At 34.2% G+C, this 288358-nt stretch overlaps 28 protein-coding genes, 2 long non-coding RNA genes, 1 other non-coding gene and 2 pseudogenes across 46 annotated transcripts; 13 read left to right on the forward strand and 20 right to left on the reverse strand.

The window, feature by feature from the left end:
* The first annotated feature begins 3368 nt into the window (after positions 1-3368).
* LOC110717898 (GDSL esterase/lipase At4g16230-like) lies at positions 3369-6574 on the forward strand. The gene is made up of 4 exons (XM_021896686.1): positions 3369-3778; positions 4780-4910; positions 5058-5300; positions 5935-6574. Exons 1-4 carry the CDS (start codon positions 3526-3528, stop codon positions 6235-6237), a joined length of 930 nt encoding a protein of 309 aa, XP_021752378.1. The 5' UTR covers positions 3369-3525; the 3' UTR covers positions 6238-6574.
* Positions 6575-11429: 4855 nt separating this feature from the next.
* On the reverse strand, positions 11430-13886 carry LOC110718088 (LRR receptor-like serine/threonine-protein kinase GSO1). The gene has a single exon (XM_021896889.1). The coding sequence runs from the start codon at positions 13857-13859 to the stop codon at positions 11763-11765; it is 2097 nt and encodes a 698-aa protein (XP_021752581.1). The 5' UTR covers positions 13860-13886; the 3' UTR covers positions 11430-11762.
* An 8965-nt stretch (positions 13887-22851) lies between these two features.
* On the forward strand, positions 22852-23426 carry LOC110717971 (probable prolyl 4-hydroxylase 3). Its single transcript, XM_021896773.1, has 2 exons — positions 22852-23039; positions 23156-23426. The coding sequence occupies exons 1-2, from the start codon at positions 22852-22854 to the stop codon at positions 23364-23366; spliced, it is 399 nt and encodes a 132-aa protein (XP_021752465.1). The 3' UTR covers positions 23367-23426.
* An 8069-nt stretch (positions 23427-31495) lies between these two features.
* Positions 31496-56336, forward strand: LOC110718232 (eIF-2-alpha kinase GCN2-like). The gene is given in 32 exon segments (XM_021897053.1): positions 31496-31708; positions 31868-32073; positions 33671-33739; positions 33848-33907; positions 34040-34145; positions 34794-34898; positions 35007-35417; positions 37733-37858; positions 37952-38023; positions 38025-38039; positions 38131-38217; positions 38313-38424; positions 39115-39232; positions 39870-39924; positions 41294-41463; positions 42410-42594; positions 43186-43343; positions 43457-43706; positions 45039-45309; positions 45395-45488; positions 45826-45906; positions 46022-46078; positions 47186-47317; positions 47406-47489; positions 51580-51688; positions 51767-51903; positions 53013-53117; positions 54849-54934; positions 55054-55156; positions 55240-55362; positions 55591-55774; positions 56059-56336. Coding segments are annotated over 30 exon segments (3708 nt in total). The 5' UTR covers positions 31496-31708; positions 31868-31957; the 3' UTR covers positions 55702-55774; positions 56059-56336.
* Positions 56337-58290: 1954 nt separating this feature from the next.
* On the forward strand, positions 58291-62651 carry LOC110717815 (FRIGIDA-like protein 5). The gene is made up of 4 exons (XM_021896594.1): positions 58291-59269; positions 59808-60395; positions 60966-61553; positions 61816-62651. The coding sequence occupies exons 1-4, from the start codon at positions 58393-58395 to the stop codon at positions 62409-62411; spliced, it is 2649 nt and encodes an 882-aa protein (XP_021752286.1). The 5' UTR covers positions 58291-58392; the 3' UTR covers positions 62412-62651.
* A 686-nt stretch (positions 62652-63337) lies between these two features.
* TRNAT-UGU lies at positions 63338-63409 on the forward strand. Its single transcript has one exon. It is a non-coding gene; the product is annotated as a tRNA-Thr (tRNA).
* Positions 63410-63787: 378 nt separating this feature from the next.
* On the forward strand, positions 63788-65578 carry LOC110718137 (hemK methyltransferase family member 2-like). Its single transcript, XM_021896934.1, is given in 3 exon segments — positions 63788-64105; positions 64319-64769; positions 64772-65578. Coding segments are annotated over 2 exon segments (762 nt in total). The 5' UTR covers positions 63788-64105; positions 64319-64337; the 3' UTR covers positions 65102-65578.
* A 483-nt stretch (positions 65579-66061) lies between these two features.
* Positions 66062-70114, reverse strand: LOC110717755 (serine/threonine-protein kinase-like protein ACR4). Its single transcript, XM_021896519.1, has one exon. The coding sequence runs from the start codon at positions 69216-69218 to the stop codon at positions 66456-66458; it is 2763 nt and encodes a 920-aa protein (XP_021752211.1). The 5' UTR covers positions 69219-70114; the 3' UTR covers positions 66062-66455.
* Positions 70115-77144: 7030 nt separating this feature from the next.
* Positions 77145-92304, reverse strand: LOC110718242. Of its 11 annotated transcripts, none has more exons than XM_021897076.1 (12): positions 91987-92304; positions 91754-91845; positions 91339-91556; positions 89725-89847; positions 85265-85382; positions 84830-84942; positions 82405-83518; positions 82111-82322; positions 80163-80200; positions 79869-80079; positions 77878-77940; positions 77145-77416 (listed from the first exon to the last, which is right to left on the reverse strand). In XM_021897076.1, the coding sequence occupies exons 4-11, from the start codon at positions 89752-89754 to the stop codon at positions 77938-77940; spliced, it is 1839 nt and encodes a 612-aa protein (XP_021752768.1). In that variant the 5' UTR covers positions 89755-89847; positions 91339-91556; positions 91754-91845; positions 91987-92304; the 3' UTR covers positions 77145-77416; positions 77878-77937. The 11 variants fall into 11 exon arrangements, with proteins under 11 accessions (XP_021752768.1, XP_021752767.1, XP_021752766.1 ...); XM_021897075.1 differs by having other exon boundaries at positions 89725-89890; positions 91339-91527; positions 91754-91821; positions 91987-92303; XM_021897074.1 differs by having other exon boundaries at positions 89725-89890; positions 91339-91551; positions 91754-91821; positions 91987-92303.
* An 18705-nt stretch (positions 92305-111009) lies between these two features.
* LOC110717857 lies at positions 111010-115184 on the forward strand. The gene is made up of 3 exons (XR_002510813.1): positions 111010-111533; positions 112709-112851; positions 113934-115184. It is a non-coding gene; the product is annotated as an uncharacterized LOC110717857 (long non-coding RNA).
* Positions 115185-121435: 6251 nt separating this feature from the next.
* On the reverse strand, positions 121436-122548 carry LOC110718250. Its single transcript, XR_002510878.1, has 3 exons — positions 122088-122548; positions 121877-121995; positions 121436-121719 (listed from the first exon to the last, which is right to left on the reverse strand). It is a non-coding gene; the product is annotated as an uncharacterized LOC110718250 (long non-coding RNA).
* Positions 122549-124849: 2301 nt separating this feature from the next.
* On the reverse strand, positions 124850-125449 carry LOC110717972 (peptidyl-prolyl cis-trans isomerase FKBP42-like). Its single transcript, XM_021896774.1, has one exon. The coding sequence runs from the start codon at positions 125447-125449 to the stop codon at positions 124850-124852; it is 600 nt and encodes a 199-aa protein (XP_021752466.1).
* Positions 125450-129725: 4276 nt separating this feature from the next.
* LOC110717973 lies at positions 129726-130362 on the reverse strand. The gene is made up of 2 exons (XM_021896775.1): positions 129842-130362; positions 129726-129738 (listed from the first exon to the last, which is right to left on the reverse strand). Exons 1-2 carry the CDS (start codon positions 130360-130362, stop codon positions 129726-129728), a joined length of 534 nt encoding a protein of 177 aa, XP_021752467.1.
* A 5750-nt stretch (positions 130363-136112) lies between these two features.
* LOC110717702 (MLP-like protein 31) lies at positions 136113-137739 on the reverse strand. Its single transcript, XM_021896466.1, has 2 exons — positions 137405-137739; positions 136113-136742 (listed from the first exon to the last, which is right to left on the reverse strand). The coding sequence occupies exons 1-2, from the start codon at positions 137589-137591 to the stop codon at positions 136468-136470; spliced, it is 462 nt and encodes a 153-aa protein (XP_021752158.1). The 5' UTR covers positions 137592-137739; the 3' UTR covers positions 136113-136467.
* Positions 137740-146278: 8539 nt separating this feature from the next.
* On the reverse strand, positions 146279-147768 carry LOC110717403 (MLP-like protein 31). Its single transcript, XM_021896087.1, has 2 exons — positions 147493-147768; positions 146279-146829 (listed from the first exon to the last, which is right to left on the reverse strand). Exons 1-2 carry the CDS (start codon positions 147677-147679, stop codon positions 146555-146557), a joined length of 462 nt encoding a protein of 153 aa, XP_021751779.1. The 5' UTR covers positions 147680-147768; the 3' UTR covers positions 146279-146554.
* Positions 147769-149186: 1418 nt separating this feature from the next.
* On the reverse strand, positions 149187-150775 carry LOC110717404 (MLP-like protein 31). The gene is made up of 2 exons (XM_021896088.1): positions 150481-150775; positions 149187-149733 (listed from the first exon to the last, which is right to left on the reverse strand). Exons 1-2 carry the CDS (start codon positions 150665-150667, stop codon positions 149465-149467), a joined length of 456 nt encoding a protein of 151 aa, XP_021751780.1. The 5' UTR covers positions 150668-150775; the 3' UTR covers positions 149187-149464.
* An 8401-nt stretch (positions 150776-159176) lies between these two features.
* Positions 159177-161042, reverse strand: LOC110717974. Its single transcript, XM_021896776.1, has one exon. The coding sequence runs from the start codon at positions 161040-161042 to the stop codon at positions 159177-159179; it is 1866 nt and encodes a 621-aa protein (XP_021752468.1).
* A 4708-nt stretch (positions 161043-165750) lies between these two features.
* Positions 165751-167071, reverse strand: LOC110717975 (cytosolic sulfotransferase 5-like). Its single transcript, XM_021896777.1, has one exon. It carries the CDS (start codon positions 167069-167071, stop codon positions 166025-166027), a length of 1047 nt encoding a protein of 348 aa, XP_021752469.1. The 3' UTR covers positions 165751-166024.
* A 221-nt stretch (positions 167072-167292) lies between these two features.
* On the reverse strand, positions 167293-172989 carry LOC110717358 (annotated as a pseudogene).
* Positions 172990-174136: 1147 nt separating this feature from the next.
* LOC110717881 (calmodulin-like protein 3) lies at positions 174137-175462 on the reverse strand. Its single transcript, XM_021896665.1, has one exon. The coding sequence runs from the start codon at positions 175208-175210 to the stop codon at positions 174554-174556; it is 657 nt and encodes a 218-aa protein (XP_021752357.1). The 5' UTR covers positions 175211-175462; the 3' UTR covers positions 174137-174553.
* An 8333-nt stretch (positions 175463-183795) lies between these two features.
* Positions 183796-187941, forward strand: LOC110718105 (putative disease resistance RPP13-like protein 1). Its single transcript, XM_021896904.1, has 2 exons — positions 183796-186548; positions 187411-187941. The coding sequence occupies exons 1-2, from the start codon at positions 183986-183988 to the stop codon at positions 187422-187424; spliced, it is 2577 nt and encodes an 858-aa protein (XP_021752596.1). The 5' UTR covers positions 183796-183985; the 3' UTR covers positions 187425-187941.
* A 3499-nt stretch (positions 187942-191440) lies between these two features.
* LOC110717747 (putative disease resistance RPP13-like protein 1) lies at positions 191441-194600 on the forward strand. The gene has a single exon (XM_021896510.1). The coding sequence runs from the start codon at positions 191657-191659 to the stop codon at positions 194417-194419; it is 2763 nt and encodes a 920-aa protein (XP_021752202.1). The 5' UTR covers positions 191441-191656; the 3' UTR covers positions 194420-194600.
* A 2973-nt stretch (positions 194601-197573) lies between these two features.
* On the forward strand, positions 197574-206903 carry LOC110717809. 2 transcript variants are annotated; one of them, XM_021896588.1, is made up of 12 exons: positions 197574-197758; positions 197924-198019; positions 199005-199133; positions 199764-200615; positions 200956-201088; positions 201180-201250; positions 201669-202836; positions 202946-203247; positions 204446-204552; positions 205502-205646; positions 206200-206352; positions 206454-206903. In XM_021896588.1, the coding sequence occupies exons 1-12, from the start codon at positions 197720-197722 to the stop codon at positions 206586-206588; spliced, it is 3330 nt and encodes a 1109-aa protein (XP_021752280.1). In that variant the 5' UTR covers positions 197574-197719; the 3' UTR covers positions 206589-206903. The 2 variants fall into 2 exon arrangements, with proteins under 2 accessions (XP_021752280.1, XP_021752281.1); XM_021896589.1 differs by having other exon boundaries at positions 199767-200615.
* A 461-nt stretch (positions 206904-207364) lies between these two features.
* LOC110717929 (protein FAR1-RELATED SEQUENCE 5-like) lies at positions 207365-211872 on the reverse strand. Its single transcript, XM_021896729.1, has 4 exons — positions 211508-211872; positions 210557-210981; positions 209624-209847; positions 207365-208454 (listed from the first exon to the last, which is right to left on the reverse strand). Coding segments are annotated over exons 1-3 (618 nt in total). The 5' UTR covers positions 211509-211872; the 3' UTR covers positions 207365-208454; positions 209624-209655.
* Positions 211873-212729: 857 nt separating this feature from the next.
* On the reverse strand, positions 212730-218657 carry LOC110717697 (protein FAR1-RELATED SEQUENCE 5-like). The gene is made up of 3 exons (XM_021896461.1): positions 218094-218657; positions 216324-216859; positions 212730-213287 (listed from the first exon to the last, which is right to left on the reverse strand). Coding segments are annotated over exons 1-3 (732 nt in total). The 5' UTR covers positions 218095-218657; the 3' UTR covers positions 212730-213092.
* A 3516-nt stretch (positions 218658-222173) lies between these two features.
* Positions 222174-224724, reverse strand: LOC110717819 (F-box protein At3g07870-like). Of its 5 annotated transcripts, none has more exons than XR_002510804.1 (3): positions 224368-224724; positions 222749-224111; positions 222174-222618 (listed from the first exon to the last, which is right to left on the reverse strand). XR_002510804.1 is itself a non-coding variant. In XM_021896598.1 (2 exons), exon 2 carries the CDS (start codon positions 223940-223942, stop codon positions 222860-222862), a length of 1083 nt encoding a protein of 360 aa, XP_021752290.1. In that variant the 5' UTR covers positions 223943-224111; positions 224368-224724; the 3' UTR covers positions 222174-222859. The 5 variants fall into 5 exon arrangements, 3 of the variants coding, with proteins under 3 accessions (XP_021752290.1, XP_021752291.1, XP_021752292.1); XR_002510805.1 differs by having other exon boundaries at positions 222174-222629; XM_021896598.1 differs by having other exon boundaries at positions 222174-224111.
* A 1375-nt stretch (positions 224725-226099) lies between these two features.
* On the reverse strand, positions 226100-227185 carry LOC110717976 (F-box protein At3g07870-like). Its single transcript, XM_021896778.1, has one exon. It carries the CDS (start codon positions 227183-227185, stop codon positions 226100-226102), a length of 1086 nt encoding a protein of 361 aa, XP_021752470.1.
* Positions 227186-230116: 2931 nt separating this feature from the next.
* On the forward strand, positions 230117-233923 carry LOC110717693 (annotated as a pseudogene).
* A 17250-nt stretch (positions 233924-251173) lies between these two features.
* On the forward strand, positions 251174-255488 carry LOC110718125 (probable fructokinase-1). The gene is made up of 4 exons (XM_021896924.1): positions 251174-251733; positions 252158-252490; positions 253005-253121; positions 255117-255488. The coding sequence occupies exons 1-4, from the start codon at positions 251314-251316 to the stop codon at positions 255270-255272; spliced, it is 1026 nt and encodes a 341-aa protein (XP_021752616.1). The 5' UTR covers positions 251174-251313; the 3' UTR covers positions 255273-255488.
* Positions 255489-256984: 1496 nt separating this feature from the next.
* LOC110717401 (probable fructokinase-4) lies at positions 256985-261084 on the forward strand. The gene is made up of 4 exons (XM_021896084.1): positions 256985-257517; positions 259318-259650; positions 260494-260610; positions 260726-261084. The coding sequence occupies exons 1-4, from the start codon at positions 257086-257088 to the stop codon at positions 260858-260860; spliced, it is 1017 nt and encodes a 338-aa protein (XP_021751776.1). The 5' UTR covers positions 256985-257085; the 3' UTR covers positions 260861-261084.
* Positions 261085-261630: 546 nt separating this feature from the next.
* On the reverse strand, positions 261631-268358 carry LOC110717921. The gene is made up of 7 exons (XM_021896717.1): positions 267849-268358; positions 267393-267502; positions 265936-266085; positions 265619-265848; positions 264758-264868; positions 263681-263725; positions 261631-262796 (listed from the first exon to the last, which is right to left on the reverse strand). Exons 1-7 carry the CDS (start codon positions 267949-267951, stop codon positions 262637-262639), a joined length of 909 nt encoding a protein of 302 aa, XP_021752409.1. The 5' UTR covers positions 267952-268358; the 3' UTR covers positions 261631-262636.
* Positions 268359-272093: 3735 nt separating this feature from the next.
* On the reverse strand, positions 272094-273221 carry LOC110717977 (leucine-rich repeat receptor-like serine/threonine-protein kinase BAM2). The gene has a single exon (XM_021896780.1). It carries the CDS (start codon positions 273219-273221, stop codon positions 272094-272096), a length of 1128 nt encoding a protein of 375 aa, XP_021752472.1.
* Positions 273222-275326: 2105 nt separating this feature from the next.
* Positions 275327-277985, reverse strand: LOC110717368 (B-box zinc finger protein 25-like). The gene is made up of 3 exons (XM_021896040.1): positions 277462-277985; positions 276066-276377; positions 275327-275857 (listed from the first exon to the last, which is right to left on the reverse strand). The coding sequence occupies exons 1-3, from the start codon at positions 277642-277644 to the stop codon at positions 275621-275623; spliced, it is 732 nt and encodes a 243-aa protein (XP_021751732.1). The 5' UTR covers positions 277645-277985; the 3' UTR covers positions 275327-275620.
* Positions 277986-288358: the final 10373 nt, after the last annotated feature.

The raw sequence follows: 288358 nt of genomic DNA on the forward strand, positions 1-288358 counted from the left end.
AACCTCCTAATTTTTTGTTGCCATTTAGTTGGTTAATTTGCTATCCAAGTTTATCCAATCAAAGTTGTTACACTAATGATTTCAATTATACCGAGTTGACATCTCGGACATCTCACAGGTACTACCTAGTTTCCGTACAAAATGCTATGGAAGCCTGGTATCTTAGAAAATTCTACCAATCCCACAAATTAAAGTCTGATCTTATATTTGCTCACTAAGTTGACTTCAAGTCTTTCCCTTAAGAACAAAAAAGTTGATCTAAAAAAAACAACAAAAAAGTTGACTTCATCAAGTCTTCTTACCGTGTTTGATAATGCCATAATGGGGTCCCTTAGACTTTTTCAAGTTGGAAAATTCAGATTTTATTGTCCTTCACTTTCACGGTGTCAAAAATTTACCGACCCGAAAAATTTATATGAAATAAACTGTTTTCAAACTTGTTAGATCTTATCCGAATTTGATCTAGAGTTAACCCGAAGTTAACTTGAAACCGACTTCAACCGGTAATGTATGATCCAAACCCAACTTGAAATCGACTCATAGTTAATCCGAAACCAATAAGACCGGAAATTCAAGATCCGAAATCGATTTGGCCCGAACCGAAAACTACCTGAAACCATCTAGACTTGAAAAATATCTCTTTTTACCAGACCTTTATTTACCCGACCTTTATTTATCCGACTTGAAACTTCACATGTATCGATTAAAATCGACCCGAAACTACTCATGGTCTAATTAAACCCAACCTATTAATTATAACCTAAGCCAAATTAAATTTTCCATGACCATAACCGATGAGTTGCTAATGAATAATTGAAGATGATTAATAGCCGGAAAGATGATAAATGCAAAATGGTAAGAAAAAAAGTGTTTTACAATGACATGATAAACACCAAATAAGGCGATAAGTAATCATTTTCTTTAATGACTTGAGTTGTCAATCTTATACCAATTCTGAAAAAGCCAACACAAAACTTAAATGTAACCTAAAAAAATTATACAGAGTAAATATGAATTGAAATCTCTAATAACAAAGATCACATTACCTATATGCTAATATACCTGAAACTAAAATGACTCAAGCTGAGATTAATCCGAATTCATATTCCACAACCCAATAATCGAAACTAAAATAATTCTAATCGAAAATGAGCTAATAATTGAAGTAAGCCTACCCAAATTTTAACCGAAATTGAATTGAATTGAACCTAGATCTTATCGAATCCAAAATGATCTGATCCAATGTCTAATAAATCCATTTTGATCCAACTAAAGTTGAAAAAATTCGGATCCAATTTCATATGAACTCGATTTGACTTGGCTCGAATTTGACTTGATCCGAATTCGATTTGTACCCGACTGTACTCAGACCCAACTTAAAAGATATGGAAGATAACGTATATTCCTAATAGCAGTAGGAATAGGACCAGCAAGTTGATTGTTAGAAATTGAAAGATCAAGATGAGTTATGAGAGAGATCGACGTGCATAAGCTAAGATTAGCGTTGATCCCACTCAAATTGAACAAGTCTGAGAAAATTTACAATATATATTTTGCTTATAAATTTGAAGGAAATCTCCGTCGATTAAGTGTAATTACTAATTATAATTAGGACAAATATGGATATTAATTATAATCGGTTATTTTAGGTAATCATAACGTTTTGCTAGAAACCAACTATGATCTGTGAACTAATACGATTAGTTTACTGCTAATAATAATCCGGTCCTATGAGGTCACACATATGAGTATATGATTGAAATAATATGCATGAATAGGCATTAATGCCCAAGAGATGTGATTATGTGAAGAGATGCAATTATGTGAAGAGTTGTGATGGTCTATTATAAATATGACTAAGTGACTTTAATGAATCATTACATCTTTCATTAATCACAAAACTTCTCTCACATAACCTCCAGTAAAAGCAATAAGGAATTGTTCCTTATTCCGTAGTAGCATACGTGGAGATTCATTCATTGCTCGTGGACCAACATTAGAGGAACGACAATTGATGTTCTAAAGATCTCTAATTGAAGAAAGAAGTGCCCTTTTGCTTTGTGGAAATTACGCATCAAGGGTATAGTATTTTAATCTTATGATTCATATTATTATATGCATGTGATCCTGTTTTAGATGCTAAGAAATTGTTTCTTGAAATTCCGCTAAGTGCATCTAATATTTTCATACAGTGGTATCAGTTAGCCTCTTGCGTATAATAATATGATCATAATTAATTCGATTAATTTGATGCATACACTGTTAATTTTAATTTCATTAGGGGAGGAAGTTTTGTATTATTGAAACTATAATTAAAAACCTCAAATTAATTAGAATGGAGATTTTGATTAATTTGTTACATGAGGAGTGAGAAAAGAAATGGTGGAAAACTATCTATTAGTTATTTTGTTGCGTCTCTAAAGGAGTTTTGATTAGAATGTTAAAAATCTACGTATAACATTGTCAAAATCTGATATTAGACTATTGAAATATGATGTAACTGAAGTCAAAAATTGATAAAATAAATGTCGAAAAAATGATATTAACTGTCAAAATCGGATGTAAATGAGTTAAAATCTGATATATGTAGGTAAAATCTATTTCTAAAATGTGAAAAATAAATGTAAAAAAATAATATTAAAATCTGATACAAAAACATCAAAATTTCATATAAATAAATATGTAAAAATTTGATTCTAGAACGTCAAAATATGATATTATAATGTCAAATATCCAATTTAAAAGAGTCAAAATCTACTCTTTCCGTTTCTAATAAATTGACACAGTCAAATTTAGCATACATGTCAATGTACTAATTTGATCTTAAAATATATACTGTACATGATATAATTAAATGTTAGTAAATATTTTTATTTTTTTTGAGGGAAATATTTTGAAAGATAATATCATGAAACTTATATTAATATCTGTTTAACAATATATTTTATGATAAAATATGTTTTTTATACTTAACTAAAAAACGATGGTCAAACTAATTATATAAATAATAAAAAAAAAAGGTCAAATGTGTTAATTATTTAGGAAAGAATGAAGTGAGTATAAAAATGTCAAAATTTAATTGTGTAATTAGTTTAGAGTTGTTTTATATTTAGAATTTAGATCTCTTAAGGGATGATTGTAATTGCACAATGACTATCAATATTTAATGAAATCACCCCTCCCTATCCAAAAAAAATAAAGTCACTTTGAGTCTGGTCTCACATAATATATTTTTATCATATTAATACTCTGTACAATTTTTACTTCATCCCTCACCAAAAAAAAAAAAAAAAAATAATCTGTTACAGGATCATTACAGGATAATTATCCTAATCAGAATAATCTGTTAATGCCTAATGGCAGCTTAGCTGGGTTGGATATTTTTATCCCTTTCTAAAATTTTCCTTTGTATAATTGTCTGAAAATTTTCTTAACTTTATTCAAAATTTAAAACTTGAGTATTTCTTCTTGCAATTTTTTGTTTATTTTTTCAATTATGTTCAATTTAGTTTGATTTGCTAGAAAATGGGTAGTTTTCAAAACAAACAAAGAACACTCATTATCTTGATGCTCATTTCCTTAAGTATGCTTAGCAATCATAGAAGTTATGGAGCAGAAGAACAAATAGCAAATTTTGTGTTCGGAGATTCTGACGTAGATGTAGGAAACAACAACTACATTGTGTCCCTTCTTAAGGCGAATTCCATGCCTAATGGTATCGATTACGAAGGACCGACGGGAAGATTTACCAATGGACGCACCGTTATTGACATTATAGGCAAGCTTTATATACATGAGTATTGTACAATTTCCTCTGTTGTGTTCTTATATGTGTTCCTCCGTTTTAAAGATTGCGTCTTTTTTTTTCTTCCAAGAACCCCTTGTTTCTCGAATATTTTTATATAAACATGAACACGTAAAATTATACGAAGTATGTAGGTATTCAAAAATTAATTTAATATTATTAATTTGTATGTGATTTTGTCATGCATTTCTAAATTAATACCAAACTAGTATTTTATCTCGTGTAATGCCCCACGTCAAATAAATGTGGTCGATTATTAGTATACATTTAAATTAAGGATTCAATTTTTTGTAATTAATTTGTTTTTTCATATTTTAATCCACTAAATATTAATATTTTGTAATTGATAAAGAACATAACATATGGCGTAGCTTGATGGTAAGACACTTAGTTTTAGAGGTAGAGGTTCTAAATCTTTTTTTATTTTATAATGATGACATCATGCAATAAGAAACAAAAAGAGGAGAGTGACATGTAACACATTTAATAAGAAAGAAATGGAGGAGAGTATCACGTGGCACATATACATCATTTGGAACGTCTTTTAATATACGGTGTAAATATAAATTAAGAAAGACATCAAATATTTATTCATAATCTTAAATAGGGGTGATCAAAAATTCAGAGTACCCTGAATCGGAACCAGAACCTTTTAAGAATTGCAGGTTTCGGAATCGAAACCTGTACAAGAGGTTCCGGTTCCAGTTCCGGGTAATAAAATAGAGAACATGTTGCAATAGATTACGGTTCAGGTTCTCGATTTTTTGGAACCGAACCTGTAGGATGCCCTGTCACCTAATAAAAATGTTACTTAAGCCCAAATCATATATCAATTTAAGCCCAATTTTTACTTAATATTTCGTAATTAATAAAGAACATAACATGTAGCATAGCTTTGTGGTAAGACAATACATATAAATAGGGATTTTATTTATTTTTATTTATTTATATTTTTTTTTACTTAATGGATTTAGCCCAAACACTTGGTAAATTTGGAAATAGCCCGCCATACTTGGCTCCAACAACAAAAGGGAGTGTGATTTTGAAAGGGGTCAATTATGCTTCTGGTGGTGCTGGAATTCTCAACGAGACTGGCTCCATTTTTGTAAGGCCACCCCTTTTTTCTTCCTCTGAGAATTATTTTAGAAAATGTGACAACTTCTTTTCATATATTATAACACAATGAAATATTTCAATTGTGTTATTTTAGATTAAGATATGTACTAATCTATAAACATGCCACACATGCTAGATTGGGAGGATAAATTTTGACGCGCAACTAGATAATTTTGCAAATACAAAGCAAGATATCATCGCTCAAATAGGAGAAGCAGCAACAAACGAGCTTATGAATAAAGCCTTTTTTTCCGTAGTAATTGGTGCCAATGATTTCATTGCTAATTACTTACTTCCAGTTATTATCAGAGGTCATATATTGATGCAGCCTGACGCTTTCATAGATACCATGATATCTAAATTTAGACTACAACTTACGGTGAGACATATACAATAAACTTACCTGTTATTATTGAGGACATACTAATTAAAAGTTCTAGGCAGTGAACGAATAATACCTCGTTAATGAAGATTCTACAATAATTTTCTTTAAAAGAATTAAAGTTAGAATGTCATTAATTAGCAAACTGGGAGCACTATGCCGTTTTGGCAAAAATTAGGTTTATTGTTACTTTGTTATAATACTTATATATTTTTTGATAAGTGCATAACTCTGATTTTTGCATACTTATACACTGATTTTGACTAAGAATTATTAATAATATACAAATATAATGTAAAATGTAATTGAATTAGTTATAATGAATATTTTCATTATATCAAATCTTTTTATTTTACTAATAGTTATTAGACTATTAATTCTTATAGTACTTAAATTAGAGATAAATCCAAGATGTTAATTCTACTACCACGTAACTCACGTGATTTTTTAAGTACAACATAATAGTTAATATACTAGTCTTTCTATAACTAATTAACTCTCATATATACTAGTTTAAACGATGGTGTTTATATTGCTTCATTCCTAGTACAAATGGACAATGTTAGATTTATGGACCATCTCTAAAATAATGTTTGTATGAGCTAATGTTGGTTCATGTGATATTGAACAGAGGCTTTATAATATGGGTGCTAGGAAAATATTAGTGACAAATGTTCCACAAATTGGTTGCACCCCGTTTGAGAGAAGAATAAATCTATGTTCGGGAAATCAATGTGCTGCGTACCCTAATCAACTAGCTCAATTATATAATGTCCAATTAAAGAGCCTTCTTACAGAGCTAAACAGCAACCTTAAGGGATCTAAGTTCCTTTATGGAGATGCTTACGGCATTTTTACCGATTTCGTCTATAATTACCGATCATATGGTATGTTTTTCGATTCATATATATGTCATTTAGTTTTTATTTTGTAAATTTAAAACTAAAGTTCGACAATGTTTTTGCACACTTAAGTTTGCTACAATTGGGATGTGTATAGTGCATGTATATCAATGTCCTCAGCATATATAGGCAAGATTAAAATTAAGAACCCGTCAAAAAAAAGAAAAAAAAAAATTGAACTTAAGAAGTGAATAGTCTTTTGAATAAGGATGACAACTTAAACAAGCGGAGTGGGTGTGGCTTGGAAACCCCCTCCCTTATACCGGACCAAAAAAATTAACATGGTTGGTATAATCCAATATCCATATCCCTCCAAGTAAGTATAGATCTAAATTCACACCTTCTCCACCACCTAAGTAGATATCCACTTCTCACATATAAGTGTTGATTAAATACATATGAACCACCTAGTATCTTTCTAGTTCCTATACCAACCTAGAAGAATTATGGAGTATATATTTATATCTATAAAATTATAAAATAATTGTGATGTAAGGTGGGGATCAGTTCAATTATTGGAGAAATAGATGGGTATGAAGTGGGTATATATGATTCCAAATCCACCATCTAGCCACTATTTATAGTATTTGATATCCATACTTGTCCACTATAAATGTGTAACCACCATAACGACTCCAATTAGGACAAATATATTGTGAAATCCGCAATAAAATACCCACATATCATCCTTAATTTTGAATTGTATCATACAAATATGATAACTAAATTTTGTTACATGATAAAATATGACAGGTGTGGAGATAATAGGTTCACCATGTTGCCATAACGCTGGTGTTGGGAGTTTATTGGGGGATTTAATTCCCTGTAACCCAACATCTAGTGTTTGCAGTGATAGATCAAAGTACGCATTTTGGGACCCTGTTCATCCAACTGAAGCCACTATTACAGTGATTGCTAAACGTCTAATTGATGGGAATATTACTGATATTTCACCTATTAATGTTCGCCAATTACTTAGCTCTTGACATTGATTGTACTTATTTGTACGATAAATACCATTCTTATACTTTTTATTTTGAAAGAACATTGTGAAACGAAGAAAGTTGTAAACATAATGTAAACAATATATATGTGTTTTCAATTAAAGCCCTTGAGTTGTAGTTTTGCGACTAGAAAGGGCAATTCAAATGTTAATTAATATTTGTATATAATTTATGTTATTGTGTGATCCAATTCTAACATGGAAAATATCATGTGACTTACAATTATAATGACAAATAAATTCTCTTATATGTTAGTAGTCGACTTAGAGTCTAATGATCTTTATTGAGAGGACAAACTGAAGATCTCTTACTACACGAAACAATCACCGATCTGTTCCTTATACTTGCATTTCATTAGAAAATTAATTAAATTATTTTGTTTGATTGAAAAACTAAATGAAATAAGTTGAGTTGTGAAACCTGGGGATGATGATCTAAAAATGCAGTGAATTTTTATTCATAGTTGGATATATGAATGAATTATTTGAAATTCAAGAGTGTTCATATTCTATCTAATTTAATTATACAAGTAAATATTCTATGGAGTATTGATTTCTATCACGTGTTGTTTTATTGGAGAGTCTACTAAAGAAAATCCCCATACATGTATGTATATCTTACTCATGTTCGTTGTTACCTAATACGGAGTAACATAAAAAAAATATAGTATGTATATCTTACTCATGTTCGTTGTTACCTAATACGGAGTAACATAAAAAAAATATATTCTCATGTTAACAAATAGTTGTATTTCTATCCTGATTTACAAGCTATCAGCAAACATTCTTTGCATTTCTTTGAAAGAACTAATTAATATAGTGCATTGACAAACTTAAATGTAAAATTTTAAAGTTTATGGTATTTGATCCAACTTCAAAATAAATAAAATAACAAATAAAATATATATTTTTTAAAAATGGTAAAAAAAAAATGTTAAGCTCAGATGCACATTAGCTTCTTCAAGTAGATCAGAAGATGGTGGCGGACCCTACTAATTACAAGCTATCCTGATTTACAAGCTATCAGCAAACATTCTTTGCATTTCTTTGAAAGAACTAATTAATATAGTGCATTGACAAACTTAAATGTAAAATTTTAAAGTTTATGGTATTTGATCCAACTTCAAAATAAATAAAATAACAAATAAAATATATATTTTTTAAAAATGGTAAAAAAAAATGTTAAGCTCAGATGCACATTAGCTTCTTCAAGTAGATCAGAAGATGGTGGCGGACCCCCTACTGTGCCACATCATGCGCAGAATTCTTCACAGCTTTGCACCAGCCTGGAATCAAACCCGGGCCTGTGCCGTGGTAAGGTAATTACTCTACCACTAGACCACTGGTGTTTCTACATGACAATATCCAATGTCTTCAAACCATTATACTATATTGTTTCCTTTATACGGTTATTTCACCATATATCCTTGACTTGTTATAAAAATTCACTATATACCCCTCATGACAATAATATAAGTGGAATTTTGTCAATTATGCATCGAAACCACCCTAAGTCTCTCGCTCCATCCCCGAAATCACTCCTCTCCTTTCTTCAAACCCCCAAACCATTCCAAATCTCCATAACCATGTCAGTATGATTGATTTTGATGATGAGAAAAAGAAATTTGGGGTGGTTTTGGGGGTGGGAAAAAGGAATCAGGGTGGTTTTAGAGGTAGTGGGATGTATTTAGGGTGATTTCGGGTCATAATTAACCCTAATGACTAACGAAGTTAACAATCATTATTCATCAAGGGTATGTATATGGTGTATTTTTGTGAAAACTCGGGGATATATGATGAATTCAAAAAAGTTTAGGGGTATATGGTGAATAAACAAAAAACTACGGGGTATATGGTGAAAATTTCGTTCATTATACATGCAGTATTTTGATTTGTGCATGCATTTATATTGACTATTTTCCGTGATTTATGGTTATGGAGGAATACGATTAATTATTATTATTATTAATATTATGCTGATAGTTCTACTCAATTTTTTAATTTCTATTGCAAAATATGGTAACAACTAACAACCACATGTATTATATTACATTATAGATACATCACATCCTTCAACCAAAGTGTTTTTGTCATGTGTTCCATAAAGCTGAATACACTAAGAAATATGCCGATTTCCGATGGAAACACCTGAAATCCGTTAAAAAACACGTTTTTGAAAGAATTTTCGTCGGAATTGATTGTCGGAAACGTTTTTGTAGGAAAAACGATCTTTTCCGACGGAAATTCCTTCGAAAACACTTTTTTGATGGAAATCAGTCATTGGAAGTGATTTTCCAGCACCGGATGAGTCCGTCGGAAACTTGATCTAGATGGTTAGCTAGGTTTTAATCTAAATTGATGCATGGTTTAGAGCTTTAATGCTGATAACGTATTATAAAATAAAGGGAATATGAGAGAGATTGAGAGAGAAGTAATATGTAACTTTATTCCATATGATTGGATATATACATACAATACAATTAGGGTTTACATGGAAACAATAAACCCTTGATCTAGAGTATTCTGAATGATACAAGAAGGATAATAGACATGCATCCACCCAATATTTCATAACAACCTCATATTTTTTTGCTACCATTTGATTGGTTAGTTTGTTATCCAAGTTTATCCAATCAAAATTGTTACACTAATGATTTCAATTATACGTAGTAGTATTTTGCTTCTTGTGATTTTTAGTTTTCATTTTTTATCACCTTCCTATTTTTAATAATACCGATCACTTTTAACATAAATATACCGAGTTAACATTCCGAACATCGCACAGATACTACCTAGTTTCCATACAAAATGCTATGGAAGCCTGGTATCTTAGAAAATTCTACCAATCCCACAAATTATATTAAAATCTGATCTTATATTTGCTCACTAAGTTGACTTAAAGTCTTTCCCTTAACAACAAAAAAGTTGATCGAAAAAAGAGAAACAACAAAAAAGTTGACTTCAAGTCTTCTTACCGTGTTTGATAATGCCATAATGGGGTCCTTAGACTTTTTTCATGTTGGAAAATTCAGATTATATTGTCCTTCACTTTCACGCTGATAACTAGGGTGTCAAAAATTATCGACCCAAAAGATTTACCTGAAATTGAACTGTTTTCAAACTTGTTAGATCTTATTCGAATTTGATCTGGAGTCAATTCGAAGGTAACTTGAAATCGACGTCGACTGGTAATGTATGATTCAAACCCAACTTGAAATCGACTTATAGTTAATCTGAAACCAGTAAGACCGGATAATTCAAGATTCGAAATCGATTGGCCCGAACCGAAAACTAACTACCTGAAACCATTTAGACTTGAAAAATATCTCTTTTTACCCGACCTTTATTTATCCAACTTGAAACTTCCTATGTATTGATTAAAATCGACTCGAAACTACTCATGGTCTAATTAAACCCAACCTATTAATAATAACCTAAGCCAAATTGAATTTTCCATGACCATAACCGATGAGTTGCTAATGAATAATTGAAGATGATTAACAGCCGGAAAGATGATAAATGCAAAATGGTAAGAGAAAAGACGTTTTACAATGACATGATAAACACCAAATAAGGCGATAAGTAATCAATTTTTGTAATGACTTGAGTTGTCAAACTTATACCAATTCTGAAAAGCCAACACAAAATTTAAATGAAACCCAAAAAAATTATGCAGAGTAAATATGAATTGAAATCTCCAGTAACAAAAATGATATTACCTATATGCTAATATACCTGAAACTAAAATGACTCATACTGAGATTGTCCTGAATTCATATTACACGACCCAACAATCAAAATTAAAATAATTCTAATCGAAAATGAGCTAATAATTGAAGTAAGCCTACCCAAATTTTAATCGAAATTGAATTGATTGGAACCTAGATCTTATCGAATCTAAAATGACCTGATCTAAAGTCTAATAAATCCATTTTGATCCAACTAAACTTGATAAAAATTCGGATCCGATTCATATGAACTGGATTTAACTTGACCCGAATTCGATTTGTACCAGACTATACTCAGACCCAACTTGAAAGATATGAAAGATAACGTATATTCCTAATAGCAGTAGGAATAGGACCAGCAAGTTGATTGTTAGAAAGATCAAGATGAGTTATGAGAGTGATCGACGTGCACAAGCTAAGATGAGCGTTGATCCCACTCAAGTTGAACAAGTCTGAGAATATTTACAATATTTTGCTGATAAATTTACTCAGAATTTAATTTTAATTGCAAAATATTGTAAGAATCACATCGATTATATTACATTACAGATACATTACATTCTTTAGCAAGCTAAGGTGAGTTGAACCTTTTTTTTTTTGGTAACAGAAAAACAGGATAGATTTTATTAAGATGAATTCAGCAAGGATTACATGACTAACATCCGGAGGGCTTTCCTCCATCCAGACCCTCAGTTCATTCTAAGCGGCAGATGACTTAGCAATGAAATGTGAAAGTACGGATCTCAAACTTATTAGATATATCATAAATACAGTCAATAACATTCTGTCAAGATCAACAAAAAAATTGATTAACAACTCACTGGATTTAGAGCCTCCTTTTAAGTTTAGCAATGCTCAATGAAACCATGACATAGAGCCTATCTTTCATGTCATCAAAGAACTGAAAAAAGGCATGTCTCCAAGATCTTTTGAGCACCAATGTTCCACAAACTCCCCAGAATCCTATGATAAATCCGAGCACCACACTTACGTACAACCCCACAAAAAACATCTTGTCATCATCAGTGTCATCGTGGGGAGTAGTATTATCACCCCTCGTCGAGTTGTGGTGTGGCTGATCCCAAGAGCAGTACGGGAGAGGAGCTCCGCAAAGTTGAGGATTTCCTGCATATACTGAAGCATCGAAACCTTGAAGTTGAGTGCCCTTCGGAATTTCTCCAGAGAAGTGGTTGTTTGACAAATCCAAGTTGCTGAGATAGTTCAAAGCAGTGATGCTTTCAGGGATTTCACCAGAGAGGTGGTTGTTTGACAAATCAAGAACTTCTAAAGCTGTCAATTGTCCGATTTCCGGTGTGATGCTTCCAATCAAGCTGTTTCTTGATAAGCTCAACGAGACAAGACCTTGCAGGGCTGAAATTTCTATGGGAATTTTGCCTTCCAACTTATTGTTTGAAAGATCAATGAGCTTGACTAGTCCTAAATACTCCCCAAAGGACCTTTCTAATTGCTTCCACATAATTGTTGCAGCATCAGTGTTTAGTATAGAAAAAACAATTAAATCCCTAGAGTGAATGGTACTCTCAATTATTCCAAAAGTATGATTATTTTGCAATGGTGGAATCATATCTGATGTACTTTGCATTGCTGTAAGATTACGAATGCAATTTGGAATGGTTCCAGAAATTTGGTTGACAGCGAGATCCAAGATTTGAAGAGAGGGCAATTGACAAAGGCTCAAAGGTATTTCTCCAACAAAATTATTGCTTCCAAGGCTTAGAAAACCGAGGTTTTTGTGATTAGTCCCAATACCTGGCAATATACGTCCAGTAAATGAATTATGAGCAAGATCAAGATAAACTAGGGATGTGCAATCCTCTAATGATCTTGGAAGTTCTCCCGAAAAACTATTGTTGCGCAAGTGCAACGACTCCAATTGCTTCAAATAACTAATGGAAGGTGGTATACCACCAGAAAAGTTATTATTCTCTAAATGGAGAATGGATAATTGTTCGAAATTCATCCAACAATCTGGAAGTTTCCCGAACAACAAATTATTTGAGAGATCAAGATAGGATAGACGTACTTCACCTCTAGGACACAAAAAGAGGACGGGGTCGGAAAACCTGTTGTTATTCAAGTGTAATGAGGTAAGGTTTACTGGAAATGGTGGTATTGCACCTTCAATATTGTTAAAACTCATATCTATAGAATCTGTGGTTGTTGGTACTTCAAAATATGGAAGTGTTCCATAAATCATATTATGAGACATATTAAGATAAGAGAGCTCTGAAGGCAATGTAAAAACATCCGGAATGCTGTCTGAAATTCCAGCAGCAGAAATATCAAGAAACGAATAGTTATTTTGGCTCACAAGCCAGTTTGGAAAGTTTGGTCCCAACATGCAGGAAATTAATGATATAGTATCCAGCTGGAATGGAGGAACCCAATCATCTTCAATATCGAGCACCAGTGCTGGATTATTTGAAAGGTCTAACACCGATAATCTTGACAGGTTTGAGAAATGGCTGCTACAGAGAGTACCATGTAGAGAGTTGGAAGAAAGATCCAAGGTCTCGAGCATTGATAGTTGCCCCAAACGAGGACTGATGGTTCCATTCAAACGGTTATCATCAAGATATAATTGTTGTAATGATGAGAATGTGCCAACCGTGTCTGGAATTGGACCCCAGATTTGATTATCACTTAGAAATAAATGCAGTAAGGACTTGTTTGCGCATCCGGTTAGTGTTTGGATTATGTTGGGAAGCTCATCGATGATGTTGGCTTCTTCCAAGTGGAGTATTTGTAAGCTACACAGATTGCCTATTTTAGGAAATTGTGAGAGCTGAAAATTATTAAATGAGAGGTCCAGATATTGGAGTGATTGTAAGTTTGAAATCGTGTCTGGAATCGGACCTTGCAATTCATTGAAGGAAAGGTCTAGATGTGAAAGATTATGCATCTTCCCAAATGCGCTTGGAAAGGGACCATCAAGTTGATTGTATTTGAGATCAACATGTGCAAGGTGAGTGTCGATTCCACTCAAATTAAAAAGCCATTGGAATATTTATGAATCATTCAAATCATTTACAGCAAGATTAAGATATGAAAGAGTGGTAGTGGAGTTTTTGTATGAAAGTGGCAATGGAACTCTAGAGGGAAGGTTACAGTACTCCAAGTGAAGAACTCTTAAGAATGGGAGGTCGTTCACGATTCTTAGCCAGTCTATGGCTCTTTCAAGATTGATACCACTCATGTCGATGTATCTTAACAATTTTAGATGTGAGAGCCAAGACAAGTTTTTGACAAAAAGGTGATTCTTAAGATCAAGAGAAATCAAGGAGGATAGATTTCCGAGCTGGTGTGGAATTTCTCCACTGAATCCAGCACTGGATAGATTAAGGTATTTCAAACTCACAAGGGAACCAACAAAACTAGGGATGGGTTGGTCGAAATTGTTAAGGCTGAGATCTAAGTAACTCAAATGCTTCAAATCAACAAGGGAAGAACTCACTTTACCTTGCAAACAATGATCCTTTAAAAATAAAGTTTCAACGACCCCATGAAGGTCGAGCTTGATTACGTGGCCAGTTTGGTTGCTACAACGGATGCCACGCCATTGACAACAATTTCTTTTGTTGTCATCATCAATTCCCCAAGAAGACAGCAGCCCGCAACGATCGACTTGAATGCCCACTTTGAATTTCAACAAAGCTTCTCTCTCTTTCTCAATACACATGACGTTTTTGTGGTGGGTGCTAATGGTATCAATCCCATGAGCAACACAAATGAAGTAGGAAAATAGCAAAAAACAAGAAAGGATGAGTTTATGAGAATTCATTGTCACCCAGCTTTGGCTAGATCAATGAATGAATATCTATTAATCTATGTGCTAAGTATATATAGAATATTGTAGCATTAATTTGTAACTCCTAGATGATGATAACGATAGCATTAGAATTGTATTCCGTGAAAGGTATCATAACAAGTTACAGCAAATGACAACGAAGGGATATACTTGGATAGTTTTTGTTACTTTGGACAAGTCAGCATAATAGAGAGCTAAGCAGACAGTATTTGGCGGTCTCATTTCACCTATATTTTATTCTTTAAAATTACTGATTTTTACTGAAATGAAATTAATTTTACTAAACTGAAATTATTTTTACTAAACTGAAAATATTTTTGAATATTATTTTTTTAAGGTGAAGTAAACAAGGCCTTCATCAGGATCAAACGATCCAATATTTAATTGACATCATTTTTGTTTTCAGTTTTTAGTTTTTTTAAAACAAAAAACCTTTTCAAAATTACAGAAAATAAAAGCAATGATTTCAAAAAAAACCTTTTCAAACAATGGGTTCTATTGCAGCTTTTAAAATTATAATGATTTTAATAAGTTTAACTAATTTTAAATTCGTTATATGTATGACACATGTCATATATTTTAAAAAACAAATAAAAGCAAAACACAGAAAATCACAACGATATCAAATAAATTCGTAGTTATTAAATAACCTTTTCAATTTTCTTAGAAATGACTATCCAACTACTTAAATAACTTTTAGCATTTTTAATATTTGAAAGATGTATCTATTTATGTAGCAACAGTTTGCTTTGTTTACTCATTTTACCAATTTTGTAGGATCATACATTTTTATAATCCAATTTTACCGATTCGATCTTATTTCTCTCAACAATTCAACATGGGATCCCGGTATAACCTTTACTTGTCATTGGCTTTTTATTTATATATATATCCACTTTAATTAACTAAATTCCAATGTCTTTTTTTTCATTTTATTATTTATCTTCCTATATAATACTTCATTCGTTCTACATAATGTAGTGCTAATATTCATTCACAAAATTGGGTGTGGTCAGTTCGCACCCAATATAGGAAAATAAATAATAATATATCAACCAACAAAAGGTACTTATTAGCCAACAAAAGGAATATATCAGTCAACAAAAGGTACTTATTAGCCAACAAAAGGAATATATCAGCCAATAAAAGGTACTTATTAGCCAACAGAAGGAACATATTAGCCAACAAATGAAGCATATCAACCAACAAAAGGATGAAATTAGCAAACAAAAAAACAGGTAAGCAAAAAAAATAAAATATATAAGCCAACAATTAAAATATACATATCAGCCAACAAAATAAAGATATTAGCCAACTAAGGAAACATATCAACCTACTGATGTCTTATAGCAGCCAACAAAAGGAACATATCAAAAATAAAAAAATAAAAAATAAAAGTAAAAAAACATATCAGCCAAGAAAAGGAATATATTAGCCAACACAAAAACCATATTAGCCAACACATGAAACATATCAGCCAACAACTGAAATATATCAGCCAAGCCTGCTGCACGCAAATTTTCGTGCGGCAATCCGCACCCAATACCTTCTCATTTTTATTTTAGTGATTAAAGGTTAAAATCTTTGACCAAAATTTTTATTAATTACACAAAAAAAAAAATATATATATATATATATATACAAAAAAAAAATGTAATGTGAGCTATCACTAATTTTTTTTTTCTTACAATGTTCATTAATAAGTAATTAAATATATTAATAATCAAATATACAAATATTTATTTTCCTTAAAAAAAATACTTCGTGTACAAAATGCTATGGAAGTCTACAGCCCTACACATCGGTTTCTTAGAAAATTCTACCAAACCCACAAATTAATGTCTGATCTTATTTGCTCACTAAGTTGACTTCAAGTCTTTCCCTTTAGATATAGTTATGGAATACTATTCCAAGGAAATAAAAACCAAGAATTTTCTTATACTTCTAATTACAACAAAACTAAATGGCGTGGAATTTCCCATCTAATTATTTTCTTAGGAAGAAAAAATATTATAAAAATAGAAAAAACTATAAATAGAAAATATTTAGATTTGAAAATTCTCCATTTTTGTCTTTAGTTGACTTCAAGTCTTCTGCCCTCAAAAAAAAAAAAAAAAAAAAAAGTCTTCTTAGCGTGTTTGATAATGGGGTCCTTTAGACTTTTTCAAATTGGAAAATTCAGATTTTATTGTCCTTCACTATCACGGTAATAACTATTTGTAATAATGTGCTTTATCTCATATGGAGCACTTCAAATCTTCTACGTATTCAAATAAATCCATTTTGAAATTTTGGATATGCGAGTTTGGGTTTTTTTGGGGGGATATATTGCCATTGCGGCATGGTCTAGTTCATAGGGTAGGTCAGAGCTTGTAGTTTATTTGTTGTTTCCTCATTCGATTTTTTCAGTCGTTGGAGTTTTAGAAGGTTATCTGTTGATATCCTTTGTTGTAATTAAGTTTTTAACTTAGTAATGAACTTTCATTCTATTACTTTAAAATACCTATTTTAAGAGGCGTGCCCAGTTTCTCACATTTAGTTTTTTACGAAGGCATTTTTGTAAATATATTGCATTAAAAATTGTATTGCTGAATTTAAAATAATATTTCTACTGTTTGTGCAAATGTGTTGCCACATGCAGTTAACGGCATTAGAAGACCAAGCTATTCATCTTCTTCCTCCTATCCGCCCTTCATCTTCTTCAACATCTTTCGTCCTTCTATTCACCTATGTTCCCCAACTTCGACTTTACTACCGACCACTAACCTCAACATTTTCATAATCGACAATCCAACACTTATTACCATCGACACCGGCACCACATAGCTGCTGAATTAAACAAATATATAACCTAATAAAAAAATGGAGAAATAAATGGCATGATTAACCCTTAAGGGTAAGCGAGTTTTTCCTCCTCTAGTGATTTCTCCATTAAAGCTAATTTTTCCTTTGCCTGTGAGATTTCTCCATTAATGGTGAAGCATGTAAATCAATTAAAGTTTTTTAATGACGACAAAGATGGAGTATTATATAATTTTCTCCATTAATGGTGAAGCAAGCAAGAAAAACCAAGGAAAATATGTAGTACTAGATTTAAGCCCATGCGATGCACGGGTTTCTATTCATAAACACGGTATATTTTGTAAATTGTTTATTTAAATAAACATATACAAACCAATTCTTGAAGGAAAATAGAAAAAAAATAAAATATGTGAAACTATATGTATTTGTTTAACCAACATTTTTTCATATTATGAACACGGTGAAAATATAATCATTAAACCCGTCCCCTTGCAAAATTAACATCCTTGCAAAATTAACACTTATGACTGGTTGACTATGATCATCGTTCATCAAGGGGGACATTAGATGAGTTCATATAGGATTTTAAAAGTAGTGGTGATAAAGTTTATTATTAGATATGATAAATTTTGTTAACATAGACCTTAATCTTTTAAACGAATAAATAATGATAATGGTGAACATTCCGGACAACCGGAGGGCATTCCTCCATCCAGACCCTCAGTTCATTGTAAGCGAGAGAGACTTAACAATGAAATGTGCCGCTCTATTACATACTGTAGGACAGAACAAGAAATTACAGAACTCAAACATCCTAGCAATGCTAAGAGCATCTAAAACAAGAATCTGAACAAAGGACTTTTCATTTTGTGCTCTTTGGAGAAGCTCGTATTAGGTAGGCCGTGAGCAAAATCAGTCGATTCCTCTTGCCCCGAATCTCAGTCTGCTGCATATGTGTGATTATGTTACATTCAATGCAATCATATTAGATTCATATTAGATACAGTTAACAATTTGGAATATTGATGAATCATTCAAATCATTTACAGCAAGATTAAGATATGAAAGAGTGGTCGTGGAGTTTTTGTATGAAAGTGGGCATGGAACTCTAGAGGGAAGGTTACACATCTCCAACCGGAGAACCCTTAAGAATGGGAGAGTGAAAGATAATAAATAAAGTAATTTTAGTAAGTAGCCTAACAATGTTGAGTTGAAAACATACCTTCATAAGAAATCAAAAGGCAGATCACCAAGACGACCCAAGGAGGCAAGAATTCTGGACGAGCAGCTCATTATCGCCAAGCTTGATTATACTGTTGAGATAGTAAGGGTGTCAACAGGGGAAAGCTGGAGACGTATTACCTATTAACCCAATAATCCCAAATTAGAACATACACCCGAAACTATTCCATCCGTCCCACCCGAGTAACTTTTTACTGTGTTCAAGACGTGTTTTAAAACGGTTTATCTCTAATTTTATACTTCGTAGGATTAAAAATTATAAAAACCTAAATACTTTGTATTAATAAAATATACAATGCGATGAATTTAATAAGATCTCAAATGGCGATTATCTTATCTATTTAAGAGTATGTTCTGGTAAAAAATAATAAAGTTCGACCCATATCTTTGCAAGCAAAAAAATTAGGGAATAGTGAATAGTGCTACATCTGTCATCGGTTCTTAGTGTCTTACCAAATGTTTTCCCGTATGTCCACCTTATTTTTACTTATTTCATATCATATTAGGAAAAATAAGTTCAGATTATATTAGGAAAATAAGATCTATCATAGGAAACTTCGTATATTAGGTTATTCGAATTCTTCCTTGTGCGAGTTTTTATCGTTAAATATCATTAATTTCGTAATGAAAAAAATTATAAAAATTACATATTAATAAAATACAGAATATAGTATTGATTCAAATCAATAATTCGGAAAAGAATACAAAATAAATTCAAATTAGATTAAATAAACAAAATTAAGGTCATCTAAACGCGACCATTTCACTAACTCTCAAGATATTTGAGTTAATCTAAACATAGTAATTGAGACAATCAATAGGTTATTAGCTTTAATTGGTGTAATTGAAAGATAATAAATCTCAACCTCTGAACATAAGTCGATAGTGAATCATAGAAGTATATAAACTAGTTTCAACATAAGGTTTTATAATTCTAAAAAAAAAATCACTTTATGTGAGAGCTTTATGAGTCGCGGTTATAGATAAACTGATAAAAAAAAAAATTTTAAAAAATGGAACGCTAAACGTCCCTCTCAAATCTCTAGGTAACCCCCACAAAATAACCTAAAAAGACGTTCATATCCTTGTTTTAATACTCACTAAATTTACCTCAACCTACCAGTTACCACTTTCACTCTCCACAATTATTTAGGTTGCACTGTTTAGTGGTCCGACCACCAACAACCACCGCTCAACCACCAAGAACCATACCAAAACGTTCATAATCAACCAAACAATTTCACTTTTGCAAGATCTAATGGGCAACGACGAGGTACCGAGGATGCCACACTATGCTCGCCGGTGGCTCACCGGAGCGTACGAACTCGGTGCGTTATTAATTTTTTTTACGAATTTCCAAGCAAATGCCTAAAATTTCAACCACCCTAGGCTGAACTGCCTAGAATTTTCAAAACAACCTAGGTTGCTTGAAAAAACTAGGCGGTTCTGACAACCTAGGTTATTTTGAAAATTCTAGGCAGTTCAGCCTAAGATGGTTGAAATTTTTAGGCAGTTTGTTTTTTTTTTTTTTAATTAACGTGCATTATTATTATTATTATTATTATTATTATTATTATTATTATTATAATATCTCAAAAACTAAGAAAGTAATGCAACCTATAAAGTCGAGATACAATCTGACCCCATTCCTCTAACTATATCAAATCCTATATATATATATATATATATATATATATATATATATATATATATATATAAATGGGATCATGTGAGAACCCCTCCTCTATGTAAGAACCCATTATATGTAAGAACTAATCTGGACCGTACGATTGGATTTGATCTGACCACTCAAAATAAATTGATTAGTAATGGCATTTTTGTAATTTTTGATGCACACTTTCCCCTTTCTTTCTCCTCATTCACGATCGCAGGTTTCTTTCCCCTTTCTTTTTCTCTCTCTAGACTTACATCAAACAGCTCTCTCCTCTCATAATTTTGGGTGCAAATTCCTTTCAGAAATTAGGGTTTACCTCAAGAAATAAAGGTTTGTTATTCAATTTTTATGATTCAATTCTTTCTATTCATTATATTCTATTTTATATATTCTCATGATTATGTTGCATTTTTTATGCGTTTTTTCTCAATATTTTCCCTGATTTTTGTGATTTATATGCTTTTTTTATGTTTGATTTATGCTTCATTTTTTATTTATGTTCGATTTTAATTGATTTTATGCGATTTCAGAGCGATTTTTTTAATCAAATTTATGTGATTTCTGAGCAATTTCATGAGCGCATTTCAGAGCGATTTTTTTGAGCGATTTTTTGATCGAATTTATGCGATTTCTGGGCGATTTTTTTGGTCTATTTTTGTTCCATTTTTTATTGTTTTGTTACTTTCGATTTTAATTTCATCTTATTTCTGTTCAATTTTTTTTGTACCATTATTCAGTTCGTTTTTTTGTTTGATTATTCATGTATTCTGATCGAAAATGTATTTGTGGCTAGGAATGTAACAGCATGGTTAGGAACTTTTTTACTAACTACAATTATTGTAGGTATCATAGCAGATTCATACTTAGGAAGATATTGGACTATTGTTGTATTCTACACGATTTACTTCATTGTAATTTATGAATTTTCCTTTCAGTATGCTCCTTACTTTCTATGTTGATCTTTAATTTTGAATACTTTGGCATCTATTATTTCTAAACCATAACTAATTTGAATATGTTATCTATTTCTCTTTTGGTTTGCTAATCATCTTAGATATATTAACCTTTTGCAATTCTTGCTACCTCTTCAGATCAACTATACAGTTAATATGGTGGTCTTTGATTTCGGTTTAATTGGCAGCATTTGGTTACATTGACAATACTTGTAATTTTACCAAACTGAGTTCTTGGCATTTAACATGCCAAAACCGAGCACTAAAGATAATTGACTTGTTAAATTTGGGTAATTCACAGTCTTTGGTTGGTGGACTAGTGCTACAAATACTCTGTTTCACTTTTTTTCTGGGTAATTATAGCAGTTTGCTGTGATTGTGGTCATTTTATTTGATGTTCATTCATTAGATATGGTACATAATTTGTTGTTTTGTACTTCCCTTCAGTTTTTCAATGTTTAATTGACAATTGATACTACTCTGTAATGAAAGACTAAAGATGTTCTTAACATGCTGTTGAAATGGAGTTGGGTCGACTAATTGTTTGATTGTTCTAGATTATTACTAGTTATCTTGAGTCCAAGTTATTATCTGATCTCTTGGACTGCTCGGTTGTTGATCTGTTGCAGTTTTCCATTAATGATGTTGTTTCAACAATGTTCTGTCATGTGAATTTCAAAGCTATTTCTAATACATAGTGCATTTGATTTGACATTTGTCTGCATATAATATACTATTCTTCAATATTTTGTAACTCCATTGGCGTTTTTTTTTAGTGATTACTCAGGTATCTTTGGCTATATCTTTGCTCTTGTTTTATCATTTAGGCAGCAGTTTGTCTGGTTTTGGTTTTACATTGAATTTATGAATTTGATGTAAAAAGTGATGCTTTGACAAGTCTAACATTTAACAAAAAGAACTGCAATTATGCTAGTATAAGCTTAACTATTCTTGGTTTTTAGGGAGACTAAAAGGTAGTAGTGTTACCTCCAACATATCACTAAAATTTTTAATAGGCAATCCACAACAAACATTGAATTTGAAACTATTGAGGCTTTATATATGCTCAACCGTTTGTAGTCAGAATTCAGTAAGTAGCCAAATATATGCTTCCTGACTTATTATGTATTGCTATAAAGAATATTGGGATTGTCTTGAGGTAGCCGTTGAACCTCTACACATCGGAAGCAACACCTAAAAGTTTTTACTAAGAATTCCAACTTCTGAACTTCTTGACTAAAAAAAAATAGTAGATTTTGATTCTTTGGGTTTGTGGTTTTTACCTTTAGTTGTCTTGATGAGAGTGATTACTAATGTAATTTTGTATATGTTTTCGTGGAAAACCCTTAAATCATCTCCCTTTAGATTAATTATTTACTTCGTTTTACTTATTATTATTGTTATTTAATTTATAATGGGATTCATAACCTGTCGGTTTCTTTCCATTTTTTGCTTCTCTGTATTTACAGAGCATGCTGAGGAATTGCAGATTCTTCACTATGAAGAAGGTCAGAATTACGAACCACACTATGATTACTTTCTTGATGAATTCAACAAGAAAATTGGTGGCCTAAGGATTATTGCTACTGTTCTAATGTACTTGTAAGATCTCTAAACCAACACATTGGGACCATAGCTCACTAGAATTGAACTCATGCTTCACCCATTGAGTGTGTTCTCTTTTCCACTTCTAACTTTTGCTGGTATTCTCAATGCAGATCATATGTTGAAGAGGGTGGTGAAACTGTTTTTCTAGCTTCTCAGGAGAATTTTAGTTCCCTGCCTGGGTGGAATGAGCGGTCTGAATGTGCTAAAAGGGGCTTATCTGTAAAACCAAAGATGGGTGATGCCTTACTTTTCTGGAGCATGAGGCCTGACGCGACATTAAATGTATGTTTAGTTTGGAGTTGCAGTCATTTGTTAAATTAGCACTAAGTATTTGCTCATTTGACAAATGAGCAACTAACTATTTGCTCATTTGCTAAATGAGCAAAAAAGTGATTACTCATTTCCCAAATGATCAAAGAAATGTTTGCTTATTTTCCAAATGAGTAACTAATTATTTGCTCATTTGACAAATGAGCAAACTAATGCTTGCTCATTTTACAAATGAGCAAAGAAATGCTTGCTGATTTAATGAATGATTAAAGAAATGTTTGCTCATTTGACAAATGAGCAACAAACTATTTGCTCATTTTACAAATGGGCAAAAATGTGCAAATAATTTTTTGCTCATTTATCAAATGAGCAAAAATAAGCAAACAATTATTTGCTCATTTGACAAATGAACAAATAAAGTAGACAAGTACCCAAGTATTTTTTTTTACTGATGAGTGTATCTTCATGTTTGGAAATGTATCTATTTGTTTCTAGGACTTTCTCTGGTGTGTTGTAATTAGAATCTGCAAATGTTTTAGTCTAATTCTAGGACTTTTTCTTGCGTGTTACCATTAAAATTTGGACATGTATCCATCTGCTTTAAAAGTTGATATAAGTTGCTTTTGTCCTCTTGCATCCTGACTCCTTGTTGAGTCACTGTAAAGAGATGAAAATCATGCTCTTAGCTGGTATAATAGTAAAAGCAAACACAACATACTACTGTATCACAACATATCATATACTACTCACAAAGTTACAAGCAAATATCATTTGTTCAACTGCCTAAGATCGAGTCTCATTTGCATCAACACAAACTAAACAATTTTGATTAGAGCCTATCTAGCTTCATCAGAGCATTAATTTGTCAAATGAGCAAAAAAAATTCAATGCTCCTTTGTCAAATGAGCAAACTATTTAATGCTCATTTGTCAAATGAGCAAATGATTCTTGCTCATTTTGTCAAATTAATGCTCATTTGTGAGTGTATTTGAATGTTTTAAATATGTTAGCCTACTAGCTCAAGGGTAGAGCATTGTGCAAATGCACAAAAGATGTGGGTTTGAATCCCACGTAGGTTCATTTATGTAATGTGGAAACACAAGTTTGTATGAGAGTTTAATTGTAACAAAGTTTATATAATTATAAATCATTTTAAACCATTTATTTGCTCATATAATTTAGTACGAATCTGATTTTTTTTTTTAATTAATTTTGTTTATAGAGATAACCTATGTAGGAATTGAAGCTACATCCCTTATGCATTTGCATAATGCTCTACAAATTGAGCTAATAAGTTTATCATATGTTTTAAATTATTTTCTATGTTATAAATTTTTAATCAGCTCATTTGATAAATCAACAAAGAATTGTTTGCTCATTTGATAAAATGAACAAAGAATTGTATCAAATGAGCAAAAAAATACTTGTTGATTTAATGAATAATTAAAGAAATGTTTGCTCATTTGAGAAATGAGCAACTAACTATTTAACTAAGCTTTTGCTCATTTGTTAAATTAGCAACTAAGTATTTGCTCATTTGACAAATGAGCAACTAATTAATTGCTCATTTGACAAATGAGCAACTAACTATTTGCTTATTTGCTGAATGAGTAAAAAATTGATTGCTCATTTCCCAAATAATCAAAGACATGTTTGCTTATTTTACAAATGAGTAAATAAATTTGCTCATTTGCTAAATGAGCATAAAATCGATTGCTCATTTTCCAAATGATCAAATAAATGTTTGCTTATTTTACAAATGAGTAACTAATTATTTGCTTATTTGACAAATGAGCAAACTAATGGTTGCTCATTTTACCATCCACTTGATGCTAGCCTCAGCTATCCTGCAATACACCACATGCCCAACTACCTAACGCACTCAACAACAGCTAGCGACACAGCATCACACCCATCCTCCCTGGCCACAGATAGCCCACACCATTCACACAACGCCAAGGCCACAACAAATAAGTCTTGCTACTTCTACCAATAAACAACTCAACATACCAAAACATGCATTACTTATCCAATTACACAGGGTTCAATTATGTTTAATTACATTAATAATTCATTAATCTAGCATAATCCATACAACACAACAATCCCAAATTACAACAACTACAAACCAGGATTATCAATTGTTTACAGCAAAATTCAGGTTCTGATTTATATTAACAACGCAAAATCAAAGCTACTTTACTTACAGAAAAAGGATGAATCCACCAACAACCTACTACTCTGACGAACAAAATAGTCACACTAGCTCAACCAGACTTCTTGAAAATATGAACACAAACGCCATTTCAGTTTGCAGTCACTTGAGAAAGACATACTTCTTACTATGAGTAAAACCATGAAATGCCCTTGAAATCATTGTATGTTCTAGATAGATTTGCAGTCTTCAGTTTTCATTATTAGCTGACATCCCCACATTTCCAGTTTCCCACTATGCATGTACACATTCAAACAATAAAAATCATTCGTATAGATAATCATATCTAATTAAAAAGCATGTTTCATTTGAGTTTTCCTAGATTACAACTGTTGTAATGAAGAAGAAAGAATCTCAAACAAGAACATCTCAATAATGGCAGACCACTAAATCAGAAATTGTTCACAAAATTTGTAATCAACACTATTTGGAAGAATCAATCTAACCAGAGAAGTTATTGAATTTTATCAGAACAACAATGGTAGGAAACACAATCAAAACACCAATAATACTTGCAATTGTAAGTATGAAATTATGAATCTCTGTTTAACATGAAGTATGAAGCATTATCAGTACATATATGTAGACTAAATATATCATCAACAACCAGATTATAATATTCTCGCTTACCAATGTCCGCAAGCATATACTGTGTATATGTACACTTACATCTTCCAAGAACAAAGCAATAAGGTGTCTAATTCTCGAAAATTTGCTAACTTGCAAACTCGATACCAGGTATTGTCAGTGACTTGCTGCAGAATGTACAAAGAATACTTTTTAGCACAAAGAATACCATGAATTGAAATTTAATCCAGGAGTCCAGCATATTGCACTACTAACATCAGCCAAAATCTATGCTGATAGAACTTATAACAATCATTTTTTGGTCTGTATAGTATGCTCAATATGATTATAGTATGTACAATTCTTGCTGACCACTACTAACATTCAAATTCAAAAATTTTTGGAATACTAAAATCGAAATTAAAAAATGTGAAACCCAAATTTTTGTAATCAAAATCGCACAATCTTGATTTAAAATTCGAATTAAATCATAGACAACAACGAAAATCAAAATCAAATTAACTTACAACAGCAAAGGATGATGAAAATTTTGTGATGTTTCGAATTTTCCCAATCAAAAATCGCATAACCAGATTTTGGCAAAAAACCTAATTTTCGAAATCAAAATCGCAAAAACATGTTTCAAATCGATCAAATTCAAAATTAAACTGAAATTTACATACCTTAACAGATTATCGCGAGAAATTGATGAGCAAAAGCAAAGAAATTGAAGAGCGTGAATATCAGAGAACCTGGAGGAAAAGAGAGAAAATCTAAAAAGGAGAGAGAAAATCTCAGCTGTTGGATTTGATGTAATCTAGCGGCTGAGATTTGTCCTCACATAAGGTGTGAGTTCTCACATAAAGGGTGGTTCTCACCGGATCCCGACCCTATATATATATATACTACCTCCGTTAACGATTATTTGCAACATATACTAAAAATGGGTGCTAACTATTATTTGCAACAAGCCTATTTCTTTTCTATTTTAGTAACTTTTTTCTGTCAAATGACAAAAATACCCTCATTTAAAAATTATTAACACATATCACTACACATAATTACGAATCATTATAACTCTAATCTAAATTAATTATGTATGTCTTCCCACCCTAATAATCAGATTAATCTCAATTTTTCTTCCCAATCATCTTTCTCTCTCCTCCTTCATCTCTCATTTCCTTTTCTTCATCTCTCATCAAATTCCAAACCTTTGTTAAAGGAGGTTCCAGATCTGGTTGTTTGTCGATGGTTTGCTTGTATTTGTGGTTGGATTTGGTGGTTTGTGGGTGGGTTAGCAGGTTTGTGGAGGTGCATCGTGGGTGAGTTTGCTAGGTTCGTGGGGGTTGGTTTTGGTGGTAATCGAAAGGTTTCGGTGGTTTGTGGTTGGATTTGGTGGTTTGTGGGTGGGTTTGAAAGGTTCGTCGGTGGTTCGTGGTTGGATTTGGTGGTTTGTGGGTGGGTTTGAAGGGTTGATTTTGGTGGTACTCGAAGGATTTGGTGGTTTGTGGGTGGGTTTGAAGGGTTCGTCGGTGGTTTTGCTGGGTTCGTCGTTGGATTCCGATAGTTTTGGTGGTGGTTTTGGGTTGTGGGTTTCGGTGGCTTTGGTGGTTCCTGGGTATTGGTGGTGGTTAGTTGTGGGTGTCGGTGGTTTTGGTGATTTTGGGTTTTAGGTTTTCTGGGTTCGTGGGTGGTTTGTTGGGTTTGTGGTTGGGTTTTGGTGGTTTTGGTGGTGTTTTGGGTTTTGAGTGTTGATGGGTTTGGTTGGTTCTAGTGGTTGTCGGTGGTTTTGGTGGTGGTTTTGGTTTTGGGTTTCGGTGGTGATATGCTTTTGTTTAATTGTTTTTTTTTTTAGGTAGGATTAATACTTAACCAAGGGCCCTTACTTTTCATTAATCATGCCTTTAAATTTTTGCCTAGGCCTCCGCGAAAAGTACATTTGTTACAAATAATCGTTAAGGAGGAAGTATATAGGATGCAGTTTTCGAGGAGGGTGAAGGTATGAACTACAACGGATATTTTATGACAAACACGGTATGTTTGAGTTTTCGAGGATGGTGGTGGTGGTTTAAAAAGAGAAGAGGGTGGGTTAGAAATTAATTTTGTGCACTAGTAGAAAAAAGCAATTTTCAAACGGTTCAAAACCCCTAATGGGAAGCTGTTTTGAACAGCTGGGGCTAAGGGGGTCGCCCATTACCCCTTGTAATGGGCAGCGTTTCAAACCGCTTTCCATTTAGAGGGAATGAGCAACGGTTCACACTCCAAACCGCTACCCATTTGCATTCCACAAGTGTAATGTGAGGCATAATGGGCAGCGGTTCATTAGTCCAAATCGCTGCCCTGTAATACTAAAAAATTTTTTTTTTTTTTTTGGCTTTTTTCACCTAAATTGACTGCCAAACACTTATACATAAACATAATGAACATAAACTCATATTTTTATTAATAAATGTAATTTTACACTTGCCAAAAAATGAAAAAACGTATACAATTTCACATAGCAGCTCCAAGGGAAACAGCAGCAGCTGAGGCAGCAGCTCCCAATACTTCAGCAGTCAGGTACTCGAGTATGGCTACAGTGTAAAAAGCAGCAGTTGCACCAACCCTCCCATTTGCAGTTACCCTAGTCTTGAGCAGACGGTGAACATGACCCACGGGAAACTGCACATTAATCAGAAAGATATCTTAGCAAAATAAATAGCTCACCAATACTAGAACATCATAAATCATCTTATACATAACTGTGCAGCAATAGTTGATGCAAAGAGCTTTCAGAATCAGCAATCAAAGAGTGCTTCAGCCTTCAGGTACGAATGTCATAAGCTTTAACTTAGCAAAGAGCAACAATACGAGACAAATACCCCAAAAAATGAAGCATTTGAAGTGCTAATTTGTAGTATTTATGAAATTACTAAAGCATAAAATAAAGTTCTCTTGAAGGACTTCCTTTTATTTGAAATAAAAAATGTAAGTGATATTGCAACATCAGTTGGAAATCATGATGACAGATTTCTTATATTCTAAACTTTTTGCAACAAAATTTGTCTCATCATAATCTATTTTGGCATTGTGTCCATAAATATTTTCAAAACAAGGGCATGTCAACGAATCACCACTTAAAGACAGATCAAGTAAGGCAAGTAAATTTACTATTTACTCCACAAAGAGCTACCAGTACTATATTGCAGCTTCACCAAAATTCACTTGAACTAAATTCCTTCTGATTCGGGCTTTATTTTTGCCAGCACCAATTATAAAGATACAACAAACAAGCTGAACTTACTTAGTTACTTGCAACCGGCACTACCAAGTATACTTTTTCTACATAGAATGATACATTTCACAACTAGAATAAATAAGATGCACACAACTTTTAGTGACTAAGATGCACACAAACTTACCCTATCTACTATCCAGCCATATCATGTCTTTGGATTAATAGTAGGAGAAAGAACAGAAACCACGGATAAAATAGCAAAAACAAGTTTGTCTTCTTTTACAAATGCAGATGAACTATGCAAAACAACACTATGGACTGAAAGGAAGCAGATGGAGAGGGCAATTCTCCAAATACTTGATCAATTATGAATATGACTAACCAATAACACTCAATACAAACAAGACCTCATGAGATTCATTTTATTAAAGATTAAAACAATGACCTTGAACCTGATATTTGTGAGTTTAATGAATCAAGATTGACCGAAATAGATGCTTTAACAAAAACACCAAAAACAAAATTCATAAAGACTAATACAACAACTGCTATCCTAAATTAGTCAACCAATCCTAACCAAATTCACTTTATTAATGATTATATTAATCTTATACTTCATTCTAACAAATTGCACCACAAATAGCTAAAACCCAAGTGAAATCTCATCAAAAAAACTTCATTGCAACCTACAAGCTAAGCATCCATTTCAACAACAAATCCAGAGACGGTCTTGATTAACCAGAAAAAGCCGAGTAACTTCACATCACTGAATGTTCAAAGGTTAATTCTACCACAATACTTGCCCCATAAACCAACACATCCAACAAGCATTACAATAGTTCATAACCAAATATCACATGAATTCAAACAGAACAACTAATGACAACTAACACAACCCCCATCTCAAAAGTATCCCACATATAGAATTTCTGTTTATATATGAGGGTAGATTTGTAAATAAATTTTATTTTACGGGCGTTACCTGGAGATTCAAGTGTGGTGTTTAACAACATAAGAGATAAAGCATATAGGTAACTCTTAATTATAAATTTCTTACTCACTCGTATTATAGAATTAGAGAAATATTTGTCTTCTATTTAGTTGTGGATATAACGTTTTGATCTTAATGATTTGTTAATAACCTAGGTTCTTGTTTAGTTGCATTGGAATTTTTATTTCACATTTCATAGGAAGTAACTGCTTTTATATAATTCTTTGGAATTTGCTAAATTTCTTTGGTTAACATAAATATGCGTGAAAACAAGTCTTAAGAAAAGTTGCAATTCTACCGATTAGGGTTGGTGAGTGCATAGCGGAAGCAAATTAAAGATGTAGAGATTAATAAAAATAATTAGGAAAAAAGATATAGGCAAAACAAGTAGTAAAGAAATGGACGCACAAGATTTAAGGTGGAAAAAATTATCAAAAAAATCCACAAACGACGAGCATCTAAGATAGTACGAGCGAACATTTGTATGTAAATTCTCTATAAGCATAAATAATGTATGGATGGACGACACTCGTAGAGTGTATGAGGGATCGAAGCATTAAAGGACAATGTAGGTGGATACATGATCCCAAATGATGTCCAACACCTTATATTTATAGGTGTTGTATGGAGGTGGAAGAAGTGTGTGGAAAATTTTACCACATGCTCTTTAAATTGTCACATAAATCTAGAATTTTCATGATCATTCACTAATTCTAAATTCTTCTACAATTTTCCATTAATTTTTCAATATAGTAGAGTTTTCTAGAAAACTTGAGATGTAATGAGTTGGCTATAGAATTTGGGCCACACTAACCCAACACTTCCATTTTGCATTTTTTTGTATTTATGTTAACCAAAATTATACAGAACTAAGTGGTCGAATCACATAGAAGCAAGTGGGTTCAAGTGTTCAACTACTTGGAATAAAATTATATTTTTGTACACTTCAATAACTCAGTAAAGGAACTCACTTAACAACATATTGACTTGACCTCAAGAATATCTATTGTAGCTACTCCATAGCAATAATGGTAACCAATCAAGTTATCAAACTGGTGCTAGAGGTGTTAATCAATATGCGATCCGACCTAACATAAGATTAAACCAAACAAAAAACGACTCGATCCATATTTCGACCTTCATGGGCACAAACTCAAGGCTAAAGTCTACCCAATCTAACCAAACCAAATCTAAGGGTATGCAAAAAACAAATAACCAAAACAACTCAAAATAGGGAACTTTACACAAAATAGGGAAGGGAATAACGGAGTATATTAATACTATATCGGCGCCCACCATAACAGTCAGCCCTGTCACTTTTCTCTGCGATACTCCATCTTTTCCCTTCTCTTTTGGATTCTTCTTCTAATTAACGTCGATATCCTCGCTATCCAAACACTCAGGTTCGATTCTACTTGCATAATTTCAATTAATTTCTAGTCACAATCATCCAATCAAATTGTGGCAGAAATTTTTATTTAATTTTTTAATTTATAATTTATTACCCATTTCAAAATAGTCCAACATTTCTTGAGCATTTATCGCGTTTTTCTTGTTTGCAGATTTTCAAATGCTGGGTTAGAATTTTAGAATCAAGGGATTGATGTAATTTTTGATTTGGGTTTGAATTTGTGGCACATTATATTGAAATAATGGGACAAAGTTCGAAGAAGAAAAAGCGTCGGAATAAAGGAAGAGCTGCAACTAAGGATCATGCATTGCTTTCTGCTGATTACAGCGAGCTTATTTCTGAGGAGCTTACTGCTTTGTAAGAACAGAACCCACTTTTTATATTTCTATTGAATTTCTTATGTTTTCAGCTTGATTATTGAATATTGATGTATATAAATAAATGCCCACAAAGCTGTAACTTTGTTGCTGTCAAATAAGAACCCACAGAAATTGATTGATGGATTGATATGTGCAATTGTGCATCGCGTTAATTACTACAGCGGGACCATGTTGCGTATCGTGGTTCTAAATGAATTTATAATTATAAGGATTATGAACACATAGCTCTTATTGTTTAAAATTTATGAACCCGGAGTCATAGAGTTTATAAATTATGAACATATAATTTGAGGATCATGGTTTGTCCCTCCATCTCCCCCAGGAGTGACCTGGTTCAATCCTCACCCCACTCCTCCTGGTAGAAGGGGCACCTCCCGTATCTTACGGTAAAAAAAAAAAAAAAAAAAAAGAACATTTAATTCTTGGTGATATGAACATACGTGGGAATATGGCTTGAATTAGTTTGTCAATTGTCACTTCAAGAGTTCAAGTGAGCCGCCACAAGGGTCTTGCCTTTGATGGACATACACATTATATTAAGCCACGGTTTTCTGTTCAGGTTTTATTTTACAAGCCTGTTCTGCTTCTGTTTTGGAAGTACTTTAATAACTCTGTTGAGTTGATTTTGTGTGTTGAAGCTTGATAGTTGCTTGCTGGTGGGTGTATGAAGGAATTTTCAATTTCAAGGAGAGTTACTGTAGCAAAAGATGGTTTGTTGGTGGTAGAATTAGTGCCTGTGGGGGTGGGGGTTATTAAGGATTTGATTGTATAAATAGGAAGGACAGAACCAAGCAGCAATTTTTGAATAGATTGGCTTCAATTCTTTTGGAGAAGAATAGTTGAAGTAATTAAATTAATGTTGGCAAAATTACTGGTATAAGTAAGGCTGATCGTAGAATTTAGTACCATTGTCCTCAAGGTCCAATCATTGCTTCCGAGAATTCATAAACATACTATTTGTTTCTCAGCCTTTGTGTACCTCTCAGGTTGTTAGTAGCTTGTTTTGTATGCTTCTGGACAACCATTTTTGTGTAGAACTATCTACTGATTTTTACTTGTTCAAGTATAGTTCTTGGCTACTCTATGTAATGTATCTGAGTTAAGCTAATTTGTGCGACAACTTTTCTTGGCTGTTATAACCTTTTGCACTTCTGAATTTGTAATTTTGAGCTCATATGTGCAAATGAGGGCCAATGTGGCAACTATTGTTTTCAGAGTGTCTGATTATCGTGTCCTGTGAATCATGTTAACTCAACAATCTCTTAGAAAAGTTGCGTACTTAACCTATAAATATTTAACATCTTACACACCAAGTTTTCCATCTTATGTGTTCAAAAGTCCATGGTCTCATTCTGAACGGGTTCTGACTGCTGTCTATACCATAATAGGCAATATGGGAACTATTTTTGACTTTGTTTTTACTGGATTCATTGTGTTGCCCCTGGAACCATCAAACTAAATTAATAGGCAACCTTGTTATTATACCTGAGACGTTGAATTGGACTTGTTTAAATACTTGATGATATTATTTTACCAGATATAGGGTCATTGAAATCTTAGTTTTTTCCCCTCAGGTCTGCAATATTTCAAGAAGACTGTCAAATAGTTTCAGATTCTCATCCGCAAGTTAGTATTAATATCAGGTCTTTTTTCTACTCTTGCTGTAACTTATACGGGTATAAATGTATAAGTTAACTTTTCATCAATTGATTCTTATAATAATTTTACTTTTATTTATGTATAAATGACAGGCCTTACTCAAAGGACTCAGGATATGAGAATATGGATATTTCCGTCCATTTACTTGTGCGGTTAGTGTTTCTTAATGCTCTTTTGCTTACTTGTGTGCATTTGATACCTCTTTCTCAGATTGGCTTTAGGGACTCTCATCAATTCAATTTCCTGACTCCCTTGCTCCTCCCTTTATTTTTGCTTTGTTCTAGTTGCTTACCAGGATATCCTTACAAGTGCCCCAAAGTGCAATTAACTTCAGAAAAAGGCCTGTCTGAAAGTGATGCTGATAGGCTTCTGATGCTCCTTCATGAGCAGGTATTGGTTTTCACTTTTAATCAGTATTATCAAGAAATACTTCAAGTTTGGAAATTTTCTGTCAGTTTCGTAGTTGCTGGCAATCCATTGACATGCATTACATGTAGCATATTTCTAGTGCATGAGGGAAGTTTCACGTGGCACTTTAGATTAGGAATGCTTTAAAATACAATAGAATAGATTGGATATGAGCATTTGACTTTGTTGCACAAGATTTTTGAGGTATTGTGGGTAAAATGGTTATGTCCGTACCACATTTCAGTACAATTGTAGGATTTGGTTGTTGGCTTTAGAAATCTAAATGGAATGTCAAGCTCTCTGGAATTATGGTTGTATGATTATCTTATGAGTATTATGGTTGGAGCAAAGAGAGGATCTTAAGAAGCATGATTTTTCATTGGGTTTGTTGTTGGATAAGGTAAACTTGTTGGCCTCCCGTTTGTCTTATGATCCAGTAGGAATTTTTTATTGTCTAAATTAGTTATTCAGCATCATTGGCACATTTTTCTTTCCCTAATATATTAGGGTTACTTCATCAATTTCATGTAAGATTGATACATTATTCTACGAAAATTTTGTTTGTCAAAATATGTATTCCGTGTTATATGTTATGCAGATTTTGAACTTTCTATTTAACAACTGCTCTAGGCAAATTCTAATGCTCGAGAAGGACGTGTGATGATCTTCAATTTGGTGGAAGCTGCTCAGGAATTTCTCTCAGCAGTTATTCCTACAGCCCCTTTGCAAAGCCGGGTAAATTTAATTTCTTGTTGATTTCATGTTAACTACTTTGTTCTTCACAATGTGGTGCCTCTTTTACCTATTCGTAGAAATTCATTCTGTATTTTCTTGATTGAGAAGGTTGTATCTATTGATGGAGACAGCGTTGGCCAATTATCTTCTACAACAGATGTGGCAAAATCCTCTGAATCAGTCACTTCTTTCAAGGATTCATTTGTTTATGGGTTTATGGATCTTTTCAGTGGTTATGAAGAGTCATGGAAAGGTGGTGAGATAAGCTCTTCAGTGGTTTCCCGTGCTTTATCCAGATCTAAACAAGTTTTTGAAGGTGTAGAAAAGAACTTTAAACCAAAAGAAAAGAGCAAGGGGGAGGATAACCGACATGCTGAAGTACTTTCAACTCCTACAAAATTGGAGTATGTTAAAGAAGTGAGTGAAGATGATGCTAAGGTTCCATCGACAACTTTGTCAAATAGATCCCAGTCAGATGACTTGGCTGGATCCAGTTCTGATGAAGAGATAGCCAATAAGGTATTGTTGCATTTTGTCTGGTATTCTAGTTGAAACTTATATAGGCTGTAAGTTAGTTTCAAAATTCAATCAATGCTACCTGCTATATGATCATTGTCTAATTGCTTTTTTTTTGTAGGCTATTAGCTGGGCTATTTTTTGAACTTTTTGATACTCAAGTAGTTGCTAATTCACATCTTGGTAGGAAACATGAAACATCCTTTTATCTGTGGGGTGAAATTAAACTTGGACAGTAGTAAGCTGTACACTGTGAGTAACTTGGTGGTAGAGAGCTAGGGGCCAGTTCTTAGTTGAAGCTAATACCGAAAAGGTTGTCTACTTGTGGTTATGGAGGAAAAAAAGAAAATGGAAAGGACTTGTAAAGTGATGTGAATCTTTGCTGGTAATTCTAAGAGGGGCAAGAAATGGGTAAACTTGAATAGACATGAAACGAAAGAGATAAGAATAGCCTGGTGATTGTTGGAGCGTTAGTATTTATCGTAATGAGAGGCACCCATGAAAGGAAATTATTCTAGATATTGTACTTAGAACTCTAACCAACTCTACTTCAAACCCAAGATTTTGTTTTAAGTTTTTATATAAAATGTATGAGATATTAAGCTGAAGTAAGAATCAAAGAAGATTAACAATCATTCGCTTGAGATTTGAGATGTATACCCAACGAAGAAGCCCAACCGATAGTTTAAGCAAATTAATATCCCTCATCTTCATCCTCTGAGCAGAGGAGTTGATGGCCCATGGCATCTTTAAATTCTGGTCCTTTAGGCTGTACATATTCCTTTGCTTTCCTTTCCTGTCAATGTACTTTCTTGTCTTGAGGATCAAACATAAATCAGGAAGGACTGTGGTGGCTGTTATCCTGTGAGTTTTTCCTTTCCTTTCCTTTCCTGTCAATGTACTTTCTTGTCTCGAGGATCAAACATAAATCAGGAAGGACAGTGGTGGCTGTGATCCTGTGAGACTTACAAATTTCCTTGTTCACGAGATTTTGGTGATATTTGTAGAAGCACCAAATTGGATAGAGGCTTTAATACTCTGTATGGAGAAAATTAATTATCTTGATTGTTGAAAGATATGTCGTAGCTGACATGAATTTGACATGGGTCAGTGGGTTTGTCCTATAATCCTATGTGGACATAAACAATGCAAAAAATGTGCAAAAAGGAAAAGACTTGATGCCAACATACCACAAACAATCAGATGGAAATAGTTGTTGATGAAGATCAACTTACAACAGGGTTATGATTCCTCCTCCAATGCTCAATTTAGTGTCAGATAATTTTGAGAGAAAAATAATAGAGGTGATCAACAATGGCCCGACCCATAAGCCCGGCACGATCTGCCCAAAAAATGGGCGGGTTTGGGCAAGCAAAAAAAGTTTTAAAAGCCCGATCCGGTCCGAAAAGCCCGTTTAGGCCCAACAAGCCCGACACTTTTTTAACGGGTTTGGGCATGAGTTTTCTTAGTAAAGCCCGGCCCGGCTTGAATTTTGATCACCTCTCCAAGTGTTGGTAATGGAGAGACCGAGAGAGCATAGTGAATATTGAGGAAATGATTAAACCTGATATTTGTCTAGAAGACGTCGGCATATGTGTTTGTGTCATAGTTAATGCGTATTTATTGGCAATTGTCGGAATGAGGGTTCCCAAAATCTTAGCCCACTGAGTGTTTGCCACTTAGTAGATTAGCGAGTGATTGGCTGATTGCCTCAGAGCTGACATCCTATCCCTGCCTACCAATTCTGGTATGATGGGAGTTGTGCCGTAATTAATGTGTATTTGTAGGAAATTGTAGCATTGAGGGTTCCCAGAATCTTAGGTAAATGATTGGTGGGCACTGAGTATTCCCCACTTAGCAGATTAGAGAGTGATTGGCTGATTGACATCTGTGCTGACATCTTGTATCCAGCCAAGGGCTTCTTAGTGTTCGCTTGGGGCATTCAATCATGTTTCCCATCTTGCTTGGCCATGTAGGTGAAAAATGGTTGTGAGAGTCCTATCATTCAATGTGGGCGTGATTGGTTTTTTCAAATGAGAGTACCACTGTGGTCGTACCCTTTTATGGTGGGAGTCAGTGCTTTATTAGATACATCTGTTTTTGTAGGATGTGACTGTTTACACATCTCTCATTAGGATACCCCTCTGAAATAATGTTGTCATGGGTACTGATGAGTGTGATGACACACAAAATTTTTTGAGACAGAATAAAACAAGTGACTGAAAACTTAAAAAACCTTAGAAAACAAGACTTGTTAAATCCAGTTCTTTCTATCTGTGTTCTGTTTCTTCTGTGTGTTTTAGCTGATGCATTTTCAGGATACTGGGGACAACTCCGAAGGATCCTTATACACTGATGATCAAGAAACTGGGTCTTCAAAGTCTTCCTCTGTGCCTCTGAGGAATGATCAGACATCTCAAAGTATCAAAAGTGATCTGATCATGGTACTGTTCATATTTTCTGTTATTATTGGCTTATGTCTCTTCATTTTGGACTATGATTGTATGTTATTTATAATTATTCCTCATCTTGAACAGGCTCATCTTCTTCGTCTGGCTTGTGGCTCTAAAGGCCCGCTTGCAAAGGCCTTGCCAAAATTAGCATCTGAAATTGTATAGTTTGGGGGTATGCATTTTTTTTGTACAGAATATGGCTGTTTTAATAATTTATGTATGTATTCACAGTACTTTGGCACTTTTCATGCCATTTATTTCAGATTATATCCGAGTGGACAAGGGACGTAACCACTAACTCACCTACTCTGTACAGCAAGACTTTTGATCATGTTTTTCATCAGCACATGGTTTTATGTTTTCCTCTCTCCATTATATTTTCTTTGGTCATTCTCCAATGTACTTGTAGCAGTTGTTTCTATCTTTATGCTTAATTTTGTTGCAGGCATCTTCAGAAATATCTGAGTTTTGGGAGCCAGTGTCAGATATTGGGGGGCAGGATTCATCTCTCCCAAATTCTCGATATCTTAATGACTTTGAAGAGCTACAGTCACTCGGTGAGCAAAACTGTTGATTAGATTAGCCTCTTTCCTGTAGATTGCTTACAAAGCTAAGACTATAACTTAAGTACTAACAATTAACAAATTCAAAACCATTTTCTCCATTCACGCTATCAGAGTAGCATTAAGTATTGCTCTCTTTTTTAGAGTCTGAGAATCTTATAACCCTGTCAAGTGCATTATAGTGAACTTCTATATCAAATTTCCTTGGCTTGACATGGTTTTAAGAGTTATTGCTTGTTATTTTTGTCTAATTTCCTTTGAATGTAAAAATATTTATGTGTCTGTGTATGCGTGTGCACGCCTGCCATAAGAAAATAAGCCAAAACATCAACTACTCATATTTGACTTGCTGCGCAGTTTGTTAATAAACATGTTACTCATGGCTTTAGAGTAAAACACTTGGTACCAACTTTTCAAAATAATTAGACACTCTCTATTACTTTTATACCTTTCCCATCCTACCAAATATTTTCTAGTCTATAAATTCTATGATGGAGCACATATAATGCCATTTTCTTTAATTGATCTTCTTTAGGATACTCCTTGTTTAAGACTTGTTAACTATCTTTGATGAAAATTTCTATTGGCTACAAAATGTGAGACTAGGTTTTCAACAGGGCATAGAAAATCTTTATATGTATCAAGTTTGGTCAATGTCTTACATAATTTTACTTTTTGAGATAGGTCATGGCGGTTTTGGTTATGTTGTGTTATGCAAAAATAAGCTTGACGGGAGACAATATGCTCTTAAAATGATACGTCTCAAGGACAAAAGTCCACCTGTTAATGATCGTATATTGAGGTAATGTATCTTCTACCAAGATTCTTCCTCCATTATCTTCACTTGTAACTTGGCTTCACTCTCGCCAATGCATAATTTAATTATCAATATGCTTAAATTATAAAAAGTTGATATTTTGAAAAAATACATTGACAAATCTATAAGATCCAATGTGACTAGTTTTTTTCTTAAGTTAATAATTAATGATAGTTAAAGTAGAGCATTTGATTTAGTGTAAAAGTTAAAACTTTACAAAGTAAAAATAAAAAGGGGAAGTATATATTTCCTTAAAGAAAGCTTGCCAAGTAAAAGGCTTTTTTTTAATTAAGTTTTGGATTTGTTGGTATCTATTTTATATAATGCCACATTACGTTACCCGTTTTGACCAAATTTTTTTACCAATATATAAATTTGTTATCATAAAGTTGTTGGATTAGTCTTTATGTTTTCAAAATATCAACTATTTATAATTTTTTGCTATTTTCAAATTAAAGGTATAGACTATAGCGGATCAAAGTTGTGTATTGGCAAACATGTCCAAAAGGAATGGGAAGGTATATTGGGACAAAGGGAGTATTTTATGACATGTATGATCTCCTTCTAATTTTAGGTTATTAGGTATATGATTATATGCTAATGTACGTGATGTGTTATCTAGGGAGGTGGCAACACTTGCTCGTTTACAACACCAACATGTTGTTCGTTACTATCAGGTTGGCATTTTCATATTGTATAGGTGTCTTCTCTTTCAACATCGTGTGCTATTTCATGTTTTCTTAGAAGTTTGATGGTAGAAGTTTGATGTTGGAGGTGAAAGCCTTCTTTGTCATTGCCCAAAGCTCTGAGTGGAGTGGGGTGGGGTGGGGTGGGGGGGAGGGAATGGCAAAGTATAGGTAGAGCCTTTTTCATTTTACAAATCTATTTCTAAATTTAGTTAAGGCTTCACAGTTTGCTTATTAAGTTTTGAAGTCTCTACTGACTAGAAGTGCTTTTGTGTCTCGTCATTATTGTTGTTGCATGCATTATATGTTTTTCGTTTGTTAATTTTATGTTGGTGAGAAATAAAAAACTCAGCACTAAGGCACAAGGAGTTCTGAATAAAACCTATGTATAAATCTTACTGTTATCTAATGTGATATGTTCATACTGTATATCTGATATCTGAAGCCTTAACTGTAGAATATCATTTGTAGAAGGAAACAAGGGATCAAGTTATAATCAATGGATGCAAACAATGTCCCTTTTTTTTTTTTTAAATTAACTTTATGGGGCAAAAAATGAATACTATGAAAAGAATTTATATTGTCTTGCTACATAGGTTCTGTAAGAATAGGGTAATATAATACCTGGTGCTAAAGACAATTTTTTTTTTTTTGGTCCGTTTTGAATTTAAGAGATCTTTCCGCCACAACGCCCACAAGTGGTTCATCAAGTTTGGCTGCAGATCAGCTTATAATGGAGAAACATTTGCAGTAGATACACAGTAATTGTAGTGGAATCTTTTGAAGTAAATTCTTTTTGTTACTGTATTCATTCCAAAGTGTGTTGTAGTGGAGACTTTCTGATAAGTAAATTTTCTTCGGAGCTATTGTTACTTCAGAAGCCATGCCTGATCATTTAAAATTATATTTCCTTGATATGAAATAGTATGGATCCTATTATTCAGTTCCTTTGTGCTCTTTGTTGGTAATATCCTCTATATTATCAGTGATTTAGGTTGGCTGGCTTTTAGTCACTCTATTTGGTGCTCCTGTTTTTGCAAATTGTACTGTCTTTTTTTGGTGAAACATTTCATTTTTCATGCTTACCAATGCACACCTTCAACAGTCAATATCTTTGACAATCAATATGTAAAAATTTGATATTTGAGATGAATTTAACAAGATCCCACATCAGTAGTTTTTCCTTCTGAAAAAATCACCAAAAATAAACTATGTGTAGTGTGTGAATAGTGCAGATTTCAAAGTGTATCTTCTTAGTTATTATTGGTGGTTCTTTTTTTAATTGTTTAGTAGTATGAAATGGTTTACTTTTTAGATTTTGATCTCATTGCACACTCTATTTTTCCCTACAAATTTCCAGGCATGGATTGAATCAAGAGTTGCAGGAAATCTAGAAGACAGCATGTGGGGTTCAAAGACTGGAAGAAGCTCCAGCTTCAGTTGCATGGGTGGCAGTTTGTCTGATACCATTGGACAGGAAGATATGATAGAGTCACCTTATCTTTACATCCAAATGGAATATTGCCCTAGGTTATCTCTTAAATCCGGACAAATCCACTGCATGAATTTGATTTGCCATTTTTTTCTTCCAATCTAAGCCAGCTCTCTAACAGCATAAGAAGCACTGTTTTTCAAAACCTATGTGTTTGTGTTTTAATCTTAACCAGCATACCTTGCTAAGGAATTTTTATTTTTTGGCTCCTTCCTGTTTTGTGGCCAATGACTATCAGCTGCTTTACATTAACCTGTTTTCCATCCAGTTAGAAGAAAGCATGTCAGATATGTCAGTCTATTCAAGTCTTAAAGGAAAAGTCTTCTAGACAAAGAGCTATAGAGTATCATTGCAAAAAATGTCAATTTATTGAAAAAGATATGTATCTGTGCTGTATTCTTGGATGTTGGAGTTTTTTTATTATTTTTTTGGAGACCTTGTGAACTGTTCTCCACATATTAGGTAAACCATTATGTTCTGTGGAATTCTTGTGGAACATATGTTTGGGAGTCTGGTGGGATTAACTTTGACGGTATTTATTGTATTTGTTTTGTGGTTTGAAACTATCAAACATATTATTGCATTTTTTGCCTTTTGTGATCCTTGATCTTTATCTTTGAAGATATTTGAGATCTAAGGTTCTCTACTATATCTTTTCTCTTTATAGTGGTCAAATTTCTGTTCATTCATTCTTCTAAATTTAGATATAGAAATCGTTTTTAGAATAACGTGGAAGGCTTTCTAGCTTATGGAAAAGGTTGGCTAGTGTATGAAGAATGCAATGTCTTGTAGGGTTCTATTTGTGGCGATTCCCTTAGAATTCCTTGAATTTAATATCTATATGGTACTTTTATATCTTGCAGTTATTATGTTATGGTGTTTAACAAGTCTATCTTTGCTATATCCTGTTCACATTTGAATATGATTATTAGCTCTCATCTGTATCTTGTTAATTTTTTTTTTTTAACTAAAATATGTCTACAGGACTCTCCGTCAATTGTTTGATTCATATCGTCATTTTGACAAGGAATTAGCTTGGCATTTGTTTCGCCAAATTGTCGAAGGTTTGGGACACATACATGCACAAGGAATCATTCATCGTGACTTGACACCAAATAACATATTCTTTGATGCTCGCAATGATATTAAGATTGGTGATTTTGGCCTTGGTATGTTTTTTTCAACTAAGATATATTTTGGTTCAGAAATTGTTATTGGAAGATTGTATTGGTGATCTTCTTTCACTTTTGGAAGCTATCCCAAGCTTCATTATGGAAGTCATGGGGATATTGGGATTATACATCTTTTACATGTCCTAATATAGCTCTGAGGTTCATTAGAATTTATTGTTTCATTTTGGTTGTTGATGATGAAATTGTAAAAATATAGGACCTACCAAATTGTTTAGGGTTCATTCATGTAAAACAATATACGAGAAGAAGTATGTATTGAAAAAACAAAAAGATGGAGATAGGTACTTGAGGTAAACTAAATATGTATAGGTACTTGAGGTAAACTAAATATGTATAGGCTGTCAAGAAAACTAAAATTCTGCAGTAGTTCATTATGGTGTTTAATGTTACAAATCCGAAGCCTCTAAGATATAATAGCTACTACTATTTGGCATGCTTTCACAATGCCAGAGTGATAATGTAGATCAAAACCCATGTAGTAATTTTCTTTACCTACTTTATTGCTAATCATGGATAGGTAGATGGTGTAAACTCTTCGTTCATGGACCATAAATTTATTTATTGCAGCCAAGTTCTTAAAGCTTGAACAACTGGATCAGGAAACAACGTTTCCTTCAGATGCACGACATGCACCAGGTGTTTCAATTGATGGTACCGGTCAAATAGGTACATATTTCTATACTGCACCAGAAATTGAGCAAGGATGGCCGAAGATTGATGAGAAGGTGGTGAACTCTGTGTGATCTTTATTTAGGTTCCTGTTGTGGCTCATTTATAACTTTATTCTTGCAGTACCTTTTGCATGTGGATGTGAATTATTTGTATGGCATGGTTGCAGGCGGATATGTACAGTTTAGGAGTTGTATTTTTTGAGTTATGGCATCCTTTTGGAACAGCAATGGAGAGGCACATTGTTCTTTCAGATCTAAAGCAGAAGGGAGAGCTTCCTGCAGCCTGGGTTGCTGTGTTCCCTGAGCAAGCCTCCTTGCTACGACTACTGATGTCTCCTATCCCTGCTGACCGTCCATCTGCTGTCGAACTACTTCAAGATGCATTTCCACCGCGCATGGAGTATGAACTATTAGATAGTAAGTATGCTTGAGTTTATTCTATCTCTTGCTGTCATGTGACTGGCACTGAATGCCATTGCTAATATATATGCATGATCATAGCTACTTTTCTCTATTGCATGTTTGCAGCAGATTGTGGACTGCAGCTCTGTCTTTGCATGAATAGCAGCTGCAGTCTGCAGGCAACACACTTCAAGTTTTGTTTCTTATGCATCTAAATTCACAGAAAACAAGAGTGCTATTACAATTAGTTGACATGTTAATCTTATACAGGATGAGACATTGGGTTTTCAAATTATCTCTTAAGCGCATAAGAGATCCATGTATACACACCATACGCACTAACTGTCTAGCACTAAGCATTATTTGGAGCATCTTCTGATGTAGCCATAAGATGTGTAGGCAGATTAACTACTAAGCTCACTGAAGTAGTGTTTGTCGTATCTTTGTATCCAAAACAGTATACTAGGTTAAAATAATTCCCCTAGTAATTTTAATTTTACAATTATGATACAAATAATGTGCTGTTTTAAAAAAGTGAGAGGACTGATAAGGTTGGGATGAGGAAGGAAAAATTGAAAACAACAACAAAGCCTTATTCCCAAAATGATTTGGGGTCGGCTAACATAAAACGTCTTAAGGAATCGTACAATATAAAGAAAATGACATAACAAAATAATCATTAAAAGAGTTTGAAAAAAGGTGAGTAAAGTGAGAAAACGAAAGAGCATTTAAGAAAAATTAAGAGAGTTTTAAAAGAGAACCAAGAATTCAAGAAAGTTGTAAAAGAGTGGTTAAAATGTTGAAGTAAAAACATAAAGGTTTGAGAAGACTTTAACCAAGGTAAACAATACAGTTCATAAGACATTGGTAGGCTAAAAATAAAATTATATACGAAAATAAAGTATATATAATCACGACACATCATTGACGTGAATTTTCTCCCTCCACACTGCTCTATTTAACACCATATTTTCCTCAATTCCCAAAGCACTCATGTTACTCTCAATCACCCTCTTCCAAAAACTGAAAAACAAAAGAAAATAAGTTGCTTTAAGTTTTAAAAAGGGTTGATTGTGTAGCTACAAGAGTAGTTTTGTGTACAAGTCCAATACAGTAAGAATAGTATTTACTTAAACATAGCGGCGTTGTAGTGGAGTGATGAGCTGTAAATATTTGGGCATCGGAAAACATATCTTCGTCCTCTGCCCAACCTTCAATAGATACTCACCAGTCACCACTTCATGGTTGTTGACTTGTTGTCTGATTGTCTCCTCCTGATATATGGGCTTTTGATTTCTCAATTCTGGGCTTTCTTAATTTTGAAGTGAAATTTCAATATGTCTGCAGACTTTCTACGTACAATGCAAACTTCTGAGGATACAAGTGTTTATGACAAAGTTGTGGGTGCTCTCTTTAACGAAGAATTGTTAGCTTCCAGAAGCAGTCACCTTCATCACTCAATTGGAGACGTGACTTCTGTTGCCCAATATTCAGAAGTAGAAACTGAACTTCATGATTATGTAATAGATGCAAGTAAGGAAGTGTTTAAACGACATTGTGCAAAACATTTGAAACTCAAAACGTTACGTTTGATGGATGATTTTCCGGTTTCAGGAAGGTCTGTTTCTAAAGCCATTTTAGTCTCTTGTCTAATTTGAGTGCCTTTCCAGTTACTTACAAAACTAAATTTTTGTTTTGGAAAGGGGAAGCATAAAGCTTTTATCTCAAGGTGGAGACATGGTTGAGCTTTCTCATGAGTTACGCTTGCCCTTTGTTAAACGGGCAACTGCAAACCAGGTAATTGATATGGAAATTTTTTAAAGTTTTTCTTAGAATCATATGTGACATTACCTCAAAGACTGGATTTATGGGGTAATTTTTTCTAAAGGCTAGATGGAAACAATCTGTTAAGCCAAAACTACCATGCTTTACTTTTCTTGATTTCTATAATTTATCTGTCTGGGAGGTTTATTGTATTTGTCCACTTTGCATAGCAGTACTTGTCATAATATTAGCTCAAGCTTTAGATTATCCTATATTACTATAGCACAGATCTGTTATTACTATTATTTTAATTGTTTCCCTTTTCTACTTTATCTGCTGTTATAAGCATAAGATTACTTGTTGCATGTAGAAATCATCATTCAAACGATACGAGATATCGTCTGTATATAGGAGAGCAATTGGTCATGCACCTCCAAATGTCTACCTTCAGGTAATCTTTTCATATGTTGCTTGATATGATTAATAATTCCATTTTATGTGACATCGTTTGTTATGACTAATAAATTAAGTTAGGGTTCTAAAATATTTGTATCGTTATTCTACAGGGTGATTTTGATATTATAGGAGGCGCTTCACCCCTGACAGAAGCTGAAATTATTAAGGTACATATTTTTGTTCTAATAATCAGATTTGGTATGAGATGTATAGACACATGGAAATACCACTAATGTGAATTTTCCGTAGGCAACTTTTAAATTGTTGCAGCATTGTTTTCAATAATGTTTTGTTGATAATTTTTTATTTTTTTTAAAAGCCATGAGAAATTAACTACGTTGTCATGTCATGAGTACCACTAGATTTTTGACATGAGATCATGAGATGTCTACATGAGGCATGTATTGGCTTAGGTAATTTGAAGCATGCAGTAAAATTCCCACATTTGTCTCCTCATTTTCTGGTTCCTTGAGAGTGATTGCAACTTATATTGAAAAGAGTCTAAAGATAGTAAATGTGTATTACAAGGAAAACTCTATAAAAAGTTTTAAAAATAAATTCCTGAGAAAAAAGACAAGAAAAGAGTTGTTGTATATGTGAAACATAATTTGTTAGTACATTGATTGTTAAAACCTTTTTGTGTAACCTATTTCCCGGATGAAGAATGCCGAAGTGATACACTAAGGATTTGTTGCTGCTGGCTTGGCTAAATGGAGATCCATCCTAATTGGACTTACATATTTTGCATTTTACCTAACGAGTGATGCAATTGTGTCACCTAGCTTGTCATCAAATATTATTGGCACCACAATAGTAGTGGGGTATTTATCCCGTCTTATAAAGCCCCACGAAGGAGAAAATGTTTGAAAATTTTGAACTTGTAGTTTTGTTGTGGCTGGCTTTGCCAGACAAGATATTAAAAAGTATTAACATTTTCTGTTTTCTGTAGCAGATTCTTGTCTAAATCAATAACAACTGAACAAGCATATATCTTCCTTTTGTGTTCATTTTAAAACATTCTCTGTTTTCTGTAGCAGATTCTTGTCTAAAAAATTAACAACTGAATAAGCATATATCTTCTGCTTTTTTGTGTTTAGTTTAATTTGTGTGTTAATGTGTTATGCTTAAGCAGGAACTCCGTTGGGTAATGATGTTGTTGTCATCACAGTTGCTTTTGTTGTTCACATGCATTGTGTTTGTAAATATTACTCTTATTTTAATTATTTCTTCTCTCGCTGAACCTTTGTTTGAAATTCTTTGGTTTTGTTGGATAGGCAACGATTGATATCTTAATGCAGTTTTTCAACCCAGACTCATTGTATATTCATCTGAGTCATGGAAATCTATTGAATGCTATGTGGTCTTGGGCAGGAATCAAGGCTGGGCACCGGCAGAAAGTAGCTGAGGTATATCCTCATGGATTCGTAAAATAATATTTATAGCTTTACTGATTTTTTAATTTTGACAAAAAGCTTCATGCATGTTCTGTTTCAGATTTTATCTATGCTAGGCTGTCTGCCTCCCCAATCCTCTGAACGGAAATCCAAATGGGTATTAATCAGGCGTCAGCTTCTTCAGGTATGATCATTTATAGTTGTAGCTGCAAAATTTTGGGTTGCAAATTATCTGTTGGGAATACTATATTGTTTGCAGTATATTTGTAGTCTTTTGGATTTTCTGCTGGCTGACACTCTCCTGTACCTTCATGAAGCCTCACCCCTTTGCCTTCACTCATATCATTATTCTCTGGAGTAATGGGAAATATGTAATATGTGGACTACAATTATAAGTAGGTAAGTGGGGAGAAGATTCTTACTTCAAATTGGTCTCTATTTATGAGACATTTGGTGTTTGTGACAGATATTAAAACTGTGCTATTTATTGAAGAATTTAGGGATGCTGCTATCAAGAAAAAGGATATCATTTGAGTTTTTATGAAATCTATTGGATATGGAGTGTGGGTGAGTGGTTTGGGGCTTTTGAGCATAGATTAGCAAGTTGATTAGTGAACTTGTGGCTTTTAGATATAGTATCAAAGTAACCACCATAAATCTAGGTGGATTGCAGAGTGGGGTACAGGGACCAAGTTTGTTTTACAATGTTGTAAATGGGCAAAAGAGAGAAGTTACGCTAAGGAGCTGGAATACTGGCTACCGAGTTCTGGATGGTTTAGTCATGTTACTGTAGTGAAACTTTTCTTCTTTTTTATGAAAAGTATCACGGCAGAACCCAACATTCATCTTATGTTTGAGGGTTTTAAGTGAAGGGTAATTTTAATGGATTTTCTTGGCGTGAAGCTTTCTGTGATCGTTGAGATGAGGCTGGTAATTTTAGTTTGCAGTTTAGTAATGTGTTAGGTCTTAGTGGTTTCACTCAAACTTATTTTAATTTTCTTGGGAAAGTAAAGGATGATCTTCTATGGGTATCCTATAATGGACTCAAACTTGCTGCACTCCCTCACACACAATTAACACAGAAAACAGAGAGAAAAGATTGAATCTTTGATTGAATATATTAAAAATGGGGGTTTGTAACAAGTAGCAACTTTAGGTTGCCAATCTCTATTAGTGACTTTAGGTCGCAACTCTCCTAATAGTGACTTGAGGTCACAACTCATCTGAGAATCCACTCACAAATCTGTTTGCCTCTTCCTTTCCCCTCTCTCTATTTGTTATAGAACTAAAGACTATTAACCTAATAATAATAGACTACCAATAATGCCCATCTTCTATGTCGGCACATCACATATACATGGAGCGTTTTGACGGTGGGGTTGTGGTTACAAGCATGAGCTCTACAATATTCTTTTTAGTTCTAGGCAAGGATTGGTCAGTTAAGGTAAAGGGTTTCCAGTTTATGAGTTTGACCACTACAGGTTTAGGCTAATGTGATTTTGAATTGTCTGAGTGTCGTGCTTTTGGGTACTGTCTCTGCAATGAGGGATCGGTTGTAGCATTTGTTTCTGATGAAGTTGTTGAGGACTTTGAAAGAGGGGTAACATGGGGTCAATTTTAAGCTGCAATTTGATAAAACATTAAGTAGAGTGTTAAAATTCTTAGATAATATTATGGTAGGAAAAGGATGCAGGATTGCAGGTTCAAGCTATCTAGTTGAATATATATGCTCTGATATGTGGAATGGGCTGTAAAAGGATGCAGGTTCAGTGCTACCTGGTTAAGAATATTCTCTGATATGTGGAATGAGTTGTAAAAGACTTTAGAGTCAATGCTACCTGAGTTGTGCATTTCTGCAACATAAAACTCTAATATACATAAGTACAATGGAGAAATTTGGTATTTGTTGGGGAGGGAGAGGTTGTGGAAATAAGGTAATTCTGTATGAGGTTTTTCTTATTCTTGCTTCTGGTGCTGGTTTTCTGCAGTTAATGGCTTTAGGCAAGGAGGCCTTTATCTCCATTTAGTTTACATTATAGGTGGATTTGAGCTGGTTAATGTAAAGACAGTTAAACATGGTAAGATTTTTAAATCCCATATAGCTGGTTTTGTGCTGGATCAGGCTAGGCCATGTTGATTATGGCTTAGTACAAGTTCCCCTCATGGCCTGGGGCTGTCTGGGATGCATTGTAGTAACTGGCACGACACATCGAATAGCCTGCGGAAAGCACAAACCTTTGACCTATCATGTGGGCTGCACTCTTCAAATGGACAGACTGATCTCATGCGTGCTTTAGTTTCTTTGTAGGTAGAGAAGAGGCTGCAGTCTCAATTTACAGTTTGCATATAATACTGCTTTGTCCCTCAAATGTTGACTTAATGAATTGTAAGAATGCTGTACTGCTTTGTCCCTCAAATGTTGACTTAATGAATTGTAAGAATGCTCATGTTTGAGTTAGTCTCTGGGGCTAGAGATTAACTTGTATTTGTCCGATGTAGAGATTAATGTGGGATCTCTGTTCTTGTTTCCTTCTTCTTCTGTGGCTTATTGTTGAGAGTTTGTTTTTCTGTTCTTGTTTTGTTGATTATTGAGTTTTATTCTATTCAGGTTTGGTAGGTAATCCTACAAATAATATATAATACACTAGCTGAACTTGGAGAGAACGTCTATGATAACCTATTCTTGTTGGGGAATATCATTCTTATTTCTAAGTGTTGCTGATGATAGTTCAATGAACTGGGAGTCTGGGGCCATGTTGGTAATACCAAAAATGAGAAAGTCTGAGTTTAAATTGTTTGGTTATAAGACTAATAACTAGCTTCTGAAATGCTGCCAATATGAGTCCCTTGGGCATATATGCTTAGAAGCAAGTATGGTCTCGAGTGGTATGGAACTAAGCTATAGGGATTATTGCTTCTGAAAGTTCATTTCTTATATTTCTTGTCCATCAATGAGTGATATGCTGATATACATGCAATATATTTCTGTTTGAGAAGAACCTTGGTTGGGGGAGCAGCCATTATATATTGTTCATGCTTTTTTTTTTTTTTTTGTCATCAATTAGTAACACTCCCATCACTTTTTCTGTGGTAGCAAGTTCTGAAATCTATTTCTTAAATCCCCTAGTTTTGAAAGGCACAATAAATTGTTAGACAGGGCACATGCGATAATATTAAATGAATTTCCTCGAGCCATCTTCCATAACAGATATATTGTAGACCAGACCGGTTGTGTCTGAAATCTTAGTAGGCAGATTCAAGTAAAATGTTGTTTCTACACTTTGTAATGCTTACTCATAAGTATTTAGGAAACATTACACTTAACCTTCTTCCTTTCCTTGTTCCAATCTAATTTGGAAGGTTGAAATCCTGAAGTGAGTTACAGCTACACTGGAGTTAACAGTAACACTGATAAATTGTAGGCATTTCTAATTTAAAAAAGCAACCTGTTAGGAGGGTAGGGGTTCTTTGGTTGTTCTGTGCATCAAATCTAGAATGTATGTAAATATTTCTTACATAATTTTGGAGAAGTAAGGACTAATATGTTTGTGGCAGTCAACGTTGATGTGAGCTGTAGTTGTATTGTGCATCAAGTTTAGAGTATATGTACATTTGTTTTACATGGTTTCTGAAAGGGAAGAGACTACTAACATGTTGTGTGCCAATCAACTTTGATGTGGGGTTTGTGGTATTTAAAGCAATATGATTTTTTTTTTATTTTTTTTCAAAATAGGGTACCCTGCAATATTATTTGTGGGAGAGGGTCGATTACTGTCCTTTGAATAGATGATTGAGTTCTCCATAGGTATTTTTCTGTCTGATTTATTTTAGTCTCCTTAGCTTCTGTGAGTTAATCTCACTTTTCAAATTGTAATGAGCTTGTTTCTTAAAAATGCAATTTACTTTATTTAGAACGCAAAATTATGTACCTTAATTCCTTTTTTGAATGTTTCTCTTTAATTTACTCACTTATATTTTACTGTTTTCAGAAATGAGACCTACCACTCTTACTCTCACAGATAATACTTTTACACGAATTATGTCACTTTCACATGTTACTTTTTTCTCTCTCCTAAAATTAAACCAGTTTCTTGGGTTCTGTGAAAAGCTAAGTGTGTGAATTTAAGGGGCAGGGGTTAGGGAATAAATACATCTATGTGTGCACTTTCTATAGTAACTAATTTGTTCAGTTATTTTTATAACTTATCTTTTCAATAGATGAATTCAAATATTTTCTGGATACATTTAAAAATGTGAAGTTGTTATGTAATCAGGAAGTTCGTCTGCCTGAAGCAGTTGTTAATAGATTGCAAGCTGTAGGCCAACGATTTTGCGGAGATGCACAACAGACTCTACCAAGATTAAGAGGGGCACTTCCAGCAGGTAGATGATATAGTTTAACTATATGAACAGACAATTTATTGAATTTTTCCTGTGTCACTAACTATGTTGCTTGTGTAGATACTTCTACACGCAAGGCACTTGATGAGATATCTGATCTTTTAAGCTATCTCAGAGTATGGAAAATTGAAAAGCATATTTACATTGATTCGCTTATGCCACCAAATGAATACTACCACAGAGATTTGTATTTTCAGGTATGACTGAAAATTGTTTGGTTATGCAACTAGGATAATTTATCATCTCTTTAAATTGTGAGAACTTTTATAAAAGAAATTTTGTACTCCTTAGGTAAAACTAATCTACAGCAAATTTCTAATATATTTCTTTTAGGAAAAATTGAGTCTAATAATCCCACCTTTGGCCGATTCGCTGCTGATAATCCCACCTTTAGATTATTATTTAATAATCCCACCTTTATAGGGGATCTTCTTCTATTGGTCCCTTATGACCGGTAACCAGTACATTAGGTAATTTTTTTTTTTTAATTTGAGTGACACGTGTCACTAAATAATTGGTCAAAAAGAAATACCTTAAAAAAAATTCTGGTAAAAATTTTTTTTTAAAAAAAACCCAGCCAACCCCCAACGACCACCCTAACCCCCAACCTTCGGCAGCCCCTCCTCCCCATCCCCACCGCCGAAACGCCGGAACCCCTATTCCCACCCCTACGCAGCAAAAACCGGCCCTTAATTTCAATGAATTAAGAAAAAAAAAAAGAAAAACCTTCAAGAGTAGAAGGGATGGCTTGAGCTTGAATTTGAGTCGGAGTTCGGGAGGTTTTCGGCGGTTAGAGGGGCTTTTTGGCGGTTTTTGGTGGTGAGAGGAGGTTTTCGGCGTTTTTCAAGGTGGTGGTTATGGTGGTTTCGGGGTTGGGATTTGGGTTAGGGGTGATTTCGGGGTTGGCTTTCGGTCGGCGGGGTGGTTTTTGGTATTGGGGGGGTTCCGACCGGCCGTTTTCGGGGGTTTAGGGTGGCGGCCAGCCGGTTTTTGGTGGGGCTAGGGTGAGGGTTAGGGTTTCACAGTGGGTGGGGGTGGCTGGTGGGTTTTTTTCTTTTCTTTTTTTTAGTTTTTAATTTTTTAATTTTTTTTTTTATTTTTCAACCAATTACAAAATGACACGTGGCATATTAACTTATCAAAACTGGTTACCAACAAGTTAGGGACCAATAGAAGAAGATCCCCTATAAAGGTGGGATTATTAACAGCGAACCGGCTAAAGGTGGGATTATTAGAATCAATTTTTCCTTTCCTTTAAGCTTTCTTATTCAAACTTTGTTTGAATAACATACTCTATTGATGGTAGATATACTTGAGAAAGGAATCATCTGGGTCACCGATTGAGGGTACGTTACTAGCTTTAGGTGGTCGGTATGACTATTTGCTGCATCAGATTTGGGAGCGTGAACATGTAAGTTTGTTATACACACTATCATATTTACTCTTCATATTTTAAACATATAAGTTTGTTATAATTACATTTTTAACTTTTTTTGCTCTTTTTTGTTGGTTACACTTTTGTTTATACGATCATAGTTAATGAGTGATACGTAAAAAAAAGTAATGAGTGATTTGGAAAAGAGGGGAATAAAAAAACATCTTTATCCTCTAGCAATAAAGCAGCAATATTTTTTATTGTAGCCAATTTTTATTTTTTTTAAATGCAGAATATAGCTAATATTGTTTAAAATATATATAGGAGTATGTTGCATTGCTGAATTGTTAAGAGGGTTTCTAATTTAAAAAATGGACATGAAAATGAGAAAAGGGTTGGAAAAAAGGTTGTGTCTGAAAGACATTAAAATGGGTATAATATTAAGCTTTGCTTAAAACAAAACTTAGTCTACTTGGTGCAAAATCTGTTGTATAGTCTTTTTGTCTCTGAACAACTATTACAGTAGTGTTGATATACTTCGTATATGCTAAGTCTTTTAACCTTTTTCTATAAGGGGTCAACTTGGAAAATGATTGGGTTATGAAGTTGGGCCATGGGGGTCAGGCCTCCCTTGTCCACTTGATGGGAAAGGAAATTTTATCCGCAAAGTAAAATTATTATTAATTGTTACATTCTTGCTGCAGCCATTCTATGAGGTATATATGTTCAACTATGTGTGACCAACGTTGAATTAACTAAAACGATCATCCTATGACAAACCAAAGTGGAAACTGAGACAATTACAACTAGAGAGGGTTGTTCTAGTCAAACTGCAGATACCCATAATTACCTGTACCAGAGTTTTATAATTGAAGCTCTGGTATTGGGGCTTATTCTTATATTTTAAATAGACATTAAGATATATTGTCAAGATGCAATTTAAACTTTCATTTTCTGAAACAGGTTTATTGATAGAGCAGTGTACAAGAATAGTTGTACATGGAACTTATATTATGATAAGGAGTTTGTGACATAGCAAATGCTTCAATGGAGAAAATACATTCACCTAATAACATAGAAGGGGTATATTCGTTGAATAGGAAACCTTGCACTTAATCACCAACGATCCCTACTAAATTTGTGGACTATCTTCATGCAATCAGGCGATTTTTGGAGTTTAAGGATATTTGTAACTGTGGTCAGTAGTTACATAAAAAATGTTTTGATATGAGTGGATGGTGATCGGTTGACGTTTATGATGATGAAAGTTTAAATGGCAGATATGGATGGTGGACAATGTTAATGATGTAAAATCATTCATATCTAGTAGCTTTTGAATTCTAGAAGCTGTTCAAGTAATAGGAAAATCTATAGAAAGCATAATGTCATTGATGGGGATAGGGGAAAATGTGGGATTTATAAAGGGGGTCCTTTTTTAAAATTAAAAAAATAAATAAAAATAAAAAAAATCATGTCAAATCCTCTACAGCGAGTTTTTGGGAGAATGTAACAATTTTTTATTGACGTAGGAAGTAGCTGTGGTTTTTATGTGTATGTGATCTGAAAATATTGTCTAGAATCTAGATTGTCAGGCATCTCTTTGGTTGACTGGATTGTTAATCCTATCTCTGTTTAACTATAAGTTGCCCAAATTGCTTTTAATGCAGACCAACTGTTCAAACCTTTTTGTTTCTTTGGTCTTCTTGGATGTTATTTTACTATTTTATTTGTAATTGTTGTATCATGCACTGACACGAGTGTTTTCAGAGATCATCTCCACCTGGTGCTGTTGGGATCAGTCTTGCACTTGAAACAATTATTCAACTTTCTTGTGTGCATATCAAACCTATCAGGTTTACTCTCTCTATTTTATCTATGTATTTAGTGTGTGCACGCCATTTTCTCATGCCATCAAATTGGTTATTGCTTGCTTGGCTGATATAGGTGCTATGATGAATTTACATTTTTGCAGAAGCGAGGCTTGTGCTGGTGTTCTGGTATGCTCAAAGGGCGGAGGTGGTTTATTAGAAGAGCGCATGGAGATTGTGGTAGAACTATGGGAAGCCAATATCAAGGTAAGAAAGCTGAATTATTGAAGAACTCTACCATATTACTAAGTTGTGCTCTGAATTTTATTATATTTCTTTGTGGTTTTTAGGCTGAATATGTGCCGTCATCTGATCCGAGCCTTACAGAGCAGTATGAATATGCAAATGAGCATGATATCAAGTGGCTTGTCGTTATAACTGATTCTGGAGTTTCTCAAAAGGATACTGTAAAGGTTAGGCTGATATCAAGTATTAAACTCGTAATTCCTCGAGGATGTATTTGAATTTTTTCCCTTCTTCCGTAGTGTGAATGCTATTCTAGTCTGCACTTAACCACTTGGGAAATCTAATTTTTGACTATCATAGGCAACTTGGGGTTTCCCACGTCTACAACAATAATCAGCTCTTAGCAAGATCAACTATAGTCTGATAGCGATTAAGATTTACGTGTATGTTGTCAGGTCCGTCATCTCGAACTCAAGGGGGAAAAAGAAGTTGAAAGAGAAAATCTTGTCAGGTTTCTTTTGGAGGCAATGTCATCTCAATTTAGGAGTCTTTCTCGTTGGAGTTAAGCATGCTGATAACTGTCCATTCCTGCTAATTATCAACATGAGAGCTTCAGAATCTGTTCAGAATGAGCTAAAGGTAACAGAAATTATTCCGTTGCCATGATATAATATTGATTTTCGAGATGTAAATAATTGAATACAGAGGTGACTAAATTAGAATGTAAAAATTGGTTTTTTGTTTTCCCAATAGAAACTAAAACGATTTCAACCAAGTAGTAGCAATTCGTGATGTAAAGTTCCTTTGTATGATTGGTAGTTGTTTTCTCCCGTAATCTTATTCAAGGACGTATGGATTTATTTCCAAGGGCTAAACAGTAGATTACATCGTTGGTGTAACTCAAATGATCATCTATTTTGCAGGTTATGCTCGCCTCTCCATGATGTTAAAAGACGTACTCCATTGAACAATTTTGTCTTAGTTACAGTGGCAAAGTTTAGCTAGCTTCACACTATGTTGCGTTGCTGCTACAAATTTTGACAATGAGCTCAATTCGTTAATAACGGTTACATTACATTTTTTTTCTAGTCATATCTACTTGTAAATATGCGTTCGTCAGGCAATGTAAATATTCACCGTACACCTTACAGATTCTTAAGGATCTTAGTGAATATAATGTTCAAAAATAGGGTTTTGATCATCTGAAGTAAGTTTGATTGATTGTTAGCTCAAACCCAACCAAATCAATCATCATGGCTATTAGGCCAAGAACCAAATGGTTGCATGCTTTTTGTTGCAGTTTAATTTAGTCCAGGTAAATTTATCCAATCCAAAAGAACAAGGATTTTGACCCACAACATTAGGCTTGTTTAATAAATTGTTAATAGTACTTGTTACAATTGCTACGCTTGCGGAGGTGTCAATTCGGGTGTTAAGGTCAGGTTCGATGAGGTCGGGTGGGGTTGAGTCAATTTTTAAAGTTGAATTGTGCTAAATTATTGTGTCCACACAAGTCGAAATCTGAATCGAATATTTTACGGGTCGATTTTAAATCGGTTCGGGTCAGGTGTGGTTTTGAACTTTTGACATCTCTACGCTTGCCTATAACTAATTAACAACACTTGTATTCATGAAATTTATAATTGTCATACCACTCATACTTATGTTAAATCAATGTAAAATCATCAACTATATCCGTTGGTTTGTGGCAAAAAAGCAAGATATAATTCTTAAATATGATAGTGGTCCATTAATCCCGTGGTTCAAGCTAAGCTAAGGCCTTAAGTATATTACCAACCATATTAAATGACATTTTCCAAACTTAATTCTCTAAGTTCATCACCAAATAATGCCTCCGACGATTGCCAACACCTTAAATGGACATTAAAGGTACATTACCTACATCAAATTTTATTAGTGAGCCATCAAATTAGATTTAAGGTGATAGATGACTTTCTAAATGGACATTGTAAAAATTGGTTGTATCAAAAAAATCAAAAGGCTGATTTATTATTAGAACTGGCGTCACCATCATACAATTAATAGTTTAATACTTCCTCCGTTTATTTTTAGTTGACACGTTTCTGTAGTCACGTTTGTTAATGCACAAATTCAATCATTAATATCTTTAATTACCGATAAGCAGAAATTATAAAAAGTTGATATTTTGATAATATACATTGTGACGAATCAAATAAGATCTCACTTGACTATATTTTTCTTCACATATATATCACAAAACATGGTCAAACGGAGGTGTAAAAATAGTGCTAAAGTCAAAATGTATCAACTAATAAAAAAACGGAGGTATTACTTTTATTACTATTTATTATAACTCGTGCGTAACTCGGGCATTGCACCGAGTTGTTACTATAATTATTCCTTGTGATTTTATGTATTTGATATTTGTAATGTTTTTTTTTTTTTAATTAGATTTTGTGATTTGTAATTATATATATTTATTTTCATGTTTATAACATGGTTGATAATTGGCTTATATAGATTAATGTTGGGCATAATGAGAGGTTGAGTAGGTAACGTGGCATAATGGAAAATGGTCTACAGTACTTGGTACATAAGCGTTCTTGGGAACGCCTTTTAATACATTAGTATTAGTAGGTTAATGTCAAAGTTTCAGACAAAACTAGTACTCTCTTTGTCCCTATTTTTTTGCCCCATTGACTTTTCATAGTCTTTAAGACGCCTCTTAAAACGTATACTTCCTCCGTTTCTTTTTACTTGCAACACACTTTTTAGGCACACAATTTTAGGAGATGATTAGTGAAGGTAAATGAGCGATTTTATCAATATAATTTTAACAAGAGGATTAGAGTTGGATTAGGTATCATGTGTAAAAATTATTTTGAATAATTTGTCTGCTTACAACTTTACATTATTAACTCAACCTCAAAACGCGTGCCACAAGGCTGTATTGCTAGTAAATAAAAACGGAGATAGTATATCTTTATTTCTATACACGTAAAAATAAAAACGTGACATTTATAAAATTTTACAATATAACGAATCTAATAAGATTTTACATAACTGTATATCTCTTATAGGCTAACGGTACTTTATAATTTTGTGGTCAAAGTTCTTAAAATTTGATCTAAAAATTGACAATAGGGCAAAAATAAAGGGAAAAAGGGTGTAGAATGGAGGGAATATTATTATATTAGAATGAGGAAAATGGAGGGAAAAATTAGGGCTCAAAGTTCTTGGATTTAGTTCCTTTTTTATCAATCAAATAATTTACCATGGATTCCTCTGAACAAGTGTATTCCGAAATCAAACTTGCGGAATCCCAAATTCATCAAATTAACAGTAGTTTTCTTGCTCTTCAATTTCAATTTTCACAACAATGGAGAACCCTGCAAAATTCCTTGGGAAAAATCCAATCTTCACTCCGAAATCGTTACAAAGAACTCGAATCAAAAGAAGAAAACCTAAATTCAATCCAGAAATCCATTGAAAATCGTCAAAAAGAAGTTGAATTGAAAGAAAAGCAATTCAATTTTACTGGAAACTTCGTCTGCGATCGATGCAAAACCCTAGGAGTGAAGGTAAGCGAAACGGGTAATGTAGTTGTTAAAATTGAACCTTCAATTGAATTTAGGGGTGAATTTAGTACTGAAGATGCTAGTATTAAGCTTTTTGTTACAATGGATGGAAAAACCCTACAATTGTTTTTGAATGATAGGGTTGATGAACATGAATTTATGGGTGAAGAGGTTAAGAGTGCAATTAAATTATCTAGTGATCCTGCAAAACTTGTGTTAGATGCAATGAAAGGGTTTTTCCCACCCCATTTGAAGAAGGGTAAAGTGGAGTATGATGGGATTGTTGTTAGGAGTAGTTGTGTACTTTTGTTGGAGCAGTTGATGGAATTGAAGCCTGAAATAAAAAAGGCGGTTAGAGAGGAGGCGAGGGCGCTGGCACGAGTGTGGAGGAAGAAAATGAGGGCAGAGAGCGGGAGTTATAAGGTGTTTTTGGGGTTTTTGCTTTTGGTTGATGTGTATTGGTTATGGTGGGATTTCGACAAGGATGATCTCGGGAGTCTGTGTGAGGTTGTTCGGCAGCATAGGGTAGTGGATGAACTAGATTCGAGACTTGGTATCCTTCAAAAGTTTCATGGTGAGCTCTTGATCATTGAAAGCTATTGTTTTTGTAACTCTTTGTTGATTTATTGCATAAAAGTTTATGCACTGCAAATTGGTGAAATGCATGATTTTCTTGGTGTGTTTTGTTCTAATCATATTTTTGTATGGTTGGAAGTTTGCTGACATTATAGAATATAGATTAAGAATGTAGTTACATTGAAGTTGGGAATCAGGGATTCAGGGTTTTGCAAGTATATAAGATTTTTTAGAGAAGGGACAAGTTATTATCTTTTCGTATGTCATACCTGTTTATTTAGTTTAAAGTAAACCGAGCTTATCATCTACTTGGATGCTTTACTCCCATGTTTTAGCTTAGACTGAGAAAATACGAAACATATATTGGATAATTGATATAGCAAAAAAATACTGACATTGCCTTTAAGTAAACTAGACCCTGCATTATTTCCTTCTCATCGTTTGGCTGGTGATACAGATGCTAGTTTTTTAAATTGATAGTACAAAATCAATTTAGAGCATCAGTGCCTTTCTAATTCTTATGTTTCCCTTGCTAGTGAGCAACAGGGCATCACAAGCTCAGAAAAAAGAGACATGTACTCCACCTGTAAAGAATGCATTTGTTTCACCTTCCATGGACTCTTCTGTTGATCTTTCCGCTTTGTGCAAGGAGATGGATGGCAAAATTCTACAAATGTTCTTGAACGATAGGATTGATGAGCAGAATTGTATGGGTGCAGAGGTTCAGAGTGCGCTTCAGTTATCAAGTGATCCTGCAAAACTGGTACTAGATGCCATGGAAGGGTTTTTCCGGCCACATTTGAAGAAGGATGGTATGGAGTATGAAGAGATTGTTGTTAGGAGTAGTTGTGTACTCTTGTTGGAACAGTTAATGGAACTGATGCCTGAAATCAAGAAGGCGGTGAGAGAGGAGGCAAGGTTGTTGGCCTGTGTATGGAGGGAGAAAATGAGAGCCGAGAGTGGGAATTACATGGTGGTAATGGGATTCTTGCTTTTGGTAGCTGTATATTGGCTGTGGTGGGACTTCGACAAGGAGGATCTCAGGAATCTTTGTGAGGTTGTTGGCCAGCACAGAGTGGTAGGTGAACTGCATTCTAGACTTGGTTTTCAGCAAAAGTATGGAGGTAAATTCCCAACCATTGACTTCTTTACCTCTTCGAACTCCTACTTGTATATGTTTATTACATTATAGTTTTTGTACTACTTGTATAATTTAGGTGCATTGCATGAATTTCTTGGTGTGTTTTACTCATTATCTTATATTGACATGGTTGGAACTTGGAAGTTTGTTGGATTTATAGATTATTTACATTGAATTTGAAAATTAGGGTTTTTTTGTGGAGTATTTGAGAATTGCAGCTTCCTTTCCAGTCTTTATTCTCTCAACTCAAGTATGGAAGAATTTAATTTTTCTTTTCATTTTAACTATACCCAAAAATTGCAGCTTAAATTAGACAAGGTTTATCATCTCTTTGGGTGTTGTGCTCCTATTTATCAGCTTAGACTAATATACTTATTGGATATCCAATTTTTAAAACTGAAAGTGATATTAACTTAACTCATCTCTTCATTGTTTGGTTTCTATCTCATACTCTCATCAATTGGCTAGAGATATAATTGCTAGATTTTCTTACATATTATTACTTTTTTTTAGAGCATCATTGTATATCTAATACATATGTTTCACTTGCCAGTGAGCAATGTAGCATCACCTCAGAAAAATGAGCCATATACTCCCCATATGAAGAATGCGTTTGTTTCACCATCCACAGACCCTTCCATTGAGCTTTGCACTTTGTGCAAGGGGATGGATGCAAATGGGTTGAAGTCATATTTAGTCAAGCATGTAAAGGATCTAAAGTTATTCCCCGAGAAGGTTTTGGATTGTCTTCAATGGGCTTCAGATCCTGCAAAGCTTGTTTTAAATGTAGTGCAAGATTTCTATCTAGAAATAGATGAATTTCAGGGCGACACCAACGTTTCATGTTGCAATGTTTTGTTAGAGCAGCTGATGCAACTCTCACCACATATTAATTTTGTGCTGAAAGAAGATATTATTAACTTTGCAGCTTGTTGGAAGGCTAGATTAGCAAAGGAGAGTACCAAGTGCTTCTTTGTTTTTGGCTTTTTGAAGTTCTTAGCTGCCTACAAATTGTCGAGTTCCTTTCAAGCAGATGAAATCCTTGCACTATTTACTACATTCTTTGATAAAGATGATATTTATGAATTTGAACAAATTCCTAGTTTATGTCGTGCTTTGAGTTTGGAAGCAAAGATTCCAGGTAATTTGACCCTCACTCTTTATTGATCTTAAACTAAACTAACTACTTTATACTTTGATGTTTACAATTGCCATGGCTATAATTTTTTCTTCTTTTTGATTGCCAACCAGTGCTGGGACTTGCATGTTTATAATGAGAATTGATTTGTCCTGTACATGCACCTAGCTAGCATTCCATATAACTGTCAAAATATTATCTGCATGATGATATTTTTCAGCAACCTGTTTAATCGATTTTGTGGGTTTTATTTGTTGTTGTGCAGATCTTATCAGATCTCTTATTAAGGAGAATAAGTGGCTTGAGGCTGTTCGCTTTATATGTGCATTTAATCTGGCTGATAAATTCCCTCCGGACCCTCTACTGAAAGCATACTTGGATTACACATATGAAGCTGCATTGAAGACCTGCCAGAACTCCAATAATTCGGTTAAGACACAGAACAAGTGTGCAAAAAAACAAATACGTGCTCTACAAAGTGTAATCAGATGCATTTTTGATTTCAAGTTGGATTCTGAGTACTCACCCATCGACCTTCAACAACGCATTCGGCAACTAGAGCTACAGAAGGAAGAAAGAAATTCCTTAAACCTGGAAAAAGAAAAGGTTGAGAACAAGAAAAAGTTTTCTGCAACAGCTTCTTCTCATGTAGATTCCAAAGGCATGAAGAAACGGGCAGCTTGCTCCACAACTGCCCAAACTCAGTTGCTACAAGGATGTAACCTAGAAAAGCGTCTTCGTTCAGACACTGTTCAAAATTCCATCTTTCCGAATGTATCTATTCCTATGGCTTCCAGCATGAACACCTTGCATCCACCTTCACCAGAATTCTCACAATTTGGCTTGCATGACACTACTTAGGGGATGGCCCAAAATATGGGCTCTGCTGAGCTTGATGCTTCTAAAATGCCCTACAGCAGTATTAGGCCTACTGTAAATCGTACTGGTTTAGACAATAATTTCTCCGGTTATGTCTCTGATTAGTCACATTTTGGTACTCCATCTTCTGCCGAGTACAGTAAAAAGTATTTTCACCCTCCATTGTAAAACCATTCCCTGATTCTGTTTATTGTAGGATAGTTGAAGTTTTTTTGCTTAAAATATCTCAATTCCTCCAATTTGTGAATGGTGTCCTTTTGGGTATTTAGGATATTTAGCTGAATTTCGTATCTTTTTAAAGTAATTAGATAGTTTTTGCTCAAGCCGTACATTTGTAAATGGGTAACACCCCCCTGGTGCTCATTTTGGTACAGGCCTGTTTGTAATCCCAGATAAACATATATATTGCATCAAGTTCTTGGCAAACTGCTTTTGATTTTGAAAGAGATAATGTCTGACTTGCCTTAAGCCAACTATATGCATGGTTTCAGCATTTTTGCCCGTCTGATTCCATCTCCTTACTATCAGCAACAGTAAGCATAGTTATTTGTATCAAGAATTTGCTCCATCTCTTATCCTATAACTTTAAAGCTTTTTCGACGTGATTAGGTGAATAGGGTAAAAATAGTTCCTTCAATGGTCTATTTGTAATATAGTTCCATTTTACTAACTCTTATTATGTCGCGCTAATGTATACTCTTCAGATATTCACATTGGTTGCATAAACTAGGGGCATTTTTGAAAATATTCTTATGATTATTATCATAGTTTCTTGAACAATAATGCGCAGTTAAGAAGACCTAATACTGCTGTATGGAAACATAGAAAGAGAAAAAAACCAAAGAATTGAAACAGATTTTGAATTTGTTTAGAATAAATAAGACAAAAACCTCAAGTTTAACATCAACGCCCTTATAGCTCAGTGGTAGAGCGTCAGTCTTGTAAACTGAAGGTCCGTAGTTCGATCCTGCGTGAGGGCATTTTTCCATTTATTTGGCTTTTTTTTTTTGAAAAAAAAAATTACATTTTTGATGATGAATTAGTACTCCCTCTATAGAAATCATTGAATTTTAACTTGGAAATAATTGTTGAGTAAAGATTATTTTCGGTTGGTCAAAGTTCGGGAATAAGATCACGCGCGAGTAATGTAAAAGCATGATTAAGATCAGGTGCGAGTAATATAAAGAGCATGTATCTGATTAAATCGCATTGTCGTGTATGATATATTCATAATATAATTGTTGAGTAAGGATTATTTTCGGTCGACCAAAGTTCGAGAATAAGATCACGTACTAATAATAAAAATAACATATAGTTGATTAAACCGTGTTGTCGTATATCATATTCTCAAAAATAAGATCTACTCACAAAGTTCGACTAAAAAGTTCGATCCGTGGCAGTATTATATATTGCTGATTTCATAACCTAACACCTAACTTAAGTGGTTAAAAGACTTTAAGACCTAGCCAGTAACCATCACACCCTCTTTTTGCAATCAGTCTATCCTGGTTCGACAATACAGCATATGTAACTGGAAAAAAAAAATTAGGGTTTAATAACTTTCAATTTCCTGTAATTTTTCTCAACTTGCAACCCTAATTTAATTTGGGGCTTTTGATTTTCGCTGAATTCAGCAACCATCTGCAACATTCTCATCACCCAATTCACTTCTGACGGTAATTAATTGCTCTTGAATTGCATTTTAATTTTTGATTTATATGCTGATTTTGGTAGTTATTAAACAGTTAAATCTACACTAATTAAGATCGTAGAACATTGCCTATTTTTTTGTTAAATCGTTTTGTTGTTCGTTTAATCCAAAATGCAGCTATAAACTTCTGTAATTTTTTATTATAATTTGCCAATTTCTGGATTTTGTTCATTAGCAGGTGAAATTAATTTGTGATCATGACCTCGAAAATCGCCGATATTCGTCTTGTTGCTTCTCACCCTGAAGTTTATGAACCCTGTGATGATTCATTTGCTCTAGTAGATGCTCTTTTAGCTGATCGAATGAATTTGCTACAACTTGAACCAACAATGTGTTTAGAAATAGGATGTGGTAGTGGTTATGTGATCACATCTTTAGCCTTAATGTTGGGGCAAGATACTAATAGTAGTGTACATTGTTTTGCAACTGATATTAATCCGGATGCGGTTGAGGTAACCTTGGCGACATTAAAGGCTCATGGGGTTCACGCCGAGGTTATGAACATGGATATTGCCTCAGCGTTGGAGGACCGCCTTGCGGGGTTGGTGGATGTGGTGGTTGTGAACCCCCCGTATGTTCCGACCCCTGAGGATGAAGTGGGGGCTGGTGGGATTGTTGCTGCGTGGGCGGGGGGGGGGAGGATGGGAGGAGTGTGATTGATAGGATATTACCTGTTGCTGATAAGCTTTTGTCTGAGAAGGGTTGGTTGTATATGCTTACTCTTGCTGCTAATAAGCCGTCAGAGTTGTGTGGGTTGATGAGAAAGAAAGGGTATGCGTCGAAGATTATAGTTCAAAGGTCGACTGAGGAAGAGAGTCTTCATGTTATTAAGTTCTGGCGTGATCCTGATAGTGAAGTTCAGATTAAGAAGGCAATGGCTAACAGAGGAAGTCCGACATCAATTTTCTCCAGATTGTCACGCTTGTCGTTCTCAGGGCATGGGAATGCTAATTCTAAGTAATCAATGGCTAGGTAGCAGAACCTACAACTACCATATGGATGAAATCATGAATGTTTGCCTCTATTGATAATGTCATTGGCAAAGTTTTCTTTTATCTGAGAAAAGATCAAGGAAGACTGAAACTTTCGACTGAGTTCAATGACAGATATTTTGGGTTGGTTCAGTGATAAGCAATAATCACTGCAAAGACCATGTGTGAGTTGAATTGCAGAAAATTACAGCATCGACCAGCAATCCAGCATCACTCTGGATTTGCAACATCACAGCTGCTAATTAACATGCTTATAATGTACACTCTGAACTACTTTGCGAGTTTGTATACCTCAGAAAGAGAGTTGCTTGTATGAGAGATTGGGAATGTTGGGGAACCCAGGATCCTTAATTGCTTGCTTTCTTTGCAACTTGTTGCAGCATAAAGGCTGTCGATGAAACATAGGCCAGTAGAATTTTCATGCTATATTTACTTTCATCGTCTTCCATCTCCCCTCTAAATCGAATACTCATATATCTTTCCTCTAAATCAAACATATTACCATTTTCCACTTGCAAGTTAAATACTTCCTCCGTTCTTTTTTTATTGCATCATAGGGATTTTAAAGGCAAAATTTGGTAGTGGGAAAAAGTAAGAGAGAGAAACGTAAAAATACAAAATTGTCCATGTAATGTAAAGATTAAATTAAAAGTGTGAAAAAGTAAGGGTATGTTGGGTACTTGCAGTGTGAACATAGATATTTTTTGTCCTAAAATGGAAGTCATGTAATATTTGTGAAACTTCCCTAAAAGGCAAGTGATGCGAAAGAACGGAGGAAGTATTAAGTATGAATTGTTATCTGGCAGATAATAGAGAAGTGATTGCATTAAAAATTATGAATACATTAAGTTGCTATTTGAACGTTAAGAATTTTTACTACTCATATTGTTTTTTCTGTACACAAACCTGAATCAGATTAATTTGCAACAGATGCATAAATTGCAGCTTATATCTGTGTTTTGAGCTGCTTAACTTAAACATCAGAGTGCCCTACATCAAAGCCATAAATTAATGTCAGAAGATCTGTCCTGTAATAAAGGGAAAAAATGAAGGTGATATAGGAGTAATTTAAACTATGTTTCCTATCAGTTTGGGAAGTGAATAGCTGGTGGGCTCAAATGCTCAATACTACAGTTGAATCTGCTAGTAGGGCATGCATTTATGAAATCTAAAGGTAACATTTTTTCTCTAAAAAATTACATTAGGCTTCCCCATTCTTCTTTACATTTTTAAAAAAAATTGGATTAAATCATGATAGTTATGCGAAAACAATCAACCAAACTCTCCCCTAAATCTGGTGTTTTGCATATATAGTCATCAATCCTAGAAATTATGCTTCAGGAACAAACTTTCCTGTGGAGAAGCAGGACCAATTTCTTCTTCCAAACTATTTAATCCCTCTGCACCATTTCTTCCACTGCCCACGTTTTTGGCCTCGGGATTCTTTGCATTTTCAACATCAGCTTCAGAAACAGAAGACTTTCTTCTCTGAGAGGAAGTGACACTAGGAAATGTAATCCATGAAGGAGCTCTAAACTCAAACCTCTGATCCTCAGCTGAACCTATATCGGTTTCTGAGGGGTTTGAAGATCTTTGAGATGATTTCTTATGCATTCTGCTGCTTCCTAAAACTACCTCTGTTGGTAGAATAGGCTGCTCACTACAAGGGGTACCCATAAGAAGAGCAAGGGCTCGTTCTAAAGCTGTCGTGACTTTGTCCATTGACGGTCTATCTTTCCCTCTCATTCTCACACATTTACAAGCCACATTCGCTATTCTTCTGAGTGCTTCAATTTCCGAGGGAGGTTTCAAAATGGGATCTAAAAGAGCTGATATATCTCCTGCTTTAATCAAAGGAACTGCCCATTCAACTATATTACCTTCTTCAAACTGCATATCTATGGCCTTTCTACCACTAAGTATTTCCAAGAGCAGAACACCAAAGCTATACACATCAGATTTAGTTGTTAGGTAGTGAAGTCTGTAGTATTCAGGGTCAAGGTACCCCAGAGTTCCAGCTGGTAGCTCAGCTAAGGGGGAACTGCTGTCTACAGGGCCGAGGAGAGAGAGTCCAAAATCAGCCACTCGTGCATTGTGCTCTTCATCAATGAGAATGTTTGAAGATTTTATGTCTCGGTGTATCACAGGAGGACAAGCATAACCATGCAAGTATTCGATTCCTCGTGATGCTTGAACAGCTATGGTGACTCTGCGAACCCAATCTAATTGCTCCTTCAGTGACTTGTCTTTCCCATGGAGGTGTTGGTGTAATGACCCATGAGCCATGTACTCATAAACCAAGAGCCTTTCTCCTCCTTCTTCGCAGTATCCTAGCAGGTTGAGGAGATGGGCATGGTTTAACCTTGACAACAAATCAAGTTCTGTGTGAAACTCTTTTGAGTTCTTCTTTTGGTCAGAAGTCATTATAGCCCTCTTAACAGCTACTACTGTTCCATCCTTCAAGACTCCTTTGAAAACACATGAGAAACTTCCTCTACCCACTATTGACTCCTCTTTGAATCCACTGGTGGCCTTTTCAAGCTCTTCATAGGAAAAAACTTTAGCTCTTCTGATCTTCAGCTCCTCCATGTCAGGCCTTATCTTCGGATTATCTCTAGAAGATCCATTGTTTCCTCCATTTTTCTTCGAATTCCAAACCCTGCTTGCTGAGCATTGACAGTTTCGAAGCTTGTATCGAACATATAGAATTGCCAATAAAGACACTACTATAGCCAAGAAGAGAGCAAAAACCACCTCTGCAACTATGATTGGAATCTGAATTGCCCAAAACTTCACATTTTTCTTCCCACCAAAATTACCTGAACTAGCAATGGCGGAACAATTTGAAATGCAGTCAGACGACACACAACTTGAACAGTTATATGCACATGACTTAATGTCAAATTGTTGAGAACATCCACCTTTGAGATACATATCCTTGGGACAATTATTCAAACAAGGCAGACATATATGAGTATTTGGGTTTCTGCAGGTTGCTTGGCCTTGTTTAAATTCATAATGACCATCAGTGCATGGCTCAGACTGGCATCTTCCAGGAGTGGCCGCGAATGGAACAGTGGCAGGAAACCCGAATCCCCAACACATAGGCGATAAAGACTTTTCAATTAGTATTCCGCAAGCAAAATAGTCTCCAGCAGCAATGGTGTAAACCTTGGCCTTCTTGGGAGGTTTAGTAGCTTGTCGCATGATAAAACCCCAACAAACCACCCCACGATCTAAACCCCTAATTCCACAGGCTTGGAATTTTCCCCCAATAATGGAAAGCATTGAATCTTTTGGAGGAATATTCACATTGCCATTTCCTGAATAACCAGCTGCGATCTCTTCTTCAATGTTACCGCTACTTCCCCAACAAGAAGCCCTAGAATCAACTCCTTCCAGGATGCCACAAACATGATATCCACCAGCTGCAATCATCTGAAACCGCGAATTCTTAGGTAGCAGGCTAATCACATGACTGCTAGTCTCATCACCCCAACAGAATACAGTTCTATTTTCAGCAAATAACCCACAATTGAATTCAGAACCAGAAGAAATAGACTTAATTTGCCCACCAAAAACATAATTCTTAGTCATGTTATAACCCCAACAATCAACCAAAGAAGTGTTCCTAAGATCTCCTGTCAAGGGTGTCCTTAAACCACACAAATGGTTATCACCTGCACTAATTTCAACATATCGAGCACCCGGTTTCATGGGTTGAGGAACACCAATTCGAACAAACCCACTATCCCCCCAACAATAAGGCTGATATGAGTCCATTAGAAGTCCACAAACAAACCCATCACCCCCAGTTAAACCCAGGAAACTGAGATGTATTGGAGTTCCATAAATTATAGCATTATTTGCACCATAACAGGTTGCAGAATTGGACCCATCTGATTTCAACCCACAAAAAACAGGACCATTCTCACCATATGAAACAGCAATAGAAGACATTGAACCTAAACCAGAAACCAACCACCAGAAATCTGAATAAACTATAGCAAACACCAAAAACTTTGCTACAAATTTCAACACCCATGAATTCAAACATATTATTAAACACCTGGTGGGTTCCATCATACAACAAAACTAGGTCACAAAATTATGCTTTCGGAAGAGAAAAACCCCATTATCAATCTTGTCTCCTAAGCAACATGAACAGCAAACCCATTTCCTAAATTTAACAGCAGAAAAGTATTTTTACCTCAGGTGCAGAAAAAACCCCAGTACAAATTCTTCCTTTCTTCCACATTTCTGAAGCTCAAATGGTAAAAAGTTGGCAAAACCCCAGATTCAAAACCTCATTTTTAACCCTTTCTAACACTCAAATGGGTAAAATATGACAGTGCAACTCTGAAAGATTGGATTTTGCAAAGTGGGTTGAAGAAAGTTTCACCTTTTTGGATAAAAAAGTGTAAAAACCAGAACTTTAATGGAGTCTTGATAAGTTGAGCAATTCATGATGATCAATGCACCATAAATTTACCAAGAAAGGGGTAAATTTTGCACCTAACTTGTGTACTACTAAGAGGGGTTGCTGGGAAGAATTCACAAGAATGAAAGAGAGGAATGAATTTGCTGCCACAGAAGAAGTGAGAGAGAGAAGAAGGAAGAGAGAGAAAGTAGAGAGAGAAAGTTGAGTAATAAATGAGAAGAGAGCAATGCAGGTTCTCAAAACGGGCAGGAGGTGTAGGTGAAGACATTAAATGAGGAAGTTAATACAAAAGGAAATTTTATTTTTTATAATTAATTTAATTTTTTGGGGGAATTTTTTGATTGATTTTTGCCTAGATTCCTGCACACATGGGCTCTTTGAATTTTTTTATTTGAAAAAATTTAAAATTTAAGGGAGAAAGAAAAACCTTCTCAATCTTTCATAAATTCTGTGTTTTTCTGCTGTAATATGCAATGAGTGAGCTCTAAGGTATCCACTCTACTAATACAGTAGTACTGTATAAAATTAGAATTTGCAATTTGAGATTTTTTTTTTTTTTTTTTTTTGGGGGGGGGGGGGGGGTTGAGGATTATGCAATGTTTATTAAAGGATGGTGTTCGTATACTCTTTTCATCCCTCAATGTTTACCCTATTCAATATTAATGATTTTTAAGAAATAAGTTTGACTGGTAATATCTTTAATTATATGTTTGTAAAAAAAAATTTAAAAAAAATTTTTGTTACTGAACGCCCCGAGGCGTTGGATAAACATTTAAAATATTTCTTAAGATAGTATTAATTTAGGAATGCATGTCAAAATCATGTTTCGATTGGTGTAATTAATGTTCATTTTAATTCATTATCTTTTATTTTAGTTATCTTATCCAACGCCCCCAGGACGTTCATTAGCTTTTGCCTAATTGTTAATGTATGGTTAAATATCGTAAACTTAACTTTGAATTTTGAAATAGCAAATGTAACATACATACACCAAAGGATGGAGGGAGTACTGATGTGAATCAGAAAATGTAGGTATGATATAACTGTCAAAAACTTAATTGCTAAGTTAGCTAGCAAATTTCCATTAAAAAAGTTAGCTAGCAATTCTTTCTATAAGGAGAGATGGGATGCTAACTATTCTCATATTTCGTCCTCTATTAAATACTATGTGTATTTGCAATGAAAAAGTCTTAAATAAGACCAAGTTATAGTTCATACTAATTATGATGGAATGACAAATGTCAAAACGGACGTACTACGTTTTCTCCAACTCAATTACGGAGGAGAATGAAGTTTATTGTGTAAATCCTTAATTGAATTGTAAGCCTTTGATTTATTTGTTTTCATATTGTTTGTGTCCCCGTAATAGAGTGTGATATGCCATTAATTATCTAATCCCATTCAATATGATGATGATGAAAAGCAAGTAACATACTATAGTGGATTGAAAAAATTAATTGGATTTGATTAGAATATATTGTTAATAAACGGATAGAGAAACTAACCCAAAAATTTGAACTCTTAATCCTTGTGCAAAATATTACGAGAAGATAGAGAATTGAAACATAAGAGGTAAAATGAGTAAAGTACGGAGTATTATAATGCGGTGAAAGAAAAATTTATTATTCATGAAGTATCAAGTATATAAAATCATAAAATATATACATTTATGAATAGAAGGAGTAATATAACCAATTGTTACTATGTAGTTAAATTAGTCTCAAATTTTTATTAAAAATAAATTTACGTAGTTATATAGAATAAAAAGTGAATTTAATAGAATAATTTGAATAATATAAATTTATTATTGAATTTTGTATCACAAAAAATTAAAATTCTAAGCGAGAAGATCAATATAAAGTGGAAGAATTACATTTTTTAAATTAATATGCACATTATTGACCTAACTAAAATGGTATGGAGTAAATGGTATGGAGTAAATGGTATTGCGTTGCATTAAAAAAAAAAATACTCCGTACGAAACAAAGTATATACAAGTAATATTCCCTCTGTCACTATTTTTTTGCCTTGTTTGACTGTGCACGGTTTCCAAAACACGTATTAAAACGTCTATATTTTATTTTCATACAAGTAAAAATTATAAAAAAGGTGTTTTTTTTTTTGAAACAATTAAAAAAAAAAAAGAGGTGATTTTAATAAAATATATAATGAGACAAATCTAACAAGACTACTCATTAGTCATGACTAAATTATCTTTGATTAACGGTAATTTATGGTTAAAGTTTTCAAATTTTAACCCCAAGAATGACAATAGGGCAAAAATAAAAGATGGAGGGAGTACAACCTTTAGTGTTGCACGTAAATGTTTAAATGCATTTTCTAAATTAATAAATACATTGATTGGTATTGTTTGATTACACTTAATATTTTCACTTTATATTAACTTTACGAAACCAAAAGAGATGTATAATGCGTATATCATTTATTTTATGCATAAATGCAATACTAATAAATACTTTGAAAATAACGTTATTAGGGCATCCACGATAATGGGCAAAGCAGATTACATTTTTTGGTAGCTAGATTTAGTGTACCCTTGTTTGTATGGCCACATCAAATATTATGAGTTAGATACAACAACAATAGGGACTCCGCGAGATCTATGAGTATTTACGACATTTATTTAATTTATGAGGAGCAATAAATTATCATAAAATTCGAATAATGTAAAAAAAAAGGAGGGAAAACAATTTCCCAAACAATACATAAGACTATGAGTGTACCACAAATTTGTCGCTACCAATTAGTCTTTAGTTATTACTAGTATTACTACAGAGTAATACTCAATACTCTGTTTGTTCTTAAATAATTAAATATAGTAGAAAATAAATTACAATAGGGTGTTGTGGATAAATAGTGAGAATAGTTTATTGTTTATCTAGTTGGGATGTAAGAAAAAAATAAATTATGGAGCTAGATGAGTCTTGTTGATTAAAAATGAAACAAAAAGTTGGTGGATTTGATATACAATGCAAATAAGAAATAAGACTTTTATTTATGATCTGGAAAATAAATTTGGAGGGAAATGAGGCTTTTATTTAAAGACGGATTGAATACTATGGAGTAATAAGGTGTACTATTGTTTCAAACCTTTCAAAATATATATATTACGGTATTACCAAAGCTTAACAAATTACCGAATCACTAGGTGTTTAACCAATTACCTCATCAATTGCAAATAAGGAGGATAATAGGGAGACAAAACAGTCGTCGAAGTGGAGTTTGAATTTTCTCGCCTTTCTTTCTCTCTAACTAGTCACTTCTAACTTGTTTTCCTTTCTTTATCTCATCCTATTTTTTTCCAATATTATTATATATAGTTTTTTCTTTTTCTTTTTCCTTTTCTTTTCAATTTTAATATATAATGTATTAGTAGGTAATATAATAATCTTCAATCACTTGTCCTCAAAAAACAAAAAAAAACAAAAACCTTCAATCACTATTCACTAGTCACTAGAGTTCATATATAGGCTAAGCACGCCCAATAAAAATTAGTATAGGATACACTTCAATGTAACGACATAAGAGTATAAGACTATCCCCTTATATGCAACTAATTACCCTTTTTAGTTAATAATGTAAATCAAACTAAGTCCTTCAAAAAAAAAAAATGTAAATCAAACTAAGGATCAACTAAAAGTCTAAAACAATTTTGCATGAAATATAAAGGTTTGCTATGTACATTTGGCCCCAACTTATATCGGGAGAATCGTGAAAACTATGGGAATAATGATGATGGGTGTACGTTGAAAATTGATAAACTATCAACATGCAACGCACAAATATGATGATGCTGTATTATACTCTGTACTATCAATAATAAAGTAAGAGAAATTGAATAATTAGACGAGTTTGTGTTTTAAAAAATTCAATAATTTAAATTACTAAGAAAGTAAATGTGAAAAATGCAAAATATTTTAGCTAACATAATATCATAAAAGAGATATGGTCTATTTTAAAGTGAGTTGAAGAAAATAATCCGAATAATTAAAGTGAGTAGAACGGACATAAAATACGATCTACGTAGTATTAATATACTGATATACCTGCATCCAATGCTAGCAAATGGCATGATTTAGGTGATGAGTGCAACTCAACTAATTAATTACTTCCGCAAAATCCATAAAGATATGTAATTTTGTAAAGTGCATGTATGTGCATGTTAATCAATCAAGCCAGGTCAAAATCACCGCAATAGTGCTTAACAATAATTACGATCAAGGTAGGTTAATGATTTATATCATTGGAGTTGAACTAATGACTTTAAAAGGCCAATTACATTTATTTCCATGTTAAATGTTCATCAACTTAATTATCTTTTTCAATAAAGAATTTAAAGAGGTGGTTTTTGAGATGACAACATATTAAGAAGATATTTTTTGTGGTTATATATGGATGGAGCTAAACGCTACATTTCGAATAATTTTGAGCCATGTTCTATATTAACTAATAATTTATTTTTATTTTTTTGAAAGGGTATTAACTAATGCTTTCTCTTTTCTACACGATTCACTAATTTAATATCAAGTTTTTTTGTTAATCATATCACTATCAAGTGACTGTAAACCGTATGGTCCGTCAAAGTGGCCCATTTTTACCCTTCCATTCTTCAACTATCTTTCTTCTTATATTTGGATGGTCTAGCCTAAAAATTTATTTTGTTATGCCATTTTAACTTTTTCAATGTAATTCTATACTTCTCGCTCTCCACCACAAATTAGCACAACAATTTGTCTAAGTGACAAATTTAAATCAAACATATTAGGGCTTTGGGTGTTGTAAAATTTGGAGTGCAATAATACTGCGTATGTGCTTCTTTATAGAGCCATATACTAGTATATATGTTTTACAATTACAAAGTGAAATACTATACATTTGGACTCGGGTCCTCATCCTCGCTTTTGAATATCCATTATTCCATCCTATTTGATTTGTGTGGTCTACATCATGACTCTTTTGTATGAACAAAAAATTATAGCAATAAAGCATATCATTCTTTTAGTTTAGCACTTCTAATGTAAGAAATGGAGGGAAAGATAAGATTGAGACTTGAAAAATATGATTAATAATTTAATATGAGTGATAATAAAAGTTCATAGCACACGCATCTAGGCAAAAAAATGGTCTTGATTATATCTTGTAAGATACAAATGCTTGTTTGGAGTAGATCATCATTGCAATTACATCAAGAAAAATTATTTAATTTATTGTCATGACGTATTGACAAATTAGTGTCAAAATCTCAATCTTCTCATCAATCTAACTTCAAATGTATATATAAAAGATACCCTAGAGCTTATGTCAACCGACTCAAAGAATATAATCTACACATGTAACTTCTCTTAAACTAGGACTCTAAAGATTAATATATCAACACCTCCTCCCCCCCTCTCAGGATGAAGCATGAAGATCTTGAATGCCTAAACTAGGGAAGAATAAACTCAAATTGAGCCTTTCCCAATGCTTTGGTAAAAATAGCTGCCATTTGCTTCTTTGACAATGTGTACAAAGGAGAGCTTATTTGTTTCATCTTTAATTGCGTCCCTCACAAAATGACAAATTGCTTCAATGTATGTCGTTCTCTCATGAAATACTGAATTTTGAGGAATATAACGCTGACCCACCCTTAACCCCTATTAGATGCTTTGACCACTTTTAATTCGAAAGTCACAGCTTATGTTACCATTGAATGGTACTCTGCTTCAATTGATGATCTAGATATTGCGAGTATTTCTTGGTTTTCATGACACATGTGAAAAACCAAGCAAATACAAAGTACAACCAAACCAATCAACAATCTTCTAATATCTACTAAGAGAACAACTAGCCCGATCAAAGGCACACCATTCTTCAAGCTTTATATCACTATCAGATCATAAAAGGACATTCATGTTGCTGTTTCTTGTTTAAAAAGTGCATGCAAAGTTGGTTATTTATGAAAAGTTGATAAAAAAATTTCAATCATTTAGCTCTTGTTTCCTAGAGTCATTTTTTTTTATTATTTTATTCGTTATTCATTAAACAATAAAAAAATGAGACAATCCTTTCCAAAAATAAATAAATAAATAAAAGGTAAAATTGTGTTGGAACATTTTAGGAATCAGCCAGTGAGGTAGGTATGAGAGTGTAGTGGATATGCCCCAACTAGACATTGAAGCCCAAACATCGGAGCCCATTCCGCGGGCAAATACACGTATATTTAAGCCAAACTTCCAAATTTCAAAGATTACAAATTTCCGTTATACTACTAGCATCAACTTCTATTCTACAACCAAATGAGTTATAGAAGAGATGATTTTATAACTAAACAGTATAACAATAAATAAATAAATACATGATACAACCAATACTATAAATATCTTCTTATTTAATTATACTCCGTATTATATTATACCTGTAGATGATAGTATGGTGTCTTTTTTACTATTTTATTGTGAAAAAACGTGTTATAAGTAAAATGGAAAAAGGTGGGTTCTTAATTATTATCACCAATTTGGCAATTTACCATGTATTGTCTTGCATATATATTCAATTCGTGAAATATATTCAATTCATGAAATGAGCTAATTTTACTTGAGTCTTTCGAGCTTAAAGTATTGAGGTTTTCTGATGCTTTGATAATCATAATACGTAGTACTTGGTTAACTCTTATGGTTGATAGCCTAGATAGCCCTTATAAAGAAGAGAATATCTCTATGGATCTCTAACAAGTAGGTACAATTTTGAGTGCTTAAACAATCATTCTTTAAGAAATAAACCATTGTAAAAAATGATATTATCTTATAGCCTTTTGATTTATTCAAAAGGAAACAAAATTGATATTCAAATGCAAACATGTTAGAACAAAGGAGTGCATAATTGACTGAATATAGAGCTCAGCTAAACAAAGAGCCTAAACATCCTAGTTTCTAGAATTTGCAACAAAGCACAAATTTTAAGAAACTTATTAAAGTTATGTCACTTTTTTTATATATATAATAAGATCTCCTCGATTATGTAGAAGTTGATAATCATTTTTTTTTCTTTTTCATATTTTTTGGGTTTATAATAATCTAATTGTTTGAGACTAGTTAATTGTAAAGACCAAAAAGCTAGGTTCTTTGTTTATAGACCTTGGTCGGCTACTTGGGTCAGTTGAATTACGACGCTATCTTTCTTCAACGCGTTGACGAACAATCTTAGAAGCTCTGTTTCTGAGGTTGCACAAAAAAAGATGATCCATCAGCCTACCAAAATGGTGAATAACACCATTGCACAAGTATATGTATTATGCTACCCCCATTTCCGAGGTCGTCCTCGAACACGGTTTCTGTTACACCCATCTTCGAGACAGAGGTCTGTTTACTGTTTTTGAATCATGAACTAAGAATATCTTCTGTATGACCGTATCCATCAGTCTTTATCCCCTCTAATCGAGTGAAGTGATCACGAGTTGAGCTTGGATCGACTCAACTCGAGCTCAACTCTGGCTTGAAAAGTTCAACTCAAATTCACTTGAATTGGAGCTACATTTAGATGGATCTGTTATAAAATAAAAGATCGAACAAAGATAACTAAATAAACAAATATAACAAGTATAACATAGATGTATCCTGAGTAATAATATAGCCTAATATACAAGCCTCAAAACAGAGACCAAAATTATAAATGTATTTATAAAAGAAAAAAGAAAAAAAAGTATAAGAACAATGGCCTCATGTCATGTGGACACCAAAGGCAAGATTAATTATAACAAATTACATAGAAATAATTAAAAATTGTATATTGTATAGCACCATTATTCTTTCTTTGTATCTGTATGTTCTCCAACATATAAGCAAACCTGCATAATACCACAATAAATATAATCAATAACAAACATCTCTAATGTTCAAAACTCAGCAAAAGTGTCAGATTTGAACGAGTATCTAGCACAATATCATCATTTTGTTTAATGTTTTATAACATTAAAGAAAGACCTACAATTTTATAACCAGGAGGCCAGGACCATAGTGCATTTAATCATTGGTCAGGAGTGTATGAAAAATGACAAGCAAAAGCAGCAATAGGCATAGTTGATTCTAGAGGGATAGCTGAACAGGTACAAGTGTAATACAAAGAAGAAAAAATAAAATATTAAAATTTAACTCCTGTCACCTCTGACATCTCAGAACCAGAAGCTTATAGACTATAGTATCAAAGCCAATGAAATTGATGAAATGAACAAAATTCACATGAAAATTCACAAATCTTGGAGAGTTCCAGAAAGTAAATATGTTAACGAATTTCAGAATAGGTACTAACCATAAATTGCATCTCAGCTTTCAACAAGTACCATGACAACTTCAATTGTGTATCAACAACTCACTGTCACAGCAGGGAAAAACAAAAAAAAGTCATTTGAAGAACACAAATACAACTGAACATATCAGCACAAGAGCGTAAGCCTATACACCGAGCATCAATGTGAATGTTCATTGAGCTATAATCTGGCACTTATCTCATAAAGACTCCAAGGCATCATCCACAATTATATTACATAATCTGGTAAACAAGTTTAGAGTCGAGCAATCTGAACTCAAAAACATTTGACAATCTATCAAAACCATACTTGTTTGATTGTTTGGCAAAATGGCAAATAAAACTGAACACAGCTCCAGCTACCTAATTCCAGAAACTGAAATATATAGATTTAGTTACTCAAAAACACAGGTAACTCCCAAAATTGATTCCTATTCTCCCCAGTACCTATATAGGCTATATTAAACATAGACCATTTACATGACTCGTCATTTTCTCCCCTGCATATCATTGCAATAATCTCAATCACGAAATTCCTAATTTGATATTACACTTTAATCTTAAAATTACAGAACATAATTATTTAAACAAAAAAAAAGAATAACAAATTCATAGAAGATCCATGGGAGAGGGGGGAGGTGGGGGGGGGGGGGTTATAAATATATAAAAATCTACTTTACATGTCAAAACACAACTAATTCATACTTGAGTATTATAGGTTCGATCTAATAACTACACATTAATCAAGATTAAAACTCTTCTTTCACAGCAAAGTTATACATTTTATAGATTGAACCATGCCTCACATAAAAAAAAAAAAAAAAAAAAAAAAGGAAAACTAGCTTAAAATAATACCAACTATTAACGGTGTGTGCAAAATAACACGAACTCAACTATTTGCTATTAGCGGTACCACTTTTTGTACTATATGTGCAAAATATACGCCGGTCACCAAAAAAGTAATTCGAGGAATATTCCGTCTATATTTAATATTATTATTTTATTAATTATATGTTTTCTTTTCAAAATACATATTTTGTTAACAATTTTCTTTATAATCCAAATTACTAATGCCCCACCCCTTTGTTGGGCTTTTTCCCCACATTCACCAACCAAAATAATGTGGGGAAATTTTTGGATTTTTTAAACAATTTGAAACTAATTACATTAAAATAATAATACATTTAAATACCCTATTTACTATTGTGTGGTAGTAAAAATTACTACAAGTATTTTGAAGAAAAAATATATTTAAATACATATTGACAATTCAGAAAATTTGCCTAACAAAGGGGTGGGGTATTATTTAAAACAGAAAATTAATAACAAAAAAAATAATAATAAATATAGACGATACTTTTCCGGTGACTAGCGTACTATTTTGAACATATATTACAAAAGGTAGTACCGCTCATAGCAAATAGTAAAGTTTGTATTATTTTGCACACACCGTTGATAGTTAGTATTATTTTAAGCCAATTTTCCTAAAAAAAAAGACAATCTAGAGTTGCTAAGGCTAATACAAGTGTACAACAGCAACGTTCAGAGTGGATCCAGCCATATGCATAAAGTGGAATTGACAAGGATTATTTATGTATAGAACAATCTAATTACAGTATTACCTAGATGCTTAGACAGCATATGCTTTCTACATCACCAAATTAAAATCAATATTGTGAGTTCAGAAGTAAATGGCTTTCAAAGCATACAGAAAAATCATGGATGCAAAGCTCAGACGGAACTGAATTAACCAAACTACACAATCAATTATCAGAAAGAGGATCCACTCACATAACAGTAAGCATAGCAACTCCTGCTAAACAAGCAAAATGGCATTCAACTGATTTGTACTTATAGTAAATATAATACTGCATGACCAATCAACTTTTTGGTGAGAGTACAGGGTGTGTGCAAGGGTGGATGGGTAAGTGAAAGAAAGAGAGAACCTAAATGGAGTGGATGTAGGAAAAGAATGACATGGAATGAAAGTAAACCTTAGTAAAAAGCCTTGAAGATCTTCTACGCTTTGAATGAACATTTCCATCAAGCTGCTTTGAAGACCTCAAATTCTTTGCCTCAGCGTTCGCAAGTTTACTCGGATGCTCAACGCTGTTTAAATTTCTTTTCTTCTTGTGCTCCCCAGTAGTTTCTGAATCCGAAGACTTTTTCCGGGGCTTCTCCGTTAGGTTGTTAGAATTCAAGCATCTGAATAATAAGCAAATTAAGTTACTAGGTAAAACAAGGTAAACCCTGAATAAAAATCATCTTTTTTGAGGGAGTGAGCTTACTTTGATCCCTCCCTTCCATTTCCAGTGTCGCTCTTACCCTGCAATGTAAGTATTACTTAGAACCTAATACAGTAATTTTGTGAATGATCGAAGCCAGGAGGAAAAAGAAAATGTACTATTGACCAATGTGAGTATCATGATGGTCTTTATTCGAAAAAAGTTATTCATATATCTTACTGGAAAAAAGTTATTCATATGAGTATCATGATGGTCCTTAGGAACCCCTATCTTTTCTACAAGAATCAAGATTCAAGCTGACAGAATCAGCCCAAAGGACTTTGTGCACTATTCTTATTAAAGTTGAGGGCATGGAAAAGAGAGAAATAAGGAAAGACAAAAATTTAACTAAAATTCAAATATGCTACTGTGGGACTAGAGGATTCTTAGCAGCCAGCTAACAAAAAATATTATTCAAGAATTGTTCCTTGGACATTCAATTAGCTAACATCCAGAACGATAAGGGAGTATTGTAAGAAAGACGCAGGTTTTTATATATATTTTTCAGTCAATCAGTCAGTCAGTCAATCAGTCAGTCAGTCAATCAATCAATCAAAGTCTTAATCCCATAAGTGGGGTCGGCTACATGAACCAAAATTGATTATTCCGTGCAGTCATCCACAAAAATCTTCCTCCTCCATCCCTTACGATCCAATGCTTCATCCTCATGCAAATCCATATACTTCATATCCTTCCTAACTCCTTCCTCCCATGACATGAGCCAAACTGATATATATTTTTCAGTATTATTAGAAAATTCAATCCTTCCAGGTCGAATCAATCAATCAATCAAAGCCTTAATCCCATAAGTGGGGTCAACTAACATGAACCAAATTTGATTATTCTGTGTAGTCATCGACATAAATCTTCCTCCTCCATCCCTTACGATCCAATGCTTCATCCTCATGCAAATCCATACACTTCATATCCTTCCTAACTCCTTCAAACCAAGTCAATTTCGGTCTCTCTCTCCCTCGTTTAACCCCTCCATGGTCCCACTCTTCCTCTCTTCGCACCGGTGCACCTTCGGGTCTCCGTCTAACATGCCCAAACCAACGTAGGCTATTTTTCCTTAGTTTATCTGCAATGTCTGCCACACCTACATTCTTGCGAATAACCTCATTTCTGATTCTATCTCTTAGAGTGTTCCCACACATCCACCTTAACATGCGCATTTTCGTAACCTCCATCTTTTTAATGTGCTCCTTCCAGCTCGAATATATATATTTAAGTGCAACAGAGAATCAACCTCTTAGAGTGTAGAGAAGACGAGAGAAAGAAAAAGGTTGTTACAAGACAAAGCAGAAACTGGGTTTGTGATATAGGATGATAAAGGAAATCACGATGGCTAATGCAAAGTCAGCAATCCAGATTCCAGATATTTGTAATAACAGAAGCTTTAGATAGTTGAGAAATGACTATGTTTGTTAGATAGTAATGCAGGGGGGTTGTTATATTTCCTGAGTTTTATGAAGTTCTTCCTACTTTTACTTTATCCCTATTTTGGTTAAATTTGGTATCTGTCATCTTCCCTTGGCCAGTTGCCCCAATTTGTTGGACCCTTCTTATCTTTTAAGAGTCTAAACTTTGTTCTTTTCCTATCACAATAGGGGGGAGGGGGGGGGGGTGAACCCCACTTTTCTACTTCCCTTGGGTTTCTGATGCTACAGTAACAAGGAAGATATTTAAAGAGCATAGGGAGTATCTCAAAAGGATTTGGCTAATTCCCTCGCAGATTAGCAGCAGCATTGAGGACCGTCTTGAGAATTCATCTTGTTTTGAGTATGTTTAATAATTTCCGTTATTTCAGGGAGGCAAACAAGAGGCTGATTTTAATCTTTTTTGGGTCTACTTTGGGCATGACTTATTTATACTACAACTAATCATCAACTTGCCTTAATTATCTGTAAGAATCAGGTGGCGACCTAAGGTTTAAAGCAAATTTAAATACCAGATTTCCCACATTGGCTGTTGATGGGCTTCTGCAATTGTCCTCTTGAAGCTCATTAGATTTAGTTAATATGCGAAGATCTAACTCCTTTTTATTTGGAACAGCCACCTCAAAGGACCCATCATTATAGCAAGGATAAAGTACTGCATCTTTTTTCTGAAGTTCATTAGCTTCATTACTAGCCTCCGTTGTCCTTAGAAATCCAGCATTTCCTGTTTCAATACCATTAGAGAGATTAATAACATATTCGAGCTCATTGATAAGGAGAAAAATATCTGCTTACTGAGTGACTACCTGCTAAATGTGATTGAGCTTCTCTTATTTGCCTATCAATTTTCTCAAATAAGATTCTGTTGCTTTCTTCCACTTTACTCCTATTATCAGCATAGTTAAATGGAAAGATCTTCAACATAGGAGACACACTTGTTCTTTGACCAACTTCTTGAGCAGGATACATCTGCAGCTCATCCCTGCTGGGAGTCTGAATAGTTTTAACTAATTCAGACTGTTCAGTATCCTTTATCTGGTCAACTACGTTTACATATCTACCAATTTTGGAAGGAGTATATTCAATATCTTGACACATGGTAGTACGAGTAGATGTTTGCATCTCCATGCTAACAGTTGTTGACGATTCACAACATTTCTGAACAGGGTCCAGAGAACAATTATTCATTTGCTGCAAGGATATCTTTTTATGAACACCATTACCAGTATCTGCACCCTGGTGTGGCATCTCTGAAAACTTAGGATCAGATGGCACAGAATTTCCAGTAAAATTAAAGCGCGTTCTAGTTCGGACTGCTGCATTAATATCTGACTTATTAGTCAATATTTCCTCTCTTCTGCAATATTTTGCACCAGGAAGTTGCCACTCAGTACCAGGTTCAAGTCTGGATGATAAATATGCTTGTTCTTCTTGTAAATTCCCCAAGTTATGAACAGCATTGCTTAAGCATTTCAATCCAGGTGAAGACATAGACCCTTCTCCATCATCAGGTTCAACAGTTTGCGTCAGATTATCAGTCAATATCGTGGTTGGATAAGACCCATCTTGTTGTAGTTGGCTATTATCAGTCTCCTTAGATGGATCTATAGCATCAGAACCACTTTTTTGCTTAGGACAATGTAAAATTCCTATATCTTCATGAAAACTTTGCGACTTGGGCTTGTACACATCAGGATTTATATGAACTCCAGCTGTTAGACTCTCAATCCAGTCTGATGGGCTTGAATTCAGATCAACATAAAGTTGAATCCCATCCTCACGGAGGACTTCAAATGTAAATTCAGGGGAAGGAGCTACTGCAGAAGAACTAACAACAGAGGAGAAGGTATTCTCTGCAACACCTGCCCCATTGTTACTTCCTCTATGGAGTTGCGTTAAATTACCCACATCAACAGATGCCTGCAAAGCACAAGAGGCAAAATGAGCTGTGCATCTTAAAAGACAAGCAGAGTCCAGAATCTCCAAATTGCTTCAAAATTTTAGAATTCGGCTCATAATATTCAGCCAATTTCACAAACAACTACTTTGAAGATTTTCATAAGATACCCCTGTTAGAATACTGTCGAATGTAAGACTGTACTTACCAGGTCACTTTTTCTTTAAAAGTACTCCCTCAATATTTTTAAGAGAACGTTTTACCTTTTTGCACTATTCACCTAATTCACTCTTACCAATGTTAGTGATTTATACATAATTGGTCAAAGTTTTGCATGAAGTATATGGATTTGCATGAGGATGAGGCATTGGATCGTAAGGGACGGAGGAGGAAGATTTTTGTCGATGACTACACGGAATAATCATATTTGGTTCATGTAGCCGACCCCACTTATGGGATTAAGGCTTTGATTGATTGATTTATTGGTTGGTCAAAGTTTTGCATTGGCATACATGTTCAGGAGAGAACGGAGGGAGTACATCATTAACTTCATATTTAGCCTCATTCAAATACAAACCCAATAATTTAAATACGTGCATAGTCTCACATACTTCCTCTGTTTTGATAGGTTTCTTTCACAATTCCCCCACCCCTCCTCCTCCCACTCCCACCCCTTTTCCAAACCTATTCTCTGAACCCTAGCTTCCGGAGGCCCACTGCTTCCCTCATTCTACTGTCTCCTCCCCACCCCTTCCCCTCTCCTATAGTCCTACCCAACTCACTTCTTCCTTGCAACCAGGGATACTTAGCCCACCAGCAAGCCAAATTCCTTCTTCCCCCCACCCACTGCCAAACTCCAGTACCTTAACCGTTCAAGCCTCACACTTACAGCCTCTGGCTTGACCTACCAACCCCATAAACCCCAACAGAGACAGGAAGAAGAACATTTTAAGGGGAGGAAGAAGTAAGAGGTCAAGTCATTGAACAGTTGAATGGTTAATGTGGTCAATGGCGAAAAAGGTAAAGGAAGCGTGGGAATTTGGAAATTCTGCAGTCAAACCCCTCCACCCATGTTAGGAGTGAGATTAGGTCCACTTAGATAGAATTTGTTATTATATACTCCCTCTATCCTTGTCTTCTTGATATTTTAATGAGACAAAATAATATCACAATAATCTGTCTATAAGATCAATGACAAAACTACATGGACTCAACTTGATAATGACAGGTTAAAAGTCTAGCCATGACGATTACTTTACAAAATTGTGTGAACAGACAAACCATCTCAAGTTCTTGCCAAAGAGGCAAAGATAACCTAACAATGAGAACTGCACCTTATCAGAAGTAGCAGACTCTTTGGAATTCTGCAAATTATCTGGATCTGCATCTCGCTGATTAAGGCACTGGTTGCTGTGAAAGCTATTATGGGATGCGATGCGTCCACGGTCTGGAGATCAGAGATTATAAAAGAACAAAATTTAGGAAATTACAAAACTAAATAATACCAGATTTGATAAGAAATTAAACAGGGGAACGAGGACTCAAGAATAAGGATTTGGATATACATTCAATGTCAATGATCTAGCCTATTTTCTTGTAATTCATATCATCTTTATAAAGCACCATACTCAAATAACAAAAGATACACAGTACGGAGGTATCCTGTTCCTAATAAATTTCATGGTTACCAAAAACAAACTGTAAGAAAAAGAGTTAAATCATTTTTTTTTTTTGGAAGAGGGGGGGGGTATGAAGAAATAATTAGATACCTTTTCTCTGGTTATCTGTTGAATTCATCCTTACAACAGTTTGCAACTCTGTTGTTCCTGAAGCAAAGAGATCACTTCTAGTACCCTCCCATATGGCTCTCGTGCTTAGGTTCTTCTTCTGCATTTAAAGCGATAATTGTCAATTGTTGAGAATATAAGGAAACATATCACAATAAATCTAAATAGAACCTTTAGAGGCATGTGAATCAAGGAAGATATCAAGATGTTCTAATACAACCGTTGTAAATTCTACTCCCTCATTTTTTTTTTTAAGCGACACTAGCTTCCGCATGGAGTTTAGTAGAAAGATATATAGATTGTATAGGTAAGGTGGTTTGTAGAAAATCAAATACTTCCTCTATTTCTTTTTAGTTGCATCACTTTCCTGAAAAAAAAAAGTTTCAAATCAGTTACATCACTTTCTTTTTAGTTAATAAACTCTCTCTATCTCTCCCCTATCACATGGGTCCTTTTTTTTTTTTTTTTTTTTTAAACTCTCTATCTCTCTCATTTCTAAAAACTGCCTAAGAGTCCGCAATTTGAAAAGTGATGCAACTAAAAAAAACGGAGGAAGTATAAGGATGTGAGATGAGAAAAATAATACAAAATGTAGGAGTGGGTACCATGAAGAGCGAGAAATAATTTAAAATGTAGTATTGGGGACCAAAAGAAAGATAAATATGATTAAAAATAGTGGAATATATCCAATATAGGAAATTATGTCGCTTAAAAAAATGGATGGTCAAGAAAAGTGTGTCACTTGAAAAAAATAGGATGTTTAAGGAAAATGTCACTTTAAAAGAAAAAAATAAATAAAAAAAAGAAAAAACAGAGGGAGTATGAGGTACAACCAAACCCTTCTCCACTTGGTCAAAACATTGTTAAGTAATTATTTCTCACTTAAGAATCCAAGATACCCCGTCCCTTATTTGCTCGGAAGTTGTATTGGGAAATTTATAGATATTGTGTACGTTTGAATTCTTTGAAATAAAACTCTTTCCACATAATCGTCAAATAACTTGTTTTAAATGTTGGGGAAATTGGTTTATATAACTGTAACAGCTTTAATGCTAGGCTGCAACAACTAAATTGGCTGTACAGGAACACACCAACTATAATGGTATGAACGCCTAATGTCACGTTAAAATCGATTAACCCAGATCCATCCCTTCAAGCCCCCTTCAGAATCCTTCACTCCCTTTCTTCATCCCCAACCCTCCCACCCAATTACACTAATGTAGAAATTTTCACTGGAATACGGAAGAACCTAGGACAGTATGTGGTGTATCACTGAATCATTGAGTTCTCCCAACATTACAATTGGTCTACCGTATATAGACACTTTACTTGGTGCTACTCCTTGAGACAAATCTACAGACAAATCAATTGACAACAGCCAGCATAGACCTCAACATCAGCAGGCCTTAATGTGTTACCCTTTTCACAGTCTGCAAGCTACTATGGGACAACAATGGAAAACAATCAAAACATGCAAGTAGAATGGAAAATCAGAGAATCAATTTCTAGACATACAAGTTCATAGGAAGAGAGGGGGGGGGGGGGTGCAATTATATCACCCTGTCCACCCTACTACAATCAATGAATTTAGGGAGTGGAGAAAACATAACAAAAAATTTTGCATTGTTCCCATCTTATATTTTGAACATTACAGTACAATCCAAGCCAATAAACATAAATAAATTAATAAATTTTACTATGTTTTAAGAAAGTAAAATATACTTCCTCCGTTCTAGTAATATTGCAATAACAAGACTTTTACACTATTCATCACACTTGTTTGACCACATATTATGATTTATACGGGTAATTCTCTATTTCTCATTGTGAAAAACAAGTTTTGTTTCTCATGGGGTATGTGTCAAGATCTGGGGCTCCCATCCATGACACATACGCGGTCCCCACCAGTGAAAAATATCACATTATTTTCCAAAATGTCATTCTGAGAAACAAAAGTGTTTCTCATAATGAGAAACTGGGGCTCCCTCGATTTATACGTAAAGTAAAATATAGTCATATAGGGTCTTGATAGATTCGTCTCATAAAATACTTTCACAATATCAACTTTTTATAATTTTTACTCTTATATAATTATAGATATTTAGCATATAAAATGTGCTTTGGGATGCGTAATTTCATCCTTGTAGTAAGAGATTTTTGTCACATTTTAGGACACAGTAAAAAGTAATTGTAGCAAAATGTTATATTACATTATTATAGTCATACGAAAGCCACATGCAAGCACACAAACATCATATTAGCATGGTCTCAAACAATAAGAAAGCACAAAATCTAGCTAGGCTGGCCACGATAGCGTCCACTATAACAACCCTAGAGCACCACATTTTCCTTATTGAATTCCAGAACTAAAGCCCTGTACGGCCACCCCTCCCCCCACCTCTCATTAGTCTTAGGCTTTGCCCCTCTCTCTTGAAATCCCTTAGTATCATGTTATTGGTTTTCCAACATTAAGTATATGTTGGAAAACCTAACTTTAACAAATCTTCATCTTTAAGAGACAAAGTATCCTTCCTAGTAGCCTAGAACCTTATGCCCAAAAAAACCTTCCTTATCTCAATTAGATATATCTTATCAACTTGGATTTACATTATAGATTACAATTCGTACCATTAAACAACAAAATGTGATATTATTTTCCTTCGAATTAATGCAAAATTCACTAGCCATACTACTTTAGTTATAGATGAGAGAAAGGTGGTAGAAAAAAGAAATGTTTCACACTTCATAAAACAAAAGTTCATATGCAACAGTTCTACAAAATGAAGGTTAGCAGCAAAAAAATTTGTATCTGAATGAAGCACCCCTCGAATGTAAGGCTAAGGCTCTAACATGAATAAAGGATTACATTTTTGGAAAGACTTTAAAAAAGAGTTCCGCAAGAAATCCCGGCAAACCTATTTCCATCACTCACTAGCCATCATTTCATCAATTAAAGCTTTCCGTTTCATTATTTTTTCCATTCATGCATCTCCACACAACAGTAGGAGTTGTTACTTTTTCTCTGTAAACCTAGTGTCCTTTCCTAAAGAAACAAGAAAGCTCAATTTCAACTCAAAACATGTAACTGTGAGGAATATGTTCCATAGAATAAATAGGTTCAAACATTTTCATGCACCTGGATCACTAACCTAATCCCTATGTTCTTGGCCATATACTACATTAGGTATAATCTCAATAACTGTGGCACTCCTTGACTGAGAAACATGAATTTATTATTATTTTCTTAGAATCTTAGTACGTCACAAATGTAAGATTGCTCACACAGTAGGATCAGAAATACAAAATAGATTTAAAAAGGAAAAAAAATAGGAAAATTAAAGAATCCATCCTCCAAAAAAAAAATCGGCTGACAAAATCCTTATAATGCTTTAGTTCATATAATCCGGAGTTTGGGAATGGTCTTTGAATATTGCCTGAACCATGATGGCGTGATGGTATCACATCTCCAAATGGAAATTCTAAAACATTAATCTTCCATTTTGAAAACTAGATAAGTTAACTGAAGACCCCTTTCTAACAGGACCTGCTTCTTAACTTTCCATGGTTGTCTCAGTTGCAACCAAAATATTATTTAACATTTGTAAATAATTCATTCATATTGTACAAGGATAAAATTTCTGACAAACATTAAAACTCAGGATCATTATTGGAAAGCTGGTCAAAGAATGGACAACTTCAGGCTATTTTCCCTTACAATATTATTAAGAAAGTTGATCCAGTCAATGTCATAGTACTAGAGAGTTTTCTATAGCCCAATTCAGATTATTTTTCTCTCCAAAACCCACTTGGATCTCAAAAAATACATTGCTGTCTGAGGATTTAAATACAGTGAAGTATGTTCTGTAACATCTCCTTTATTTACCCTGATTTCTACTATGTCCATGACTACTGACTCCTCAATAATCAATGTAACACAAGTAGGGTTTTGAAAATAAGTTTCCTGACAAAAGTACAATACAACTAGCTCCATGAGTTCTCTTAAAGTTAACACATCAGCCTCAAATTATCACACCAGGAAAATGCACATTTAGAGGAAGTCACGAGAATTTATTATGACTTGCTTCGCTCTTACTAATAAAAGTGCACATTTAACACCAAAAAAAAACACTCAATTCTCTCATGCAATTACTATTAATACGATAAAACCATTGCAATCATATGAGCACCAAAGACAAGAAAGTCATAAAAACTAGCGCTGCAATCTAACAGAAGTCCAATCAACTGAAAAATATAATGGCAGATAATTCACAGAGCCAATTGGAATTGAGCAGGCACCGTAAAGGCAAATAAATTAAAAAGATGAAAATTGAAAAAATGTAAAGTGTAGAACAAATATAAAGTTGACTGTAAGACAGCTCGTTATAAAATGTATACTGGTTTTTTCCTCATACATCTGACAGATAGCGACATCAGCAAAATACCTCCAAGTAAAGAATCAAGGATGTTGCCATTTCAGAGTTTGACTTATTTGCAGGTAGACCATATTTCTTGCACAAGCCTTGGAGATCCTTTCTTGAGAAGTTACGATATAAATCCTCCTCTTTCTGGTCTCCCATATGTTTCAAACGAAGGCATCAAATTGTAAGCCTGAGGCCAAAATTAGCAGTAATGTTCAAGTAAAACAATGATGGCCACTTACCAAATGGTAATTAACTTTAATCATAGAAAGGAATCTCAAACAACTAAACTTCTAGCTGTGTTAAAGGAAGGCCAGCCAATATAAAAATCTAACTTTTCGTTCGATTCAAGGGCATTTGATTTATGAGTTATGACGCAAAGAAATAAAAAGAGCATAATCATAAAACATAAAAGTCTATGCTACTCTCATTCATACACATCAGAAAATGATGTGGCAAATATAAGAAGTAATGGCCCGGTTGGTCAGCACTAGATGATGATTAATGGCACCATGGCAGTAATAATAGTAACCTTGAATGCAATTTTGCAAGAAAAGTCCCATGTCAACATCCAAAATTATGCAACTCCATTCCCAATTATGTGGAGTCTTCATAAATTTCCATCAGCACTCACAATCATGCTGGAGGTGGTATTGAATGGCAACGGAAATTTAAGAAGATCAACACATTATTGGAGGTGAAGAAGAATTACCATGGAGTCAAGAGTCATAAGACCTTCCTAACGAAGTTAAATATGAACTTATTATCATCACATAACTTTATTACTGCCAACCAAACATGTAGTAAATTATCAAAGGGACAATTGAGTTAATTTACATCTTCCCAGTCACAGACATCATATTGCATTTATCATTTACGTATCCTGCAAAGACTGCACAATTTAACTTTTTATTTAACAGCATGAAAACACGAAAACAGCATTATTGCTAAAAGTACACAATTAGATTTAGCAAAATTTGGAGAGCTCTTTTCACAATCATAATAATCATTCAGCATCAGTGAGAGAATAGCTTAGTCAGGACAAACATTTGAATTAGCAAAGCCAAATAATTGGCTGATCGCCTAGAAAATCATATTACAATCTTCAATATAAACCAAATATAGGTAAGAAATAGTTTGACCAAGAGGATTCTAGCTGATATTTACATAATACATCTCACTGATAATGGTAACATGAAGTGCAATATCTAGCGGGACATAAGTGACCATGGAAACTAGCGGCCTCCAATGAAGCAAACAAGAGGTGTAGAGTTTGCACACATACACAAACACAATTATGTGAAGAATCAAAGCAGAAATGTAGACGTCTATTAGAACCCAAATATTCAACACCTGGTATTGCATCTCCTCATAAGGTCCTACCCCCGTTTGATGAAGTACATTTAGGGTACTTACCATTCTCATTTCTTTGACATAATCCAAATTCACAACATAAAAATCATTTTATTCCTTAACCAATACCAAAGGTGGAGACGAATGTTATACCTATTGTCGGGGTGAAAATTAAAATCATTTGCATTTTCTATCTTTCAACCCAGCATATAACGAATATTGTGATCTATTAAAGCAAGCAATCTTTAGATAATATCAAAAGATGTCCTTCACAAACAAACTAACCTCGCCATTCTTCTTATAGCTTACTCGTGAAGCATTGTCATTAAGTGATTCCTAATATGCCTCTTTACATCTTTGAGAGGTGCGCGCAATTGAATGTAAACTGAATCTTTTGTATATCTCCCTTTATCATTTGTTCGAGATGAAGAAAACTAAGAACCGAAACATCGAACTCGAAACGACGCAACACATCTATAAGCATTATCATAATCCCCACTGAGCTACAAATACAACACAAAAACAGAAAATAACAACAAAAAAACAATTCTTCAAGAATAAATACCAAAAATTAAACATAATCACATCAAGCTTTAACTCGCTAACAGACAAACAAACATACAAATAACAAACCCTAATAAATAAATATGATTAAATTATATAAAAAATTAGGGATTTTTAATTTAAAGCCAACAAAAACCTGAATTCCCCTGTCAAATTCGTTGATTGTTGCTATAATTCCCCTCTTTTAGCAACTTTAGCTTGAAACTGAACAACAAAATAAATAATAACCTGCCAAAATCAATCACTTCTTTAATTGAAACTAACATTAAATTCAAAACAACAAATATCAAATTTCTGGAAAAATTCATCACAACATAAATTCAACAAAAAGAAAAAAAAATTGAAAAAAGATAAAGAAATTAAAGGTACCTGACTGAATAAAATTGCGAGAAATTGGTCGAAAATTTGGAATAAAAGTACAAGAACTGAGAGGAAAGAGAAAGTGAGTGTCAAAAGGAATTCAAAGGAGAGCTTGACTAGCTCAGGTGATGGGTATGAGCTCAAGTTTGAGGAGTTTTTTTTTTTTTTTTTTTTTCGAAGAGAGAGAGTAAAAAAACTTAACCGTGTAAAACGACTTTTATTTCAATTTATAGAATGTGTAAGAACAAATTATAATGTTGATTTTTTTTTTTTTATTTGAAGAGAGAGTAATTTTTTTAAAACCGTATAAAACGACTGTTATGTCTATTTATAGAATGTGTAAGAACAAATTATAATGTTAATTTTTTTTTTTTAATTTTTTTTTTTTGATAGGGATTATAATGTTAATTTGTTAAAGGGAAATGATAACCGTGCAGTGGGAATAAGATTTTATACTTTTTAATTTCAGTTTTATATTTTAGATTTGTAAGCAACAATAGCAAAATAATTTTCAAATTATTTTGCCGTGTCGTATACGAAGTACTTTGTAAGTTATTAAAATTAATTGTCATTTTAGCTACTTTGAGCTCATTATTAGCTTAATATTTAATTAAACCCCACCTCTTTAATTAACATTTTTAATACTTGTATTTCATTTTAATTTTATTATTATTTTTTTGGCAAGTTTTTTTTCCAAGCATATTTGATAGTCTAAGCTAATTGCATTTTCTAGCTCCAATGGTCAAGGTAGTAGCAAAGGATTATTTAATATTGCAAGCAAGTCCCAATCTACAATTATTAAAGTTGCTCTAAACTTCTTTAATTAGTAATAAATCAGGCATTCATTAATAGACTTTATAGTTGTAGATAAGCAAAATAAATTAAACAAAGTAGGGGAATGTTGTAGGGATAGGCTACACATACGACCCTTGTATGTGAGGCCTACATACAATTTGACGTGGTTTTTTTGTTTTTTTTTTATTAGTTGTTAAATTAGGCTCCAAATTCCACTCACTTTGAAATTTCATTTGAATTTAAAATGAAAATTTTGTTACCATAATAATATTTGAAATTCAAACTATCTGTCATTTTCAATGCTCACACTTAATTTTTGATAAGTGTTTTATTTGTCCACTTATCATGGTATTTTTAACACGATTTTGTAGTCATTTTCTCCTCTTTAACCCCTCTCCGACTCCTTTTTGTGCATGATTACAGCTTTTGGCTTCCCCGTTCCTTTTTATGTGTGTGTTCGTGTTTGTAGATGCAATCAAAAATTGGTTAAGTAGCATGACCTTGAAGACTCTTTTGAAGAAGCATACACCAGGAAGGACCGGGCGTGCACCAAGAAAGGAGCGGCCGCTCCTAATCGAGGCATCACAATCTGCTTCTCCCTATTCCCAGCAGGGAGCGGGCGTGCACCATGGGAGGAGCGGGCGCTCCTCACCGAGCTTCTACAATCTGCCCCTTTTGCTGCAACCAGGAGAGGGCGCACAAGAGAGCTAGGAGCGGGCGCTCCTACTATTCTAAAGCCCGATTTTGACGGATTTTACAATGTAATTTCGGGGTGTATAAATTAAATACAACCCTTGGCTTCAGTTTGTTTTTTTTGGGTGAGGGGGGAGGGGGATCCTCTTCCCTTAGTTTTCTTAAACCCTTATCTCTTAGATAGTTCCTAAAATTCTCATTAATTAGCTTAGTTTCTCTCGAACTCAATCATTGAAGTAGATTAATTGAAGTTTGTATTCTCAAATTTCAACATTTTCTCAACTTTGAAGCTTCATTAGTAATCTTTTTCCTCTATCTCTTACTCTTTATTTTCTGTTTTTAATTGCTTTGAATTGTTAATGTCTTCTCTAATCTTGATTATTTGTTGTTGCATGTTCAATCTATTTTGTTCTTATTATTTTTCTCAATTTGTTAGATTAATGTTAAATTTAGATATTGTTGTTAGGATGTTGAACACCATGTTTAGTGAGTAGTTAATTAGCTAGGGGTGGGGTGAAGACCCAACCAAGCCATGGGTTGATTGATTTTATGCTTGCATGTTAATTTTGGGTTGATGTTTGATTGTTAAAGAATTGGTTAATTGCATGTGTAATTGGATGGCCACTTATTGCTCATGTATTCATTTCTATGCTTGCATTGAAAGATGAAGTTTGGTTGTGAACCTTTTCTTGTATGTTTAAGCCGAATTTCTATCTTGATTACGGTTCCTTGTTTGGATGATGTAGTACTCTTAGTTGCGGTAATTAGGTGAGAAATCTCAATTACTTGTGCCTTAATGCTATCTTGGACCGATCGAAAGACAAACCCGAGTTAGTAGTCTACTTCTCATCGTTAAGACTTAGTTGACCTATCTTATTAGTTGAGTTTGGTTCAAGAATGCTTAATGTTGTGGCTTTGAAAGAAGGCAATGTTGAGTGCCCTTTCTATCACCCAATTTGTGTTCAAGCTTGCCTATTGTTTTGATCCATTGGTTTGGTTGGTGTCAATTCCCATTTCCCCCTAGTGTTTGTCCTCATAGTAGTTAATTATTCAAAAATCCCAATTTGTGACCGAACTAGATTTCAACTGTTTCATAATCTCAGTGTACTCATACCCATTCTCTGTGGATACGATCCTCTACTTATCCTAAACTTGTCTTAGGTTGGTTTAGGTAAAAATATTGTTTGGTTTAGGGTGATTGTCCAACGACCGATTTATCCCTCAACCAATTTCTGAGTTTATTTTTTTTTTTTAAAATTACTTAGAAATATTATTTGGCTTAGGGTGATTTTCCAACGACTGATTTATCCCTCAACCAATTTCTAAGTTTATTTTTTTAAAAAAAAAAAAATTTACTGTTCTTTTGTCTTCCATGAAACAACAAATTTCCCTCTCGTTGGATTTGTTTTCCATGGTGAACTTTTTTTTTTTTTTATATTCTTAAATTATACATTATATTCTTAAATTATACATCTCGTCAAATACATACTCTGGATGTAGTTGACCTCTATTTTTCTTAAAATGTACTCCTTCCCTCCTTTAATAGACCACTCTCCTTCCCTATCATAGCATTGCTCAATATTATACAACTTTTTTTTTTTTAATACAACCCATATCATTATAATTGAGCTTTGTCCAACAAAGACACAAAACACAGGGGGCATTCATCCATCCAAATATGGCACTCTAGTGTACATTTTTATTATTATGCTTATAAAAATATATTCACTCCGTTTTAAATAATTGCTCCACTTTTCATTTTCGGCCGTTTTTTAATACTTGCTCCATTTCCTTGTTTGGAAAGCTTTTACAATATTTAATTCATTTCTCCCACCTAGTGGACTCAACATAAATATATTTTTATTAATTTCATATTCTCTCTCTTTTAATTCTCTCAGCTACTTTTGCTTTTTACAATTTTTTATTCTCCAAACTACCCCACTACCTCCATATTTTATTACTTTCTCCAACTTATCCTAAAACTCCGCGCATGAAAAAATGGAGCAAGTATTTAAAAGCGGTGGGAATACATTAGACTACCGTCATTTACTGTTAGATATTTAGATTCATAGTATATGACTATATGAGTGGTAAATTGATCTAAGATTCATATTATTAAATTTCAAACATTACACGCACCTGGCACAATCTTTGCCTCTATGGTTTGCATATGTCATAAAGCTTGATAAATTAATCTTTATAAATACAATGATATTTCAATGTTTGAATACTAATTTAAATCCCTCCTGTATTTTAGTTCTCCATTAAAATTCAAGTTGAATTTGGATTTTTTTTCAAAGGGTTAAAAGATAAAAATATTAATCATTAAATGTACACAAATTTTCATATGGGGCTGGCCACACCGTGTGGTCAGCCACAATTTTTTTTTTTTTAAATTCTCTCTCTCTCCTATCCTCTCCTATCAAATCTTTCCTCTCATTTTCTATTTCTAACTCTCTCTCTAACCGTCGCCGGAAAATTTTGCTCGTACTCCGTATGTCTCTCTCCTTGTACTCCGTCGGTAGAAAATTGTGCTGTCGTGGTTTTTTAAAACAAGTTAAAGGTTTTTAAGGCCAAACTCAGCCATAAAAACTCTAGATCTAGAGTTTTCATGGTCGAATTTGGCCTTTTTAGTCATATTTGAAGTGAAATTCGAAGCCATAGCTGATTTTTAAGGTATTTGTTTGATTTAATTTTTTTTTTTTTAAGGTTTTTAATTTTTTTTTCGTTTGTTTTGTGTTTTTTTGTTTGTTTTGGTTGTTGTTGTGGTGGGAAAAAGGTTGGGTGGGGATCTGGTTGTTGTTGCTATTTTGATTGGTTCTGGGTTTGGTTGTGGGTTCGATGAATCGTGGTGGTGGAGTGGCGTATCTATAACACCCTAGAAATTTCTTTCCTTTAAAATACCTATTTTGCTCTTTTTAAAATACGAAATAGGAAAATCTAAGACATTACCACCACCGTGAAAACGGCTAAGGTAATTATCAAAGACACACAGCGGAAGACTATCTTTAAAACCATTCCAAACAAGTCAACATAAAAGTCAAACCAAATGAAAGTAAGGTCAAACCAAAGTCAAACGGAGTCAACCTACGACTTGGAACCATTGTAGGCCCTTATTAAAACCGACATAAAACTTAAAACCTTTGTGTTAGTCCACAAGCAAAATATATAATACTCAAAACAATAAACCACATCATATTCTTATGGAAACTAAGCATGATTCGCTCTTCACTCATGCCCATCATGAATATGCTTCATCACCTGAAAAGCTTCTCTTTACTTTGACCCCACTACTCACCATTAGAAATGGGTCGTCGTAGGGCCAAGATAAAGATAAGGCCAAACAAACATACAAACACATAATCAGCAATGCTGAGTACATAAGCGTAAATAGTACACACTAACATGCTTTCATCCTATCAACACACAATTTACCTTGTTGCACCTGTTTACAAGCATACAACACAACTAACCAATAAATAGCATAATAAATTGTTTATTAAATTTGATTACGCATCCAACGGGTTTCCCACCAAATCCCTGCCCCAAACACTACAAGAAAACAGCTTTATTCCGACGGAAAAAAAATTCGTCGAAAACAGTTGAAATTCTGTCGGAAAAGATCTTCCGACGGAATTCCGTCGGAAAATGTCTGTCGCAAAACCCTTTGTAGGAAATTCGACGTGTTTCAAGGAAATTCCATCAGAAGACCTTTTTTCGACGGATTTAATTCTCTCGGAGCTTGTTTTGACTTTCATCGAGATTCCGTCGCAATCTTTCGACGGAAAATTCCGTCGGAAAACCATGTAAAAAAGAAAAAAAAAATCTGGATCCACCCCACCACTAAACCACCACCACCGTTTTACCACACCCACCAACCACCACCACCGAATAACCACATGCACCAACCACCACCACCGTTTTACCACATCCACCAACCACCCTAACCCAGACCCACCTAACCCAGACCCAGACCCACCAAACCCTAGTGAACTGCTAAACATCACCCGCAAATCTCCACATAAAGTCCACAAATTAGAAGTGAAATGACACTTTTGCCCTCAAACTAAAAAACACACCTTTATCTTCTCTCTACTCTCTATTCTAGTAAAAAACACACTTTCATCTTCTCTCAACTTTGTAGTCTCACTTTCTCTCTCTAAAATATTTTTTAAAAATGTCGAGGCGACAAGGCAAGGAAGTGGCGGCGCCGGTGGCCGGAGCAAGGGAGTTTCGAGGTGGAAAGGTATGTTTTTTTTTTATTTAAAAAAATAAAAAAAAACCGGAATCAGTGGCTGCGCGGCGGCGGCGCCTAGCCCAGACGCCACCACCATGGCGGCGGCGTCTGCCACAGACGCTAGTGCCACGGTGGCGGCGCCTGGGCAGGACGCCACCTTCACCTTTTTTTTTTTTTTGTTTTTCCAGTTTTTTTTTGAATTTTTTTTTTTGGGTATTTTTCATTTTTTTTTGTATTTTTTATTTATTAGGTTATTAATTTTTTTATTTATTAGGTTGTTAATTTTTGTAATGTTTATAATTTTTTTTCCATCATTTGTATAATGTTTTATTTTTTTATTTTTAGTTACTTTTTTTATGTTTATATTGCATGTTTTGTTATTTTTTTTTTGTTTTTTTGTATTTTCAATTATTTTAATTTTTTTTTCGATATTGTGTACTTGTCTTTTTAATGTCAATTTGTTAGTTTTTTTTTTGGGTATTTTCCATTTTTTTTGTCAATTTTTTGTTTTTTTATTTATTAGGTTATTAATTTTTTTATTTATTAGGTTGTTAATTTTTTGTAATGTTTATAATTTTTTTTCCATCATTTGTATATTGTTTTATTTTTTTTATTTTTAATTACTTTTTTTATGTTCATATTGCATGTTTTGTTATTTTTTTTTGTTTTTGTGTGTATTTTCAATTTTTTTAATTTTTTTTTCGATATGGTGTACTTTTCTTTTTAATGTCAATTTGTTAGTATTTTTTTTGTTTATTTGATATTTTTGTTGTTGATACTTTTGAAAATAGATTATTAATATAAATAATAATAATAACAATTGCTATTATTTCTCGTTATTTAAATGGAGTTAGGCATCGTATTTTTGTTCTGGGGCTGGGAAGAGTATGGACATTATGAGAAGTACGATGAATTCAATGGAGAGCTCGGGACCCAGACACGTTAGATCCCATGGTATTTTGGCCTCGGCTCGTAGAGAACGGGTGCACTATTCTGAGGATGATGATGATGGTGATGAGGAGGAGGAGGAGGAGAAGGAGGATGCGGTTGGGGATGTGGACGATCAGAGTGGACCATATGATGATTACGGTCCATTCAGTCAGAGGCTTGATGATACGTATGAGACGCATAGGGTAGATGTGCGTAAGGGTAGAGTTGGTAGATTTATTAGTAGATCTGGCACATCATCTGCGTCCATTGTGTCTGCGGTTAGCAGAAAACGGTTGAGGGCCATTAATGATTCTTGGGTGGTGAGGGGTGAGGTGGCTGGGGGACCTATAGACGGGAGTGTGATTCCTAGCTTTCTAGGACACATCGCTACCCGTATCTGGGAGGACCAGGAGAGGGCTTTGGATAGCGGCATTTTGAAATGCCAAACCCGGGAGAGGACTTGTAACTTTTTGTGTAGTTGGGCTGATGCTTGGCCGGAGGAGAGCGAGATGGTCGGCCGATTGAGGGGCACTAGAGTGAGTCACCTTCCTGCCACCATGCATGAGAGGATTGACTCGACGCTAATCACGGCTTTCGTTGAGCAATGGCAACCGGACACGAACTCTTTCCACCTTCCGTTCGGTGAGATGACGATCATGTTGCATGACGTCGAGGCCATCCTTGGGATTCCCGTAGAGGGAAACCGAGCATCTGTTGTCACAGATGCGGATCAGGCAGATTTATTAGCGGAGCTGTTGGCGGTGGATAGGGTTGTGCTGTACACAGCGGCACTTGGTGTGTGGGATCACGGCGGTGTTAAGAGCGCAGCCGTTTTGCAGGCGATGTTTGCACCCTACTTCACGTAGGACGCAGGACACACAGCTGGCTGCATATGTTTTTCTTCTTCTCGGGTGTACCTTGTTTCCGGATAAGAACGGAAACAAGCTCAGGCCACGCGACATAGTTGACGCGTGTGAGCCCGACAGAGTAAGCCAGTTTTCTTGGGTGTCGGCTACGCTGGCGTACATGTATCGCCAGTTAGGATTCTCGAGTCGGGCTGATGCAGCAGGTATCACTGGATGTCTGACGTTGTTACAGACTTGGATATACGAGTATTTTCCGGCGTTTCATCCACACCGCGACCCAGTTCCTATTGGGGATGGCCAGCCACGTGCCTGTGCGTGGAGTCCGCGTGTCGAGAAGAAGTCCATTGACCGCTTGCGATCGATATGGTTATCGCTTGACAGGATGTCCCCATGAGGTAAAGTGTTTAAATTATTTCTTCTTTTATAGTTTGATGCGTTTATTGTATGAATCTTACTAATTTTAAAAATGTGCAGGTGAACTGGATGCCTTTCGGCCAGAACCCTAGTAATAGGGTACCCAGGACCCTCTACACGGGACTGATTCAGTATCGTGAGATCGTAGAGGCGTACATGTCGCAGCATTGTCTTCGCTAGCTTGGATATGTCCAAGTTGTTCCTCCTCCACCAGTATGGCCCAGTAAGGCGGTCCGATCTGCGTCGTCGAAGGAGTACGTCATCCAATGGCCGGCAAGCATGATTGCCACGTGGGAGCAGTTTCCGATGGTTGCTCGGCTATGGACGGCGGAGCTGCAGCGGTCGCCAACTGGGGTGACTACCATGTGTGACCAGCACTACATCGAGTGGTACAACCGGCACTCGCACCCGAGGTTGATCAGAGACCTCCACTACGGCGACGACGCCGATGATGATGATGTCCCACCAGCCACCACCCACTTCCGTGGATGCGGTATTTCTCAAAAACATTTGTTGTGTTTTTTTTTTATATATAATACGTCGTTATTCAATTTCATGTGTTTTGTTGTGTGTAGTGGATGGGAAAGATGACGCAGGTGGCACACAGAATTTTTGAGAAGAGAGACAGCATGATGGATGCATCAGGCAGAGCCGCGATTGATGATCTGGAACGGGCCCTAAAGCAGTGGCAGTGGGCGTCACAGAGGGATTACTGATCTGTGGGCAGTTTAATTATTTGTAGAACATTTTGTACATTATCTTAGTTATTTGTAAGATTTGACATTATCTTTTTAGTTTATAAGTTTTTAGAATTTTTATTATAAGTTTTTAGAATTTGACATTATGTTTTTAGTTTTTATAATTATTATTTGAAGTTCTAATTATTGTGCATGCAAAATATAAATAAAATTACGCAAAAATGATAAATGTTTAGAGCAATAACAATACAAGATCACATAGAAAAACTAAATGGCAACTAATTTGTTCCACTGCTGCACGCGGGCATGATACAGCGTATCCCAACCCTCTACGCTTGCTGTACGAATGGTGTACCACTTTGGTATGATCGGTGGGACTGGAAAATCGGGTGATAGGTCCAATCGGATGAAATGTCTGTATGACGACCCCATAAATCCAATAGCAACCTCTCTTACCTGTCTGGTGACGGTCTCACGCGAACACCAAGGCAGAACCGCGGTACATGGATAGTAAGATCGACCATGCAAACCAAGGCCGAAATGCATGACTGCACACTTGTAGATGTTTGCAACGGCGAAGAGATCAAGTGGCGCGTCGAACCAATGATTTTGCCCGCAAGGTCCTCCTCCCCACCGGATACGCTGCAGACAAACATGGCGATAAACAGCTCGGTTTGAGGCGATTTCACTGTACATCAACTGACGCACTAAACCGTAGTTGTCTTCACCCATCTGAAACACATCAGCCACAACCCGAAATCCGCAGTTACCATCTGCAACCACATAATTCCACCCGTCCAAGAATGGCATCATGATGTTAGGGATCCTGTCCTTGTATGGAAAATGTTCAATGTTCATTCTTCCTGTTGCACATATCAGTAAACACAATTAACAAGTCAGCTGTAAACTAAACAACACTTCTAAAAAGTAAATTAAAGTAAAGTACTGTACCGGTGCCGGGCATATTCATCGACGAATAAGATTGGCTACCACTTGATGACGATGTACGACCACGGCCACGACCACGACCACGACCACGAATGTACTCAAATGCACTCCTGTTCCGTCGTGGTTGTCGACCCCTTGGTCGCTCGACCCCTTCAGGTTCCTCATGATCCAAGCACGACGAGTTGAACATGTCATGAAGTACGTGGGTAGCACTACGAATGATTGAAGGTTGGCTGGAGGACACTTGGTCAAACATCGAACGAAACTGCTCCAACTCCTCCTGTTCACGGTGGACCGTCTGTGGAACCGCATGCTCTCCGATAACGAGCGTCCGCCAGAATGGATGAACTTGATCAACATGTAACGACGCCCTATCTTGCGTAATTACGCGGTGAATGGTGCATGCACAAGGTAGTCCATGAGTCACCGATATAGCACATCCGCACCGAATAGCCACTTCATCACCCAACTCCCACATCCTATTGTGCTCGCTCAGAATCAACCCCAAGCAGTAGTGTGACACACGACCATGGAGAATCTTAAATATGAAATGGTTATACATCATGCCATGTCACCGTCTGGAGTCCTCGAGAGAGTTCTTGATGCCGTTCTTCTGAGTATCAATGGCCTTGTTTATTCTCTCGAACAGTGTATCCAGAGTAGAGGTGGAAGAATCAATCCAGTCCTTCAGAGCTCTATGAGCACTCTCAACCCTACATGTGGTAGTGTTTCCAAAATGAAGAACTTGGTTTGTCCAATATTTGACAAATTTTTCCCTCTGAGGCACCCACTGCTGCATCACGTAGTCTATGATTGCCGGGCACCATTGGTACGCATCCTTGAAGTTATCCAAGGCTCGGTCGTACTCTGCCTCCGTGGTAGCTTGCAGGATCTTCCGCCACTTACCATTTACCAATATCTCTATTGAATCTAAGTTCTTGTTGAAAAGGTTGTACGCTTTGACTTTCACGCAGTTGTTGATGTGCCATGTGCACAGTAAATGGCTCGACTCCGGAAACAGCTCCGCTATAGGGGCAAAGAGACCTCCCTCACAATCGCTTGACGATGGCCGATGGCTGAACATTTGGGCCGATGTAATTTCTCAACTTCTCCAACACCCAACGGTAACTCTCAGCCGTCTCATCCTTCATGACTGCATAACCAATCAAAAAGTTCTGGTTCGTTGGAGTCATCCCAACCATCTCAACTAGTGGGAACTTGTACTTGTTTGTCTTGTACGTTGAATCGATCAGAATCACAGATGGCCAAGACGAGATCATATCAGCACAATCAGGATGCACAAGGAGCAAATGAGTCACCTCCGATGTGTCTTCATCAGATTGAAACCAGCACAGGTAACCACGTGCTCTTGCTTGGTGTAGAAGCTGCTGTATAGGGTTCCTTCCCTCTGACCGTTCAAACCTCAATTTCTGTCTGACGTTGTAGATATGTCTTTGGTTTGGCTGGTCTTTAGGAAATTTCTCCAACACAGATGCTAATATTTTAGCAGGCTTCACTTGAGCATCACTCATTTCTTTTACAACTAGTTTCGCAGCAGGACTTAGGCCGCTTAATTGTCGATGACCCACTTCATATACTATCATCTCATGGTTGTGATACCCCCAATTACCGTAACCCTTCACTTCCCAACCGTCACACCTTTGCTGTTGTCGAACCTTTACTCTGAACTGACACCCACAACCTTTCTGCTTTGTATCAAACCGGATCGCTTGACTGAAATCTCGTTCCTCCCTTTTGCGATAACGGTCGCATCTCAAAACGCGATCCATTCTACCATCCCGTTGAGATTTATGACTTGCTACTACTAAACAAAAGCCCGATCTGATTGCAACCTATTTCGCCCAATCAATCGCTTGTTGAGCATCTTCGAACAGACCATCGTGTACAAAAATCCCACTATAATCATTTCCGTCTCCACCATAATCCTGCAACAATAACATATAAATATAATCACATAAGATTAGATTAAATTAATACATTTGACACAAAATTAGCACAAAAGTAATTTCTAAACTTTAAATTCATAAATAAATATCATTTCCACTCTTAACGCATAATACATTTAACGTCTAAATTTACACATAATTAACACAAAACTAACACGTAATTATATATAAAAGTATTCACACACATACAAATTAAAACATACATTTGTTTATTAAAACGTGCAATATGAACTTCAAAAAAGCAAATACAAAATAAATAAATAAAAGAATATACTAATAACGAAAAAAAAAAATATAAACATAAAAAAAATTAACCAATTTGAAAAAAAATATACACATAAACAAAACAATATATGAAGTGCAAAAAATATAACCAAAAACAATAAAATATAAACAACAAACAAAAAAATGAAAAACATAAACAAAAAGTATTCACACACATACAAATTAAAACATAAATTTATTTATTTTTAGAAATAATTAACACATATTAAAACAAAATGTCAACCTAAACCATATTTTTTTTTCTTTTTTAAATTATTCACAAATTTTTCAAACATAATATCAAACTAAATATTGTTTTTTTTTTAAAATAAATAATTAACCACATTTAATTCCAAATTTATCAAAATTAAAAAACACAAAAAAAAAGCAAAAAAAAAATAAAACAAAAAAAAACACAAAAATCAAAAACATAAACAAAACTTTAAATTAAATTAAAAAAAAACAAAAAAAAAAATAAAATAAAAAAAAAATAAAAAATAAAACCGTGGCAGTGGCGCCTGGCTAGGCGCCACTGCCACGGTGGCGGCGTCCTGGTCAGGCGCCACAACCATGGCACTGGCTTCCCTGCCAGGCGCCACCGCCACGGTGGCGGCGTCCTGGCCAGGCGCCCCATCCACGGCAGTGGCTTTCCGGCAGGACGCCAGCCGCCACTTCGTGATTTTAAACGGCTTCGTACCTCATTTTCCGGCGTCGACGGCGGCTCTCCGGTGCATCTCGCCGACGATGACGGCTCTTCGGTGTCCCTCGGCGATCCAGTGCTGCTCCACATTTTTGGTGAGTGAAAATTTCGTTTCGGTAAAAATTAAAACAAGGGCAAGACTGTCAAAATTTTAGAAATTGTGGGCTTTATGTATAAAAATGTGGGCGATGAATAACAAGTCTCAAACCCTAACCCCTAACCCGAACCCACCCACTAGACCAAACAAACCCTAACCCCTAACCCGAACCCACCCACCAGACCCACCTTAAACCACCTACAACTGCCACAACCACAACCACCACCACCACCACCACCACCAACGAAATGTGTAAAAATTAAAAACAAAAAAAGAAAACATACCTTAAAAAGCGAATTTTGCTTCGAATGTCACTCGAATTTGGTTTAATATGGCCAAATTCGACCATGAAACCTCTAAATCTAGAGGTTTCATGGTCGAATTTGACCAGAATAACCATTGCTCTCGGGAGAAGTACGAAACCTCCATCATGAGGCGCCGGCGGGAAATCAAGAAGCTCAACTGGCGTCGTGACGCCGGCGACAAAGTAAAGCGAGGACAGAATGGGAAGGAAAAGAGGAAAGAGAAGAAAGAAAGAGAAGGAGAAGAGAGAAAGGAGGAGGAGAAGAGCTGCGAAAGAAGGAGGAGAACAGAGAACGAAGAAGAAGAAGGGAAGGAGAAGAGGAAAGAGAAGAAAGAAAGAGAAGGAGAAGAGAGAAAGGAGGAGGAGAAGAGCTGCGAAAGAAGGAGGAGAACAGAGAACGAAGAAGAAGAAGGGAAGGAGAAGAGGAAAGAGAAGAAAGAAAGAGAAGGAGAAGAGAGAAAGAAGGAGGAGAAGAGCTGCGAAAGGAGGAGAACAGAGAACGAAGAAGAGGAGAGAGAAAGAGGGGAGAAGAGGAGAGAGAAAGAGAAGGAGAAGAGGAAAGAAGAAAGAGGGGCGCTTGGGTTGGAGAAAGGGAGTAACCGGGTTTTATTTGGGTAGGGTTTGGAAAATGATTTTTTTTTAATTGTATTCCGATGGATTAAAAATCCGCTGGAAAATGTAAATTCCGACGGAATTTTCCGTCGGAAAGCACATATCTTTCGACGGACTTTCGACGGATTTTTTGAATTCGTCGGAAATATCCGACGGAAAATAATTCTGTCGGAAATTATGCCTTTTTTGACGGAATTTCGTCTCCGTTGGAACAAGTCCGTCGGAATCAAGTTGTTTTCTTGTAGTGAAATAAATTGAGGTAAACTACACCGGGAGCTAACCGGGTTGGCAAATGTCACATGAAGTGACGGACGTCTTGCACATTAAATAATAAAAGGAAAATACAGCGTCCTGTACTCCCAGTAGAAGTTATGGTTAAATAAAACCCCATAACTCCCCCCATATGTTTATACTCGAGGTATATACGTTCTATAAGTTTTGGTGCGTAATCTCTTTCACTTTACGTTGCTTTATATATTATTAGACTTGGTGATGACTCTCAAAACATAGCACAATCAATCATTATAACTCATTCAAGCAATCAAACATACCAATTTAATTCTTGAATAATTAGTGACCACATAATTTTAAAGTTGAATCCTTTTTAATCTACCTCGGCGTTAAATGACGTCTTAAGTGCATAAAGCACCGCAAATCCCATCCCACGGTGGTGGCGTCTTCTGTGGACGCCGCCACCGTGGCCACGACGTCTTGCCCAGGCGCCGCCACCGTGGCGGTGGCATCCTGGCCAGGCGCCAGTAGCCTTGGTTGTGGCGCTGCCACCGCGAAACCACGGCTCCTTCGCGATCCGGCGACTTTGTTTACTTCCACCGCGAAACCGCCTCCCGCCTCCGGTGCCGCCACTTCCCGTTTATTAGCCATAACAGTGTGTTTTAAGATAAAAGTGTGTTTTTGATGTTGAGGGAAAAAATGTCATTTCATTTCAAATTTGTGGGCTTTATGTGGAGATTTGCGGGCGATGTTTAGCAATTCACGTACTAAAACACTTGGTAGCTCAATTCCTATGCTTAAAGCATCAATAAAAATTATATGAACCATAATAAAATTCCCTTTTTATATTCCAAACCAAATTAAACATTTAGTTTAATTAACCTGCTCTTAATCATGCCAATAATAAAAGTATGGTTCATAAACAACATGCCAGGCCAACATGATTAATTCCAATCATCAATTCACTTCAAATAATTCATACTTCACTAATCAATCACCAACATCAATCCAAACAACAATTCCAATCAATTCCTATCATGACACTACCTTGGAATTAATTAATCAAAGCCTAGCATGCTTCTACACACTTAAATAATTATCGAGTACGCGAACGTACCTTGAATATGATCTCAAAATCACCACAACTACACAAAATCACTCACTGGGAATTCTCCTACAATCCAAAGTTACAAAGAGATAGTAATACCTATTTAATATAAATTTCCAGCAATATATACACTCTTTAAATCACTTATAAACCCTCTAAAACAAGCTGAAATTTAATTTAAAACCCTGACTTTAATTCCCAATTAATGGGTAATTAAAAATCCTTTCAAGAAACACAATTCTAACCTTTATATAAAAATTCCACCTTTATAAAAACATGTAAAATTGCTGTAATTATGTTTAAAAACACCTATTTCAATAATATTAATCATCTACAATCAGATTCCATCAATATACATTAATTTAGAAACCTAGGGTTTTCAATTTGGGGCTTGTTAACTCAAAAACTAAATCTGAAAATTATATACATAATAATCACAATGAAACATCATAAAAATCATCACACAACCCAAAAATAATAATTGAATCAAGGCTAGATTAATTTAAAACAAGAAAGAGTTTTTTTATTTTTTTATTTTTATTATTTTTATTTTTTTTTATTTTTTAAAGTCGCACAACCGCACGACGTGAGGGGGCTGTTGCCGCCCTCTACGCCAGTGGCTGCTGCTGCCGGTTGCTGCTGGCGGCGGCGGCCGGTCGGTGCGAAGTGGTGGTGGCGGCCGGCCACCTTGTGTGTGCGTGTGGTATGGGTAAATTAAAAGGGTAGGGGGAAGATTAAGGGAGAGAGAAAATAAGAGGAGGGAGAAAGAGTTTACCTTTGGGTATTCTTCACCTTGGGCAAGATCTAACTTGCTCATAAGATGGGTAAATATACCCCCTTGCTAAAACTCTCCTAAGCTTAAATTCCCTTTCTACCCTTAGTGATCTCTTCTCCTATTCAAACTAGTCATTTGACTTCTTTAAAATTTCATTGACTTTAAAACTTCCTTTTATGAAATCATATGCTCCAAAGTTTCCAAATCATGAAATAAAATATTTTCAAAACTATTAAATAAATAAAAATGGACCTTTAATTAAAATAAACCTTTTTAAATTAATAAAATACCATAAATAATTCATTTCGAATTATTTAAATACTTTATGAAATACTGATTTTTAAATTAAAATACGTATAAAAATACGGAGTATTACAGTATCGAGGCTGGGGCTGGGGCTTGTGGCATGGCGTATCGGGGCTGGGGCTGGTGGCATGGGGCAGTGGGTACGAGAGTTGGTGGTGGCATGGTTGCTGGCTATGTTGGCGTGGGGCATTGGGTATGGGAGTGAATGTGCAGCAGCAGGGGTCTGGGTTGTGTAATGAGTGAGGTGCAGCAGTTGGTGGTGTGGTGGAGTTTAAGGCTTTGAGGTGGTGTAGGATTAGGGGTTACTAGGTCGGGGTTACTGGTCGGTTAGGGGTTACCAGGTAGGAGGGGTTACTTGGTCAGTTAGGGGTTCTTGGGGTTACTAGGTTGGAGGGGTTACTTGGTCAGCGGTTACTAGGCTGGTCAGGGGTTACTAGGTCAGTCATGGGTTACTTTGTCAGGGTTACTTGTGTGTTAGTTGGCCACACCGTGTGGCTAGCCACACACAAAACCTGCTGTTAAATATAGGAGATTAGTTGCTTGCAATATTATATTAACTACTAGATAAAGGAAATTCATGGGACATAAGAATGTAAATAAGGGAAGAAATAATATCATAACGTCGAAAATGAAGAAAATCACCCCAAAATGACGAACGCAATAATTTTGTAAATTAGTTGGTAATAAAAATCGTAAATGTATGATCAATTACTAATGCAGTGAAGAGTACTATATTTTGTTTGCAAATGTTTACATGATGAATATCTTGCAATGTTGGTTACTAACACACATCTCATAAATTGTTACACATTCAATTTGGTAACGGGTTCGAATCTCATCCTCAATCACAACGTTTTTATAGTATAATATCCTTAATCACATAATTATGTGTATGACACTTTTTTTAGTAACAACTTTTTTTTAAAAACGAAAAGTAACAATTTATTAATACAGAAATAAGTTGTAAACAGACGGGATATATACACGTAACAATAATTATATTGTGTGTAACGAATCGTGATTCGATTTAAACTCTTAATTATTTTATTTAAATCTTCAAATCTATAAATTAAATCATACTACAAATCTACGTAAGGTTAAAATTGTCCAACAAAAATATATCGATATGAATGTCTGTAGAAAGATCATTAAAAAAATAATTTCATTGGTTTTTAATTTCCCTCTCGTTTTTTAGCTAATGATGAGTTGTGAATTAAAAAAAAAATTAGAGGAATTAAATTGGTGTTGTATATTTGATCCGCATACAATAATTTTATATTTGTATGCGTATCACCTCCCAATGTTGTAAATTTGTAATATTTAATTTGTAAATTAAATTGATATTGGAATTTGTGAATTATATTGATTTTTGTACATCCTTGTTGTATTCTTTAATCAATTAATATTATATCAAATTATGCCTGATAGTTTATCACTGGAGATTATCACCGGAAATCTGGGATATCCAAGGCAGAATCAGGTCCTGCAAGTGGGAAATTCCTCTATTTCAATGGAGTTGCTTTTGCCATTCTGTTTGTGTCTTCTCTAGACTTGACTCCAGTAACATCATCTAGCTACATAAGCAAATTAATAAAGCACTGACAAGTTCATCAAAGCAAAAGTGATAATCACATAGTTGAAGCAAAGCTACCCACAAAAATATTAATCTAGACTTCATATGTAATGCATAAACCTTATATCTTAGAAAATAGCCTAATACAGTAATACAACCAACTATAATTCCCAGTTTATATTTACCTTTACCATAACTATAACAAAATTTACCTTTACCATAACTACAACAAATAATGAAACACAAAACTACTTGGATACTAGCTTCAGAGTTCTACAGACTATTAGAATGGAAATCACATGTATTCAACCAAAAGACTTTGAATTCTTCGTCCGAAAATAAAGGATTAAATCACAGAATCATAATTCTTCTTGGACTGCCCTGAAGACGTACGTGGCTTATGTACTAAATAATCCATGCTTTTCCATCACCGGAGAATTTACCACTAGAACCATCATCCTCTCCTGTCAGAATCACAATGGATTTCTTCCTCTATCATTTTCTCTTCTATGATTAGGGGTGGTTATTGGGTAGGGCTACCCAATGGCAAAAGGGTCGGGTCTAATATTAAAGGGTTTTGACCCTTTAATTTTTGAATGGACAGGGCTTTTATAGGGTCTTATTTTGTAGGGCATTTATGGGGTTTCAATTAGAGCCCAATAATTTAAGACCTAAAATAAAAAGCCCAATAATAATTGTTATGGGTCAGCCTTACTTCCATTTTCTCTCTCTTTTCCTTTGTTCTTCCGCCCACCTTTCTCTCTCCTCCATTGAAACTTAGAGTTCTCCATTGAAGCGCACTCAGAGTTCTCCATTGAAGCCGCTTCTCAGAGTTCTCCGTTGAAGCGCACTCAGAGTTCTCCATTGAAGCCGCTTCTCAGTTTCTCAGATATCATCATTTTCTCTCTCTTAATCTGTTCTTCAATTTTGATTCATGTTTTCGTTTTGTTTATGTTCTTCAATTTTGATTCATCTTTTTCGTTTTGTTCTTCAATTTTTGATTCATGTTTTCTTGATCATTTTGGTGATTTTGATGTTTAAATTTGTTAATATATCTTATTTTATATGAACATTGTCAGTGAATTCAGAGCATATGATCAATTTGAAAGAATTTTGTTAACCTATGTAAATTTCTATGATATGAGACTTGGTTTGTAATCATCAATTGTTCGTAATTTAGAGTGTGTGAGGAGAGCCCTCTCCGAGGAGTGCCGCGCCCGTGGTGTCTGGGGAGAGCCCTCTCCAAGAGCGCGGCCAGACATCTCCAGAAACTTGAGGGTGAAACTGGTCAATTCACCCTGTCTGCGCCCGCAACATGGGTCGCCGCGCCCGCGGCCCTGGAACACTACTAGAAATAGGCCGGATTCCGACGAAAACGTTCCACGGACTTAAATTCCGTCGAAAATTTCGAAATTTCCGACGGAAATTTGGTCTGTCAGAAAATTCCGTCGAAAAAGGTAAATTACGACGGAAAATCCCTCGGAAATTGTTTTCCGACGGAATATTCCGTCGGAAGCTATAAATTCCGAGGGAAAAAATCCGTCGGAACAAATAATAAAAAAAAAATTAAAAACACTTAACCCTAAAAAAACCGGAACACCCCACACCCCCTCCCCTTCATTTTTCTTTTCTCTCTCCTCTCCTCTCTCTCCGCCTCTCTTCTCTTTCTCTCTCCTCTCTGCTTCTCTTTCTCTCTTCTCTCCTCTTTCCTTCCATTCTCCTTTTGTCGTTCTTTCCCCTTCTCCTCTTCCTAGTTATATCATCAAGCAAATGAAGATGCGCTTGATTCCGTGAACAAATCCATCTTAATGTTGGATTTCGCACAGGGGAGAAGAAGAATTTTCGGAATGGGGGATCCTCGCTGGCAACACTCCTCTGTTTGAGGTGCCCTATCATTGCGTTTCCTTTCTTCGATCTCCTCCTTCTCTCCTCTTCCTTCCCCTCTTTGATTTCATACGACACAACAACGACACCACCGCAACGACAACAACAACAACGACACCAGCAGCAACGAAACAACAACAACAACAACAACATTGTAGATCTAGTTTTTTTTTTTTTTTTAAACAATTCTATTATATTTAATTTTTGATTTAATTATAATGTTATTTTATTAATTTCAGAAGATAATTGTATATTTATTTATTTTGTTTGATTTCAATTATTTTTTTTATTTATTTTTTTCGGATCTCTGAATTTATTTTGTGTGGGTGTTTTTTTATTTTGGGGGTTCGGATGGTGAGGTTGGTGGTGGTGGTGGTTGGTAGATCTGGGCGGTGAGGTGGGTGTTTTTTTTATTTTGGGGGTTTGGATGGTGAGGTGGGTGGGTGGTGGTGGGTTGAGGATATGGGTTAGGGTTAGGGTGGTGGGGAAGGATACGGGTTAGGGTGGTGGGTGGGTTTTTCTGGGAAGGTGGGGTGGGGTGGGTTCGGTTAAGGTGGGTTGGTGGTGGGTGGGTACGATTTTAGGTGGGGTGGTTGGGTACGGTTGGTGGGAGGGGCTATTTTTTAGGTACTGGGTGGGTACGGTTGGTGGGTGGGGCGATTTTAGGTGGGGTGGTGGTGGGTGGGTACAGTTGGTCTAGTGGGTTAGGGTTTGGGTGGGTTGGTCTGGTGGTGGGTTCAGGTAAGGTGGGTGGGTGGGTTCAGGCTAAGGCTGGTGGTGGGGGTGGTGGATGGGGCTTTTTTTTATAATTTTTTTTTAATAACATTTTCGACGGAAAATTTCCGTCGGAGGAAGTAGATTCCGACGGAATATTCCGTCGGAGGAAGTAGATTCCGACGGAATATTCCGTCGGAAGTGGTAGATTCCGACGGAATATTCCGTCGGAAGTGGTAGATTCCGACGGAATATTCCGTCGGAAACGCTATGTTCCGACGGAATCTTTTCCGTCGGGAAATTGCGACGAACTCTCGATTAAAGTCAAAAACAGCGCCGATAGAAATAAATCCGTCGGAAACTAGCCTTCCGAGGAAAAGGTCGAATTTCCTACAAAAGGGTTTTGCGACAGACTGATTCCGTCGGAAGGCTAGTTTCCGACGGAATTTCCAATGTTTACGACGGATTTTTTCCGCCGGAAAATAGCCTATTTCTAGTAGTGGAAGCCACGCCGGCGTCCCTAGCAGTTTATTTATTTATGAACTTGGCTTTAAGCTTTATCATCAACATTTGGAAGATCTGCTTGGTAATCTTTCTAAGCTTGCAATTGTGCAGCGTGTTCCTTAATATGGATGATGATACTACTACTACTTCTACGGCACGTGATGATGGATATAATGAATACATTACTCCGCAACGAAAGAGAAAGAAGAGGTCTAAAGTTTGGAGAGAGCTTATTGAAGGGAAGAATGTTTAAGGTGAGAAAATTGCTACATGTGTACATTGTAATTCTATTTTATCTGCACATCGTGATAGTGATACATCTCATTTGAAGCGTCATTTAGAGAGGTGTGCAAATAGGCCTCTAGGACTTACATTTGAGGAAGATAGTGATGAAGAAAATTTTGTTTTTTACAAGAATGAACTTCGAAAAGAGATTCTTAATTTCATTGTTGAGGGAGGTCATTCATTCACTATGGTTGAAGAACAAGGATTTAGGAGAATGATGAAAAGAGTTACCCCTAAGTTTAAACCATTTGGCCGTACAACCACAAAGAGAAATTTATTGAAGGCTTATGTATTGGAGAGGGATAAATTGAAAGATTTGTTGTTTAATGTTTTGGGTAGAATTTGTTTAACAACCGATAATTGGAAATCAAATCATTCTAGACAACATTTCATTTGTGTCACTTCTCACTTTGTTGATGATTCTTGAAAACTCCGTAAAAAAATTCTTAGGTTTAGGGCCTTGGCTCCTCCATATGATGGGGTAAGTATTGCTAATGAGATTTGTATGTTTCTTTGTCAATGGAAATTAGATGATAGGATACTCTCTATTACCGTTGATAATGCAACTTATAATGATGCAATGGTATCTTGTTTGAAGAGGCGTCTTGTTCCTAGAAGAGGGTTAAGTTGTGGTGAGACATTGTTTCATGTGCGGTGTTGTGCCCATATTATTAATCTTATTGTGCAAAAAGGACTGACTTGTATCAGTGGAATTTTGGATAAAATTCGTTCATTTATATCAAATTTTCTCATAGAAGTGAAGAATTCTATGATTGTGCGGAGAAGATATTTCACCTTGATGTAAAAAGGAAATTGAACCTTGATATGCATGTTCGTTGGAATTCCACGTATAAAATGCTTGGCACTTTTCTTTACTTCAAAGATGTTTTTCTTCACTTGAGATCTAGTCATGCTTCATTTCAATCATATATTCCTTTAGAGTATCAGTGGGAAAAAGTAAGCATGATTCACAATTTTTTGGAGTTGTTTTATGAGGTTACTTGTATGTTTTTGGCGGTAAATTATCCTACTTCTAATGTGTATTTTAAAGGTGCATGGATGGTGCATCGCCATTTTCTTGAGGCGGAGAAAGGTCCTTATGATTATTTAAAGGAAATGGTGAAACCAATGCTTGAAAAATTTGACAAGTATTGGTCGGATTACAATTTGTACTTGTCATTTCCGCCATTCTTGATCCGAGGTACAAAGTGAAATTTGTGGAATATATATGGAAGTGTAGAGGCCTCAAGACGAATTAACTTGGTGTTGGGAACTATGAAGTCAATGTTTAAAGACTATAAGTTGCAATATGCTAGTAGTTCACCTATTGTAGTTGCTCCTTCTCCTCCTAGTACTTCCGGAGCTAGAAACTACTTTGATGATTATGACCATTTTGTCGGTACTAGTGCAAGATCTCAAGTAGGAAAGTCACAACTTGTGATGTACCTAGATGATGATGCTTTAGATCTCAATTCACAACTAGATATTTTGGAGTTTTGGCATCAAAGTTCTGTGAGGTATCCTGTGGTGTCTAAGATGGCACGGGATTTGTTGACTATTCCTATAAGTACTGTAGCTTCGGAGTCTGCTTTTAGTATTGGAGGAAAGACTGTTTCGGCATCGCGAAGTTCATTAAAGTCAAAAACAATTCAAGCTTTAGTATGTAAGCAAGATTGACATTGTGAAAGCAATCAAGTAGAGGTTGATAGTGAACTTGAAGATGAAATCATTGAAGAAGAAGAGGATGATGATGTAGACCCTTTCTACTAGGTTGATATGTTGTTCCTTATTTGTCTCGAATTATTGATTATTATTCTTGTTGTAGTTATATAATTCTACTGTAATGAGAGCCATCAAAATAAAAAAAAGTAGTAAAGATTTGCTTGGCAGTGTGTAGATTTCCACTAACAACATTTGATAGCTTTTATATGTTTGTCTATCAAAAGCAATAATGGAAATTAAAGGTAATGTAACCATTTGGAATTTATGCTTTCCATCAGGATCATCATCATGAGGCTTAGCATTTTCACTGGCAACTGGTATGCACAGGAACTGATAGCAGAAAGTAGAAGTTAATGCCCGTTTCACTTTTACCTCGATCTGACCCGCATTGACCCTGACCCGCTAAATATTCATCTTGACCCGCAACCGACCCACCCCGCTAATGACCCGCTCTAACCCGCCCAATAACCACCCCTATCTATGATCTATACTTCCCTCATTTCTCCACCCATAATATATCTCAACTCCAGATCAATTTGAGACTCGTTATCATCCTCGGTCAAATAACTACGCCATGAAGGAGACTAATCTGAATCTGCATATCAAAAACATTATCATAAAGTTGTTCAGTTGAGGTATACAAAAGAGAATTGGCAGAGGCAATAATTTTCTCAAACTTACTTGCCTTCCACTGTTTAAAATAGAAAAAAAAAAATGAGAGTGACATCACAGCAATAAATTAAACACAAAATAAGTAGTGAAACTAAGAATATTAGCAATCAGATACACACATCACCAAAGTCATAACTCGATAAAGAAGGACGGATGAAAACAGGGAAAAGGAGAATAATATACACACATCACCAAAGTCATAACTCGATAAAGAAGGACGGATGAAAACAGGGAAAAGGAGAACATATAGTCAATTTATTTCATCCCCTCTATTTCACTAAAAAAATTGGTTAAACAGAAGTAATTAAACCACCATAGAAAAAATAATTTTCTCAAACTGACCTGCCTTCCACAATAAAATTTCCAATTAACAATAATCAAAATCTAAAACAATTTTAAGAAACCCCAACACTATCACTGCGAATTAAGTTAATGACACAAAAAATTAACAGAAAGTACATGAGAGGAGAATACGGTCAATGGCAGTCAGACCATTAATACTTCCCATCCAAATTTGATAGCAAGGCAAAAATCATTCGATAAAAGAGACTATTAGACATATCAAGGTTTAGATAGGTGAAATATAACCGAGGCATAGGTTTCTTGATTTAAAGTTTTGATGATTTATTTCAAGTTATGTTTATGTTGTATGAGATGGCAATTCAAGATGGCTTTGATACTTAGTCTGGCAGCACCCCGCACCCCGCACCCCCCACTCACACAATATCAATGTTTAAATCAAACCAGCATCATAAATTTCCAAACTACTGATGAGGTAGTTAAGACTTGGTTGCAACTACAATATGTGCTTAAAATAAATAAATAAATATCAAATCAAAGTGCAACTTCCTACTATTAAACATCGTCACGCTCTTTCTTCTTGTTCTTCTGATTTTGAATCTTTTTATGAATTAAAAAGTCTTAGGAAGAACAAAATGAAACATATTGTTCACCAACCATTCTCTCTTGTACGTACTACTATCTAAGAATGTGAATACCATACAAATAACTAATTTTATTAACCCTAAAATTCAAAAATTAATGTTTTAATCCATTTATTTAATACTATCTAATAAAGTTTGTCATTAATTTATATCACAGCACCACCAAGAGAACCTATTATTTTAATTTATACTACTTCAGAGTCTATTTTCATGAAATTTTGTTATATATAATTATATACCCAACTAAGGAAATCAGACATAGTATTCATCCCTATAAATTTATGCTGAAAACCAGGTTCGAGTCAGGTTAATTTCATAGTTCTATCCCAAAATACAAGGCAAATTAAATTCAAGTATCAAATTAAGTTTGAAAAATCACATAATTTTTTATTTATTAGCAATTTAATCGTTGGCTATGATTTTTCATAACCTTAGTAATTATAAGCAATAGATTAATAATCCACTGTAGAAGAACACTAAATTGACAGACAATTCTGCTATAAACCCTAGATTGTAATTTTAATATTCGATAATTACAAAAAGAAACATCTCACCTCAAAAGCTGCTTTAATGGAGGATAGAAATATCAGACGTCGCAGTGGAAAACGTGGAGTGCGCTTCAATGGGGACTGAGAATGAGAGTGAGAGTGAGAAAGAAGAGGACAGGTCGATGTTGGCCAAAGAACAAGTGGGGTAAATCGGTGAAACTTACTACCAAAATTAGGCTAATGCATAATAGTGATATTTTTTACATTATTTTATTATTCATTTACAATAATGTACATCATGATATCGTGTATCGTAATTTTAATTCAATGTTGAATAAAAAATAAATAAAGATATAAAAGGGTTTATGGTCTTTACATACTTTACCTTTTAGATTAGAATGACTCGTGCGAGTCATGCCTATTCATATATCTCATATATTACCTAAGGTTGGTTATGGGTTTAGGAGCCGACCTAAGCCTAACCCATATCTTAGGGTCTGGGTTATAAATGGATATGGGTCTCAGTGCAATGGGTCCACGTCTGAAAAGTTCAAACCTAGACCCAACCCAGATTCGACCCACAGATCCGTAGATATTTTTTTTATAAAAAAAATGACATAAATCATAAGCTATCTAATCTAAAGAATTAGATGAAAGTAAAACCTACAGAACCTAACTCCAAACTATAGCCGACACTCCTTGAAATATTTTATACACACTCGGGTGTACCGTGCACCCAACTAACCCAAAGTTAGTTTTTTCTCTTCATTTTATGATTAAATGAAAAACAATCATCAAAATGAGAACAAAATGCTCATGGGTGTACCATACTGTAACAACCCCAAATCTCCCTTTACGAAAATACTAGTATAATACGTATAATTATTATACCGTAGAGATAGACTTAGGCGTATTACCGCCACGTGATTCCGCAAGGCTACTCAAAAATACTTAATTAACTCAATAACAAACTTGCAGCGAAAACTCAAATTTCTTTTGTTAATGCTTATAAAAATAGTAACATTGTTATGACTACTCAAAATAAAGACAAAAAAAATAAAAAAAAAAAACAATTGGCACCGGTTCGGTTCAATTGATATAGAAACACTAACATATATATAAAGTTACATATTTTCATTAAAAAAGACTGTAATATTATGATTTTCATCTAAAAATAAAAATAAAAATAAAATACAAGGTCACACTCAAATAAAATAAAATTGAAAAACAAAAAACAAATTTACAGAAGATCTTGTTTATAGCCTGGATTTTTTTTTCTGCCAAGGACTTCAATTGTATCTAAAAGAAAAAGCTGTAACTCAGCCTATAATCAATTGTTTACCATAGAGTTGTCATAATGAAAAATAATAAAACCTTTGTTGCAGCTTCAAGGCTTAGAAGATCTTCATGAAAATCCAACAGTGCAGCCTGTGCAGGTAACATCTCTGCTACAAACTGAAAAATAGAAACTATTATGAACTAGAAACTAGAAATTAAAAGGAGAAGAAGAAGAAATGATAGATCAGAGAATTTAACACATTCTCTCTAGCATTCAAGGGTTCTAAACTCTCCCAAACCTTAAAAATCCTTCAACATTATCGCTTTAATAGTCATCAAATACAACTACATGGGTTTATAGTAATCATTCAACAGGCAGTGCAAATCCCATGCATATTCACTTTATGTACACATGCAATTTTTCTATATAGACTTCAAGCTATAATTGTGCAAAATATCAAATTCTCTTAAGACATTAAAAACAGAGGCAAAGGTTTCATATTTAGCCACTAACACACAGGATGTCTAAGAATAGATTGCAATGTCCCCGAGAGTTCTATCTTTAAGTTTAAAAGATAGCAAAGCAAAAACGAAACAACAAAATAAGCCCAGCTCATAGCTCGATTATGCATGAATCCATCCAAGTAACAGATTCAAAGCAACAGTGATGAACTTCATTCAATGGTGTATTCCAAATAAACAATCCAACAGGCACAGTCAAACACTGCATCTAAAACTTTATTAGATGTTTTACCATATTAGGTTTCTGGATGTTTGTAGTTCAATCCATCAAAACACCTTGTCAAATCTAGATCTAGTAAAATAGATTAATAGTCCCTAGTATCAAAGAGGTCCTAAATCTATACGCATCATACACTTCTTTTGGGCATGTTTTGTAGCTTCTTTATCCAAGTACTCCAAAGGCGAACAAGAGGAGATACAAAATATATGCAAAGGTGTCTAATTGTAACGAAAGACTGGATACGGGACTATAAAATAACAAGTTTTCACATAGAACCTGAATTAGAAAACACGAGATTTAACCCCTTGCAACGCACAGTTTTTTTTAATACATATAAAAATTAGTATATTTCATGTGATTGATTGACCTCTATTAATCTTTTTATAGAATTCCTGGAAGAGATAATTTTTTACTTAAGACTGTTATCTGATTAATTTTAATATCTCATTCGTTAGTTTCGGATAAATGCTTATATATAGCTCCCATCATTTGACGCTTGATAGTATAAGATGAGATCCTTTCACCCACCCCCAATAATTGAACACACACCATGATAAAATGGACACAACATTACAATCAGAGAAAAAAAAGAAGCTGAATTGGTAATCTAAACTAAAGTTCGTAGTACTAAACAATCAACGCCGACATGTAGTGCACGTGGCTCCTGTTTGGGGACTGGAGAATCAAATATACACAGCCTTTCCAACCAATTGAAGTAGGCCTGGCTACTTCACAATGAACAAGTAGAAGACAAATTGTTCCAAGTAAAACCTTGGAAAGAAGTAAGGACATACCTTGCAAAGATAATGCATAAGTGTCATCCTGTTGTTAGTTGCACGAGTATCTGTTAATTTCAAAAGACTATCCAATTTGAAGCCAACCGCAGATCCTATAAGATGTGAAGACTTGAATAACCATTCAAAATATCAAAAGAAGTTTCATCACTTGACAAATAAAAATCAAACAGTTTGCTAGGGTTATTTTCCTTATTTTAGGTTAAGTCGCTTGGGCTTAGTCAGCCTAATATTATTGAGATAAATTGTGTTAGACTTTCTTGAAACAATAATAAGATATATTATAGGACTATATGTTTGACATCTTTAATTCTTTTTGCTATAATAAGAAATTTTATATGAGGAAAAGCGATATCTTACATTGTTACAAAAGAAGAATTTTTATCCAAATATTTACAACATTTTGGACTGTCTCATAAAAGTTTTTTTTCCTCTGCTACATTGTACAAATTAAAGTATTTAACCAATGCAAAATATCTTATTATAAGATATTGTATAATAGTTTTTGCATTTTGCTATATTATAATTTGTAAGATAGTGCTTATCCGAAAACTGATATTACTGAGAAAAATCTACACTACAAAAATTGATATTGTTGCCTTTTGGCAGTTTTTTTTAAAAGAGTTGTTCTGTTCTTGAAAACATTGCTTGATGGATTACTTCATGAACTATTAATCAATCTCCATCTTGATACATTGTATTTATTGCATAAATTGTTTCTTTGGTTTCAGTTTGTTGAAATACTGTTTGAAAGGTGAAAACTCTATGGAGCTTAGTTATGATTGGGCAAGTGATCATGCGAATAAGAGACACAATAATAGGCAGACTAGCTTAATGCGCTTTCTGAGATAAGATAAAGCATATAGGACAATAAATACGTTTAAAGGAGTTCTTGATGGTAAAGGGATTAGCAAACGGACACTTAAGAATTGGATGGTAAGTGATCCAATCCATCTCTATTTTGTTACAGTTTTCAACTAATTGATATGACTAATTGGTTTAGTAGCATATTTTGTCAAATCATGGCTAATCTCGAAATAATGAGCTATATGCCTACATTGCTTGTTCCTTTTCTGAAGATTTCTTTTGATGTCAAAATGTCTAAAAAGAATGGAAGATTGTGCCTCTTCAGAATATTTGATGGTAAGACATTCTATACTTGACTTGTAGCTCGCTTATTTGCATTCTATTTTTGAAGAATTTGAACCATATTAATGTGCATGTTTAGATGCATCTTGCAAATTTCCCTCTCGACCCTCATTCACTCTAAAATCCTTTGGGGTTAGTTATCTTGCTTTTGCTGTAACTGAATTTTATTGTTGCGTTCTCTATATACTTCGCATGTTAATAATTAGCTTTTATTACCTTAATATGTCTTTGACATTGAAGCTGTATCATTTGTGGCTTGTTAGTAATCTTAGTATAGAGCATGTCTTTATTTAACTTACACTAGTGGAAAAACGCTATTAACAACTAGCAAAAAGTGGTTTTTAACAACTCGCGCGCGGGGGGTTGCTATTGCGAATATCAATAGCAACAGGCATTTGCCAGTTGCTAATAGTATTTATTCGCAATTGGTGTAGTGCTAGGACAGCTGCTAATAGCGTTTATTCGCAACTGGCTTAATACTAGGCCAGCTGCTAATAGTGTTTATTTGCAACTGGCCTAGGACTACGTTAGCTGCAAATAAACACTATTAGCAGCTAGCCTAGGACTACGCCAGCTGCAAATAACATTATTACCAGCTGGCTAAAGACAACGCCAATTGCGAATAGTCAATTCTTTAAATAAAAAAATTGCAATTTTTCCAAATTGATATACAAACTATATTATATACATACTATTGTAATAAATAAATTTATGTTGATTATGAAGTATACATTAATTACATATTGAAAAATAAATTACAAGGTTTCTAAAGAAATACAACAACAAAAGCGTCCGGAAATAATAAATTTATGAGCAGTAGAGAGCAGCAGCACGAACAACTTAATTGACTAAATTATCCGTTCATTTTCCTTCAATACAACTACAATAAACAACAATAGCTCAGAGATTCATCTAAAAAAACACAACACTGATTTTTACTATGCAAACCGCCAATATCAATACATACACCCACATACAACACATACAATACCAAGCATTTGGTTCCACACGGCCAATAGCTATTCATACAAATACACATGGCCTGAAACTGCAACCCACAAGTAGTACGCTTGAATTAAAACAGGAGAAATGCAGTAGCAAACTATAAAATAAAATCAAATAAATGAGAGGTCTGGAATACTAAAATTCATAATCAGTCTCTGTTTCAAGCTAGCAAAATCAAAGTGCGACTCATTTCAGATTACCTCTTAAACGACTGGATGCATTGGTTCAAGTTGAAAAAACTTTTGACTCTAGATCAGGAAGCTGTGTTCCATGCTCATATTGAGGCTGGATGCAACGATGCTGAAGAGATCTTCAAAGGCTAGCTTAAATGAAACATGTAAAGTATAAGTGTATGCTTTTACTAGTATAAAGATTAAAGGCACAAAAAGAAAAGGCATAGGTTTCTCATACCACTGTTATAATACAATACATCAGCCCCAACTAATATTTGGGGATGCAATTCGAATATCTGTGCATCCCAGATTCCCCTTGTGAGTACCTTTACCTGCATCAAGAGTAGGTTAGTAGGCATGCATATGTGAATTTTGAACAGGTAAGAGTGTGATGAAATCGAATAGTCGATGAACTAAGTAAAAACTAAAACAAAAAAGGCAAATGAGGGAGAGAATTTATCTTTATGCCAGTCATTCTACTAAGCAAAACCCTTCCCTTCCACATAGAGCATTCAATTGCAAGATAAATTCCTCTTCTTACAAAACTGAATGTTCAATTCAATTCAACAGTACTAGCTATAGCATGAAATTTTAGGTTGATTAATACAATCTAAGATTTGAAACACCCACCCATTTTCTTATAGAGTTTTCACCTATATGAAATTTTCTTAGGAGATTGTATTAATCAATATCTTATACAACCCCAACTCCTAAACAATACTAGGCTACTAGCTATAATATGAAATTTTAGTTAGGAGATTGTATTAATCATAATGCAGCTACTCATGAATTGGAGGAAAATTAGTCACTGTTAGGTAACCGACAATATTGTCAATCTTTATCACTAAACAATTATCAGAATTTATAGCATGGTGATACATTAGATAGTTTTGCATCACTTTAAGTAGTAGTTGTGTACTCTGATCATTCATCTTTCCCATGACTATAATTTGAGCCCTATGGCCCATTTTTTAAATTTTTCTTCCTTTTTTGTAGAGGGCAATAGATATAATTAGTGGAATTTTGACACACTATATGAGTGATTTTATCGATATTTTATAGTGAGTAATTTTATGTGATATTTGGAGTCTTATGATAATTAAATCAATTTAGAGTCATATACTGCACTAGAATCATAAAATGGCGTGATTTTTATCATCAATCACACGAATTTAGTGGGGGGAAATAAATTTAAAAAGACTATGAAAATACAGCAATTTGCATACATGCATTATCTTCCATTTTTTCAGTCCCTCTGTGTGTATCTTGCTGTGGTTAATAGTAATGATGTGATAATGTATTGCGTCAATGATCAGTACTTGAGCTAATTAATCCTTTACTATCTGTAGTAAGTTAGTAACAGTGTAGCTCGGCACAATGCTATGTCTCAAAACTCATAAGGCGGTAAGGCCTCTGTGCAAGACTTAAAATTGCTCTAATTGTTGATCTGAACAAGATTAGGGCAGCATGGTGTAACATTGATGGAATTTAGAGAGCACATGGAGAATTTTCTTCTGTTGAAAAGTATACAAAATTAGTGTTAGCTCAGGTGCCTACACTTGGTTATAGGAAACTAGAAACTAGCTGACTGACGTTTGTTCATCTCTACATCTATGTTGTACCTGCAGCAACTGTGGTGTTTAAAGTTGAGGGCTATCATTCACTGCTAATCTGCCCCTTACTATCCTCTTTCAAAAGACATTATTGTGCAAGGACAACAGCATGTGCACAGGGTTTTCCTTACAAATATCGAGGTTGATGGATATAGTATTATTGTTGTTCTAATTTCTAAAGTCTTGAATGCCACATTTTGAAAAGATATATGGTAACCTTTGTATAAATTCAATTGTATTCTTAAATGAGGCTGACATGATAAAAATATGAACTAACAAACTGTTCAGTTGTACTTACGAAGTTACGATAACTGATTTAAGCATACGGCAAATTCATGGTTTTTTTTTTTTTTTTTTTTTTTTTTTTTTTTTTTTTTTTTGACAACGCAGTTTACAACCAAGACACAAGACTACTACTCATCTCTAGAGACACTTGCTAGATTTTGAGTAGCCTTACGAGATACACATACTGACATACTACAACAATTGAAATTAAAAGTACAAACACGTAAACTAATATTAAGCTTTTTGTTTGGATGACCAGAGAGATTCATTGATGTACCACTGTTGCTCTTCATACCTGCATGAAAATTGGACTTTATGATTGGATAGGCATGGTTATTAGTGTGCAAACTCTTTCTTCGCTTTCGAATCCTTTCTTCGATTCTCCTTTTTTGAAGACTGAAAATATTGTCAATGGCTTCTAAAGAGCCTTTCCTCTTTGACTTATATTTGAACTCAGTAGAGGTTGAACGGGTTCTTTCCTAACTGGCAAACTGGTATTCTTCTCTTTGGGACCCTGCACTTGATACTCATCCTTGATATAGCTAGATTCTTGCGGCGGATGGACATGATTTGTTCCAACATCAACAAAGGCACTTTGGCACTTTCTTTTTCATTCACGAATGATGACTGTTTTTTTTATTGGTGTCATCATCCTCAAAAACACCCGGAGATGGTATCGAGTGAGAGACCATTGCTTCCCTCGAACTATGGTCATGGGGTGTCTCCATCATGATGTGATCTTTCGGGGTGAAGTTACGCACCTTCAAAAAGACATAAAATGTGGTTGATAGAGCCACAACTCTTTCCCCTGCCTCAATTTATGTATGTAAATCTACACGGGCGATTCTCAAACAAGAAGATGACTTTTTTCGGTTGACAAAAGCCACCTTAACCTCACGAGAGGCAAAACTCGAACAATTCGAACCTTTTAAAGTATCCACCTTCATAGGAACTCCACTATCCTTCTTGAAAGACTCATGTCTGCCATAAAGCACTTCACTGGTAGCTTCTAGCTTACCAACAAAAGTCTCCACCTCATCCTTCTCCGTCTTGGACCCTTCAAGTCTAGTACCAGAATCCATTTCTCTTTCATTAACTGAGCTTAGCTTATTTGATCTTCACCATATTGAAGATGCATATTCTCCTCACTCTTTTCCTCATTACCATTCTGTTTCCTAAACACAACTTCCCTCAGACTTGTCAATTCCTTCCCAATTTCCTTATTATTAGGTTCAATCTCTTTTGTTGATTTAAAATCATTAAATGCCTTCTCCAAATCTCCCAACTTCTCCAATGCTACTCCTCTTCTAAACAACGCCTTTACATTTCTCTTATTAGACTCTAGAATCAAAGAACATGAAGTAATGGCATCTCTAAATTTGTTGAGCTTAATTGCACTAGCCGCAATATTCAAATGAAGGTTAAACGCTAGTTCTTTCAACTCAAGGCTAACCTCACACATATGAGAATCATCACTAATGGCACAAATTATAACACACAAGCATTTAATACCCTTATTGTACATCACAAAAGCAGTACTAAATTTTTTAAATTTGAATAGGGCATTTGCTTCATCCTTTAGAGCAGTCACATAAGACATAGCCTCCTCTGAGTCAAGCATTTCCTCAACATCAAAGTCATCCTCCCCCAAATGGTCTAAGTGATGTAGCAAGATAGGTCCTACACTTGAATTTTTCCCCATCCCTTAAAACTACCCAGACAGATATACCCAAACAAACTACTAAGCTAAAACCAAATTAGCAAACAAGCAACATCCCAAGAAGCTAGTGAAGGATTTATGTCTTCGTCAAGTGCTATTACTAGTATATATTGGATCAAATTATGGAGATAATTAAGTTCGTTCTTTTGGGTCGTCGTATTATCATAGCAGAGGTACTTACAATCTTTGGGCTAGTAAAATAGCCTAAAACCCAATTGAACGGATCCTATAAGGTCACACAACGGGCCTAGATTGAGCATAAGAGGAAGAGGTCCATGATGGGCCTTCTCCCTATAGGTGGCCGACCATATGGAGCATTTTAGGTGTATTGGGCTTGCTTCCTAGTCTAGTTATAATATGATTATAAATAGACTAGGTGCCTAGGGTTGAGCATAAGATTCAGTAATCATTAGATCAAACCCTAATTAGCAAACACAAGCCAACCCCTCTCATACTCTCTCTCACTCTCGTCCGTCTCTCTCCCCTTGCACCGGTGGTGTGTGCGGTGGTGGTGGTGGCCAGTTGTCCGCAAAGGTGGTGATCGTGGTTTTCCTCTTCACTCAACCAATCTAGTATTGGTGGATAGCTCATTCGAATCCCGTGGACAAAGTAGAGGAGTCACGCTTGGGGCTCTATTTTCTCACTGATTTGCCGATCGAATAGCTACGTGGAGATCACGCTTCAAAGGTATAACTATGTGATTCTTGTGTGTTATGCATGTGATCCTGATTTAGGTGCGTATGAATATGATTCATGAAATTCCGTTTATAGTACCTAAAAGTATTACAGTGGTATCAGTTAGCCTCTTGCATGAACACACTTAATTATAATAATACGATTATTTGAAGTCCATGTTCATAATTTTATAATCAATTAAGAGGGAGAATTAATTTAATTATAGTTCAATTATTATATTAAAAGTGATTTAACTCTTGGAATTGATTAAATATGATTTAATTTTGCTCAAAACAGCCATGAAGAGGACCGAATTTTGCCCTAGATTGCTCGAGATTTTCGAACCCTAAACCCTAATTTTCGAATTTTTCGAAAATTCATAACCCTAATTTTGATTTTGTGCTTGTTTTTGGATTAATTCGAATTTTTTTATTTTTCATAATTTTAATTAGAATTAATTTATGCATAAAAGTGTTTTTTGTATGATCATCATTTTAATTTTAAGAGTTAGAATTAAATTGGGATTAATTTTATGAAGAACCCTAATTTTAAAATTGAATAGAAATTTAATTTTAATAAAATTTATTTTAATTAAATTAAAACAAAAAAAAAAATTATGTGGCCGGCAGCCACGGCTGGGTGGCGCAACCACGGTGGTTGCCGACCGGCATCAGTCCAAAAGAAAGGGAAGGGAGGGCAGGTGATATGAGGTGGCTGGGTAGCAGCATGCAAGCGTTGCACGGCTGCTGCCGTGGCTGCCTGCTGTTGTTGTTGTTGTTGCTTTGCGTGACAGTGGTTGCTGAAACGCAGCTAGCCATCGTGGCTAGCATAGGCTGGCTACGCATGGTGGCCTGCAGCCACGGCAGAGCTGCTTGTAACACCCTAGAAATTCCTTTCCTTAAAAATTTTGCCTTTTCAAAATACGAAGAAGGAAAATCTAAGACATTACCGCCACCGTGAAAACGGCCAAGGAAAATATCAAAGACTCACACAACGGAAGACTAAGTCAACTTAAAAAAAAAGTCAAACCAAACGAAAGTAAAAGTCAAACAAAGTCAGCCCACAACTTGGAACCATCGTAGGCCCTTAAGACCAAACAATACTGAAAACCTTTGCGTTAGTCTCATGATCAATATAAATAAATAATACTTAAAGCAAATAAAACACATCACATTCCTATGAGAACTAAGCATGATTCGCTCTTCACTCATGCCCTTCATGAATATGCTTCATCACCTGAAAAGCTTCTCTCTAAATGTCCCCACTACGCTCCATTAGAAATGGGTCGTTGTAGGGCCAAGGCAAAGACAAGGCCATACAAACATGCAAACACACAATCAGCAAAGCTGAGTTCATAAACATAATAAAAACACACTAACATGCTTTCATCCTATCATCACACAACTTACCGTGCTGCACCTGTTTACAAGCATACAAGACACCCAACACCTAACTAGACAAATACCAATGTTCATTTAAATTTGATTACGCATCGAACGGGTTTCCCCCTAACCTGCCCCAATAAAGGGGTACTAACACGGGAGCTAACTGTGAAAGTATAAAATAAACCACTCGTAAGTGGCGGAATTCCTGCGCATAATAAAAAGGAAAATACAGCGTCCTGTACTCCATTAGAAGTTATGGTCAAATATAAAGTCGCATAACTCTCCCCATATGTTCATACTCAAGGTATTTACGTTGCAAGAGTTTTGGTGCGTAATCTCTTTCACTTTACGTTATTATTTACAAATTATTAGACTTGGTGATGACTCTCAAACACAACACAAATCAAACACTATAATTTATTCAAACATTCAAACATACCAATTTAAATTCTTGAATAATTAGTAACCACATAAATTTAATGTTGAACCCTTTTTAATCTACCTCAGTGTCAGAGACACCTTAAACGCATAATGCGACACAAATCCTATCCCTCGGTGTCTAAAACACCTTAAGTGCACTTAGGCACCAAAAATATAATTTAATCCTCGTGTACATAGAACTTAAATAGCTCCTTCCTCATGCTTATAGCATCAATAAAAATTATATGAACCATAATAAAATTCCTTTTCAATATTCTAAACCAAATTAAACACTTAGTTTAATTAAACATGCTCTCAATCAAGCCAATAGTAAAAGTGTGGTTCATATCCAACTTGCCAATATAATTAATTCTAATCACCAATTCATCATGAACAATTCATACATCACAAATCATTCACCAACATCAATCCAATCAACACATTCCATCCAACACCTATCATAATATTACTTGTAATTAATTAAACAAAGCCTAGCATGCTTCTATACCCTTAAGCATTACCAAGTACGTGAATGTACCTTGAATATGATCTCAAAATCGCCACGACTAAATAAAATCACTCACTTGGAAGTCTCCTACAAACCAAAATTACAAAGAAGTATTAATACCTCTTTCACACAAATTTCCAGCAATATATACTCTCTTTAAATCACTCATAAACCCTCTAAAATATTTTGAAATTTAATTTAAAATCCTTACTTTTATTCCCAATTAATGGGTAATTAAAAATCCTTCCAAGAAACTTAATTATAGCTTATATATAAACAAAATTCCAGCATTATTAAAACATCTTAAATTGCTGTAATTATGTTTTAAAACACCTATTTTAATAATTTAAATCACCTACAATCAAATCCTATCAATAAACATTAATTTAGAAACCTAGGGTATTCAATTTAGGGCTTTTTAATTCAAAACCAAATCTGAAAATTTATATACAAAATACTTATTATTAATCATCCTAAAATCATCACAAAACCCAAAAACAATAATTAAATTTAGGTAGATTTAATTAAAAATCAAAAGATTTTTTTTTTTTTTTAAAAAAGCATGGCGCACGACCACCATGGCTGGAAGGCTGCCACACGCCCGCCTGGTGGTCGCCGCTGGTGCGCAAGTGGTGGTGGCCGCCAGCCGTGTGTGGCGTGTGTTAGTGGCGCTGGCCGTGTGTGGTGGTGTGTGGGTGGTGATTAAAAATAGAATAATTAAAATTAAGGGGAAGGGGAAAAATTAAGGAGAAAAGAAAATAAAAGGAGAGAGAGAGTTTACCTTTGGGTGCACTCCACCTTAGGAATATGATGGGTATTTATACCCCCTCTCAATCCTTCCTACTTAAAATTCCTTTACTACCCTTGATGATCCCTTTCCTAGTCAAAGTTGTATTTTGACTTTCCATAAATATCATTGACTTTAAAATTTATCTTTTTATAAAATAAAAATGCCCCAATATTTTTAAATCATTAAATAAAATATTTTCAAGATTATTAAATAATTAAAAATAAACTTTTAATTAAAATAATTCTTTTTAAATTAATAAAAACACCATAAATAATTCATTTTGAATTATTTAAATACTTTAGGAAATACTTATTTAAATCAAAATACGTATAAAAATATGGGGTATTACAGTCTACCCTCCTTAAAAGAAGTTTCGTCCCGAAACTTGGGTAACGAAATTCAAAATTTCTTCCTCACTTTGTATATATTGATGTACTCCTTTGTCATACTTTTGCCTTTAACATCTCTTTGAAAACAAAATTACTCAAAATAACTGTTAAAAATGTGCAAAAAGCACAAAAATAACTGAAAAAAGCGCGAAATTCTACCGCATTCTACCCCCCTTAAAGAACACGAGTTACGTCCCCGTAACTCACCATACCTTAAACAACTCAGGATATTTCTTCTTCATCTCATCCTCGGCTTCCCAAGTTGCTTCCTCATACTCTTGGTTAGACCATAGCACTTTGACAATCTTAACTTCCTTATTGCGTGTACTACGCACTTTACTGTCAAGGATCTTGACAGGTCTTTCCTCATAAGTTAAGCTTTGATCTAACTCAATAGTTTCGGGTTGTAGCACATGTGACTTATCAGGGATATACCTTCTTAACTGAGATACATGAAATACATCATGCACTTTACTTAGTTCCATAGGTAAGGCCAATCTATAAGCCACTTTGCCTATCCTTTGCAATATCTCATGTGGACCAATGTACTTTGGGCTAAGCTTTTCTTTCTTTCCAAATCTCATTACACCTTTCATTGGTGACACCTTTAACAATACTTTGTCACCGACCTCAAATTCCTCCTCTCTACGCTTCAAGTCCGCGTAGCTCTTTTGGCGATCTTGCGCCGCTTGAATCTCCCTCACCTTCTTAACTGTATCCTCGATCATTTGAGGCCCAAAGGAATCACACTTGGGGTTCTAGTTCTCCTATTGTTCTTTCTCGATCACACGTGGATTCACGCTTCAAAGGTATAATTCTATGTTCTTTATGTGTTGTGCATTGATCTTGATTGTTAGATGCTTATGAATATGATTCATGCAATCCCGCTTAGTGCATCTATAGTCCTACAAAAAACCCTAGTTACATCCTATTACACATGAAACTCTCTCACAAGTTCTTACCCGACAACTTGCTACACTCACAAGTTCCTACCCGGACATTTGCTACCTGATAGGACCCTATCCTATCCAACCTAAGTACCACACTTAGGTTCACTCAGCACTCCCAGAGTGCCTACACTCGTATTCTCACTAGAAGCTTACTCACTGTACACTCACAACTACAATCGAATTTTATAGAATTCAAACTCATAGCTATAATCGAATTTTAGAAAATTCAAACTCACACCCCAATACCCAATACCCAAAACACTCAAACCCTTTTTCCCATTACAAGATCTCATTGAATAACTCTAAATACATATCTATGAATAAAGAGATAAAACTAATATGTTGGACACTTGCGATCTGTCTGGAACTCACTGGACGTACTGAAACCAAAACTTGATAGGAACTTTGACCAGGAGAACTGACTTAGCTTCGTGGTGAAGGATGAAACCATTAAGCACAACCGCTACACTTCGTCAGCCTCAACTTTGAATGAATACATATGAGCATATTTATAGTACACTCGAATTATTCATTTCATCTTGAAAAAGATAGGTTTTATCAAAAGATAAGTTTAAAAGATATTTTCTAAAATAAGTTTTCCGAAAATATATCTTTTTGTTAAGAATAAAATCTATCAATAATAATAAGATATAATTAACATTAATCATATTTTATTCAAAATAAACTTATCTTTTTGTTTAAAAATACTTTTTAAACAAACTTATCTTTTTCGCCAAAAGGGATTTATTAGAAAATAAATATCTTTATTCAGTAAAACCAAATCCCTAAAAGATATGCACGTATTAGCTAGGTGTATATATATATATATATATATATATATATATATATATATATATATATATATATCTCATTAAAACCGACATTTAAAGACGTGCATACTTAAGTTCCCATTAGGTTCGGAACACTAACAGTCTCTGAGTTCTTGACAAGTCAATAACTCTAATTTTATTGACTATCGGGAGAAGTGTTAGCATGCGTGAGTCACATGATAATCATTGCGCATAATTACAAAAATGCCCCTGGATGTACCTAGAGGAAGGTACACCCGGGTGTACAGCACAGGTGCTGATAGACTACAAGCTAAGTATGCTGAGTTTTGTGTATATAAAATATGATCTTTTTCAACGTGATGATATAATTTCATTGTTAATAATTACCCACAGCCGTGTCCAAGAATTATACCTTTCGGAGTTATTGGAGAATGAGAGAGGAGAAGAGAAACGTGAGAAGAAGAGGGCGAGGAGAGGAGAGGAGGGCGAGTAGAAACCAGAAGAGAAGGGAAAGAGGAGAGGAGAGGAGGGAGAAGGAGAAGAGAGGCGGAATAGAGAAGTGAGAAAAAAGGAATGAAGAGAGAGAAGAGATCCGGGTTTTAAATGTAGGGTTTATTTTTTTTTTTTTAAACTGAATTCCGTCGGAGTATTTCGTAGGAATTTTTATGTTCCGACGGAATTTTCCGTCGGAAGTTTCCGACGGATTTTATTTCCGTAGGAAGTTTGATGTTCCGATGGAAAAATCCGTCGGAAGATTCCGACGGATTTTATTTCCGTTGGAAGTTTAATGTTCCGACGGAATAATTCGTCGAAAATCCTATATTTTCCTACGGATAAATTTTCCGTTGGAAATTTCCTACGAAATAAAAAATCCGTCGGAAAATCCTAATTGAAGCATGACAGCAAGCTTAGTGACAGCAAACTGTCCGTCAGAATTAGACCTATTTCTAGTAGTGAGCTTCACTAAGCTTGCTGTCATGCTTCAATTAGGAAGCTAATTGTGTGTACCTGTTAGGGAACACATTATGTACCTATTAGGGAACATGCTCCGGCTCTCGTGGGAAAGCCTGCTGAAAGTTCCTTCTACATCTCGTTGGAGAATACCTTCAGGTTACTTCATGGGAGAACCTGCTTTAGGATCATTCATTCTCTTTTGTTCCTCTTGAAGTCTTCTATGTTCCAACAACCCATTGACTTCACTTAAGTCAGTTCCTGTCTTCACACAAACACTTAAGAGAACATTAGATTGAAGTTTGTTTGTCATAAACAAACTTCAAGTGAGAGAACTAATTAAACTTAAAGCCACATATTTTTGTATTTTTATATTTATAAAAACAATAAAGAAAACTAAAACAAGACCAAACTAAACTAGAGCTAACCTAAAAGCAAACTAGAAAAACTAAACTAAATTAAAAGACTCCTACACATACATGACCCATGTATGCATAGGATACTTACCTCATGAAGCTAACATATGTAAACACTTATTTACATAGTTACCTTCATGGTCCTTCACCATCATTATGCTTATCAACCATCACTCATCATTGCTCTTGTTCCTCCTATTGCTTATTATATATTGCTCAGGTTCCTTATATATATACTTGTCATTGATCAGGTTCCTTGTACCCTGTTCCAAGCATAACTTGTTCTTTCTATGTACAACTTAACATATACGTTAGATAGATAATCATCATTAGTTTACAATCATCAAAACCTAATTACTCAACATATATAGAAGAAAGAATACGAGTAACATGCATGGCTACGTACTATAAATTAAATTGTCCAGTAACATCATATATGATTCTAAATCATAATTATATGTCACGTTATAAATCTTGATTAGTATTACCATTCAATTCTGCAAATTAAACTATATCGTCTATATGCAATATGCCCATATGTATGTACTATTTCATTAATTGCAAGCAAAATAGGCAGTAATACGCACATCTAAACACATGCATGCATGCAATGGATCGTACTTGTAATTAATAAGTTAAGTTAGCAACTATCATATATTCATATCAAATGAGAGTGAGAGTGAGGGATAACTCAAGTGGTTAGAGCTTCCCTCCCAATTCCAAGAGATCTTGAAATCGATTCTCATCCCCGCCCTTATAGCACTAGATTCTAAAAAAAAAAAGAGAGAGAGAAGAATATGGATGTGAGAGCTGTTGGGCCCGGGTCACCTACCTTGATGAGTCGCACACACACTCCACTCCACATTAGTATGATATTGTCCGCTTTGGGCCTAACCCGCACGGATTTGTTTTTGGGCACTTTCCCAAAAGGCCTCATACTATTACAAGTATGCACTCACTTATAAGGAAGTCCTCTCTTCCTTGTTTCTTCCATGTGGGACATGGGACGAACTACCCCAACAAACCTCCCCTCAGACCAAGGACCACATAACTCATGGCCTCCCCTCCAACGAAACTATCTTGCACCGCTGCTATCACCACGGGATACGACGCCTGAGCCACAATATTAGAAGGACTTTCGACACAAGGCACCACAATTATATTGCGAGGTCACACAATTGAGGGAACCCCGTCCCACACATAATGCCCGTATTGCCCCAGCCGAACCGTCGGCTCTGATACCACTTGTTGGGCCCGGGTCACCCACCTTGATGGGTTGCACGCACACTCCACTTCACATTAGTATGATATTGTCCGCTTTGGGCCTAGCCCGCACGGATTTGTTTTTGGCACCTTTTCAGGCCAAAAGGCCTCATACTAATAGGAGTATGCACTCACTTATAATGAAGTCCTCTCTTCCTTATTTCTTCCATGTGGGACTTGGGATGAACTACCCCAACAAGAGCGTGGAGCAAAACTTTGAAGAAGCAACTCAAAATAAGAAGGGAGAAGAATGATAGAGAATAAACGTAGATACATATTATTTAACAAATATACTTCCGATCCTCTGTTATTTTTTATGCCGGAAAAATTGCTAATAACTTTGGAATTTCCTCTATTCATACAAATTCCTTTAATCGTCTCTTGGAAGATTCATCTCGAAATAATTTTTTTCAAAATATCAATTTTTAAATAATATTTACAAAAAAATAATAAAAGATATTTATGTTATAAAAATTGTATTGCCATATCAGCAAACGTGAAATTTAATTTCTAACGTATCGATTAAAAAAGAACGAAGGAAGTAATATGAAGAACGTAAAGTATATATGTATTAACCTCAATCGATTTTGGATATTATCTTGAAATCCTGAATTAATTATACAAAGTATATACTTTTCAAACTTTATCTGATACTTATAAAGTATATATAGAGTTTAAATAACCAATGTTGCTGCTTAATTAAAAAGTGTTTTCAACTATGATCAACTATGGTCAATGGAGCTTCCGCTACAAATGAGGATGATTTCCTCTACTGGAAGTACCACCCCTCATGTAGGTATACGGTTAAAACCGGGAACTACTACCTTTCAAAGGATTTGGGGTTAGAAAGAGCTACTTTCTTGGCAAGGGATCAGGAGTTCTTTAAGTTGGTGTGGAGAATGGATATCCAACCAAAGTGGAAGCTTTTTCTGAGGAGGCTCTTTCATGATGGCATTGCTGTCAAAGTTAATCTGGCTAGAAGGGGTATTCAAGTGGAAACAAAGTGTGATCTCGGTGGGTGGGAGGGGGGGGGGGGGAAGAGGAAGACAGCCAACACCTCTTTAGGTTTTGTAATCAGGCAAAAGAAGTTTGGGAGACTGGTTCCCTAACTATTTGCCTTGACTCTCCTGGGTCCATTTCCTTAAAATGATGGATTCAACACTATATCCTGCTTTTTATAGCGAGGATGGTAAACAGGGTACCCGATGTGTGTTGTTTATTGCGACTCTATGGGGTCTATGGAAAGCTAGGAATGCAAGATGTTTTAGAGGAGCTATGGGGACTACTAGCCTAGTGATGGAGTTCATAAATCTTGAAATGCAAGATCATGATACTTTCACACAACAAACTAGCCCTATAAGTGAGGCAGAGGCTATTAGTAGGGGTAACCCAATCAGGGATGGAGAAGACTGGGTATGACGATTTCATTGTGGAAGCCGACGGATCCTGGGATAAGAAGACTACGAGAGCAGGGATAGGCTGGGCAGTTAAGAGTAATAACCTAACTAGGTTATGCCCTCGATGAGGGTGGAAAACACGGAGCATCAGCGTGCGTCATCCAATGTTAAGCTCGGGCTTGCCTGGAAGCGATGAAGTGGGCTCGATCTAAAGGCAGGCATGGAATCCTTCTATTATCTGACTCTATATCCCTTTTGAACAACTTACAGGATAACCCTGACAAGGAGGTCTCGATAACTTGGATTCTATAGGAGCTAAGGGAAGTGGGGGCTTTGTTTCAAAGGTGCACAATCTTAAAAGTCCATAGAGATCAGATACAAAGGGCGAATGATATCGCAAGACAATATCGGGTTACTCTTTCAAATTTGTTGATTTTGCTCGTTCTCTTTTGCTTTTGTCAAAAAAAAAAAAAAAGTTTTAACTTTTAATGTTTTGTATTTCAATTTAGTTTTGTAAGAGCTAATAAGGCTCGATTCCGTAGTATTACATGTGTAAGCTAAGGGTTTTGATAAGCTCTACTGACTACTATTATTAGTTTATGTTGTGCTAGCTAGTTTATTGTACTACGTGAACATTTTTAATTAATGTATGATTGAGCTTATGATTATATTAGAAAAAAAAAAAAGTAAAAGTGTTGCATAAATCGCTATTTAACTCCGCGTTACAACAATTTTTGTTATTCAAAGTAACATTATCCTTATCATCATATAAACTCACAAATCATACAGTTTTTATAAGTGTTGCACACCATATTGTAACACAAATCGAAACAACAAAAACATCAACAAAAGTAATCCCAACAAAAGATAAACAACAAAGGATATTTGCTAGCACATCATCTTTTTTTTTTTTTTGAATAGATGTAGCACATCATATTGTAAGTACATTTCACACAAGTAAACATATTGTATACAAACAACGATAACAACACACGGCTGTACGTTGTTACTTGCTAGATGCTCTCTAGGCAATCGATCAATACTTCCGACGTAGGAGCTAGTCGATCACTTGTCATCTTTAAGGTGATGAGCCTCGATATCTCTAGAGACTGCAATGCAAAAGTCGATTAACTTGGTAGGATAGTGGCCTTTATCATCTATTGTCTCAAACTCAGCAATCCATTTCACTCCGGTTATGTCACCCATTGGAATCACTTGGACTGTGAGAGTGAAGGTCTTAAACTCGTTTAGAAGATCTCCTTCGATGATTTTGAATCTCACTAGCTTGTTCTCTTCGTCGATTACTTCCACTAGCTCCTTTGCCACGCATTTTTTTCCGTCTGTAATTCATGGAACCACCACCATTATTGAGATTGATTCATGTGAACGCGATTTGAATTAAAAATAACGCGAAGTAGGTTTGATTTTGGTAGCTAGTCAAGCCTTTCAACTTTAATTATATGCCTTTTTAACTTGTTAATAATTAAATCGTAATAAACTAATTGGATGTTGGTGTAGTGGTGATTGGGACTACATTTGGTCGAGAGGACTGTGTGTTCGATCCCCCACAACGAAAATTGGGAGGAGATTGGAACCTAACCACCCAGAACTGATCCCCGAATCCGAATTAGCTCAAAGGGTAAAGCGGGTGAAATACCAAAACAAAAATAAATTAAATCGTAATAAGATGGGATGGCTGGTAAGCAAGGCGTATTTAAATTAATTAATTACGCCTATCCCTAATAAAGGAGTTGAACCAATTTGATCTAAAGGAAGGATTTATAGTACTTCCTCCGATCCATTCTTTTTGAGCAGGCATATGTTTATCATATTTGTCAACGCACAAGCTTAACGATTAATATCAATAAATTATATCATATTAACGAAATATCACATGACTATGCTTGATTTTTTGTAAATATAAATCACAAAACCTAGTAGTCAAAAAAGAATATTCATAAAAACATCATATATAATTGTAATAATGGATTTTGAAAATTACCGAGGGTATAGTCCCAGTTAATGATAGAGCCAGGCTTGCCAAATTCACCGTCGTGCACATCACAAGCATGAATATTTGAGGGAGACATATCGGAGACATGGTGAGGCCTTGTGCTAAAAATTTCATGAAAAATATCACCATGACAATTTATATCAACCTCAACTTCCAATTTTCCTTTGATGCCCATTTTTGAGAGAGAGTAGAGATAGAGTAAACAAAAATGGATGTGGTGATCAAATATAGTTGTGCTAGATGCCCCTTTTATGACCGCATCAAAAATGTACCTTTAAAAGGCCTATACATGTTTTTAATTCTATGATACAGCCACAACTGTTTTCTATCATCATGTATTCATATGTAGGGTTGGAGATCTTATTTTGTCGAACACATTAATTATGCTACTCCATATTCATTTAAGATTAAGATAGCTACAGGATAATTTCTTATTGTACTTAGATTAAAAAAAAAATTAAAAAAAATAAAAATCTTACATTGGACTATATAGTGGTTTTTCTCTACTACAAAAGTAGCAAATTCACACCTCTCCTCAGGTATTTTTTTAATTATAATGGTGGGATTTTCACGATTGCATGTTGATGCACATTTTCAGTGTTATTGTTTTTAATTATTAAAAGTTAATATTTTAAGGTATTGTTTGGTTGTCCTTAATTTTCATAGGCACTCAAATTTTTCATGAAATTTCTTTTGGTCATGCTTTCTGGCTCGTTGACATTAAAATTTATTATAAAGCAAAATTGGAGGAAGTCATATATAATTCACGGGAATTATTACAATTTTTCACAAAACATGAGAAGTTATTTAACCACCTCACCCTAAGAATTACAAATTTTCACATGATAACCAAACACAATATTGTAATCTTAGGAATTTTGTAAAGATATTAAGTTTCCATGCATTAGAAATTTCCCATAGGAATTTATTTCCTACATCCACCAAACGACGATGTTTAAAATGATATATATCAAGAAATTTGACAAGATCTCACATGACTATATTTTTCCTAATGAACACATCATAAATAAAAGAAGACTGTCAAAATTAAAGAGTTTTCGTGAATAATATTTTATTTTATTTGAAAAGTAAATTAAGCATGTGAGAATGAAAGAAATAAATAAAAAAAAAGTAGTATTGGGATTGAACGGAGACCATGAGGGGAGAGAAATATATAATAGTAGTTAATGCCCAGCTATGCTCGGATTTTTCATTTGAAACATGGTTAAATTATCTTTATGCATAATATTGGAAACTTATTTTGTTTGAAGATTTACCCCTTTTTTTTTTTTTTTTTTTTTGAAGGATGTATGATGATTTACTTAGTCGATCAACAATGAGAGATTTTATCAAAATTAACGAATCTTTCATTTTACTTAGTCAAAATTGAATACAGGATTATGAATGTTAAGATAAGAATTTTCAATCTTATGTTTTACCTTATAAAACTAATTCTAAAATAACTTCAAATATTTTTTTTATGCAGGAAATTTTTTAATAAAGCGATAACATGTGTATTATAGGGATGCTTTTGGGGATTACTTTAGTATAGTACTAGGTTAGTCTCGTGTGATGTACGGTTTTAGCAATAAAACTTTAGCTCTTATGTGCTTAAATTATAAATAATTTAAGAAAAAATTATAATACATAATGATCTCTATAATAAAAAAATGACGCTATATATTCTAATTAAATTCATAATTAAAATGAAATATGTGAATGTTAGCATTATATTGATCAGTTTAGTGGTTTTAAGCTAGTAAGAGAAACAAAGAAGGAAAATGTACAATTAATTTACCTTTTTCAAATATTAGCTTTATCTTGAAATGGAGAAAGGAAAAAAAATAAAAAAGGATCGAATGATGTCATTTATAATTTTGGAGGGAAAATTTTTAATAGGAAACTAACACATGGCAGTGCTGATGTCAGCGGTAATTACTTTAGTATTAGTTATAGATAATTAAGATATATATAGATATATAGAGTGGGAATGACTGTGTTATAAAGAGAAAATATTATCAAATAAAAAAAATGCCAAATAAATTTACTCAATGATAAAAATAGTACTCCGTATTAGATTAGTATACACACTTATCCAGAGTAAAAAATAGTCAAAGAATTAAAAACAGGTTTAACCTAAAAAAAATAAATTATAATGCTTTAATTTTTATTTAGGCGGGAATTTTTTTTATGAGAGAGTGACATGTGTACATTTGAGTTTAGCGATGATGTCAGCTGTTGTTGTTTTAGTATTATTTATAGATGTAGATTAAATTGTAGTAGTTTGCCAAAATGTAATTAAGTGCAACACTAAAAAAAAGAGACACATTTTATAAGTGTAACACTTAAAAAGCGGAGAAATAATATTGTTTTTTTTAACATAGATTATAGTAATTAAATTGGCACTGCGTCCATATGATGCATTAAATAATTTCAAAAGGTATAGATTTTAAGTTTTAACTATCTAATATCAAATTTTTTTTTTGAAGAAATATCAAAAAAAAAATTTAATTTTACTAAAATGTAATTCTACTCTCTTATTTTTATTAATAAATTAATTGATTAAACTGACTGACAAAAATAAATAAAATAATGTAATTAATCTACTTTTAGTTGTAATTTAAGTAGCCTTAATTTCATTTCCTTTTTTTTGTTGAATAATTGATTTATTTTTAATCACTAAAGAAAGAGCACTATTTTAGTCTTAACAAGGGGACACCGCAACCCAATGTCTTGGTTTAGATAATAGAGAAAATTAAATGAAAATTGTTAATTATAATTTTTTTTTTTTGGAAAATGATAAATAACCCTAGGGCTATGTGCGTATAAGAAGCTAAAAAATAAGATATTAAAGATTGATAAAAAAATTAAATAAATAATTACAACAATGCTTTGTGCATGATTTTATCATGAATTTTTAACTTTATTCACTTTAAGAAAGTTTATTAATGCTTATGTATAGGCGTATAGCCCTATGTATAGCCTTTTAGTTGTTAGTTTTTTTTTATATATTTTTTTTATCTTACCGATTAGTATACAAATTAGGTCAAAATTTATTTAAATCTAAAAATTAGATCAGATCAAACCAGTAAAATTCATATGAGATCATGTGAACTGAATGTAACCGTAGTCACATATAACTCCCTCCACCTTATTTCAATTTATATATGCAATGTCCCCAGTTAGTTGTCAAGTTTTTTCAAACAAGTATTATAAAGTAGGTGGGAAAGATTGAATTGATTGCAGTGGAGTTATGAGAGTCAAATCGAGAGTGAATCGGAAAGTATGTAGGTGGTTGAATAGTACGGAGTAGTAATTTTGGACAACAATGCATGTGGGCATGGGTCACTAACTCACTACATACTAGCGCTATTTTAATAACTTATCTTTTTGGGAGACATAATTTTGATGTTTGATTCAATTATTATAAAATAGATGTACGTATATTATAAAACTAGTGATTCATGTGAAAATCTATTATATTTTACCTAAAAGTTTTTGATTAATTGAAGATATTATGTTTTAAAAATGATTATTAAACTGAATTTACTTTTATAAACAAAATGCTATGCAATACCGAGGTTAAAATTTGTAAGTTTGAGGGATAGAATACATGCATTTAATAATTAGGTTTTCTATAGATATAGAACTTTATTATATTATCAATAATAATAATTAAAAAAAAAAAGATCGGCTCTAAGAGTTAGTGACACGTTATACACGTTATGAGTCATTAGCTATATGAATATTGAATAGTTATGTTCTCGTCACCTAAGATTAAAAAGAAAAAAAATGCATTTTGGTGTAAATTCATTAGAGTTGGGTTTGGTCTAATCTAATCTAGTCTAGCCTAGCCTAGTATTAAATTTCTTGGTTTGGTCCGTTTAATTAATCCTGTAATTCGACAAAATATTTTTAACCATAATTTATTTGATGATAAACCACTAAGAAGACTTATCATGATGTGTTGGTTTTGTTCGATCCGTCTCAATAATTGCAATAGAGTCCCCATCTGTGAAATTACATATGCATCAATGCTATATTAAATTATAATTATCCCTCCGTGGTTTAATAAGTGTTACATTTTGATTTATTTATAGATAAATTAACAGTCAAGTCGTGTCTTAATATGTGTTTTTAGTCAAAGTGTAACACTTATTAATGATTGCTTAACATGTGTCAAAAATGGTGTAAGTTAATAGATTAGAGTATTAGACATGACACGTTTCAGTGTTAGTTAATAGATTAGACATGACATAAATGCTCTTTAGTGTCATCCACTGTCTTAATAGTTAATAAAAAGTTTATAAACTTGGTAGTGTATTTATAAGGTCCTTCATTAATTATATCACATCATAAATATCATCAACTTATTATCCATATTCATAATTAACTTCTTATACGAGTACTTTTTTTTTTTTTTTTTTTGAAGAATTAACTTCTTATATTATTGCTAATTAATAAACACAAGCAAAACAGCAATTTAAACAGGTTATTCAACAGATCCCATTTTCTACAATCGGAAGTGTATTGCATATCATGCTGAAAATATACACCCATACTACGTACATTATACATTATTTTCTACAATCGGAAATTTATTGCATACATTACAGTCGTAGATCGATGAAGATGCTAAATTGCATACACTCATACGCACATTTATTGCGCACACTCTTAAGTAAATGGGCGTGCCCAACTGGCTGCTGATCATGCTTTGAGGTGATGGGCCTCGATGTCTCGGGTGATTTCAATACAGTAGTCCATTACTTTTGTAGGGTAGTTTCCTTCCTTGTATAGTTGTGTATCTTCTCAAACTCAACTGTCCAATTGACCGTAGTTATCTGATCCTTTGGAATCACTTGTACAATGACAATGAAGCTCTTAAACTCATTTAGAAGATCTCCCTCTACGGTTTTGAATCTCACTAATTTGTCTTCTCATCAATTGCTTCCACTAGCCCCTTTGCAACACGCTTCTTACCATTTGTACGTTTATATGTATTTAAGGTCTAATTAGTCTATCGACATGTATATCAAGTTTAATTAACCGTGTTAATCTTCTGAGATAAAGGGAGTTATTCATTACTAATTTTGTCGCGTGTCAATATTCATTAATGAGATTATATGTACTTGTTAATTGAATTTATTCATTCATTGCTTTTTTAATTGTAACTAATTAAAATGGTATTTTTTGTATACTCTGCTGATCCCTATGTTCCTTTAAACCTAATTGTGAAAAATTGTACAGGCGCCATCACAAATTAAATCCGAATTATTTTACAGTGCTGCACATTGATATTTTATATTATTAGTAGTCAATTTTAACTTCCATTGAAAGCCACAAAATCAAATAATCATTGGGACAAATTTCATGTGCTCCTTAATAAATACTACGTATATTAAGCAAATGCATAACCTACTTCAAAGTTCATGCAATATATCACCGTGACAATAGTTCATGCAATATATCACCGTGACAATTTACATTTACTCCAACTTCTATTTTCCCTTTTAAGCCCATTTTCAAATTGAATGCTCACTAACTTTAGAGTATAGTATGCAATATGTATGGTTTTGTTGAGTACGGAAATTGATTGTGTAACAATATGTCGCCAATTTATAGATGCATTGATTATAGTTCTAAAGGGATGAAGATTTATAACTTTTTTCCATTTTAAGCAAGGGCTACGTGTTACTCACATAGTCATCACATCCTAATTTTGTTTATTCTAGAATTACACAAGGGTTAAAAGGAAAATTTATGTAGATATCCTTTGTTGTATATGTGGATAAATAAAAGTGTGGGAAAATATATTTTTTGAAATAAAGATGGTGCGTAAAGTTGTAATTAAGGATGAAAATTTTGAAGTTACACAATTTTCTTCTTCTTATTTTATCATTTATTTTCATAAAAAAAAAAAAAAAAAAAAAAAAAGGAAGACATGCAAAAAATTTGAGAATTGAAGGTTTGAAGCCTATTAAAAGTAGGTAAGAAAAAAATACGAAGTATGTTTGAGTTGCTATGAAGTAAGTACATTTTGGCTCGTTGTCTTTCGGGGGGGGGGGGGGGGGGGGGGGGGGGGGTTGGGGGGGGAGACGAAATTTTACTCTTTAATCTTTAAATGTAGTCCATAAAGATTTTACGAGCAAAGCTTGTTGACATTTACGAGTAGAATGTAAATTGTGATATGTATGTGATTACGGGAATACACTATGAGTTGTGTATATTCTCGTATGAATTGTCGGCATATATAAAAAGTTAGCTCAAAAAAAGAAAATATACAAATATAACACTATAGCCAGCTGTTACGGGTGGTGTTTTCTTTCAACTAAGATTCCAGTGTTTAATTCTAATCTCATTATCACAATAATGGTTTAAGCTAAGATTTGGTTAATAAAATGTCTTATCTGAGCATGTGCAGGGTGATCGATCGCATAGGGCCCCTGAGTGAAATTATTATAAAAGGGCCTCAATTTTTGAATTTAGTAACATATTTTTCCTCCAAAAAATGATTTTAAGGCCCAATTTAATAAAATTGCACTGGGTCAATTTCAATGTTAGCATTTATAACCCCGCCTCTATACCTGAGTACTATATTTTGTCATTTTCCACCTAATTAAATTTGAAAGGCACCTGATGAATGATGATATGAAATATATAATTAATTTTGTATTAATTAACTTACATCGTGATAATGACTGTTGTATGTGTCAGTAGCTGGCGTGGCTTACATTGTCTCTATGATTTTTTTATTATGTAAATTAGATTCTCAATTATAGAATCAACGGTAAATAATGTATTAGAACGTGATTCATGTGATACTACTTAGTCAATGTATCAACTTTTTATTAAGGGTTTTTTAAATTTCTTTTTCTTTAGTGGTTGAATAGTTAGAACTTGTTTTATGGATCTTCTACTAATTGTAAATCATATACGTGATGATATCCTTAATGGTTCATTAATTGCAAATCATATATACGTGATGGTATCCCTAATGGTTAATTAAACAATAGTAACAAAGGTTATACAAGACTAATGTCAAGGGTAGTATCAACAAATAGAAAATATCTGGGATCAATTAATTAAGGAGAATATGAATATCATGTATGATTAATTTGTATGATATCAGCAAGCTATACATGATCAATGATCGACCTTGACTTGATCAATTCTATCAGTTGGTTGGCCAGAGTATCCGATGTTTATAATCATAAATATATGTTCGTTGCTCATGTATCAATTTTGCTTAGTGCCGATATGATGGAATAATAGTGGAAGCTTGAAGCAATTTTTTTAGTATTTAAAAAGCCATAAGGATGAGTGATGAGGATCGATCCGAGGATCACTTGATACCAGGAGGGAAGTTCTAACTATTTGAACAATTACTAGTTTTGTTTTGTTTTTGAAAAAAAAATACATGAATGAACCAGTTGGTAATTGCATATTTAATTTTTATTCATTTATTGTAATACCCTTATTAGGTTTGGAAATTATTTTAATTTTGGTAATTAATTTTTTTATTGGTTATTCCTAGGTTTATTTGTAAAGATTCCACCAACCAAAGTATAGTTGTAAACTTGACTATTTATCTAATATCAATCAATGAGAATACTCAAGTTGTTTAAACAACCATCATTATCCAGCTTAATTAGCTGTTTTGTACTGAGGTTTACAATAAAGTATTCAAGTGTCCTAATCATGTCGGAATTCGTGAAAGATTTTTGAAATTAAAAAAATAAAATAAAAGAGTACAAGTAATAACATGGCTACCATAAAATTGTGCAGTTACATTATACGGAGTATTATATTACGTATGATTCTAAGTCTTAATTAGTGGATCGTTAAACAACCATATTCTGCAAACCATATCGTCCATAATTCCATATATCTGTGCGATGTCATTGATTGCCAGAAAAGTATGCAATTAATTGTACTTATAAGTTATAAATAATATGTTAGCCCCTATCAGATCAGATCCACCTTGTTCACCATGATTTTAGGTGACAAGCCTCGGCGGCTTTTTAGCCGCGTAATGCTAAAGTCAAATTAATAATGCTTAATAAGACATTGCTATACTACCCACGACGGTAATCCTTTACTTTCATGTATATAAACTTTTGAAGCTTTTTTCTTTTTAATTTTTTTTTTTTTTTTTTTTTTATGAAACTTGAAAACTCGCAAATTAATAAAAAAAATTTATTTACTTACGTTATATTAACCAATAAATTTTACCTTAAAGGGTCTTATTAAAGTTACAATATTTCACTTTTCTTCCAAATAAATCTCTCAAATAGATTAAAAAAAAAACTTCATAAATAATTAACATTATTTTTAAAACTGTAAAAACACATACCAACAATATGAAAAATTGTGAAAGTAGACCAGTTTTAAAATTTTCAAATATAATAAAGAATGTGGGACTATGAAAGTTCGGAGTAAAATGAGTATGATTTAAAATAAAAACGACTCAAATTAATGTGGGAAGAATGATAGGGATTATATACTCCGAATATCCTATATATTTTGCGTGTATTTCCTATAACAAAAATATCTTTAAGGAATAAAGTAAGTTATAATAAAATATATATATATATATATATATATATATATATATATATATATATATATATATATATATATATATATATATATATATATATATATATATATAACCTCCGTCGATATGTAGGTCATGAAATCCTAAATTAATTCTAATTTAAAATATTTATTTACCTTTTATATTTTGTCTTTAGAGTTGCATATATTATAAACGTGTAACCTGTTTCATTACCATGTCTAAGTTACATCTCTCAGCTCGATTCTATAAATCGTAAGTCCTTTATCAATTAATAAATCATATGGATCGACCGGAGTATATATATTCATAAAGCATTCATAAAGTGCAAGTATTTTATAAAGATGCACACAAGCAAATATAAAACAACAGCAAATAGACAGTCTTTGATGACCAGCTGTATAGTAGCACACACTTGACACCATATTGTACATTTCACTATTGTAAACATATTGCATACAACAAACGATAATAACACACCCGGCTATACGTCGTTATTTGCTAGATGCCGCCCACTAGGCCATCGATCGATCAGTAGTTTTCGACGTAGAGCTAATCGATTACTTGTCGTCTTTAAGGTGATGAGCCTCGATATCTCTAGAGACTGCAATGCAAAAGTCGATTAACTTGGTAGGATAGTGGCCTTTATCATCTATTGTCTCAAACTCAGCAATCCATTTCACTCCGGTTATGTTACCCATTGGAATCACTTGGACTGTGAGAGTGAAGGTCTTAAACTCGTTTAGAAGATCTCCTTCGATGATTTTGAATCTCACTAGCTTGTTCTCTTCGTCAATTACTTCCACTAGCTCCTTTGCGACGCATTTTTTTCCGTCTGTAATTCATGGAACCACCACCATTATTGAGATTGATTCATGTGAACGCGAATTGAATTAAAAATAACGCGAAGTAGGTTTGATTTTGGTAGTTAGTCAAGCCTTTCAACTTTAATTATATGCCTTTTTAACTTGTTAATAATTAAATTGTCATAAACTAATTGGTTGTTGGTGTAGTGGTGATTGGGACTACATTTGGTCAGGAGGACTGTGTGTTCGATCCCCCACAACAACAATTGGGAAGAGATTGGAATCTAACCACCCAAAACCGATCCCCGAATCCGAATTAGCCCAAAGGGTAAAGCGGGTGAAATACCAAAAAAAATAAAATTAAATCGTAATAAGATGGGATGGCTGGTAAGCAAGGCGTATTAAAATTAATTAATTATGCCTATCCCTAATAAAGGAGTTGAACCAATTTGAACTAAAGGAAGGATTTATAGTACTTCCTCCGATCCATTCTTTTTGAGCAGGCATATGTTTATCATATTTGTCAACGCACAAGCTTAACGATTAATATCAATAAATTATATCATTCTAACGAAATATCACATGACTATGCTTGATTTTTTGTAAATATAAATCACAAAACCTAGTAGTCAAAAAAGAATATACATAAAAACATCATATATATAATTGTAATAATGGATTTTGAAAATTACCGAGGGTATAGTCCCAGTTAATGATAGAGCCAGGCTTGCCAAATTCACCGTCGTGCACATCACAAGCATGAATATTTGAGGGAGACATGTCGGAGACATGGTGAGGCCTCGTGCTAAAAATTTCATGAAAAATATCACCATGACAATTTATATCAACTTCAACTTCCAATTTCCCTTTGATGCCCATTTTTGAGAAAGTAGAGTAGAGCAAACAAAAATTAGATTTGTTGACCAATTATTTGTTTTAATTGCTCCCTTTTATAAGCGCATTAACTATTATTACCTAGTATATCTTATTCTGAAAGGCCAAATATTTATATATATATAATTTTATTTTTTTATTCTATGATATGGCTGTTATCGGCAACAACTAATATCTTCTTTTGTCGACCACACTAATTATGCTATGTATTTAGGATCAAACTAAATGATTTCTTATTATATTTTGATGAAGAGAGTGAGAAATATATAGCCCAGGTGGTTAGAGTTTTCCTCCAGATTTTAGGGAATTTTGGGATTGATTTTCATCACCCACCCTTGTGGCCTTCTTCATAAAAATTTATTTTAATGAAAAGAATTCCTTTATTGCGTTTGATCTTGCTTTGGTATAGCAATTACATGGAAAAAAAAAAACATGAAAAATGAATAAGTTACATTCAATTGAATACTGTTACTTTTTCAAAACAAAGGTAAAGAATACATTCATAAAATACTTTTTATAAACAATGCTAAGATGTTAATTTTTGTTTGAAAAAGGGAGTATACTTTTTTGAACAAGATAAAGAGAAAAAAAAAAAAAAAAAAAAAAAAAAAAAGAGTACGCGTTTTATATATTAGATTGTGCAACTCGTGAATAATCTAATTATTGTATATTGGTGTTTAAAAAAAAAAAGATTAATGTCCTAATTAATCACTTGTCAAACAATCATTCATTATTAATTTACAATTGCTGACAAATCATTATCGATACATTATTGATTATTTGTGAATTAATTAATACTTATCAAACTCAAAAGAAAATAAATTTAGACCCATTAAGCGTTAATCATGTCCGGTGGTCACTAATTGCAAACAATTATACAAATAAATGAATAATAATAAACCCATGTACAAGACGCGTACAATTTTTTTGTATATTAAATCCATAATAGAAATACTTTTAGTAATTATTGGATGAGAAGGACTTACTATGTATTCGTTCCAAAATTTAATACAATGTCTATTGTATGAGAGTTGAGACCAAATTAAAATATGACATGTCTAATATATGAGACTCGAGACCATAATCTCACATTCGAAGCCAAAACCTTGTTCAAATTTGAAAAATATTCTTATATGGACTACTCTGTATATTTCGTAAATTATAAACTGTGTTAGTATTATCATTCAACATTCTTGTTTTTATTTATTATATTTGAGTTTAATTTTCACTCTGCTCAATTGATTTTTTTATTTTTTATTATTTTTTTTAATCTAAAAATAATTCTCTCTCGGTTCATTTTTATTATTACTTAGAATAATTATATCACACACGGAATAAAAGAGTGTTCTAAGGTTTTTGAATTATTATATGACATGCATCAAAATTATCTACTCAATAGTCAATATATATTCATGCATAATTGACTTCTTATTGACTTGTTTAATTTACTGTTTATAAGTCAATATATATTCTTGCTTAACAAGGACTTATAAACAGTAAATTAAACAACGTTATTCAACACATCACAATTTCTAAGTACAGTCAGAAATTTATCGCACACAGTAGATGAAGATATACATTCATATCATACATTTATCGCACACTCTTAATTAAGTAGACACGCAAGTCCCATCGAAACACATCATATTTTCTACAATCGGAAATGTACCATTTTATTGCATACAATTGATGAAGATGGTCCATACACTCGTACACACATTCATGACACGCACTTAATTAAGCAGATGTGCGCGCCCCATCAGCTGCTAATCATGCTTTGAGGTGATGAGCCTCGATATCTCGGGTGACTTCAACACAAAAGTCCATTACTCTAGTAGGGTAGTGTCCTTCATCGTGCTTCTTCTCAAACTCGATAGTCCACATAACCGCAGTTATTTGATCCTTTGGAATCACTTGTACAATGATAATGAAGCTGTTAAACTCATTTAGAAGATCTCCTTCTATGACTTTGAATCTCACTAACTTGTTCTTCTTGTCAATTGCTTCCACTAGCTCCTTTGCAACACACTTCTTACCATCTGTACTTTGAAAGTGAGCATCTTGAATAAAAGACTATATACTGGTATAGTGTAAAAGATAAAAGTAAGACAATGAACTTATTGAGATACGTACATACGGATTACTAGCTTACTTTGTTTATTTTTAGTTGCAACATCATTTTAAGTTTTACACTATTCACATTATGAGTTGATTATCTTTACTGATTTATTTTCAATTATAAATATAGTCATATGGGAGAGCTTGTTAGATTATATTCATCTCAAATTAAAGATTCTCTCTCCTTAAATTAATGGTTCCAAACCAGACAAAATAAATATATAAATAAATAAATAATAGTTGAAGAGATTGACATGCAATAAAAACTTCAACCTAATCATCGTGATGTGTGCTAATTAATACCATATATGAGGTAATTAATTACTTTATCGAACAATATAAATTAAATTCAACCCTAATGGTGAAAAATAGTAAACTAAAGGTATTAACCATCACAAATAATAAACAAATTACTTCCGTATTATACATGTCGTAGTAGTGATATTTTGCATTATATCAAAAGTCAATTTTGAAAAAAAAATAATTAAATAATCATTGGGGCAAATTATAATAAATATGAACAAATGCACAATAACCTACTTCAAAGCATGACATTATCTCTTCAATAAATAGAAAACAAGGGAGCAAATTAGTTACGACGAAGATGGCTAGGTCTATATAATGGTTAAACAACATATATAATTGTAATGGCGATGGTTAAGAAATACCGAGGGTATAATTCCAGAAAATAATAGAGCCAGGCTTGCCAAATTCGCCATGGTGCACATCACAACCATGAATTTTTGAGGGTGTTATGTTGGAGACATGGTGTGGCTTGCTACCAAATAATTCATGGAATATATCACCGTGACATTTTATATCTACTTCAACTTCCAACTTCCCCTTAATACCCATTTTAAGATGCTCACTTTTTTTTTTTTGGAATAGATATGCTCACTAACTTTAGTGTAGAGGAAATAATATTGGTGGTCAGTAAATTGATTGCGAAATATATAAACATAAGGTGCCAATTTATAGAGGAATTTCCGTTGTAAGCTAGGGCAACATATTACTTACATATTCACATTATTTAATTTTGTTTATATTGACGACCAATCTGCATTTGCCAAATTAATTCGCTATTTTTAATTAGTAGGTAAGAAAAAAAATGGTTTGGGTGGTCCACTTTAATCAAATACGACTCATTTCTTATTACAATTTATTTTTTGAATTGATTTAATTGATCATATCTGAACTTATTTTATCTAAATTAAATTGTTGATGAAATTTATGTTTCAAGAACTTACCATAGTGGGATTGTACTTTCTCGGCCAGTGAAAACATTATCAAGAGTTGCCTATGATGTGCTACGAAGTAATTACAGTGTAGAATTTCATGATAATAACAAAATTTGCTACATGTTATCACCAAAAATCATAATTTAAATTTTATACATTGAGATAAAGAGTATTTTGCAAGAATAATCAAAGCAATTATACTCCATGTACATATATAGGATCTATGTACTTCGAAATAAAATGACTCTTGACTACTCATCTAATCTCAAAGAATTTATACATTATCAAACGAACTATTACTATAAGTAATTGTACTACTCCAGGTGAAGCAAGACTAGAAAAGCCTGCAAGTGATGAGACCATAAGGTATATGTATATACCCGCTACTTAACTATCTAGGAGCGGCAAGCTCACTAAAGAATATATATAATGATGTAAACGATATTCAATTATTTTAGCTTTATGTTTTACACTTAAGACTTTTTTTTTTCATTATGGAATGAATAATAGGGTCAAATTTTAATGAGCTGTGGAAATTAAAAGAGTTTACAAATATATGCTCCGATCCACCCCATATCATTCAAGTGTAGTAATCTAGCTGTTGATTTGAATGAGCTATAGTATTCAATTCTCATCCCTACAGATATGCAAACAAGAGAAATAAACAAACTCATGGCTCAAAATACGTACATATTTGAGAATTAATTTAGCTTTAAGTGTTGTCGTTTAGGACTTTGCTAGATAAGCTAGTTGACATTTATGAATATGTAGATTGTGCTATGTTATTAGTATGTTGTGAATTTGTGATTATGCAAATGTTTGCGCGCGCACGCACACAAAAAAAAATGTATACGTAGAACTTTTTCTGTTTTTTTTTTTTTTTTTTTTTTTTTTTTTTTTTGAATAGAAGTGTGCGTAGAAATTACTTCCAACTAAAATCTATTGTTTTAGTTTAATCTTATTATTTCAATATAATGATTACGCTAAGGTTTGGTTTATGAAATGTTTTATCTGAAACCATATTTTGTCATTTCCCACCTAAAAGGCACCTGAAGATATGAAATATATAATTAATTTTGTATTATTAACTTAGTTACATGGTGCTAATGACTGCCGCTGCGTCAGCAGCTGGCCTAGCTTACATACATTGTCTCTATGATTTGGATTATGCGTGCTAATTACTTATTAGACCCTTAATTATAGAATTAATGATGAATTTTGTATAGTAGGACGTGATTCATGTGATACTACTTAGTCAATATATCATGTGTCATGTGACCCAGCTCAACTTTTTAGTTAGGGTTTTTTGTTCCCAAGTGGTTGAATAGTTTTGATCTTGTTGTCGTAAGATCTTCTAGGATTACAATAATTTACTAATTCTTGTCGGAATCAGAAAAAAATAATAATATATTTTGATCATTTTATAAAGTTTTAATTTTGTTTATATGTGGACAAACATCGATCATTAGTTATATTTTAATAAAAATTATGGCAATTCTCACATATTTGAAAAGTATATATTGAGACCGGGAAAAACTTATCCATATCCGAGTATCCGACTTGAAACCTGATCTAGACCAGATACTCGGAGGGACCCGAGTCAACATAACCTAATTGCACCAAACAGAATGCAATTAGGCACATAGCTGTTATTTATTTGGAATACATATAGGAGGACTAACTGGTAAATTCATATAATTTTTGTAATTTTTTGTTGTTACAGTGGTATTTTTAATGTACTATTATGCATGTATTTTATACTAGTAGTTCTGCTTATAGCCATTATACTATTATAGGTAACAGTGGTATAATATTTGATGGAAATTTATATACTTATTTCATTATTTGTACCCCTAGAAAAACATTTTGGGATATTCTCAACGGTAACCCCCAACTTCTGCTACGCACCAACGGTAGCCCCCTCTTTTTTGGATTATACAAAATGACCCTAATTAAGAAATTTATCTCACATATGACATTAATGAGTGTTATTTATTTAAAAAAAAGAAAACTAACTATGGTTAATTTCGAAAAAAAATATATATATATTTTAATAAAAAAAAAACTAAAACTAAAATAAAAAAGAAAAAACAACCTCATCCCATTAACCTCGCCGGAAAGGCTCCCACCTAAAACCTCTTCTCTTCCCCACCTGCCGGAACGTAGTCCCACCGTTCCCCCGACCCCGAAAACCGCCGATTGGCGTTCCCACTCCCCCGAAAACATCCCCCTCCCTTCCCCCATCCCGTAAAACCACCCCCATCTCCCCCTGCCGGAAAATGAACCCTCTCCCCTTTGCCCTGCTGAAAACGACCCCGGGATCCGATCCGGAACCGGCTCCCTAAGTCTAATGGCCGCGATTTTATGGTGGTAATGGATTAATGGTGGGGATTGATGGTGATGATGATCATTGAAGCAGCCAAGCCGAAATGGAAGAGGTAGCAGGGGATGGTCGCGACGGGGTTAAGGAGGAAAGGGAGGGGGTTGGGTTGAACGGAGTAGGGGAGGGGGCTGGCCGGAACGCTGGAAAGGGAGGGGGGCTGGGTTGGACGGAGTAGGAGAGGGGACTGGCCGGAACTGTGGAAAGGGAGGGGGGCTGGGTTGGCCGGAATCAATAGGGGATTGGGGGTTGGGATTAATTTTTTTAATATTTCTTTTTATAAAAAAAAATATAAATATAACCATAGTTAATATTTAATGAAATAAGGTTATGAGTGGGACGAAATTTTTAACTAAGGTCATTTTGTATAATCCAAAATAAAGGGGGTTACCATTGGTGCATAGCAAAAGTTGGGGATTATCATTGAGAATATCCCAAACATTTTTCACCACTCTTTTGTCTTATTCATGCTATTTACTTGCTATGTAAATAGCAGTTATGCGTCAATAATTAACCCACCAAATACATGTAATATTTAATGCATGATATGACTTGTTTCAATCCAAGAAAAATCGCTTAAACCAAACCATTTCAACTCTTGACCTATTTAACTTGAAGCATTTACAACATGTGACCTGTTTAACTACTAGCTACTACTATAAGACATCTATAAGTTTATACTCTACAACTAGTAAGAGTACGTAGTAACTGAGCTAACTACTAAGAGGACATAAGAATGGGAAACGTGGTCCATAATATTCACTTACCCCTACTTTATCTACTTGATAATACTTTTAATAAAACACATCAACAATTTGGTTTTGACTATAAAACAACTAACTAAACATAATTTGCTTAAGTTCTCTGTTAAACGTATGACTAAAAAAACTGCTAGTTTCTACTAACTTTTATTCTAACCTTGAAGGATAACATTTAATAATTCAGCCCAATTACAAGCCCAAAACACATCAAATCGAATCAACCCACAAGTTTCTTAAACAACCCAAACTGACCCATGTGCTAAACAAACTCATTTCAACCCTCACTTCAATTTTGATGATTATTAGATTGTCAATTATATAGTGAAATTGACCGGCCTTAGTAGCTAGTATAGCCTGTAGGTCACTGCTCACAAGATGTAAGTCAGAGACAAAAAAAAAAAAAAAAAAAAAAAAAGTTAACTATAAATATAAATATACATACACAACTAACAATATGATTTAATTATAAATGTAGGTTTAGAAATAAACCTGGTGGTTGAAAATCAGTTCTGCAAATGCATAATCAACAATCACAGAATTGCAACCGTTAAGAATGACCAAAGGACAAACAATGGCTTTGTAATTATTGCCAAATGATCGAAAGATTGCTGACAATGTTTTAACTCATTGTCATAAATTGGTAAACTAAAAATATAAGACATTTCGTCAGTGACGAATCTCGTTTTTTATAAGTGGGTTCAATCAACATGAACAAATTGTATTAAATAATTTATAAATTAACAAATTACGTGAAACTAAATTACGTGAAATTACGAGTCTCTATTAACACTACTACAAAACCCGTATATTTTAGACGCATTTGCCTCGACGCCTTGGATGTGTCGTCAATGTACAATTTCGGGTTCTGCTTTTTCTCGACGCTTTTACGGGTCAAAGGTTTGTCTAGACATAGAAAAGCATCGAGAAAATCACGTGTCATACACGTGAGTCTGCCCGCAATTTTAAAATTTAATGAAAAAAAGCGGGTTGTATTAAAGAAATACTCCCAAATAAACCGCCCTTTAAAGATATTGATAAACTATTCTGCTCTCCTCTAATACTGCACTCTACTCATCACTTTATCAGCGCTACAACATACCTCGATCTTTTTTGTTTAAATTCTGGGTTTTCTCTAAACTCCAATGAATTTGGGGGGATTTTGCTCTTCACTTTCATAAATTTCAGGTAATTGATTTACAATTTGCTTTACAATTTTGTTGCTAGGTATGTATCGTTCGTTTTTGGTACCCTAATATCTCACAATTCTTTAAATTTTGGTAAAATTGGGAATTATTCTTTGCATTTCTTCGATTTTGAATTGGAGTAGAACAAGAATCGGTCTCTTATTGCGAGGTAATTTTTTGCCCTTGATTAGATAATTTAATTTCTTTTTTTGTTCTTTTTTTCGTGAATTCTGTTTTCAAATTTAAGGTTTGCCTGTTTTTTTTTTTTTTTTTTTTTTTTTTTTTTTTTTTTTTTGTAGTTTTTTATGGGTTTTGTGATGAATTTGATGGCGTTTTCTAGGGTTTTAGTTTGGGATTTTCTGTAGTAATGTTACTAGCTTAGCTTTGAATTTTCTAGCTTTGTTGTGATATCACTTTTCTGTTTTGAAGATTGTCTTGAGTTGTTTGGAAAATTTGAAGGTGTGCTGGCTTGAAGGGGGGTTAGTTTGGTTTGGTAGTCAGGTTCTTACTTATTAGGGAGGGATAGTTAGGGGTGAGTGGATACTTAATGGTTACATAAGTTTGCTAAGAATTTCTGCTGCAAAAGAGTTTATGCACCGGTGATGAGAAGGTGGGAATCTCGAGTGTTGTTAGTTTTTCTGGTAGTTGGCACTTAGCTGTAAAAGGGTCCATAAGTAGGTTATTTTTAATTATTTATTTTGAATTTCTACCCATCGGGTGCTAAGAGTTTTTGAGAATCTGTGAGTGATAGTATACACTCTATACAGTGTCATGAATCAGGCCTCATATGGAAACTGAGTAGGACAGATGGATGGTCAGTGCTTGTGTATCTAAGTGCTTTTGTTGATTGTGGTAGATCTTTAATAACATAATCTGACCATGAGAAATAGGTTGGTCTCCACTGGAAAACATCTCTTCTTATGCAGACATTGGGTCAATCCTCACCCCTCTTGGCCTCCCAATTCTAAGAGGGGGTATCTTGTCAACGTACCTTCCTCCTTTGTGGTAAAACTGTAAAAGAATCAAAAATATCCACAAAAAGTTGAAGTCCTGCCTTCATTCTTACTGTCTAGGACTCTAGGATCAATTGGTTCCTATATCATTTATAAACATCATTGAACTTTTTTATCTTAAAACTGCTCAATTAGGTTTAAATTTTAATTGATATTCTTTAGTTTTAATCTGCAATCTCAATTTCATAGTTGATCTGAGTTGGTGAGCTTAGTTTTGACGGATGGTTTGAGCTTAATTTTAATTTCTTTAGTTTCATGTTTACTGGATGGGATTAGTTACCTTTAATGGTGTACGTTTTTCCTTCTGAATTTTGATGAATTTGCCCCAATTTAAGTTTACTCGTACTACCTTGCTTGTCAAATGCAATTCCTCTGTTTAAGTGATATAAATAATAAGTCACTTTTAGTGGTGATTGAATAAGCATAGATGTTATACAGTGGTGCTTATATTAATTTCTTGGTGCTAAACAATTGCATGTGTTTATTACTACAATCTTGCTCTTGACCGTTTTCTGTTTCGATTTCAGACTCTTCTAATTTCAACATTAGCATAGTGCAACGCCATTTTACAATTTGACAAGCTTTATGTTGTTCCACCATTTACTTAAACCTTTAGCCTTAATTTGTGCGTGGATTGGAATATTTTGCATTTGTATTTTGATGGATAATGGAAGACAACAATTTGGGCACAAAAGGCCAACATGAAAATGAACAGGACATGAAATCATATGCAGACATGCAGTATACTATTAGGAGGGATCTTAATCATACAACACTTTGATTCTTAATTAATATGGAGTATTAATCTTCCCAACTGAAAATGAATACGAATTCTTGTTCAATAATCAATCAATAATTCGTATCTCCTAATGGTGCCCTTAATATCTATTATGTTTTTAAATACTTTTTTTAAAAAAATACAAAAATAAACCTGCTGTTAGAGTTGGTGCATGCCCCTGCTGCTGTTTACTTTTGGTATTGCCGGTCTGCTGCTATCGTGCTATGCTGCCAGGTAGCTCATGCTTTTGGCCGCAGCCTTGTTTTAGGTGCTCTTGCTTTTGTTGCTTTGATGCTTGATGTTTTGGGTGTTGTGGTCTACACCTGCTGATGATGTTCTGGTTATGCTGCTGTTGCATCCTGCTGGCAGCCTGTTTTGGGTAGTTACTGGGCTTTCGTTGCTGCCTGGGTGTGGTTGCTGGTTCCTGAGCTCCAGTCTGCTGATTTGCTGCTGCACGTTGCTCTTAATGTTTTGGTTTTGTAGTTTGTTCTGCTTTGGCTTTCTTTGGTGTACATGTTTTGTGCTTTACTTGCCAATTTTTGGCTTATTCTTTGGTAATACAAATTTTATTTACCAAAAAAAAAGTAGATTACTAAAAATCGTACAAGTTTGACTTATGTAAAATATATATATAAATCTCAAGCCAATAGGCTAATATTTAGGACATATCTTAAAATTTAAAGTTGTGTTTTTGTGCTCAATAGGTGGCAGAGGAGGAGCTTGTCTAAAAATTGTTCTAGATTGTGATAGTTGCTGCACTTAGCGAGTTGGCCGAGGTAACTACCTAAATTCCCAAATTATTTTATATGTCAGATAATTGTATATTATATTTTCGTGTCATATGTTTGGTAGATAGCCCTCCTAAAATAGTTTTACATAATTTATGTTATTGATCATATATGAAAAATGTAAGTAATTAAGTTGTAGATTTGTAGTGAGGTAGTATATTATATATAATTCATTATGTCTTATCTATGTGCTTATTGATTATATTACATTATTACATGTCTGTATCTATTTTTTTGTGAATGCTGCCATGTATTATTATGTTTGATCACTTTATTTGCCTTTTTTGTCTCCAACCGCATTGATAACATCATATAAAAGCTATAGAAGGGGAAACCTTTGGTAAAGTATTTACTAACCGTGCTAAAAATCAACTAAGTGATGGAATATGTTGTTACACTCTTCTTAATTATAACATTTATAATATTAATTACCAAATTATTGTTAGCTTATTATTGATACTCATTAATAATTATTAAATATTAATTTTATTATACATTTCATCATAGATTTGGATACTAGTTGGATTGATTTACCAAAAGGCAAATCTGCCTATTATGAGGGTTGCATGAAATTCTTAAAGATTGCTAAAGAGACTCTTATAGATTGAAAAACTAAATGTCCATGTCATAAGTGCAAGTTAAATAAATGACATCTTTTAGAAGAAGTAGGAGGCCATATTTTATGTAACGGTTTTTATAAGAATTATAGAAAATGGATTTTCCATTGTGAGGGTGAAGGTAGTAATACCTTAAAGCCCCCTAGGGATCATGGGAAGGAAGTAGATCGAGATGATATGGATGGGCTACTAAGAGCGGCTTTCGGGGTTCTCCGTCCACAATCCACTAATGAATTCCAAGCCCATCATCAAATGAAACGAATATATATATATATATATATATATATATATATTTTTGAAAAAACTTTTAATTAAATTATATAAAAAAAAAACAGTAAATAAAGTCTAGATGCTTTTTCTTGTCAAGAAATTTTCCTTTAATCAGTTTCAAAATTTCCCGCCACTATTTTTGTATGGACATCAAAAAGCGTCTCAAATGATTTGGGGCTGAAAACAACGTCGACAATATGGACGGGAAAAGCGTCTAGAAATTTGATGGTGGTGCTTGAATACCGATATTTTCGACGGTTAGTATACTTTATTAGACATTAATAAGCGTCGATTTTTTTTTTTTTTTTTGACAAAGGCAAAGGAAGAAAGCAAAACTACAAATAATTAAACATGTTAACCCGACAGTTCCTGGCAATGTCATTCGCTCTGCAAACTTGATTTCGCTCAACCTTTAGAACTGTGCATCTTTGGAAGGACGCCCCCACTTCCCTTAATTCCTTTAGTAACCAAGAAATAGAAATGTCCCTGCCAGGGCTTACCCGTAAATTGTCCAGAAGGCCGGTGGAGTCAGTAAAGATCAGGATTCCTTGCCTTCCCTTATCCCGCGCCCATTTCATTGCTTCAAGACAAGCCCAAGCTTCGCACTGAATGGCTGAGGCTGCTGCTCCGTGTTTGCCCCCTTCCTCAAGAGCGTAGCCTAAGGTGTTAACCTTAACAGCCCATCCAATTCCAGCTCTCCTCGACTTCTTATCCCATGAGCCATCAGCTTCCACAATGAAGTCATCGTAGCTACATTTTTCCTTCCCCGGGTGAACATGGTTGAAACCCGGGGGGATGACTTGGTCATCTCTAATTACGGTGTCCCCTTCATTTGTGGTGCTCGACTGGAGTTTAAACATTTCGTGGTCTTGCATGGCCTGGTTAACAGCTTCCATTACTGAACCTATTGTTCCCATAGTCCCCTCAAAGTGTTGTACATTCCTAATCTTCCATAGCCCCCATAATGTGGCTATGAACAACGCACAACGGATACTATGCTTACCATCCTCGCTATTGTAGAGCAGTATATAGTGCTGAATCCATCTTCGCAAGGAATTGAATTCAGATGAGTCAGGGCAAATGGCTAATGGGGTGTGCTCCCATACTCCCTTTGCCAGAATACAAAGCCTAAAGAGGTGTTGGTTGTCCTCCAAGTCCACCTCGCATTGACCACATAGCGCTTGAATTTGCATTCCTCTTCTTGCCAGATTAACTTTGACGGAAATACCGTCATGAAACAGCCTCCACAAGAAAACTTCCCATTTTGGCTGAATCTCCAATCTCCAGACCAACTTAATAAATTCCTGATCCCTTTCCAAGAAAGAGGGTCTCTCTAACCCCCTTGTATTTGAAAGATAGTAGTATCTTGTTTTAACTGTGTACCTCCCTGACGCGTGATATTTCCAGTAGCGGAAGTCCTCCTCAGACGAATACGGAAGCTCCATTGATAGGATCGTTTTTGCACTTTCCCAATCAAAACACTCCCTTATCTTTCCTGCATTCCAGGTTCTAGTTTCCCTCTCGATAAAATCACTCACTTTCCACCTCGCAGCCGCTGTCAGCGTTTGACATGAATTAACCACCGGTATTTCTCCATTTACCCATGGCATACTTATGGCCCTAATATTATTGCCATTTCCGACCTTCCAAGCAAAACCTTCTTTGAACGACTGTATAGCTTTTTGCAGACTCGACCTCCCCAAAGAGCGGTTCCCTCCTCTTGTATGAGAATTAGCCATGCAACCAACACCACCCTGTCTAAAGCCTTTGTGAACCCTTGCCAGTAGAAGTTGGGGGTTGAGCTGTATCCTTGATGCTTGTTTAAAGAGGAGAGCATCATTAAAGTCCGAACAACCTCTAATTCCCAGGCCTCCCATACTCTTAGGTAGTTGAATGATACTTCTACTAACCCAGTGCATCCCTTTACTCCCATTCTTAGCCCACCAAAACCGAGTAATAAGAGCATCAATTTTATTTGCTATACTCTGAGGAATTTTCAGGCACTTCATAACGTGAGCAGACATACTTACCAGCACCGTGTTTATAAGGATTAACTTTGCTGGTTGGGAAAGATTCAAAGCAGCCCATGAGATTATGCGTTCCGAAACTTTATCAACTAAGAATTGGAAATAAGCGCTCTTTTTACCCTGAATATCAATTGGAGCTCCCAGATGGATCCCCATATTATCCGTTTCCGTCATAGCTAGGATTTGCTTCATTACCCTTTTCAAATTCAGGCATTGGAGATTGGAAGGCATTGTTCATACGTTTCGCGACTGTAATCTCTCTTTCATTTTCTCTCTCTATAATCCTCTATAAGCGTCGATATTGAAGACACTTAAAGGCGTCACAAAATATTGGGACATAAAAGGGTGTCGAGATTTGTGACACGAAAAAGCGTCGAGAAAAAAAATAGCGACGCTTTTCAGTGTCGTAAATACTAGAAAAAAGCGTTTCAAAAGGACGGGATTTGTAATAGTGTAATATAGAAATTTAACATTTAATATTCAATCGTAATAACAAATATTAATACATATTACTACTATTTTTTAAAAATCTTATACAATTAAGTTCACACATATATAAACACAATATATTTTGTAAAATTTTCGTTTAAATATTTTTTAAGAAATTACACAAACATTTGATCACAATATGAAATCTCAAATTGTTTCGTAAGAAATATGATGTGCTTTTTTTTGTTGATTCATGAATTAAATTAATACTTATTTATAATAAGAAAAAATCATAAGAAAATATCCCCAATGTCTACGTATTTTTTAATTTTTTTATGAGATAATAAGAAAAAAAAAGCTAATGAAATTAAATCATATCATTATTTTTTTTTTTTAAATATCCAATTTTACGTAATTTTTTTTTAGAAAATTTGTTAATTACTACCTCAAAAGAGGGCATTTGTGAATTACTACCCTAAAAAAATGTTGTTAGTTATTAGTCCTTATTACCCTAAAATTGAATAATTTTAGCAACTACAACTTTTTTCCCTAATCAGCCTACTTAAGCTCTTAATGACATCATTATTTAGTCAAATTATAATTTTCCTTACCACCTCAGATAGCTACCCCATTGCACCACGAAACCCACCCCCTCTTTGTCATCCACCACGAAACCTACCCCTCTCCCGTTCCCCTGCGGCGAAACTCATCGCAATTACCGCCCCTCCCTTTTCCCTAACCCTAAAAACTCGTCCCCTCTTTGATGTCATTTTAAGAATGGATTGGTTGGCAGAGATTAGTTGTCGATCACAGAAAGTAAAATTGAGTACAGCTGATAATGAGTTGGTGACATATTAGATGCATGGTGAAACCAAGTGCCCAAGGATCATATCTGTGTTAAAATTGGATGCATCCAGTGTATTTTTGTAGTGTGAGGAATATGGAACATGAAGAGACAACTAAGCCTGAGGATATAGAAGTAGTAAATGAGTTTTCGGATGTGTTTCCAGAATAGATTTCTGGAATGCCACCCAAAAAGGCAATTACAATAGAGCTAGTTCTGGGAACTGCACCAATTTCCAAGGCACCATATCGAATGACACCTACAGAGATGAGTGAGTTAAAGGAACAATTGCAGGATTTGTTAGACAAAGGATAAATAAGTTCAAGTGCATCACCTTGGGGAGCGCCAGTGCTATTTGTGAAGAAGAAAGATGGAAGAATAAGGTTGTGTTGACTATAAGGAGTTAACTAAGGTCATCGTAAAGAACAAGTACCCATTACCAAGGATTAATGACCTATTTGACCAGCTCAGAGGCGCAACTGTGTTCTCTAAGATCAATTTAAGGTCTGGATATCATCAACTTAGGATTGCAGATGTGGATATTCCCAAGACTGCATTTAGAACGAGATATGGACATTATGAGTTTACAGTAGTGCCATTTGGATTGACGAATGCTCCAACAGTTTTTATGGACTTAATGAATAGGGTGTTTTATCCATTTATGGACAAGTTTGTCGTAGTGTTCATAGATGATATAGTGGTGTATTCGAAGAGTAAAGAAGAACATGTAGAACATCTGAGGGAAATTCTGCAAACACTAAGGGAAAACAAGCTTTATGCAAAGCTCTCTAAATGTGAGTTTTGGTTAGCATTTCTGGGTCATTTTGTGTCCAAAGATGGGGTAGAAGTAGATCCAGCAAAGATCGAGACTGTGAAAGGTTGGCCTACGCCAAAAATAGTGTTTGACGTTAGGATTTTCTTAGGTTTAGCAGGGTATTATAGGCGTTTTGTGAAAGATTTCTCAAAGATTGCTAAACCTATGACCTCTCTAATGAAGAAGTACAAGAAGTTCGAATGAGATGACAAGTGTGAGGAAGCATTCCAACTCTTAGAGTGCTTACACTGCCAGACGATAGTGGAATTTATGATGTATATAGTGACGCATCCAAGAATGGTCTAGGGTGTGTACTTATGCAAAATGGAAAGGTAATTGCATATGCATCAAGACAGTTAAAGACTCATGAAGTAAATTACCCTACTCATGACTTAGAACTAGCTGCAATCATTTATGCACTAAATATTTGGAGGCACTACTTGTATGGAGTGAAATGTAGGATTTATACAGACCATAAGAGCTTAAAATACATTTTCACTCAGAGGGATTTAAATTCACACCAAAGAAGATGGTTAGAGTATACGACGAATTATGACTTAGACATACAATATCATGAGGGGAAAGCAAATGTAGTTGCAGACGCTCTAAGTTGTAAAATCAGTCATGGACTAAACACTTTGATAGTGGCTGATAAGTTATGTAGAGAAATGAGGAAAATGAATCTGGAAGTGGTAGCATGGGGAGTGCCAGCAAGCATACTTGCGAATCTAAGTATTCAACCAACAATATTTGATGAGATAAGGGAAAATCAAGCAGGAGATGTAAAGTTGGAAAGGATTCGTGAGAAAATAAAGCAAGGAAAAGCTATGGACTTCAAAATTCACGAAGATTGGAGTTTAAGGTACAAGGGTTGTTGGTGTGTACCACAAAAATGTGAAGAGGTAAAGAGAAAGTTGATGGAAGAAGGCCACAATACACCGTATTCAGTACACCCAGGAGGGGACAATCTATATAAATACTTGAAAAAGATGCATTGGTGGCCCAGAATGAAGAATGAGGTTAGGTTGTGGAATTTGTGGCAAAGTGTCTAACTTGTCAGAAAGTGAAGATAGAACACAAATACCGCAAGGAACTGTGCAATCATTGGAAGTTCCTTAATGGAAATGGGATTGTATTTCAATGGATTTTGTGACTTGCCTCCTAAAGTCAAAGAGTGGAAATGACACCATTTGGGTAGTGGTAGATAGACTTACAAAATCTGCAGTGTTTACGCCAATGAAGGAGACCTGGAAGATGGAGCAACTTGCAAAAGCTTACATAAAAAAATGTTGTGAGGTTACATGGAGTTACAAAGGATATTGTGTCTGACAGAGATTCTAGGTTTCTTTCAAGGTTCTGGAAGAGTGTGCAGGAAAACTTTGGTACAACACTTAAGATGAGTACAACATTTCACCCTGCCACAGATGGACAAATTGAGAGAACCATTCAAACCTTGGAAGACATGTTGAGGGCTTGTGTTATAGATTTCCAAGGGTGATGGGAAGATAGCTTGGACTTAATTGAATTTTCCTATAATAATAGCTACCATGCAAGCATTAGCATGGCTCCATTTGAGGCATTATATGGAAGGAAGTGTCGCAGTCTAATATGTTGGAACGACATAAGTGAAACAATGATCTTAGGGCCTCAAATGATCGAGGATACAGTTAAGTAGGTAAAGGAGATTCAAGCTAAGGTTCAAGCAGTGCAAGATCGCTAAAAGAGCTACGCGGACTTGAAGCGTAGAGAGGAGGAATTTGAGGTCGGTGACAAGGTATTGTTAAAGGTGTCACCAATGAAAGGACTCAATCACGTGTTGACACATGGCTATTTAAAAAAAAAAAAAAAAAAAAAAAAAACAAAAAAAAAAAAAAACTCTTTCAGCAGGTTATCAGCCATTGGTCTATTGGAGGCAAACTGATAGCATAGTTGGGATTATTAGATAATAAACCTTAGTTGAGATTATTAAAAGTAAATAAACCATAGTTGAGATTATTAAAGTGTATTTATCCAAAATTAAATGACTCACTAATTTTCAAAACTAACCCACTAATTTCATGACCCACCCATTTCAACTCAAAACCGTTTCAACGTAACTTGAGTAGAACCAAACCGTCAACCCGGTCTGCTTAATATTGCCACTAAGTAAATAATCATCTGGGTAAATTTGTACAACCTTCTGCAAAGCATGGAATTATATTTTTAACAATAAAGACAAGGGAGTAAATTAAGATTACTCTTATAAATAGTGTGTTGTCTATTATACCCTTTAAAATGTGCATTTATACGTTTACCTTAATTAGTGGATGAATGTGAATTTTAAACCATTATTGTATGTAACATTCACGAGTAAAATGAGAATAAAATATAGACTACATATATGTGGATCAGGATCAATTATTGTAAAGATGAGTGAACAATCTAAAAATAAAAGAAGAAATAAAGCATGATAAGCGGGCGAAGGGAGTAACATATATGATATATAATATAATAGAAATACATAATTTAAACATTCTACTAATCACCTTGTGAAAAAGATGTAGCACATATAATAGCCAATGCAAAGATTAATAAAGTACATTTTATTACAAGTATGATATAGAAACTAGAAAGCAACTTATCTTATCATCCAATAACTCAAAAGTGATTAAAATTCAGATGATTAATCAAGCAAATTAAGGAACTAATTAATAATAACTTAATACTAAAACAGACATTGGGAGTGCTGTTTTTTTCCTCCAAAATTCTCTTTCCCTTTTTAACCATTTTTTTTTTGTGAATATTTGATACAATTATAATAATATCATTTCAAATTTTTTATATTATCTTTATGACAAAAATATTTCTTTTTATTTGTTGCTTATAATTCTTCCCTAAAATATTAATCTACCTCCTTTTTAATATTTGTAGACGGAGTAACATTAGATTTTGCTTAAAAAGTAATACTCCGTAATAAAATTGATTCATATTATTGATATTAAAGAAATTACTTTAAAGCATCACTTTTATTTGTTAGACATAATAATTTTTTTTTAAGAAAAATTACACTTACCGTGCATGGCACGGGGCCTAAGCTAGTTTAAATGATAAACCAGTTCCCTCAAGTTTTTGTTGCATTAATACATTCAATTTTTCCACCATCAAAGGGGTGAAATAATTGGTCCAATCACCCACCTCTCCTTTTCTAAAGAAGTCCTTAGTTTTCAAACCAGTGTAACTTACCCCATTTTTGTTCACATCCAATTCCTTGAGATTCTTAATGCTACATAGCTCTATAATGTCCTTAATAACGCCTCCACCTTCCTCTTGGGGAGAAAATGGCATACCTACAAACTCGGCCAACCTTTTTAACTGAAGTGTTGGATCATCTTTCAAATCCTCGTACTTCAGAAATAATACCTTATGTGGCCTCTCTAGGCTTTGCTTCCAGTATTCAATTGCATGCTCGAAAAAGGGCCCATAGAGAATTTTCCCATCCATAAAATTCTTGAAATAGTCTTCTAGACTATATGGTTTAAAATCCTCCCCATATAGATTTTTTGCAGTCTTTGTGTAGAAGTGCCATTGCGACACCAACGAGTCCAAGGGATTTCGAGTAATGAATATGATACGACACTCAGATTTCTTGATAGACTCAGGAAGAGAAGTGTAAGGGACGTGGGTACTAAAAAGCCTTGGCGAAGGGATGTCATCAAGAGTAGATGGACAAAGGTTATTATCTTTACCAAATTCACCATAGAATTCACCATAGATACCATTCTCTAGGCGATATACAAGATCATGAGGGTGACCAGACAAGATAGGGTGGTTTTCACGGGTATTAGGGTAGTGGACGCGATTGACAACAGCAAAGAGTAGAGATTTCAACCAAGTGGTGCCGGTTTTTGGTATGCTAGATATGATAAAATCGCTATCTTGAGCTTGGAACTGTTTTTGAAATGTGTACGTATTTTTTATGTAATGCTTATCAAGATGCCAATAATCTTGATATCTTACTAGCTGAAATTTTTTGTTGCATCCCATGAAGTCTGCCTTTGGAAGACATTCCTCAAGCTTTTTAGCTTCTTTTTCAAGGACTAGTAATGCCTCATTTTCATGACTTTGAGTTATTGTCATGTTGACAAATTTTGGGGTTGTTTGTGGATGGCTTGTTCAATTGCTATGGCCGCAGTACATATATATATAGCCAATATGTGCACAGATAGGCAAATGCGACTAGGTCTTTTTTGTAATATTAATCGTAATTTTTTAACATGCATACATAAAGCATCTCACCTAATTGATGATAATATTCCCTTAATCATTTTTTGTCTTATCAAGTGCAATTTTTTAATTTTCTTGTATTTCCCTTCTTCCCAAATTGAATTAATAATGACTAATAGTTTATTTTCAATTCAATTACTCATAAAGTTCGATTGGAATATGGCATGAATCATGCATACGTTAATTATAAATTCAAAATTAAATAAAATCAAATTTGGCTCCACATAATGTCCAACATTGACAGTAAACATTTTATTTTCGTTTTAAGTAATTAGTTCAATAGATACTTTTATTTTTTTTGACAATACTCGTTACTTAGCAAAAAAAAATCCTTAAATATCCAACTTAAAAATAGATTCATCGGCACGTATTAAATTATGCTATAACTTAATAATTAAAAAACAAAAATTATTATCACGTCAATTAATTTCAACTTCTATAAGCTTAGGAAAAATACAAATTCCTATATTTAAGCTTAAATATCCAACTTAAATAAATTCACTTATCGTTTTCACTTTTAGCTCCTTATCTGCAGTTTGTACTTGGGGCTTTTAAAACCATTCTTCATGAATAAAAATGGTTTAACAAACAAAATAAACAACATTTACGTCAGAGTCACTGTTAATAAAGTAATTCATATTATTAGCCCCCACAATAGTGTTATGGGTGTTCGACTAATTTACTTGTAGGATTTTTCTGAAACTGAGAATGATCATAGTAAAAGGCAATACTTTCCATATGACAGTATATTGGAGAAGAGAGGAAGAAGATAATCATGTTTCACCCAATCATCAGAATTCATAATAACAAACGGATGAAGTATATTAATACGTGAGCCATTTAATTAGCCCATATTTTGCACTAAAATAAGCTTAAACAGCTATATCTTACAACCACAAGTTAGAAATACATACATAGAAATAACTGAGCACAAGCAAATTTACAGAACATTATTAAATCCAATCCTCAATCCCATGCATAAACTAATTGCATGATCCATTATACTCCGTAGGTCTAAGCATCCAAACTTAGTTTCTAACCTATACGAACAAGAACAAAGTATAAGTACGAGTATATGTTAAAATATTGCTATAGACGAAAATTAACGAAAACCTTGTAGTAAGTTATTTGAACTTAATAGCTCTCATATTATTTTATTTAATCTCGTCTGGACTTGTTAAACCTTTGTTTTATTTATTACACTTTTTAAACCGGAAATGAGTGAAAATAAGATGAGAAGATTAGAACCGTATTACATATGCAACTATGTAATTACTCCATAAGATACCTCTATGTTAACGTTGTTTTCTCCTACATTCCTACAGGGCACAATTTCTGCAATTGCTTAACTGGATACCTTTCAATAATGTCATAAATCAATATCAGTAACTACTTTCTATGCTTATTTCAGAAATTACTAATAGTTTTCTGCAACAGAGTGTCACGAAAATAATTGCCAAAGCTAATTGCCTCCAAAAGCCAAACAGCCACAGAAAAAACAAACCTCTTGGATGTACTAGACCTCACCCGGATTAGTGAGTGTGCAACAAACCTAAAGCTCAATCACCAAACAAATGTCTTCTAAGAATACTTTGATTTCACTTGTATTTTACATTTTTTTTTCTTTTTTTCCCCAGAATCTCCTTTAGTTACCATACCTTTCCTCAACAGATCAAACTGATGCGAGTTGCAATGCATGCTAGAAGTTGCAGGGTCTGTCTATATGTTAGTAGCAGAGTCAGAGAGCATAAATATGTGTAATGGAGAGATTAAACCAAGATTTCAAAACCATGTCGACGTGTGCAAAAAAAAAAGCTACACTTAAAAGTCTTACCTTCAAACGACATATGATAGTAATGATACTTTCAGAGTGTTCTCATTTGAGAAAGTTAAGGATGAAGTTAATTCTCACACAATGACACTGAGATTTGGATTACCTTCGAAGTGAACTACCTCAAATTATTATATTTCGGATTTCTTCAAGTTTCTTCAGAATCTCCACTGGACTGTTGTCCAATTCATCTGCAATTTTCCTCTGCATATCAATCGGCAGTGTAGGGAATTGCTCACATAGATCACCGTCAATCACACCCTACAAAATCATTCATAACATATTCACATTCGTCAAAGAACTATCAGTTAAAAAATCGATCATATAGACTTGCAGAAACTAACACCGACTGTATAATTTAAAAATACGTGATGCAGTAAGCCATCTAGGATAAAAATCATCGGCAGCTATGTAGAGCTCGTTCATCCCGTCTGTACTTGAAATAATGGAATGACTGCAAAAACGACATAATAAACAAGTCAGACAAAATCAAACACTGCAAAATACATGCCAATTAAAACTGCTTACCTCCTGCATGTCACCCACATAAATACGACCACAGTAGGTGTGTATAGATATAATTGTACTAGGAAACATCTTCTACTCACATTTCTTGAGCAGTCTCTTCTTGCCCAAGTCATAAAGCCCAAGGACGGATCCTATCCCCGCAAGTAGTCTTCCCTAGCTAAGAGCCAACGGGACATCATCGACTTGAGTCTTATGCAAAAGCTCCAGTTTTTCACCATCAACAAATTGATAAATGTGAATATACGCTGCATCAAATGATCTATTGGAGGAAAATTGGAGCGACTTTGCTGTTCCTATGGCTAGCAAAGCCCCATATTCCATGTCATGGAAATTAACAGTACAAATGCTAAATGCAGCCTCATTATCCTGAAGCTCTAGGCAACATACTGTGTCCCGTTCTTGGATCAAGGACTCTTATGCACGAAACCCATTTTGCTTTCTCTAGCTTTGGATAACCATACTGCTCATCAGATAGCTGACTGTCATCATCTTCATGAGCATTTTCCATTTCAACATTACCATTCTCATCCTTTCCAGTCCTAAGGCATTCCTTTCTTGCTGCTTCACGTTCTTCAGCAGTTAATGCTCGTTGATCACTCTCAATTATCACCAGAACTTTTCGCTTGGGATAAAACACGAGTTTCCTTGGTGTGTAGTTTGACTGAATGTTTCACCAAGCCACTCAACAGTAAACACCTTAAGTGACTCTGCAGCAACAGCAATTACACCCTCTGCACATTGATCAGATGAAAAAGAGGCAGCAAATTCAAGAGTGTTGCTTGTCAGAGGTGTTAAGAGAAATTGTCCCTGATAAATGTATCCGAGCCAAGGACGGCTTGATAAGCACAGTACAGCATGCTGACCTCTAATAGTTATTGAAAAAAGTTTTGGGGCTTTAAGTCCTAAAAACCGGGAACTAATATCAGAAAGTCGACCAGTTACCATGTCCACAACTGTTCTACACAGCATACCATTCTGCAAACCAGCATTTAAGAAAAGATTGGCATGATGACCAGCACCATCCTCTCCCCTTGTCGATGCTTGAACCTTGAGGAATTGAAGAGACACAAGGGACAAGAAAACACTTTGCATACTCAACATTTGCATACAGTCATTCGGATCCAATGACATGATGCGAATAAGATTATCACAAGTTCCAACAGCAAGGAAGCGGGACCTTTCCCTTCCTGCTGGAACTGGGGCAATGTCTAAGCACGCCACATCTCCTTGCATCTCGCATTTCTCCACTTCCATTAACTGACCAGTATATCCACCTCAAAGTAAATGAGCTCTCCCTCACTCAATGCAATGACAGCTTGATGACTGTTGTACCCGACCTTAACAATTGTATTCTTTCCTGGGTACTCCACTTGTTGATGCGCCCATCTTCCCTAATGTTCCTAATACCACTAGGATAGAACTGGATAAGAGAGTCATCACCCATCAAAACTACAGCAAGAGAAGGTGTAGTATCCAAAAATCCACTATCAATTACTTCTTCAACTGTCTCACCAATCGAAAGTACAAGAGTAGCAGTAGCAAAGGGGACTACAACATAAGCATCAAATTCATCATTGGCATTTTTCTTGACAGTCCAAACTCCATTTGGCACACCTGGAAGTGAAGAGGTAGCCATTTCCGTAATTTCCAAACCAGGCCTCAGAATCCTCAAAGATGAACGAGGACCTTGACCACAAAGAGCATATATCTGTGGAGTTTCTTCCTCAAAGAAATTAGTCACTTTCATATCCATTATCGGCATTAAACTCCGAGCTATATCAACTTTTACTAGGTTCTTAAGCCTCCTAGGTTGGAAAAACACTGGTCAAAAACCTTCCTCAGTCTCTAATTCTATCATCCTAGCAGAGGAAGACTCTACATCAGGTTCATCTCCTATGTCCATAAACTGATACAAAGCATGATCACCAAACTCAGAAGCAGCAAACAGATAACCAGGCTTAACAACACACATAGAACATGTTACAGGAATCGTATCAAAATACTTAAGCTTCAACTCCGAAACACCCTCATCCCCACACTCCAAAGTGACCTTAAATACATCACCATACTCCGATTGCAGCAAAAAGAACGGCATAGATTTATGCTTAACAGCAGACACTATCAAAACCCCGCGTTCAGCAGGCAAATCCAACCTCCTAGGAATCAAACACCTAACATCTGGATGCCCTTGATTCTTATAAATCACAAAATTCTCAGCACACACTAACATCCCACTCGGCCCATCCCTGCCACCAGGCACTGCAATAAGCATATTAGCACCATTATCAATAGGTTCAGACCATTTTCTCGAAACATGGTTAAGACCAACATCAAGTTCACAGAATGCCAAATGTTTCTGAGCCTCGGCCGCAGCCTGCCCTGTACAATCCTTATCAACCTCACTATAATCCATCTCAATCGCAGCGAAAACGGGGTTATCAAACCCACAATCAACCCCAGAAATAGCATAAAGTTATCACATGAGACTTATGAGCCTCAATAGGAGATGAAATCGTCAATCTAGCACTAGAATCCCTATTCAAAACATACACAAACTTCTGTTTTTCACAAGCTCCTACCATAACAGCCCTCCCTTTCGGATCAACACCCGAAAACTGACCCGGAACAACCCGACGACAACCCGATTTCCCAAAAGTTTCCTGGTGACTTTTATCAAAAGAATTGCTAATTTTATTGTATTCTAAGATTACAATACGACCAGAATCAGAACCCACAACAATGTAGTCTTTTTGAGACCCAGTAAGCCGAAATTGAGTCAAAGAACGTATAATTCCGAAAATTTCGACGGAAAGTAAAGTAAGAAGTTTACCATTGTCATCGACGCGAAGAAGGTCGAGGAGTTTGCCCCGAGAAACGGCGATTTCTGGGTATTTGTCGCCGGAGAAGTTGCCGGAGATGGCAGAGGTAATGCCGGTGGTTTTTTAGAGGGTTAAGCTGTAGAGAATCATGGTTAACTAAAAGAAAGGAAGTAATAATGCAGGGTTTTTGGAGTATTACAGAAATGACAAACCCTTAAATTTTTTGTAGGAAGAGGAGGATTTTTATTTATAGTTTTTGAGTAGTAGTGTTGTGTGGACTTGTGTCCGAAGATTTATTCTCTAAGAGCAACAATGTAATGAGTAATGTGGAACCTCAATATCCATGGACTTACTGGCTAAATGGAAATTGGCACATACAATAAATGGGATATGCATTCGAGTAATTTTTGTCCGAAAATGGGATATGCATTCGAAATGGATGACTAAGTTACTCGTTATTTATAGCACGAGCGAGATGGAAAAGGATTGAGTAATTTGTCCAATTATTGATTCTGAAAATTTCTATAATAAAGTTTGTAGGTTGCTAATAGAATTTCATGTTCATGAGTCTGCTATATACTTTGATGGAAAACTTTAATTTAATAAATAGTCATGACGTCACGTACTTATGATGGTGTATAACTGTTTGTCGCTCAAATAATAAGATTGATGCGTAATTTGAACTATTATTAGTTTGCAAGAATTGTATTTGAATAAAAAGGTCAGGAAAGTAATTTGTAGAATTGAGTAAGAACTTGTAAGACTAGTAGAATGGTAAGCTTGTTGTAACTATGTTCAAAATTCATGCAAGAATAAGCATATTAGCTTATTAAGTAATAAAAATGTAATTTGATTAGGTTGATATTGCGATTGATTTTAGTTATAACATTGTACTCCATAATGAACATTATGATAGAATTTGAATGTTTGATAATGAAGACCCTTTCTCCCAAATTCTTCCAAGTGTAGAAAAGTAGAATGACTATTGTGCCACAAACAATAACAAAAACAAAAACAAACAAACAAAAAAAAAAAAAAAAAAAGGAAAAGTGACTGTTACTTGAAGTCAATTAAGCTAGTTGATAATGGACCGAGATGGACTTTTGCCAAAATAATGGACCGACCATTTCAAGCCCATTACATAAACTCGAGGATTTAAGACTATGCATGCTTTTAAATTACTTGTTGCAAAAATCTAAATAATCCATTCATATCTTGATAATTACTTGTTGCTTGATATAAGGAGAACATGGGAACTATAATTAAACAATGTAGAATTATATTATAAAATCCCTTGTGCAAAACTGTCAAAAGAATCTAAACATTAAAAAGGAATCAAAGAACAAAAGAAATTTCTAATATTCCTATCCACATGCATCTCTTTATTCTAGGATCGATCCTTAGTTAGGTTGACATTTCTCAATCCATTGATCTGATAATTAACCATTATTGCATGTTTAATTAGTTAATATCCTTTACAAACCATGCATATTTGCTTCACGCAACTTTTTGAAGCAAAATAATGTGAAAAGAAAGATTGATTTCCCAAGAACCTTTCACAAGACCTTGGGCTCTTGCTCAATTAAGCTAAAATCTTCATCTACATGCGTATATTTATATATAAATATACAATAAGATTTCACATTTTTAATGACTATAAATGCCCACCAATTTTTTAACTGCAATAAATTGCAGAAGTTAAAAGCACAAATTCTTGTAGTGATATAAGTCACATAATAATAACCACCTAGCTTAATGACATTTCATTTAATTAATTTATCCTTCTAATACAATCTCCAATATTCAAATGACTCAAACTAACAACATACACCTTACTCCATTCTTCCTGTGAATCCACGATGAACCACCACAACCCACCCATTTCCGATCCAAACTCGATCTAAATCAACTCGATTCAATACCTTGAGATCCAAGAAATCCGATGAACGAACTCGTGATGTAAACACTAAATAAATATCCAAAAATAAATATCTCAAATCAACAAGGAACATACACAAAGAACAAACATCATCATATATACATACACCGACGGCGCGTTCTAATCACCACAAATCAAGCAATAACAATGAAGAAATCAAAGAACTAGCTAGCTAAATTTAGCTAGCAAATTTTGTTCGATCTATACTAGCTAATGATTTAATTCAAACTAGCAAAACCACCTTGTTTCATCATTTTCTTAAACTCTTTAAAGCTAACCATACCATCACCATCCACGTCAACTTTCATGATCATAAGTTTACAATCCTCCAAGTTCCTCCCTTGGTTAAGTCCAAGGGAGCCAAGAACGGACCGTAACTCATCTACCGAGATAAACCCATCCCCGTTCTTATCGAACACGTTGAATGCCTCCTTCATGTCCTCCTCGTCGGATTGAGCATCAACCTCACGTTCCATAAGAAGCGTGTATAGGGCTTGAAACTCGTTACCGTCAACACATCCGTCGCCATTGACGTCGATTCGACCGATTAGTTGTGTAAGGTCGGAGTCAGGGATAATGATCCCCATGTTCGTAAGCGACTCACGTAACTCCCCCATTGTTATCATCCCGTCACCGTTGTGATCAAACATTTGGAATACTCGCATTAGCTCTACCGCGTCCATTGCCTTTGTGGAAGGCGGTGGTGGTTGTTGTTGTTGCTGCTGTTGATCGAGTGGTGGCAGCGAGGGAGAAGGGGAAGGAGGGTCGAGTGGTGGGATATTGGAGGTGTGAGTAGTGTTTGTTGTGGTAGGGAGGAAATAAGAGGAAATTGGGGTGTTAAGAAGGGAAGGAAAAGAAAGGGAAATGGTTGGCATTTTTTGGTGTATTTGTTAACAAGTGGTAGGTTTTTAACTTTGTGTGTGTTTTTTTGTTTAGGAAAAATGATTGTAAGGCAAAGGTGTTATGGTTTGTGTCCTATAAATGTTTGTGGGGGTGTGAAAGGTGGAGGGAAGGGGGTATTAAATTAGTGTGGTTATTTATTTAGCATTGAAAATCAAGTCAAAAATAAAATCAATGGTGAGAATAAGAGATGTAGTTGGTGGGTTTGTTATATTGACATTAATTATATATTATATATGCGGGATGCTAACTTATTTAATTAAACTCTTAAAGGTGTTATATATTGGAAATCTGACATCAAATCTTGTTTATAATACTGTCCTTTATGGCTTGATCTCTCTACATTCAAGAAAAAAAATATAGTTCGTCCAAGAAAAAAAATATAGTGACAATGTCATTATATATGCATTTATAATAATATATTTCAGAAATAATATTAATTAAATATATTTATGTATCATGAGTAGTCATGTAATGTTTGTTCTATAAACCATTTAAAAAAGCACTTGCTTGTCCTTAAATTTTTGTACAATAAAATAAATTCAATTTTTCTTGAAATATATCTTTGTTTCTATGAAGGTATATATATTTGGTTTCAGGTATGTCATATCGAGTTTTATTTTGAATATATTATACTTCGTATATAGCTTAGTTAATTAGTAATACAGTAACATACTCCGAGGACAATGAGTCACATTAGTAATACTTAGGAGTAAAAAATTGGCAACCTAAATCGGTTTTTAGCATATTATTTACAGTTTTTAGAAAACTATAAAGGTAGTAAGTAATTCATAACAAAATATATATACATATATATATATGTCATAATCATCAATATACTCAAGATTAAGTTTGAAATTGCTTTTAATTTGCTTTTTCATTATATTAAAAATTTATGACAGGCTTGCTAAAAAGTATGGTAATGGTTGCTGTCAATGGAAGGTATAAACTTCCTATAAACAAATAAAAGAAAACGCGTTGTTATAATTGTTAATTAAACAAATAAAGGAAGTACTATTATAATGTGGGGTCAAACCTTAGCTAATATGTGGGGATCACCAATTAATTAATATAATTATGATACTATTATGTTGTGATTAATGAGTTAGCTAGAGAGAGTGGGAGACAGACTGAAAAGGTAGTTTATTAATAGTAGTGACCGTTGATAACGGATCTAATATATAGAGACGTTGGAGAATGTAACATGTAAGCATTTTTAAAATACGGTTGGTTTGGTTTTGGTTGAGCATCTACACTACAACTTTGCTGCGTGATTGGTGTTGGTTTTGACTGTTATAACCCCCTTTTATGCTGGGGATGTGGTGAAATTACAACCTAATACATTGTCTTTTCAACCTCATTTTGCGTACTCTAGGATTATTATTACATAGGGAGGATTAGTTTATATTTACTAAGGATGTATTCGATATATTTACATAAGGATAACCATTATTCAAACTTCAAAGTCATTACACTCTAAACACGTTAATTAATTAAGCTTGTGTAACATATGAATCACACATGAGTCTGCGTAAGGGGCGAAGCGGGGGGGGGGGGAGCTAGCCCTGCCCCCTGCAACCCAACTTTGTGACTTTGATATTTATTTCTGATTCCTACGTGCTTTTGGATATAAATTAAACATCTCAGCATTATAGTAAAATTTAGCGTCTAACATAGCGGAATTATTTTTTCAGATTTTAACTTTCATAAACCTTGATACCGGATTCGACCGGCTACTCCAAAAGGGCCAAGTAAACTAGATTTTATTTTTTTGACAAAGTAAAAAAAAGGCCCAAGTAAACTAGATTAATTTATATATATTTTATAATTATACTACAACAATTTTAATACTTTTTTAACTGTTAATTACTAAACTTTTTGGACTATTTGCTTACATTACATAACATTTTTATATTTTACCTTTGAGTGTGATCCTAAACTACTAGTACTTAAACAAATGTATAATTATCATCCGAATAAGTGTGAAAACAAGATAATAATCTCATAGACTATAAGCAATTCAACATATACATTTATATTTTGTAAATTGAAGTATCTGCATACACTAGTGAGTAGTGAGTGTGGTGATCCTGATGAATGTATGTATGTAGGGAAGATAGTTGAAAAGGAGAACAAATATATAGGAGTATAGAGTTGTTCCCTAGTATTCATATCATCCTTAAAATTATTGAAAAGTATAAAACCCCAATACTAGATTTCACCTGTAATTTATTTTTTAATGACTTTGAAGTCACGGGTTTAAATCTTTTTTTTTTATTAAAAAAACAACTTTGAAGTAAAATAAGAGTTGGTATAATAAGCAATGAAATAACGAGTATTGGCCCGACCCGATAAAGAATGTTTTTTACTACTGATTATTATCTTAAAATAAATAGGCATATTGGCAATGAAGTCGAACATAATCGATCCAACCCGAACCTAAAACCTATCCGTATAATCTTACTCATAAAAACTGTCTCAATTCAAATTGATTTGATCCAACCTCAGCTTAATCTAAACGATTCGATTGTCGCCCCTACCTATATATATCCACATAGAGTACATGTAAGTCTTTGACCAATGACCACCATCTTAAACAACTTCCCCTGAGGCTATATTTTAATGTTGATTACGTACAAGAGGCTAGTTAAAAGGTGGGTTGACTTTGAAGCAAAATAAGTGCTGGTGAGAAGAGGGGCAACACTGCAACATGCATAGTGATAGCAGTTATTTAGTACTCGATCATAGCAAAGATGATAATATGAGTCTTCACATGAAAGAGTTAGCTGGAGTTGATTTATGACAACAAAGTCCCAACACCCCCCATGCATGCACACATATTCTTGACAGATCTAACGCGTTTTATCCATCTTTTTTGGTGGTAGCTGTAACTACACTTCAAAGATATATTTGTACAAAATATTTTTGGTATACAAAATCTATATTAAAAATATAAATCGGAATATTCTCAAAGATTCTATTGAAATTCGGGTTATATTTCGTATCATTTTTTTGTTCCACCTGATTCATCCTTTGGGCTAATTTGGATTCGAGGATCAGTATTGGATGGTCTCAATTGTTATTGTGGGGGATCGAACACGGGTTTTTCCTACCAAATGCAGTCTCAATCACCACAGCACCAACAACCAATAATAATGATTGATAAAGCCTAAAGTTAACTATTTACGTTGATTGTGTTACACATACACATCAATAACTATATACTAAAAAACACACCAGCAATGACACGTGTCATTTTCTGGTGTGTCCAAAAAAAAAAAAAAAAAACTATTTAGGAAACAAATCTTATATATAAATAGAAGATTAAAAAGCTAAGATTTAATATATCCTTGCACTATATATATTGATACCATAAGCTAAAGTTAAAAAAATGAAAATCAAATTCTTAACATAATTTGTGACATACATAGTGCTATATATATACTACTCTTACCATTTTTACAACAAGGATTATTTTTTTTAAAAATATTTGTGTATTTAATTAGGTTTGAAAAGCTTGCTAGAAAAGATATGAATTTTTTTTCTAAGCCAGTTGATTATTGAAAAGAAAAATAAATACCGCGTAAGAGGGAATGGATTAATAGTGTGTAAAAAGTAAATCTATTTACGAATTAGATACATAGTTGTAAGATATTCATTTGGTTAAAAGAAGAAATGATATAAATTAGTTAGTGAAATATATATAAATATCCATATATGTGTATTTTAAATTATCTATTTTGCTAATAATAGACTCTTTCATAATTAATTCATTTTACAAAGTAGTAACTTAAATAGATTTTTTTTATAATTAAATATAATGTTAATAATTATAGAGTAGTTATTGAAAATTACCGTGCATGGCAGGAACCTAACCTAGAGCAAAAAATTTTAAGTAGTAGATTATTTGCTGTCAATTTCCTTTATATCACGGTCTAATATGCATATTTGGCAATTATAACTCAATATGGAGTATCTAATGTTATACTTTACAAAAATACTCGTTTTAAAATATTATAATACTGTACTTCTTTTGATTTTTTAGATGCATCACTTTTTATATTTGAAAATTTTAATTCAATTTAGGTGCATCACTTTCTTTTTTGGTTAATAATTTCTCTATCTCCCTCATATTATATGGGTCCTTTTTTTTTTTCCTTTTTCTCTAACTTTTTCATCTCCAAAAGTTACCTAAGAGTCCATAAATTTAAAAATAATACATCTAATAAAACACAGAGTTATGTATATATATTCATCACGTGGAACTTAAGTAGATCTACCTGATAATAATCCTTTGTTTAAATAACGAAAAATACATCCAAGTTTCATAAAGTTTGACCATTGAAAAGGAAATGACTCAACTAAAAAAAAAATAACATAATTCATGGTCCTTGTTTTGCACTAGAAACCTTCCCCACCGAAAAGAAGGGATTAAGGACAATTGTTGGCTTTTTTATTTTTTAAATTTTCTCCATTTGCTAAGTTCATTTTAACTTACATTGACTTATATCATAGAAAATGAAATTTTCAGATTATTCTACATGAAGTATTAAATAGATTGTTATATGCACTCGGGTGCATCGTACACCCAACCAACCCAAGGTTAATTTTGCTATTTATTTGATGATTAAATGGAAAACATCATCAAAATGAGAACAAAATACTTATGGGTGTACGGTGCACCCGGATATATATAACAAATTTCAATAATTTCAATAAGTTGATGCAAAAAAAATTATTCAAATATCTTGAAATAGTAGCTTTTTCTTAAAAAAAAAAAAAAAAAAAAAAAAACATAAGTTTAGATTTTAAATTACCTAGAATGCTTATCTTTCCGTTCCCTCATACTATAGTTTTTACTACTATCAATTTATATTAAAAGTCATATGTACTCTGTATATCAAAAAATTAACGAAAGAAATAGAAAAAATGATGAATTTATGAGGAAAAAAATGGAAAAGCTTATAATGCGTAGAACGGTAGAAGCAATTTACCTCGAAGATGGCATTATCTTCTCAAGCATAGTTATTACTCCATATTTTTTAATAGACAAAGCATTTACTCCGTATATTTTTTTTTTTTTTAAAAAAAAATTAAGGTCTAATTGGATTAGATCAACCCACAAGATCAAATCTCTCAAAATGACTTGTTTCAAAAAAAAAAAAAAAGAAAAAAGAAAAAAAAAACACCTCAGAATGACTTAAAGTTACAGCCTTACAGGGTTCCCAACTCTAAATTCTCTTATTTCATATCTTACCCACTAAATAGAGCCATTATAAAAAGCAGAGTATTAGAGTAATAGAGACAATTATTCAAGGTAAAAACAACTTAAACCTATAAAAAAGTTTATGATGCTATTATTTCTATTTAGGCGGGAAATTTTTTTTATAAAAAAGTAACACGTGTACAGTTTGAGGGTAACGAGGATGTCAGAGTTTGTTATTTTAGTATTAGTTATCCGTATATAAATGTGTAACACTAACACTACACTTCAGAGTCGTAGTTGCTTTGACTCTTTGAATTTCATTGACCTCTAATTCTGGGCTTACGAAATAAGTATGTAATTTTGAAGCTTACTTGGCCAATTCGAAGTGATACAAGCCCAACTCAACATCTGTTTATTACACGGCTCATTACTCAGGCCCATAAAACTATTTTTAGATCCAAAATAAGTACACTTCTGTATACAGTGATTGTTTTCAACTCTATAAAGGTGGTACAATAATTGGTAACAAAAACTTAAGAATGTTGGAAAAAGAGTACTAGAAGGTACGTACAGGTTATTGACAATAACCAGCATATACATTATTACATGCCAAATAACTACCGGTTGTGTGTTACTTATATATATTTTTCTACGAGTTTCAATTATATAAAGAAGTGTGGTAGTGAATCCGATGTTATTTTATAACCTTGACAAGGAAATTATAAGCTTCGTGTAAAGAATTTTAGAGGGGAAATAAAATCATCAATAAGAATTAGAATGGTACGATATGATCAAGTTTGACTGGTTTAGGCACTATGAAGTATGAAGTCCATAGTACTACGGAGTACAATGTAGGTACCAAGAAAAATTAAATTCCTTGTTATATTTACCTTAATTAGAAAAGTAAACATGATCTCTCTCACACACACAACACACACACAAAAAAAAAAAAAAAAAAAAAAAAAAAAACATCAGGCGAGCCCCAGTTAATCTCTGGGATAAACAAAATTTGTTTATCACATGGCATTTTGGTAAATAAATGAACAACTTTATTTAGTCATCATTAATGTAGGACCCACTTTTATGGAAAAAGTTGTTGATTTATTTACAAAATTGCCATGTGATAAACAAATTTTGTGAATCTCAGAGATTAACTTGTATTTACCCTCTTAAATGATTATTTTTATCTCAATTTTTAAAACAAGAATACACAAATTGGTGGTTTTGTAACTTTTGTTTGTATGCCTAGTTAAACTCTCATGAATAAGGAGTATCAAAGTTTGTACACTAAATTTCTCCTAGAATCTGTAAATACTTTACTATCTAATCAGGCTTTAGAGATTTCCTGCAGAATATTTTAGACAGGATTGATATCAGATACTTCAGAGTGACCTCAGTAATATAGCATACATTGCTTAGTCGTTTGCTGATACTGTCACCTTGAACCTCGGATACAGTTACGTGACTTACACCAGTATCATACATTGATGTTCCGATATCCCCTTGGTTAAGAGCCTCACTTAGTGTGTCATTTGACTTCCAACCTTTCGTGTTTGCTTCGTTTACCAGCAACTCGCCATAGTGTCCTTTGCATATGCTTTACTTTCTGAAGGCAGTCAATGCTCCACATTACAGTATCATAAATTGATGAATTTTAAATTCATTTTACTTAAACCCATGAATATTTTTGACTTGATAAGCTGTCTAGATAACTAGATTAGTCTAACAGCTGCTACACTAGTTCTTTTTTAATACAGATATTCTGCGATTAGGATTATTTTCTGTAAACAAAACCAAATTGCCTATTGTTGATGTTTACACATTACACCGTCTGATTTTTAATTGGCAACTTACCTACCAAAAGATTTGTTAATTTCAGGTTGTTGTGGAAGGTAAGCTGCTTAGATACCTTTTCTCATATCCCTGAAGTTGTTCAGCATATCAGAATTCAGAAAATCATCATCTGCCGGCGAATTGAATACTTTCGCCTTTAGGTGCCAGCGAGTTACCGGATTGAAAAAAAAGAGGATCCTAATGCTGTGAGAAAACATCAGCAGGCTGGTCGTGAAAAGCAACGCAGGTGTCTGCTGGATGAGCAGTTCATTGAGTTGGGAACCACAGTTGGTAATTCTATGTACACCTTTTATTTAGTTTCTCGTTTTGCCTCTCTATTTATCTGCTGAACTTGTAATAAGCTCATGACACTCATTCCTAAACTTTTATTTATTGTAAAGAAAAAATTCTAAAACTAGACCATATTGAAATTTGAGTGCTGCTAGCTTTATTGGGTAGCATTTTTTCAAGTTTTGTTTTTAGAGTAGAAGAGCTCATTAATCTTTGTTCATGAATCTATATAGGCCAAGGCTATGTGATCTGAGTGGTGAAGATATTTCCTGTTGTTCCATAGCATCCAACAGGGGACATTGCGTCAATATTTACTTTGTATGATTGGCCTTTATTCTTTTTACCTTAAAAATTAACATATATTCGGAGAGATAAATTAAAATCATTTATGTTAAATTAAAATTAATTAATATACATTAGTTGAGATAGGTTCAAATATGTCAAATTCGGATGAAGAGAACAACACACCCTTTTGTTAGTCTGTTCGCTTTCTTTGTAAGGAGAGAGCAGCTAATTATTTATTGAGGCTAGTCACTAGTGATCCTTGATTTGTTAAAACTGTAACTTATTAGATGTGTTAGGGAAGTCCGTTAATAATACTAGAAAGACAGAATTGTGAAATGGGGCAGAAGAAGGCAAATGGGACTCTTGTTTAAATAATTAGATGTCATATTAGCATAGTTTTGATATATGTTCATGACACGCTGATTACTTGATTGTTGAATTAGGAGGATGTGTAAATAGATTAGTGTTGAAGCCTCGAGTAATTGATTTTGAGAGTTGAAGTGAAATGACTGATAGCCTAGGTACATCTAGAGTATAGAGCAGGGGTGATATGTTCTCGTAATTAGTGATATATATTTCACGCTCATTTTTGCTATGAGAATGCCTTAAATGGCTTCAACTTTCCCCATTTTAGAAGTGTCATTGTTGTTTAACAATTGAGATTTATCGTAGAATTTGTAACAATTACAAGCATTTATAGCTACAAACAAGCATAAAATAGAGGAAGCACATATTAGAGTCATAATTAACACTTTTTAGATGGAATTTGTCTCCGGGTAGCAAAACCAATAAATGAGAAAAGTAAAGGTGGCTGAATATAATAATTAAAAAAAATGCAATTAATTACTGTATTGGCGTATAAATTGAACCTGAATTGCTTAAACTATACGAAGCATATATTTTTGTAATTATAGTCTCAAATTAAATGCAAAATTTTGTTGAATTCGTCTCAATGTATACTTTCAAAATACCAACTTTTTATAGTTGTTACTTATTTGTAAGTAAATTTATTAATGATTGAAGTTATGCACCGAAAAGAGTGAATGTGGCTGATCCATTTGCACAGGCTGGCACAACATCAGTGTCAGACAAGCCACAGGATTTGAATGTGGCAGACCCATTTGCACATGCTACCATGTCATCAATATTAAACAAACCACCACAGGAGTTGAATGCGGCTGATCCAATTGCTCATGCTACCATGTCGTCTGTGTCAAACAAGCTGCAGGAGTTGAATGTGGCTGACCCAGTTGCACAGATTGCTATATCACTCTGTGAGGCATTGGCAGCTGCGAAGGAACTAATGGCGAATTTGAAACTATCAGGGTCGGAGAGCGATTTAGCAGCATCAGAATTCACAAAGCAGGTGATTTTTTTTGTGAAGCGAGCCCAGAACCTGCTTCCAGTAAAGATGGAAATGATGTTTCATAAGGTGTTGCTTCCAATGGATGTTGCTCCACGTGATAACGGAAAATTGAAATTCTTAGCTGTTCCAAAGGTGTTTGCCGAGAAATATTTCCCCAAGCTTCTTTCTTCTGTCACAAGTCTACTGCTGAAGTTTGAAGATCTTACTGGGAAGTTGTGGACGTTTCAGTACTCCTACAGCAACACTTACCAGTGCTACGCCCTCGCTGAAGGGTGGAGCCTCTTTGTTGAGAAGAAACAGCTCTCTGTGGGTGATACTGTCTTCTTTTACCGTGGAGTTGGAGGGGAAGCCAAGTACAAATTCTTCATTCACTGGAATCGTAGGGTTGATGCGGCTAAGCAATCCCTTGGTAATGCTCTCCACCTGGACCAGACCCTTGTTCAGCCTGCCTTTCCCTCTGATATGATTGCTGATGATGCCTCTGCTCCTTTCACTAAGTACAGTAAGGGGACTCCCTTTAGTTTAGTGCCGCCTCCTAGTCAAAATCTTAATATCCCTCGTAACCCTTCATTTGATGTCATGGTTGTTGATGATGCCCCGCCTCTTTTTACACCTACTATTCAGAGTCGTTGTTCCCCTCTTAACGATTCATGTGATGAGATGGTTGTTGATTGTGCTCTTGCTCCCTTTTGTCCATCTCTTAGTCTCAGTCCTGGCCCCTCTCTTGAAAAGTCCTTTGTTGGGATGACAGCCGATGATGCCTTGTGCTATTGTGCTTTGTTTCCGCATAATTATGAATTTGAGAAAGATATGGTTGTTCAGCTATGGATAGCACATGGTGTTTTTGTGAAGGAGCCAATGGAGAGAATTGCTGGTCTGTTTTTTGAGGATTGCCTTTCCAGGGGTTACTTCTTGTTTTGTCGGACCAATTTGGTGACTGGGAAAGCAATGTACAAATTCAAGAGAGATGGCAGTGTAGTGCCGCTATTGATTTCTAGTTGCAGCCGTATTGTTCTGATAGAGGGAAATTCGAACTTAGATGATGTCTCTGAAGATGTATCTCATGTGTCTATCAGGTGTTACAGACAGAAAAATTATACTATTATACAAGAACTTAAAAGGTTCAAGCACCTGAGAACGCTAATGTTTCTCCATGGTCGTGAATTGAGCTTCAAGCAAGTCCCACGCGATATCTTTTTATCATTGAGGTTGCTACAGGTTTTGGATTTGAGTCAGACTCATCTCTTGGAGCTGCCAAGTTCTATAGGGAATATGAAATGTCTACGTTATTTAGACCTTTCAGAGACTCTCATCAAACGTTTGCCTGAAGCAATTGATTGCCTTGAGAAGTTACAGACTTTGAAACTTCGAGGTTGCTTGAATCTCTCTTTTTTGCCAAAAGGTATGAGAAAGCTGGTCAATCTGCGTCATCTTGATCTTGATGTCTGTCGACAATTACGCTCAATGCCCCCAGGGTTAGGGACGTTGATCCACATTCAAACATTGTCAGCTTTCCTTGTTGATCTGGAAGAAGAATGCAGCATACGGCAGTTACAGAACATGAATAATCTCTCAGGGAGCTTTTGCATCTCTAGGCTTGAGAATGTGTTGACAAAGGATGAGGCCATGGAGGCTTGCTTGTACAACAAATCGCATCTTACAAAGCTTGAGTTACAGTGGAGTGACGCACAAGATGAAGATGTTTCAGTTAATGGGGAAATCCTCTCTTCTCTTAAGCCAAATACAAGCCTTGAAGAGCTGCAAATTAGTTGTTTTGATGGATTTCATCTACCCAGTTGGATTTGTGATTCGGCTTTCTCTAAGCTGGTCGGTATCACCCTCTTCAAGTGTGAAAACTGTTTGGTCCTACCATCCCTTGGACAACTTCCATCACTCAAATTTCTGAACATAGTGGATTTTTACAAACTGAAGGTGATTGATCATAATTTTTATGGAGGGCTTGGCATCCAAGGGTTCATTGCCTTCGGTAAGCTGGAGAAGTTAGCTATGGAAAACATGCTTAGCCTAGAAAAATGGACTGGAATGGAAAAATATGTTTTTCCTTGTCTTCTTACACTCACAATTAAGAATTGCCCCAAACTCTCCAGTTTACATACACTTTCAAATCTCTGTTTTCTCAAAAATTTGGAGATAAGTCACTGTGATATGCTTGCATCTTGGACTGATGGCAGATTGCCTGCTTCAGTTGAGACACTCATTATTGAGGATTGTCCCATGATCTCTGTGGAGTCCTTGAAAAATGGAGGTCAAGACTGGCATAAGGTGGCACACATTCAGAATTTGAGGGTTGATAATCAAGAGATACCTTCTGGTAAATCTTTCCACACTACTTTTCTTAACCTTTTTTTTTTTTTTTTTCCAGGATAAGGACTTAGTTTTGTTTTCTTGTTTTATGATATTGATGGCTGTTATACTAGTTCTAGAATATGTAATAGACAAGATCACCGGAGTCTTAGGGTTTTTCTGAATTTGATGCAACAAGTTACCCCTTGATATTATGGAAGATTTACCTAGATGTCCACCAGCTATTTTTATATAAAAATCATGTGTAGAAAAGCTGCTTTTGCCCTGGCTTTGAAAGTGTAGTATCCTAACTTCCTTCATGAAAAGATAGTTCCTTCTTGGATAATTGGTATTTGACCATCTCAATTCTAGTTTAAACAAGTGCTCTATTATGTTTAACACGTCAAGGTCTTTGAAATAATCAGATAGTAGATTGTAGAACTTAGGAATTGCGTTTTGCTTCAACAGTTCAACTAGTGACATAAGTACCATGCTAGGACGTGTTTTGGGCTGTCCCATCCCAATGAGCGAAATACTATTAGCACTAATTGCAGGGCCTACATTTCCATGCCGATTTTTCATAGTAATAACCGTATATAGTATAATAAATGAATGAAATGCTACTAATATTATGTTAATGTATTAGGATTGAATAATGTTGATTGGATGGATATCATTAACCAAAGGTGGCAGTATCCTGGATCATTTTAATATAGAAAGTGGATAACAAAGATGAGATGAAAGCAGTTTATTGTTACTTCTCTCTCTTTTCCACTATGCTCTGATTTTATGTTATTAATTGAGGATTTTTCCTCCAAAATTTGCATGGATTTACTAAATTTGGATGACATTTACAGTACAGTGTTTGAAAGATACATTTAATTTTCCAGGGGCAGCAGAGTAGCTTCGTTCAAATGTCCGGCACCAATTTGATTTCTGCTTATCTTTGGCCCCAAGCCTTGATTTTGGGTAACATTCTGCTTTTAAATCGATATTTTGAAGCCGTAATGTTATTCTGCCAATTACTGTGAGGATTCTCAACTCTCATGTTTCATAAGCTACCTTGACTTTGGTCTTTTGATACACATATTATATATTTGTAATAGTTTATATATGAACTATAACTTACAATGTATCAAATTTAACCGTTGAGGATTACCCATAGGACCCAACTCCCCCTTTCTTATTGCTAATTATAACACTGCAATATTTTATTATTTTATATTTTATATTTTGTTTGCATTTAGTTAGCTCTTTTAGAAGATGTCCACCTTACTATCCTACTGAGTACTGACATTGTCATTCTTGTTTAGTAGTCCACCTGGTATTAGCAGCTGTGATCTTTGAAGTATTCTAGGTGACTGTAAATCTGTAATGGGTAAGCTGAGATTACCATATCTACAAATCCAGAAGATATAAAATTTCTTTGGCAACTATTTGCATCGCCAATCTACAGGGTCTTTTGGAGTTTAGGTTAAGGTAGTCTTTGTTATGCTTTATTTAGTTTTCTCTTATTTTTATACATTAGAGGAATCATACCCTTGTGATTTCATCGTCTATACTTAAACTTGTGAAAATAAATTAGGCCAATTATGATCTGTTCATGAGATATGAGAACAAAAAAATATCGTGAAACTTTCAGTACGTTATAGATCGAGTTGGTATCATGAAAGTTTATGAATTTGGGTTGCACACCTGTGGTTTGATGAAATAAGATACGAGGTTTGGTTGAAAATGGGGTTACTCACCACGAACTTATGAAATGCTCAAATCATTTGTGCATGGGAAGTGCTGTGTTTGAGCCTACTTTATCAGCAGCCTCAAGCAGATATTGTAATTAGGACTTAGGAGCATGCTTAAACAGCAAGGCCATAAGTGTGAAATATTTTCAAGTACTGGACATGCACCTGTTTTCAATGTCCTATTTTAACTATATTGCCCCCATGAGAAACAAATTTCGTTAATCACGAGGAGAAACAGAGATTTTCCCGTTTCCAATGGTGAAAGGCAAAGCCTAACATTAATTTTTCTAGACTTCCTCTCTTTATTTTGGTTGTTCTGTGAGCCTGTGAAATACATATTTTAATTGCTGATGAGTTTGCGGACGGGTTTCTGAAATTTAAGCTTCAGTAAATTCACCTATTGCAATTTTTAGGAAATTTTCACTTTTGCTACCAGTAAAACACACATATTTCACTTTTTCTACCGGGGAAAATTTTAATTTAATTTTACTACCATACAAAAACAAGTTTGTTAGAAATTGCTACCACTTAATGGAATCCGTTAGGGTTCCGTTAAGTTTATTCAAAAATTTTAAAAAAAAAATTTAAATTTTTTTTAAAAAAAGAAAAACCCAACCACCACCTTCAACAGCCAGCCACCCTCCCCCTTACCCTGCGGGCGCCCAAAGCGTCGCCCGGCGCCGGCGACTCCACTCCCCCTCCCTTTCCTCTACCTACGTAGCCTTTCTCCATCCCTTATCCCCTTCTCGCTGCCCAACCCCCATCCCGAACCGGAAACCACCCCCCTCCCCATTCGCGCCACCGGAATTGGCCCCCCTCCCCATTCCCTCACCGGAATCGACCCCCCTCCCCTTCCCCTACCCTTTTCGGCCACCCCTAATCACCACCCCGAACCCACCATAGGCGAAACCCTAAAACCCGTTTAGTGTGGTTTCGGGCTGGTGATTTAGAGTTAAAGGTGCCGGTTTTTGGTGCTGGGAGTGGCGCGACTTGTTTGGAGGGTGGAGCAGCAGCAGTAGCGGCACATTTTGGACTTTTTGTGGTGTTGCGAGATGTTGAAGGTGAGTAATGGTGGTGCGGTGGGAAGAGCTATCGTGGGTAATTGAGAGGAGTAAGGAATGGTACGGTGGCTGTAAGGTTGGGTTAGGGTCACGACGGTGGAGGAAAGGGAGGGGGAGTGGGGTCGTCGGCACCGGGCGACGCTTTGGGTGCCGGTCGCTGGCAGGGGGGAGGGGTGATGGTGGCTGGGTGTTTTTATTTTTTATTTTTAATTTTTTTTTATGGTGGGTCGAGGTGGCTGACGGGGAGCAGTGAGGGTTTCTGAGGAGGGAGGGGTGGTAGTGAGGGTTGTTAGATCTCACTAACGGAAATATTAACTAAAAATGTTTAAGTGGTAGCAATTTTTAACAAACTTGTTTTTGTATGTTAGTAAAATAAAAATAAAATTTTCTCCGCTAGCAAAAGTGAAATATATGTGTTTTGCTGGTAACAAAAGTGAAAATTTCCTTTTTATGGTCAAATTCAAGGTTGTAGGCTTTTAGCTTCAGGGGTTCTCCAAATTCTTTTCGTAGCAAATAGTTTTTTTTTTTTTTTTTTTTTTTTTTTTTTTTTTTTTTTTTTTTATCCATACAAGGACATGAAGGTAACATCTTTTATCAATTCTGTTGGTTATTGCTCAAATTGAGAAAGATATTCTGTGTTTTGAATTTTCCATCCGTCTTTTAACTGATAAATCTATTCTATGTTCCACAAATATTGTAATAAGAATGAAATTATGCATCCTAAAACATATTTTATATGTTAAATATCTATAATTATGTAAGAGTAAAAATTATATAAAGTAGATATTGTGAAAGTATTTTTACGAGACGAATCTAACAAGACCCTACATGACTATATTTTATTTTGCTTATAAATTATAATTTGTGGTCAAACAAGCTTGATGAATAGTGCAAAAGTCCAATTGTTGCAATATTACTAGAACGGAGGAAGTATATATTTTGGTGCTGCAAAAGATTTTTAAAGAGTTTTAAATGCATATGTCAATAGTTAAGATAACATCATGAAAGCATCATTACTGCATTCTCCTCTGAATGTCGCAGCCAACTATGAGATAAAAGGCTTTCAGTCTTGTTATTTCTCATTTAGCATACTTGAAATGAGGCCCTATGCACTAAATATTCTAACAGAAATCCCCCTAAATGTGGTTCAATCCTATGCTCCTAAATGGGTTCAATTGAGAAATGCTGCTATTTGGATATTTACTTGGTGTTGTTTTGATTAGGACCATGTTGATGAAGTTCTTACTTCTAACAGAAGTGCCACCAAATATCAAGCTTCCTGTCTTTCACTTGACTCTGTCTGAAAGTGTGCGCATGTGCCTTGTTAGTTGCTAAAGCTGCTATATATATTATACGTGGGTTTTGTTACTGATCACCAATTTCTTGTGTTTTTAAAGATAAGAAATTAAGAAGGGTGTAGGGTGTTGGGTAGAAAACAGGAATATACTTCATCGCAATTAGTTATATATTATTATTTCTGCCTTGGATGTTCTATGGTTATTGTAGAATAAAGATGATTGAGATTTGGGATCTTAGACTGACTACCTACTTTTGGAATCATCAAATAGACTTAAAAAGAAGTCAACGTTTATCAACTTGGGTTCTCACCTAAGATGTTGAATGCTCATTTCTCCAGCATTAGCATTTGTTATGCTTTTTCTGTGTGGATAAAAGGTGCTTGAATTAACTTTATAAATATAAGAAACTGGTATTGTATAGATACATAGATCTGTTGCTAATTTTAACATATCTATTGGGGTTGCTAATTGAGCGAGCCGAGAGTGACCTTGTCTAATCGTTGCAAATAATATGAGACGGAGGTAGTACATGCGTTCTAATTTTGTAAGTTTCCCACTAATATTGTTTAATTGTTATATGAGTAGTAAATTGTTTTTAAAAAATTTCAATCTTGTTCACGAGCTCTCGAGTTGAGCTTTGTTGTGTTTGGCACGCTTATAAAATTCTCGAACCAAGCTTGAATAGTTCATGAACTAGATAGACTCATTAATACCCCTAATCAGTAAATGACAAACTATGTAAAGCTAATGGCTTTTAAATAAATTGTGTTCGAGCCAGATATTTCTTTATTCATCAGTGTCCAACTTGCTTTCTGTACCTTCAATAAATCAACATAATATACCCCACAGCCACGTTGACCTTTGACTTCTAGTTTCTTGTCTGTAGGTCATCTCCAGCTAATAATTCTGAGTAAAAAGGTTGTATTGTGTACGATATGGTGAGCTTTCATCCCTGAACAAGAACACCAAGATAAGTATCTATCTTTTGCTTATACAGTTGTTGTTACTCTTTTATCTACAAATCTAAAGACATTAATGGAGGTGTTTCAATCAGACTTTGCTTTGGCTTTGCTTCAAGATTTGCTAGAAAGATTTAAATTTTTAATCTTTGAGGAAGCAGGTCAGGTGGTACAGTTTGATGCAGAAGATGAACTTAAAAAGCTGAAGAGGAAACTCTTGAAAGCAGAAACCTTGTTTGACAGCTTTCAGCTCACTCCAAACAATACCTGGCATCATTGGGTTGGAGAAGTCACTGGAGTTTGCTATGATGCTGAAGACTTGGTTGATGATATAGTACTTGGTGCTAGTAAAATTTCAGTGATTGAGAAGATCTTTTCATTTTTCGAAAGGCGGAAGATGGCTCAACAGATCCAGGATCTTCAAGAAAGGTTGGAGGATATAATAAGTGGATTAGACATGGTCAACAGAACAAACAAGCAAGCACTGCAGTGCTCACTAGGATGTTTCAAAGAGACTGCTTATACAAGGGAGCAACTACGGTTTCCAGTGAGATTATTTGGGAGGGAAAGCGACAAGGAGAAGATAGTCTCCATGCTGCTGGAAGAAACACTGATTACAATTTCTATAGTTGGCATGGATGGCCTTGGCAAAACAACACTTGCTCAGAGTATCCAAGATGATTCCAGAATCCAAGACAAGTTTCATCGTATAGTTTGGATTTCAGTGTCTGCAGAGTTTGACATGACAAAGATCACAGACTTTATATTGAATCGGAGGCAAGAAGGGGAGTATAGCTTTCATCCTGAGAGAATCCAAAGTTCATTTGGTGATCTTTACTTGGGGAAAAGTATTTTGTTTGTGTTGGATGATTTACGGGAAGTTAAGGGTAATGATTGGTGTTCTTTTTGTCATTATTTTCTGTGCTCATCTGGTTCCAAAGCTCTTCTAACTACTAGCAACCCAAATGTAACATCAATTACTAATGCTACTCCTTATCATTTGCAAATGATGAAGGATGAAGATTGTCAGGCTCTAATCATGGATAGAGCGCTGTCTTTTAATAATATATCTGAACGAAAGCTTGTAATTTTGGAGGATATTGCTGGAGCAATGGCCCAAAAGTGCAAGGGCTTGCCTCTGGCAGCCAATATTTTGGGACTTCTCTTATCGTCTAAGCATGATGATGAGGATTGGGTGACCTTATCAGAGAGAGACATATGTGAGCTAAGTGTTTTTAAAGAAGAAATATTTCCTGCTTTTAGACTGAACAATCCTTACTTGGCATCACATTTGAAGAAGTGTCTTGCTTACTGCTCATTATTCCCTCGTGATTACGATTTCGAGAAAGACAACTTGGTTCAGCTGTGGATGGCAGAAGGTTTTCTTCTGCCTCAAGGGATGACAAACCTTGAACAAATTGGCTGTGAATATTTTGATGAGCTGTTAAGGAGATCTGTGTTTCAACTTTCGCATCTTGGTGGTCAAGAGATGCCAAGCTACAAAATCCATGAATTTATTCACAGGTTTGCTGAGTTTGTGGCTTCAGACACATGTTTCCGGTTGCCGAATGGTGAGTGGTCTTGCTCTGCCCCTTTATACAAAAAAGTTCGTCATCTGTCGTTGCTTTGTGATTGCATCAAACTACGGTTCCTCAAAGAAATTGAGAAATGTGATGGTCTGAGGACATTTCTTCTGCTAAGTGAACACGGAACACAAATTGGCCAAGTCCCTTATTCCTTTTTTCAGAAATTGGTGCGGTTGAGAGTTCTAGACCTGAGTCATACTAATATTGATGAGCTTCCTGAGTCACTGGGTAGATTAAAGCATCTACGGTACTTGGATGCATCTCAGACACATATCCTAAGGTTGCCTAACTCAGCTTCCGACCTTCATGGGCTACAAGTACTCAAGTTGAGAGGCTGTTCTAGACTTTTAGAGTTGCCAAAACAGATTAAAAACTTGACCAACCTTATACATCTTGATGTGGACATAAAGGTATTGAGGTGCATGCCTGCGAGCATCGGGAGTTTAAGCTGCCTCAAAACACTTCCTGCCTTTATGGTTGGTAAGAAGGAAGGATATCGCATAACTGAGTTGAAGAATTTGAAGCATCTAGGTGGTACAATATGCCTTGGTAAACTTGAATATGTTAGGGATGGGGCAGAGGCCAGGGAAGTCATGATATGTGATAAGCCATTTATTAAGAGGATGGAATTAGAATGGAGCCGTTGTTCTAGAGATGGATCTGTGGCAATGGATATCCTTTCTGGCCTGCAACCGCACAAAAATTTGAAGGAACTGTTATTAATTAACTATGGGGGTTCCAGATTTCCTGTTTGGCTTACAAGCCCATCCTGCTTGCTTGTAAGTATTCATGTACAATTTTGCAAGCAAGATGATGTCTTGCCATCACTTGGGCAACTTCTCTTCCTCAAGACTCTTTATATCGAAGGCATGGATCGAGTAAAGTGTGTGGACAACCATTTTTGTGGAGAAGGTAGAAATGGAGCCTTCCCTTCTTTAGAATCATTGAAGATCCAAGACATGATGTGCCTTACAAGGTGGTTTAAATTGCCAGACAATAGCATGCCCCAGCTCCGTGAACTTACCATTGAGGATTGTCCTAATCTCCTCTCAATGCAGTCACTAAAACATATGAATTCATTGCAAACTTTTGAGCTCAACCACTGCATGGAGCTGATGTCATTGCCTGAGCTTCCAGTGTCAATTCAGTCACTGATCATTATCGATTGTGACATGGTGAAACAGCGATGTCAATCTGAAGAAGGTCCTGATTGGAGTAGCATAAGAGCAATTCCGTATGTGGAGATTGATTAGGAGACTGTGCTTCCTCAAGCTTCAAGTTAATGTACCTCCACATGGCAGTCTGCTCTTGCTGGTAGGTTCATCCTTTTTTCCTGAAATTGATCTGACAATAAGCTAAGTGATGTTTGTAATTATTTTAATGGTTCTTGTATTGATGGAGCTTTTAATATATTTTGCAAAGTTGCAAACTGTAGTTATTTCGTTCCTATCCTCTCCCCAAAGTCCCAAACCCTAAAGGTTGAATCAAATAGAAACTACACTTGAAAATTGTAAGAACAGTTCAGTAATTAGAAAGTCAAATGTCTCTGATCTGAAGAGCGGCCAGTTTTGAAATTTTCTGAGAATGGTGTGAAAGAATCAAGAGTGTTTTCCATTGAATCTGCTTCATTCAAACCGTGCATTATTTAGGGATGTGGAGCACAGTTACGAGAGATATGTTTTGGGTTTGTCGGATTGAAAGCTTAAGTAGGATACTAATATACTACAGCCATCTTTTATAACAGGTTATTGTCTTAAATTTCATCATATGCTAATTTATTGTGTTGGGACAATGTGACTATTATTTCCGGATGGTGAGAATAAATATACAGTACTAGTGTAATGCTGTATAATTTTTTGTTGTATAAAGTTGGACTAGTAGAATTCTGAACTTGATCTGCTGAACTTTACTTCAGTGAGTGCATTTGGAAGTTTACTGTTATTATTGTAAAATCTATATTAAATATCTGTATCTAACTTGTATATACTTATACTCCGTATATTCTATACTTTTTTTTTTTTGAAACCCCGTATATTCTATACTTAGTTATACTATAAAAATGCTTTCTAAAGGAAGTTTAATTGTCATGTGGCATCCTCCATCATTCATTGCTTCTCATTCTGTAACTTACAATAAATAAATAAAATTGTAAATGTTTCACCCAAAGAAATTGTGAATGTTGTCGACACAAGTTTAGGATAAATAGTTAAGTTTAAACACAACATGACTTACCACTCAAATATGTCATATTTCATTTTGTTTTTCTTTTTATTTAGCAAACAAAATACAAGTATTAAAACATATTAAATGAGAATCTGAGATATTTAGAGAAGTCATGATTTAAATGTATAATTGCAAATTTTATGTAAAAGCCTAACAAAAACCTAGGGTATAGCCTTATATCAATGCGGAATTATGATAATAGATTAATAGTTAACAATAAACTATAATGTAATGATAACCAAGCAAGGTGGTGTAAGTGGTAATTAGGATTAATCTTGTACCCTTGGGGAATATTTCATTAAATTTGTTATTTAATAAAATTAGTCTTTTAAAACTCTTTTTAAGGGACGCAAACCTCTATTATATTAGCCAAGGGAAAGGGTTGTGATGTCCCCCCTAAAATATGTAATTTGCCCTTAATTTAAATTTGTTTTACAATAATTAACAAACATAAAAACTAGCCATAGTTGGACTCAATTAAAAGGTTGATTTGACTCTTTTTTTCTTTTCTTTTTTTTTTTTTTACATGAAAAGGTTGATTTGTCAACTATACTTAATTGTGGAACTAATAATAATAAAAGACATAATTATGCATAACTATAAAAATCCTTCAAAAAAAAAAGTTTCGCTTCCTATTGTATTCCCTTTTCTTCAATGCTCTTGCAGATATTAACATATAGATTAGTTAGCATAATTATTAACGAGTATTTCATTAGTTAATTAGCATATATATCTCAAATTTTAACATAAATTTAAATCTTTTGTAAATTTATTATTGCAAATTCCAAAATCTCAATTTGATATTGTATTAATGTCAGTCAAATTAATACAAAGTATGAACTTTCTTCCTGTCCAATAAAATATTACCGAGTAAATTTCTAAATTTTAACAATTTTTTTTGAACAAAATCATGCAATTCATTAATTAAAAGTCATTCGTCGTCTACAAATGAAATCTAAATTAACAAATATATAAATTAGAATCAAATAAAGGTTTCCCTCATCAAAGCTACAATCGTTGAAAAGATTTTGCACTGTGGTACATCCCTCGACACATCACTAAAAAATGCAGTCTTTTTGGAGAGATGGTCTAACGATTTGTTGTAGCCATAAGGAGGATAATTATATGATTCGCTTGAATGCTTTTGAGAATTCAACAATCGTTGCGATCCTGGACAAATGTTTACCAACGAACTGATAATAGGGCAAAGGATGATTACTTTTTTTTTATAAGCCTTGACATGCAAATAAACCCTAATGAAAAATAAACAATAAACTAACAAAAACTAACGACTCCACCATAGGGAGATGGACGAATATCTACGTTACATTGCTCGTGCAGATTATTTAAACCTAAAAAGCAATGCTATAAAAACAAGATTAAAGGGTCGGAAATAGTCTAATTTCCGGAAAAAAAAATAGACTATTTTCGACCTAAATAGCCAAAATATTATTTCTAAATTTTAATATAGGGCTAGTACCACTTTATCAGTTAGGGGTGTTCGCGGTGCGATTTGGTGCGGTTTGAATCCTAAACCGCATCAAACCGCAAATTTACGGTTTTTTATTTTTTTCAAACCGCACTTCTAACCAGACCGCATTTTTTAAAAATTATAATTATTTTTTGTAAAACAAAACCTTTATTTTATTTTGAGATTGTTAATTTATAATTCAAATATTAAACTCTTATTTTAACCTTTAACTAGGTTAAAATCCCGTGCAATGCACGATTGTTAAATTTTTTTGACAATAATATTACAAAATATAAAGTATATAAAAGATATTCAAAAAATTTCATTTGGGTATATATGGAATATGATTGTCAAATTGGAAAGAAAATACATAAGGTATAAATAATTTACTTAAAGATTTTGCACAAAAAAAAAAAAAAAAAAAGGCGGGAAAATTTTCACAAGGTAATGACAAGTGTCATGGAAGAATTTGTTTTTAGTATTAGTTAATAAATTAGCTAATAGTCAAAGATTAGCTCGTATATTTTTACTTCTTTTATATTTTTTTAATAAAAATATAGTATAAAAATCGCAAAATACATTAAAGTGCAGTTTGGTCTAAATTTTTTTAGAAATTGCACCAAACTGCATTGCAATTTTCAAATCGCACTCTAAATAGCCCTAATACCAGCATTAAAAAACAAAGGGAGTATTCTGTCTCTTCTCTTTTTTTTTTTTCCTTTTTTTACAAATCTTCTTATAACTTTTTTTCAATTTTTTTTTGACAGATTCTTCTTATAACTTTACAATATACTCATACTTCATTCGTAGTTTGGTGATTTGGCGCCAAAGTCTGAGTCTCCCCGCCACTTGCACTGCCATGGCATCCTTCCCCTTCCGTCCTCCGCAATTCTCCGACGTACTCTTTCTCTCTCTTCTTTCTACCTTTTCTTCCTTTTTTTTAATCATTATTATCACCATTTCTCAATAATTTTTTCAACGAATTTTGCTGCAATTTTATTATTTTGTATAAACCCTAAATTCTGTAAATCAATTTTATTACCCCCATTTTTTTTTTTAACAGGATGTAGCTTGGCTTCCGGCATGGCTTCAACCTAATCATTCAGCGTCAACACCTCAAAACTTGGATGATGAAGAACTCTCCCGCCATTCTCTTCAGGTTTCAATAATTTAATTTTACTCCCTTTTTGGAATTTTAATTTATTTTTTACAATTTTTTCTAGGGTTTCATTTTATTGCAAATTAGTTTTTATTAATGCTGATAATTTTTGTTTATGTGGGGGTAAAGACTGCCTTTTGTTGAGTTTTGATCAATCTTTGGTTTGGTATAGAGAAATATGTTGTTGAATTTGTTGGATTATTTTTGTTATAATTTAATTAATAGTGTGTAGTTGTACTTTGACAGCGATTGGATTGTTGATTTGCGGTATCGAAAGTACGGTTTGGTTGTTGTTAGATTGTATTTGATTTGTCATCTAGTTAGTTCAATTGTAATGTACATAGGTGTTTCTAGGAATTGTAGGATGTAGCTACAGTTTTGTAAATCTGTTAACATCAAATTTGGCATTATGTTCTGTAACTTGACATCAGAAGCCACAATATGATAAACATTCATTATTTAAGATTGACAATCAACACAGTGGGATTATACTATTCTCGTGTCTCTTATCGACTGGCATTTTTTTGGTAGGCTTATGTTGATTGTCATGCTACATTCACGAGTATGGAGTAGAAGATTTTGCCAATTGAAGTCTCTCTGAAGTTCCTGATGCCTTTGAGAAAAAAGCTGTTAATGTTTTAAATTTAGTTAATGACCATTTGTTTTGGTAACACAGGCTTAAATTTACAAGATCTCATGCTATTTTTGTGAAAATTGAACGAGAATATTTAATGTTAGAGTAGTAGTACAGTTTTGCTAGATGTCATATACGCAAATTCTGTTTTCATGTTCAATCTGGTCGTGTGTTGGTTGTAGATGCATGGTGCCTGGATCAGTCGGTTGCATTAAGTCTTGGTACTTGTAGATGATGTTTATGTTGCACTATATAGTTTTAGTCAACAATTATTACAATGAACTATTGTGTTTACTATTAGCATTTCCAGAATGCCTACCTCTTATTGAAGTTTCCTGCTGCAAAATGCAGAATGTGGGAGAGAATAACCAAGTCAAAGATTCCAACCTTTCAACCATTAAAGATAGCAGATACATTTGTCAGTTATATCTGTCTGGAGAAGAAAGCTCGCCAGTTACCCTCACTACATCTTGTGAAAAGGTGCACTTTAATAGCTTTTAAACAATTGGTATTATGTTTTGCAACTTGGGATGCTATAGTACTGAACTACTGACTACTGAGTATTAAAGAATATTTTTTTGAAGATATATCTTCTTCTTCAAAAAAAAAAAAAAAAAAAAAGGAAAAAAAAAAAGAAAGAAAGAAAGAAATGTGATCTCTGTTCCTGCCTATATTTATTCATAGCATTGCCTTATTTTCATTGTTTTCTTTATGACTTATAGGTTAACACTTATTATATGTTCTTTTAGTAGTACCACATAGTACTTTCTGTTTCCAGTTGTAGAATAATGATTTACGTGGTGTAATAATTTCTCTTTACCATTTTGGTTGGCCATATATGCATGACAGAATGAGTTTTATTCTTCTTCTGCTTTCTTCAGGCTTTATGACAGCTTGAAGCCTTGAACTTACCAAACCCTTTTCCTCATTACTGAAACATCAAAATAATTTTATCAGCCTTCTTGTCTAATTTGCAGCTGTTTCGTAGCAAAGCATCAGATGTAGAGGAGATTAACACCAACTGCCTGATCTGTTGTTGTGTACAATTGTATTTATTTTCCCACCTTATATACTGGGTCTTAGTTTTTGTTTTGATTATTTTCTTTCTAGCAGGTTTTGCATTTTAACCTGCATCTTTCAACAGATGGAACTCCATCGATCATTTCCAACCCACTCTTACATACCTCACATGATGACAAGCTTAATTCTGCACTAGCTCTTGTTAACACAAGAGAAATGAGCGAGTGCAATATAGGCCATGTTCCTAAAATAAATATTGTTCCTTCTCCTTCAAGCGATAAATACTTTGGAAATTTTACCAACCAAACTCCATTAAGTAATGCTGCTGGACAGAAACCTTTAGAGATCTTAAACTCCAATTCTGCTGAAGATGATGACATTAGTGATGCTGTGGAGCTATCTGTTGCGGCATCAGAAGCATTAGCCATACTTAATATAGTACAAAGTGGATCTTTTTCAGAAGCTTTGTCCACTTCAGCGATAATTGAAGTTGCTCTTCGAGTGAAGCAAGCACGACTAGTTGAATTAAAAGATTTCTCATATTGTTTTGAGAATTCTGATAGCTCTGCTGACACCCTTTCAGATATAGGTGATTCTGAAATGGAAGATGCTTTTAAAGATGTTGGTTTATTTATCAGTAGTTTGGACAATACCTCTTTTAATGATCTATCTACATCTCGAGTCAAGGAAACTCCCATGTCAGAAGTTCCTGGAGAGGATGAAGAGGTTCAATGTGAATGGCAGAAAGACCAAGAAATATATTTTGACAATTGTGTTGCATTAGAACTTCAGGAGATTAATCCAGATACAAATAAATCGAAGGATCTGCCAGCTGAAATATCTGACAATGAGAAGCTTGAAAAGTTGTGCAGAAACCCACACCTTGAGATCTTTGTAAATCAATCACAGGATGGGAATTTAGATGATCAGCAGACACTACAGGTAATTGATAACAGGACTTTTCTCCCATTCATCTAGTGTTTTTGTTCACCACTATTGGTATGTATGTAATTTAAGAATTGTATGTTATTCTTTTCGTCTTTGAAATTTGTAGAGCAATTTGATTTTTCTGCTGATTTTTTTATAATTGATAATACACATCTAAAGTATTGAAATCATGCTATTTATTTCTCCCTTCCACACGCCTCCCCCCCCCCCCCCCCACCCCCCCTCTCCCAAAAGACAAACACACATACAAAAAAAAAAAATTGTTACTTTATTATTCCCGTCTTTTCTTAAGAAAGTCTAACATTTTGATTAATTATACTGTGTAAATCTGCAGAAAGAAAAAAATGATATAACACATGAAGATGGCTTCCCTCATCAACTAGAATTAAAATCTATTCCTCAGTCTCAGCATTCAAGTAAAAGAACACTAGACTCTACATCTACAATATGGCATTCACATTATGCAGGTAAAGTTCCAAAAGTGCCTCCATCATCTCCATCACAAAACTCTCAACATTGTGAATGTTTTATCTGAACCTGTTTCTTTCCTGTTAGCAGACATAAATGAGGTTAAGGATGGATCATCATGCAGATTCCAGAGTCGCTGGTTTGGTGGTTGGCCTGGAACGGTAATGCACCATATATTTGAAACAGATTTATTTTTATCTCAATCTGGAACACTGAATTCTTTTAACCTTTAGAACTGTGATGCTTTGAATCAATGATTAAAAGATGATTTTTCCGGTTAGTTGTTGTTTTTGAAGTCACTGGCTTTACTAAAAAAAAGGCATATCATGGTTTTCAAGTTAATCTGGGGAAAATAAACTTTTAAAAAAAAAATTATTATTCTGATATCTTAAGCTTTTGTTAGTTCAAAAGAGTCAAGATTGTGGCTTTGAGTATGCTGGATTATCTTTCTTCTGCATCTACTCTTAGAAAAGAGGGAGTGAGGACAACTGAAAAAATAAATAGGAAAAAAAAAAAAGAAAGGAAATATGAGAAGAAGAAGAATAATTTTCCTCCTTATTTGTTCCCATTTTTCAACAGGAAGTAGATGCTTTTGGTCAACTGAAATCAAAGGGGAGAAATGTGGTACCCAAATTCTTTGTTGGTGAGACAAGTTATCTTTCTGAATCCATGGATGTTTTTCCTGATCAGAACTCTATTGTGCATCATCAGCATTATTGCTCAAACCGTGTTGAATCTGGAAAACCTTTTGAAGATTCGTGCAAGACAGTTAGTGAAGGGGCATTTGTTAGTCAGGAAGTCATAAAAGATTCTGCGTCATTTATTGATCCTCTTTGCTCGACTGTTCCCTGTAGCATTTCTGCACAAACCAGTAATTTCTTTCCGCACAATAATAACAAATATGATCATCAAGATCTTGATGCTTTTAAAAACTTACCAACTGGTATGGAAATAGCCCAGACAAGTTCTGATCCTAATACTGTTGGAAAAGAGAAGCATAATACGTTAGATTTTGATGATGTTGGTCCTGATCCTCTGATTCGCCGACAATTGACCTCTCTCAAGACTTATAGTACTGGAATGCCAGGGAATTCTGCATTTTCATTTAAGAGAAAATTTGACTGTGGGTTTGTGAGCTTTGGAGAGAATGATGCAAGGGTGGTTGCTGACTCCATCAACTCCTTAAATGACAAAGATACAACAAAACAACTGCCTATGAGATCCCTATCTAACTGTGCTTCTGCCAAAAGTAATCAGGAAGTTCAAGAGATGAAGCTGCTTCCAGTTGAACAATACATAAGCTGCACCAACACCTCAGGAGGGTCTAAAAAACAATTACCTATTAAATCTGTATTTGAATGCTCTACTGGAAAGGAAAATCATGCTGAAAATGTATGTGCAAGACTGGTGCAAGATCAATCTGAAATGAATGAAGTGGAGCTCCAGGTTAATGTTGATAATATTCCAACATCACCTCTTATTATGTGTCGTACTACACGAAGAGTTAAAGCTCCTAAACTTATTGTTAGCGATGTCACAACAACCAACCTATTGGAAGATCAAGCTCCAGCTCCCGATAAAATTTGTCACAAGTTTAGACAAATCCCTCAAGATCAATCTGTAAATCTTCTCAAAAGTGATGTTCCTACGAGAAAGCAAGTTCGTTTTTCAAATGTTGACTTCCAACTTCAAGTCCCTCAAGTTCAATTGGGAAAAAATCTCAGTAGAATGCGCGCTTGTGAACATGGTGAGTATTGTCAGTTCATTGCATAGTTATATTTGAGTTCTGGATCTTTATTGCATAGTTATATATGAGTTTTGGATCTTTTAAATTTGTTTAATAACATTTTGATTAGGGTCAAGCTGCAGATTGGGATATAGGCCTGAGAATAGTGACCAGGAGCATGTTACTGTATCTCAAGAAGTAAAAGAGCGTCTTACGAAATGTCGCATAAAGGGTAGGAAGAGAGCAATTTTCCAAGGCTTAGACTTTTTGCTAACAGGCTTTTCTAAGAAGAAAGAAAAGGAAATAGAAGCATTACTGAGGAAACACGGTGGAATGGTCCTTTCTGATATTCCTGCTCCACCTCCTTATCCAAGGAGAAAGTCCTTGAGATTGAATGCCGAAAGGCTTCCTGTTGTCTTGTGCACAAAAAAGGTTGGGTTTTTAAATCTTTTTGTAATTCTTTCATTGCTCTCTTTCATAAAATAAAAAATAAATAAAAAATAAAAAATAAAAAACCATATTTTGTAGTGTCTTAGAAAGTATTTTTGGTTTCCTTAAAGTCGAAGTAACTCATATTCCCTTTGTCCAGAAAAAAAATCTTCCTGTTAGGTCTAGGCATCCCTGTGAATGGTTTCAGTTGAATGAGGTAGGAATTTTTTATTAAAGATAGTGGACAGTTTAAAACTAAAAAAATGTGAGAGAAAGGGATTAAGTTACCATGATGCTTTTTGGACATCTCATGAAGGAGTATATAAAGGTATTTAGTGGACCTAGGAGTTACAATAAACATATATCTGCGTTGCACTAGTATCTAAAGCAAAGTTAAACTTCTTGTGTGGTCATTAAGGACAAGGCTTTTCAAACAAGTCCAATGAACTTTTTATATCTTGGGTGAATGGACATTCTTTGTTGAACAAGGGTTATCTCTTTCTCTCTATTGCTCTAGGAAGGGTCAATATTGAGTCAAGCTAATTTTGGATTAGTTTGAGTTTTTTTTGGATTAAGTCCAGATCATCATTTTCAGCTCTAAATGGGGTCTCAGATTGGGTAAATCGGTTTGGGTTAGCATTCGTAACAAGTTTGCTAGGTGTAATTTATTACTTTAATAGCTTGATGCTCGCTCCAAAAAAAAAAAAAAAAAAAAAAAAAAGAATCTTGTAAGTTCGTCACTACCCAGTAGCTCTCCCATGTACTAAAACAAGTAAAACTTGGCACGATGCTTTAAGGACTGTAGCTTCACTCCTCTTCTAGTCTTCTATAAATGAAATAGCCTGATGTTGATTCAACTGCAACAGAATTCTGTATTTATTACTTTAATTGCAATTGTTGATGTTGCTTTTTTGGGCTATAATTAGCTGATTCTACACTGCAGTTAAGTTTTGAGAAGTGAGACTACTGTGAGAGTTTTACTGCTATCTAATATGGTATTAACAGTGTCAGCAAAAGCCTTATCCTGAGACATACTGTTGCATTAAGCTCATCCTCGATGACAGCCCTTGCTCCACCCCTCCTTTTTCTTCCTTGCAATTGCTGTCATTTATCTGAGGCCAGTATACATGAATATCTGTGCATGTCAGAAGTCTTAAGTTATGCATTGGTTTCTAAATTCTCATCTGTGTATTTATTGCAGTTGCAAACAACAAGGTTTTTGTATGGCTGTGCTGTGAATGCCTTCTTGCTTAAAGTTGGCTGGGCATATAATTCAATTAGAGTTGGTTCTGTCTTGCCTCCTGACAAGTAAGTTGTAAACCTTGCATGCCATCTGTAATAATTGTTTTCTTTCTTCCTCATTCTTTCTCCATTTACCTATTATGTTTTTATTATCTGTCTATCTAAGTGTGTTTTTTTTGGTGGTGTAATAATATCTGTGTTAATGACCCCAACCCAGCCAATATCACTCGTTTTTCACAAGACAGCCCATTATTAGATGCATACTCTTTCATACTTTTTTTTTTTTTGAAAGGACTTTCATACTCTTAATACATGGAAACTAATACCGACAGCATAATCGGGTTAATAAGATGGACTAGTGAATGCTAGTTAGGATCGGCCTTGATTTTGATATAGTTTGGAAAATAGTTCTGCCTGGTATGGACTTGGGCAGGAAATATGTATCCCAGTCATGACCTTAATGGAATGGGTCAGCTGAATCTCTCTATTTCAGCTTATTCCGCCTAGCAATCCGAAGGATTGGTTTCTGCTCTTTCTGGCCATTTTCTACCTTGTGATAATCACCTTTTAGACCTTAAAATCAGAAGTGATGCCACAATGTGGTAAATGAGCTCAATATAATAATCACCTAGATGTCTTACTACTAAGTCATATCAGCGCTTCAACCAGTCATATCAGTCAGTGTGTGTGTGTGTTGCTTTCTCCTAATCCATAATGAGGGTGTAGCTTTCTCCTAATCCATAACTAGGTAGTGATCATTATGATAAATTCCTGTAATATTTCCTCGAGAACATGATTACTTGGTCATATGCTAGAATTTTTTCCTTCATTTAATCTCTTCGTTGACCCTCACCTTAAAGGCGCAAACACTTGTGGTTTCAAAAATATAATAAGCCATTGACTTTATTACAATAGTTTTTTTTTTTTTTTGCCCTTTTCCCTAGTAATATATGTACTTTTTATGTTGCTTATTTTGAATTGTAACTTTCTCACGCTTGTTTTGTTGTATTGACAGATACATAATATTATCTAATAATCGGATGCAGAACCAAATTGGGAAATCAATTAGTCAAAATGACAATGATTACATCTTTGACAAAGTTGGAATTATGCTGCATGGAACTCATAGTTTCTGTACCAAGTTTGCTAGAGTTATCAAGGTATAGTAAAAGTTCTCTATACAGTATACAATAGCAATAAATATGTACTGGGTTGGCATGGTGTTCTATATCTAACTAGTGACCCTCGTGTTGTCTTTTCTTTCCTGAATGTTTAATAACTGTAAATTTGTAATCATATTTCATGGATTTAAGTCATAATTCTTGTTTGTTTTTACATGATATTATTCTGTAAAATAAATAGGACTCAGAGCATCACAATTACTAAAAAATCTGAAACCTCAAACTTGCAGTATGATCCCCAGCATTGTTTCCTCCTCTGTTCTTGTCCTGAGCAGTGATAACACTTTGATATGATCTAGAGATCCTTCCTAATTAAAGGCAAGCGTGAAATCTGTTTATGTGGTTTGTTGACTAATACTTTGTATCATGAAATCATTCTAATTTTTTTCTTGTTAGAGGAATTGAATATTTGAATACTAGATCGGAGAGTAGACACATGCCTCAGTAAATGGTCTTTGTTTTTCTTGTACATAATCAAGTTAACCTTTAGTCTGACTCAACTTCTGCTCCTTGTGCAATGTGCCAATGTCAGCATGGACGAGGTCACGTGTACAAAAGCCTACAATGGTTGGTTCAGGGCTTACAGAAAAAGAAGATTTCTCTTGGTGCTGTTGTTGCTGAGGATGAAAATCGTGCAACCCGTCTCCTGAAGAAATGTGCCTCTGAGCAGAAACTTGCTGTTAGGGTTAGTATTAGTTTCATGCTTGGTATAATGTCTAATATTCTATCCGCCTTTTAATGTATTACAAACTCATGTCATTTTGCTTGTGGTGTGCTTGTTTGCAGCCAGCAAATTGGATCACAAACAGCTTATTTGAAGGAAAGCTACTTCCTTTTACGGAAAATCACCATTCATCTAATTCACGGGAAATCAGAAGTTCAGATGTACCCGTTTTACCGGAATGCAGTCAAGAGATCTGATCGTATGGGCTATGATCCCATCATACAAAATTCAATCTTATTTTCTTGATGAGTCTTTTCAGATAGCTAAATTTTCTCTGTTTTACTTATTTTCAATAGCAATGAATAGAAGCTTCCTAGCTTACAGTCCCTGAGACTGTTGGATTGCACATAATGTAATTTATGTAAATATACTGTATTATATAGTCCCAACTGAGAAGAGCTATTTATGAATTTTTGTAGAGAGTGCCAAATTTTAGTACAAACTCGCCAATGTATGATATGTAAATTTTGTATTGACATTTTAAAGATTTGAGTACTTTTGAGGCAAGGTAATTTACTAATTTTCCTCCATTTAGAAATAAAAGCTTCATTAAGAAAGTTTATTTCAAAGAATTACTCAAATTTTTGTAAGCTTCCATTAAATCAGTTTGTTCTTAAGAATTACATTTTACTAAAACATAATTGTGTATTTGAAAAGTCAGTCAAAGTGATGTGTATAAAGAAAAACAGAGGATGTATATTTTGTCATTGCTTTTACTCCCTCTTCTTTATTGTTCTCCTAAGTTACTGTTCATGTAGTTATATATAATTAAACTTCAACCGCTTTCATAATATGTACTTGTCTCACTGTGATTTATCAAAAACATCAGCATGTGAGACCTTGCTAAATTTTTCTTAAGGTAATTTGTCAAAAATACACTACCAACTTTCATAATGTTCACTATGTTTCAAGTTCAACGCGAAATATACAATGTAACTTAAGATAGCTGGGTAGCAATAAATAAAAAGCCCAAAAAATATTCTGGCAAATTTATGTTTCTCTTTTTTTTTTTTTCATTACCTTTACTGTACATTCTTGTAGCGTATAGAGTACAGACAATAAAGCCAACAAGTATTGGCTTCGGATAACACCCTATAAAATAAATCTGTACCAACTAAGCTAGTTAGCATATAATCAAAACCCTACATTAATTGCATAGTTGAGCAAATGGCAACTGTTTCAGTAATGTATAAGATCAATTTGGCAGTGGGCCAACACATACCAAAAACTTAGGTCATCAACTTGAGCTACTCACAATTCCATACACTTATATACACTTTTCTTCAGGCGATTTCAGACTTGGACTGAGATACAGCTGAGACACCACAATGGCAGTAGTGGGAAGTTCGGACTGGCGAAGCCTGATCCAGGAATACTGTGAGTAAAGAAGAGTAATGCCAATTTCAGATCTCAACATCCTGCTACTCAATAGTTTTTCATGATTAGCATCAGAGAAGAATCAAAGATGATCCACAATCTGGAAATAAGTGTCCCACCAACACGACTCGTAAAAGTTACAAGTTTAACATAGGATACAACTCATACAAGTATATACAAGTTGAGTCCCACCCACCTCCCTCAATCATTGTAAGAGGTATATATGGGAAACCATTCATAATCTATGAGTACAATTTTTGGAAAGGTGAAATATTTTTAGAATATCCCAAATAGTACTCCATGTATGTAACTAATATTTTTCTATGGGAGTATTATTTACAGATAAGCATAATATCCCAAATAGTACTCCATTATGTAACCAATATTTTTCTATGGGAGTATTATTTACAGATAAACATGCCAAAGGGCACCAATAGAGTGAATCTAAAATTCTGTACTGCAGTATCATTAGAGAATACCTATCCTGCAAGATTTATATATGAATAAAGATATTCGTATAATTTATCTTCAACTTTCATATCTTCACCTCACAAATTTGCAGCATCACTCTACTACCTCCAATAACATCAAGGCACTTAATCATCAAGGTTGGGGATGTGGGATTATCAGCTGATTGTTATGCGCCTGAAGGTCCTGAACCGTCCCAGACTTTTTAATCTCTATATCTACATTAACAAGATAGCAAACAGAGGTTATTCAATCAATTTGTCTTAACAGTAACACATAAGCCTGATCTGTCAACTATCTTGTAGACCACTGGCCATTTAGAGCACAAAACTAAGTGCTCAGTAGTTAGACTCAAAAGTACTTGGTTTAAGTCAACATAGATGGTTACAGTGTTAGAATACACAGATATGCAACAGTAATTGATCTTTTGAATTATGTGAATCTGGAAGACTATTTCATTAGACAGCTAAAATTGGCAAAACCTTCATTAATTTCATGAAGTTTGAAGCACTCAAATTCACATGCGACCACCACTGTCTAACACAAAGTACAGACTTGAACCATTGGATAACCATTTTCACCTATTTTCCTTGATGGTAAATAAGATATCAGAACATCTTCTTAAGTTGAAATAGCTGTCTAAGAAAGGTTAATGTTCACGAATTCCACCTTCAGTTTCTGATGTCTGAATTAAGTTAAGCCACTACTCTTTAAAAGTTTTACAAATATAGACCCATTAGAAGCTTAACAGAGATAAACCCACAAGAGTTAATAATAAAGATATCAACATATCATGGCAGAATACTACAATTAAAACTGAGAGTAATGTTACTAATCAGGGAGATAACACAAGACACCATTAGAAACAAAAAAGAGGCAGGCTCACAAGAGTTAATAACAGATATATTGTGGCATATTGAAAATATATCTGTTATTAAACTATGTAGTAACATCACTTGGACTAGAATATTGGTGTAACTTGGAGAGATTAGCAGTTTTGTTCTAAACTGGAAAATATAATAAATAAATAAAATTAAAGAAGATAACATGGATGATATGAAGGGAATTTTGATAAAAAGTAGCATAATTGTGGAATTTTGATTTCTTTTAGCAATTTTCATGGAAATAGCTCGTGTAACTTGTCCGCACTTAGTATTTGGCTATTTCATAAAAAATAAAAGATAAATAATAAAACCATTTTATTTTCCAAAATGAAATGTTGAGTATACCAATTGTTGAGGATACGACATGGGTACTTGAGGTAAAATGAAAAGCATGAGTAACAGAGCTATAGAGAAGTATACAAGTATTTAAGACCTTGATGCCATGTCAAAAAGGAAAAAAAATATTGCAAAGTTAAGAAGTGGTAGATGCATGCATATCTTACCATCTTCAAGATAACTACTGCTATCACAGTTGCTAAGGCTTTGGTTCTTGGTTCTCAGTTTCTTTAAGATTGATAAGAACAGCTTGAACTTTCTTAGTTATCTGGGCATTGTAACCTTCAACATCGTTCATAAAAGCAAACAATTGTTCTTGATACAAGGTGCATAAACGTTTTTCATTCCTTAACTCTGCGGTAAGCTCCTCAATCTTCTTATCTTTGTCATCCTACAAGCATCCATAGAAAAAGCATAAGATACTCAAAATCAAAGTTTTAATAAGCATAGCATCAGGCATAACTTCATGATAGCATTTAGCCAACCAATTAATTCGTACTTAATGAAGAGCATAGATTGAAGGATACAATGTGCACAATGGTTGTTCTATGTTGCAATCAAGGAAAGCATAGATTATCAGAAGAGAATCACACTAGATGCTTGCATCAATAATACAGCGATTAATTTTATTAAAACTTTGTTTAGCAGTGAAATCCTCAAAATCCAAGTTCATTATGTCGTATAATTTGATGGGCTGAAATGAAAATGAGGAAACCCAAATCATTGTCAAATCACATGGACTCAACCTAGCTCTTGCAATTCAAGTGGTAAATACACTTAGCTAGTGATCAAAAGTTCAGAAAATGCATCACACAAGAATTTAAACCACATAAACAGAATTCACAAAAGCATGAGCTAGTGTAAGATATATCATCTTTTAAAATACACCGTATATGCCAAACAGCCAAATGAATAAATTCAAATCTCTAAGAGCAACATGGCACAAGTGTTCATAATTTTCAAATGCAGATTACAAAGAAAAAATAAGAAACAACTGAGCCATCCATCACAGCACTATATTCTAGACATTCAATGCAAACATTTTTCACCACCATACTTTAAAAGGTAAACAAGATGTTAATCTGTCTGCAAAAACTCACCATTTTTTTCCGAACTTCCCTTAGAGAAACCACCAATGGATGATTGTGATCTCTAACAAATCTCGTGACAACCCATTTTCCCGACTTATCAAATTTCACAAGAATCATGGCCTTACAGTCCCCTCGGGTGCTTGCCCTTGGCTTCCTGACCTGACCAAGTTTCCCACGAATGCTTAAACAATATCCCTCTTTATTACATCCAAAACGACGGGCCAATATCCTCCCATCAACCTCTGAACGACGACATGACATCACTCTCATGACAAATCCTACCTTCCTAGCATAGTCATCATAGAAAACCTTAGCTGCCTCTTCAGAATCAAACTCCATACCTTCATTTGGCTCAACGACGCCATCTCCTACACCAATATCCGATGATTCCCTAGCTGAATTCTCAAACTCACCAGCTTCTTCATCAGATTCCACTATGAAGCAATCATAGGATCAACCTAGTCAGCTGAATTTGAATTGCACTCAAACATGCAACTAAACCCCAAAACTAGTAAAAGGACATTTACAGGATTGCACATGATTGATAAAAATATCACAAAAATAACCAATAATTGGATTATAATTGACAAAATGGCAGTGAATTTGTGGGATTAACAAATGAGTAAACTACTTAATCAAAGAAAACCAACAAATATATTCAAAATATACATTTTTCACACTTTTTTTTTTTTTTTTTTTTTTTTGGTGATAATACACACATTCAACTACTTTTACATGTACGAATTCCATAAATTGCAAATTATTATGATACCCAGAATTTAGATTATCTAAAGTTAATAATTTTTGGGTAATTATTCTAAAAAACCCATGTAAATTAAAGTATAAGAAGAAAATCAAACATGGTTAAAATTATAAATGTGCAGTGAAGATAAAATTAAAAAAGATTAAAGATGTTAATGGAGTAATTGGAAGCATAATTGTAAGAGATTGGTAACTTACTTTAGTATACGAATGAAAATTTCAAGTCTTTCGGCTTCTTAGGAAGTATCAATGCAGAAAAGAGATATAGAGGAAGAGAATAGAGAGGTAAAGGTGGAAGAACAAATTCACTCAAGACTGAAATGTAGTAGGACTAGTTTGGAGGAGTTAAATGTGGAGTAAGAATAATTTATTTTTTATGTTCTTTTACTCCTCGTATGGTTAACATGGGAATTAAATATCAATAGAAAACTGATTGATAATTTGGTAAAAGTAATTGATTAAGATGTTTATATGCGAGCATTGTATTTTTGGATTTCCTTTTTTATAGTAGACATGAAATGACCGTAATTTCAATTTCAACTCGATTTGAAATTACTTTCATTCTACAAACAAAAAATTTACAATCTTTAATTATTTTATATGTGATGTATAGATAGTGAAACTCAATAGGAAATTTTGAGTGACATTTAATTTGATCTTTCTTGTGGCTATTGATTGTTTAATTGATTAAATTTTTATTAAATGCGTCTAATTAATGTTTTTTAAAACATAATAAAACACAAAATTGGAAAACCCCTTTATAGAAAATTCATCCATTTCTCCTAATTTATTAAACCCTAATTAGAAATTTGCACAAAATTTGAAACTCTAAACCCCAATCAATCAATAACTACAAACAAAAAAAGAATAGTTACACGGTTAATAGAAATTACAATTTTTTTAAAAAAAAATCAATTTCATGCTTAGATGTTAATTTATAAGAATATACTTAGTATAAGTGAAATAGGAATTGGATTTGAAGGGATCTAGTGGGTGCCGTAATGAAAAGAAGATCTAGAAAGAAAAAAAAAAAAAAAAGAGAGAGCCCCCACAAACATAATTTGTGACAAAGTAGTGTCACTCAAATATTTAAAGAAAGTGCGGTAATTATTTAAAATGAAAGAGAGCCCCCCACAAACATTATTTAAGATGTTTGATACACACAATTTCAGCTATCATCACTAGATTCACTACTAAGAAGTGGTGCCTATAAAACTGTCGTAAAATTTGAAAAATAAGGCGGTTTTCGTTAGCCAGCGACAGTTTTTGGCCAATAAACCGTCGTAGGGTGACCAATTAAGGTTTATAAGATGTTTAATCCACATTATTTCAGTTATCATGCATGTTGCACTGCGATAAGCTAGCTCAGTAAATTACCAAAGGATTTGGTGAATAGAGTGAAAGTTTGCTTAGAAAAAACTTGAGGAATGTGGCTTTTCTGTTTGATCTCAAATTTCACAGGCGATTCAAGGGCCAAGTCCACATTACACAGAGATGCATTTTCTTTATCGAACAAGGGGAGCATGAGGAGCTCAGTCTTACAATAATCACCAGTTATAATGATTCAGAAGTGTTCCAAGCTACCCATGCTGTAAAAATGATTGTTAGCTTAAGAATCAACAAGGCTGTTCTAAAAAACAATGTGGTCCCGTAAAAGGAAAAAAAAAAAAAAAAAAAAAATTCACAATTTTAGCCTCATTTCACAGAATTTCTGCACACAAATTTCCAAAGTGTTTAATCTTTGGATATCACCTACATTGTAAAAGTAAGAGAGCACCAAATACTATCTACAGTTCTCTTTCTCTCTCGACTCAAATTCTCTAACACTGCCTACAATATCTTGGATCTTCTTCGAAAGGCTCTGGTTATGTTCCTCGATGTGCTCGAACACCATTTCGAGATGCCTTTTGTATGTGGAAGCTCGCTTTTTCTCAACAGCTAACTGCTGGGATAATTCCCGAATTTTATCATGCTCATTCTGCAAAACAGCACCACAATTGTCAAACAAACTGACAAAGCCAAACTGCAACACTTTCTTTTCTCTTTGTTTTTCTCTTTCTTAGAAACTGAAATGAGTATTCCTACATAGACCCAACTGTTCTTGAGATTATGCTCATAAGCCTAAAGCATGACATTTGAAATGAAACAATAATTAAAACAAAAGAAGCCATCAAAACACCAATGATGAATCAGAGTTTAACTAATGGGTCCTTTTTATTACTTATACTCAGTTCACACCTCACTAAGGCAGGCAAAAAGAAAAAGGATTGGTTTATCAAAGACAAATAATATACAAAGATTCAGTAAATAATCATTTAATCCAATAATGTTGTTATTGTCATGAGGCCTCCGAGAGACCATATATACATCATATATACTAAACCCAACTAAATTAGATTATCAAACACTACAACCAACTGTCAGATAGAAAAGAACTATTTTAACCAAAACATCCCATTCCACCCTTTCCTCCAAATCAAAACCCTTAGCCTATCCAAGTCAAAAACTGGCAAAAAGGTCAAAAACCCGGCAGACTCTAAGCTTAATTTGTACATTTAACGCCCATCTTTATGGCCCATGTTCTAAGCTCTAAATCCAGCATCCTACGTAAGCTAACTTGGCCAATTTATCAAAAGCATCAACCCATTTTTTATCTGGCAGCCTATGCTTCCCGGTAGCAAGTAGAAAAATAGAATCCTATGGGCCATGGCAGATATGAAACAATCGGGCCATTAAATTCTTGTGCTACTTAGCATAGGTAAAAGATAAAACCTGTCATAGCTATATTACTTGCACAATTACATGTGCAGGGGACAAAAAAATTCCAAATAGTAGACTGGCATAAATTGAATTTGGAAATGAAAAACACATCCTCCTCAACCCCATAATTGCACATGATTATAGCAATGCACCTCCCATAAACACAACCCTAATATCCGTCCCTTTCCCCCTTTTTCTCGCGGGCATTACTTTTGTTCAGACAACCAAAATGAATGCAACACTGTACTGTAGTAGCAGTTTGACATACTAGTTTTTATTTATTCTAACCCATCCAACTAATGTCTGCTGCCACTTAAAAAGATATCAAGAATCATCCAGAAATCATATGCTTTCCCAAGTTTCTCACCAAGACCTATGAGATTTTTTTTTGTCTACATAATAAAGATCACGAAGCTTATCCTAATTCATGCTAAACCATGCTTTTCTTCACCTTCCATCTCTTACCATCCTTTTTCTCCTTTACATTGGATTGTCCAGGTATTAAAATCCAATTGATGCCATATAATCACCATATGTTCAGTGATTTAAGCAATTCCAAGTAACACAGCACACAAGCAAACAGCAATAAGCAAAATGACCGTATGAAAAACACTTACTCTGGCCTTCAGATATAACACTATCATTTCAGTTCCAAGCATATTAATTCTGTGGTCCAAACCTCATCAGATCTTTCTAGCGTGTCTTAATACCAAAATTACACTTCCAAACAAAGAAGCCCAGCATCTGTCAGAGATTTATTGGCAATGACATGGCATAAACCCCAGGACACTGGTAGTTTCACATCTGTCAGAGTCTAACATTGATCTAGGCATCTTAAAAATCTTGTACCAGTCTCAATTGGTTTCCACATATAAGACTCAAAATTGCTGCAGAAAATAACATGGCACCAATACAGTTCTTTGTTGCACAAAGTAATAAACTATTAATCCACACAATCAATTCTATATTTTTAAAATCGTTTTCCCAGAAAGGCCTTTCAAAATCAGATACAATTAAAAACCTACCATTTACAGCAACAAGACAGGCCTCAATTATGCTAGCTAATGCATCTCCGCACCTGGAAAAAAAGTACTGGAGTTTTATTGTTTATGTGACAGAAAAAAAGGAAAACCATTCATATTAGATATCTTCAAGAATACAAGAAGCTCATTAGGACCCTCTTCCACCATATTTCCTCACCAGTTACCACTAAACTTCCCACTCATTCTCCAAGATAGTGAAATACTAACTTCGTTCACAGTTTTCTTTACATAAGCCAGTTTAAAGAAATTGAAACTCCTAGCAAAGTCCCACACCTTCATGGCTAACTTCCCAAATAATGACCAATCGATTCTAGCCTGCTTCAGTGCTATAGCAACCTTCAAACAATAACTTCGAGAATGGCATCTCAAACTCCATTATCAAAGGATATGCTAATATTTATCATGCTGCTCTTAGTTCCACGCTTCCACCAAATCAGAATCAGAAGTTCTGTCTCCTGATTTCATGCCATTCCATATAATTTCGCCCACATCATCTCATATACTCCCTATACTGATCTCCCTCAAATCCCAAATAACATTCAACTTTCAAGATTCTCAAAACAATCTTGTAAAAAAAAAAAAAAGAAAAAAGGGATTTTCAAAACAAGACTGCTAAAGGCAATTCTGAAAAATTAAATAAGGGACGGAACAACTGCTCCTTCCAGCTAGATTATCAATGCCACAATTAGAACAAGCTCAATTCTCATCCAAACATTAGCTCACTCTAGACAAAGCTAACAATAAACCAAATTCCATCTTGATAACATCCAGCACAAGTGAAGGTAATCAAGCAACAAGCATCTCCCTCCCATCCCTCCCCCAACCCCCCTCTCTTTCCCATAGATAAGGTAAAAATAAAATAATGGTTAGTTTTGTTTCTAACTTTGCAAAACCCTTGAACCAGATGAGTACTTGAAAGAATTCTTCCTTGAACCAGATGAATACTTCAGCACAGGACAGAATAAGTACTTCGAGAGCATATTAATCAGTGCCAATTGCCAATATGTTTCTTACAAATTAATAATACTATTGCTACTAACAGATGATGGATGACATGCAAAAGATAAGAAACCTAGATAGCCCCATAATAATGTATCTTACATGAATTAATTAGGGTGTTCTTACATCATATGCTACCAAAATAAGCTAATCAAAAAGTAATGGCAATGTTAATAAAATTGAATAGATGAGGCGAGAAGCCAAGAACTTACCGGGTATTGCTCAAAGATAAGATCTTTCCGCCCCTTTCCTGGCGTTAGAGGATGAGTGTGTTCTTTTACACACTTTGTGATCACCCATTTACCGGAATTCATTTTCCTCACCAAAATCATTGCCCTACATCCAACCCTAGTTTCAGCTCTTTGCCTCACAACCTTTTCACGTTTATCGGGCATCCTATAACCCTCTTTATTACAAACCAAGGCTCTGCCAATAGCAGTACCATCACGTCTTGACCGAGATAACTTGCTAACTCGTATTACAAATCCCACATGTGTAGCATATGTGTTGTAAAATGCATGAGCAGCCGCCTCTGATTCAAACTCTTGCCCCACAAAAGGCTCATTTATTGGTTCCCCGACTGGGATAACTTCCTTTTCAGATAACTCCTCATTCATTTTATCATCTTGGCTCTGTCCCCCTTCAACAGAACTTCCTCCCATATCATTTTCATCACCAACCCTGCCCTCTGTATCCGCGGAACTTCCCACCACTTCACCATCAACATCTCCATCAACCCCAAAATCCACTGCATCACAATCAACTCTCTAAATTAATAAATTACAAAAGCAAGACCATGCATAATGTAGAAGCAATGTAGAAGCGGCGATTATAGCACACACTATGAATTTTCAAGTTAAATCTAATTTTATCTAAAGATTTACATGTATTCATAGAAACCATCCAGCTGCAATCTACAATAGGAGGTAGGTGGTTCTCTATGATATATACTCTTTCCATCCGAATATAATTATCATATTGTCCTAATGCTAAACTTCTAACAACATAGCATGAATTTACTCAAGGACACTTTATAATAGTTGAGCCCTTTCCAATCTCGTCACTCCATTAAGGTAACAACTAACAACATATTAGAAAGCCTACAAAATAAATTTCTCTGAATTAAATTAATACAATTTTCAAGAGATATGACAATGTTTTCCGAGATATCCCTAATCCGTACAAACGAGTCTTAATTCTAGATGGGGAAAATTACTTGATCACGATTTTACCAGCATCTCTTTTAGTACTTCCTTTGTTCATAAGTGTTCTTCATACTTTCCATTAAAAGAGAGTAACTTTAACTATAAGTATTCATCAATTTTTACATAATATATATACTCACGTGGGATCTAATTAAATTTGTGACGAAACGTGGTTTCAAAATATTATCTTTTCATAATTTTATATAGTGCAATATGTTGATCTTTAAATATGTACAACGCTATCATGCTAAAAGCAAACATGGACAACATTCAGAAACAGAGAGAGTACAAAATAACACCGACCATAATGACAAGACACAGGCTTTCAAGACACAAGCCCTCACCATACTTCTACAAAATTAATTACCATCTCCCAACAATGAAGACAATTTATTAGCTCCACCATAAAATTATCATACACAAACATCTTCTTCAACAACAAATCAAATGAAACAATTAATGAAAAAAATAAATAAATTCCATCAATCTAAAAATAACCCAGATACCTAAATAACAAATACTATATATTAATGATACTCATAATCAATACAGTTGCAAAACCCATGAATTCTTCATTACAGAATAAATTGATCAAACAATAATATGTACAAACCCAACAATAATTAAACATAACATGAACCAAAATTACCCAAAAAAACCTAGAATTATCGTAGTATGAGTAGTAAATTAAAATATAATAAAGAATTAAAATAAAGAAATTAACCCTAAAATAACACAAAAATCCCAGAAATTTGCAAAAAAGTAAGAATTACTTACTTGATTCTGTGAATGAAAAAGGGTGAAGAAAAGATTGAAAATTGCGTGAGTCAACGAATTCAATGAAATTAATTTAAAAATTGGTTGGTTTTGAAGGGAAGACGTTGGATGAATGTTGGTTTAGAGAGAGAAAGAGAGGAGGTGAAGAGAGAGAAAACAGGGGATGTTTGGTCCTGCATAGCACGTGATAGGTCACGTGAGGATTGGAGCAGCCAGCACTCCAGCAGGCAGCAGCCGTGCAAGTTATGCGATAATGGGGTTTTAAAAAGAGGGAAAATGTATATATACGTAGTAAATTAAGATGGAAACTTGGAAAGGTGCTAGTTTTTTGACACGTAGAAGACAACCATGAATGCATTTTTTTTTTTTTTTCTTGCAACACTGGTTAAGAAGGCATTGGGGTGTAAATGAAGCGAGCCGATCAATAAACTACTTAGATTCGAGCTCAGTTCAAGCTCGTTCATATTCGTTTATTTAATAAATTAGCCGAATTTGAACAAATTTTGAAGCTCGTTTATAAATGAGTTTGAATAAGAACACAAATATGTTTGTTCAGATAAGTTCATGAACTTAGCTTGTTTATTTATGTTCATGAGCTACTCGTTTATTTATATTCATGAATTATTGATTTATTCACAATTGTTAATTTGATTCTTAAATTTATAATTAAGATTTAATTATTATGTTAATTTTGAGATTTTCAAATGTCAAAAGTACAAAGCTTGTTTATAGAGAAGCTCGTTTATTATTAAGCTCGTTCAAGAAACGGTCATTTAACAACTCATTTAATAAATAAGCTGTTCACAACCATTTGCGAACATACAATGTACTAAATGAGCCGAGCTTGAACAAATTTTTGAGCCTGCTTGTAAGCTCAAAATTGTGCTCGGACTCACCTATGTTAAATGAACTAGTACATGTACAAGGTAGTACTCGGCTCGGCATATTTACACCCCTAAGAAGGCATAATGATAAAGGTTTAATATTAAAAAAACAAATGGAGTAGTAATCAATCAATCATCAATAATAATAACTATATATTGAAAGACACACCAGCAATGACACGTGTCATTTTCTAGTGTGTCCTTAGTTTTTTTATTTTTTTTAAAAAAAAAAAATTTTGGAAACAAATCTTATACAATACATAAATTAAAGATAAAAAATTTATACATATATAAAAGATCATAAAAGATTTGATGTATATTTCCATAATATATTGTCAACTATATAAATATAAGTAAAAAATGAATTAGATTTTTTTTATAGAATTTGTGTCAAATATTACAATAAGGATTCTATTTTTTTTATTATTTTTATTTAATTATATATTAGAAGCTCCAAGAAAGTCATTCGAATATCAAATATTAAAAAATTACTTAAAATAAAAGATTTGATGTATCCTTCCAAAAAAAAAATTAACAACTTTAAATTTAAGCACAAAAGAAAAAAAAAGGAAAAAGGAAAAAAAAAAAAAAAAAACAAACAGATTCTTAACATAATTTGTAATGTCCTACATTTTAAGAAATTCATTTGGTTAATATATGATACCAATGCAATTTGTTAGTGAAATCAAATATATACAAAAATATATGAATATTAAGCATAGTTATTAAAATCCCGATCCGGATCTTACAATTCTACGATTCAAAATTGCGTGATCGATCCGGATCTTTGGTAGGATCTTAAAGTTTGTACGATCTTACGATCCTACTCCGATATTAATTATGAGTGGTAGGATCTCAACACGATCCTGCGATTTTATTACAATCCTACAATCCAATCCAACATTTCACTATAATATGAGACTTTGATTTATTTTGATACTAGATTAAGTCCCGTGCATCGCACGTTTGTTACTAAATTTTTCAGTGTATATTGTAACAAATTGCAATATTAATTCAACAGTAATGGTACGTACACCATTATTTTTTATACTTATACCAATGACAAGGTTATCGAAACATTAGACTTTATTTTAAAATAAATAAATAAGGTCTATGAGATTTTATATTAAAAAATAAAATCTAGTTTAATGCCCATGCAGTGGCCATGCTATTATTAATACCACTTACAAAAAAAATGATATACTTGTATATATATATAAAATACCAAAATGATTTTTTTAAAATTGAAATAAACTTTATTGCAAAAATAGTAAAGTTGAAACAAAGGAAAAAATTATAATATTATAGGAATAATTTTAAATAAAAGTATTAATTTAATAATTACTTAATCTTTGTTCATTTTTTTTAAATACATACAAATATAAAATAATTGAAAGAATATGAAAAAATATTCTAGTTGAGTGTATATGTATAGAAAAAATTTGATTGTCAAACTGGAAAATATATATTATATATTTTAATTCTAAATTGTTTTCTCGAAATATTGAAAAAAAAAGAAAAAAAATGGAGAGAAATTTTTTAATCATGAAATGACATGTGTCATGCCTAATTTAACTTTAGTATATATAAATTATTGATTTGAATGTATTTGAAGATTTAATTTGAAATTATATATATATTAGCGATATATAGAATATTATTTTGATGACAATTTTAAAATATTTGCTATAATATAAATGGCGTGAATATTTTTTAGTGTTTCAAAAACATATGGTGGTCAAATAGGAAGGTTATATATTATAATAATGTAGTAAATATATTTGAAGAAGATTTGATGAACAAAAAAAAGAAAAAGAAAAATGTGTTTTGGAGGGAAAAAACAGCACCAAGAAATAACACGTGTTATTCATGGTGTCTGTTTTAGTATTATGATATTATTGATATTTTTTTATTACTTATTAGGTTATATGCACCTAAATTTAATGTATTCAATAATTATCGCTAATAAATTAGCGAATCCGAGACATTAATATGATTTTATCAATTGACAACTTGCAATTTGTCATAGTTAAGGTCTAATTCTTGACAAATTTCCACATAAATTATCAATTTAAATTTGTGTTATTAATCTTCTAACTACCATACAGACAAAGCTAAATGAAGATCGATCTTTATTAAGCAAACCAATGTCTTTTAGCATTGAAACTCCTTAGAAGAAATGTTTTTAAGTCAATTTATTGCATAATATATAATATTATTCGTTATTAAGTAGGATCTAACGATCCTACGATCCGATTCTATCAATTCGATCCCTCCCCCCATCGATTCAAGGTAGGATCCCGATCCTAATAACCTTGATATTAACAAATGCGTATTTTAAAATCATGTCTTGTCAGTGGTCAATTATCACTTTTTATATACACCCGGGTGCACATAGAGGTATGTGTAGCCAAAAGTAGTTTTAAAGAAAATATATTGGCTAACAGGCTCTTTCATAAATTCAGCATAATATTTTAGACAAAATTTTATTTTATAACTAAATGTAATGTTAATATGAAACAATTATTAAAAATTACCGTGTATGGCACGAGACCTAACCTAGTTGTTACGAAATCGTTGCCAAAAATGTGATAACGTTATAGACCTTATAGTGATCTAATTAGGTAGATTGTTCATGAAGAGACGTAATGAATTGATTTAATGTATGCATCCAGCATCAGTTGCAATCTAACTCATGAAATCTAACTCATTGTCGATGATATTAGATTTTTCATTCTACTTAAACTCCAGTACTTGATTTTATACATCTTGATAATCATTGTCGTTCATAAATATACAAGTACATACGAGTAATTTTTTAAAGTAACAGTTTAACAATGTATTACTGTATTAGAGTGTCTTAGAAAAATAGAAAGCATTAATGTAATTGAAATTTAGTCTTATATGGAGTACGTAGTTTGTATACAATCCTCACCATCTTGGGGTTGTATGAGGATTTCAGAAACTGGTCAGTCTGGTCCATTTATATTGAACTAAGGTTCAGATTATTACATTGAAATCACCCAACTTTTAGAGCTGAATCATAGAGTATTTAGCTGAGTATTCGACTGTATTAAAGAATTTTGTTGAACTTCTTGAGAACTCGTTATTCATAAAATTTTTAGCACTTTTGCATACCAATCTTTTCATAATAAAAGTATTCCAAGCAGTCGAAGCAGAAAACCAAGTATATCTCTATTTTATAACAAATCAAAGAATGTATAAATGAATTTTGTTCAATATACATCATCCTACAAACATTTGCTGATAGCAGCAGTTTTTTTATGAAACAGAAGGTAAAGAATATATAATGTTACAAGATATCAGTACATTGAATAAAATATAGACAAATGCAAATAGATCTAAATCATCTAATAGTTCTTCCAGCTCAACCAAGTCCAGTTAAAACGGAGATTTTAAAATGAAAATCAATGATGTTAGGAGATTATTTCAATAACTGGATCACAAAACTATGAGGCCATACTGATTGTTTGCGCTTTTATTTCAATGCAACTTCATTCTGCTGGTGCCAGGCTTTATGACAGATATCTTTGCATTGTGGATTTGTTTGCTTGTTGAAGATGCTAAAATTCGAGGATGATGCCATTTTTAGAAAGCTCAAAGTAATCAAACTGCTCTACCTGTTAAACAACTGAGAAAAGATCAGGACTGCCATGCCAGCATATTAGAAAGGGAGGCCTTGTGCTGCATAAACTGATAAATCGGTCAAAATTATTTTGATCAGAGAAATGAACAAGTGAGGAACGTTACCAATGAATGTACATGCATCACTTCTTAGTTTATGGTCTATGTAATACAGCTCATTAACCATTTATTGAGTTTCAGTTCCAATCTACCAAAGGTTAAAACTTAAATGCACCCTCAAACCTTGCAAAATTTGTTTGCACATGCCACCACTTTGTAAGAAGACAGTCCAAGAACCTGCACTCTTTTACATTTTCCAGATTCACCATCACATACTCCAAGACGAACGCCATTTCTATAAGAAACCAGTGTTTCCCCAGTATCCAATTGCAGTAGAGGCATACGATGAGAGTCAACCTGGAAGACATATTGCTTCACCCAAGAATCTTTCACACCATATTCCTTCATAAGCCAAATTTCACATTGACTACAATTTTCAGACATAGAGCTGAAACAAAGGCAAGAATTGAAGACACTCACTTCGGTGTAGAGCTCTTTCTTCATATCATCTGGTACAGGAACAAGCGAAAATTTTTCAGTTCCAAAATGGAATGACCATAAACAATTGTCCCTATAAGAGTACCTATGAAGCGAACTATGAAGGAAAGCCCCACTCTTCCTGAGCTGAAATGTTGGAGCATCACCAACAGTTCTCCATTTATTGGTGCCGAGTGTCTGTATCTCAGCTATACACCTATAACTCTCCATTGTCTTAAGGATTCTAACAACTTTGAATTGGTTCGACACAGGGCAGCAGCCCAACCCATAAACCTCAACTGAACAAGACGGCTCACGAAATTGTTCAACAATCACCTGTTGGCTAGTTAAAAGATTACATACAATGTAAGGACTCCATTGCCCCCAAGATTTCAAACAGATAACCCCATTGCATTCATTAACAACATACAAGTCATCATGGGGTGTGTTTACTATAGATTTGAACCTAATCAAAGAATCATCACTAACACAAAGATTTCCCATCTCATCTACCTTTAAGGATCTGTCTAAGTCAAGCAGCAGAAAATCTTTCCTCTTGTTATCCAACTTACCATAAAGCAAGACAAAGAAATACGAACAAGAAGAACGAAAATGAGCAAACTCAGAACCAGTAATGATCTTATACCAATCTTTACAAACAATCTTACGATTCAGGCAAGCCTTAGTTGGGAGTCTTGACAATATATTACACATAATTGAAGATGGGATATCCTCGAGAGTGGTTCGATTCGAATTCAATTCCTCCACAAGCTCTATTATCATTGTGATCAATACCAAAATTTCCAATAAATCAACAGCCAATTTCTCAACATATAAAAGATTTGGAAAAATGGGAAATAAAGATAATACAAAAACAACAAATGGGTTGTTCAATAAACCTGCAATCCTTTGAATTTATGAAGCAATGAGATCCTCCAAAGTTTCCAATGCTCTGCAATTAAAAACAAGTTTGAATATTTGATGCTGTTGAAGAATAGATGATAGAAATGAAATTAGAAAAAGAAGAGTCAATACATAGATTGGTTCAAAGTTATGAAGATTCTGAACATTAAATTTAAAAATTGTCTGAAAGTCACTCTGACTTTTTATCAAACACTTGGTGTGCATCTACAATATCCAATTTTCGGAAAGAAATAATCTATCCACACAAAAAAAGAATTGCAGCATATGATAATTTCGCAGCTTACCCAGTAAGGCAGTAACTAGCAGGTGGATGAGTGGATCAAACATTTTCAGAGTTCAAGTACTCCAAATGTGATTTAATCATTTGAGTGAAGCTAAGCTTAGATTTTTATTTTTATTTTTGGGGTGGGTGGAAAATATCAAAATAACTTCAAGAGTAGAATTAAAGGGTAATATTTTTTTGTAATAAGGGCATTTTGCTATTCTTCAAAATAGTCAAGGGGGAGTTCTCCTACCGCGTAAAAAAATACGCCTCCAATTTCTAGTACTAGATACTCCGTGATACATAATTTGTGTGATTATACTGATTAACTTGGAATTTTTAATTGGGGAAAAAATATTCTCCTAACTATGCTAATATTCATGCATCTTCAACGACATTAATGTTGGTTTAAACTTAAAGTTCGAGACTTAAATTTAAGTTAGAACAACATCCTAGTTAGTGATCTAAGCACTTAATTGTTCAATGAGTTACAAATCTTCCAATACTTAAATAAAGTAAAAACACAATTCATTGTCAAAATAGGAAAGAGAGAAGAGATAAACATACATTGGTGAAATGTTTCATGTATAATACTAGAAGATTTGACATATACCTCTAGGGCACTAGAACATCCAATAGTAAAATTTACTGGTTTAATGGTATTTTGCATATACTATCTCTGTTTTGTAAGTTCTACTCGCTTACTTTAGATACGCAATTCAAGAAATTGTTGAAAAATGTGAGTGCGTGTAAGATAAAGTAAGAGAGAGAATGCAAAAAGAGAGTTTGTGTAAGGAAAAGGTGGATAAAGTAAGAGAGTGTGTATGGAAATGTGTAATTATTGTAGGGATAAAGAAGTAAGATGGTAAGGCCATAAATAGAATAATACAAAGTGTTAAAAAAAAAAAATGTGCCTTAAAATGAAAAGTGAGTAGAATAAAAAAGAACAAAGGGAGTATCATAACCAATAAAAAAATTTCAAAGATATTGCTATATTCATCATAAGGAGAAAATTCATGCATCTCAAAGGGGTATATTTGTCATTTTAGCTAATAAGATGGGGTTAAAATTGTAAAATTGTCTAGAATATCATTGTATTCAAGCAAAAGCAGAACATCATCAATGGAGGAACAAAAATCAGAACAGCATCAATGGGAGAACAAAGAGCTTCAACGGTGAAATGGAACTTGACAATTGGCTTCAATGGAGGAAATTAACACTCATATATACCTTTTGGGTTAACCATGCCCTTAATTTTTCTATTTTTCTTAGGATTTTCGTTTAATTTGGCGCGGAATTATGAAGGTGAACATTGGTGGTTTACAAGATGAAACAATATTATTGGGAAGGAGCAAGAAAGAGATGAAAATGGAGGGGAATGACAATGGAGCAAATCTGCAGATTATGAAGAAGACCAAACCCAAAAAAATAGTACATTAAAAATTATAAAAAAATTCATAAAGGTCTTTATATTTACCTATTTGCCATTTTGAGATACAGGTCTTGTATCTCATATTGAGATACTGAGACTTCCTCCATCATAAGTGTTAAGGTATATTGATATGTCATCAAGTGCGCTTAAATTATGCATTTTTTTCATCTTATTACGAAAAGAAAAAAAAATTAAAGAACAACAATTACAGAATTTTAAAAAAAATTAAAAATACGAGTAAGTAAAGAACTTGCACTTTGTGATACTCGGCTTTAGGATCCATCATTTTCTTAAGGTTCACTTCTAATGGGCAATTGCATCTTCATAGCTTGGAAAATTTGGCATTACATAAAAGTAGTTCAAAATCAGAAATCTCCAGAACTCGTACTCTTCTATATCTTCCAGATTCAACATCACATACTCTAAGACCGTGACCAATGCCAACATTACAATAAGACATTAATATTTTTCCATCGCCTAATTGCAATATTGGCATATAATGTGAATAAAATTCCTTTAGAAAGACAAACTGCTTCACCCAAGAACCTTTGTCGCCGTATACTTTCATCACCCAAATCTCACATTCGCGATGATCTTGTGATGCGGAAGTAAAATAGAGGCAAGAATCAAAAACACCCACTTCTCCAAAACGTTGTGCATTCATATCATCGGGCAATGAAACTTGTGAAAATTGTTCGTTTCCAAAATGAAATGACCATATACAATTGTCTACATAGGAGTACCTATGAAGTGACTCGTTAAAGAAAGCCCAACTCTCGCTGAGGTGAAATTGTGGAGCATTGTCACCACCAATAATTCTCCATTCATTGGTGCCGAGTGTTTGTATTTCGACTACACAACTTTGCTCCGTCTTGAGGAGTCTAACGAGTTTGAATTGGTGCGACACAAGGCAACAACCCAACCCATAAACCACGACGGTACAAGGTGGTCTAGGAAATTGCTCAACAATTACTTGTTGACCGGTTAGAAGATTACATATAATGTAAGGCCTATGAGCTTTAGGCTTCAAGCATATTAGCCCATTGCATTCGTTGATCACACGTACTTTGTGAGGAGGGTTGATAATAAGTTCGGGTTGAAACTTAATCATAGCATCAACACTTACATTAAGATCACCCATGTGACCAATCTTTGAAGAATCGTCGAGATCAAGCAGTAGGAAATCATTCTCCCCTTTAGAGAATGTACCATGAAGCAATATTGTGACGTAGAAGCGAAGAGAAGAGCGTAAAGTAGCATACTCAAAACTGACTATGATCCGATACCAATCTTTGCAAACAAGCTTACAACTTAGGCATGCCTTAATCGGGAGTCTTGACAATATTTCTAAGATGATCGATGTTGGTACAACTTCAAAAAAAGATTGATTCAATTCAACTTTTTTCATAGCTAAATTAATGCATGTTCTAGCAGTTGAGACCAAACATTATACTTCGTATTAGTTACATGTCAACTACTAATTTGCTGTGACCTTTTTTCATGTGCGACGAAGTCAATGATCGTGCTAGCGAGTTGTACAGTTTATGTATGCTTTGTTTATTTCGTACAAGTATTATACGAGTATAAAGATTTCATACTAGATTGTGTCGCAGTTCAAGGGAAGGGCTAGGTGAGACATTTTTATTTGGATCACACCATCAATCAGAACAAAAGTAGGTTTATGATCACATTTTTATATTAATTTTTACTTAAAAGGTATGGAGAAGGACTCCAATTAGACGTCAATAGTGTCAAAAGTTAACTCGACTGACCTAACCAAAAAATTATCCGATTCAGATTTTAACTCACATGGACACAATAATTTAGCATGATTCAAGTTTAAAATAGATTCGACTCGACTCAACTTCACTAAACTCGACCCAGACATCCGAATTGACACCTTTAGACCTCAACCCTCAGAGTTTTTTTTGGTCTATTATTTACGAGTTTAATACTATAAAACTAAAAGTAAGGAATAGGTTAGTAGGTTTAATTACCCTTCCACTAGACTAAGCTTAGTTTAATGGATGACATATATCATAATCAGTTTATAAAGACTTAAGGATGCATGGTATTTACTATACGATAAAAAATAATACTATGAAGTAACACCTACACTCCTACAGTATAATAGAATTTAGCTTGACATTTTTTAATGAATGTGAGAGAGTGTGTAATAATTGTCATGTTTCTAATTAATTTTTAATTTTACCTCTTAATATGACACCAAGTTAATTTTTTCGCAATCGTCAATGTAGAATTTTGGTCGTTAATATGTTTAACTCTAAATAAATAAAAAGTAAAAATGAAGTTGAAATTTTTGAAAGCACAAAATGACAAAACAAGATAATTCTAACAAAATCTTACATTATTCATTACATATAAGTCACAATAAATAGTCAAAAGAGAGTGTGTGAGTAGTGTAATAATCAACATAATCTATACTAATACATTAAAAGGCGTTCCTAAGAACGTCCATGTGTCACACAACAAGACAATTATTATTATTATAATTATTTATTATTATTATTATTATTATTATTATTATTATTAAGGAAAATTAGAAAATAACACCTGCAAAAAAACCCGATTTTGATTATAACACCAAAACATTTCGAAATTTTATTATAACACCTACAAAAATCCCAAAATTTTGGCCACTAACGGACTTTTGGATGAAAACCGTTAGTGGGGCCTGCCACGTACACGTGTCAGCTGTGTATTGGTTTAAAAAAAAATTTAAAAAATAAAATAAAAACCTAACCCCCTAACCCAGCCAGCCCCACCAGCGGCACCACCTGCCCAGCCGTCGGCATCACCTGCCCTCGCATAATCCGGCGAAACCAGCCCCAGCCCAGCCCTACCGCCAGCGCCAGCGCCACCCTAACCTAGCCCTTCACCTGAAACCACCCTCTTTCTCCTCCCGCCAGAACCGACCCCCTCCCCTAGCCTCACCAAGAACCCAACCTCAGCAGATTCCGGTGGTGTTGCTGCGTAAAAATCGGCTGAAATCGCTGCGAAATTCAGCAGATTCGCAGGTGGTTGTCCGGAAGATTTCGTGGCTCAAGAAACCGGCTGAAATCCTGCAGAATCCGGTGAGTTTCGTTGGTGAAGTTCCGACAATTTCGCTGCTCAGGAAACCGTCAATTGCAGGCGTTTTCGCGGAGGGTTGTGGTGGGTGGGGGTGATTTTTCGGGGAGAAGGAAGGGGGAAGGGGATTTATGGGGGGGCTGATGTTGGTGGGGGTGACGGCCGGTGGTTTCGCCGGTGAAGGAAGGGAATCCGACGACAGTTGGGGTCTCCGGTTGTGTAGTGACGGTCGGCGGTGGTGGGGCTGGTCAAAATAGTGCATTGACATGTGTGTAATGTTGACTGTGTCATGTATTCTGAGATAGAGAGAGTATTAGATAATCTTCATATTTACTCACAAAAGTAAAAGAGTCATGTGAGATCATGTTTGATTCATCTCAACGAATGCTCTATTAATATTCAATCGTTATAATTTTAAAAAGTATGTAATGAATAATAATCAAATAGGTGTATTGACAAACGTGTAAAAGTCAAAATGTATCCAATAAAAGGGACAAAGGGAGTATTATACTTTAGATATAGGGTAATTTTGTGAAAATTTAAGAAAATTTTACCAACAACTACCATTATAATAATTACTTTGAGAACAATAACTACCATTTATTTATTTATTTTTTTTGTAAAAAAAAAATCTATAAAAATCTACCACAAAAACCTTGAGTAACACAACTACATTTGATTTCTTGGCAATAATCTCAAATTGAGGGTGCTAAAAAATCAGCCGTTTCAACGACGAGGGAAGGAAGAAGGGGCGATTTTATCGACCTGAGAAGGGATGAGCTATTTTGGGGATGGGGGAAGGGGGGTAGTTTCGATGGTGTAGGTGGGTCGCCCGAGTGGTTTTAGGGGTAGGGAGGGGCCAACCAGCTGTTATCGGTTGTTAGGGGAGGCGGGCGAATTTCGGTCGAGCTGGGGGTTGGGGCTAAGGGGAGGAAGGATGGTGGTTGGGAAGGGTTTTTAATTATTTTTTTTTCTTGTTTTACAAAAAAAAAATTTGGACCAATTATGTTGTGACACATCACACATGGCTTTTACAAAATAATATTCACCATTTGTTTAAGTTACTGGTAAATCAACCTAGTGGAAGAAAATCAACCCAAAAGTTCATAATGCTCCCTAATAAATGTAAGTTGAGATTATTGAGAGTAAATCACTGAAAGTTTGGATTACTTAAAACTTTTATAAAGCCCACCTGTCTGACCCACCCCATTGACGGATCTAACCCATATTATAACTATGGCGGGTCGTGGCTTTTAAAGGCCTCCGTTCCTATTTCCTACCTCTCTGAGTTACTTTGTATTTCATTGAAGCGCACCCAACGTTCTCCATTGAAGCGTTCTCCGTTGAATCTAATTCTAGTATCCCCCATTGAAGCAGCTTCTAAGGTAAGTTGTTTGTTGTTGTTATCATCACATCAATTTCACAATCTAGGGTTTATATTTGAGCTAATCTAATTTAATTATCAGTGCTTTAAGTTTAGGGTTCGTAAATTCTTAGATTATGAAACATCATATCCAAAAGAGAAGAAAATTATGAGCGTAATTTGATTATTGAATCAAACATCCCTAAAATCATGTATTTTTGGAGATAATTGAATATGAAATTAAGTCTCAGGGACGGGCCTGTAATTGAATACAGATTGATTGTTGGTAGTATGGTTGCGTGAGAAGTTTGAGAGGGACAGGGATGCTTTGGAACATGACTATGCAGTAGATGGATAATACAGTTTTGAGGATGGGAAGATTACTTGATTAGGAACATGACAATGCAGTAGATGGATAATGTCCATTTTCCATGTCTCACATGGCAAGCTCTTGCTTTCACTGCCTCAGACGGGCTGCTATGTTCTCTGTGTCACTATTGAATTCTTCCCAATTGGAATATCTTTCTCCTAGGTACCTTCTCCCTCTCAATCCTCATTCTCTAAAAAGCATCACCCTCTACTTTCCTTGTTTTCTTACCTCTTTCTTCTCCATCCAGGTTGACAGTGCATAACCCTCGACCATTTTGTTTTTTAAACCCATCGAATTACTTTTTAGTTTCTCGAAATCTCAGTTATGGCACAGTGAATTTGGTTATATCTCAAGGAAAGCCTAAATTCGAAGTACATGAAGTAGATCCTCCAAAGAAAGACAAGTGGAAGACAAAGAAGAGGCTCAAGATGCAGAGGTTGAGAGAGAAAAAAGAGAGGAACGCAGCTAATAGGAGGGATCCTCGGCGTCTCACTGTTAAGAGAAAGAAGCAAAAGTTTGCTAACGTTGAGGATAGGATCAAAGATAAGCTGGAAAAGGTATTTTTGTTATCATCGAGTATTGCTTACTAAGCTCTGCAAATGTCTTTCTTGTTCTTTTTTTGTTGAATCTTGTTTGGTATGTGCATCTTTTGCACAGGATTTTTCATGTTATACATCCTTTTGGTATCTTCTGTGTGGGTTTAACCTTCTGAGTTATTAGAGAAACCCATGTAGGATTTTTTCAAGAAAATAAAAGTTTATAGTAAAAAAAAGTTCTATAAAATCCCCAGAAGAATCGTGAAACTCTAAGTAGTATGGTCCACAATAATCTATACCAAATTGGTTGGCAAAGGTTTCTGTAGTGCATGTAGTATGTGCTAAATGGCTTCTAATAATGTACTCTAAATGATGATGAAGTGCCCTTTTCATGCATGTTTTTACTGCAAATGAACTTCCCTGCTTATTGGCTTTCTTTTACTTGTTTGCTTCTTTGTCATTTGAGTGGCGGGACTTCTACCTGGAAGATTGGTTGAATAATAAATTGATACTCTGCTTAGATTTGTAATTTTAACTGCAAACTAATGCCCTATACCATATTGTATATCATCAATTTAAATTTCAATTTTTAACATTAACTATTAGAAGAAGTAGCCAGAGAATTGGAGATTCCATCTCAGTTTAAAAAATCTACCAGTGAGCCAGAGCCATTTCATTCAGAGTGGTACAGATGCTTTGGAAATTTATGATTTATTATTTTTGGCTTACTCCTTTTGCGTTATTTCATTGAATGATTTACAGAGATGACTGTTTCCTTCAATTTGTCTTTGCCTTTTTTTCCTCTTCCACCGTGCAAGGTTACCCATGCTTTTCTAGATTAAAGAATATACATTATTTACTACTTCCTCCACCCCAACATTAGCATGGATAATAAGAGTGCCCAAATGAGAATATTTTCCCTTAGCATGCAAAACTCCAACCAATTATCAATGGGACATATTTGAGAATGCATGTGCCTCTACAACCCTCCGAAAGAGAGTGAACTTTCAGTTTGGGACATATCCTATAATAGTTGTACGGAGTATAACTTTATTTTAAGAGGTATAAAGAATTTTGTGGTTCTTTGCTTCTTTGACCTGGCTGAAATATATCTTCATCATCTTGCATTTTATTAGCACACTTTAGGTTCATTTTCTGATTGGCTGCCCTTTCTTTGTTCTTCCTTTATCTATCCCTCCTCCAATCCTCCCTTACCTCAAATCTTGTAGAGCAGCATATTGTCTTTCATTCCTCTGGTCCCCCACCTCCATTTCATCTAGAATCTTGGAAAAGTTCATGGTTGGGCAGGAGTAGCTTATTCATTGTCTAACTTTATTTGGCATTGACAGATAATATCCTTTCTTTCGTTCCGTGCAGGCAAAAATCAAAGAGGCTTTACTGATTGAACGCCTCAAAAAGTATGAAGTTCCGAAGGTTCAGGGTCCTGTTGTTCAACCACATAAGCTTAATGGCGAGGAGAAGTTTTATTTTAAGAAGATGGCTCAGAAAAGGTCTAATTATGTTCCAGTTGGTAGAAGAGGTGTTTTCGGTGGTGTCATTCTCAACATGCATATGCATTGGAAGAAACATGAAACAGTGAAAGTCTTCTTTAAGCCTTGTAAACCAGGCCAAATTCATGAATATGTGCAAGAAATAGAGAGATTGAGTGGTGGGATAGGTATACAAATAATCGGAGATGACACGGCTATATTCTACAGAGGAAAGAACTATGTGCAGCCAGAAGTCATGTCACCCATTGATACATTGTCCAAGAAAAGGGTGTGTTTCCACAACGAACATATTTTGATGCATTCTTTAAACTCTTTTTTTTTTGGTCATGGGGAGTAGTATATATCTTCTGATCGCAGCCTTCTAGCTATATCATTATTTGGAAATTTGATTAGAATAGGTATCAGGGATTTCGGCCGCAAATCTTCTCAATCTGATTAGGTTTACATGGAATCTTGAGAAGACTAAAACTAAAAAGATGTATTCTTATCATGACTCATGAGATATGGAAGATGATCTGGTACTATTATGCATTTGTTTGGAACCTCAGAAGTAGGCTTTCATATTACGTTGGTGGGTTCATTATTTCTTAATTTTTCTGTTCCCAGGCCTTGGAAAAATCCAAATATGAGCAGTCACTGGAAACTGTGAGACACTACATTGCTGTTGCTGAGAAGGAATTGGAGCTCTATTACAGGCATATAGCACTGTATGGTAATTCAGACAAGCAGAACCACAGTACAATTACTCAAAATTCATTAGAAGATGCAAATGATACTGTAAATCTTCATTTCACTAAAAGTGAGACTCTTGAGTCATCCCTCGATTCTGTATGCGATCCTCTAATAAATTATGATTCCTCGGACCAAGAATTGAATGGTACCGGAAATGTGTCTTCCAGTTAGACAGAGCAAGATGATGACTGCATGCGTGTCTGATGATGATCTGGATTCTGCAAAGAGATAAATCTTTTCCGAGATGTAAGAGGCCATAGTGCATGATTGCATTCAGGATCCAGCTATAATCGCAATGTTGCAAGTTGTTTCTCTGCAAGTTATTCAACCCTGATCATGCTTCCTCCTGGTCAGGTCATCAATTCATATTTATGGATTCCGGCTTAGGTAAATACTTTGTATATATACACCTAGAGCAAAGTGTTTCTTGGAACTGTTCACTATTATTTCTGCATCTGTCAGACATGTTCTCTCTTTGAAATGGCACTACTGCATCTGGATTAATTGAATAATTCAGACCAATACAGTTCCTGAAAATTTTCTAGTGTACTTAGTATTTTGTGAACAGCAATTAATTTGATTTATTAATAATATTAATGTACGATATATAATCACATCGTGCTTTGAATGATTCTTACTCTATGCTTCTCTCATTTTCTTTTAGCTGGTTTTGCATACAAGCAGAATTACAATTTTCTCTGTTTTGTTTGGGTTTTGTCACTTCATATTTCAGTGTAAATTTTCTTTTACAGTTAGATTCTGTTAATATTTGAGCCTCTCAACTTGTATATGAATTTGGCCTATATAGAAGGTTTGTACCAGACTTCTAAACTTCTCAAGCATATTTGTTTAGCAGCCAAGTGCTTCGTAGGCCATGTTTAATATGTATGAAAAAAATGACTTCTGAGTTCTGAGTTGGACTTTATTTTTCCAGAACTTCAATAGTTTTAGATTTTGAAACCTTGTGTCTAACTGATTTAATCGGATTCGTTCTTATGTAATCGACTAATCAGGTCCAATTTGAACTAATCAAATATGTGCATACTTTGTATGAATTAAGGTGAACTATACATGGCGCCATGGCCTATAAAGATTACATCTTCAGGTGTATCGTTATTTGTCAGTTGATATTGAAGGAAGTTGGCTCAACAAACTCTTGGCAAGATTTGATAAAATTGTTCAAATTTCTTTGTTAACTTTTGTAATTGCTCCTTAGCACCAGAATGATTTGGACCTTGATGCTAATTTTGAAATACTCTTGCCATCTTACTTACGTATGACTGACATTGTGTAGTGATATTTTTCCTAACAAAACAATCAACAATCACGCCCAAAAGTTTAAACCATGCATCTATTATTCTATTACTATTAACTAAACTGTATTGTATTTGTATTGTATGTCATATTCTTTCATGATTTTGATACAATTTTTTCTTGAAAAATTAATACGAAGTATAAATTAGTTGATTAATGTAAATGAGGAGTTAAGGTGCCACTTTAAAAACAAATAATAAAAAAAGAAAATTGATTTGTTATTAGAGAAATATAATGTTACTTTATACTCCCACCGTCTTTAAAAGTTTTTCTTATTTAAATTTTTTGTGAGACAATTACTGCTTAAATGAAAAATACTTTTTGTGATTGAGGGAGTAAATCATTTAACACCGATTGGATTTATTCAAAAAAAAAAAAAAAATGAAATAAAAAAATTTAACACCGATTGAAAATCTGATTTGAACACCCCTGTATGGAGGTCCTTTAACTTTATTTATTACTCCTTACAAAATTGCAAACCTTAATTTTTAAGAGGACTCTTACCCTAAAATTCAAGGCTAGCTTTATTCTTTTGATCTATGATCTGGCACTGTGTAAGTGGATGCAGACATTTAAAATATATTTTCCGTGTTCTTTTTTAGTTGACAATATGATTAACACAGTATTTTAATGATAAAATAGTATATTGTTTCATTTTTTACATTATTAAATGGGCAAATTAGTCTTTTAATATCTGCAATGCAAATATAATTTTTGAAAATTTTAATTCAACATAAAAATAATATTTTTTGAGAAATTATAAAATAAAATTTAAATTATATAAATGAAATTAAAATGGATAAATAAAATATATTGATAATATTATTTTATATCAAAAATAAAGAAATATATTTAATTACTTGAAAAAAAATAAGTCAATTATAAACTGTATAATCATTAAAATATAATATATTCGTATGTTGTATTTGAAGCTAATGTAATTATGGCATGAGCTGTAACACCACTTTATCTCAAGTCCATAAAGCCTGGCCTTTATTCTGTTTGTAGATACGGCAAGTTAGGCTTTTGGTGGACGGACATGCTTTGCCACATTAATTAACTTGTTTTAAGGAATCTAATTATCACTACTTTGCTAATTCCCATTGTTTCCTTTTTCCTTTTTTTTTTTTTTTTTTTTTTTAATACATTCCCATTGTTTTCCTTTGTGAAGTCTTTGACATCCTTTTTCTTTGTTTAAGTATTAAGCTTTGAATATATTCTGGTAAATTGAAAATATATAGAAAGAAGAATTTTAGGTAAAAAAAAAAAGAGGGAACAAAACTTACTAAGGCCCTATTCTTTTAAGCTTCTGGGTAGAGCAGGGGTCAGCAGAGTAGAGCAGATTTCATTATTATTATATCTCAAAAACAGACAAAGTTATACAACCTATAGAAAATTAGTGGAAAGCCGAGATACAATATGGGCCCCCACTCCTCTAGTTATAGCAAAACCTATCTTGGTGAAAATATGAGCAGCAGTACCCCAATATCTTGAGCCGCCGAAAACTTCCGAACCCTTTTCAGCAACGCAACAGCCTCCTTCTCTAATTCTCCAAGTGAAGAAAAGGAGAAGGGGAGGAAACCATATCCAATTGTCCAACAACTGGATTCGTACTTGACCCGCATTCGATGAGCCGCATCAGCCACAACCCGTCCAGGAACAAAGTCGGATAGTCCAGTCCGTGTCAAAGGAGAAGACCCTGTCACATCAACACATATATCCCATCCTCGGTCCCAGGAATAAAGTAGCACATCTGCAGGTCTGAGGGCCCCGTCGTTCCCTCCAGACAACCCAATGTCCACCTCCTTTTCAGCTGAAATCCCAAATCTATAGCAAACATCAACAAGGGTATCCCGAACAACATTATGCTGATGTTTACTACCCACAATACCAGCACACGACACCGCATGATCACCGAAAATATCCCCAGGAAAAACCCTTGAACAAGCAGAACACGGCGTCGAGACAGAGAACAATGTAACACCCAGCTGATATAGCACAACACACATCGGTATGTCTGAGCGTTCATTATCTGGCCTAATGCTGAAAGAGACCGTCTGAAGCCAAGCAGAGGTGTGATCTTCTTGCTTTGATTTCCACAATGCAGATTGCTGAGGAGACAACAAATAAGCGAGTCAAGGAAGTTAGTTTATTACTCACTCACATAAGTTGAGATTGAGTCAAGCAAGTTATTAGTGCATTTTATGCACCAAGGTAGTAATCGTGTAATTTTGTGCACAAAACTAGGCAAGGAACCTTAATTAAAATAAATCGTATGTGCTCACTAATTTATTATAAGAATGGAGTGGAAATATGTGTTGATGATTGTTATGTTTGTTCTTGACTGATTGGTTGGAGTAATCACAAGTTAAATTGATAAATCACGTAAAGTATAAGAGGATATGCACCAAAACTCTTGGAACGTATATACCTTGAGTATGAACATATGGGGGGGGGAGTTATGGGGTTTTATATTTAACCATAAATTCTACAGGGGTACAGGACGCTGTACTTTCTTTTATTATTAATGCGCTGGAATTCCGTCACAAGGTGACATAGTAGGTGCCAATTGGGGTAGCTCCCTATTTGGAAGCTCAATATTTTAATGGGTTATTTTTAAAGAAGGAAACTCGTTCGATGCGTTATCCAAAACTATATATTAATAAATTAAGCAGAGTCACGAGTCAAAGGTAAGTTGACTTGTGTTGTATGGCAAGCATGTTTTATTTATTTATTTATTTATTCATTTACTATTGTCTATTGCTAGGATATTCATGTTAGTGTGATTATTCTTATTGGTGCATATGTACTCAGTTTTTGCTGATTCGTACTTTGTTGTTGTGTTTGGCTTTTCTTTTGATTGGCCCTACTATGACCCATTTTATATGGCGAGTAGTGAGGTTGAAATAAAGAGAAGTATAGGTCGGTAGAAGGAGCATATCAAGCATGATGGGATTGAACGAAGAGGGTTATTGTTTCTTTGTTTATTATTTATTGTATTGAATTATTTATATAATCGTTGACACTAACATTATTATTGTTTTAATATTTTAGTTTGGTTTTTAAAAGGGCCTTTAATGGTTCCAAGTTATTTGTTTAATGTAAGTTGGTTCTAAAGTTTAAGTTAGTTTTATTAAACTTTATTTCATTTGACTTTTTGAAAGTTAGTCTTCCGCTGTGTGACTTTGAAAATAGCCTTAGTCGTTATCACGGTGGCGGTAATATTTTGGAGATTTCCTAAAAAGAGTTTTATTTAGAGTAAAAAGAGTTTTAAAAGAAGGAAATTTCCAGGGTATTACATATATGCCATAAAACATCAGTTTTTCCCACGTGAAGATGTAACCCAAAACGAGGCCTTCCTCCATAATCAACTGCAGAACCTTCCCCACCACCAACGTGTCACCAATAACAGTGTCGTCATCCAAATACCACGCCTGAAAACATACATCAAAAGTGTCCCTGGATTTACGCACCAGGGGTTGTAAAACCAAAACAAAAAGTAGAGGACCAAGGGGATCACCTACTGCACCCCTTGAGACGACCATAAGGTGTGGTCCCCATAATATAATATGGCTGGATTAGAATAGCAGAATTCAACCCATCGTGAAATGCCCGGACAACGACGACGAATTTCACGTAACATGACCGTACGATCAACTAGATTGAAGACATTTTGAAAATCTACCAACAACATATAAAGACCAACATCAGAACAACGATCCTCAATCAACCGATTCACAGCATGAAGAATTGCCTCACCACCTGAAGAAACCCCAACACCAAATTGAAGACCATCAAAGTAACTTCCTAAAGACTGGCCAACCATAACAGCACCGACCTTCAAAACCAGAAGTCGCCAAACAGTACCCACAGCTATAGGAAGAATACCACCACCGGGCTTGACAAGTGGTGTAAGAGGAGCACTAGCAATATACTCTCCTAGTTCCATAGGACATCTTCCAGCTAGAAAGAGATTAACCACCCAAAAATAGAGTCAACTAACTCATCTGATATAGCTGCAACAGCACCACTCAAGCAATCCATAAGGTGCTGAGCACGTAAACCGTCCCTACCACATGATGTGCAACGTGGAAAATTCTTAATCCGATCCAAAACAACAGCAGAAGTAGTAACGAGATGAAGGTGATCAACAGATATATCAGGCAAGGAAGAAGTAGAGTGTTTAGACCATAATCCGCGAGAGTGGTCTCATTATAAGGAGCAACGCCTGAAGAAGAAAGAACCCGGACTGCAGCGGTGTAATGGCCATCACAATTCTTCTTACGACACTGCTTGATATTACGCTCCTCCAAATCAAGGTCCTCATCATCAACCACTGACAAAGTAGGAGAATCCTCTGCCAAAGTATCCCTCACAAGCTGCAAATTACCACCTGATGCACTCCAAGAACAAATAGCACGGGAAATACTCTCTTCTTGATGCCGATGTTTTATCGAAGACTTAGACTCAGAACTACTCCGTGAGCGAAAGGTTTTAAGGGTGCAAAGAGGTAACGCCAACAAAGAGACCCAACTAGAAATGTCATCAGGCTTCGAGATCACATTATCAAGAGCACCTTTCAGAACCCGAGAAAACTCCAAATGACACTTGGGAGAGATAGACTTCACAATACAAAACCCCTTAGAGAACAACCAATCAAGAAAAGCCACATCAAAACCACAATGTTGATCTTGCACCAAAACTACCCATGTGACCATGCCGAGCTGGAGAAGAGGGAGCTTGCGGTTTGGTGAAACCATGAAGCACAAAACGAACAATACCATCTCCTTCATTCGAGGGTGACACAATCTCACCCGTACTATGACGACACTTAGTACGATGCGTATGCGTTTTGTAGCAAACTCCACATAACCAAATCCCCATACGCGAAAAAGTAACTTCAGCCTCAATATAAACAGCCAATTAGAAGTAAGAGGATGTCGTGTGATATCCCGCGCACCAATACAACAATGACAATCACAAAGATACTTGATAAGAGAACTTCTAGTAAGGCCATTGCCACTTCCATCTTGACAACCACTAAGACCCACAAAGGGACAATGAAACTTCACAACGGTGCCAGCTACACACAACCACCACCAAAAACCACAGCACGAAACACCAACAAAACAACTCAAATAGCAAGCAAGAACAGCAAGAAAAAAACAAACGCTACAAACTGACCAAAGGCTGCCTGAGACCCTCTGCTGCCGCCTGAAACTGCTGTCTAAACCCCAATAAATATGCCTGAAGAATGCACCCAAAACTGCACCAAACCCACACGAAAACGCCAACGAACAACAAGAAAGAAACGATCACAGAATTGTTGCTGGAAAAGAAGAATGCCTGCTGAAATTATAGCAGCTGAACCAATCGGAAAATCCCCCTAAAATCGCAGGAAAAACCCCCTGAAGTAGCCAGAAAATGATCAACAAATGGCTGAAAACGATATCAAAAACTGCACAAAAATGGAAACCCATAACCGACCAAAAACGACACCCAAAACTGCACAAAAACAACGAGAAAACCACACCCAAAAATGACCCAGTACAGTTGTCTGAACTCCGATTTATATCGCCTGAAAATAGCCTGAAGATCGCACCTGAAACACCCCAAAATTGCACCGGAAAAACCCCAATATTGCACTAAAAAAAACCGAGAGAACAGCCAGAATTCTCGCCTGAAAAGGAACTTGAAACCGCGAGAACCTGAGCCGCCGCCATGAGACCTTCGCCGGACCTTCGCAGCGATGGTCGCTGCGGAAAAGCCGCCTGAAAATGGACCTATTAGTGGTCGTTGAAGCAGCCCCCTTATTGCCCCTATTTTTGGAGAATTGTTATTATTATTATTATTATTATTATTAAATATTAATTATTATTATTATCTTTAAATATTAGTAAATATTTATTAAATATTGATTATTATTATTATTAATTATTATTATTGTTATTATTAAATAATAATAATTATTATTATTAATTATTATCTTTAAGCAGAGCAGGACTTAGCAGAGGGCCTAAGCTAGAGGCTTACGGCTTACTACCTATATATTGAAGTAAATATAGCTTAAATTTCCCAAAAAAAAAAAAAAAAAAGGATTAAAAATAATTACTCTATAGAACTTTTTTTTTTTTTTTTTATGAAGAACAAGTTTAATTAGGTAACCTCGTGTTATGGCTAATGTAAATTTGAAAAAGATAAATGTAAGAAAATTAATCTCAAAAAAAAAAAAAGGCTCATAATGTAATGTTTTGGGATTTTGCAAAACACAAAAACGTTTTAGATAATAGATTTATTTTTTCACCGTGAAATTTTTTGCAAAACCTTGTTATAAAGCGATGAAAAGGAAATGTGCATCTTCTCCCTTGAGCCCTTCTTTCTTATACATTTTCTTTAGAAGAATAAGTACGTACGCAGTAAAAGTTAAGACAATTTTCTTTCAAAACTAATACTCTCTCCGTTTTATAATATTAGTCCCATATGAAATCAATCACATAAAATAAGAAAAAAAGAATATTTTGAATCTAACATTAAAGTACAAAATAATTCATAATTAGTTTACCTTATTTAAGTTTTTTGATTTTTTTTGGAGAAGCATAAGTCATAATGCATAATTCAAGGTAGAGATTTTCTTACTTAGAACCATGTCATCAATCCACAACTAATTAATTTCAAAAAAATTAAATTAAAAATGGAACATATTCAATATGGGTAGATCTTTTTTAAACGCTCAAAATAGTATATGAGACTAACATTATGAAACGGAGGGAGTAACCTTCTTTTTCGTACATGATAGTTTGTTAAACCTTTTTTTTTTTTTTTTTTTTTTTTTTGCCATTTGTTACTCTTTTTTCCTTCTTTATTTGGACCAATATTTTGTTGTGTAATTCTAAAATTCTTTGACAAATGTTTATGAATGTGATTGCCCACCACTGAATAATAGGACCATTATTTTCATATATCATTGTCATGTTATAGATATTATAGTATGTCCATTGTCAGCTTTTCACCCATGATCCTTTAATTTTTTTTAGCTCCTGCCTTATGTACGAAGGATTTTCTTTTATACTTTTCCACTTCAATTTGTCCCATTATTTCCTTTTTTTTTTTTTATATTGACATGAGTGCCCCATTATTTCTAATCATACACTTTATTTTGGAGTTTTTGATAAAGATAAAATTTTTGTTTTAGATTTATGAGAAGGCTGTAGATGTCAACATGCAATAATGCATCTAAAGACAACGGTTTATTTTTGTTTGTTTTGGGAATATTTGAGAAAGACCCTTGTGTTCAAAAACTTTAACAATCTAAAGGCTAATTATAGAAGCAATGAATATCTAATAAAGTGTTAAATATAACATCAAAGCCTCCAAAAGGCATAATTATCAAGACATAAAAGCATCATTAGATGCATGATCATATAAGCAAGAAATTCCTTCCTTGAGCTAAAGAGGATGATCTCTATTTATTTGTGTTGCATGTAAAAAAAAGAGTTAAGGTAAACAATTAGAGACTAAATTTTTTTATTTTTCACTTTTTGGAACCTTAACTTTTTTCTTTCATCTTTTGGGACCTAAGAAAGAATTTCAATTGAATAAATTAACTATGGTTAAGCGGCGGGGCTATTTTATTTTATTTCTTCAAAATGTAATTAAATTGCAAATTTTCTTTTCAAGAGTACAATTGCACCTCAATCAATTCATGCACATGTACCAAGTCAGTCAAGTTATGGATCAAACACAAATCATTTAGCTCAACAAATTTCATTGTACAGTGGACTAATAAGATTGTTCTAATTTCATTAAAATGCAAGGTAAGTAAACCATCTTCTTAATTCAATAATACAACATCAAATTAATGTCCTAAGAGCAAATACTAGAGAAAAAAAAAAAAAAAAAAAAAAGTTGAAAATTGAATATTCTTTAACTTCATCTTCGGCTTCACCCATTCATACTCATGACTGTAGGCTGAAAATTTAATTATTGGAGAGCAAGAAAAAGGAATTTGGGGGAAAAAAAAACAAAAAGTAAATTGGAGATGATATGAAGATGGTTTGCAGCTGTTTGGATGTTCGATGCTGCTGTTTTTGTTTTGGATTATGGTTTGCAATTTTAATTTTAAGAAGAAAAATGGAACACAGAAGGCTATCTATTTTTTGAAGCTGGTGTTTTTTTTAATTTATTTTCTTATTTTGGTTTAGAATTATTGAATATTTTTTTCTTAACTTAAAAGCTTTTCGGATGGGTTAAATTGCCTGAAAATTAACCCTATGTCCCAAAAGGTGAAAGAAAAAAGTTTAGGCCTCAAAAGGTGAAAAGTAAAAAAGTTTAGTCCCCAATTGTTAGCTTAACTCTTAAATAAAATTTTTAAAAAATAAAAAATAAAAAAATAAAAAAAAACTATTTATGGGAATTACTTGATTGAATATGCTTACTGAAACTTTTTGACCCATTTAAGTTTGTGAACAGTTCCATCAAATTTGAACATGTTTTATATGTTTACAAATTCTTAAATGGACCTGGTTCACACAAATTTATTATGTATGTATGTATGTATGTTAAAGATATGATATATCGAAAAATATATGTATGATATATTTTCCGTAGATATCATTAAGAGAATAATATATTTAGCATTATTTATGTTTAAGATATTATTTAGAGAATATATATCTTTAGGATTTATGGTTATGCTAGTATATCTTCTAGGAAGATTGTTTCCTATCTTATAAGCTTAGGTTTTGTATAAATATTCTACCTAACGATCAATAATAAACAAGTCATTCTATTATCTACTCTTTCACTCCAAATTTGTTATGGTATCAAAAGCAGGTTAGATTTTGGGATCGTTCACAAAAATTTTCCCCTACCGGTACGTTGGAAATTAAACCCACCGGTAGGATAAACCTTTCGTCAAAACTATAAAAAAAATTTCTCTCCACAAAAAAAAAAAAAAAAAAAAAAAAAAAAAAAAAACCTTCCGCTGTGCAAAGTTAAATTATGTTTGTGGGTGAAGTGTTTGATGATTTGATGGTTTTATATCATGAGTGGCTTGATTAAGATGATTAAGATGTTGGTGGATCATGTGTAGGTCTTTGATTCTCAAAGAAGAAGATAGGTTCCAATAATTAATGTGGCATCGATCTAAAAAAACCTTCGGCTCTCTTGTGTCGTGAGACAAGATATATTGGTTCTCCTTGCATTGTGCCATGAGATAGACACGGTTTTATATATGGGTTCTCCTTGCATTGTGCCATGAGATAGACACGGTTTTATATATGGGTTCTCCTTGTGTTGTGCGTGAGACAGGGTATTGGTTTCCTTTTATCTTGAAACGACAGGATGTTGTACCTTGAAACGACAGGACAAGTATATTGGTTTCCTTGTACCTTGAGACGACGGGACATTATACCTTGAGACGACAGGGCAAGCATATGACGAGTTCACGAAGAAGAGACGTTCTCGTTGTGATGTTATTTTTGCAGGTTCGAAAAAAATGACGTTCCTGCTTGTTTGATGATTGATGGGTTCGAAAAGGCAAACGTTCTCATCATTAAAAAAAAAATGAAGGCGACATCACCAAAGTAGTGCATCTTGGCTTCAACAAAGTGAATAAAGAATTTCTAATCGCAATGTTCATGTTACTGTTGTTACGATTGCGGGAGGGTGTTAGGGATATGAGATATCGGAAAATATCACTACTATAAACACAAGCTATTTCCATCGGAATTTCTATCGGAAGTGGTTGTCGAAAAAGGTTTTGTAGGGAAAACGACCTTTTCCGACGGAAATTCCGTCACCATTGGAACCAATTTTCCGACAAAATTTTTCTGTCGGAAGAGATTTTCCGATCCGGAAAAGTCCGTCGGAAATTTTTGACGAATATTTTTTTCGCCAGAAAATTCCGACAGAAATTCCATAAGAAAATTCTATTAAAAAAAAAACTGCACCACCACCAGCCCCTACCCCAGAACCACCAACCCTCACCCCAGAACCACCAGCCCACCCAACCAGACCCCACTACACACCGACCACAACCACCAACTCACCCACCACCACACTCACACCAGCCCCTACCCCACCACCACACACCACCATCGACACCACCACACACCAAAAATTAACCCTAAAAAAACAAAACTTAGCTTAGAAAAACGAAAATCAACCCCAAAAAAACGAAAAGCCCCAAAAAAACCGAAAGTTAAACCCAAAAAAAACGAAAATTAACCCCAAAAATACGAAAATTAACCCCAAAAATCCGAAAATTAACACAACAAAATCGAAAAATATCACACAAAAAAATCAAAACCAGTAGATCTACATATTTAATCAGAATTTCATTAAAAAAATGATAATTAACCCAAAAAAATTAAAGGAAATATATAAATATACAATTATCTGATAAAATTTATAAACTAACATTACAATTAGATAAAAAAAAAATTAACTAGATCTACAATCTAACCTAAATTAAAACAAGATCTACAAAACAAAAACCTTGAGAGTGGGTGGCTCGCGACGGTGGTTGTCGGCTTTGTTGTTGTTACGCCGTTGTTGTTGCGGTTGATGTTAGTGGTGGTTGACGTTGTAGCGTTGTTGTTGTTGACAGTGCTTGATGTTGGTGGTGGACGGAGAGAGATGAGGAAGAAGACAAGAAAAAGAGGAGGGAGAAGGAGAAGAAGACCGAGAAAGAGGAGGGTGGAGGAGAGGAGAGAGAAAGAGAGATCGAGAAGAAGAGGAAAGAGAAGAGAAAAGAAGAGGAGAGGGAGAGGAGAGAGAAGAGAAGGAGGAGGGGAAAGAAGTGGCGGAAATGAAGGGGGGGTTAGTTGTTTAGGGGTTTTTTTCAAAATTATTTCGACAGATATAAATTCCGCAGGAAAAGGAAAGTACATATTTTCTAATGGAATAATTTTCCGTCAGAAATTTTCGACGGATTTCCGACGGAATTTTTGAACTCGTCGGAAATATCCGACGGAAAATACATCCGTCGGAAAAATTGACAGAATTATGTGTTCGTCGGAACCTGTCTGTCGAAATTCGACCTGATTCTTGTAGTGTATATTATGATATATTTTCCGTAGATATCATTAAGAGAATAATATATTTAGGATTATTTATGTTTAAGATATTATTTAGAGAATATATATCTTTAGGATTTATGGTTATGCTAGTATATCTTTTAGGAAGATTGTTTCATATCTTATAAGCTTAGGTTTTGGCCTTGTTTAGCAAATGGCTGTTGGCGGTTGGCGGTTGACTGGTTCACTTGGCTTGTTTGACCAGCTGTAATGTTTGACTGTTTATGATGGCTTTTGAAATTGGATGTTTAAGCTGGATGTTTATAAAAGTGTTTGGTAAACTTAGTTCTTGGCTGTTGGCTGTTTATTAGATAATTTGTGGGCCAACAAGCCAAAAACCAACAAAAAAAGCTACTCATAGCAGCTTTTTCATTTAGGCTTAAAAGCCAGCTTTTTCGCTGATTGAAAAGCCAATTACCAAACACTTTTTTTGACTGTTTGACCACATAAAAATGCCAAAAGCTAACCAAAAAACCAATTACCAAACATGGCCTTTGTATAAAAATTCTACCTAATGATCAATTAATAATAAACAAGTCATTTTATTATCTACTCTTTCACCCCAAATTTGTCAATATATATATATATATATATATATATATATATATATATATATATATATATATATATATATATATATGCAAATTTTTTTAATTACTCATTATTATTTCACTTGAGTAATTAATTTTATAGGTTTTCCCCTTCTAATTCCAATTAGATTAAATCAAGTAGTCTTTATTTTTTTCATTTTTCAAGATCAAATGTGATTATTACAATACTATATCTAAGTATAACAAAGATAAGCGACACAGTTAAAAGTAATAGCCCATGCATCGAACGAGCCAAAAGACTAGTTAATTATACAATTAGTAGCCCACCAATTTTATTTATTGGTTTTTTTTTCTAATATAAAAATTATTCTCTCTATTTCATAATAATCGCAACACTTTCATTTTTATCCATTTCACAATAATTGCCACACTTCCTTATTTGGTAAGAATCCACAACTATTTTATTATTACTCTCTTTCTACCAACCCCATTTATACTACTTTTATTATTATTATTATTATTATTATTATTATTATTATTATTATTATTATTATTATTATTATTATTATTATTATTATCATTATTATTATTATTATTATTATTATTATTATTATTATTATTATTATTATTATTATTATTATTATTATTATTATTATTATTATTTATCTTTCCTACTAACAATCAAATACATTTCCACTAACTATACTTTATATTAAGGATATATGAAAAAATTCTTCTTTTGGTTCCCCCCTATAATTTTTCTAAAACTTTATGTCAACCCTACTGTTGCAATTATTACAAAACGAAGGGAGTAGTCTCAACTCACACCTGGTGACATGGATAACTTTGATTCGAATAATACATTTAAGGCCTTGTTTGGTTGACATGGGAATTAAATTCCCATAGAAAATTGCATTCCATGAGAAGTTATTTCCCTCATGAAATTCCTAGGAATTTCCTAAATTTGTTTGGTTGGCAATGTTGGAATTTAGAAATCCCATGAATTTTGATTGATTTAGGGGGGGGGGGGGTTAGGTAATTTACTTCTCTTGTTTTGTGGGAAGTTGAAATTCCCATGAATTTCCACTTCCTCCATCTTTATTTTTTGGTGTCAACCAAACTATTTCTCAATTTATCAAATCCCATAAATTTCCACTTCCCCCATTTTATATTGTCAATCAAACAAGACTTTAATTCCGCAATTTTTTTGGAGTCCAATGCAATTCCTCGTTTTTGCAACTGAACATCGTGCGGCAGGGGCTCATGTGATTAAAACCGTGGGCATTGAGTTTTGACGTCCCACGAGATCGCCCACGAGAAAAGAATAAGAAGAAGTTGTAATTAGTTGCACATAATTGAATAATGGTCTTGTTTGGTTTTATGCATGTACTTTTAATTAAATTAATTCTGTGTTACGTGGTTGTTCAAATCTCGTATTTTAGATTTTAGTTGTTACAAAATTCTACTTATCCAATTTAAAAAAATACCATTAATAAGCTTATCATCAAAATAAAGAAGAATATAGATCTATAAAATAATTATTTTAGAAAAAAAAAAGAAGCTTGTTTCGACGGTTGAGGTAGTTACAACCTAACAGGCTTACCACCTGCCCCTACCCTCACGTTTAAATATCATGTGATTTCAAATCAACTGAGTACATACTATGAAGTTCAAAGTTTGAGATAAACTAAACCAAATTCGAATAGGTTAAAATTAGTTAGTCCAGTTACAAAACTTGTAAACTCTTTTTGTTGCAGTTTACTTACCCATATTCATTTGCACGAGAATTTTTAGCAAGTGTATAAATGTAGAGATAAAAAATTAATGTGTGAGAGTATATAGGGGATATTTTATTACGTTAAGTTTGTTGTCAGTAGATGATCAAAAGTAGAAAATATTAAGGGTTATTTTGGAAAACACTCCTAAATTTAGGGTTACCTTATACTCCATTTGATTAAGTTTCCTAAACAAGATAATTACAGTATTCTATTCCAATTTGGTACTTGGTATTTGATATGATTTGATTCCAAAGGAGTTGATATTCATACCAGGATTAGAAATTTTGATTTATACTTTGTATATAAACTAGATTAGTACCGCGCGTTGCACAGTGGTGATAAATAATTAATCTATATTTCTTTTTATATCTTTTGTTGTTGATAACTTTTTAACATGACTTGAATTTATTTATTTTTTTATTTTTTATTTATTTTTATTTTTTTTGTAAAAAAAAGTTTGTTATATAAGTATATATAGAAAAAAAATGAACATGTACATAAACCATTTTTTTTTAATGATTGGAGTATTATTTAATGCTATATCATACTTCGTAATATTTACTATGTTATTGAAAAATATACTAAAATGATGGTTAGAAAAATTATATTTAATGTTGCATTATCTATTGAGCTTATACTTTTAGAGTGGAAGCTAAAGAAACAATAATGTCTATATCTATTAAATATTGTTATATTAGGAATATCCAAGAGTAGTACGAAGTATACAACAATATTGATGCCAAAGTCAAGTTTCGGATTTTTAGTTTCATGCCTACTTAGTCCTAGTTTCTAGCTAGTATAATGAAAGGATGAAAAAAAAATAATGATATCATATGTAAATTTGGAGGAAATTTTTTTAATGAGAGGTTGATACGTAAGATTAGTGGAATTGATGACATAAGCATGTTTTGTTTTAGTAATACTCCCTCCGTTTTTAAATACTTGCTCCACTTTTATTTTCGGCTGTTTTTAAATACTTGCTCCATTTCCTTATTTGGAAAGGTTTTACAGTATTTAATTCATTTCTCTAAAATAGTGGATCCAACATAAATTATATTTTATTAATTTCATGTTCACTATCCTCCAATTTTCTTAACTACTTTTGGTTTTTATAATTTTTTAATTCTTCCACTAAGCCCACTACCTCCATATTTTATTACTTTCTCCAAATTCTCCTAAAACTCCGCGCATGGGGAAATAGAACAAGTATTCTAAAACGGAGGGAGCAGTTAATAGATAGGACTTAAGATTCGCAATAAATATTTAATCAAAATTATATTTACCCTCATCTTTAATTTTTTATTTTTTTTTTTTATTTTTTTTTTTTTTTTGAAACAAACCCTCATCTTTAATTATCCAAAATAAATATACCTACCTTATCCAATATACTTGGATTTTTTTTGGTGAGAACCTTATCTAATTAATATTATTCTATTATTAATTAATACATTCATCCAATTAATCCTTTTTTTTTTTATCTAAATCATAATATTTTAGACAAAAACATTTACCAAAAAGAGGTAGTTTACATTAAAAATAAAGATTTAGGTTCATCTTTAATTCTTTATTTAGTACTTTTATTTAAACCACATCTTAAGTATAGAGTAATCATGCTGTAGTAAATAAAATTCATAAATATTAAGATAAATGCAAGCTATAACAACCATAAGTCCTTGTCCAGAAAAAAAAAACCTAAGTCCATAAGAGCAATAATTTCAATATTATCCAAAAAAATCATGTAATTTTAGAAAGATAAACCTACTTTATTTGATCCATCATATTCACAAGCACAAAATTAAGATCAATCTTAAAGTGAACTGAAGTAAAGATGTAAAATGCAAATTTCTTATTCTACAAAATAATAAAAGAATTTTAATTTTTTATTTTTTTGGGAAAGAATCAAGGATTAATCCAGAAATAAATCTACTGCACTTAATTTTATTTTAATACTACGTACAATATTTCATACTGTATAAATTTTTTAAAAATTGATTTTTATTTTTTTTTATTTTTTTTTTTTTACAAAAATTTGTTTTTTCTACATATATATTTTATTTTCATTTTTATTATGATTTTCTTAAATAGAATTAATTTTAATAAGATTTCATATCAATAATGTTAAATTTAAACAAATAAGGTTCGTTGCAACGGATAAATATCACAAAAATAATCCTTTTTTTTTTTCGGTAACCACATAAAATAAGTATCCTCCATGATAACACAGAGCCACTTCATTACACAAAATAGGTATACTTTGCGTGCAACAAGATGTTAAACTCAGTAATTTAAAGTAAACGATCTGCTGTCCTCAAAAAAAAAAAAAAAAAAAAAAAAGTAAACGATCTGTTTGTTCATATAATTAAAGTAATTTTGGTTTCGTAAGCTCACATAACAAAAGAAGTTACAATATTTTAGAGGAAAACTATGTCAATTTTCAGACAATTTTGACAAAACAAGTTAATTAATTTCTTATAAATAAGTTTATCTTAAATAAATTCAGATTATTTCAAACAATTTTAAAAGTTTGGATAATAAATTAATATAAATTCAATTTAGTCCAAATAACATATTATACGTTTAGATAAAATAATATTAGTTCAAATAAATGTAATTCGGCAAAGTTTATATTTTACTAGTATAATTTCAAACAAAATTAGATGAACGAAGCTGAATCTTAAGATGTTTCTATAGCTATTGTTTGAAAAATGATTACCATATTATTTTAATGATAAACAATATGATCGATCCGTTTTTTCACACTATAAATTGGACACAATTAGTATTCTAAAATCTACAATGCAAATATAATTTTTGAAAATTTTAATCCAACATTAAAAAAAATATATTTTTCGAGAAACTATAAAATAAGAATAAAAAATGCATAAATGAAACTAAAAATTTGATAAATTAATAAAATGTTGATAATAATATTTTATAGCAAAAGTAAAGTAATATAATTAATTACTTGGAGAAAAATACATCAATTATAAATTATATAATCATTAAAATATTATGGTAGTCACATTTTAAAGGATGTACAGAATTTTCATGAATATTATACTCTTACTAATTTGTAAGTTTTATTTCCTTTAAAAAAGCCCCACCAATTCTGTTTAATTACCTCCATCAATCACCCTTTTCTTTCCGATACTCAAAGAACACTCTCTTTTCTCTTTAGTTCCAAGTTTCCCACCTTTTCTTTTTCTCTCAACAATGGCAAAAACCAACAAAAATGGCGGACCTTCAAACACCAAAGGCTTAATACTGTGCTTCGGAGAGATGCTGATCGACTTTGTTCCAACAGTCTCCGGCGTTTCCCTAGCCGAAGCCCCGGCATTTCTTAAGGCACCCGGTGGCGCTCCCGCGAATGTTGCAATCGCGGTTTCGAGGCTCGGTGGTAAAGTCGCCTTCATCGGAAAGCTCGGCGATGATGAGTTTGGTCATATGCTCGCCGGAATTCTCAAGAAAAACGGTGTTTCCGATGATGGTTTAACGTTCGATCAAAGCGCGAGAACTGCCCTCGCTTTCGTTACGTTGAGAGCTGATGGTGAAAGGGAATTCATGTTTTATAGGAACCCGAGTGCTGACATGCTTCTTACTCCTAATGAGCTTAACCTCAACCTTATCCGTTCGGTAATTTTTATTTTCTTTCGAAACATTAATAACACCAATCAATAGATATGTGACATTTTTTAGTAGGCTTAACAAGGACATCACGTTAATTATAATACACATACACTACATAATTCGGTTTAACTTTTTTTTTTTTTCTTTTTGACGGGATAGTATAGCTAACATTTTTAAGATTTTTTTCTTTTTTTCGTAATAATTTTGTAATAGTAATGTAACTTTACGTGACTAGATAACTTTGGGATCATTTAGTACAACTGTTAAAGTAATTTTGTTTGCGTACATTTTAAAAAATTGAGGGTATGTTCCAATAATAATCGTTACAATGGGCGCAATTTCTTGAATGTACGGTTTGATTTTGTTGAATTACGACTTCATTGTTTATGAAATTGGATAAAAGTCTAATAAGCACTTTTACTTTGCTTAGGCCAAGGTATTTCACTATGGTTCAATAAGTTTGATCGTCGAGCCAAGTAGATCAGCCCATCTAAAAGCAATGGAGGAAGCCAAAAAGGCCGGAGCATTGCTCTCATATGATCCCAACCTTAGGCTACCTTTGTGGCCTTCCGAGAAGGAGGCTCGTGAGAAGATCTTCAGCATCTGGGACAAGGCCGACGTGATCAAGATCAGCGATAACGAGCTCGAATTTCTCACAAAAACCAACACCATCGATGATGCTACGGCGTTGTCGTTGTGGCATCCTAATTTGAAGCTTCTCTTGGTCACTCTTGGTGATCATGGTTGTAGATACTACACCAAGGTAAAGAAAATAATCAAATAAAAGATTGTCTTTTATTTTCCGTTCTTTTTTATCTTCCTACTTTCAGCTCTTTTAAAAATATAGAAAATTCTCAATTTTATCGCTCTTTACATTAGTTGTAAAAGTTTCTTAGCTACACGCACCATATTAAATACTCCGTATAAGAGTTTTTGATTTAGACATGGGTACGTACGTAGTGACTAGTGACGGTATGTCGAGTTTATGTACCCCATATTATTAGGAGGGTATGTAGAAGGGTTGTTGGGATGTCTAGTTTATAAGGCGACTACTAGATACTCGAATAAATTATATAAATCCTAGCAAGAACAAGACAACCAAATATATGGACCACGATTTTACAAATGTGTACATGAATCATGATTATGCATATTTTAATCATCTATAATCATGCCAAGTGGAAAATTAAAAATGATAATATAGAATTTTTTGTTTATTTATGTGCAAGTCTAAGTCAAAGTAGTCATTAAATTATTCTATTTTTTTTGTGTTACAGAAGTTCAAGGGAAGTGTGGATGCATTCAAGGTGAATGCAGTTGACACAACCGGTGCTGGTGACTCCTTTGTTGGTGCCTTATTAGGCAAAATTGTTGATGACCTTTCTGTTATCGAGGTAAATTCTTATCTACATATATACTACTTTTTCAATTCTTTTTATTCTATCATTGAGACGATTTAAACAACATCTTATGATTATGTTTTGTTATAAATACGGAGTATAAATTATTTAGTCAAAACAATCAATCAATCAATAACTTAATACTAAAAGTGAAAGCAAAGCAATGATTACACATGTCATCCAATGGTTGGAATTTTTTTCCTCCACTTTATAATTTTTTTTTTCTTTGGTCTATCCTTCATAAAAAGTATTTATAGCCTCTAATATCCACCTTCTACTTTGACAATTATATTTTTTCCATATAAACTCAAACTTTTTTTTTTTTTTTTTTTTTGGCTAAAGGATACAAACAGACTTCATATTAATACTAAAGCTAATTAAGTTAACCGCTGCTTCTCCAACAATTTGATAAGCTCGCTGGACACGGTGACGATCCGCCTTGTATATACTACAAACCTGAAAGGATGAGCCTAGTTGTTTAATTTTCTGGATGAGCCAAAGGTAATCAACGTTACCATGACCGTCCCCCCTCAGAAGGGTCACAAGATTATAAGAATCAATGAAAACTGTGAGGGAATGAAACCCTTGATCAAAGGCCCATTGTAACCCATACATGCAGGCCATTGCCTCCGCATGTAAAGCCGAGGAACAAACACCAAAGTTACTGCCACCTATGATATGATCATCCAACGGGTCCCCATTATCCATGCACCAACCCATCCCAGCTTGTTGACTATCTTTAAACCAAGAACCATCAATTTGTAGAGAAAGTAAAGCACTCCCTTGGATACCCAGACCAAGTTGCGCTACGTAAAACCTAGGCGGAGGAGAGGCACCACCGTCATCCCCAGCAACGGAAGCGTCCGCGTCAACAAAGATTGTATGAGAATCCATAACCTCCGCAAATTGAGAATCAAACGGCCGGGTAGCATTAGAATTCCTAAAATTCTAGAATTCCGACATAACCAAAGACTCCAAAGTGTACCGACGAAGGTACCTAAGCGAGTACTAGAAGGCCCATCCTGACTAATGAAAAGTCGGATATAATCTTGGATCCAATCAGAGAGAGAAAGGTCTCCATTAAATTCTGAGCGGATACCGAGGCATCCACCCCTCCAAATTGTTCGTTCACTAGAGCACATCCTAAAGATGTGTTGTAAATCCTCTGGTTCTGAATGACACAGATCACAGAACACATCCTGAATCGGAACTCCTCTATGATGAAGTTCCACCTTGACTGCAAGAGCTCGATGAAGCAATTTCCATAAAAACAACTTCCATTTAGGATGCAACTGGAGAGACCAAATTACTTTCCAGAAAGCGCTTGTATTAGAATGTGTGGAAGCAGGAGAGAGTTGTTGTTGAAGCATTGCATAACGAAATATTTTTATATCTATATATTTTACATTAAGTAATTTTGTTATAAAATGAGCACAAATAAGTAGTATAGTAGGATACTATAATTCTTTTTTTAGTATATAATTATTAAATTAATGTTGCACTTCACTATATAATTTAGTAAAATCCGTGTATTGCACGGGACTTTAACTACGATTAGTTTGTAAATAATGTCAAAAATCAAAATGTGTTAACTTAAAAAAAAAATAGAGAAAGTACTAAAGTAGACATTATACTCGCGATCACTTAAGAAAGTTCGTGATGTTTATTCAAAAAGATTGTGTATGTCCAAAATATGATTTTCAATATAAAATCTAAACTTCTTAGGATAGTTGGTAGGAATTGCCCATTTCAATTATCATATGTTGTTTATATATTTTTATTTTGCATATTTGTATTTTTAGTATCGTTTTTATATTTGTTGAGTTGAGTCATTACTTCATAATTTTATAATCACTGTATTAAAGAAAAAATTGTGCATTGTACGAGCTTCCGGGATTTAATCTAGCTTAGTTCTCTTAATAAATTTAAGTTCTTTTTTTAAAGTAAAAAGTATCGTATTTTGACTATAAATCTCATGGATTTATTCAGGATGAACCACGATTGAAGGAAGCTTTAAAATTCGCCAACGCATGCGGAGCCATTACAACCACCAAGAAGGGTGCAATCCCAGCTCTTCCCACCGAAGCCGAGGCCTTGGAGCTCATCAATAAGGCGTCTCAATGGAAGACGATACACGTACAATAGATGTATGCAACACCCACATAACAACATTTGTAATAAAGTTGTCACTACACATGAAAGGATGAAAAAAATTGAGTGGGAAAAAAGGTCAGCTGAATGTGGAGGAATAATGGAACTTAGGCGATAATTTTTCATTGAGAACTTTGTTTTAAAATTTTCGATGATGTTATGAATATGAAGAATTTTATTTGAGGTATAATTTTAAATTTGATACAGAAAGTAGCCAAAACGTACCATACTTGACCATTTCTACAAAATACGAAGTAAAAATTGGGCATACAATTAAAAATAAATACGAAATACGGAGTATATTTTTTCTTATAAGAGAACATATATACGTAATTACAAAACCATTTGAATGTTTAAAATCAAGAAAAAATATTTATATTATAATTATAAATCTTTATTTTTTGAACAATACTCCATAGTATCGATCTATAGATAGATAGACTCAAAGATTATAGGTTGTCTAAAAGAATCTAATTCTTTGAATTTTATTATAGGTTGTCTAAAAGAAACTAATTCTATGGTTTGAGACATATTAGACAACCTATAATATGGTTATATAATCAAAAAAACAATACTCCCTAAGAAAAATACTCCATAGTTTGTGAGGTAAAAAAACAATCATTACTCCATAGTATCGATTTATAGATAGATGGACTCAAAATATATAATAAATAAATATAATTAATTTTCCAGACAAATTAATGCTTCACAAAAAAAATAATGTAGAGTTTAAAAGGGAAGATTCCTTCTAAAAAAAGATTTGATTTTAGTGTAATAGATGGATAAAATTATATTAAGCAGCTGAAAACATAAATCAATCTTAAATTGAATTCTTGTCAAAAATTACTCCCTCTGTCCCAATGTACTAGTTTGACTTTATTTTTATATAATTAAATATTAATGAAAATTATTTTTAAAATTATATTATGAAACTTTATATTAAAACCTATTTAACAACATATCTTATGATAAAATATATTTTTATTATGTTAGTAAAAAATTATAGTCAAACCTAATGTATGAATGGTGAAAAAAAAGTCCAATGTCTCAAGTATTATGGGACGGAGGGAGTAAGTAATAATGTAAATTTCTTTTTCTACAAGAAAGAAAAGAATTTTTTTTTTTTTAAACATAGATATTTAATAATTGATAAGATTATTGCCAAATTAAAAGGATATTTATACATATTTCCCTTTATCCCAATCTTAAATTCTTAATTAATACATAATCCTTCCTAAAAGTTTGATACATATAATCCGTAATCAATATCTTTTCGTATTCTATCCACAAGACCACAATATAAGTTTTAATTACATTAAAATACAGTAATTCTTTATTTTATTTATCCAAAAATAATTCATCAAATTGATTGGAAATTTCTTATCTAATTCATCTTTTTATTGGGAGCATTAATCCTAATTGGATCAACACAAAATATGGTCCCCACCCCAATAACTTTCGTAAGTTTCAAGTCAATAAAATAAAATAAGATAAATAAATAAAACATCATCATTTATCATAATTATATCCAACCTAATCCTACCCACTAATTTTCACTATTAATCCCACTAATCCCTCCCAAATTAAAACTCCTAATAATAATATTCTCCTAATAAATCCCAATTTTTAATTTTTCCCTTAAATAAAACCAACCAAAAATAGTCCTTAAAAAATCCCACCCTCCTCTTTAAATACCCCCTTCCAATCACCTTCTTCTCTCTCAAATTTCAACTTTCTCTCTCTAAATATTGAACTTTCTCTCTCTAAATATTGAACTTTCTCTCTCTACTTTCTTCCTCTCTCAACAATGGCAGAAACCACCAACAACGGCGGACTCTCAAACAATGGCGCCGATTCCAAAGGCTTAGTCGTGAGTTTCGGAGAGATGTTGATCGACTTTGTTCCGACAGTTTCAGGCGTTTCTCTAGCCGAAGCGCCGGGATTCCTTAAAGCTCCCGGCGGCGCTCCGGCGAACGTTGCGATCGCCGTTGCGAGGCTCGGCGGTAAAGCCGCCTTCGTCGGAAAACTCGGCGATGATGAGTTTGGTCTCATGCTCGCCGGAATTCTCAAGAAAAACGGTGTTTCCGGCGACGGTTTAACGTTCGATCAAGGTGCGAGAACTGCTCTCGCTTTCGTTACGCTGAAAGCTGATGGTGAAAGAGAATTCATGTTTTACCGGAATCCGAGTGCTGATATGCTTCTTACTCCCGATGAGCTCAACCTCGACCTTATTCGATCGGTAATCTTTCTTTTCTTTTGAAACATTAATTACATCAATCAATGCGTGATTATTCTAATTTTTAAAGCATATTTGACGGTATAGTATTATGAGTTTGTTTTATCGAGTGTGGATGAATGCGATCTAATTTATTTTAGTAGATGTGAACGTTTGTATAAAATTATAAAAATAAAAAAAAAATTAAAAGTTGACGTGGTTGTAGATATACGTCTTGATCAATTGACTTTAGTTCTTATGTTGCGTAAATAATTTTAATTTGATCATATTCAATGTACATAGATTTGTCTAAAACTTCATACCACGAGATCTAAACAAGAACTTCATTAAATTCGATTGATGTTATTAATTCGTTACGAACTTGTATAAGTCGTATTAGGGTGGGACTTGTGGCCTTGTGGGAGTATCTTACTAGAGTGGTAGATCTTTTGTCTGTTTGGTGTACAACTACAAAGGACTATGATTTTGCTGTTATGATAATTTTTTTTTTTGGATTAGTGTAGAAAATATTGTTAGATGTCACGTGATATCACGCGCTATAGTGGGACCCACTGTTTGCAGATGTGTAGGAGTATATCACATGGGCTCCACCTCCAAATCAGTAATAACAATATGGAAATATGGATTCCTTTGACTTTAAAAATAATTCATAAATCAAGAACATTATTTTCAGCCATAAATATGCACATTAATTAATCGATTGCATGAACATTTTCTTGGTTTATTATGTTTATGAAAATGTGTATAATTTTATAAGAAGGTTGTCTAAAAGAATCTAATTCTTTGAATTTTATTGAAAATTATGACGAGTAGTAGGCTGTCTTGTTTCGAATATTTAATTAATCAAGCTTTCTTTCTGTCCTTTGTTGAAGAATATATTCTGATGTACCCTTTTCGATTTAGATACGGAAATAATAGCTACATATACTAATCAATTATCGGCATAGCAAATTTGCGTATCCGTAAAGGGTGTGCATGTCTTGCTTGTACTCCATAACTTCTTTTAGTACCAGAATTACTAATGCATTATGTATAGGATAACCAATTTTGAGTTTTTCTTCAAAGATTTGGTATAACAGTCCTAAAAACATTAGCCCGTGATTTATTGAAAAAAGCAACAAGATTAAGCTTATTGGTTCATCGTTAAATACGATGACAATTTACCAGAAAACAAAAGACCCACCTCATAATCAATTCTCACCTTGTTTGTTGGTCCTACGTTAAGTTAAAGGGTCAGAAAACCAGTGTTCTTTATATTAACGCCCTATTTCTTCGTGACGCTTTTTTTCTTTTTATTTGACGCCGTCCCATTTGCCTTTTGTATTATTATTCAATAAACAATAATTATTGAATAATAATAATGTTAGGTGGATATGTAATCAAAGTGGACTTGCAATATAATTTAATTTGGACAAGTTGTAAAGGCACTGCATGCAAAATGACTAATTGCTTGCTTAATCAAATAATTAAGGAGTCAAGTTGTTAATTTTAATATTTTTAGTAACTTTGTGTGACTAGACCACTTTGGACTAATTTAGCATTTTGTTTGCGTACATTGTTTGAAGGTGGTAAAAGCAAATTTTTCGTATTTTGTTGATGGTAAAAGTCAAAATAATCTTGTTTGAAATTGTTAAGATTAATTCACACAAATTCTTGTATTAGACAGTTTTGAGTTTAATGATTCACGACCTCAATGTTTATGAAATCGGATAACCAATGTTTGAATTTTTGCTTTTTGGTTTGAGATTGGACGATCATATAATTGATAAAAGTCTAATGGGTATTTTTCGTTTCAAATTGCAGGCTAAGGTGTTTCATTATGGTTCTATTAGTTTGATCGTCGAGCCATGTAGGTCAGCCCATTTGAAAGCAATGGAGGAAGCCAAAAAGGCTGGAGCTTTGCTCTCATATGATCCCAACCTTAGGCTACCTTTGTGGCCTTCCGCCAAGGAGGCTCGTGAGCAGATCTTGAGCATCTGGGACAAGGCCGAGGTGATCAAGATCAGTGACAACGAGCTTGAGTTCCTCACAGAAAGCAACACCGTCGATGATGCTACTGCGATGTCATTGTGGCACTCTAATTTGAAGCTTCTCTTGGTCACTCTTGGTGACCATGGTTGCAGATACTACACCAAGGTACATCTCTCTTTCCTTAAGTCCACATCATGACATCGTATAATTGGTGCTTGTGATTTGATTCTAATTGTCTATAATTGATTAGTTAACAAATCATATAATTTCAGCATTAGACACCAATTTTCTGTATTACACTTGTTCTCTGTATACCATTAATTTAGCTTGGTGTCGAGGCATGACTAGTGTAATATACAAATACAAATGAACAATTTTTACATAGAATATCCCATGGCATGGACCACAACAACAACGACAATGACATTGCATGTGGGAACGACATTTAAATCTAATTATAGATGAAGTCATCTGTTTGAGTTTCGTTGACATTAAGTCTTCAATAAAGTGTGATGTCCTTTTCCATGCTTCATGCAACATTTTAGTGTAAACCTTATTATATGGTATGGAACTTTATACTGGCTTTCCACTCGAATTATCCTTTCCCGTGGTCATATATCAAGTTAGTAAACGCCCAGAACCACTCTTAATATACCATATTAAGAGCCCAGATCACCCCTCTATAAACAATACGGAGTCGTGATGGTGTGTCGAATCTAATTAATCAAATTATTAGGAGATATGTTGGAGAAGGGTTGTTGGGATGTTATTGTTGGGTTGGGTGTTTTAGTCTATAAGACAGATAACTAGATACTCTAGCAAGAACAGGACAAGATGAAATTGACCATCAATTTTCAAATTTTGTGCATGAATCGTGACTATGTATAATTTAATCATCTGTAATCTTGTGGGAAAATTATAAATAATAGAATATTCAATTATTAGGTGCAAGGCCAATATGTCTTAATCAAAGCCGTCACTAAATTATAATATATTTTTGTGTTACAGAACTTCAAGGGAAGTGTGGAGGCATTCAAGGTGAATGCAGTTGACACTACCGGTGCTGGTGACTCCTTTGTTGGTGCCTTGTTAGGCAAAATCGTCGATGATCACTCTATTATCGAGGTAAATTCTACTTCCCTCGTTTATTATTTGTTTGCACACTTCATTAATAAATCTAAGTTCTGTTTTCCAAGTAAAAGTATCGTCTTCTAACTGTATATCTCATGAACATTTTCAGGATGAACCACGATTGAAGGAAGCTTTGAAATTCGCCAACGCATGTGGAGCCATTACAACCACCAAGAAGGGTGCAATCCCAGCTCTACCAACAGAAGCCGAAGCCTTTGAGCTCATCAAGAAGGCTTCTCAGTGATTTCATACTGTTAATTCATTTGTGTGTTAGATCTCTTGGTTTGCTTGGTATTTTCGGGATTTGATTAGTGAATTGAAGAGAATTAGGAAGTTGTGGGGGAAAATTCAACTCTAAAATTTTCTCCACTGTGTAAGGATAAACAAGTCTTTTATATAAGTATTGATAAATAAATATTTTGAATTATGCTTCGGTTTGCAATTCAAAGAGGCAATTATAGATGTCAATGGCGTGCTTTACTTTACCTTTCTAAATTTAAAACATTATGGTTGAAGGATATTATTATGTGGGTCTAACTTCAAAAACAAGTCTTTATTTTGCTCGTTTTAGAAAATTATTGGCAACACCATTTTTTGTTTATTTCATTTAAAAGCAACTTCTGAAAGGTATATTTGTCTAAAACTGTCTAATTAAAGTTCTTTATTTAAGGTAGCACTGGTATTGAACACACAAGTCAGACTAAAAGAGTTAATTTTGTTTTTACCCTCAATTATTAAACTAATTCTATCCTCATTCAATTAATTCATAAAGGAAATTGAAGTTCAAGAATTCCAAAATGTATAAAAGAGAATGAGAAGGAAATACTGGAAGAAAGTAGTGGTGTTACTTACAGAAAAAATATTTTATACAAAAAAAAATATATAATTGATGGTTATTTTCAGTTTATGAAATAATAAGTTTTCCAAATAACAATGATTTCCATAATATGAGATCAAACCACTAATGACTGTAATGAGGGTAAAGTGTAAGCATTTTTAACCACAAATTAAGCATTTGATTTTGGCTTAACATTAAAATTTGTTGTATTTGTGAGAACATAGTTTTCAGTACACATTTCACATAAAGGTGCGTCAAAATCAATTACACATGTGCCAAACCAGTTTCCGTACTACTCCGTAAGTGTGTTGAGAATCTTCAAACTCATTGAAAGGAAAAAAAGACCAAATTGCTGTCTATGTCAGTTATTATGTAGTCCATGACATATTCAGTTTTAACCAAAATTGATGATGATTTCAGGCATTTCACTAATTTCATCCTACACCCGGGTAAAATTTTACACCCACTCACATTCTTCTTCGTTTGGCAAAAAGGGGAGCAAAAGTTTAAGATGGATACTCGACATTCATTTAAAAATGCTCTAAAACCAAAATGGAGTAGAACAAATGAACAATATAAATGTTGCAATTTATCTTCCACAACAAAAGGAAAAATTAGTAATATTAACCACCTATCTCCCTCAACCTCGCCAACTCAAGCGCAACTCGAACATCAGTCGCAACAGTTAGCCGCCACTCAGACCACCGTCAACAACAACATTAAATTGCCCAAATCGCGGGTGGGGGGGAGGGCAGGAGGTTTTGAGGGTGGTGGAGTGCTGGTCGGCGTTTTCCGGGGGTGGGGGAAGGGTGGGAAGGGGGTGGGTGGGGTACTGGGGTGTTTCCGGTGGGGGATGGGGGAGGCGTGGGGGGCTGGGAAGGGGTTTCATTTTATTTTTTTTGGTACTGTTTTGTTTTTAATTTTTTTTTTTTAACTAATGAAATTGTGACAAGTGTCATTTAAGAAAATAAATAAATAAGAGGTAACTTTTTAATCAGGCCACCGGTCATTTGGCCTGTTAAAAGAAAATGCCTTTTAAAGTTGGTATTATTTAAAAATAATCAAAAGTTGGGATTAATAAAACCAATTTTTCCAAAAAAAAATGTTGGAATTACAATTTACAATTGACATCACAATTCAACCATTGGACTTTTAACTACTACGATAAGGTGATACTAGCTACTACAATGCAATTGCTTGTGGATAGCATTCACTGACCTCCATTTGCAAGGACCTCCAAACTTGTTTACATTTTTCATGTTTCTCTTGCACCTGAACCCAAAACGCTTTTGCCCACGGTTCGTTGTGACCTTCCATACTCAGGTCGTACGGCACTGAAAAACTGTAACCATATTCATGTAAGCAAACATATTCCAGAATTTGTGATGCAGGACTTTTTTAAAAGAAATCTGAAAAAAAAAAAAAAAAAAAAAGATTGTTTCTGTATTTGGTGGAAATGCCAGAATTAAAATTCATCCTCAATCTTACCTAAGCCACTTTATAACATGACACATTTTAGAGATTACTCCAGAATATGGAAATGATTAAATGGTATTTGCTGTTGCAATATCAAGTTGACATACTTAGAGCACATTGGGACGTCCATGATCTACATATCTTGCTTTAACTTTATAATGCACCAGAAATATTATCATTCATTGGTACCACTCAATTTACAGAAATGACTTAAATTGATCATTTAGCCAATCTGACTTCTATTAGCAGCAGATAGAAAAACTGAGCAACTCAGACTTCTGTGCTAACAATTCTCTATTCAGTATTATCTGAGCTAGACTAAGTAATCACCATAGACCGATGCTGATTATTATCGGTGTTTGGGCAATGGAAAAATAAAGCAAGAAGAAAGTGCCAGTTTAAGCCATCAGCTCATGTGAAAGTAAGCATGAAAGTTAAGTATTTCAAGTCAGAATGTGTCTGTCAAAGTTTTAACCAGTAAAAATAAAACAGAAATAAGTTCCACTGATTAGCACAAATACATACAAAGTTTTAAACTTGCCAAAGTATGCTAGAGCCAAGTTTTTAGTAGAAAATAAAGTTTGTACTCAGCATGAAGTATGCATACTGCCTCCTTTTGGGAAAGAGATAACCTAATTGATTTAGAACCGGTAGAAAAAGTATGGCACAAGGCAGATTGGTGAAATTATGTAAGTTTGCTTTCAGGGGTAAACATGTGTGAGAAAGATAATATACAAAATCCCGGCTTACCTCATTAGCTCCTCTGTTGGTAAGGTATTGCTAAACGAGGTACTTCTGCAGGATAGAAGAGCAAAAGTCACTCAATATGCTCTAAGTCTATCACCAGAAACATCATTATATTATACGCAAACGTGTGAAAGGCATTAGGAATGTTTATATCAATACAATGCCAGCTACTGATCTGCAGAGCTAGAGTGCTAGACAATAGTTAAAGATGACTCAAGAATTTCGATGCATGCTCTTCAAGTTGTTACTGATAATAATCACAGGTTTCTGATGATACAACTCATACAAGTGCAACAAGGTAGGATCCATTTTATAAACTTTGGAAAATACGAAGAAGTGCAGCAGTTCAAAATCAAGAAATCACTGTTTCATTTCTAGTTTTCACCTAAGTTCACATGCTCAGAAGGATGAGCAAGAGAAACTTCTATTAGTTACAAAAATTTTATGTACGTGCTCTGTTCAAATACCAGCTTAAAAAGAACATTCAGGTATTAGAAAATCAAGGCATAAGCTGCAGAAATAGGAGAAGAAATGAAGACATAACTGTGAGAATGGAAAATCAAAGAGTACCAAAGGATTGAGCAATTGAGCTTTCTTAGTTATGAGAATGAAACGTGTCGAATGTTAATGAAAACTCACTAGACCTTGACTTTTTGCACACTATTGTGATCATTAATATGAAACCGCCTCCTATATGTATTTGCTCCAAATCCACACTTTTCAACAGATATCTCATCATACTTTATAATCTCTGGGAGCATATCATATAATTCAGTGTATCAAGACGAAGGCCAGTTTCAAAGGTGGAAATTTACTCTTGTAATTTTAAAACTATGAGAACATCCTCACTCTATATTATTCAGTTCATGTTATTTTACATCAGTAAGCTAGATCTCTAAGGTCCCAAGCCTCTCTAGTCTCTAGTCTGTAAAGTCTAGACCCATGGTCAATCCAGTACTCTTCGTGTTTAGAGTCTCACAGGATCCTTCACAACAGTCAACTCTCAGTTTCAGCTAAACACGGAAGAAAGCATTGAGAAAAACAGAACAGAAACATATTTGAGGTTCAAAGGCAGCAGACCTGTGGACTAGAACTTTGTAAAGGCGAAGAGGCTTGGTTGAGAGATTATAGATAGCATCTGAAATATGGTCCTTGTCAAACAGGTACACCACTGGATATCCAAGAAGCCATCTGAATACAATTAAGAGCTACACTTAAAAGCAATGCTTATATTCTCCAGAAAATATCTAAATAAAAGCAACCAGCATTAAAAAAATTTCTTCAGCGCACAAACTCTTAATTAAAAACATGCCACATGATAAGCCTGACATGAATTCTGTGCTTCAAGAAACAAAATCCAGAACCAAGATGTAGAGGTCATGCACAGATGTTGGGAGTAGAGAAAGGAAAATATATTGTACATATCTTCAAGTAGCCTTTTCCTCATATTTTTAGAACCAGATCTAGGGCAACGAAGTACCGAACCAGCGTAAAAACAATATAGAAAAAGAGTAAGTGGTCAAGTGGAGTTGTTCTTTCTTCTACCTCAGACCTATTTTTTTTTTATTATTATAAATTTATGTTGTCAATTATGGGATTAAGTCCATGAACAATTTGCATTGTTATTGACATAGAGACAATGATATTTAAAACATGCTTGACAGAACCAGCAGATCTTTAAAGTGTTGTATTGTTACAAATTTACAATCTACCAGAAACATAAAACTTTTTCAGCATATATTGGTTGGTTAACAGGTTAGTGTCTGGGCAAGGCTAGCATAAGTCACCCTAAAGAGCCATGAGCTTACAATCAAACTGGATAATAATCAGGATAGAATTCACTGGGAAGAGCATACTTCTAGGTCCACATTTCTACAATTGCAAGTGTTTGAAACATGACCATAACTACAGTACTGAAAAATTGAGAGGGTCAGGAATCACCCGTTTAGAGTTGGTATTGTGATTTGATAGTCTTGCATGCAGCTACTGAAATCAAGAACTTCCAAGAATTGGCAAAGATTAGAAGAAGATTTAGCATATTTCTGGTGGTCTTTACTTTGTCCTGGCAAAGCATCACTATTAACACCATCAGAAGTAAACACCGATGAGAACAGATTTTGAACAGACACCAACTCCTTGATAGCTGGGCTCCCAACAGCTGTTGATATCATCTGAAAGACAAAAGCTAAGGAGGTCAAAGAGCGAAAAAATTTAAGCAACATGCAAACAGCTTAAACATTGCTGTTCTCTACAGCTACCTCAGGAGGATCCTGCTCAAGGTCAACAAAATACTGTTTTGCATCCGAGCTTAAACTCCAGGTAACATATTCAGCAAATTCCCTGACATTTAACAGGTAGATCATATCTTCAATAACCATTACTCTTAACTGCTGGAAAATAGTAGACTCCTGAAAGAGAGAATTGTTAGACAATACTTGTTTATGGAAAAAAAGTCATGACTTCTTTTTAGAACTTGTTGTTTGGTTGGAGGTAAATAGCATGGGAAATTCTATTTCCTAGGAAATGGAAAAATCATGTGTTGTTTGGTTGACACAAATTTATCAAAGTGGGGGAAATGGAAATTCCAAGGGAAGTTTCATTTCCCATGAAACATGGGAAATAACTTACCAAGTCCCCCCCCCCCTTGGTAAGTCACAATTCCTATGATTATTGTGGGGCCTACTTGCATTATTATCACTAATAATTTAATCTCTTACTTTCTCTCTCCAAATTTGTTAACTTAAATAAAATTATCAAGTTAACTAATAAAACATAGGAAATAAATTCCTAGAAAATCAAAGTTCCTATATTATCAACCAAACAAACTTAAGTTAATTCCTAGGAAATGGACAAGGGAAATTACTTCCCATGAAATATAGTTTCCTATGGGAACTCATTTCCCATGTCAACCAAACAACACCTTAAATGTAATGCAAGAGAGGTATACGGTTTCCAAGAAATTCAAATTGCTTGTGGACTTGCGGTAAGCATACGATAATAGATTGATAGGTGCCTGGCCTTTGAAAACCTTTAATATGGTAAATAATTTTTTTTTCCACATACTAAGTCACTCAAGATCTATGAAGAAGGATGTTGCTAACACAAAAAATTGTGCCTATACCATACAGTACATGAAAATTCTCGTTAATGTTAAAAATTGATTGAAACAGTTTTTGAAATTACTTCCTCTTCTACAAAGCAATTGACCACAATTGACTTCGGATGCAAAATCTCATGAAGTTCGGCTATTACTTTCTATCATCAATGCATTATAGTACAAAGTTTGAGATAGTCATAGTAAACATAAAAATTGCAAAAGAAAGAAGTGCAACATAATTGAGACTAGATTTATTACTATGAAGAGATCAATGACTCAATAGTCACAAAAATGTTTTCTTGCTTTCTAGCATATCCTTCACCGCCACTCATATTATTAGTCATATAGTCTCTCTAATAGGAAAAGTAGATCAACTGATCACTACAATTTTAAATTTCCGTTACATTTTTGTATAGTTTCTGATATCTAATGCTACATTGCTACCTACTACATAAATTAATTACACTAGACTCGAACACAGGTACAAGTTCAATTGTCAAATTCAGTTATAATAGAAATTTCTGGTCGTAATTAAGTGTCAAGTGTCCATACCCACGTCAGAGTGTTAGTTCAAATAATTAAAGATCCAAACAAAACGAGAAGTTTTGAAGCAAAAACCTTGTGAATAAGGTCAATAAGGGAACACAAATGCTCTTGCAGCTCAGGCATCTTCCCACCATAGTCAACCATCACAAGAGGCCTCATTCCTGAACATAATGCCAAAACATCTACAACACCAAATTCATAAAGTCACTGATTTTACATCATTTATGTTTCATTTTCTCTAATACCATCATTATATTATGCAAATCAACTAATAAAAAATCAATGCACATAAAAATCAAATTTTTCCCTAAAAAGACAAAATTTTAGAGCATACAGCAAAATTCTATTTCATAAAAGCCTGAAATAATCATGAATAATTCACATATAAAATCACTGAAATGGGATTATTAATCCAGAAGTGGGTATGCTATAAATTGAACAAAAATTGCAAAGTAAACATCAAATTGATAGGAAAATGTAAACACATCCCAGAAACCCAGAAATGAAATTGAAGTTTGGGGAGCAAACCAATCTCAAGACGAAGCTTTGATGAAGATTTAAGGCGCCATTTGATTTGAGAAAGACCCTTATTTAAGACCCTTAATGCTTCTTCCATCTGCGCGCGCTCCATGATCGATTGATCAGGCTACAATTGCTCCGACTACCTTAATAAAAATTCAATTGGACTTAGTTTCACTAGTTCGTACGGTCATTTTTTTATTTTTATTTTTTTTTTTTTTTTTTTTTTTTTATGTTTTTTTCCCCCTTGTGACCATAGAAGTGGAGAAAATCCAAGTTAGGCCAGTTTTTTTGAGTTGTTCTGCTTTACTCTGCCCTGTCCTACTCGGCTTTGCTGAAATCTGCTCTACTATATTATCTGTTCTGCTCTGTTTAAAAATAATAATTAACTATTTAGAAGAAATATAAATTAAATCTAATTATTTAGTAATTTGATGGGTTAGAGGTTATTTAGAAGAAATGGGAGGAAATTAGAGTCTAATTAAGTTAATTAGAGGGTAATTAAGGAAATGGGTTTCCTCTCGCAAAAAAAAAAAAAAATGAACGTGGTGGTTTTTTTTAACCAAAAAGCTTTTAAAAGGTTTTATTTCGCAAAATGGTGCTTTTAAAAGGTTTTTTCAGACAAATTTTCCCTCTTATAAATCTTGTTATTAGAAATTTTGTGTACTTTGTGTTCCTTTAATGTGAAGAACAAAAAGGAAAAAATAAATTAAATTCTTTCCTCTCAAGGGTCAACCCTCACGAAAGGTTGGATTTGATTGATTTTTTAATTTTCATTTCGAAGTCACGTGTTTGATACCTTGTACATTGTAGGGATAAATTTTGTATTACTTCAATTATCCTTGCTAAAATTCGCAAAATTACACTCATTGACACCAACTTAAGAGTTTCTTGCAAATATTGACACGAACTTGTGTTATTTGTTAGATTGACACTAACTTGCCCAAAAAAGAATAAAATTGACCTTAAAGGTGCTAAACATTTAATAATACTCTACATATGACATCTACATAGTCTTATCTTTGCAACGCATTAAGAACTTTTTGAAGCAAATGACTATTGCAAAGGAATTTTATACTTGTAGAAGGGTTGAAAGTTACGTAAAATTACTGATTTAGTGTCATTTATGTCAATTTTGTAATTTTTGTAGCAAGTTGGTGTTAATTTAGCACGCGATATAAGTTGGTGGCAACGATTACAAAACTTCACAAAATTAGTTTTAATGATTGTAATTTTGCCAATTTATAGTCCCATTCCCTAATTGCTACTCCGTATTTTAGTATAATCCCTCGCTAACTTTGAAGTCCTCATTTGTTTCACAATTAACATATGGAGTAGGCACTAGGCCGTAAGGGAACGTCTAGGAGCCACGCAAAACAGAGAGAATTCCAATGCTAATTATATCACTAATTTATCATATTACTTCGTTCAGTACTTCAGTTACTTCAGTAAATCAGTAGCTCTAATTCATATCATCAAAATTCCAAGAAATCGGGTATTTCATCATGTAATCTCTGTTTTAATTCTAATATCGGAGTAAATATTTGTACATTGTACTGTACTTTATAGAAATTTGGTTAAATTTCTTTTTGCAATTCATGTTAAGCAAGGATTTGTAAGAAACCATGACCATTGTTGCTGACAATGACAAAATTCTTGAGGGTATTTCACAATGTAATCTTTCTACATTGGAATTATTGTGTAACCAGTTATTATTGCCATCCATGTATGTCTGCAACTTTTTTTTCTTTTTAAATTTGTGGGGTTGGCGTTGGGGGTGGGGGATGTAGACAGAGGTGTCAATTCAGATGATTGGATCAGGTCTGGTGAAGTCGGGTTGGGTTGGGGCAATTTTTAAAGTTGAATGATGCTAAAATATTGTGTCCGCGCGAGTCCAAATCTGAATCAGATATTTTTCGAGTCGGTTTGGATCGGATCGGGTTGGGTGTGGTTGTGACACCTCTAGATATAGTGGAGTGTGAGGTTGTTTGTTTGTCTTGGGCTATATTGCATGGAAATGGTGGGGTTTTGGAAAGGTTGGGGGTTTCACCCCGGGAAAACCTTGGTCTCAAAAGTTTCTGTGCAACGTAGGTCTTATGATGGTAAGATGGTCTTATTTATAAATTTGTAAATTGGAATGGTGGTATTTTTAGAATTGGGATGAATATGATCAAATCTAACCAGCTAATTCCGGGTTTGAGTTAGCTTGAGGATGAGCAATGATAGTAGAAATGTAGAATATTTCTTTTGATTCTTTAAATTTAGTTGAACATAGAATTGTAGCATAACAATCTCATTTAAGAAGTTAGGACATTCGAAGTCTAGCTCAATAGAATGAAATAAAAGGATCTGGATTTGGTCTATTTTGCTAAGCAAACTAGGGTATCTATTGACTAAGTTAAGCATGAAAAAGTTGGGAGTATGAAGTTGCCTACAATCTGAATGCTTTTTACCTCACTAAATCTTAGCCTTTATCATTGGTAGAAAGTATGTCTTGACACTTGAGCAATTGGATCAAAGTTTCAAACCAAGTTTTGTGATCCCATTTAAGATATACTTAATTTAGTTTCAACCCATTTCGGCTTAGTTTTATATTCCTATGAGATGCACAATGCCATCATTGTATGACCATAGTAGCGTGTGGCAGGCATCTAGGTACCTAATTCTGAAATCTAAGGTTTAGGATGTTAGACTCGACAAATCAGGGTGTCTTCAGAATTTTTTATTAATGGGGCAAGGGGGCTAAGATAATAGCGGGTATATTTCTGTTACGTGACTGTGAGTTAGCGAGAATATAATCAAAATCATTAAACTCATTTTCTTTCTTAATTACTAGTTCTGAACCTGGCTCGTTTTTGTAAATTTTGTTGCAGATGTATAGCACTGTGGGATCTCAGCCTGGTATGCTGAGATCTCCTGCTAATCCCCAGCTCATTGCATTTGGAACTGCGTTCTCTGCAGCCAGTTCTGGATATATCTGAGGTGGTTTGGGTGCATATGGGGAGATTTTTCTAGGTTCCAGCTCCGAGTATGTGCAAATCAATGTAAGTACAATCAATCAATCAATTAAAGCCTTAAATGTAAGTACAATTTTGTTTAAATTTAACACCCTTAATGTCTTGGATGTCTCTTCAAATGTTTCCTATAGACTTCCAATGTATGATGTCAATGAACCAGATTTGTATATCCCATTGGTGGTATTCGTTACATATGTCTTCCTGGCTGCCTTTACCCAGGTTCTTGTGGAAATTAGGAAACAAGCTGTTAGTGTTTAAGATAATTTTTCTCTACTTATTAAAATTTACATTGTAGCACTTGAAAGAAATGGATGGAGAGACAACGTACTTTAATTTTCTAGATTTTCACACCGTTATTGGTCTGAGATATCAAGAGATGAGAAAAAAAACTTGAGGGTAGGGGAAAGGGATTGTGGACTGGTCTTGAAGAATTAATTAGGGAAGAGCAGTCAGCTACTTTTCCTTGGGCAGCAGGAAAGTGCCCCCGCTAACATTGTGCTTCTGATGGCTATCATTTACTGGATAGTTGTGGAATTTACTTGAGCTACTCGTACCATTTTATGATGCATTGGACCAGTCGTTCTACATGGACCTTCTTAGTAAAGAACTAGACAGAAGAAAGTTCTTTTTGCTGAAGTGAGATGTTCTGATTCAGATAGGCATCACTATCTCATGTTCTTCATTGCTTTGGTTCGGTTCCCAGTTTTAGTTGGCTTGGTAATGTCAGTGCTTACTGGCTTCTCTGAGCTGGAACACAGGCTACTGCTGCAGTTCATTTAGGAGTTCTAGGTTTCATAAGTCCAGGCATCTGTTTTCCCCTTTCTTTTTCCCACTTCCTCGACGGCCTAGCTCTGAAATATCTAATTTGGTTAGGGTTGTAATTTCATTCTTTATCTAGACTTCCCCACTTGCTATGATGTGACATGAGGAATTATGAAGTATTTGATGGCATAGTGCAAGTAACATAAATGATATTATCAGTTTATGAAGTAATCATCTTTATTTACTTTAAATAATTTGTTATCAATACACAGTTATTCTCATCTGGTTTTATCTCATTACAAACGGTTATGACTAAACGAAAGACATTGTAATTACTTCTGCTTGCTAGCTGCTGCTTCCTCCTATTGTAAAAATTCGACACTTTGCCCTGCACATTCCGGAGCTGGGCGTTGACCTCCTTCGCACATAGTAACATTTTTCAGACACTTGAGACAATTGTGAGATAGGCTCCCTGTCACCTTTGCCTTTTGAATGCCAAACTCTGGGGTACACCTCCCACCAAAAAGTTGTGATTGAGGAACACATGCCTCCAAGGAGCACCAAGCCTCACACCAAAACTCCTTGGAATTGGTCCAGAAAGCTGGTTGTGACTCAGGTAAATTGCTGTCAACCTCTCCATTGTGGCTAAATTTGCTGGTAGGTGGCCTGTTAGGCGGTTTTCCTGCACATCAAGCACTTCAAGATGTGTGGATTCACCCGCAAATTTGGGAACCTGTAGCTCTGTAAACCAGTTGACTGACAAATTCAGACTAACAACCTCGGGTAAGCTGACGATTCCTCTGATTCTGCCACTGAATCTGTTATCACTCAGGTCCAACAATCTGAGGTTTTGGAGCTCATATATTGAGTGAATACTCCCTGAAAGTACATTGTGGCTCAGAGACAATGTTCTCAAACTTGTTGGAAGCTGAGGGAGGATCCCAAATAGTTGGTTGCTGCTGAGGTCTAATGTGTGGAGCTGCCATAACCCTGCCAAATTGGGGATACGCCCAGAAAATCCATTGCTTGCCATTCTTAAGGACTCGAGGCTCCTAAAGTTGGTGAGCCAAGTAGGTATCAAGCCGGTAAGTTTGTTACGCGAGACATCTAGCTCTTGGATCCTTTTCAGTCTTCTTAGTCCTAGTGGTAAGCTGCCCGTAAAGAAATTGTCAGACATCACAAGTGCAGTTAACTTGTTAAGCTTGGTAACACTGTCGGGAATTGGGCCTCGAAACTTGTTTCTGCTCAAGTTAAGGATGGTGAGCTCAGTCAGGTTCCCAATGTCACTAGTGAGAAATCCATCATACCCGACACCATCCAGGTCAAGTATTGTGATACGGCTGCTTGAGTTGTCCTCAGGAATCGAGCAGAGGATCCCAAGGAAGTGAGCCCCTGTGCTCTCACAAGGGTCAAGTGCAAAATCCCAGGTGCTGATAAATGAATTGCTTGGAATAGAGTTGGGATCAATCCCTTCCTTTAAGGCCCGAAGGACATCTATCTCTGAGCTTAAGGTAGTCGAGTGAACTGACATCGATCTGAAAATGGCAAGAACAACCATTGTGATGAAGTAGAAGGACATTTTCTGGTGCTCTTTGTTTTCCATTGGTATACAAATGTTTTGTGTTATAGTAAATGTGCTTGAATTGATGAAGTTTGTAGCAATGATGCTGTTTATATATAGACAAAGTCGAAGTTGAGAGGGAGAAAAAGAAAGTAACATGTAAAACTTCATATCAAGATCCTGTTAATATTATCAAGTGTGATAATAAATAATTTATAAGCTTAAGAAGATGGTGAATCATTTGTTTTGGCAGTTTGGAATAAATTAAGGCATCAATAGAAGAGGTCAGATCAACCTAAACTTCTTTGTTAAATTCTCTGTTTTTTGTTTCTTTCTTTGGATGAAATTGTTATTGCTTTCTTTAATCATTATGTCTAGGTGTAACATAGGTCCATAGTTGGTCAGTTGTATGATGTGCAATATTTGGCCCTTGCTTTAAATTTCTGGAAACTTCTAATTAATGAATATAATCAGCAGAAAGATGGTGTTATCATGTTCTGTTCTTCAATGTATCAATGAATGATTATAGTTAATTTTTTTATTTTCAAATATTCCAACTCGGTAATATTTTCCAAAGGGGATGAATGTAAAGGAACTAATAAAAAAAAATACAAAGTTTGAACTCCAAATAAAAATGAGGTATTGATACAGAGTACATCTGTACATATGAACCAAAACATAAATCCTTAAATAAATCAATCTAATTACATGTACTACGTATGTATGAAATTGCGTCACATGATATTTGGAAATGCAATGTACCCCGTAAAACTTATGACTTCATTAAAAAATTATACTTCGTCCCATCTAAATTATCATGAAAGCATGTAAATATATAAATGATTAATAAGATGATAAAGATTGTAATAGAGTTTGATTTTTATTAAATTACTAGCATATGGTATACTACAGCATAATTTTGAATTTTTACATTATTAGATCGTATCAAAAAGTGGTTTTCAAAAAACATAAGTACTAAATACGGTACAAAATAACCTAAATGCAGAATAAGATAAAAAACATGTAAATAAATAAAAAGACAAAAATATCCTCTTCTAAATCAATTCCTCTGTTTTACTAATTGATTCTTCACTCTTCCCCTAATTTAATCCTCCAAACCACTTCTACATTGACTTAATCTCTTAAACATTTTTGGTTGCTTAATTGATTAATTTAACAAATTGTAGTTATTGTTTCATAATTAGGTTGCTTAATTTCTATATACATGTCTAGTTCGTAAAATATTGCCATTTAATTAATTCATTACATTTTACTTCTACATATCTTGTTGCCTGAAACTTGACAAAGGTATTTGCAGTGACTACCGGTAACATCATCCGGTAGGTAGCTTAGAGCCCCGGAAATTTCATCTGGTAGGTAGCTTAGAGCCCCAGAAATTTCATCCAGTAGGTAGATGCGGGTCTTGAAAATATTATCATAATGCAATTCATTACCTTCCGTCAGTCTATTTGAGCAAATATTTCATTAATCTCACAAATCAATATTAACATTGTATGAAAGAAGGATGAAAGTGCTGTAAAAAACTGTAAATGCGTACTAGAAATCTGGAGTGATAATGATGATTAAAATAATTTTTGGGTTGGAATTCTTGAAAGAGTATAGTTATTAAAAGGGTAAGATTGAAAATCTGTTTTTTCGTAAAAATTCTTTTATTCCGCATTTAGGTGATTTAATACCTGAATTTACTACCTCCCAAAAATTAGACTACATTTATACAGTAGTTTAGAATAGGTACTCAAAACCATCATGATGTAGGTGCGGAAATGATGTGTTAATCATATCGTATATGGTGTCGCCAACGAATCTGATTCATTGTCTTTTTAGGAATTTTTATAACTGAACATTATTTCAGTAGCCACTTAGAACAGACTGTTAGAGGCTTAGAGCTTTGATTGTTGACATGGCCACATGGGGAAATAGGGAATACAAGAAACTTCGAGTGAAACACGAAATTCCAGTTTTGGGGCAACATAGGGCTGTGATGTTTGATTTGGATGAGAACACGGATTTTAGAACACCCCGTGTTGAATTGGACAACTTCGATTTGGTTAATGGAAAATCCTTCACAATATTGCTAACTCGAAATGATGAATCCCTATTCATGCATCATGCTTGACATTCTAAAATCACATACTGATAAACGCGCACTTGAGGGAAGCTTGTCCCTGCAGTAAGAACGATTGAACAATAAGTCTTTCATGCATAATCCTGATATTACTGTCCAATAAGTCTATCTGATGATGTTCATACCCTCAAATCAGAGATTTATGAACAATTTACAAACCTCATAGTAGCATATCATTCAATTTACAGCTCTCACATTTGCAACATTTACACATGCGTACTATCATAATGTACCATTGCAATCATGTTACTGAAAACTTTGTTATTGGCAAGAGGCCATATAACAGACTGCTATATCAACCAAGATCAGGGACGATTGAGTATTCATCGTCGTCATCATGAGCAATCTCAATCCGAGGCTTTTTGTTGGGCAGGCTGGTCTTGGTAGGTCTGTATTGCATTGTATGGTTGCTTGGTATTGACATTGGAAGCTGTGGAACTTCTGCTGCTGCTAAGGCTTCATGAGGAATTTGCTCGCCGAACAGACTCATTTCTGACCACCAATCGAACTCTCCAAGCTCAAGCTGTCCTTTCTGCACATTACATAATGAAAAACTTGTCAATAAGATTTCTACTGATACATACTAGTAGTTGTCAACGATTAAAGGAAATATAGACGATCTAGTTTACTTCGAATACACAAGCCTGACAAGGAGATCACTTAGAATACTAAAGTAATGAAGACAAGGCATGCTACTGACTATTGAGTTAAATCACTTGGATGCAGAAAATGTTCCTCACCTTATTGTCAGTGTCGAAATCAGTGAACTCCAACAGATCATCAACAGCCCAAGACGGGGGAGGTGAAAAGTTAGGAGGCTGTTGCACTGGTGGTTTTACGGCGACTTGTGGTGCATTTTGGTTGGATGGCTCTGTGCAATTCTTTTCAGTTTCATTTCTGCACTTCGAGAGGCATCCTAGGGCAACCCGTATACCAGTGGCTAAGTATCTCTGGTGGTTTGCAGCGCGAGTTGCAGCAGCGTGAATCGATTCATCGCAATCCTGACAAAAAAGGGCTCTGTCTTCTACACAGAAAATAAATGCAGTCTTTTCCTGTAACAAAAAAATGTAGCAGAGATCAGCAGGAATTCTTCTTTGTAAAAAATGGAGTAGCTGAGAATATAATTCCGTAATATAGTACATGAATTATTGTAAACAGACAGAATACACCTATAAGGAATTATGTCTTCAGATAGGCAGTTTAGGCATATTCTCACAGGTTCCATTCTACCTCCAAAAATGGATGATTTATTTATAAATTGTTATCCTCTTCTTGGACAAAGAGGTCCAAGTATGCAACGCATATCGAGATTTGAGATAGCTAGTACTTCAATTAGTTCAGATCACAAACCCTAAAATTCAATACCAAAAGCATCTCGAAAATTAGACCGGGTGTATAAGCAAAATGCTAAGCTCCTCACTTCTCACCTTCAATTTATATACACTAAAACTAAGAGCTTTACCTATTCATCTCATCGACTCATCCATAAAATTGAACCTTCCTCAAAGATCTATAGAGAAACATTGGTTCCTAAACTACTGCGGTAGCAAGGCTATGTTACTCGGACTCTTAATTTAACCTATGGAAATGGGTAGGATACTTCAACCCCCTAGTTTTTAGACCAATTAAGCAGATCAAGTAAGATACGGATACCCAAATCCGAGAGTAACATCGTATGGATATAACTTCTATAGTAGATAACTCGCAAAAAGAGGAAACACTTGTTAATTAGCTAACTAATAGTGTCCCAATTCCCAAGTAGATTTGATAAAATTGGCAATAAAATCTTGAACAAATCACTAGATCACTTCATATGATATAATACTATAGGTCCCTTAAACTAAGTAAACAAAGTGGACCTTTTTGGTGATGTAGTTATATTACTTATACTTCGTTTAAATATTCACTTCATATGATAAAATAGTATAATCCTTAGCCATATAAAACTAGTTAATTTGTCTATTTAATTTAGTCAAAGTTTTTTAATCAACATGTTAAAGAGTAAACTATGAACCAAAGTCATCTTAATCCCTAACTTTTATTCAAAATAATTCGTATATCACACGAGTACTAACCTAACCTAATATAACTATAATTTACATTTATCAAATAAAAATTTGGTTAAAGAGAAATTACCTGGCAAATATCACAAATAGGAAGTTTGCTAGAAAGACAATTAAGCTGAAGTCTTTGATGCTTACTAGCAAGCTTATTTGCTGCATGAACTTCTGTATCACATTTTGCACAAAGCGCAGCTTCATCTGCACAACAAATTACTGTTGCTGGATTTCTCTCACAGACATCACACTGAATTTTCATCTTATCAACTTTTTTTACTCTGTTTTTCAATTCCCTGTTTCTACTCTGTTTTTTTCTCTACAAAATCCCAAATTTCTCACTCAATATTGCAATATTTTCAAAAACTAAGATACACCCAGATGAAAATTCCAGCAAATTAACAAAACCCAGAGTTTATTTCAATCAAAAAGATGGAAAAAATACTTATACTTGAAGCTTAACTCTTTGTATATTCTTTCTTAGAGATAAGAAAGAAAAGAAGAGGAAATATAAATGTGAATGAAATTGGGGTATAAATCATACAAAAAAATTATAGGAGAGAGAAACAAACTTGAATGGTGGAGAAATTGATGTTGGATTGTCTGAATTAAAAGATAAGGATTCAAGATTTTTACACGATCAAATTAAGGGCACAAATTAGCCCAACACATCTTAGTAGGGTACACTTATATGTGGACATTAACAAAAGTGTACAAATTTTGTGGTCATAAAATTTTCAGGGAATTAAATTATCTGTTGATGAGTTGGTTAGATGTTGTTGTTGAAAAAACTTTTATTATAAAGTTTTTATGTGAATGTGATGCCATCTAATTTGCAAGAAATTATAAACTTTGGGCAAGTGCAACTAATAATGTTTTTATGTGATTGCAAACTCCCAAAATGCCACACACACTTGTTAGTGAATAAATGTGTTTGCGTGGTTTTCAATTGTCATTTGTCAAGATCAAGTTGTGATTTTTATTTTCTTTTTTTTCTTTATTTTGTTATCTATAATTGACTAATTGAGTGTATGTATGACCTCATTGCTTAGCTACAGAGAAGATCTTTTGGTATTTGGAAACAACATTGCTTGTAGGGACGGAGAGAAAAAGTTCACAGATTAAGAACTTTGAAAATCTTGTCATATCATGTTATGTAAGTAAATTGTTACTTATTTAGGAAATTGATCCTAAGTTCTTGATGGATCAAGTGTAAATTTATAAGTTTAGGGTACATGCATGTGAGGAGTAAAGTGTTTTGGGTGGTTAAGACTTTTATTAATAAGAGCGTCGTTATTAATGATCATATTAAATGAATTGAGATTCTTATCTTTAATCATTAGTTTGTGGTATAATTAGTTGTGTCAAACTTGTGTCTAGACCTGGTAAATGGGTAGTTCGGGTCGATTACTTGTCGGGTCATTTCGGGTCAGTTAACATTTGGGTCGGGTCATTTCGTGTTTCGTGTATGATTCGGATCAGGTATCGAGTCGAGTTTGGGTCGGGTCATTCGGATCAGACCATTTTTAGGTCAAGGATATTTGGGTCATATTCGGGTCGGGTCAAAATCAGGTCAAGTCATGTTTGGGTTGTTCCATTTATAGATGAACCTTAAATCAATAATTTTATAATTTGTTATTGTTATAATCAGAATTATCAATTCGGTTTATGAGCTTGGTATGGTTGAAGATGAACAATTTGAGTTATTTTTGGCACCAGACATTTTTAGTTTAATTATAAAGTAATTTTAGTTCGGGATATTTCGGATATCGGGTCTATTCAGGTCAATTTTGGGTATCGGGTTTGTTCGGATCAAACACTTTGGGTCAATTCCGGGTCGAGTCAACTTTAGGTCGGGTCAGTTCGGGTGTCGGGTCAAGATCGGGTCAACTCCATTTTCAAGTCGGGTCAATTTCGGGTTTCGGGTCGATGTTTTTGGGTCAATTTCGGGTCATAAGTCGGGTCATCGGGTCTGAGTCAGGATTGCCAGGTCTACTTGTGTCTATCAAACTCACAATAGTTTGAGAATAATGTAGTTGTAATAACACCATGTTTAATTTAGTTGTAAATGCTTGTAATAACTATTTTTCTCTTAATACACACTAAACGATTAGTGTTTAATGATTCTTTATAAGTGTACCTCAAAACGTATCATCTTTACTTTTTATGTGGTTAAGAACCAAGTGAAAGTTGCCCAAACATTTAATGTAGCTATTATATGGCATCATCACCTTGTGTAAGTGTTGAAGAAAGTAATATACATAAGCTACTACAACCCATGGATGGGATACCTTCAACATCGCAATCAACATGAGAAGAAAAAACATGTTGATTAGCCATAGCCAGATGGAAACATAATTACGATTTATTAATTACATTTAATTACGATTATCATTCGTTGAATTTGTTTGCAGGATTATTGTTGCTCCAATTTTAGTGAAACGAAGAAAGACGTTACCTTAAACTATCATACATCATAAATAGCTAACGACCTTGGGAGATAGCATGCATGCTAACTAACAATTAGTTATCATGCAATTTGCCTGTTTCAAAGTTGATTTGCATTAATAACCATTTTTCGTCTCGATTGACCTCGGGTTGAACGTGTGGTTTTGACACTACCTGGCCTCCATCATTAGCCCCGGGGTATTCCTCCAAAACAATATGCTTTCTGCAGCTCCAACTCGCTAACCACCTTCAATCACTGGCAAATCACATAATTTAACCATAATTAAGAACTAGGGTTATTTGCTTAGATGGCATTCGAGGCGATTTGGTAGAGAAATATAGTCCACCTTCAAGCAGCCTTTAGCAATCTTAGTCATTCCTCTCACTCTTGGACCTTGCTTTAGCAATCTTAGTCATTCCTCTCACTCATGAACTTCTTTTTAGGGTTCCACTTCGATAGGGTGATTCAATGGTTATAGCCTTATGGGCTTTCAAAGTTTCAATATACTCTTCTATTCCAATTTTTTCTTACAAATAAAACAAAAAAAAAACATTAAAAAAAAAAAAAAAACACAACACATATCCTAAGGTTAAAGTAACACGCAATTATTTTACTTTTTTATAAGGAAATTAAACCATATATTTCCTTTGTTTCTTTTTAATTGACACGTTTCTTTTGTCATATTTGTCAATGCTTAACTTCAACCATTCATATCTTTAATTACCGATAAGAAAAAATTATAAAAAAGTTGATATATTTAAAATATATATCGTGACGAATCTAAGATCTCACATGACTATATTTTTCATTACATATAAAGCACAAAACACGGTTAAAGGGAGGTGTGTGAATAGTGCTAAAGTCAAAACGTGTCAATTAAAAAAAAAAGAGGTAGTATGTAACTTAAATCATTATATTGGATGAAAGACATAAACTCATACTCATATATAATCCAATGGAATATAGGGGGACCGGCAGTGGAAGCTTCAACACCCCCAATTTTCGAATTTTAAATAAAATTAAGGTAAAACTGTTTAAACTTTAATTGAAAAGGTTAAATTTTTTACTTGCCCTTATAAAAGTCAAAGAAATGCCCTTATAAAAGTCAAAGAAAGATTTTGGTCCCGCAAAAGTCAGGCCCGTCTAAGAGGGTGTGTACAGTGCAAGGTGGGCCTTAGCACAGCGCCCTTAAACTAAAAGGGCCTCAGTTATATTATATGTAACTATCTAAGTAATTTAATGCATATTACACCTTGTGTTTGGTAGAGTTTGTAGTGGTTGACAACGCATTTTAAAGTAATCATGCCCTTGGTCGCATGTTCGATGCTTATGAAGGTTTTTCTACTTTTTTTTTTTTTTTTTTTTTTTATCTTTTTCCAACTCACGCATAAACCTTCAATTTTTAGATTATATTTTCAACAATTACCAATTATAAAGTTAAAAAAATAAATTATCTCATCAATTCTTCACTTCTTTTCCACTTTATTATCACCCCTCTGACTCAAAATTCATTAGTGTTTATTCTCCCATTTTCAAATTCTATTTTCACTTTTCATTAGAGGGAAAAAAAACTGAAGAAAGTGTATTATAATGTTATATTATGGCTTTTACTTGTTTAACACCCTTTAAACTTTATCCATGCCTTTTATTTTTTTCTCCTTGATAATAAAGAAAGAAAAATTGCACAGAGTTAATTTATTAAAATTCAAATGGCCCATTTTAAAAATTAGCACAGGGCCCTAAAGATGGTTAAGATGGCCCTGTCAAAAGTAATATTCTGATTCTGCCCTTGTAGATAATGAAATTGAAATTAGGAAGATGGTGAGGTTCAAGTGAGCTCTTCCTTGGTTACTAGTTCATGCCTAAAAATTTACTTTAATTTATTATTTAACTTAATCTACTTAATTACATGTTAAACTATTGTTCCTTTTCTTTTGTTGTAAGAGTAATTTTTTAATTTTTTTTTATTTTTTTTTGGTTGCAAATTTTTGTGTGTAATTTGGTTGATTAAATTCTACGCATGTTATTGACTTGATGCCAATTTCTTTCAAGTCACCAAAGATATTGACTTAGAAAACATTTCCTTTAGAATGGACATGTATAATCATACGATGATATGATCAATTGACTAATAACAGAAATTAGCATGTATGTAGTCAAATGATAACATAGAACAATCGTGTGGTTGTTTGGAAGTTAAGGAGATTTTTCCATGTCTTATTTCAGGATTAAATAAGGTAGGAATTATTAGAAAATTTGAAATATTCGAGAGCTATTACCTTAGTAAAAACAGCCTAAATAGAACTCGAGCTTACTACAATGTATAGTGTATCAGTAGTACTATGCAGTATGTTAAGGCTTGAGCTCAACTAACTCGAAGCATGTCAAGATTTATAGTATATGAATTTGGGTTCAATCGTTTAGTTGGGTCAATCTTCGCCGCCTATTTTTTATTTTCTTAAACCATTTTTTTTTTTTTTTATTAAATTACTTTCATTTACTAGGAAATCATATATAACTTTATTATCTAAATGCACAAATCAATTCAGTGTGATAGCTTGCTTTATAATTAGATCATTCCTGGAATGAGAGAGTTTCTTCAGGATTAATTAGTTAGTGATTGAAGTTTGATCAGTAACTAAACAATGATCGTTGCGTGATTAGAAGATACCAAGTGATTGATTTTTGTTCGATCACAAAAGGGTGTTAATTAATAATGATGATGCACATGAAATAACCATTAAAATGAACGAAAAGAAAAAATTTATCAATGAAAAGAAAATATCATACAAAAGAAGGATGATAAAGAGCTGAAAAGTGGAGTAAATACAGTTGTATATAGGTCACAATAAGTTTAGATCTCTTCTATGCAACAATCACATTCTAAATGAAAACGGTGATCAAAGAAAAGGTACACAAGTAGTCAAATATTTCTGTTATATATAACGATAGCACCCTCTCACAACCCCTAAAGAAAATAGGGGGCAGGGGTTCGGGAAAGTATAATAGATTAAAAATAATGTACGTGGTGAACCTTTTAGAGTAAACAAGGCATCATAAGTAGGATGATGTTATACAATAACATCGATCTATCTATTCCTTGTTACTCCTCCATGGTATAAAACATCTTATAAACAGTATAGATGGACGAACCAAACTAGCTCGATAAGTCTTAGCCCTCAATTTCTTCAATTGCATTATTTTTCGACGATAAAATCCCAAGATAACTTCTTTAACAACCACATTTATCTTTGTTACTGATCTTCTAAGCCTATATCTTGTAGTATCATCTTCTCCTTCAGAGAAGTGATAGCTACTAAGAAATGCTTGCCTTGCATGCCAAAACTCGGGGTCTTTGCACGATCGATTTCCATACTTCTCATTCATAGGATGAATTACGATCTGCCATACATCGGTTTCTTCAAAGAATTCATAGTTTTCTAGCAAATTCAACTCTATAATCTCTCGATTTCCCGGACTTTGCATGATCATATCATTATAAGATATGGTCATATAACAGAACTATGAGCTTAATTAATGAAACATTTATATAACTATATAAAGTATATGCTATAAGTAGTTGAACAAAAGAAAGAATAATGTTTAAATTCAAGTAGTTGGTGGCTTTTGTTGCACCCAAGAACAACCAATTTAGATAAGAAAGAAGATTAATTTATGTATGTCAAACTTAGATGAGAGGTGATTAGTGGACTAATTAGTCTAATATGGCAGTTTAATTAATACGACGTTAATCTTTAGATTCATGAACTTGATTGGAGGTATTTGATTTTATTAATAGCATGATTACCTCATTGTGAAAATTACCGAGCAACTAGTAGACAAATTATGATTCCAAACAATGTAATCTACCGAACAACTAATTCTTAGTACTTCATTCATATTATTCCATAGGAAGTACGTAAAATATAATGTATACTTTCTTGTAAAAAAAATAAAATAAAATAAAATAGGAAAAATTGAAAAGAATAATCTCACATTTGTCACATGTGGTTAAAACAATTCTACCTTTGGATATTCTGGAAATAATCTCATCTTTACCCCTCATCTGCTCAAAAGTCCTTTTACCAGTTTGTGAAATTGGTTACTGGTTAAAGAAAGTGACTTGCCACGTGTCACATTCTAATTGGTTCTTTTTATAATAATAATAAAAAAAAATAAAAAAAAAAATAAAAAAAAAAAAAAAAAACCCACTTTCCCGTTCCCTTCTTTCTTCTCCAATTCCCAAAAGCTGCTAAGGCATCAAAGCCCTTCTTTCTCCAATTCCCAGAAGCTGCTAAGGCATCAAAGCTTAAAATCTATTTGCATTAGATTCGTCTAAGATTTCAATGCAAATGGGACAAAAAAACGAAGGGAGTATTAAAATCATGCATCGTACCGGTTTTATCTAATACAATAATATGCCTGTAATAATGTTTTAGTTTTAAAAATATGTTGATTTCAATGCAAATGGGACCAAAAAAAAATAAAAAAAAAAAAATTAACGAAGGGAGTATAATAACCATGCATCACAATGGAGTTAAGCATAAATACGATCCCTCAACTATAGTATTTGTAGCATTTTGGTCCCTCATCTTTCTAATGAAGCAAATTGGTCCCTCTGCCACCCTTACCTGACTTTTTTCGGTGAAAAAATGATGAGTCAGCATAGTTTAGGAACTACAGTGCCCATGTGGCAAAAAAAAAAAAAAAAAAAAAAATCAAAGTTTAAGGACCTTCTGGGTATGAGTTGGCATTTAATTAATGAAGGAGTAAAGTTAAGGGACCTTCTATCATTTTAACTAATGAACGAGTATTATAGTTTAGGGGCCTTCTAGAAGGTTACCAAAAAAACCCACACTTCATCTTCAAAGTAATTACTCCATTGTTTATGATGTCTGGCTGGGAATTTGGTGAATCTTCGGAGCAGAAGAAAGCGAAGATGGCGAAACTCACATCTGCTCAAGGTATGGTCATCGATCCTGTCTTCTTAAAAATTAATCTCCATTTAGTTATATGATCAAACCCTGCTATGTTATTGCAAAAAAAAAAAAAGGGGCTTTCTGGAACTGTGCTTATTTTGGTTCAAATATGCTTGATTATGCTATTTTATGGTATTGTGTGTAATTGTGATTGGTAAAGATTGAATTTTTGTGGGTTAAGGTTTCTAACGATTTTACGGGTAGGTTAGGGTTTGGTTATACACTGTTTTTTAAAAATTTAAGTTGCAATAAATCAATGGCCATATCTAGTTGTTGTTGATGAATTAAGAATGAATGAATGATGATGATGATGATCAAAGTTTTGTTGTGATGATTTTCTAAACTACCGTTAATTCCGTTAGTTAGTTGTTCTAATTGATTATTATTATTATTGAATCTCTCTTTTTGGTGAGGTTTCTGTTGTTACATGTTGAGATTAAATTGTATGGGTCTTTTTTGTTTTTTTTTGTTTGTTTAATCTTCAACGTATCAAATTCTGTAGCTTATTGACTCTTTTTATAACCTTAAACTTATTAAATTATGCTTTAAGGTTTGTAATTAGATAAGAATAGATCATGCATGATATGATCCACCATTATTATTTCAATAATGCTGATTAAATATGTTTACTACTGTATATACCAAAGCAGTAAGGCTACCTTTTCTTGTAATACATTAAAATAATTGAAAAATTATCTATTTAGTTCAATCCTTGGTTTGTGGATGAGCTATAATCAATCTATTAAAAATTTAAGTTGTAATAAATCAACGGTCATATCTAATAGATGCATTCACCTAGGTATGGAAGCTTTGGAGGAAGCTCACCCCCTATTCTCCACCCAAAATATTCTGTTTTTATACATTGCAATGTGATCAAGTTTTTATTATGCTTTGAATTGATTCATTGACTTAGTTGAAATTATTGCTTGCTTGGGTTGTTTATTTTGGTGTTGTTTACTATTGTCAGAAATGGATCTAAATCCATGTTTGGTTGTACATCATGGTGGTGAATGGAAAATTTCTTCTGGTGCATTCTATGTAGGTGGGAAGATAAATGTTTTTGATAACCTTCCTGATAATATAGATGGGCATTATGTGAAAGGGTTAATAGAGGGGTTAGGTTATAATGACATTGTGAAGCTCCACTTTTTGGATCCCAAGAAAGATTTGAATAGTGGCATTAGGTACTTAAGCTTTGAAAGTAGGCTTTGTGATCCTTTCTTGTCTCTTCTCCTTGAATACAGACTGATTCACATTTACACTAAACATGACCAACCAGCCACTCCATTGTTTAATCATGGAAGAAGGGGACAATTCATGAGCTTATTAACAGATAACAATGTTTCCGAGGTTATTGGTGAACGTATCCAAACTCCTAGGGTAACCCAACCTTTCACAGTTGATGAAAATGTTTTTGAACCAACCCAAATTCCTAGGGCAACCCAATCTGACATAGATTATGATACAGAGGGAACAAATGAGGATGATGAAGAGTTTGTGAAGGCTAGGGATGATATTGCAATGGATAAAAAAAATCAACATTCTTATGAAGATGAATTGGATATGCTTAGGAAGGTAGCTGCATCAAAGGGCCTTGGTGAGATAAGAACAGATTTTGAGGAGTTTAGTGACATTGAGAGCCCTAATGAGTCAGAGGATGATGATGACTGTGGTTACTTAGTTGCACCCCCTAATAATAAGGTTAGGAAGGTTGCAAAAGCTAAGGATGACGAGTGCATAGAAGACTTCTTCCCTGGTCAACAGTTTGACAACCCTGCTGCATTCAAACAGGCAGTCAAAAATCATTCCATAAAGCTAGGCAGAAACATACCTTTCACAAAAAATGACAAACAAAGGGTAGGGGCAGAATGTGAGAACAAACTTAAGCGGTGTCCTTGGATAATATGGGCTTCTTGGGATAGGAATAAAACTCATTTCACAGTCAAGTCCCATGTCAGTCAGCATAAGTGTGGTAGATCTCCAAGAGTGAAGAAGATGTCAGCAAGATGGATTGGTGAGACCTACCAAAATCAGTTTAAGGTAAACCCTTATATGAGGCTTCATGACATAATAGAGCTAATATGGTTAGACTGGGGTATTAGAGTGAGTAAGTACATGGCTTTCAGAGCTAGAAAGAGGGGCCAATCCATTATTATTGGGGAGTACAAGGAACAATATGAATTACTTCCCAGGTATGCAGAGGAGATACTTAAGAGCAATAGGGCCAACACTGTGAAGCTGAAATTGAATGGGAATGTCTTTGACAGGATTTACATATGCTTTGAGGCATTAAGGAAAGGCTTTGTAGCTGGGTGCAAGCCTTTCATTTCCCTAGATGGCTGTTTTCTTAAGGGACCTTATGGTGGGCAGTTGTTAGTGGCAGTTGGTAGGGATGGGAATAATCAAATGTTCCCTATTGCCTGGGCTATTGTCGAAGTTGAAAAGACTGAAACTTGGAGTTGGTTCTTATATCTTTTGGCTGCTGACCTAGGGACTGATGAAGGTGCTGGGTACACCTTCATGTCAGATCAACAAAAAGGGTTACTTGCAGCTGTTGCAGAGGTGTTTCCACAAGCAGAAACAAGGGTATGTGCAAGACATGTCTATTGCAATTTTAGGAGTGTGTTTGGGGGAAACAATTTTGGTTCATAGCAAAGAGCACAACTGAAAATGGTTTTCTTGAACAAATTGATGCTATGAGAAAGCTATCTGAGGATGCAGCTACTGATTTGTTAAACAGGAACTATAAGAAGTGGTGTAGGGCTTTCTACACACCTATGTCTTCATGTGATAGTGTGGATAATAATATGAGTGAGGTCTTCAATGCTTATATACTCAAGGTGAGACACAAGCCAATCATAACCATGTTAGAAGACATAAGAGAAGGTCTCATGGAGAGGTTACACACTAAGAGAGACATGCTCAAGGAGGATGGTCAGCCACTTTGCCCTAGAATTCAACAGTAGTTAGAAAAGCATAAGGTGTGGGCTAGAGGTTGGAATGCCTTTTGGGATGGGGGATTTAGCTATGGAGTCAGGGATGGGTCAACTCAATGCAAGTATGTGGTGAACTTGGCACAAAGAACTTGCACTTGCAATGCTTGGCAAGTGAGTGGCATTCCCTGTAAACATGTCATAGTTTCCATTTGGAAAAAGGTTGATGAACCTGAAGAGTATGCGAGTGAATATTTCAGAAAATCAACTTATGAAAATGCGTACAATTTTTTGCTTGAACCCCTAAATGGTCCACAGGAGTGGCCTACTTCACAGAACACAATCATTCCCCCTCCATTGAAAAAGGTCAATCACAGACCTAAGACAAAGAGAAATCCAAGTGTTGGGGAAGTGACTGAAAAAGGGAAACTGAGGAAAACAGGGGTTGCAATGAATTGCAGTTTGTGTGGAGTGCAAGGGCACAATAAAACAACCTGCAAGAATGCCCTCAGAGAATCAAATGCTGGTGGATCTGCTCGTCATCAGAACAAGACACAGCCTAGGTCAACTCCCAGCATAGTCCCCATGCACAACAGAGGAGTGGGAATTTACACC

The sequence above is a fragment of the Chenopodium quinoa genome, unplaced genomic scaffold (assembly GCF_001683475.1).
Source record: "Chenopodium quinoa cultivar QQ74 unplaced genomic scaffold, ASM168347v1, whole genome shotgun sequence".
Classification (NCBI taxonomy): Eukaryota; Viridiplantae; Streptophyta; class Magnoliopsida; order Caryophyllales; family Amaranthaceae; genus Chenopodium; species Chenopodium quinoa.

Coding starts and splice junctions, on each gene's coding strand:
- LOC110717702 (XM_021896466.1), bottom strand. CDS start 137,591: ATGGGCATCAAAGGAAAATTGGAAGTTGAGGTTGATATAAATTGTCAT. Junction 136,743..137,404: donor TAACTGGGACTATACCCTCG/GTAATTTTCAAA, acceptor CATGAATTACAG/ACGGAAAAAAATGCGTGGCA.
- LOC110717755 (XM_021896519.1), bottom strand. CDS start 69,218: ATGATGGAACCCACCAGGTGTTTAATAATATGTTTGAATTCATGGGTG.
- LOC110717401 (XM_021896084.1), top strand. CDS start 257,086: ATGGCAGAAACCACCAACAACGGCGGACTCTCAAACAATGGCGCCGAT. Junction 259,651..260,493: donor GTTGCAGATACTACACCAAG/GTACATCTCTCT, acceptor TTTGTGTTACAG/AACTTCAAGGGAAGTGTGGA. Junction 260,611..260,725: donor ATGATCACTCTATTATCGAG/GTAAATTCTACT, acceptor GAACATTTTCAG/GATGAACCACGATTGAAGGA.
- LOC110718088 (XM_021896889.1), bottom strand. CDS start 13,859: ATGCATAATCTTTCACATCTAGACCTTTCCTTCAATGAATTGCAAGGT.
- LOC110717929 (XM_021896729.1), bottom strand. Junction 209,848..210,556: donor GGGAAGTTCGGAAAAAAATG/GTGAGTTTTTGC, acceptor GGATGCTTGTAG/GATGACAAAGATAAGAAGAT.
- LOC110717974 (XM_021896776.1), bottom strand. CDS start 161,042: ATGACGGAAACGGATAATATGGGGATCCATCTGGGAGCTCCAATTGAT.
- LOC110717921 (XM_021896717.1), bottom strand. CDS start 267,951: ATGGAGCGCGCGCAGATGGAAGAAGCATTAAGGGTCTTAAATAAGGGT. Junction 266,086..267,392: donor TTATTGACCTTATTCACAAG/GTTTTTGCTTCA, acceptor TCTCTCTTTCAG/GAGTCTACTATTTTCCAGCA. Junction 265,849..265,935: donor TTGAGCAGGATCCTCCTGAG/GTAGCTGTAGAG, acceptor TTTGTCTTTCAG/ATGATATCAACAGCTGTTGG.
- LOC110717819 (XM_021896598.1), bottom strand. CDS start 223,942: ATGATAATAGAGCTTGTGGAGGAATTGAATTCGAATCGAACCACTCTC.
- LOC110717404 (XM_021896088.1), bottom strand. CDS start 150,667: ATGGGTATTAAGGGGAAGTTGGAAGTTGAAGTAGATATAAAATGTCAC. Junction 149,734..150,480: donor TTTCTGGAATTATACCCTCG/GTATTTCTTAAC, acceptor TTCAAAGTACAG/ATGGTAAGAAGTGTGTTGCA.
- LOC110717975 (XM_021896777.1), bottom strand. CDS start 167,071: ATGACAATAACTCAAAGTCATGAAAATGAGGCATTACTAGTCCTTGAA.
- LOC110717881 (XM_021896665.1), bottom strand. CDS start 175,210: ATGCCAACCATTTCCCTTTCTTTTCCTTCCCTTCTTAACACCCCAATT.
- LOC110718242 (XM_021897072.1), bottom strand. CDS start 89,859: ATGGGAGACCAGAAAGAGGAGGATTTATATCGTAACTTCTCAAGAAAG. Junction 84,943..85,264: donor AACAGATAACCAGAGAAAAG/GTATCTAATTAT, acceptor TCTGATCTCCAG/ACCGTGGACGCATCGCATCC. Junction 83,519..84,829: donor AGTCTGCTACTTCTGATAAG/GTGCAGTTCTCA, acceptor TGTGCTTTGCAG/GCATCTGTTGATGTGGGTAA.
- LOC110717815 (XM_021896594.1), top strand. CDS start 58,393: ATGGATTCCTCTGAACAAGTGTATTCCGAAATCAAACTTGCGGAATCC. Junction 59,270..59,807: donor TATCCTTCAAAAGTTTCATG/GTGAGCTCTTGA, acceptor TTCCCTTGCTAG/TGAGCAACAGGGCATCACAA. Junction 60,396..60,965: donor TTTTCAGCAAAAGTATGGAG/GTAAATTCCCAA, acceptor TTCACTTGCCAG/TGAGCAATGTAGCATCACCT.
- LOC110717403 (XM_021896087.1), bottom strand. CDS start 147,679: ATGGGCATCAAAGGGAAATTGGAAGTTGAAGTTGATATAAATTGTCAT. Junction 146,830..147,492: donor TAACTGGGACTATACCCTCG/GTAATTTTCAAA, acceptor CATGAATTACAG/ACGGAAAAAAATGCGTCGCA.
- LOC110718105 (XM_021896904.1), top strand. CDS start 183,986: ATGTCATCAATATTAAACAAACCACCACAGGAGTTGAATGCGGCTGAT.
- LOC110717368 (XM_021896040.1), bottom strand. CDS start 277,644: ATGAAAATTCAGTGTGATGTCTGTGAGAGAAATCCAGCAACAGTAATT. Junction 276,378..277,461: donor CTATTTGTGATATTTGCCAG/GTAATTTCTCTT, acceptor TTTTTGTTACAG/GAAAAGACTGCATTTATTTT. Junction 275,858..276,065: donor ATTTCGACACTGACAATAAG/GTGAGGAACATT, acceptor TGTAATGTGCAG/AAAGGACAGCTTGAGCTTGG.
- LOC110717973 (XM_021896775.1), bottom strand. CDS start 130,362: ATGATCGAGGATACAGTTAAGAAGGTGAGGGAGATTCAAGCGGCGCAA.
- LOC110717971 (XM_021896773.1), top strand. CDS start 22,852: ATGGGATTCATAACCTGTCGGTTTCTTTCCATTTTTTGCTTCTCTGTA. Junction 23,040..23,155: donor GCTACTGTTCTAATGTACTT/GTAAGATCTCTA, acceptor TTCTCAATGCAG/ATCATATGTTGAAGAGGGTG.
- LOC110717747 (XM_021896510.1), top strand. CDS start 191,657: ATGGAGGTGTTTCAATCAGACTTTGCTTTGGCTTTGCTTCAAGATTTG.
- LOC110717809 (XM_021896588.1), top strand. CDS start 197,720: ATGGCATCCTTCCCCTTCCGTCCTCCGCAATTCTCCGAC. Junction 201,089..201,179: donor ATGGCATTCACATTATGCAG/GTAAAGTTCCAA, acceptor TCCTGTTAGCAG/ACATAAATGAGGTTAAGGAT. Junction 205,647..206,199: donor AGTTTGCTAGAGTTATCAAG/GTATAGTAAAAG, acceptor TGCCAATGTCAG/CATGGACGAGGTCACGTGTA.
- LOC110717697 (XM_021896461.1), bottom strand. Junction 213,288..216,323: donor TTATCTTTGAGCAATACCCG/GTAAGTTCTTGG, acceptor GCTGTTTTGCAG/AATGAGCATGATAAAATTCG.
- LOC110718125 (XM_021896924.1), top strand. CDS start 251,314: ATGGCAAAAACCAACAAAAATGGCGGACCTTCAAACACCAAAGGCTTA. Junction 252,491..253,004: donor GTTGTAGATACTACACCAAG/GTAAAGAAAATA, acceptor TTTGTGTTACAG/AAGTTCAAGGGAAGTGTGGA. Junction 253,122..255,116: donor ATGACCTTTCTGTTATCGAG/GTAAATTCTTAT, acceptor GGATTTATTCAG/GATGAACCACGATTGAAGGA.
- LOC110717976 (XM_021896778.1), bottom strand. CDS start 227,185: ATGAAAAAAGTTGAATTGAATCAATCTTTTTTTGAAGTTGTACCAACA.
- LOC110717972 (XM_021896774.1), bottom strand. CDS start 125,449: ATGGGGAAAAATTCAAGTGTAGGACCTATCTTGCTACATCACTTAGAC.
- LOC110717977 (XM_021896780.1), bottom strand. CDS start 273,221: ATGGAAAACAAAGAGCACCAGAAAATGTCCTTCTACTTCATCACAATG.
- LOC110717898 (XM_021896686.1), top strand. CDS start 3,526: ATGGGTAGTTTTCAAAACAAACAAAGAACACTCATTATCTTGATGCTC. Junction 3,779..4,779: donor CACCGTTATTGACATTATAG/GCAAGCTTTATA, acceptor TAATGGATTTAG/CCCAAACACTTGGTAAATTT. Junction 5,301..5,934: donor AATTTAGACTACAACTTACG/GTGAGACATATA, acceptor GATATTGAACAG/AGGCTTTATAATATGGGTGC.